Raw genomic sequence first — 288358 nt, 5'->3', positions numbered from 1 at the left:
ATGGGGCTATGCGCAGACGACTCAGCTGTGAACATGGGGACTTGTTACTGGATATGCAAAGATTTGCATATGATCAGTGCCTGGTGCGAAGTCTGGAATCTGATCTTAACATAAATAAAAAATAGTGTAAAACGCCTTAATACGCGGGACTTCCATCGTTTGGCTGCGCTACTGGCCATCAATCACGTGAATCAGTCGCACCCTAGCATTATCTGAGTTGTTCCTAACTGGTGTGATGTAAGGGAGGGGCAATCATCAAAAATCTAGCCATGGTGGAAGAACAGGCCACACTCAGACCTACTGGAAGAATCCCTGAGTGTTATTAATCTGCTGGGACCCATACCATGTAAGAATGACGGGAGAGGAAAGATTCAAAGACGAGTCGGTGTGGCGACTTTGAATCAGTGAAATACATGCCTGGCAATTCCAGGCTTTTCCCAGGCTGAAATTCAAATTTCCCTGAACCAATTTTGGTTGTACCTGAGAGGTGGTTTGATTTTACTGTTTTTTACGACCGCGACGAGATTTTTCGCGTTGGTGCGTCACTTATTAGTGATGATTCCCAGTTCAGCAAGTATTTATATCTTTTTTTAAAGTTATGAGCTCTTGCCGCCCCAAACTGCGTTACCGTTATCAGTCACAATTCTGTCCTGTACTGAATCATTATGTACTGGACTCAAACCGACGAGAAACTTTCGCAGAAACATACTTCTAAGTATCGTCACGGAAATGCAATATTAATTTGCTTTGACAGACAGCATCGACGTGTCTTGTTTCAACACCGGACACTCTTCACACTATGGTTATTAAGTTGAGGCACGAGGCTGAGATAAAGCTAGGAAAATTCAACTCAGCACTCGAAGAACCGAAAGCTGAACAGTGCCGATCTACAAAACACACGTGTTTGTTTTACTTTTAAATTTAATAAGACAGCTTTGCTACTGTGAGAATAACGAATTCAAAGGTGCATGACAAATTCTCATGTCCACATGACACACCGTCGCACTCTGTCATGCCATGGGAAACCAACCTGTGGAGTCGAGAATCCACGGAGGAAGCAACAAACACTGCAACAACGTAATGCCATCCTTAACCTTTCCGTATGTGACTTCACAACATATCGTTGCCGAAGAGTGATCGCAACAAAGTACTCATAATACCTCTTTGCACCAGCGAATATTCAAGCCGCTCTCGGGTCTCTCAAGAGTTCCCTAAGCTTTTTAAGAATTCCATGACTGCACCAGTACATTCAATTCCCCTGCGATTTGCAGAATTTCCATGTTTTCCAGACAAGCGGCCACCCTGACACCTGCACGATTCATCAAGCGGCTGTTTAGTCAGGGTGAAAGGAACAAATTTATGTAACTAGATCAGCAATTTAACAAGATAAATAAAATGTCATGGAAATGCTCCAAGAACTATAGTGGGACATGTTGCAAGAAAGACACTGTGTGTCACGGAGAGCTTGACTCACAAAATTCCAAGGGTCCAAGTTCCTAAATGAGCCATGAAACGTTACTTTGTATCCCGCATAATTACCAAGACGCGAAAAAAAGAGAGATTTTTATCCCTGCAGAACGGAACCGACAATCTTATCGCATACTATCAACGAATGGAACCGTAAGGAGGAACACGTTATTCGTATGCAGTATGTACCCTCCGGGACACGCAGTACGGTAGCTTGCGGAGTACAAATGAGCAAGCGCAATCGCATTTGCTGTTTCTTTGTGCTAGTAGTATGGTGTGTGACTGATTTTACTCGTAGCATAGTAAAAGGTCCATGCTGCGCAGAAAGGAGCATTATCAAGCTGATAAAGAAAAGGCCACACTCGCAACTGTCGGGAGCACGATATCGGTTAAACATTTGCAGACGCTTACATTCTTGTTGAGTTTGACCAAAAGTAACTCACGAGCCAACACCATTAACAGCAGCTCCAGATTATTACGTCACCACGACTCATTCTCGCTTTCGCCACATTATCGCCAGGCATTCACATGTAAATACCGTTCGCCAGGCATCCGATATGTCCACGTGCCCCTTTCTTTGTGCCACTGCAGTGTTCTGCGCTACACAATGTCATTGTATTGGTCCAGTGTCTTCGGTCCTTGTCGTAATCTACACATTCTAAGCGGCAACAGTAGCAGCATAACACTTAAGCTCAGTTCTGCCGCTTCTTGACGAAGCCCTCTGCAGTAAGTGACAGTACATCCATCCCTGTCTGAAAGTCTGTTGCCCCACTGTGATAAAAAAGAACAATAATTTTGATGATTGCGCCTGCACTTTCATAATCTCCGATGCGCGACCTAACATATCACAATGAGAATTCATTCAGTGTGTCTCCGAAGACTGTCACATAATGAAATTATATCAGCTCTTAATCGCACCTCGCATTTACGTCGTTTGACATTTTAATCTAACATTTAAGCTAGATATGTTTTTACCGACTGTGACAAATTATTGGTTTCTTCCGATACCCGTTCACTTTTTGCGTAGATGAACAGCCTACGGCGGTCATCTATGTTATCAATTTTTGCCTCAGGGAACAAAAAATTAGCCCCGGCGACGCAGTAGTAGAACTCTTTAACGGATATACCAACTCAATCCTTATCTCCTTCCACGTTACACACGTTAAAACTGATTTTTCAGGATTTAAATATTCCTTCTAGATAGATAAACGCCAAAAATGTGGGGAACAATGCTTGAAGCTCGCCTGGCGCCGATTAAGTTTCACGAGAATCATTACGATATAACATATGCCCATGAAGCAAAGAATATGAAAATCTAGCTCCTATAACAGAACCACTGTAACATGTAAACGTTCCGTTACAAACGAAGGAAAATTTGTATTTGTCACTTCTGGCGGTTTTAAGGGAAAGACGTGATAATATTTTTATATTATTCGTAATTAAGTACGTAACCTCCAGCGTGTACTTTAAACTACAGAGAAATAACATATTTATTCATGCAATATAATTCAGTTGATCTTTCTTACGAGCGTAAGAGCTAAGACACGCTTTTTGTTCCGCGTAAGATCTCCTATAACCTCACTGTAACAGAATTGTTCTCTCTAACAGGGTTTCTCTGGTGTCTGCGAAAGTCGCGCGTTGTTATTGCGAGTGTAAAAGGTGATTTCGCTGCCTTTATGACGCTCCGCGTAAACATAATAGAAAGCTCGGAATCCGCAGCTCGAAGGTGCCACTCTCGAGAACGTTAGCAGCACCGTGTCGTTCGAACGGAGAAAGGAAGAAGCAGGTACATTTCGTTTTAATGAATTGAAGTGGTCATACTACTATAGCGAGGTTGGCTGGAAACGATAGGTACCTGGAACGGGATGGCACACTTGCCGGTGCATATTTACTGCAAACGGACGTACTCATGAAACGTTAGTCGTCCACGTAATTGGATATTTAATTTAAATACACAAATTTTATTTCAGTGCTGCATATGAGCAGTGTCAGGACTGTTTAATACTGTATTGTATCGTTCATCTCGCGTCAATATGTTGAACTAAAATAGAGTAATTTATAATGGAAACAATTTTGTTAAAAGAAGAAGTCATTTTCTACTGGGCTTGTCGGAAGCATTAAGAAGATCCACTAAACATGCCATGAATACTAGCTAGATTCAAGCCAACTCTAAAACTGGCTAGTGTTACTCGTTGTCACGTCTCATGAACAATGGGAAAATTTTTGCCAACACACGGTATAGTTTTATGTCTCCTTGATCATAATCATGAGCTTCCATTTATATCGGATACGGCCTCTCATGCAATTCTCCCGAATTTAGGTTACATAAATAATCTCGTAGGGTTCCGTGCCTCAATCGGTCAGGACGGATCTTTCGATCGCTTTGTTGTCCTTCCGTCTGACTGTTTAAAACCCTGTTTCTGACGAAGGGGTGATGTATCAAGTTGAAATTTATGTCAGATACTCAGGTCCATGGTCCCTTGGCAGTGTAGAAAAGGGAAGCTTTTAAGTCAACGCAGTCAATAGATACGACTGCTTCTGTCAAATTTCTAATATTCGCGAACTCACCCGTCAAAATCTATTGGGTACTTCCCATTGGCCTAGAATCTTTAAATTTGGCAAGAAACAAGGTGTCACTTGACTATACACCCAAAGGAAAAAATTCGAAAACTGTAAAGCTCTAATTACATCACACGGCAAAATATTTATCATTTCTTATCTGGCGGACTGTTCGTCCGTCTGTTAAGACTTTTTCCCAGGGACGGGTAGATATATCAAGTTGAAATTTATGATATATATTAAGATCTATAGGCTCTTGGCGGTGTAATAAATGTAAATTTCTAAGTCAATGCAACCAAGAGTTACGCACATTTAGGTCACTTATTTTGATGCAAACTCACTCATCAAAACCAAAGGGTACTTCTCGTTGGTCTAGAATCATGACATTTGGCAAGAAGCGAGGTTTCACTGCACAATCAAAGGTAAAAATCCGGTAACAGTAAATTTGTAATTATGTCACACGAAAAATATTTCTTTCGTCATTTATTATCCGACGTTAATCTGTAGTTATGCGAACAGGCTCACTGGGTCGCAATGGTGAAAGCCAAACACCACGCAAGGAATAACTACTATGCAAATGTTCATTTCACATTCAATTTGAAATGCCGTATCTATGTGCTGTAACCGCTCCTAGATACCTGATGATGGATAAATTTCGTCACATGTAACATAATAAATAAAGTCATTCCTTGACTAATGTTTGACATTTACCATTGCGACCTAGTCAGCCTGAAGGCAGAGCTGCTGATTATTGTTAACAGTAATGGTCGCCTGTGTCCTGCATGCATATTATGTCCCATTTATATTATTGAAATTAAAACAGCCACGAAAATCTTGGAATCCCTGGGACTGATACCTTGCCAATATCAATGTCGACAACAGGCAAAAAATGGCCGAGATTATTTCCAGAATGGATGAACTACCTATATACAAAGTAGCTCTAGCTCGTACAGAACCCTCAGTGTGCGAGTCCTACTCGCACACGGCCAATTTTTATGTATGGGTCCATAACCCCTGTAAATTTGTTAAAGGAAGTCATCTTCCTGTGTAGGCTTTTACTTCGAAATAGAAATTTTATTTCATTATTTACAATTAGCGAACCTCAGCGTCTAAGGCCCTGCAAACTTCATCACAATAAAAATTGTTATGCTTACAGCATCTTATATTCCACAGCAATGCTGGTAAGTTCGTTGAAATACATCGAAGTTTGTTTTATGGCACGCCTAGTCTGTTCTCGTTTCACTGTTAAACTATGGTATTTTTGTGTGTTACGTCTGCTTGCACAGACACATGCTGTAATGATAACCAATTTTATTATGATGTAGCTTGGTAATGTTCAAGCTAATTTCTAAATAATGAAATAAAGTTTTTATTTCAAAACAAAGGAACAGTCTAAGCAGGAAAATGACTCATTTAAGAAATTTCCTTACTATGTTGTGTTCTTGTTCGAGTTTCATATGTTAGTAACGGAGAGCAGCATCGAGCACATTACTTTTAACGAATTTTATAGCCGTCAAAAATTCGCCAGTAATCTTCAATGGTAAACCGGTTTCATTCTCAATAGTTCTTTGATACTTCTGGCCCGAGGTATTTTCTGAATGCCAACTTTAATATTCAAGAGTTATGTACTGTTTTATGTAACTGTAAAGTTTGTGTCATTTTTTACGCCTTCCATCCTTCCTTAGTTGCTTCTATATTTTTGGAGATGATGTCCGTCTTCTAGGAAACTAAATGAAAGCCTCTTTGTATTGTGCTATACACGTTTCGCACTGATAGTGCTTCATAAATAAAAAGAAACACGTGTTGCACAGAACAACCAACCTTTCATATAGTTGCATAGGCGGACCACATCTACAAGGATAAAATTTGCGTTCAGATGCATTTGTGAAGTGTATAAAATATATGGCAGACGTAATAGAATACTTTTTTTAAATCGAATTCCATTATAAAAAATGGCGTTCCGGTGGAAAGTAGCGAGTGGGGTGACGCAGTGGTTAAGGCACTGGACATTCATTCATTCATTCATGAAGAGCATGCTCATAATCAACGTTAGGCCGTCCAATTTAGTGTGGTCCGTGACTCCACTGATCGATTAAGCTGTTGCCATAGTAGCTTACTTCAAATTGACAGGGTCGATTTCCTCACCCGTCCTTGTTCAAATCCGAGCTACTTATCTCGCCGTCGATGCCAGAAACTAATTGATTTGAAATGTCAAGGCGCATTTTCACCTGTATTTCGCAGGTATTTGCAGCGTGTAGCTGGTGTTAGCCAAAACAAATTCTGCTCATCACGTCTTCTAATACAGCGCACAGCGTCGACCAAATACGCCCCTCGTACGTTGGTCTGTTTTCCATAACAGGTAAAATGATTTTTAAATCGGAATTTTACGTGCCCATTCGATAGAACGCTACCAGATTAGGCTAGGCCTATATTCATTTTACGAATATGTATTAATAGGAACAATAAAACACTAAGAATAATCAGTCCTTCAGCAGGGACTGAGCAACATTTCTGCTTGGCGGTAGCAGTCAGCGCGGGCCAGGGCGGTGCTATCGCTTTAGAACTACTGCTGGTTATTCCTCGTGGTTTACTATCCCTGTTAATACATATCGGCAAAACGAATATCGCGCGAGACTAACTTGCGACCGCTCTGTCGAATGGGAACATAAAATTCCACTTTAAAAATAATTTCGTTTGTAACGGGAAACAAACCGATGCTTTTCCATCGACGCTGAGCGTCGTACGAAAGACGCGATGAGCAGAAGTTCTATGGGCTGACTACTGCTGCACTTTGTAAAAATAAAATTGCAAGTATTTGCAAAAACATCAGAGAAAACATGCCTGACGACTCTAGGGTAACACACCCAGTATACTCTCGCGGCTATACAAACCTAGATTCGTGTGCAAGCTCTTCAGGTGACATTAGTATTTTTTGGTTAGTTTATTGTTTTTGAGTGTCGTCAAAAGCAAACTGTCACAATTTTCAACCTTTAGGCCTATAGGAACGGAGCTGAGTGGTTATTAGAGAGACCTCTCGAATATGGTGGTTCCTGAACGGAGTGCTCTAAATGTGAAACAGCACTATCGAAATACGCTATTTATCCTGGTGTTCTCGGGATTAGGCTATATGTTCTATTTACAACATTTTGGCAGGTTTCTATCTGTTTTAGCGGTATGAAATCTGTAGTATTACGTCTTATGAGGGCATCCGAAGATTTGCACGTTTATATTACGCCCGAACGTTTTTCCTCAACTGTCGAAACCACCACACTATACGACGGAATTCTTGCTTCGTCAGCGACCCGACAACTTATATACTCTTGCATCGAAAGTGAAAGGGGGACAAGGACGTGTTCCATGTTGCCCGAATGCTGGAATATCCGTATTCCTCAGTCATTTTCAGTATGTTAGTGTTCACGTGGTTTTTATTCTTTTTCTCAGCATTCAAGTTCACCTATAAGGTCATTACGCTGACACTACCAAAACTGTTATATACCACATACCAATAAATACACAACTGTTTTTATACATTCTTTTTGATCAAGTTCTGAATATAGTTTTCCATTTAGTTTTCAGTATCTCTAAAGAGAACAAATTTTCTCTTAAAGTAACTGTAGTATAACATCCCCACCCACGTGAACCACGGACCTTGCCGTTCGTGGGGAGGCTTGCGTGCCTCAGCGATACAGATAGCTGTATCGTAGGTACAACCACAAATGAGGGATATCTGTTGAGAGGCCAGACAAACGTGTGGTTTCTAAAGAGGGGAAGCTGCCTTTTCAGTAGTTGCAGGGGCAAGAGTCTGGATAAGTGACTGATCTGGCTCTGTAACATCAACCAAAACGATGTTGCTGTGCTGGTACTGCGAACGGCTGAAAGCAAAGGGGAAACTACAGCCGCAATTTTTCCTGAGGGCATGCAGCCTTACTACATGGTTAAATGATGGTGTCTTCTAGAGTAAAATATTCCTGAGGTAAAATAGTCCCCAATTCGGATCTCTGAGCGCGGAGTACTCAGAAGGACTTCGTCATCAGGAGAAAGAAAAACTGGCGTTCTACGGATCGGAGCGTGGAATGTCAGATCCCTTAATCGGGCAGGTAGGTTAGAAAATTAAAAAGGGAAATGTGTAGGTTAAAGTCAGATATAGTGGGAATTAGTGAAGTTTGGTGGCAGGAGGAACAAGACTTTTGGTCAGGTGAATACAGGGTAATAAATACAAAATTAAATAGGAGTAATGCAGGATGAGGTTTAATAACGAATAAAAAATAGGAGGGCCGGTCAGCTGTTGCGAACAGCCTAGTGAATGCATTATTGCAGCCACGATAGACACGAAGCCCACACCTAACACAGTAGTACAAGTTTATATGACAACTAGCTCCGCAAATGACGAAGAGATTGAAGAAATGTATGATGCGATAAAAGAAATTATTCAGATAGTGAACGGAGACGAAAATTTAATAGTCACGGGGGACTGGAATTCGATAGTAGGAGAAGGAAGAGAAGGAAACGTAGTACGTGAATATGGAATGGGGGTAAGGAATGAAAGAGAAAGCCGCTTGGTAGAGTGTTGCACAGCGCATAACTTAATCATAGCTAACACTTGGTTTAAGAATCAAGAAAGAAGGTTGTACACATGGAAGAAGCCTGGAGATACTGGATGGTTTCAGACAGATTATATGACGGTAAGACGGAGATTTAGGAACCAGATTTTAAATTGTAAGACATTTCCAGGTGCAGATGTAGATTGAGACAACAATCTATTGGTTATGAACTGCAGACTAAAACTGAAGAAACTTAAAAAAGGTGGGAATTTAAGGAGATGGGACCTGGATAAAATGAAAGAACTAGAGGTTGTACAGAGTTCCAGAGAGAGTATTTTTAGGGAACGATTGTTATGAACGGGGGAAAGAAATACAGTAAAAGAAAAATGAGTAGCTTTGAGAGATGAAGTAGTGACGGCAGCAGGTAAAAAGATGAGGACTAGTAGAAATCTTTGAGTAACAGAAGATATATTGAAGTTAACTAATGAAAGGAGAAAATATAAAAATGCAGTAAAAGAAGCAGGCCAAAATGAATACAAATGTCTCAAAAATGAGATCGACAGGAAGTGCAAAATGGCTAAGGAGGGATGGCTAGAGGACAAATGTAAGGATGTAGAGGCTTATCTCACTAGGGGTAAGATAGATACTGCCTACAGGAAAATTAAAGAGACCTTTGGAGATAAGAGAACCACTTGTATGAATATCAAGAGCTCAGATGGAAACCCAGTTCTAAGCAAAGAAGGGAAAGCAGAAAGATGGAAGGAGTATATAGAGGGTCTATACAAGGGCAATGACCTTGAGGTCACTATGACGTGGGAGATATGATACTGCATGAAGAATCTTACAGAGCACTGAAAGACCTAAATTAAAATGGCCTTGGGAGTAGACAACATTCCATTAGAACTACTGCTAGCCTTAGGAGAGCCAGTCATGACAAAACTCTTCCATCTGGTGAACAAGATGTAGGAGACACGCAAAATACCCTCAGGCTTCAAGAAGATTATAATAATGCCAATCCCAAAGAAAGTTGGTGTTGACAGGTGTGAAAATTACCGCACTACATACAATGCCCTCAACGAAATTCTAGCGAGAAGGAAATAGTTCTCTGGGTGGTATCACTAACCTGGTGTCTTGCTGCTTCGGTAGGTCCCTGGTAGCACAGTAGTAGCTCAGCCGCCAGGTTCCATGTAGGTGGTGATCCTGCTGAAGTGGAATGTTTAGGGATGCCAGTTGTTAATTGTCAACAACGTTTGTACTATACGTGTTTTAATACAGAAATTGCTTTATTACACACGTCACAGAATCAGAATTTGCAATATGGCGGCTCTGGGCTACGCCGTTATCTCGACCCTTTACAACACTAACACAGTTTTCTGACTTTATATAATGATAGACACTGCCCACGACACGTGGCGTTCTGATAACTAATAACTTCACTTTATATCTTTTTTAACAGCTGAAATATGCACTCGCGACCGTTCTTTTACAGCCGCCCTCGTTACTCGACTGTACGTTTTGAGTGGCTCCTCACGACTAACTCACCCTGTCTTTCCGACGGACAAGAAGACCTCACCTTTCTCCCGCAGCCAATAGGGCCACTTCGCTCGTTTCATCTCTAATGCTCCTGGCCGACGCTTAATTGTTAAATGTACATGTAGCCTGGCTGCTACTGAGCATTCCCGATCGCATAAATATGCATAATACTTGGCTTAAACACGTGAAGGGAATGCACATATGCATTACACATCCCCCATTTTATTTTCAAAATTCAATATGCTCGAAGACCTTGTTTAATTTTGAAATATCGGTTGGATATCTGTTGTCCTCAGTTTACATCTTTAATCGTTGGTATTATTTAATCTGGCACATACTCTACTAGCATTGCTAATGGATTACTGTGCTCATTATTACACTATCTTTAACATGATATAGCTATACAGATATATATCCTATTAAATTTGAATACACATTCTATATTCACAATTACTTCTGATCTTTATCTGATGCCTTCATAGTGGCACCTTTCTAGCTTTAATTCTCTTCTGAATATGCGATGAACATTATCATTATCTAACATGTACCTTATTTAAAATTTAACCTTTATTCATATGTACTTTACCTTATTTAAAAATGCATCGAGAGCTGCATCAAACCAATATCTGGACTGAAGGCAACAACAACAGTATAATATCAAACTGTTTGAAATATAACAACTGTTCTTCGAATTAGAAAATTTTGTGATACCCATGAATTACTGAGCGAATTATTTGATGAACTACTGCAGTAATAATGGCTGTAAAATTCACACCCTTGTTTTCTGCGTGTGCTTTGTGTCAGGAGTAGCTGCGACGTTCTTTTGTTCCTTGGTAACGACCAACTATTTGTCATAAAAATATGACATTCAGTCGGAGTCGTAACCGAGGAAGACTGACTACCATTACTAACAGACAATGCCCATGATGACACCAGTAATTGGCAACACAGCAAACAATGCGCTGCTGCAGTGCTTGAGAACCTAACGCATTAGCCTTGTGCAGTAGGGAGCTATACTGCAGTACTAGGGCGGGTTGAAGAACATTTTTCCACACAAGCAACATTTGGTGCCATGATTAGTATTCACTTACGTAGTATGGGAGGTTTTGTGTTGGGCTTGAAATTCGGAAAGATCTTTTCAGTCTGAATACCCTGATATACCTGCAAGATTATAGTTTTGGAAATGAAAAGTTGTCAAAAAGGGAATAAATTTAAAGAAAGACCAACTAATCTTCTGAAACAATAAATGTGCCAATCCCTGTGAATTTCTTCACAGATAATTTCCTTTTGCTGTTTGCTGGAGTAAATCTTCTGCACCGCTTCACAATTAAGACAGTAGCAGTTGTTTGTGAAGGGCCTTTTTCTACAAGAGTCCATCACGTGAGTTCAGTCATTTTATCTTTGGCGCACCAACTGGAGGGCGTATCATAACTAGTAGAGAAAACTGATACAGGCTGAAGTATTCGATACCTGGAGGAAAACGTTCTATTACACATGTGTACACTACTGAGACCTTTGTATGATAACTGCAAAATGCGTGGTATATGAGCTACCACTGATTGTAGGATTAAATTTTGTCCTAATTAGTACAGATTTGAAACGTAAACTTTTCTATTAAGTTCCCAAGTAATTGGGCTCTGGTCGAGCAGTTCTAGGCGCTTCAGTCCGGAACCATGCGGCTGCTACGGTCGCAGGTTCGAACCCTGACTCGTGCATGGGTGTGTGATGTCCTTAGGTTATTTAATTTTAAGTAGTTCTTAGTCTAGGGGACTGATGACCTCAGACGTTAAGTCCCACGGTGCTTGGAGCCATTTTTTTAATTCTGCTCAAATTTCATCTACAGCCCACCCTAAAGTTGCGTAATGGGGAATGAGGTACATGCACACACGCACAATTTGTTGCCGCGTCAGTGTGATCCTAGATGTATAGGTCGCCCACAGCCTGTACCTTGGCCACTAACACCACCTGACCTCACTTCCACGGATTATTCTGTTTGGTGGTCATATCGAAAGTGAATTACACTCCTATTGACACTATTGAAGAAATGGACCAGCGAAATGCACAGCGTGGTCAACATTTACGAAATGATCAAGGGGTGTTTGAAATAATTCGTAACTCACCGAAGAGACAAGTGCAGCACCGCTTCCAAACGTGAAGACGAGACATGGAACAGCTGCGTTAAATTGTACGAATTACCAATGTACAATAGCGTGGAACCCGTAATGAGCTGAAGGTAGGCCTTGAGAGAAACGTGAGCCTAATTAGATGGGGATTTAATCTAGAAGTTTATATTTCAAATACATTTATACTAACTACGACATATTTTTTGACACTAAGGCCAGTGACAGGTCGCAACTACGCACTGGCACTGCGTCGGTTTTCGCTAGAATTTACGTCTTATTTTGCTTCTGGGCGCCTGCCTCCAAGTGGCCACTTGCGTCGCTTTTATGTTAAACTGGCTTTGTGCGTTAGTGCTATAAATATTCTTGTCAGTGACCAACAGCAAGATTTCTTGAAAGCACTGCACTGATTCACTCGCAAATACCAAGAAAAATTACACTGCATTAGTATCACTACCTGCTCTTTACACTACGTTAACTGATAAAAAGTTGTGGCAAAACCGATAGCGCTACGGCATTGAATGTGTGAAAAGCATAAACACGAAACTGTTCTGACGTAACACCCGGGAGGTTTACGTAACATAACTGTCGCATCTTTTATTATATAACTTTCTCTTATGTTAAAACTTTGTGCCGGACAGGGTTCGAATCCAATATGTAGTCTACCTCTCCTGCACTGATCTCCTATCTGAGTTGTAACGAACTTTGACCTTTTGATTACACACCGACGACAATCCGACTGATCATTAAAATGTATTGGCTTTGGCTAATTGATAGTCATAGCATTTCTTTAGTTCATTTACCAATGCTTACAAATTTTTAAACTTTTCAAATATTTACACATACAGTCAGCTTAATTCAGCCTTTAAATGATTTTTGTTAACTGCCTCCTTTTACTACAAGCCCTGTTGGTTCATTACTGTATACAGTGACATCTGTGTCCATCAATTACGTATCCTCAGTTTCTATAGATTAAACTACACTCATGTTCACTAGACTGAAAACGGTTCATCCTTATAATCGTCTGGCCCGTTAGCTCAGTTGGTTAGAGCGTCGTGCTAATAACGCGAAGGTCGTGGGTTCGATCCCCCCACGGGCCAACATTTTTCTGTTAAAAATTTTGGGCCCAATAGCCTTTGCAGTTGATTGCAGTTTTGGATGAGTTTTGTAAACTACTACATTGAGGAGTGTAGGGTGATAATAGTTTCTGCGTACCTGAAAAACTCAGCTCTCTTACACCTGAACAACAGGACACACATGATTCACACGCCAGATGGTGATACCTATGTCCATACTCTAGCTAGGGTCGCTCAATAACTTTAACGCAGTGCAGGAAACAAGTGAAATTGGATGCTGCCACCGGTAGAGTTTATTTTCGAAGTTTTTATATTCAGTCTTCCATATGTGGTTCGAGCCTATCCAAAGCTTGTTTGCAAAGAATCTTCTGCAGAACTTTTGTAACTGGAAATATATTAAATTGTATTTTATTTAGGTTTTCCTTGAAATTCAGCATTTTATAATCGATATTCCAGCTGTGATAAAACCGTAGTTGTTTTTCTTGTCAACGGTAATACGGCGCCTCACGGACTACCTCGTAGGGCTGACGAAACAGTAACTAAGATGTGGAAATCGTTGAGCGGTTTTTCTATATCAAAATTCGTGCTTCATGTTATTAGCCCGATTCACGTGGACAGACATATATATGACTTGTGTGTACTCCTTCATGAGTTTCAAGAGCGAGCCTTTCATACTTTCTATGAAGAATTTTGAGTCCACTTTTGCAAGAAAATGATACAGGATGAAAACTTCCTACCTAGACAAGATAGTAAAAATAGTGTTTCTCCCCGGCGGGGAATCGAACCCCGGTCTCCCGCGTGACAGGCGGGGATACTGACCACTATACTACCGAGGAACACATTACGCCACTTTATCCATAATGTTTAGAAGGTGCGCATAACGCAGCGGCCGCTGATATAGTTCTATGTCGATTTATGAAATAAACATGCAGAGCACGCAAGCAAATAACTTACAAACATATTTCACGACTCAAGATATTGTAACCAAACAGTCTGCCTTTTCTGCTTATCTGATAAGACCAGATAATTCCAAATGAATTGCTAGCACTGAAAACAAATAGCTGGAGTAATGGGAATGAAACAACCGAAGATGTCATGACATGAAATGATAAGGGTTTACTTCTTTCTGTGTGTGATTTGGCTCCGAGATTAAACGAGACTTAAATGTTTGCCAAAAACGTATATTGAAGCTCTATTTTAAAGTATGCCACAAGACTGCTTGAAAGATAGTAAAGAATAAAAACGACATGCATCAAACATAAGAGTAATATTTTATATTCGCAGGGGAAGAACATATACAAAGTAAAACAACAGAATGTCACGTTTAAACGTAGTTGTTCGTTACTACTGTTTTTTCACTGGATACAGTTCACTGAATTGTTTGTGTTTGACATAAAGAGTAGTTAATCCTGGAATACTATACAACATTTAGCAGTGTTGCGCACATTTAATTACCATAGATTTGTTACTCTTTCAACAATAGTTTTCCTGGTCTTTTCCTGTCATATCCACAGTGCTGCTAAAATCATTTCCCAGTGAGGAACTTTCACTTCCATACAGAAGTGACCCAGCAGATTTTGCAAGGACTTTCAATCTTTCTAAACAGATGTACTAACTTGCAGAAATAATTTCTTTGGACACGTATACTCATTTTGTTAATGTTAACCTTTTCACGTATTTCAAATATCTACTATCTTCTGAAAGCCTACTGTAATTTTAACTGCTTTACCAGATTAATTTTAATATCTCTTATTTTCTTGTTGTCTCAGTAATACTTTTCCTATAATAAATTTAGTTCCAGTTTTCAATGTTTACTTAATAACATCAGACCTAAAAAAATAGTTCAAATGGCTCTGAGCACTATGGGACTTAACATCTGAGGTCATTAGTCCCCTAGAACTTACAACTACTTAAACCAAACTAACCTCAGGACATCACACACATCCATGCCCGAGGCAGGATTCGAACCTGCGACCGTAGAAGTCGTGCGGTTCCCGACTGCAGCGCCTAGAACAGCTCGGCCACCTCGGCCGGCGATCAGACCTACAACACTCATTCGATATTTGGCTCTGAATCTGCAACTAATACTACAGTATATCATGACCAAATTTGGTGAAGGGTATTTTTTTCATTACTGAATTTCTTTTATTTCCTCTTTCTTCCTGTAATATGTTCTCTTCACTTTATATAATAAGCAGACAGAAGTGTAAAGACGTGCTGAAAATAATACTTTTCCTTCTGTAAGCCCTGCATTGGAGGACCTTGTCAACATTACAATTTTATTGAAATAAAGTCTAGACCTTAATCTATTGCAAATGGTTTACTACGTTTAAAAAAAAAAGAAAGAAAGACTGCATCTGTGGTTCAATCCATCAGACTGTCAATAAATACAAAGTAAATGTAAATTCTTTAGTAATAATACTTGTCAACAAACTATCCTGGAACACTCATTTAGAACACACAACAGTTAGGTACTTATGAGTGATTTATTATTTTTTTATATTTTATTACAGATTCCATTAATCTGTATTGTGATAAATTACAAGGATGTGGAACGAGTCATCATTACACAACACAGATATAATACATGTATATAAAATGACAAAAATGCACCATAAAATTATGAGTAAGAATCACTGATTACTTTTGTAACTTTTGTATAGGTATCTGTGTTCAGCTAGGAATTAGGCACTGGGGGAAAACTAGGAAAGTAAATGACATTAATGTAATTCAATAGAAGGCAGAGTAATGGTAAGGATAAATAACTAAACACATTTTAAGTCTTTGTTTATTAAATAAAAGATCTTAACAGTAATTATTTGTATATTTTAGACACAGCTTATTAATGGAAAACATTTTATTTACAAGGCAAATTATATTCACTTTATGTTAACAGCTCCCCTTCCCTATGCCTGCCACCCACTCCCAGCCTTCTCTTACCCCTCATAAATGCCACTCAACACGGCCCCCTCACCACAGTTGTGCTGCTGTGCCACCAGGAATAGAAGGTTCATCTTTGAATATGCCAGTAACTAGTATTGGAGAAACATCAGGAAAAAAAACCTAGGCTAAGGATACTGAAACACAAGCCAACGGTCAGTAAATCAACAAATGACCCTGAAAGCCTCGACAGTTTTGTACAATACAGTCAGCCAGAACATTGCAGCAGAGTAGATATTTCAAGCTCTTATGGCAAATGACAAAAACAATAAAAAATAATTAAATACTTATTCCTACAAACAGCAGAAGATGAGAGTTGACAGGCACACACGTAAAAGAAAGACAGCTTGTTAGCATCCAGTGTAATCTTTTTCGAGCTAGAGTTAAACAAAAAATAATTTTAAAGAGTATAGCACCATCAGAACTTTTATGACATGATGACCAAAATGTACAGAAAAAATATGGACATCTTAGGCCACAATACAGCAGCTACACCCAGTATTATGGAATAATGGTGTCTCAAAAGTTACAGAGAATCCACTACACAAGAGTTTGTATGGAAAGCATAGTGTCATATGGTGTACATGTGTGGATACTGAGGAAGAAAGTAAAAGAAAGATTCCTCAAGATGTAAATGGTATAATGAGGAATGTGGTAAAGAATGAAGACACTAATGACAACAGTAGATGCACTGGAATAGTGGACTACAAGGAAAATACTTTGATGTTATGCCAATTTGGGATATGGGGACAGTAATAAAATACCTCACAAAGTGTAGGCAGACAGAAAGGACTGCAGTGCAGAAATTGTAGAAGTTATTTAAAAAATACAAATAGCAGGCAAAAGATTTCTAAAAAATAGTACTAACAAAAAGTGCAAAATATCTAAGCAGGAATACTTAGAAGACAAATGCAAGGCTGTAGAAACGTATATAACTATGGAAAGATTGGTGCCATCTATAGAGAGACCTTTGGAGAAGAGAGAAGCACCAGTCCTATTCAAAGAATAACATTCAAAGATAAAGCAACAGACACAAGGACTACACAAGGAAAATTAAGACAGTTTATAGAACGGGAAAATAAAGTGGATGAAGATGAGGTGGCTGTTATGATATTGTGAGAAGAATTTGCCTAAGCTCTGAAAAAGATTTAAATGGAGCAGTGAACCTATGGCACACAACATTTACTCACAGCTTGTGAGAGCCAGTCAAGGCTAAACTATTCCCTCTGATGAATCAAATACCAGACTGAGGGACTATACCTAAGTCATCAAGAAGAATGCAATAATTCCAGTACCAAAGATGGAATTATTAACAGCTTTTAATATTACAGAACTATCAACTTTAAGATTAATGCTTGCAGATTACTGACACAAATTGTTTAACAAAGAATGGAAACATTTGTAGAAGCCAACTTTCAGGAAGATGACTTGGAGTTCCACAAAAATCTAGGAATATGTGAGGCAAAAATTACGTTTCAGCTTATATTAGAAAACAGACCAAGGGCAAAAGCATTCATCACTTTAGAGAAAACCTTTAATAACACTGACTGATACACTTTCTTGAAATTTCAGGACAGCAAGGTTAAAATGTACGAGTGAATGTTATTTACAAATTGTATAGAAACCAGACTGCCATTTCAGGGGTAGAAGACATGAAAGGGAATCAGTAATTGAGGAGAGAGTGGGATGTGATTGTAACCTATCTGCATGTTGTTCAATCTATACACTGAGCAAGCAGTAGGAAAAACCATGGAGTCAATCTGATAATGGAGCAACTATGGGAAAGCTTGAAATCAGTAAGCAGATTAAAATACAGTAATTATGCAGAGGTGAAGGGATTTGCGTGGAGAGCAGCAGCAACTCATTCTTCCGACTGAAGACCACAACAACACCACCAACGCAGAAGAATTAAAAAATCACATCACAGCATAATTAAATGTAGACAAAAGAATAGCACAGAATATATTATTTTATTTTATTGTGAGTTCTGTTGATCCTGACAGCAATGGAGTTGCAAGAATATGAAATGAGTCAGTAATTTTACAATTTTAACAATACAGCAGCACACAATGTGATTAATTTATGACAAGACTCACAGTACCAGCATGGGACACTAGAAGAAATAAAAACATATTACATACATCAGAATTAACACTTAAATGTAAACATTCAGATTAACCAAATCAATCGATCCAACTGTGATAAACTCACAAGGATATAGAGTGTATCAGTGAACAATCCATACAAAGGTAGTAGAAAAGTAGTCAATCAGACAAAAGTAATACTACACATATGTAGTGACAGATTACAGCAAACAATACACATAGAAAGTGAAAACAAATTAAAAACTAGTGAAAATGACCATGAATGTTACATGGGTATGGTACCTACATTATTACTCAAACAAACTATAGTATATCACACTCAAAATATCTGGTGCACAGACCTAGGTGGTTTTTTCATTGTGGCTAAAAAACTCTTCTAAACTGTAAAATGACCTTTCCAGTAGAAATTGCTTCAGATGCTCCTTAAAAGAGGAATGGTTATAAAATCTGTTTTAATATCTGGAGGGAGAGAATTAAAAACTTTCGCAACAGAGAACTGTACACCCTTTTGCACCATAGTCATCTTTTTACATTCATTGCGGAAATTGTGCTTTCACCTAGTATCATATCCACGGTATTCACTATTTCTTTTATGAAACTCAGTATTTTTGCTGATGAAACCCATACGAGAAAATATGTAGTGGGACGTGTTAGTAAGAATTATTAGTTTCTGGAAAAGGTTTCTACAAGTACATCTTGAGTTTACACTGCTCATTATTTTTATAGCACGTTTCTGGGCCAAGAGTATTTTCTTTGCTAGTGTTTAGTTTCCCCATAATATAATACCATATGTTATAACAGAACGCAAATATCCATAATATGATACTTTCATTATGTGTAAGTTTCTGCTCTCTGAGAGAATTGCGTAGGGCAAAAATCGATGAGCTGAGTCTCTTCTGAAGATTTATTATATGAGACCAGTTTACTCTGGAGTCAATTAAAATCCCTAAAAACTTTGTTGTTTCAACTCTTTCTATTGACTCTGTTGCACATTTCACAGTTAATTCATCCTCCATTTCAGAATTTGCAGTGAACTGAATATAATTAGTCTCATTAAAGTTCAGTGAGAGTCCACTGAAGCTAAACCATTTCACTAAATAAATAAGAATATTCTTAACATGTCCTTGAAGATCTTCAAATGTATGACCATCAATCACACCGTTTGTGTCATTTGCAAAAATGGTAAAAAAGCACTGTGACATTGTACATTGAGGTAGGTCACTTATAACTATGAGGAATAGTAGAGGACCAAGAATGGATCCTTGGGGTACTCCACATTTAATGGTTCTCTATTCAGATGAAACTAGGCTGCTATGGATCTCATTGGTACTATCTATTACTACTTTCTGCTTCTTATCTTTGAGATGTGATTCTAACCACTTATTTGCCAAGCACCTTATTCCTAATAGGTCTGCTTTCTGTAATAGGATTTGGTGGTTCACAGTTTTTTTTTTTTTTTGTGGGGTTTAAGGGCGCTCAACTACTGAGGTCATTAGCTCCCAGTCACAATTGTTAGAGCACATAGAATCTAGTAAAACTCAAGGGGGGGGGGGGGGGGGGGACACCAGAAAGTTCTTACAAAGATGCAGATAAAATAAGTGAAGGAGTTAGATGTCTTTGGACAAGCCAGTCAAAGTAATGAAACTAAGAACACGAGCAGCTGCTCGAGCATCATCAGCTAAAATATCCTGTAAAGTAGATGGCAGAGACAGGACAACACGATATTGACTAAAACGGGGACACAACAATAAAACATGGCGCACTGTTAATGCATGACCACAAGGGCACTGCGGGGCTGGGTCACCGGAGAGCAGGTAGTGGTGGCTAAACCAGCAATGCCCAATCCGCAACCTGGTCAGAAGGACCTCTTCTCGCCGAGATGGTTGGGTGGAGGTTGTCCAAGCAGTTGGGAACGGTTTTACTGCCCGGAGCTTGTTTCCTTGAAGTGATGACCAAGTATCCCACCACAAAGACACAAGCCTCCTACAAACAACCCCACTAATGTCAGATGACGGGACACAATGGGAGGCTGGCCGAGGTAGGAGGACTGCAGCCTTGGCTGCAGCATTAGCAGCCTCATTCCCAGGCACTCCTACACGGCCGGGAACCCACAGAAAGCTGACAGGAGAGCCATCAGCAGCAGAAGAATGGAGGGACTGCTGGATCCGTTGCACCAAGGGATGGACCGGATATGGAGCTCCAAGGCTATGAAGAGCACTGAGTGAATCAGAGCAGAGTACATACGATGAATGGTGGTGGTGGCGGGCATACTGAACGGCCTGATGGAGGGCAAAAAGCTCAGCCGTAAAGCTGGAACACTGGTCGAGGAGCCGGTATTTAAAGGTGCCGGCCCGGACAACAAAGGCACAGCCGACACCATCGTCAGTTTTGGAGCCATCTGTGTAAATAAAGGTGTGACTGGCAAGTCGCGCATGAAGTTCGACAAACCGTGAGCAATACACTGCAGCCGGAGTACCCTCCTTCGGGAGCGAGCTGAGGTCGAGATAAATATGAACCGGAGCCTGGAGCCACGGTGGTGTCGGGCTCTAACCCTCTCTGAAGGTGGTAGGGAGGGCAAAATCCAATTGTCAAAGCAGGCGATGAAAGCGGGCTCCAGGGGGCAGCACGGCAGACACATACAACCCATACTGACAGTCGAGAGAATCGGCGAAGAAGGACTGATAAGAGGGGTGGGTCGGGCATTGACAACAGCCGGCAGGCATACCGACAAAGCAGTACGTCGCGCCGGTAGGTCAATGGTAATTCGGCAGCTTCAGCATAAAGACTCTCGACGGGACTAGTGTAGAATGCTCCGGTCGCAAGACGTAACCCCCAATGGTGGATGGAGTTGAGACGGCGTAAGAGGGATGGCCGAGTAGACGAGGCTCCCATAATCCAGCTTTGATCGGACTATGGACCGATACAAGCGAAGCAGGACAGTGCGATCTGCTCCCCAAGATGAACCACTAAGAACTCTGAGGACATTAAGGGAACATGTACAACGGGCAGCCAAATAAGAGATGTGCGGAGACCAACAAAGTTTCCTGTCCAGTGTGAGCCCTAGAAACTTAGTTGTTTCCACGAATAGGAGAACAACGGGACCGAGATGTAAGGATGGCGGAAGGAACGCTTTATAGTGCCAAAAGTTGATGCAAACCACCTTCTCTTCAGAGAACTGGAAGCCATTTGCCACACTCCAAGAGTATAGGCTGTCTAGACAACACTGAAGGCAGCGATCCAGGAGGCATGTTCTCTGGGCACTGCAGTAGATCACGAAGTCATCGACAAAAAGAGAGCCTGAGACAGTAGGTGGAATACAATCCATAATTGGATTGATCGCTATGGCAGAAAGGGCTACGGTCAAGATGGAGCCCTGAGGCACTCCATTCTCCTGGAGGAAGACGTCAGACAATACGGAACCCACACGTACCCTAAACTTTCGATCTGTTAAAAAGGAATCAATAAAAAGGGGCAGGCGACCGCATAGACCCCACCTGTGCATAGTGCGGAGGATACGTCCTCTCCAACAGGTATCTTAAGCCTTCTCCAAATCGAAGAACACAGCTACCGTTTGGCGCTTTCGCAAAAAGTTGTTCATGATGAATGTCGACAAGGTCACAAGGTGGTCAACAGCAGAGCGGCGGCGACGAAAGCCGCATTGAACATTGGTAAGTAGCCATCGAGATTCAAGAATCCAAACTAACCGAGCGTTAACCATGCACTCCACCTTACAGACACTGCTTGTAAGAGAAATGGGGCGGTAACTAGAAGGAAGGAAGCTTTTGCCTGCCGGAGAAAGGTGGGCCAGCATCTGAACGTGAATGGCATCTGGCCCCGGAGCAGAGGACCGAGACAGTGCAAGTGCACGTTCGAGTTCTCGCATAGTAAAGGGGGCATTATAATTTTCCAGATTCAGCGAGTGGAAGGAAGGTCGCGGAGCCTCTTCTGCCTCTTTCCTGGGAAGGAAGGCAGGGTGGTAATGGGCGGAGCTTGAAACCTCCGTGAAAAAGCAGCCGAAGGCGTTGGAGACATCCACAGGATCAACATGGACCTCATTACCTGAAGTCAGGCCAGGTACCGAGGAGTGGGCCTTAATGCCCGACAACCGGCGCAGGCCAACCCAGACGACAGAAGAGGGAGTAAAACTGTTAAAGGAGCTGGTGAAAGAGGCCCAACAAGTTGTTTTGCCGTTTTTGATGACTCTACGGCATTGCGCTCGGAGTCGTTTGTATCCAATACAATCCGCCAATGTAGGATGGCGGCGAAAGGTGCGTGAAGCATGTCGTCGAGCACGGATAGCGTCTCTACAAGCCTCATTCCACCAGGGGACGGAAACGCGACGTGAAGAAGAGGTAGTACGAAGAATGGAACGTTCGGCAGCATTGATGATAACAGCCGTGAGGTATTCGACCTGACTGTCACAACTGAGAAAATCGTGGTCCGGAAAGGTCGCCAGGGAGGAGCAAAGTCCCCAGTCAGCTTTTGGTATGTTCCAGCTCGAAGGACGTGGGGATGGGGTGTGGTGCAGGAGACGAACGACACAGGGGAAGTGGTCGCTCGAATAGGCGTCAGAAAGGACATACCACTCGAACTGACGGGCAAGAGTTGTAGAACAGATCAAGAGGTCCAAGTGGGAGTAGAGTCCGAGAGGAAAGTCGGGGCGCCAGTATTGAGGCAGACAAGATTGAGATGGTTGAAGACATCCGCCAAGAGGGAGCCTCTCTGACAGGATGCAGGAGAGCCCCAAAGGGGATGATGGGCATTGAAGTCGCCAAACAATAAAAACGGCGGAGGAAACTGAACAATCAGGTGCATCATGTCAGCCCGACTAACTGCGGATGACGATGGAGTGTAGACGGTACAAACGGAAAAAGTAAAGGCAGAAAGAGTAATACAGACAGCTATTGCTTGGAGAGGGGTGGTCAATGGGATGGGATGGTAATAGACATCGTCCCGAACGAGCAACATGACCCCACCATGAGCTGGAATACCGTCCACAGGGGTGAGGTCAGACCACTCCGAGGTATAGTGGGTAAAAGCAAGACTGTCAGTTGGGCGCAACTTGGTTTCCTGGAGACCAAGGACGAGTGGACAGTGCAGGCGGAGGAGCAGTTGTAATTCCTCCCAATTAGATCGAATACCTCTGTTCCAATGTAACAAAGCCATCGCTAGTCAGAAAAAAGGGGGAGCGAAATGGGTGAAGAGCTGGTCACCTCCACGGCTGCGGAGGGTCAGATTTCGAGGGAACAACGCTACAACCGGCAGGAGGTGGATCCTGTTCCATCGAGTCGTCGCCAGCTGCAGCCGCTTTCCCGGGTTGCGTAGGAGGGGCAGCAGCATTCGCCGACGAGAGGCCAGCTGAGTGCCTGGCAGCAGAGCGTCCCGGCGAAACTGAGGACGGCCGGGAGCAGTGACTCATGGATGGAGCGTCAGACGAAACGCGCCGGGGTGGAGAGGGGGATAAAGACTACTTCTTGGAGGCCTTCTAGGAAGTCCGATGAGGCACGGGGATGGTGGGCTGGACCCGAAGAAGGTCCTCATGCGCGGGGTCCGTTTTGGAACGCCGGAACTCGGAAGCCGGGGTCCGGAACGTTTCCCCGATGGACGCCTGAGAAGAGGATCGCTTCTCAGGCGGCGGAGGGGGAGGAGGAGGAGGAGGAGGAAGGGTGGCCCCTGGGGCAGAGGGGGCAGGGGCCGCGAGGGAGGAGGATTTGGAAGGGAAGGATTTGGGAGGCGGAGGCATAGACCCCGGATGGTGTGAGGAGGTGGAGGGGGGACAGGATAGGGGTGAGGATACTGTGGAAGGAGTGGACATGACTGAGGCAAACGAAGTTGTCAACGTCACGGGATGGAGGCGGTCATACTTTTTCCTGGCCTCAGAATAAGAAAGGCGATCCAAAGTTTTTAATTCTTGGATCTTCTTCTCCATCTGATACGCGGGGCAGTCTAAAGATATAGGCGAGTGGATGCCAGGACAATTGACGCACCGAGGTGGTGGGGTGCATGTATGTTCCTCACGAAGAGGACGTCCACAATCGCTACAAAGGGGCTCAGCCTCACACCGTGACGACATGTGCCCAAAGCGCAAACACCGAAAGCAGCGCATAGGAGGCGGGACGTAAGGTCGCACGTCGCACCGGTAGCACATCACCTTTACCTTCGCCGGGAGAACGTCCCCCTCGAAGGCGAGGATAAAGGCCCCGGTGTCGATGCGATGGTCTTTGGGGCCGCACTGGACTCGCCGGACAAAATGCATGCCTCGGCGCTCCAGGTTGGCCCTGAGCTCCTCATCAGATTGCAGCAGGAGGTCCCGATGAAAAATAACCCCCTGCGTCCTATTCAGTGCCAGATGCGGGACAACGGACACTGGGATGTCCCCTAGTCGGTCACATGCCTGGAGCACCGCCGACTGAGTGGCAGAGGTGGTCTTTATAAGAACGGACCCCGAGCGCATTTTACTGAGAGCCTCGATTTCCCCGAAGATGTCCTCGATGTGCTGGACAAAGAACATGGGCTTGGAGGTGGCGAACGTCCCCCCCCATTGGTCTGAGAACAGACTAAATAGTGGGGGAAGTACTTTGCCCCAAGCCGGCGGGCCTGTCCTTCCTCCCAGGGAGTGGCCAAGGGGGAAGGGGCAGGAGAACCAGAACCAGAGACAGTACCTTTCTTTTTAAAAGACTCGGCCGCAGAGCGACCCGGTACATGTTGACGTTTCATCTGCGAAACGTCTGCCCCGATACCACCCACTCCGACCAGGGGCTCTCCCCACGGGCGCCACCCAGCCTCAGCAAGGGCCACCTGGCAGGATAACCGTTGCCGGGAGTCCTGATGCCCCAAGGAGACGGGCATCTACTCCTTGGCCGACGTGGGGATGGTGCAGCTCAGGTATCGGCAGTACGATCCCTGCGTTGTCAGGGGGCTACAACCTAGAGGGTACATGACAATCCCACCACAACGGGCTGGCTACAGTGGTGGATTTCGGGTGCCATGGAAAGTCCATCATGATCGTAGGTGCAGATGGGGACGCACTATGGGCGTAACTTGTGCAACCCATCACACGTTTAGGCCCAATTTGAGGAATAGCGGGTGTGGTTACAACGCCGTTACAATGCTGAGTACCAAGGTCTTAGTGCACTGAGGACCAGTGAGACACCACGTAAGGCGTCCTTCCCCAAAAGGCTCGTACTTCTGTAGAATTTTGAAAAATGGCGGTCAAACCCCAAGAGGGACCATCACATGGAAGGCCGAAATGGTTGAAACTCCTGTTAGTCGGCTCTTACGACAGGCAGGAATACCTCGGGCCTATTCTTACCCCGGACCCGCAGGGGGTGTGGTTCACAGTGTCAAACACTTTTGATAAGTCACAAAATAATCCAGTTGTTACCATTTTGTCATTAATTGATTCCAGAACTTTATTTGTGAAAGCATAAATTGCTTACTCAGTTGACTGTCCCTTCCGGAATCCAAATTGACTTTAGATGAGAATGTTGTATTTATTTAGATGTACCAAAATTCTCTTATACATAAGCTTTTCCAGTATCTTAGAAGAGGCCGTTAGAAGGGGAACTGGCCTGTAATTTGTGACTTCGGTTTTGTCACATTCCTTGAAAAGTGGTTGCACATCTGCATATTTGCACCTGTCAGGCACAGTTCGTTGTAAGGATTCATTGAAAAAGATATTATCTATCCCAGTGGAGTGAGAATTCTTGAGGAAGATGATTTTTGTTTTAATTTCAGATGCTGTGACAGGTCTAATGTGAATTTTACCTGTATGGAGTATAGTCTTTTGCATATGAGTCAAAGCCCTTGCATCCTATTTGTTCTGAAACTGACAAGAAGTGGTTGTTGAAAATATTGGCTATGTTGTTAGGATTGTGTACTAGATTACCTTCATGTTTAATTCTGAGTTCTTAAGAAGTTCTTATGACTTTCCCTGTCTCCCTTCTAACAATGTTCCAGATAGTCTTAATTTTGTTAGGAGAGTTATCAATTTCTTGATCATAATACAATGCTTTTGATTTCTGTATTACCTTTTTAAGTATCTTACATTACATTTTGTAATGGCTAGTTTTCGTAGTGACCTTAGACATTCTAGTTGCAATGTAAAGTTCCCTCTTTGTTTTACATGATTGTTTAATTCCCTTTGTGATCCAGATTTTGTTCTGTGATGTACCACTTTTACTTCTAACAAGCTTTTTTGGGAATATATATTCAAATAAGGCTGAGAACTCATTTATGAATATATTAAATTTGGCATCATCATCATCCACCCTGTATACTAGGCACCAGTCCATCTGTTGCAGTACGTGTTTAAAGACTTCAAGTGAATCACTAGCCCATCATGGTCAGACAGACCATTCAAGATTGGGCTGACAGTGCAGCAATGGTGCCTACTTAAATCTATAAAAATATTGTCTATCAAAGACTGACTCCCAGGTGTGATTCTGGTGGGAAAGTCAACTACTGGAGTAAGATAATATGAAATCGTCAGATGTTGGAGCTCTACTTTCTTGTTGTTTTCAGTTAAAAAGTCTACATTAAAATCCCCAAGAATGATTATTTCCTTATATTTAGAAAACAGAATACATAACAATAATTCTATTTCCACCAGAGAGGCCCTAAAGTTAGTTCCAGGTACCCTGTAAAATGCCACTATTAATAATTGGGAGCTATCTACTGTAACTTCTATTGCACACGCTCCAAATAGTTGTTCTAAACAGTATTTACTTCTATCTATAGATGTAAATATGACAATATTTTTAACAGAAAAGCTACACCACCTCTTTCCTTGTTGTCTCTAGAGTAGTAACTTGCAATGTTGTACTTAGAATCTAAATGTAATAAGTTAGTGCCATTTGTGATATAATGTTCTGTGAAGCCTCCTGTATACCAGTTTCTCAACAACCTTTGAAAAACTTATTAGCAGGGATATTGGGTGGTAGTTTGTTACACCAGATTTTTCACCTTTCTTGAAAAGTGGTTTCACACAGGCATATTTTAATCTAAGTGGAACAATACCTTGTTTTAAGGATTCTATGGGAGAGCTAGAGCTCTTCAACACCAATCAAGCTTAATGGATATAAACTGAACATACAAACATTATTGATCGTTAACACTAGAGTGGCTGCTTAATGAAAACTGCACATACACCACGTCCACAGCAAACACATCAATAAGAAAAACAAATGGGGTATTCAAATTTGCTGAGGAACCAAGAATTTCAATGACTTAAGGCTGAAAATGTACTAACAAGGGGACCTCCCCATCGCACCCCCTAAGATTTAGTTATAAGTTGGCACAGTAGATAGGCCTTGATAAACTGAACACAGATCAATTGAGAAAACAGGAAGGAGTTGCGTGGAACTGTGAAAAAAATAAGCAAAATATACAAACTGAGTAGTACACAGGACACATAGGCAACATAATGGACAAAGTGAGCTCAGGACCGTCGTGGTCCCGTGGTAGTGTGAGCAGCTGCTGAACGAGAGGTCCTTGGTTCAAGTATTCCCTCGAGTGAAAATTTTATTTTCTTTATTTTTGCATAGTTATTATCTGTCAATTCGTTCATTGACGTCTTTGTTCACTGTAATAAGTTTAGTGTCTGTGTTTTGCGACCGCATCGCAAAACCGTGCGATTAGTAGACGAAAGGACATGCCTCTCCAATGGGAACCGAAAACATTTGATCGCAAGGTCATAGGTCAACCGATTCCTCCACAGGAAAACACATCTGATATATTCTATACGACACTGGTGACGGCATGTGCGTCACATGACAGGAATATGTTGTCGACCCACCTAATTTGTACACTTGACGAAGGGGTAAAAAGATTCTTCTACCTTGCCCGATTTAGGCTTTCTTGTGGATGAGATAATCACTCCCAAAAAAGTGATGAAAACATAAGAGTTTGTCACATAAACTGGAAATAAAAATTAAACTTTTCACTCGATGGAAGATTTGATCCAAGGACTGTTCGTTCCGCAGCTGCTCACGTTACCATGAGACCATGGCGCTCCTGCGTTCCCAGTGTCCTTGACGTTGCCTATCTTCCCATGAACTACTCAGTTTGTATATTTTGCTTATTTTTTCACAGTTCCACACAACTTCTTCTTGTTTTCTCAATTGATCTGTTTTCAGTTTTTCTAGGCCTATCCACTGTGCCAACTTATAACTAAATCTGAGGGGGGTGAGATGGGGAGGTTCCCTTGTAAGTACTAATAGTACGACTGCAGACAAACATAGGGGAAAGAAATAACGTAACAGAAGAAACAGTTCAATTCATTATTTGTGAGTACTATAAACTTGCAGATTTACCTCCAGTTTAATGGAAACCAGAACACTAACAATGCATGAACAGCAGAGGTAGCTGACTGGACACATTACAGTAGCATACACTATCCTTGTTATCCCACATGTTTAGAATAATAATGGATACAGCAAAAAGGTGTAAGAGGTAGAACGAAGCAAACTCACTGGGATTTAGAGCAATAAGTACAGCCTTTTGTATGTTGTTGGAGATAAGACCACAATTAAGTAAGAGGATATACGTCGCATTATTTGATTTACAAAAACTTTCTCTTTCATGACCTGGGAATAGTCCTACCTTTTTACCAGTAAGAAGAGACATGTGTTACAGTGGAAGGATAGAAGACTTGATTTATCGAGTAGACATATCAGAGTACATTACAGATTAGGAACCTGAAATTTTACAATTGTTTGTATACAATGGCATTGTCTAGGTAACTAATGACAAATATCTTTGTAATACCGAGTCCCACTAAAGAATTTTTGCATTCAAATTAAGTCTAAGTTGAATACAAACTTTAGTGCAAAATGTATAAGTACAAACTTTAGTTATCATGAAGCTCGAAGCTGTTACCCTCCAAAGCTACTTGCTGCCCATCCAAAACTACAAAAGAACTGTAACAGCAAGAAGTTTCAATACACATAATATAGAAACATTCAATTCCCTATTATCTGAAGAAAGGTGTGAAGAAGTTTTGCAAATAGATCACACAAACAAAAGTTCGAGGAAGTCTCTAGCAGATTCAATGGTTACTTTGAAATTTCATTCCGTCTCAAAATGCAAGTAATGAGAGAACTACAAAAGCAAATAGCTGGATAACAACAGGTATCGGAATCTTAAGTGTGTGGAAAAGATTAAATCATTTGTGTTACATCAGCTACACTACATATAGAGCCCTCAAGGAAGAGAACATTGAAATGATTAGAAATGAACTGACTAGAACAGAATGGGCTAGAATACTAACCATCGACAAGGATATAAATGAAAGCTTCTCTGCATTCATGTTGTTGCTGTTGTTGTTGGTGGTGGTGGTGGTGGTGGTGGTGGTGGTGGTGGTGGTGGTGTTGTTGCTCTTCAGTCCTGTGACTGGTTTGATGCAGCTCTCCATGCTACCCTATCCTGTGCAAGCTTCTTCATCTCCCAGTACGTACTGCAGCCTACATCCTTTTGAATCTGCTTAGTGTATTCATCTCTTGGTCTCCCTCTACAATTTTTACCCTCCACGCTACCCTCCAATACTAAATTGGTGATCCCTTGATGCCTCAGAACATGTCCTACCAACCGATCCCTTCTTCTACTCAAGTTGTGCCACAAACTTCTCTTCTCCCCAATCCTATTCAATACCTCATTAGTTATGTGATCTACCCATCTAATCTTCAGCATTCTTCTGTAGCACCAGATTTCGAAAGCTTCTATTCTCCTCGTCCAAACTATTTATCGTCCATGTTTCACTTCCATACATGGCTACACTCCATACAAATACTTTCAGAAACAACTTCCTGACACTTAAATCTATACTCAATATTCATATCCAATATAAAATGTACATTAGACAGTAAATGTCCTCTTATTACTATGGGGTCTAACCATAGCAATAGGCATGAACAACCACATACAAAAAAGTGGTTCAACCCACACCTGAATAAAATCACAATCCTTTTACTCATGCTGAAGACAGTCAACAAAACAAGAATAGATATATAAAATTGAGAAAATCTACAAGCCTGAAATTAAATCAGCAAAAATGAAAGCAAATACAAAGTATATTTTAAATTCTAAAAACAAATGTAAAGCTGCCTGGAACATAGTTAAAAGTGAGACAAACATGGGAAAGCAAGAATCAAGTAACCTAATTAATTTTAAAACACTCAACGAACACTTCATAAATTCAGTTAATGCCCATGCACCAAAAAGTGATGATTTAACTCATGTGGAAGCTTTTCATTTGCAATCACAGAATAAAACAGATAAAAGATTTAACTACTTATTTATAAATAACTCTGTAAACGAGATGAAGAACTCTAGAACAGAAAACTACTATGGATTCAGTAATAAAGGTTAGAATTAAGAAATTAGAACTACCCTACTCTAACTTGCAAATAAAATCCTTGATGATGGCATTTTCTCTGGCTGCCTTAAAATTACTGTTACAGTCCCCATATACAAAAAGGGTGACAAGAGAAATGTCAGATGATGATAGACCAATATCAACTGTCCCTACACTGGCCAAAATCAGAGAGCTGTTCACACACACAAATTTACATGTATTTCAAGAGCAATAAATTACTCAATGACAGTCACTTTGGATTTAGAACTAATCAATCAACACTAAAAGCCATTGAAAGCCTGATAACTGAAATCCACAATGCTTTTGAAAGGAAACTGACCACCTGTGCAGCACTCCTAGACCTAAGCAAAGTATTTGATTCAGTATAACATGAGACAATTGTTAAAAAATTAGAATAGTATAGCACTGCAGACAAACCACTTAATTTGATTAAATCATATTTAAATAACAGGTAACAGTAAGTGTGTGTGAAGAATAAAAGGTCAGAACTAGTGAAAAATTAAGAGAGGAATTCCACAGGGCTCCATTCTTGGACCCTTCCTCTTTACTGTTTATGTTAATGACTTCTCAAACTATATAGCCTGCAGAAATATGTTAGATGCTGATGATATGGCCATGATCTCTACAGGTGAGAGTATGAAACTGGTGGTGAACAAAAATAATGAACTTTTTGAAAAATGTAGGGCTTGGTGTATTGCTAACAAGCTGTGTATAAAAAAACAGAGGCAAAGATGTTGTTGAAAGACAGGTGAGGTATGAGCAGCGGCAACTTGAAATTAGTGGAGATTGAGGACTGGCAGATAACGAGAAGAGAGGATATACTGAAGGGCAAGTTCCCATCTCCGGAGTTCTGACAGGTTGGTGTTAGTGGGAAGTATCCAGATAACCGGGACGGTGTAACACTGTGCCAAGATGTGCTGGCCGTGCACCAAGGCATCTTTAGTCACAGGGTGATCCTCATTACCAACAAACACTGTCTGCCTGTGTCCATTCATGCGAATGGACAGTTTGTTGCTGGTCATTCCCACATAGAATGTGTCACAGTGTAGGCAGGTCAGTTGGTAAATCATGTGGGTGCTTTCACACATGGCTCTGCCTTTGATCATGTACACCTTCCGGGTTACAGGACTGGAGTAGGTGGTGGTGGGAGGGTGCATGGGACAGGTTTTACACTGGGGGTGGTTACAAGGGTAGGAGCCAGAGGGTAGGGAAGGTGGTTTGGGGATTTCATAGGGATGAACTAAGAAGTTGCGAAGGTTAGGTGGGCGGCAGAAAGACATTCTTGGTGGAGTGGGGAGGATTTCATGAAGGATGGATCTCATTTCAGGGCAGGATTTGAGGAAGTCGTATTCCTGCTGGAGAGCCACATTCAGAGTCTGATCCAGTCCCGGAAAGTATCCTGTCACAAGTGGGGCACTTTTGTGTTTCTTCTGTGGGAGGTTCTGGGTTTGAGAGGATGAGGGAGTGGCTCTGGTTATTTGCTTCTGTACCAGGTCGGGAGGGTAATTGCGGGATGCGAAAGGTGTTGTCAGGTTGTTGGTGTAATGGTTCAGGGATTCCGGACTGGAGCAGATTCGTTTGCCATGAAGACCGAGGCTGTAGGGAAGGGACCGTTTGATGTGGAATGGGTGGCAGCTGTCATAATGGAGGTACTGTTGCTTGTTGGTGGGTTTGATGTGGACGGACGTGTGAAGCTGGCCATTGGAGAGATGGAGGTCAACGTCAAGGAAAGTGGCATGGGATTTGGAGTAGGACCAGGTGAATCTGATGGAACCAAAGGAGTTGAGGTTGGAGAGGAAATTCTGGAGTTCTTCTTCACTGTGAGTCCAGATCATGAAGATGTCATCAATAAATCTGAACCAAACTTTGGGTTGGCAGGCTTGGGTAACGAAGAAGGCTTCCTCTAAGCGACCCATGAATAGGTTGGTGTACGAGGGGGCCATCCTGGTACCCATGGCTGCTCCCTTTAATTGTTGGTATGTCTACACACACACACACACACACACACACACACACACACACACACAACATATATATATAAAAACAAAGATGAGGTGACTTACCATACGAAAGTGCTGGCAGGTCAATAGAAACACAAACAAACACATACATACACACAAAATTCTAGCTTTCGCAACCAATGGCTGCTTCGTCAGGAAAGAGGGAAGGAGAGGGAAAGACGAAAGGATGTGGGTTTTAAGGGAGAGGGTAAGGAGTCATTCCAATCCCGGGAGCGGAAAGACTTACCTTAGGGGGGAAAATGACAGGTATACACTCGCGCGCCCACACACACACACACACACACACACACACACACACACACACACATCCAAAAAAAAATTTTTTCCGCCTTCAACGCTACCGCCGCTATAAAATCCCCCCTTTCTAGTTCACAAACAGTTCCTTTCACCTATTAAACCACCATTTCTGCTAGTTCTAATAACTTTCGCTTTATTTCCATTTCCGTTTTTTCACACATCATTGATCATTTTTAGCCGCTTCCCACAGGTTTTAACGTCATTATTTCTTCGTCAGACAATTGTTAGCCTCATTCTCATAATCTGACACCACAAAACCACTCCTTTCAATACATTTACACGTAGTTTTTTCGCAATTTTCCCGAATCTCTCCACCCTTTAACGTGTTTTGGCGGCAACACAACCACCTAACCTTTATGCACATCGTTGTCTACCAACCCAAGTTCACCACAGGATCAACACAGCCCAGCTTTAACCAACACTTTTTCACCTTTCTTCACACCAGATCTCCAGTTGCTTTCTAGTTCACCTTTATCTCTCCTTTTATATATATTTTTTTCATTTTCATTTCAGCCTCATGTTACACTTTCCACCTTCTAAAACCATGTTACCCTCACAACACTCCCACAACGACCCCATTAAGTTTTATTTACATTCCCTCCGCAAACATGCCTTCGCCCTAGCCAGATTACGCTCCCATATTTTATTTTCTCAAGCTTGTCTGACATTTGGCATTACCCCCAAAGGCCTCACACTTAAAGTTCCCATCTCTGGCTGCAACCCTTCTTTCCATCAGTCCCTATACCAGTTCCAAACTGAACAATCCATTGCCCTCACCCACCTAATCCTTCACCTACACATCAACTCAGCCAATGAACACACCCGTCAACTCCTATCCTTAATAAAAGTCCTTAATCTTTCCTCTCCCGCATCCATGCCGGCTGTTCAAAGCATCCTCCTACAGGCCAACCACAAATTAGAACAGCATGCCACCCTCCACCTCAAAAAATTATCCAATCTCCTGGTTTCCCACCTCCGGAAAGGCAACTCACTCACCCTTCACAAGCTTTCCAGCAAACCTCGACCTCCTCTCATTGCACACAAACCCAGTCTCTCCCATCTACTCAATCTCCCACTTCCAGCTCCACTCCCTCCAAAACCTCAAAATTCCAATCAACGCAATCTGGAAGCACAACACCCCAATTCAGTAGTTAACCTTTCCTCCAAACCTCTCTCCCAATCAGAAACCTCTGTCCTATCCAAAGGCCTTACCTTCAGCCCCACTCCCAGATTCAACCAAACAGCCCTCGTCAAAGATTTACTGTCCTACACTCGTACTCTCTGCTGGAAATATCACTTTGCCACGAAGAAAAATGATCCTAATCCTACTCCTAATGATCCAACTCCCCAAGACACTATCCAAATTGAACCCTGGCTGGAACAGTTCCGTCCTCCGTCACAGCGGGACCCACCTCCTCTTCCTCAAAATCACCCTCTCCAAACCTTCCAGAAATTTCTGACTTCCAGCCTTGCTTCTCAGTCCTCCTTAAAAAACCTTAATCCCACTCCCAACATCACCACTGCTGAAGCCCAAGCTATCTGTGATCTGAAGGCTGACCGACCCATCGTCATTCTTCCGGCGGACAAGGGTTCCACGACCGTGGTACTTGATCGTCGGGAGTATGTGGCTGAGGGACTGCGTCAGCTTTCAGACAACACCACATACAAAGTTTGCCAAGGGAATCCCATTCCTGATGTCCAGGCGGAGCTTCAAGGAATCCTCAGAACCTTAGGCCCCCTACAAAACCTTTCACCTGACTCCATCAACCTCCTGACCCCATCGACACCCCACACCCCTACTTCTTCCTAAAATTCACAAACCCAATCATCCCGGCCGCCCCATTGTAGCTGTTTACCAAGCCCCCACAGAGCGTATCTCTGCCTACGTAGATCAACACCTTCAACTCATTACATGCAGTCTCCCATGCTTCATCAAAGACACCAACCACTTTCTCGAACGCCTGGAATCCTTACCCAATCTATTACCCCCAGAAACCATCCTTGTAACCATTGATGCCACTTCCTTATACACAAATATTCTGCACGTCCAGGGCCTCGCTGCGATGGAGCACTTCCTTTCACGCCGATCACCTGCCACCCTACCTAAAACCTCTTTCCTCATTGCCTTAGCCAGCTTCATCCTGACCCACAACTTCTTCACTTTTGAACGCCAGACATACCAACAATTAAAGGGAACAGCCATGGGTACCAGGATGGCCCCCTCGCATGCCAACCTATTCATGGGTCGCTTAGAGGAAGCCTTCTTGGTTACCCAGGCCTGCCAACCCAAAGTTTGGTACAGATTTATTGATGACATCTTCATGATCTGGACTCACAGTGAAGAAGAACTCCAGAATTTCCTCTCCAACCTCAACTCTTTTGGATCCATCACGATTCACCTGGTCCTACTCCAAATCCCATGCCACTTTCCTTGACGTTGACCTCCATCTGTCCAATGGCCAGCTTCACACGTCCGTCCACATCAAACCCACCAACAAGCAACAGTACCTCCATTATGACAGCTGCCACCCATTCCACATCAAACGGTCCCTTCCCTACAGCCTAGGTCTTCGTGGCAAACGAATCTGCTCCACTCCGGAATCCCTGAACCATTACACCAACAACCTGAAAACAGCTTTTGCATCCCGCAACTACCCTCCCGACCTGGTACAGAAGCAAATAACCAGAGCCACTTCCTCATCTCCTCAAAACCAGAACCTCCCACAGAAGAACCCCAAAAGTGCCCCACTTGTGACAGGATACTTTCCGGGACTGGATCAGACTCTGAATGTGGCTTTCCAGCAGGGATAGGACTTCCTCAAATCCTGCCCTAAAATGAGATCCATCCTTCATGAAATCCTCCCCACTCCACCAAGAGTGTCTTTCTGCCGTCCACCTAACCTTCGCAACTTCTTAGTTCATCCCTATGAAATCCCCAAACCACCTTCCCTACCCTCTGGCTCCTACCCTTGTAACCACCCCCAGTGTAAAACCTGTCCCATGCACCCTCCCACCACCACCTACTCCAGTCCTGTAACCCGGAAGGTGTACATGATCAAAGGCAGAGCCACGTGTGAAAGCACCCACATGATTTACCAACTGACCTGCCTACACTGTGACACATTCTATGTGGGAATGACCTGCAACAAACTGTCCATTCGCATGAATGGACACAGGCAGACAGTGTTTGTTGGTAATGAGGATCACCCTGTGGCTAAACATGCCTTGGTGCACGGCCAGCACATCTTGGCACAGTGTTACACCGTCCGGGTTATCTGGATACTTCCCACTAACACCAACCTGTCAGAACTCCGGAGATGGGAACTTGCCCTTCAGTATATCCTCTCTTCTCGTTATCCGCCAGGCCTCAACCTCCACTAATTTCAAGTTGCCGCTGCTCATACCTCACCTGTCTTTCAACAACATCTTTGCCTCTTTACTTCCGCCTCGACTGACATCTCTGCCCAAACTCTTTGCCTTTACAAATGTCTCCTTGTGTGTGTGTGTGTGTGTGTGTGTGTGTGTGTGTGTGTGTGTGTGTGTGTGTGTGTATACCTGTCCTTTTTTCCCCCCTAAGGTAAGTCTTTCCGCTCCCGGGATTGGAATGACTCCTTACCCTCTCCCTTAAAACCCACATCCTTTCGTCTTTCCCTCTCCTTCCCTCTTTTCTGATGAGGCAACAGTTTGTTGCGAAAGCTTGAATTTTATGTGTATGTTTGTGTGTCTATCGACGTGCCAGCGCTTTCGTTTGGTAAGTCACATCATCTTTGTTTTTATATATATATATATATATATATATATATATATATATATAAAAACTGGTCACAACTATACTTTTATGAATATGTAAAATGTATCCAGAATGAGTGTGCGCTGATATGAAACTTCCTGGCAGATTAAAACTATGTGCCCGACCGAGACTCGAACTCTTGCACTTGCTCGCGAAAGGCAAAGGTCCCGAGTTCGAGTCTCGGCCAGGCACACAGTTTTAATCTGCCAGGAAGTTTCATGTAAAATGTATTTTGATGAAGCCAATTGTGTGGTAAACAACATTTCACTGCTTGTTGTAGATTTCTCATTGATACCCAGCATTGTTTGAGGGAAAATAAATTGACAACTAGTGCCCTCCATGAATTTATACACAATATCATGTGAGCAATGGACAAAAAATAGTGCCACTGGCATTGTTTTAGACTTACTTACAGCTTTTGATATACTGCACTATAAAATATTCTTGGACAAGCTCGAAGTATATGACATTAGAGGCAGTGCACTAAAATGATTCACATTGTAGTTGACAAAGAGGAAACACAAAATGCAAGTAATACATGAACTTAACGATCAGTCTTTACAAATAAGTTCAGTAAAATGGAAATGAAACTCGCGTCTCCCAAAGAGGTATTATCCACCATAAAATCCTTGAAATCTAAGTATTCTAGTGGTTATGGAAATATGAACAAAGTTAATCGAAGAGTGGTCATGCTAGTTGAGTTCTATCAAAAGTGTAATTAATTAAAATACACTGAAGTTAAGCCTGTCTACAAAATGGGGGATAAAGAGAAACCATCAAACTATCGTCCAATTTCACTTTTGCCAGCATGTTCAAACATATTTGAAAAGTTTGTGTTCACATGTCTCCTTAAACATCTCACTGCAAGTAATATATTGTCCAAGTCACAGTTTGGGTTCCTTCAGGGTTCTGATACAGATACAGCTATTTACACATATTGTGAGATTGTATGTAACTCATTAGATAACAAATTAGAGGCTACTGGTATTTTCTTTGAACTGTCAAACGCCTTTGACAGTGTGAATCACAGAATTCTCTTAAGTAAATTAGAATATTATGGTATCACCGGTAGTGCTACGAAATGATTTTAGTCTTATCTAACCAACAGGAAACAAAGGCAGTCATTGCAAAATATCAGTGCAGTAAGCAGTCAGTTTTCATTTACAAAAAAAAAGTGGTTCAAATTACTCTGAGCACTATGGGACTTAACTTCTGAGGTTATCAGTCCCCTAGAACTTAGGACTGTTTAAACCTAACTAACCTAAAGACATCACACACATCCATACCTGAGGCAGGATTCGAACCTGCGACCGTAGCGGCTCCAGACTGTAGCGCCTAGAACCGCTTGGCCACCCCAGCCGGTAGTTTGGCAGTTTTCATCTGATTAGGAATTAATTACATGTGGTGTTCCTCGAGGTTCCATCTTGGGCCATTGCTTTTTCTTGTGTACATTACCGACCTCTCATCTATTACATTGCCAGCTGCTCAGTTTGTTTTGTTAGCAGATGGAACAAACATTGCAATAAGTAGCAAGTGAAGTAAAGATCTAGGAATGGTTGCTAATCAAATTTTCAATAAATGGTTTAAACCTAATTCACTGTTATTAAAATTTGAAAACAACCACTATATGCAGTTCAAAATCTGTAAGAGATTTCCTTCCAGCATGCGAATATCATATGAAGACACGCAGATCGAAGAGGCTCACAGTGTTAAATTTCTGTGATTACAAATTGATAATGAAACTAGGAAGGGCATACCACAGAACTGCTGAAGCACCTAAACAAATCTGCGTTTTCAGTTAGAATGATGTCAGATGTAGGCATACAAATATAAAAAAAGCTTGCATACTTGGCTTACTTTCAATCTATTATAGGCTGTCAGGTAGATGCTATATTTCTTGATTTCCGAAAAGCATTTGACTCAGTACCACACCTACGCTTATTGACAAAAGTGCGATCGTGTGGGGTGTCAAAAGAAATTTGCGACTGGATTGAGCACTTTCCGGTAGGGAGGGAGCTGCATGTTATCTTGGATGGAGAGCGATCGTCAGATCTAGGAGTGACTTCGGGTGTGCTCCAGGGAAGTGTGCTGGGACCATTGCTGTTCATGTTGTGTATTAATGACCTCGCAGACTATAGTAAAATGAGCTTTTTTGCAGATGATGCAGTTTCAAAATGGTGCAGAGATTGGCAACGTGATTTAAATGTACAGAAATGTAAAATTGTGCACCGCATAAAACGAAAAAAAACGTAGTATCCTATGAGTGTAATATCATTGAGTCACTATTGGAATTGGCCAAGTCACACAAATAGCAAACACTTTGTAGAAATACGAAATGGAATGATCACATCGGTTCAATCGTGAGTAAAGCCGGTTTATTTGTAGAATACTGGGGAAATGCAATCAATCTACAAAGGAGACTGCTTATCAATCACTCGTGCGACCGGTTTCAAAAATATTGCTCAAGAATAGCGGATCCGTACCAAATACCGCAGCATACAAAGAAGGGCAGCACGTAGGGTCGGGTCACAGGTTTGTTTAATCCGTTGGAGAGTTCACAGAGATACTTCAGAAATTGAACTGGAAGACTCCTGAAGGCTTGAACTGTCACAAGAAAGTCTATTAATAATATTTCAAAAACCAGCTTTAAATGATTACCGTAGGAATGTACTACAATCTCCTACGTATAGCCCACATTATAACTAGTACAGTGAGACGTACTCTCTGCCATGGTTTGCAGAATATAAATATAAATGTAGATGTAGAAGCTGGAGTCTGTGAAAAATCTTCAGATCACAATAGTTTTTCTTTTAAAATGCAAGCTACTCGCTCTGTCCACACGTGAAGTGGATTAAATTTCAGAGGATCTTGATGAAAACTGCATCCAGAAGTTGGAAAAAATGGCAGTTCTTGTTGTTAAACAGGAGTTTGATATAATATATAGAAAAAATTGCTGTAATGTACACGGATGTGACGACAGTATAAAATGCTCTTGTGGACATCCAGACCTAGAAATGAAGAGCCTATGTTCATGGATCAATAAAGTAGCATGTGAAAACGAATTACCGATAAATTGGATAAGAGACAAGTGCATTGTACTAAATATTTTGGTTCCTTAAAATCCATAGTAAATTAGTGAAGTACAAACAAGGAATAGTTAAAAAAAGAATAGAAAAAAATTCCGGCACCGGGAATCGAACCCGGGCCTCCTTTTTTTTTTTTTTTTTTTTTTTTTTTTAACGTATTTAGACTTTTATTTACAAAATAACAATTTCGTTTTACAAAATACAGTTTACATTTTACTTGTAAAGACGAGACAATCCATTCTTTATTTTTATTTTTCTGTTACTGTACTGTCCAGGTAATGATTTCATTTTGTATCTTTTTTTTAATATTTTTCGAAAGTCTGTCAGTCTGAGGTTTTTTTAGTTGTTTCTTGCACCGTTTATTGTTGTAGTTTAGCAATTTAGCTTTTTTGAACCTTTGTACGCTACATTTATACGTATGGCAGAGTGAATATGGAGTAAGCATTGATTGTACGATCTAGTTATTTACAGAGAATAATTAGTATATAAGAAAACAAAGTTATTTTATGGAATTTTACTTATTACTAGTTATGGTATTATTATTGATATTATTTTTGTAGATGTTTTGAGTTGAGGATGTGCTCTATTCATTTTAAAATAATGTGTTATTACTATCCTCTTTTTAAATCTTGTGTTAGAAACAAGGGGGAGGCATTTTACGTTGGGTCTTGAAAAACGAGACCTTAGTGGGACATGCACTAGGCATGAAATCAGTTTGATAGAAATATTAACGAGTGTATCAGTTGTCAGCTCTTGTTTGATGGGTAAAGTGGTATCCAAAGGGGAAACCCTCATGAAAAACTATCTTAACATATTAAACAATCCATGACAAAAGAAAAAGGACATTACTATTTTAGCGAATTTTTAAACCTATTTTTTTTTTTTTTCGATTGAGGAAGGAGCAATTCACTAGGAAGCATTATATAGTGCAATTTTAGAGCTAGTTTACTATCGGTGGTGCGAGAGAGTGAGGAAGACTGAAAGGAGGAAACTATTCGTGGTGGCAAGACAGACATATATAAGCATGTAGATCACTAGTTTGTTGTACTGATAGGCCTGTAATAGTTTTGTGGTACTCACAGTTTCGCACACCTCTCGATTGCACACGATGGAAGGCAGAAAAAAAAAAAGCACAAAAACACAAAAGACAAAAGGAAACTGGGAGCTACGGTTATATTGACACTATATTGTAAACTTTTACGCGTTCGATCACTTTTCACTGTCACTTTTTTTTTTTTTTTTTTAATAAAAAGCACTGTAGCACTTTAACACACGCATCACTGTTGGTGCTTTTGGGATGTGGGAGGACATCTGCGACTGCGGCAAGGGCGTGGGGGGGGGGGGGGGGGGGTTGTGGCGGTGGACGGCGGCGATGGCAGCGGCGGCGGCGGCGGCGGCAACGGCGGTGGCGGGCACGTCACGTGGCGGCAGACAGGGCATCCCTGAAGGCGGCGGTCAGCGGGATCTCCAGGAAGTTGTGGAAAGTCTGACGATATGTAGCGCGTTGTTTTGCCCTCTTGTGCTCTTCCCACAAGTCCGTGAGGAACTGCACGCTGTCTGACTGCTTTTTGGCAATGACTGCGTGTGCAGTCATGGCGAGTATCCACATCGTGGCCGTTCGTTTTGGCCTAGGGAACGGTTTCGCGTCAGGGACAGTGAGAGCCGTGACTTGGATGTTTCTTGGGTCGCTTCTGTTCATGTGGGCTATTATCTTCTTGCTTGTCTCCCATATGTTGCTGGTTGCCCTGCATAGGAAACGGTGCTCTACAGTGTCCTTTTCGTTGCACGTTTCACAATTGGGCGATTCTTTTATCCGGATTCGCGCCAGTCTCTCGTTGGTCGGTACGGTGTTGTGCACTGCTTTGTACCACGTAGATCTGGCGTGCTCCGGTATTGCTTTCTCTGAGATATTTCTCCAGACGACTGGCCAGTCGTGGTCTGGAGATTTTATCTCGATTCTTGTTCTGTGGGTTTGCCCTCTTAGTGCGCCGTAGATGTTTTTCGCCGTCCTTAGCTGCGGGTTTGTTACGGTGGGCAGTGCGTAACTTTTATCGAGGATCAGTTGCCTGATGTGTCGCATCTTAAACGGTATGTGACTGGTGTCTACCGGCGCTTCTTCTGATCGTGGCCTGTAGATGTTTATTAGGCAGGCCGTGATGCTGTCTTTGTTTTTGCCCTCCATTTGGATTGCTCTGTGGAGCAGCAGCGCAGCACACTTTGTCCTGACGTCCACCAGCCCCAGCCCTCCTTCCTCCTTCTTCAGTGAGCACGTCGCCTGCGATACTTTGAATATTTCCCGTCTCCACAGCAGGTAGTAGACGGCTCCTTGTATCGCTCGGGCGATTTCTGTTGGTGCACTCAATATCTGTGCCACGTACCAGGCTTTCGACAGGATCGTTGTGTTGATCAATTCTGCTTTTTGTCCTAATGTTAGATGTCTACTCGAGTGAGTCCTGGCGAGCCCTCGTATTGTATGTAGGGTTGTTCGCCAGTTCTGTGTCGCCATCTTTAGTGGGCATTTTTGGATGAGTATCCCTAGTGTTTTGTGGGTCTCGGTTACTCGATACCACTCCCTGTTGATGGTCAGACTTCCGTTGCCAATGGGGAGCAGCACGGTTTTTCTGGGATTGACCCTTGCTCCCGATGCGTTTTGAAATGTTTTGATTATCGGTTCTATTTCGTCTATCTCCTGCTCGTTGTTGACAAAGATTCCCACATCGTCGGCGTAGGCCATGCATGTGACCTTCTGCTGCCCGATTTGGTAACCGTGCAGGCTTGCAGCCAGTTTACGTAGCAGTGGATCAAGCGCTGCCGCGAAGAGGGCCATGGACAACGGGCAGCCTTGCCTTACTGACTTGCCTAGTTTTAACCTTTTTGTTGTCCATCCATTTACAGTTATTATCGATGAGGCGTTCTTTAGAAAGTTTCTTATAATGTCGGTGAATTTTTGTCCGAATCCGAGTTTGGTTAACGTTTGCAGGAGATATCGGTGGCTGATCCTGTCGAAAGCCTTGTGGAAGTCAACAGAAATTATTGCTGCGGTCGTTCTGCTGGTGGCGGCGTGCGCAATTACGTCTCTGTATGCGCAGGCGGCGTCGAATATGCTCCTGCCGAGCACTGCACACGTTTGCCACGGGCTGATCGCCTTCATTAACGCAGTCTTGATGTTATTTGCGAGGCATTTCGCGGCAATCTTGTAATCTGCATTCAGCAAAGTTATGGGCCTGAACTCTTCGATGTGTTTCGCTGCCTTTGTTTTTGGGAGAAGGATAACCGTCCCTTCCAGAAAGGAGGCCGGTACTGCTGTCCCGTTTAGGATTTCGTTCACCATTTCTGTCAGATGTCTTCCTACTTGGTCCCAGAGCTGGCTGTAGAATTCCTTGGGGATGCCGTCGGCTCCTGGTGCTCTGCCGTTTGCGCTGTCTTTGAGGATGGCTCCCACCTCATCCTCTGTCACGTTTTCGGTCAGTAGCGCCCGATCTTGATCGGTCAAGAGCCGACGTGTCTCCAGCAGGATGTCTGCCGTTTTGGCATCGTCCGTCTCTTCGCTTCTGAAGAGCTTTTCGAAGTGGTTTTCCACGTGGTCCACAATTTCCCGCTTTGTGGACAGCTTGTTTCCGTCCTTATCGAGGAGTTCGGAGATAACCTTGCTGTTTGCCCTTTGCCTTTCCCTGACTAAGTGGTGCAGTGTGGCGGGCTCATCCTCGATGACGCCGTGCGTTTGACTGCGAGCGATGACGCCTTCCATTCGCTGCCGTTTCATGTTGAGCAGACGTGCTTTTAATCTTCTCACGCGCGTCAGGTACTGTAGGTCGTCAGCAGGGGCGTTAAGCGCGTCCTTAAGACAGAGTGCGTAGAAGTCTGCTGTGCTTTTCTTCCAGTATGCTTTTTCCGCGCTGTATCTGATCAGTGCTCTTCTGATCGCTGGCTTGGCAAGTTCTGTCCACCACTCTATAGTGGAGTTGTATGCGTGACGTCTTTCTGAGCATTTCCCTACTGTGTCGGAGATTTCCGACCGTAGTTTCTCGTCTTTGAGGTGTTTGACGTTTAGTTTCCATCTCGCCTTTTGTCCAGCGATCTTTCTTCTCGGCAGGTGGATTTTGGTTTCGTATGCGCAGTGATCAGAGAAAATCACTGGGCAGACCTCTACGTGCGATACAGAGGCGGCCAACTCTCTGCTCACGTACACCCTGTCTAATCTGCTTTTCCCCGTGTTGTAATGAAAAGTGAACTCTGTGTTCTGTTTGTTGAGCAGACGCCACGAGTCGTCGAGTTTTAGACGCCTTATGAGCTCTTGCAGCTCCATGCATAGATTCGGTACCGGGATCTGATCTTCTGGTGCAGCTACGCAGTTAAAATCTCCTCCTAGCACAATTTTGGTGTCATTCTGCGGGAGGAGTTCGCAAATGCGTTCGTTGAAATATTGTCCTCTTGCCCTCTTCTTTTCTGAGCCCGACGGTGCGTATATGTTTATGAACACCGTTCCTGATATTTCTAATGCGATCCCGCTTCCATCTACCATCAGTTTTGGCTCCCCTGTCTCTATTCCTTCTCTTATCATAATCGCTGTCCCTCTTCGGGTTTCGGGGTCTATGTTACTGATAACTCTGTATCCGGGTACCTCTTCTATTTGTGTCGTTACCACCTCCTGCAGGAGAACTACGTCTGCGGTTCTATGCTGCAAGAATTCTGATAGGGCGTCTAATTTAACTGAAGAGCTCATTCTATTGACATTGCATGAGATGATCGTGTGCGTTGTTTTACTGTGCATTTATAACGAGGGTCGTCGGGCGCTTTGCTGGGGCGGGTCGGGTGTGTGCTGTGGCCGGTCAGGCCGTAGGACGACGTCCTCGGGTTTGCTGGTGTGCGTTACGGTTTTTGCGGGTGGTGCGTCTGATGATTCTGCATCAGATGTCTCCATCCGTTCTGCGTTATCGTGGCTCCTCCTGGCGCCTTTCCTTTTCGGTTTTGTCGGCTTTTGCCGCTCTGTGTTGGTGTCCTTCCTCTCGTTGTCCGACTCTTTGAGCATGCGCGCAATTTTGTTAACAGATTTCTTGATGTTGGCCTCGCGCATCTCACTAAACGTTTGTGGCGTGTTGCTGCTGGGTCCGGCCGTCTGGCTGGCCACAGCTGCTTCCTGGACGGGGGCGTCGACCTCCGCTACCTTCTGCCGTCGGATGGCAGGTGAAGGGGCGGGGGCTGCGGCCACCTCGCACTCCATTGTGCCTTCGCCCTCCGAGTCGGAGCTGAGCTGCCGTTTCTCTCCCGCGCTACCTGCGCTGGCCACGGCCGGGGCCGGGACGGCGGCAGGGGTTGGGGGAGCCGCTGGGCTTTCCGTCGCGGCGGTCGGGGCTGCCGCTTCCGCTGTCGCTTCTGTGGCTGCTACGGCTACGACCGGCTCTTCGTTTAAACGTGGCGCTTCTCCAGCTACAGCTCCGGCGTAGTTGCCGGTAATGTCCTGTTGCCCGGCATTCGTATTCGGTTGCCGTGGCAGTTGCGCCGGTCGTTTGTTTCTTGGGCAGTTTGCGCGCATATGCTCTGTGGAGTTGCATATGGAGCACGTCTGGGGCTGGCCATTGTACTGCACCACTCCCCTGTGCCCTCCAATCATCACGAATGATGGCACGTGTTTCTTTAATACCATCGTCACCGCCCTGACGCCCGAGTCGACCTTGTATCTGTGTCCCGTTCCCCAGAACTCGCGGTTCACCGACAGAACTTCTCCGTACAGTCTGATACATCGTGCAACTTCCTCGTCCGGCACTTCGAAAGGCAGATTGTAGACCTTCAAGTGCCTCACACCGTAGCCAGCGTACGAGATCTTTACGTCACTCACGGCACCGTCCCTGTGCGTGAATTTCCGTATACCACCGCGGGTGGTCACCAAGGTTTCACATCGTACGACCGTTTTTAATTTAATGAAAAGACTGTATACTGTGAAGTCCAGCATCAGTCCCTCAAGTTCATCCTCCTCTATCCTCAGTTCACTAAACATCCAATCCTCAATTTCAAAGGACGTTGGCCTAACGAATTCCCGGTCAAATTGCAACTGCAGCGTCGTATTAGATCGGTTGTAAGTAGTCATTTTGACTCACCAAATCGTTGAAGCTCACGTTAAGGCGACGAAACAGCTACGGCTGGCGCGGCGCGGGAGCCGGCAGGCGACGGGCGCGGGCGCGGTAGGATGTCGGGCGGCGACGGCTCGGCGGCCGGTAATCCTCGGCTACCTGGGACGCACAATGGCGAGCGGCACACGTGTTGCCAGGCGGGCAGCCAGCCAAGGGCCTCCTGGGTGAGAGCCAGGTATCCTAGCCACTAGACCATGCCGGACGTTACATGTTATGAAATGAGGACAAAATATAACGTTTGTAAAATTAGTGCAATGACAAATATTTAGTATTTTAAATAGTTCAATAGTTGGCGTATCCGTCTCAAATGGTTCAGAATGTCCGTACATTGCGACTTCGTACTGGCAGGAACGCCAGATGGCCTTAAACTTTGAACAAGAATTTGACAACAAGTTAATAGATGATATCGAGTTCTAATACTGAATTAAACTAGATAATAAAAATTGGAATGCAATAGCGCACTAGCATTTAACGTGATGTGTGTCTAAAAAGTGTGGGATACAGTGTGCTGGAATATGTGCGATAATAAATGTTATATCATACAATCATACTTTGAAAATGCAATGTGAATAGTATGGAATCATTGTTTTATGCTTTTTTGCTAACTTCTCGTTATTTATTTATTTTATATACTCAAGTACTATTTAAGGGCGCGTTATTAGTGTAATTTCAGGGAAATATCTTTCTTAAAACTGCTTACGTGCTGTACATTTAATGTTTTCAAAGGTAAATAAATCAATTTTTATTCGTAATCCCGATTGTTTGGTTCTGTAGGTAGTCTTAATACTTTATTCAATAACGACTTCGGATAAACATAACACAGACTGCTAAAAACAAACATACAGGTTACATTAAATATAAAATTTACAGCTAACAAATGAAATGCTGGTACCGCACTCTTCGGTGTCCAACTAAACAAAATTTTTTAATTTATGCATTGGGCATTGAAAATGCTTGTAGATAAATAAACGTAGACTTCAAATTTTCGGTGTTAACTTGTCCTGTCCTCACTCTTCACTAGCGGAATACTTGCAATCAACTACACACGACAAATTGATTAATTTATTTATTCATTCATCCAGAAGATCTATCCATATTCTGGAACACAAGACAGATACATTTTAACTATATACACAAAAAGACCTTTGCACTACTAGCAGTTGCTGCATTGGCTTGTTTAAAGTCGTCTTGTATCTCTATAATCGAAAAATTCGGCTACTGAATAGAAGCAATGATTTAATAAAAATGCCCTTACGGTTTTACGAAGGTGTGTGAATGATACGATAAAGTTTTTCATTTGTTGTTTTTTTTTGTTGTCTTCATTCAAGAGACTAGTTTCATGCAGCTATCCATTCTACCCTGTCCGATGTGAGCCTCTTCATCACCTAATAACTACTGGAATCTACAGCGTTATGAATCTGCTTCCTGTATTCATATCTTCCTCTCCCTCTACGATTTATATTTTCCACGCTTCTCTCCAGTGCTAAATTGCTGATCCCTTGATGCCTCAGAATGTCTCCTACCGACCAATCCCTTCTGCTAGTCAAGCTGTGCCACAAATTCCTCTTCTCCCCAATTCTATTCAGTACCTCCTCATTAGTTGCATGATCTACCCATCTAATCTTCAGAACTCTTCTGCAGCACCATATTTCGAAAGCTTCTCTTCTCTTCTCGTCAAAACTATTTATTGTCCATGTTTCACATTCATACATGGCTACACTCCATACAAAGACTTTTAGAAAAGACTTCCTCACACTTAAATCTATACTCCATGTTAATAAATTTATCTTCAGAAACACTTTTATTGCCATTGCCAATCTACATTTTATATCCCCTCTACTTCGATCATAATGAGTTATTTTTCTCTCCAAATAGCAAAACTCATCTACTACTTAGTGTCTCATTCCCTAATCTATCTCTGTAAGCATCACCAGATTTAATGCAACTACATTCCATTATCCTCGTTTTTCTTTTGTTGATGTTCATCTTATATCCTCCTTTCACAACACTGTCCATTCTGTTCATCTGCTCTTCCGGGTCTTTTGCTGTCTCTGACAGACTAACAATGTCATCAGCAAACCTCAAAGCTTTTTTTTTCTTCTCCCACTCCAAATTTTACTTTTGTTTCCTTTACTACTTGTTCAATATACAGATTGAATAATATTGGGGATAGGCTACAACCCAGTCTCACTCCCTTCCCAACCACTGCTTCCCTTTCATGCCTCTCGACCCTTATAACTGCCATTTGGTTTCCATACAACTTGTAAATAGCCTTTCGCTCCCTGTAAAGTACCCCTGCCAACTTCAGAATTTGAAAGAGAGTATTCCAGTCAACATTGTCAAAAGCTTTCTCTAAGTCTATGAATGCTAGAAATGTTGGTTTGCCTTTCCTTAACTTATCTTAGACGATAAGTCATTGGGTCAGTATTACCTCACGTGTTCCACCATTTCTAAGGAATCCAAACTGATCTTCCCCGAGGTCAGCTCCTACCAATTTTTCCATTTGTTTGTAAAGAATTCATGTGAGTATTCTGCAACCGTGACTTTTTAACTGATATTGCGGTTATTTTCACACCTGTCAACACCAACTTTCTTTGGGATTGGAATTATTATATTCTTATTGAATCCCAAGCATATTTCACCTGTCTCGTACATCTTGCTCACCAGGTGGAAGAGTTTTGTTATGGCTGGCTCTCCTAAGGCTAGCAGTAGTTCTAATGGAACGTTGTCTACTCCCAGTTGTTTCAATTTAGGTCTTTCAGTGCTCTGTCAAATTATTCATGCAGTACCATATCTCCCATGTTATCTTCATCTCCATAATATTGACCTCAAGTACACTGCCCTTGTATAGACCCTCTATATACTCCTTCCAGCTTTCTGCTTTCCCTTCTTTGTTTAGGACAGGTTTTCCATCTGAGCTCTTGATAGTCATATAAGTGGTTCTCTTTTCTCCAAAGGCCCCTCTAACTTTTCCGTAGGCAGTATCTATCTTACCACTAGTGGTACATGCTTTCATATCCTTACTTTTGTCCTCTAGCCATTCCTGCTTAGCCATTTGGCACTTCCTGTCGATCTCATTTTTGAGACATTTGCATTCCTTTTTGCCTGCTTCTTTTACTGCATTTTTATATTTTCTCCTTTCATTAGTTAAATTCAGTATCTCTTCTGTTACCCAAGGATTTCTACCAGCCCTCATCAGTTTACCTACTTGATCCTCTGCTACCTTCGCTATTCCACCTCTCAAAGCTACTCATTTTATCTTTTACGGTACTTCTTTCCCCTGTTCTTGTCAAACATTCCCTAATACTCTCTCTGGAACTCTGCAACCTCTGGTTCTTTCAGTTTCTTGGTCCCATCTTCTTAAATTTCTACCTTTTTGCAGTTCCTTCAGTTTTAATGTAAGGTTCATAACCAATAAATTTTGGTCGGAGTCCTCATCTGCCCCTGTAAATGTCTTACAAATTAAAATTTAGTCCCTAAATCTGTCTTCCCATTATATAATATTATCTGTACCTTCCAGTGTCTCCAGGGCTCTTCCATGTTTACAACTTTCTTTCTTGACTTAAAACGTGTTAGCTATGTTTAAGTTACGCTCTGTGCAAAATTGATTTTGTATTTATAACCCTGTATTAATGTGACCAGAAGTCTTGGTCCTCATGTCACCAAACGTCACTAATTCCAACTATATCTAATGTTAACCTATCCATTTCCCTTTTAAAATTTCCTGACGTACCTGCCCAATTAGAGGATCTGATATTCCACCCTTCGATCCGTAGAATGCCAGGTTCCTCCTTATAACGACATCCTCCTGCAGTGATTCCCACCTGGAGTTCTAAATGGGGGACTATTTTACCTCTGGAATATTTTATGTATGTCTTCTAAATTCTTCCTCATGCACTCATGGATTTCTAGTATGTACATGCAGGGAAGGAGGATTGACAAGTTTTGAATTAGGGTTTTCAAGAAGCTTTTTGTCAAGCATGTTGAATTCTTTCCTGGGTTAGGAAAAAAGAGTAAACTAGGTGGCGCATTACCCAAAATGTAATTCCGTACAGTAGAATGTTTGTTCACAAAGCAGGCATTTTGGACAGTGCTAAGACTTGCTTTAACAGAAAGCAGTTGTACACTGTAACATATTTTATTTACTGTTCCATTTATTTTTTGTGTGTACATGCAATTTGAAGTTATTTTGAAGCCATATGCCTTAAAAAACTCTAGAGAAGGTTAAATTTTGTTGGAGTTTATTGTCATCCTGGTGCTGCATGCATCACCTTTTAAATGGAAATTTGGAAATGTGTGTTTTCTTTTTGTGTGTGTTTCAGTAGTTTATTCCAATCAAATTATCTATTAGATGCGCTCTAGTTTCATTTACAGTTGCTTGTAACTGACTTTGGGTGTTTCCTGTAGAAAGGATGCTTGTGTCATCAGCAAAAAATTTGTGTAGGTTTAAATCGTTTATATACAGGAGGAGGATTGACCCAAGAATGGATCCCTGAGACACTTCTTTTTAGGATTTCTTCACATGAAAAACATATCCTAGATTAGATTAGTTTGTTTTAATCCAATAGACCCAAAATTGAGATGATTCTTGTGAATGTGGAACAAGTCAGGAAGTGTAACATAAAAAGCATAAAACAGCTGAATATAATACTCACTAACCTGATCATTTTTCTGGAGACTGTCTAAACAGGTGAATACATTACAGTACTGTGACATTTACAGAATTAATATCCTGTTAGAATGAAACATTGTTATGAACTTCTAATAAATTTATCATACACAAATGTTTTCAAAACTGAAATTTGAAAATGTGTGTTCCAGAATACTGGACCCCTTTGTGGACCAAGGTAAGTGGTTTTAGGTCGTTATATGTATATATATTACTTTCAACAAATTTTGATAAAGAATAAAAATACTGAGAAGCTGTGGTTAGAATACAAAGTTTCTTGAATAGGTTTCTAACTGATGTTCTTGAATTTACACTAGAAATGGGTCTTATTACACACTTTTGCAGGCTAAAAACTTTTGCAGGCTAAAAACTTTTGCAGGCTAAAAACTTTTGCAGGCTAAAAACTTTTGCAGGCTAAAAACTTTTGCAGGCTAAAAACTTTTGCAGGCTAAAAACTTTTGCAGGCTAAAAACTTTTGCAGGCTAAAAACTTTTGCAGGCTAAAAACTTTTGCAGGCTAAAAACTTTTGCAGGCTAAAAACTTTTGCAGGCTAAAAACTTTTGCAGGCTAAAAACTTTTGCAGGCTAAAAACTTTTGCAGGCTAAAAACTTTTGCTCGGTTTCGTGAGTTATCCCAGAATATGATCCAAAGCTTCCAGTATGTAATGTGAAAATAGTGCGAGTTGAGTTTCACACGATCGATGTTTCCTAAATCCATGCTAGTTGGCAATGAGGAGGTCATTCTGTTTAAAACACTTCAAGCTCTTAGTAATCACAGAGGTGATGTACAAAGGATGGGATATTTAATCTGTCCCCTCGACGACGTGGTCTAAAAAAAAAACGGACTACAAAATCGGGATGGACAAGGATGAGGAAGGAAATTCGCTGTGCACTTTACGAAGGAAGCAGTCAGGCATTCGCCGTCAATGGGATTTGAATCTACTCAGCAATTACATTCCATAATGCTTACCAGTGCACAACTCACTCCGCTGCTCTAATGTGTGTTGATGAGCGACGCTTAAAATTGTTCGTACACTATACGATCAAAAGTATCCGGAAACCTGGCTGAAAATGATTTAAAAATTCGTGGCACCCTCCATCGGTAATGCTGGATTTCAGTATGGTGTTGGCTCACCATTATCCTTGATGACAGCTTGCACTCTCGCAGGCAAACGTTCAATCAGGTGCTGGAAGGTTTCTTGGGAAATAGTAGCCCATTCTTCACGAACTGCTGCACTGAGGAGAGGTATCAATGTCGATCGGTGAGGCCTTGCACGAAGTAGGCATTCCAAAACATCCCAAAGGTGTTCTGTGTGGTTCAGGTCGGGACTCTGTGCAGGCCAGTCCATTACAGGGATGTTACTGTCGTGTAACCACTCCGGTACAGGCCGTGTATTATAAACAGGTGATCGATTGTGTTGAAAGATGCAGTCGGCATACCCGATTTGCTCTTCAACACTGGGATGCAAGAAGGTGCTTAAAACATCAGTGTAGGCCTGCGCTGTGATTGTGCTCCGCAAAACAACGGGTGCAAGCCTCCTCCATGAGAAACACAACTACATCATAACACCACCGCCTCCGAATTTTATTGTTGGCACTACAAACGCTGGCAGATGACGTTCACCAGGCATTCGCCACATCCACACTCTACCATCGGATCACCGCAATGTGTAACGTGATTCGTCACTCCACAAAACATTTTTCCACTGCTCAATCGTCCAATGTTTACGCTCCTTACACCAAGCGAGGCGTTTTTTGGCATTTACCGGCGTGATGTGTGATTTAGGACCACCCGCTCGACCAATGAAATCCAAGTTTTCTCACCCTCCCGCCTGTCTGTCTTAGTGGTTGCAGTGGATCCTGATGCAGTTTGGAATTCCTGTGTGATGGTCTGGATAGATGTATGCCTATTACACATTACGACCCTCTTCCACTATCGGATATGCCTGCACGCGAGATTTCCACACTCCTAAACGTCTCTAGGTCCACTGTTTCTGATGTGATAGTGAAGTGGAATCGTGAAGGGACACGAACAGCTTAAAAGCGTACAGGCTGACCTCTTCTACTGACTGACAAACTGCGACAGTTGAAGAGGGTCGTAATGTGTAATATCATACATCTATCCAGACCACCAGACAGGAATTTCAAAACGCATCAGGATCCACTGCAAATGCTATGACACATAGGTGGGAGGTGAGAATACTTGGATTTCATGGTCAAGCGGCTGCTCATGAATCACCCATCGGGCCGGCAAATACCAAACGACGCCTCGCTTGGTGTAAGGAGCGTAAACACTGGACGATTGAACAGAGGAAAAATGTGTTGTGGAGCGACGAATTACGGTATACAATGTGCCGATCCGCTGGCAGGGTGTGGGTATGGCGAATGCCCGGTGTACATCATCTGCCAGCATATGTAGTTTGGAGGCGGTGGTGTTATGGTGTGGTCATATCTTTCGTGGAGAGGGCTTGTACTTGCACCCCTTTTTGTTTTGCATGGCACTATCACAGCACAGGCCTACACTGATGTTTTAAGCACCTTCTTGCTTCCCACAGTTGAAGAGCAATTCGGGGATGGCGTTTGCATCTTTCAACATGATTGATCACCTGTTCATAATGAACGGCCTCTGGCGGACTGGTTACAGGACAATAACATCCCTGTAATGGACTGGCCTGCACAGAGTCCTGACCTGAATCCTATAGAACAACTTCGGGATGTTTTGGACCGCCGACTTCATGCCAGACCTCACCGACTGACACTGATACCTCTCCTCAGTGCAGCACTCCTAAAAGAATGGGCCAACACCATACTGAATTCCAACATTACCAATGGAGGGCGCCACGAACTTTTAAGTCATTTTCAGCCAGGTGTCCAGATAATTTTGATCACATAGTGTGTATCGGGCGACAGCTGTAAACGGGCGCGTTGCGGATTAAAATAGGGGCACTAAAGTAAAAGGTGTCGCACCGTCCACGATTGAGAGCAGTGGGAACAAAGCAGGGGAGGATTGCCACTTAATAGATGCCGATGGCCAAAAAGACAGGGCCTAATCCGAAGTTTAGTTAAAATTACTTCCTCCCGACGACGTGGCTGGGAGGAAGAGATCCACGCACAGGGAAGAGGTTTTATATCCAGTAATTTATTATCCTGGAGTGCAGACCAATGGAGGCACTCCTGAATCCGGTGGACCAGAAGGTGGATGGGATAAATAGGCTGGAGGTTTAGAAGAGCGCTGAGCGAATCTGAGCATATAATATACCATTTCCGCTGATGGCGATGGATGTATTGGACAGCCTGGAGAACAGCGTAAAGCTCTGCAGTAAAAACCGAACACTGGTCGGGAAGCCAAATCTAATAGGGGTGTCGTCGTCAATATAGGCACTCCCAACATTAAAGGTGGTCTTGGAGCCTCAGTGTAAATAAATGTGGCATCCTCCATGTGTGCGCATAGAGCAGCAAATGTCCGAAAAACTATAGGGAAGGTACTATCCTTGGGAAGCTGGCAAAGGTCATGGAGAAGGCAGGTCCAGGGGCGAAGCCACCGTGGCGTTGTACCCTCATTTGACAAGAAAGTTTTAGATAACTGGAAACAAAGTGAATGTATCAGTTGACACAGTGGACTCCCAGTAGTAGTAGTAGTAGTAGAGAGGAAGAGCTGCCTGCATATCCTAAATCCAAGGAGGCGTTGAAGAAAAGGACATAGGTCGGATGAGCCGGCATGGATGACAGATGACTAGCTTAACGACTCAGAAGAACAGCTTGCCAATTGGACAGCAGCGATTCAGCAGTCTCAGCATAAAGGCTCTCCATGGGGGTAGTGTAAAAAGCTCCAGATGGTGAACGGAATCTAGAGCCGAAGACTAGATGGCCGTGCAGAGGAGTTAACTATGCTTCCATAGTCCAATTTCTAGCGCACTAAGGCGCAATATAGGCAGAGGATGACCACTCGGTCCACTCCCCAGGAGGTACCACTCAGATCATGAAACGTGTTGAGGTATCACAGACAGCGAGCCGAAAGATATTAAATGTGAGTGACCAGCACAGTTTTCAGTCACACATAAGTCCCAAGAATTTGGCGACGTCCACGAATGGAAGGCCAACAGGGCCTATATGTAGGAAAGGCAGATAAAACTCTGTACAATTCCAAAAATTTACACAGATGGTCTTACTGGGAGAAAATCTGAAGCCAGTTTCGATGCTCCATGAGTGGATGCGATTGAGACATCCTTGAAGACTGGTCCATTGAAAGCTGTAGTAAATAGTAAAATCGTCGACAAAGAGGGAGCCAGAGACATCTGGAAGGAGGCAATCTATAATGGGATTTATGTCGATGGCAAACAGTACAACACTTGGCACAGAGCCCTGGAACACCCCGTTTTCTTCGGAGAAAGTACGGGATAGAGTAGTGTTCACCCGCATCTGCCATAAATTCATGGATGGAATGGGGTAGCCAACCTCGAAATCCCAAAGAGAACAGTATGCAGAGGATGCCTGTCCTCCAACAGGTATCATACACCCTCTCCAGATTAAAAAATACAGCTACCATTTGGGGTTTTCTGAGAAAATTGTTCATGATATAAGTGGAGAGAGCAATGAGATGATCAACTGCAGAACGGTGCTTTCAGAAACTGCATTGGGCAGTTGTTCAAAGGTTTTGGGACCCAGACACCAGCCTAAACAGCAATTTACCATACACTCCAAAACCTCACAGACACTACTCGTGAGAGAGATCAGGCGATAGCTGGAGGGGAGATGTTTGTCCTTTCCAGGTTTCAGAACAGGAATGACGATAGCTTCCCGCCATCTTCTGGGAAAGATACTGTCGACCCAAAGTCGATTATAAAGGCAAAGGACGTAGCACATTCTCGGGTACGATAGATGCAGCAACATTAGGACATGGACACCATCCAATCCCACAGCAGAAAAGCGAGAGAAGGAGAGTGCATGTCTAAGTTCCCAAATAGAGTAATCGGCATTATAGCTTTCGCGATTCTCAGAGGAAAAAGCAAGAGGTCGCTCTTCCGCTACCCGAGGAGAAAGGGTGGTGGGTAATTAAAAGATCTCGAAATCTCAGCAAAGTGTCGACCCAATGATTTAGAGATTGCGACTGGATCCACTAAGGTATCCTGTGCGACAATTAGCCCGAAGGTGAGGGAAATACTGGACATGACGGATAGCCATTGGATTAGACTCCAAAGAACTGATGTGGGAGTGAAGGTATTAAAGGAGTTGGTAAAGAATTCCCAGTTTGCCTTCTTGCTATCGCATATGATGCGACGACACCGTGCACGTAACTGCTTATAGAAGATACAGTTGGCCAACATAGCATGATGGCGAGAAACGTGAAGAGCACATCTCCGCTAGTGTATTGCGAAAAGGCATGCTTCATTCCACCAAGGAACTGGGGGGCGCCAGGGCAAAGGGGAGGTATGAGGTATTGAACGTTCCACGGCTGTAAGAAAAACTTCCGTAACGTAAGTGACCTAAACGTCGGTATTAGGAAATTGGTGGTCATCAAATGTCGCTAGACAGGAGAAAAGTATTCAATCACCTTGGGAAAACTTCCAGCATCTTTGGCGCATAGATGACATTTGTGGCTGTAATTGAAGGACACATGGAAAATGGTCACTCGAGTGTGTATCAGAAAGAGCAAACCATTCAAAGCAACGAGCTAGCCGAACAGTACTGACCGAAAGGTTCAAATGAGAGTAGGTTGACGTGGAGGCAGCCCAAAACGTAGGTTCCACAGTGCTGAGGCAAACAAGATCCGCTTGGTGGATGAGGTCAATCAAGGGAGCCTCTCAGACAAGGACATGGAGATCCCTAAAGTGGGTGTGGGTGTTGAAGTCCCCAACCAGCAAATAAGGGGAGATGGAGATCGGCTCTTGCCATTGGTGTGGACGATGGAATGTATATGGTACAAATAGAGAAGGTGAATCTAGAAAGGGAAAGATGTACAGTGACAGCTTGGAACAAAATGTGGAAGTGGACTGGGTGTTAACGGACAGTATCAGGGAGAAGGGTCACAAGTCCCCCATGTGCCAGAACACCAGCAACAGATGGGAGATAAAACCAGACTGATTGGAAATGAGGGAAGAGAAAGTGATCATAGTGATGTAGCTTATTTTCCTGAAGACAGAAAATGACTGGGGAGTAGGATCATAAGAGGATCGACAGTTCACCCCGATTGGAGCGAATTCCGCGAATATTCCAATGGGTAACTGACATAGCATAGACAAAAAAGGAAAAATCTCACTACTGCAGCCATCAACTCGGCGATTACTGAGAGCCCGTGGCCTACAGCTTGGAATGGCATTCAGCCAGAGGCAGAAGATCCTGATACATAGGTTGTTTGGTGTAGAAGAGAGACGCTGTGGCAGAGAAGGAGAGGAACTTCTTCTTATGAGCCTTCTTGGAAATAGGATGTTGAGATGGAGGAGTTGATGGTTTGGAAGTTTGGGTATGTAAGAAATCTTCATGAGTAGGCTCTTTTTTGGAAGACCAGGTGTCCAATTTTGGGGTCCGTGATTTAGCAGGAGCCAATGAAGGTTGCGCCTTAGAGTGAGCAGGTGATACTGTGGAGGTTGACCAGGGAATCTTTGGGCCAGCCAATCTGACGACCGTGGAGCTAAGGGTGAGATCGCAAGTCTGCATGGCTATCTCCTTAGTAGGTTGAGGAGAGGCGAAGACAGTGCTATATTTACCCGCTGGGAGCACAGTGGGCTTTCTAACGGCGAATAACTTACGACAAGCAAAGGTAGACACCTTTTCCTTCACTCAGATTTCCTTAATAATTCATTCCTCTTTAAAAATAGGGCAATATTTAGAGGAAGCAGTGTGGTCGCCCATACAGTTGATGCAACAAGGGGATGGACAATCCACCATCGTGGGCATCCCTTCCACAGGTAACGCTTTTGGCTGTATTGGAACATGACTGGCAGGTATGATTAAACCTCTGACACTAATAGCAACGCGTATGGTTGGGGATGTAAGGACGAAATAAAATTATCTAATATACCACTTTAATGTTCAATGGAAGATGAACTCTGTCAAACACAAAGAAGAGATGCGGGTCCATACCAATTCCTTTTCAACCCTTTTCATTACTCGATGTGCGGCCGTTACTCCCTGATCAGACAGGTAATTTTGAATGTCCTCATTTGATAACCTGTGGACTGATCTTGTATAAACCAACCCGCGCGATGAGTTTAATTAAAGTATGGTGTGCTTCCGCCGGACAGGGAAGGTGGAGGAGGAGGAGGATATTAGTGTTTAACGTCCCGTCGACAACGAGGTCATTAGAGACGGAGCGCAAGCTCGTGTTGGGGAAGGATGGGGAAGGAAATCGGCCGTGCCCTTTCAAAGGAACCATCCCGGCATTTGCCTGAAGCGACTTAGGGAAATCACGGAAAACCTAAATCAGGATGGCCGGAGACGGGATTGAACCGTCGTCCTCCCGAATGCGAGTCCAGGACAGGGAAGGTGTCTAGCAGCGTAGTTCGAAGCAGTTTTTGTGCCTGGAGGGCACTGTCTGTTTCTAACAATAAGGTGTCATTTCGTAACCAGGAACAAGACTTGACAGGACTTGCAATTGCGTCGACACGTTTCTGAATAATGAAAGGGTTTACTGTTGAGAAGTCTTGACCTTCGTCAGACCGAGAAACAGCTAGGAACTTTGGCAATGATGGAAGAATTTTCTGTGGCTGAGACTCATCTAGCTTTCTCTTGTGGGCAGAAGTTGAAGTAGCAGAAACCATTGAGAAAGTATCCCCCATGATCACTGGCGTCTCTGATGGTGCGCTGCTTCCTAGTGGGGGCCCTCTCTGAGGGCACTCCCACCTTAGGTGATTGTCTACACCTCAGTTCACACTTACCGAGAAACGGACGGAGGGAAAATCGACATATTCAGAAGGTACCATCTCGGGTAATCACTCCTCCCTGGGCCTGGTCTTTACCACTATATACGTACGTGTCCTACTTCTCTACTCGGGAGCGGGGAATTACGCGTTACCCCGTCACCAACTACGTGTGTGAAGGCACACACAGAGAGGAAAGAAAAAGGGAGCACCAAAGAAAAGGAAAGAAGAGGATTCTCAAACGTCGCAGCGGTGAAGAAGGTAAAGATAAGAATCAAGAAAATATAAGGGCAAAGTAAAGACAGATACTTTACACTGTAGAGAGAAAAGAAAAACTACTTCATTCGTTCACAAGCGTCCGTCTCCGGACGTAGGCGCAAAACACATTCCCAAAGAGAAGGAGGAGGGGAAGGGGCAGATCGGGGAGGGGGAGGGATGTGGAAAGGGAAGGTACGGAGCCCCGAAAGGAAAGAGCTGCACCATCTCGCCACGCACGTATCCACAAAAAAGTTATGGACCCCCTGGGAGGACGACGCCACGTTAGCGAATATGAAGTGTGGGGCATCTTTATAGTATTTTGCCAAAAACTAACGAATGTTGAGCAAGTGCATTATCGTGGTGCAAAAGCTAATAAAATATTTCGAGACAAAGCAGGCTGTTTTATTCGGATTGCTTCATGCAAACGGCGCTGAATTTTTACGTAGTAATCCTTATTAATCGTACGACCTTGTGGCAAGAACTCACGGCACGCTTCACCGTTAAAACCTAAGAATACAGTGTTTAACCGGTCGAGCATCGGTCATAGCGATCCAGAATGGTTGCACTGTGACGGTTGAGCCTTACAGTTTCGACGTTTTATTCATGAACTCAGGTTTCATTGCCATTACGACACGTTTCAGCAGTTCTGTATCGCTTTAACTTCATTTAGTGATCCCTGAGCAACTTGCATTTGCCTCTGTTTCTGTTCAAAATTCAACTACTTTGGAATAAGTTTTGTTGCCATCCATTTCATACCCAAACATTCGAAAAAGTTTCATGCCTTGAGTCAACTGATATACCAACATCATCGACTTCTCTGACTATGATTCGGTGCTCGTTCGTAAAGCTGATACTAGCGAAACTGATAGTAAGGAGAGCAACGAAAGAGGTATTCAGTGATTTTGAAAGTAAAATTTTGTGAACTGATCTGAGTAGAAATCCTAAGAGGTTGCGATCTTACGTAAAATCTGTAAGTAGTTTCGAAATCGTCCATTCATTCACTCAGTGACCATACTGGCAGCGAAACGTAAGGTAACGGAGGTAAGGCAAGCTGCTTTCCCGTCCAGATTTGCGACTGGAGTCAAGACTTCTTTGCAGATAGAACTCAACACGTCACTCTTAAAGGAACGAAATCGAAAGATGACAATGTAATTTCCGGAGTACGCCAAGGAAGTGTGATAGGACCGTTGCTGTTTACAATGCATTTATTGATTGATCTAGTAGAAAACACGGGAAGCTCTTGAAGACTTCCCCCATGATGAGGAACGCCTGATGATGGTATCGATTTGCAGAACGACTTGCAGGGGCTTATGAGTGGTGCAGGCTCTGGCAGTTGACCCTGTACGTGGATAAATATAAAATATTGCACATGCATAGGAAATGAAATACACTACTGCACAACCGCAATACTGATGACAAATTGCTGGAAACAGTATCTATAGTAAAATATCTACGAGTAACAACCTTAAGTGGAATGATCACATAAAAAAAATAGTACGAAAAGCAGATGCCAGACAGACTCATAGAAAGAAATTAAGGACGTGTAACTCATCCATGAAGGAAATGCCCTACAAGGCGATTGTTCGACAGATTCTTGAGAATTGTTCATCTATCTGGAATCTTTGCCAGGTAGGACAGAGGAGAGAGAGAGAAGATCCAACGGAGAGCGGCGTGTTTCGTCACGGGATCATTTAGTCGGCGCTCCTGTGTTACAGAGACGCTCAATAAACCCCAGTGGCAGACGTTACAAGAGATGCGTTTAGCACGACAGAGGTTTGTTATTGACATTTCGCGAGAGCACTTTCCGGGAAGAGTCAGACAATATATCTTACACGCATATACATCTCCCGAAATGACCATATCGACCAAATTCGAGAAAATTGAGCTAATAAAGTAGTTAACCGACAATTTCTTCCCATAAGCAATTCGCGAGTGGAACAGGAAAGGAAAGATCAATTAGTGGTACTAGATGTACCCCCGCCAAACACCGTTAAGAGGCTTGCTGAATATGATGCAGACGTAGACGTCTTTTCCATTTTTTTCCAAGATTTTATTGGTTCAATACAGTGCTGGGGCGTCCAAGGTTCTCGTCATCTGCAACATCAACACAACCTTCTTCGAAACGCTTCTACCACCATTCGCAAACCAGATGCGGATTCAGAGTTCGCTTCTGGGAGGCCGTTACAGCTTTTTACTATCTGCCGCACTCCTTCCCACCTAATCGCCACCATACAGAAAATACGGTCACACCCACAATTAACGTACCACAGATGACTAGGATTCTCATAATAGAAATAAAATATAAAAAAAATTCTTTATATAAACGATTTAGGAGACAATCTGAGCACTATCTTAGGTTGTTTGCAGATAATGCTGCCGTTTATCGTCTAGTAAAGTCATCAGAATATTAAAACAGATTGTAAAACGATTTAGAAGAGATATTTTTATGGTGTGAACATTGGCATTTGACCCAAAATAATGAAATGTAAGAGGTCATCCACATGAGTGCTAAAAGAAATTCATCAAACTTCGGTTGCACGTTAAAATCAACCAAATCTAAAGGCCGCAAATTCAACATTAATGTAGGCATAGAAATTACGAACAACTTAAATTGAAAAGACCTCTTAGAAAAATCTAGTGACAATATTTAGAAAATCTACGCTTGTCCGTCCTCTCTGGAGTACTGCTGTGTGCGATCCTTATCAGATAGGATTAACGGAGTACATCGAGAAAGTTCAAAGAAGGGCAGCATGTTTTGTATTATCGAGAAATGGCGGAGAGTGTCACCGACATGATACAGGACTTTGTGTGGACATCATGAAAACAAACACGTTTCTCGTTGCGGCGGGATCTTCTCACGAAATTTCAATCAGAAACTTTCTCCTCCGAATACGGCACTATTTTGTTGACGCCGACCTATATTGGGAGAAACGATTATCAAAATAAAATAAAGGAAATCAAGGTTCGCACGAAAAGATATAGGTGTTAGTTTTTCCTGCACGCTGTTGGAGAGTGAACTAATAGAGACTTATTACGAATGTTGTTCGATGAAACCTGTGCCACGCACTTTCATGTAGAGGTTTTAATACAACTCTCCCCCCCCCCCCCCCCCTTAACCCGTACCTCTTTAACCTTCCTACTATTTACTCATGCTAGACTCACCAAATCGATATTTAACATTTCTGAAGCTTTGCTGAACTTCATTCTGTTCTTATAACAAAATGTCAATACAAACTCTCTGATCCATTTTTATACAAAATGAATAATAGCCGATACTACCCACAAAATTTAACCTTTCGGACAGCTGTCAAACTGAATACCCGATATGGCTAACGCAATACAGGCACTTTTCACACATATGCACCCACACAACAAGGAAAAAAAAACATGCTAATCGGAATGATAGAATATACAAAACTGCAAAACTACAAACCTACCATCACTTTTTGGAAACAACACATATAACATGGCTGTCGTATTGAATGTAATGTAAATATGTAGAATAACTGCGTGTGCTTCTTGCTCTTGAACACTTTGTGCATCACCCTGAAAAGCCTAACGACCAAAGCAAGACGAAAAGTTGTCCACTGGCACATATCTACTTTTAAGTGTATATAACTGTTCACTTTATATCTTACCAGATGCAGGCACATTATGTTTTTGCTATCCACAAAATATGTCAAGACCACGAGCTGACGGCATGCTACTGAAGAAAATTTATTTTAACTGGAATGGGTAGCAGTCTGAATATGTGCACTGATAGCCCGAAAATGGAATTTACATAAAGTTTTTTTAAAAGTATGTGTGTGTGGCTGGTTTGTGGGATTGAAGGGACCAGACTGCTAAGGCCATCGGTTGCAGAGTATGTGGCTGGTTGCGTTCTTCTCCAGCAATTTTGAAAACAGTTGAAAATTGAATCTCTTCTGCACAGAATGTTGCCTTTCTTAATTACCTATTTTTCGTAATCCATGCTGTTAAGCATGGAGTAAGTAGATAAGTGAGCTGGCAGGCCACTTTGTTTTACACAGCTTTCCTATGGGTAGAGATGCATACAGAAACGAATGTCTCTTGCCTTCAATCAGTTTCTGAATTAACCCATTTCTTGGGTCTCACATGGTTAACATCAAGCACAAGAGAATACAGGAAGATCTAACAGTCTGACAGCACTGTTCTGGTTCTAAAACATATGCAAGTCTGTCTGGCGTGTGCAGTGATACTTAGTGACTAAATGAACAATGCATAATCATTTTTCATGTTATCAAGCAACATTTTCTTAATTATATACAATGACAGAGCACTGCACACTAAGTTAGTATAAACCGAACTAGGAAATGCATTTGTTAAAACGCTGGCCTCAAATTCGACAGAATAGCAGTGCATCCTCTATCCTGATATGCTATTTAAGATTTCTGCGGTTTTCCTAATTAATTTCAGACAAATTCCTGAATGGTCCCTTCAAGAGGATTACGCCCAATAACAAGTTCTATCCTTGTTGACATATCTGTGCATATTTGTGTGTCTGTAAACGTGACACGTTTTTTCCTTGCATGAATTTGACAAAGCGTAAAATGACCCCTAGGCAAATAAATTACTATATTACACTAAACGAACGAGGAAGCTAAGAAAAATAACATACCGGTATAAGAACAGGAGATTCATTAGTTGAAAAACACAAATTTACAATTAGTCCTTACTAAAAAGTAGATATACGTAAACTTAGTCATTCACACATATTTCTTTGACGTGATTTTGTAGAAATAGCTTTTATTACTAACACGATTCGGACAACAAAATTTAGTCTACTTACTACAGCGCATGCTATTTCCAAGAAATTCGTCTTACATAGCAGATAAAAATAAGAACACGGCACGCCAATAGAATTTCATGTAATCGGCACATCCAGGTAACAGCATGTATTTAATCTAGAATTAAATTGGATACCAAACGCGACACGTCCATCAATACGTATCAACTCCATAAATATTATTATAATAAATAACGTGTGAAACAACTGCACAAACAATTTTCACACGCAACAGCATGTGCGCATGGTACCATAATAAAGGCACTTGACTAGACCCATGTTCAGACAGAGAATGCGCTTCCCCGCCATCATGACTGAAATCATTTGTGATCAAAGGTCGGAATTAGAAACTTCAGAGCGGCCTCCTTTCCCTACCATTAAACTGAGCCAACCATTAAACGTAGCACAATTATAAAATCCAAACGAGACCACATTTAATTACGACACACTCCACAATACCTGTAATACTGTAATCTACTGCATATTAACTTTAATAACAGGATCATTACAAATACAAACCACATAAACTACTGTAACAGGAATTTAGATACCCACTATCAAAGAAAATTCCGAATATAGAGAAACACAATACACTTCTTACAATAAAGACAAAAATGCATAAAAACGTACTTACCACCCACACCAAAAGAACCAATATGAAAGACTGAAAACACCAGGACATACATTAGTCCCCGTTTGAGAAGCGAAGACTTTGCTCAATTTCATAAATTCCGAGAACTGCTGACACTTCACACATTCGGCTAAGAGGCCACATAACTGGAGAAATTTAAATGTAAATTTGCTGTATAGCCCATAGCAGCAATCAACGAACGACTCGTGAATTTCGTTGTACAATCCACACACTGTACCAAACGAAATACTAAAAAAAATAACTTTCAAACCATTAACACCACGGCGAACTAACAATTTCAAAACGTAAAACAAATCAGTAGCCAATACCTAACAACAAAAACAAACTTCTAAAAACCCAGTAACGTACTGTACTAAAGTACAATGTCGCACTAACATCACTCACAAACAGTTCAAAAACAAACTTCCCACACTGGAGTGCGCCACCGATTACCTCAACACCGCTTCTCAATGACATCACGCAACACAAGTCATGTGACGGGTCAAAGCAGACGGGTGTAATCGGACACTGAATTGCTTGGGGTTTATGTCACTTCTTCTCACACCTCAGGTGAACGTCAGTACGTGCAACTCACAGGTATATTTTGACGAGAAAGTCCGTCAATACTGTCGACTGTAACCCCCATCGCTCGTAGACTTATACACCAGCGAACTTCACTTTACTTCTATGTCAAAACCATTTTTTTTTTTTTTTTTTTTTGCAGGTTTCTGCTCCCGAATACGACTATACATCCCCTGACCGTAGAATCAGTGGAGGAACTCAAATTTGGCTGCATTTCATAATTTTTGTTGTTTTCTATAAAAGCGTCCTTTACAAAAACATTTTTAACCATTCTTCACTTAAAACTTCCCGTGAGAGGCCGTGGTCTATGTATATAGGGGGCCACACACGTAACTCCATGCTTGACAAGCACGCTTGCATGCAAGCGTGCACAAATTACTGGCGGCTACACACGGTTCAAGCATGCTTCTACAAGCGTTAATTTGTTTACTAGAAAATGTCGATCTCAGAAGACGATGTTCTGGCTTTGACAATATTTTTGCTTGCGTTACGAAAAAAATAAAACGTTTTATGTGGGGTAAAGAGTGGTTAAAGAAACGAAAACACTTTTCTCTATTAACTATTCGTGGTAGACATGCAATGAAAACTACCTCGCAGTACTGTTGATTTTTCTTCTCTCTTTCTCCGTGTAATATTGTATTCTTTGGCTTGACTTACAGTACAGTACGACCTTTGTACAGGTTGTAATTTAACACGACCAAACAAAAATTAAGCAAACCAAATCAATGACAAATGCTTGCACGAGCGTCCCTACTCTTGGGAGGTACGCTTGAACGCTTGCACATGCACGCATGTTCAAATTTAGTCAAGCACCATGCTGCTTGCAGAGTGACGATGATTGCGCAAATTTATCCTGCACACAATGAAGCATGGGAAAGCGTGCCTGTCAAACGGGTGGGTCCGTTGAGAGGAAGGACTGGTCCCGGGGCAAGATGTGTGACTGGGCCACATCTCCAAATATAACAACCCTTTTATTGTTTCTTTTTTAGAAAGTCGAAAATTTTGCCATACTTTCTTAAGATGATATTCTCGGGAAACCTCGAAATCTTTTTCGATATCATTAGGGCTTACCAAGATCCTGAGGTTCAAATTTGCCGTACTTATGCAGAAAATATGTACGTAATATCCAGTCTGACGCGTAAATGTAGTTTTAACAGATATTGTGGACACATGGCAAGGGTTCGAAGGTTATCACAAGGGTTCTAAGGTCACCAAACTGTCTTTACCGGCAGCATTTTTTGACCGATGAAGTTTTATGACGCACTGTCTTTGTATAATTGACATTTCACGGCTATACAAATATACGCCAAAAGTGGTTGTGCAGTATCATAAAATTGGGCTGTCAAGGGTCTTAACATGCCTTAAAAGAACTCAAGATCACTGTCAAAAATTATGTAAAACTGTAAATTTGAACTGCAATCGATGAGCAAAGTATTGAGAAAAACGCAAAGAAAACGATTTTGTATCAAACTTATATTATACGCACTCATTTGATGTTTATAATATGCCAACGTATATAAATGAGTGAAGTATATTTATTAACTGTAAAAACTTTACCGACCTACAGAATGTGTTTTATATAAGCTGCATATGCTGCTGTAACAGGAAAAAGAGGGAAGTAGCGGTGAAACATTCCGAGCACAAGTGGACGAACGTATCACGCTTGAAAAGAATGTGACAGAAGGCTGGGGAACCGGCTGCCTCTATCCTCATTCCGCCTTCTTCAGCCAACATTTCGGCATGTGAACATATTTTCGCTCTTTTGTCTGAAAGAGAATAGAAGAGAGACAGTGACGGTGGAAGATAGAGGAGATAGTGCCAGTGGGAAAGAATCAGAGAGGACACAGTGATGGTAGTACAGACAGAAAGTCTCAGTGAAAGTGAGATGGATGAAGACAGTAGCAGTGGCAGCTAAAGAGGAAGGAGACATTGATGGTCAGTGACATGAACTGGCAGTAAAAAATAAAGCGAGGTGCATGAAAATAGGAGTGGGAGGAAAAGAGAGAGGAGACAGTGGAAATGAATATAGAGATTAGTGAATATCATACATAGGCTTGGGGAGGAGGGCAGAGGGGGAGGGGGGGGGGCTCTGGACCCTGCCAGACTGGCGAACTTTGACACTTAGGTATAGGGAGGGTGCATTTTGGACTGAAGTTTTAAGCATGTGGGTATAGTGTTAAAGTCAAGTTAGACCCTCAGCTCCCCCTCCTCAATCCGTCCCCAGAATTATGGTGGAGACACTAGTAGTGGCAAAGAAAGACAAAAAGAGTGTAGGTGATAGAGGAGACAGTGGCAGTGGAATATACCGTAAATCAATGAGGAAGAAATGAGAGAGTAGGGGAGAGAGACAGTGACAGTGAGATGCTCAGTCTGAAGGCCTCACTGCAATAAAGAGACCGGATAAAAGGCTTTAGAATATTCTCTATTAAAAGAGCGCGAATGTGCTCATTGTCCAAATTTTTGGTGGGGAAGGCTGAGTGACGATTGAGGCAGCTGGTTCCTCACTTTTCTGAAGACTCTTCAAGAGGTACATATTCGCCTTTTCGTGCTCGAACAAGAGCATTTTTTCCGCTGGTTTATACTATGGTACTATATGCTGCACGAGATACTGCTGGCGGAATTCGAGCGAATTAACAGTTGTTCAAAGTGCACTAAGTTGAATCAGAGCGTACGGGAGTGTACACACGTGTTATCATGGAGCCACCATAAAAAGTACAAACTTCGGTTGCATGTGGGATGCAGAGTAATCCTGTAATACAGAACATGTTAAGATTCGAGGGAATCAAACAGACTGTGACATCTCAATGCACTATGTTTAGAAAGCGGATGCCTTCGAATAAGTGTTCCGACGCAGAGCAGTTCAGTTTATATACAAGTGCATCAGAGTAACTGTTCCTAATTCTCTGATGTCTTAGAGGACAAGAATGTAAACGTTACTTATCACTAACACAGTCTCTGCAATCGCTTAATTTTCCATGCAAAAGCCAGTGCCGTCTCTCTGTGTTCAGACGCATTTGTGTGTTTAGATGCATTTGTTTCAACTGTTACTCTTACAACGGTAACTATGAACAGCTGAAGTTAGTTTGATACTATTGGCCACAGATATATTCTATGAAATTTGTTTACTTAGTTTCTGGTGGTAAAATTCCGAACATTGTTTTTCAACGAAAGTGGGGAAAGACAGGCTTCCTAATCACGGGGCTGACATTGAAATTAATTTAACTGCCTCCAGTACCTATTTTTTCCGTGCACATTCTCTACATTCACATTTCTGATTTTCGCGCATATTATCAATCATAATTAGAGTAGACTGCGGTATCTATAAATTTAAATAAAATTTATAAATATAATCACAATTTTCATTGTTTTTAATTATAATAATTTCACAAAAAACGGATAGTACAACACTTGCGTGATGTGCGCTTACTAATACGATGCTCTAAATTTCGCACTCGTTTTGCAGTGTCTCAGCACTTTTATTACAATATGCAGTTTCCTTCATCCCAGTACAAGTTCAAATCGATGCGTTGAGGACACCGCTTTATTAAGAAAAATGTTTAATTTTATGCCATCTATTGTTTAAGAAGACTAACAAAAGCTACAATTGTGGAGGCTCAATTGGTACGTTACATTCCATACAGGTTTCCTATGTTCCACATTCACTCATTTTGCTGAAAGTTTGAGACCAAAACCCCACTTTGTTGGGTAGATTTACCACGTCTTTCCGCAAAAGGTCAGGTCTTCCGATCATTAGTAGCAATTTTTTCTTAATAAAAGAAAGCGACATTGTTTTGTAAATCTCTGTATGTTAGAAGATAATAGTAAATAAACACTCCTGTAATTTATCGTTTCCTACCTTTTACGTAACTAAATATTTGCAAATGTGGTGTCATTTTTTAGTGATTGTCGATTTTTACGGAACTACACACACTCCCCCATAGCTTTTTTTAACACGAGCGCTGGAAGACATCTCTGCTTCAGCTACAGTCACCGGAAAAGTAAAAGATACGCATTTACACACATACATTCGGAAACACTGTGACATCATAATGACATTCATTGATAAATAACTCGCATGTCTCGTCAGTCATCTTTAAGTATTTCTATAAAACCCAAATGTTTCATCGAAAATTTTCACTGTTTCAAAACGAGTTTTTAAGTTAGACACTAATCTGTCAATAATGGCATAAACTATATTTATCTTGAATAAATCTTCTGAAATCAGAAATGCCACTTCATTCCTGATTTCAATATGAAATAATTTCCTCTTCTTGAGGCGCACCTCCGGAAATTATGGATCGATATTGATTGCACTGGCAACAACTTTAATCAGGATGAAGGGCGTCCAAATTTTCACTAAGATATGTCATTTAATAAGCTCTCAGAGTGTCTCGCCTCAACATCAATGGTAGTACTTCGAGCTTACAGTAATTTGCTTCTTAGTCAACTGATACCAACAACTTTAGATAGAGGATTCAACACTTGGATGAAATAACATAATCCAGAACATCCCGCACCAGAGAACGTGGTCAGCTGACAAACTTAACGTACTGAGAGTTTCAACAGGAATGGCACTCTTATCCAAATGATTTGCAATTGGCATTCCAGCATTCAGGCCGAGCACACCAACGGTTATCAGAAATGGAATATAAAGAACTTTCAACACTGTTTTAGAATTTCCCATCTTTGTGGGCTGCTACTGAAAAGGTTGTAAAGAGGCTGGATCACTCAAAAATAAATAAATAAATAAAAATGTGCTGCATGACAGCCCTCGGCAGCATGTGTTCCACATAAGGCCACAGCAAGCACACGGAGAAAATTTTTGCAACAGGATTTTGCTGAAGACAATGTGCGTGAGCTCCTTTATAAGGTAGTCTTACATTGCTTCCGTTATCACAAACTTGTCCGCGGCATTCACTGATTGGAAATGAGTGTTTCACAAGTGTTGATCGAAATATGTTTGCAATAGTAAATCTCATTTTCTGATTACAGTAAATCTCGTTTTCTGATTACAATCTACGAATTCCGCAAAGTGTTCATTTATTTAACACTTATCAATGTCCTTCTTGAAGTAAATATAACTCAGGAAGAATGTTGCTTGTTCTGTATGATTTAAATCAGGAGTGTATCAACAATAATTAAAAAATACTTCTAATTTTCTCTCGGTTCCAAGATGGCACCCCTGACATGATGGGCACAATTAGAAATAAATTCATTCTGAGTATCACTTGACAAATACTGCACGTGTAAACGCTTTCCAAATTCTTATCGGTCTCGGACCTTGCTAATGCCTTTTACATGAACTGAATCGTAGTGACTCAACAGGTCTAATATCCGGCGGAAAATTTCATAATTTGTATCGAATTTTCTGCGCTGAACCTCCGAAGGCCATGCCCCTTTGACCAAGAAATAATGTCGCATCTCGTCAAATGAGAGTTCCCATGTAAGCTGGCTGTTGTAGGTACGAACAAAACAGATTACCGGTACCTCTTTTCTACCTAGCATCACCATGGCCAATGTACATCTTTCATTGATTTCATTTCTGTTTCACGATTCTTCCAGGACAATTGGAAAGGTTTTACGTTGTGTTTACTCTGAATGCAAAATATTTCCTAAACACTCGTTGTTTGTGTAAAATGGAATCGGAATTGCCTTATCTTTGAAGGTTGTTGGCAAACCCATCAGATTATAACGACGTTTTACAACTGTTGCTGGCACATTTGTTGAAGAAAAGCTTTGGTAGGATTTCGAATGACATTTAAAGAAAGCGCAATTTCGAATCTATCGCAATATACTTGGGATCCGAACCCTTGAGACACTTGAGCAGCCCCCCCCCCCCCCCCCCAATATCAGGGAGCAGTTCGATACATCGACCACGCCCTCTCAGTCCGGAATTTTTAACTGGTCACTATGCTGGGCGTGAAAGCCTACATTGTATTTTTAACTACTGTTTTCTTACCCGGAAATTCTTCACTGGATAGACGTCAAATTAATCACAATGTATCACGACAAAAATAGTGGCGCAGTAAGAAACACACACAAATTTAACCGATTACATTAGGATATGCTTTTGGAATTATTATCTTTACAGGTTAGACTTTCCGAACGACTGGTATGCGATATTTACCCTGAATAAATATTTTAGAAATCAAGTTGCTTTGTTAGGGAGTAAGACTACTTAAAAATAAACCCATGTTTCCCATAATGTAATATGGGCTACACACTCATCTACTCAAAACTCTATTTACGAAATAAACTAGTTTCCAAAAAAAAGATACAAATAGTTGTAGTACAAAGAATTTCGTCTGTCAGTATGTCCTGTGAATAAGCACTGAACAAGAGACTGTTTCACGTTAAAAATTGCTAGAAGCTGCTTAATAACTCAGCACTTCCTTTAACAGAAATGTTATGAGCGGTACAAGATGATGCTTCGTTTGGATATCAACCCAAAAATAAATATCCACCAAATATATCTTCATTAAAGCAATAACTGTGAGAGCAACAACTGTCACATCAAACTAGCTGCAAAAAGAATGAAGTACATGAAAACTGCAATAATGCTGTGCAAAATTCGTATAACTTACCCTCCAGTTTTCTCGGTTTCTATTCGGCACAATCATCACTAACAAACAAAGGCTAAAAGGCTAAATTACAGTCTGGGGGCTGCAACACGAAAACACAATCTCACATATTTTCTTTCCTTCGTCATAATTTTCCAGCACACTCCCATCAGCGGTGGCAACAATAACGAACAACTGACTGCACCAACCCAGTATTGCCAACGTATGTGGATAAAGTATCGATATTTTCGAAAAATAATCGGCATGAATTTCCATATAAAGAAGTAAGACTGCGGTAATATTACGTATTTCTGAAACTGACGCCATAAATATAGCGTGACATGAACAATTATTCAAGGGAAATATTTGTATATATGCGTTAAACAACGCTGGCACTAAACCGACCTACATGTCGCCATTCAACCGATACTACTTGGTCCCTTTAATCCCACAAACCAACCAACCGATACTACTAGTAGTATTCTAGAATGCTTTACAAAGGATTGGCTAATCTTACCCGAGTAACCGCTGAAAATCTATGTTTTCTTTACCCGTACTACCTTGCTGAAGCATACTGGCCACAAATTTCCTATGGTTTGGCAGAGGATCGGAGACATTTCACACCACCAATTAAATAGAGATTAATACAACGCTGAACCCTTGAAAGTTATAATATTCGCTAAACTAGTCTTTTGGTCTCACTCTGTTCCCGAAGTTAAACGATTCGTAATAACGCACAAAATTTAAGGTGCCGAGACCTATGCGCTGCACAAAGCTAGCGCTCTCGTTCTTACGTTTTCTGTTTCCTAGCTATGAAGCTACTGCGGCCAGATGGAAGCCACCGTCTACCACAGATTAAGCCGGTAGACAACTCGAAAGTTAAATGCGCCCGGCAGCAACATTCGGTTCGTATATTCGATGTAGATTGAAACCACTTGCTACACACTCATAGTTCCTTACAACCGCTCCAATGGCGCAGGCAGATACTACAGTTATAAGACGAAGACCTTTGTACATTGTGTCCGAACATTTGGCATCTTTGGTTCTAATTCGGTTTAGAATTATACACGACTTTCATTGGAAGTCAAAGCCAGTGGGTTTCCCTGACATACAACGGAATTTCTTGAGTTCTATGGTTACAGTATTTTCGCGGCCTTTTCCTCTGGTAGGCACAATATCAAAGTTGTTACAGAATTTTCAAAGTTCAGAGCTCCCGCAAACGACAGTTTTTTTTAGAGCGAAGTCGTTTAATGTTTATGTAATCAGTGAACGACTGAAAACGAAGTTGTTGATTGTTTTAATAATAATAAGTTTATTGCAGGCAAATAGCCATACAAATTCAATGTACAGTGATAATAATAAGACAAATTTGAAATTTCACGTATTATGATTTGCATAGTCACTTATTGTTCGTGTCCTTTTGGTACAGAGCTCTATATGGTAACGTTTGCAAATTTGGTGACACAGTTTACACTCACACATTTCGTTTGGTTCATGATATAACGTGTTGTTGCAAAGAAGGTGGTGGAAACCATGGACTGCCAATCTGGTGATCACGTGTCTCATTTCGAAGTTTTCCTTTGTCCATGTTCGGTCAATCATGGCACCCGTGCTGTTAAATTGTGGAGATATGTCTTCCCTTTTTTTCCTTCAATGTTGTAAGTAGACTTTCCAAGGCGCTGCTATTGGGTAGCATCAGGATTGTCCAAAGGTCTTCAATGAGGTAGGGATCCCTCACCAGCAGGTATACAAGTCTCGATCGTGTTGTTTTGGACACTCCTATTGCTATCTTTATATAGGTCGCCTTCACTCTTTCTTGTGTTGTTAGGTTGTTCACTGTAAGATGTGGTCCAATAATTTCTATGCCGTACGTCAGTATTGGGAAGATTTTGTCTCTGAATAGTGCCTTTGCTGTCTCTAGGCTAAAGGATGTGATGTATTGTATTTCATGTATTGCCATTATTGCTTGCATTGTTTTCTCTGTTACACGTTTTGTGAAACATTTTGCAGTTGTTTGTATTGTGACCCCTAGGTACTTGTAGTCCGGGTACAATCTTCAGTTTTCTCTCTCGTGTGAAGATCTCAGCTGATGCAGGTGTTCTTCCTCAATTTCTGAGTACCATCATTTCTGTTTTCGACACATTTATTTCGAAGCCGTGTTCGATACACCAGTCTTCCATATCGTTTATCGTTTCTTGTAACTTTGCAGTATTCATTGCACCTATTACAATATCGTCTGCATATGCATATGAGATTATTCCCTCCCTTTGGGGTATTCTTACAATTTCTTCCGCTGCAAGGATAAATTACAGAGGACTCAGTGGGTCTCCCTGTAGTACTCCGTTTGATTGGAGTATCGGCTCCGATAGGGAGAGATTGTCTGATATTCTTACTTCGTTCCATTGCAGTATTGCGCTTCTAATGCGTGTCCAGATGTTGTTTTTTCCCAGGGTTTCCCCTAGTTTTTTTGGTCATTAATTTTCTGTTTATAAAGTCAAAGGCTCTTGTAAAATCTATGAATACTACACAGAACTTTTCTCTTTCTTCAAGGGCTACCCATACGCTCTTGAGCAGGAGTTCTATTGGTGTCAGAGTTGATCTTCCCTTCCTGAATCCTATTTGGCTTTCGGGGAGGTGTTCGTCGATTATTTGCTTTATTCTTTCTGTTATTATTTTTGTGAACACTTTGAAAGGTAAGTTTTCTAGGGCTATGCCTCTGTATTTGCTAGGGTCCTTTGGGTCTCCTTTCCCTTTATAAAGCACTTTTACTGTTGACTGTCTCCACTGTTCCGGAATGGAGGCTGTTTCCATACACTTATTGTAGAGTTTTGTCCACATTGACATTAGTATTTGGGCAGTGTCTTTCAGATGTTTGCTATAAAGTCTGTCAGGGCCTGCAGCTTTTTTACTCTTGGTGGTGTTAGTGGCATCTTTGATCTCTTGTTGACTGTTTTGTATTGTTTTAAAATCTCTAAGAAGTGCTTGTTGTCTTTGCGGTTGTGTTGTCAGTATATGATTTAGGATTGGAGCCAGAAGGTCGGAGTACTCACTCAATCACCCCGTTTACATCGGGCTCCCAAATCCGCATTTCGTAAACCGATTTCACAATACCGCTTCTGGGTGGTCATGTAGAAACTTCAAAAATGACTTTGGAAATCCGCTTCGGGTTGCCGGTTTTCCAATTCTGCAATCGATTTTCGCTCCTATGTGAACACAGCCGGTTTTTAAACGTGCTTGGGCTGTCAGGTTTCGTCTTGTTTTTAAAAATTTTCGGCTGATGTGGACGGAGTGGCTTTTTGTACTGAATTGTGCCCAAATCATACGCGTTGTCCGGTTCAGGTCGTGTATTTTCTTGGTGTGGTGGCTGTTAAACCGGATGGGGCAGCAATGTTTGTTACTGAGGCTGCTGCTCGTAACGTAGATGCCGATGAACCCCATGTGCTATCACATAGCTTCTGTGTGATGTCATTCCTTTGGTGGAGCTTCGCAGCTGTCTTTGTCAGTTTCCTTACAACTTACTGTTCTGTCTAAAATAACTCATTAAGCCTTAGGAGTTTTACTGTGGGTAGGGGTTCTAAGATCCGTATTTGCAAGTTGATTGTTCAGATGAGAGGATGTGACCTGCATTTTACGAGGAGAACACCGGTAAGCACCATAGCCCGATTTTCCAGCAACCATGCTCAGTGGAAGAGCAGTCAAAGTAAACGAACGTGGCTTATCTGTAGATACTCGACCTTTTCTGAGAAAAAGTTGGTTAAAGCTTTCAACGTACATTAGTTGCAATTTGGAGCGCGATAATCCCAGCCGAAAAGGTGGCACAGTGACTAATTTCGCAGTCTCTCACTTTTTGCACCTGCTGTCTAAATCCGATTACTGTTTTAACCTATTTTATTTTATTTCTTCATTTATCTATCCATAACCATAGAAGGTTACAACAGAATGTTTCTTTAAAGTTAGGGAATACAAGCGTGTTATATTAATTGTAAAATTACAACTGTGTTTCATAATAAGTATCATACCTTTACTATTTTGTGTGTTTGTGTGTGTGTGTGTAACCCTGGATGAACCGATCTAGTAACATTCGAAACAAAGAAACGAACACCACAAGCGAAGGCAGTGACTTTACTTGGTATGAATCTCACTCGTGAAAGAACCATTGTTAACATTGCTGAAGATTTCACGTGTGGGTAAAAATTTCGTGGTAGACTACGCACAACGGATTACTGTACCAAAAACTGGCGCTTGCAGTTGAATGTGAATCAAAGTACACTAGACGAATATCACCGAAAACATTCGCAATATAAATATGTAAATATCACAACATTAACATACCTCGACACTTCGCCAGAAGATGATGAGCATGACTCTCGTCCAAAAGTCGGAGCATTTTAAAACCGTCATCTGGCTGGAAACCTGAGAGTTTTTCAACAGTATATTCCGGGGGCGCCTACATTCACAGATTTCAAATTATTTTCTCATTTATTTACTGTTGTTTTTAATTCGTTTACCAGACATAAATTAGTAAACGAATAAAGGCAACATTATTTTAATACACATTCATGTAGTAATCTTCTACGGGCATGGGTAGGTAAACGAAAAACAAAAATAATAATAATCGGGTTTCGAACAAGGAGCGCAGAAGCTCGAAGCCGTGACACTACCCACTACAACACCGTTTCGGTTGAGCGAGTTACTCATTAAGAAGCAAATACAGTGCCTCCAAAACTTTGTCCGTCCAGTTCTCAGAAATGTTTGAGTATCTACAGATGATCTGAGACACGTTTTCGCTTATTTTGATCCTTCTTCCACTGATCGAAGTTTCTAAGAAATCGCATTATGGCACTTGTGTTATCCTCGTTAACTGAACAGCGCAGGAGCCTCCATTTGTGGAAATTACCCATTGCAACAACGACATTAATTAGAACATCCTCTTCGATGCGTACCCTGGATAACGCTAAGTGAACTAGCACTATTGGCGGTCAGATAATCGGCTTGTTCTCTTGACCAGTAGACCACAATGAATACGAATTCAAATTTAAACTGTCCTGTTAAGATGCGACAGAACAGAAGAGCTGACCCTTGCGTTCAAATGCACCATTCACGTAAATATGAATAAAAATTTAACTCAAAATTGACTTTGACTCTCCAGACACTGAAGATACCTGTGGTAACGTAACGCATACTCTTGCTGAATTTGACAGTAAACGAATAGAAACACAAGGAAAAAACTCTCTGGTGACTCAGTCAACCGTCCAAAGTAGAAGGTTTGTGTGAGTACGATGTACGTCAACTTAGAGAAGGTAAAATTGCTACTCATCTGCGGGAATGTAAATAAGCAGAACAGCAAATGCAATATTTACAATACAGTACCGTAGAACATCGGAACGATATGCCATGTACTCTAAAGTTAGTTCTTGTCTTACTTTTATTGTGGTTGAAGGTAGGCGTATTGCTACTCAGGCAGAGGAGCTCTGCAGGCAGCGATAACCCGATGTGGGGTCTGCCGCCGAAGCAGGTATACGGCGGTAGACGACCCTGCCGCCGCGTTCAGCACGCCTCACATTGCAAACAATGGCAACCAGTGGTGCCGCCTGCAGCCGGTCGGTGCAGTCTGCGGTCGTGTTCGGAATCGCACCTTTACAGAGCGAGGTGGCGCAGTGATTAGCACACTGGACTTGTATTCGGGAGGACGACGGTTTAAACCCGCGTGAGGCCATCCTGATTTAGATTTCCCGTGATTTACCTAAATCGCTTCAGGCAAACGCCGGGATGATCCCTTTGAAAGGGCACGACCGATTTCCTTCCCCATCCTCCCCTAATCCGATGGGACCGATGACCTCGCTGTTTGATCCCGTCCCCCAAACAAACCAACCAACCAACAGCGTGCCTTCAGTTGCAGTGAATATGAGTGTCAGTAGTGTGACTGCTATCTTTGTGTTACCACAAAAGGGAAGTAGTTGTCTCCATTTATTCTGGAGCACCTTGCCGCGTCAAAGCAAAAACGGACGTTCTAATACAGGACGAGTCAGCGTTCCCGGACGTTCTTCACACGAGTAGTAGCGGGTAAGTCAGCGTAGTGGAGCGGCGTGCTTAGGCTCATTGTTTTTCCCTGAAGCAAAAGTTAAGTTAACAATGGAGAGGTGGACGGCGCAACAACGTCTGCAGTACTACAAAACTGTATTACAGACCCATGTTTACAATTTCTGATTAAGCTGAATGTTGTGTTTACGTGAATGTGTGATACGTTTCTAGCAGATCTTGAGAAAGTATGGAATGCTATTTAAAAAAGACCTACTGCTGACGAACAAAGTTACAAAAAAGGCAAACATGCCGGTTAATGTCCCTCTGGTAGCTAAACAACATTTGCTTGATGCATTTTTTGTTTTGCTTCTGGACAACAAGTTATTCGAGGTGGTCTAGGTAAATGGGACACCCTATATTTTGTGTACGATCTGGATAATAATGGTTATAGGCGATTTACTTTTACCTACAATATATTCTGTAAAATTTATAATTTTTCGTTTTTGTGCTGCTGTGGAACAATTCTTCTGTGCCAGTAGTCAACCGTGTTATCTTTGAGCATCTCTAACGTGCCATTCCATTTAAAGTCGGAGGCTTGTCGACGTCTATGCAAAGAACAGCTACAGCTGGAGCGTGCAGTATGAAACAGACAGAAAACCAGTAATGCCGCAGGATAGTCTCTCTCTCTCTCTCTCTCTCTCTCTGTGTGTGTGTGTGTGTGTGTGTGTGTGTGTGTGTGTGTGTGTGAGTGTGGGCGCGCGCGCGCGCGTGCGCAGAACGTATCACCGACCTCATATTCTAAGCGCACGCCCCTCTGGCGTTGCAGGTGACAGATATGAACAAGTGAAGCTAGTAAGAGCAATCCCTATGGCAACGAGAACGAGTGGTTTCTTACTTATTTATACCCGAGGATATATGTCTTGTGTGTGGGGACAAGTGCCTGTTAGCACATGATGCGAACTGGTTTTAAATATACTCACACACACGCGGGGGCGCGCGCGCGCCCTCACTCACCCACACACACACACACACACACACACACACACATACACACACGTCAACGATGTACATTTTACTGACGTTGGATTTGGTTGAATTTGAAATGTGCCGAAACTTGCTGGTACAGCGAAATACAGGGTGTTTATAATTGCCGGCCGGAGTGGCCGAGCGGTTCTAGGCGCTACAGTCCGGAACCGCGCGACCGCTACGGTCGCAGGTTCGAATCCTGCCTCGGGCATGGATGTGTGTGATGTCTTTAGGTTAGTTAGGTTTAAGTAGTTCTAAGTTCTAGGGGACTGATGACCACAGCAGTTAAGTCCCATAGTGCTCAGAGCCATTTTTTTGTTTATAATTAAACTTTCGCTACTTGAGAGGGCCTCCGTGAGAAACTAGCGATCGTAGGACAGTGAAGCTTTGTGGAAACATCCTCAGGAAAAACGAATGATCATTCGTGGGACAATGAAACTATGTGGAAGCGGTTGTAACGGCACGCGGAAGAGATATACGAATAAACCATAGAATTAACTGCGTCTCTTGTTTACGTTCCAGCTTGCAAATTTTGCTCAATGTGACGACCATGCGCATCCACGAAAGACCGTGATGACACCAGAGACACCATTTCACTTTTCGAATGGTGGACCGTGGAATGTTCAGCTGCCGTGACCCAGCTCGTGCACTGCTTGAATATCGCCCATTGCACCCAGCATTCTCACCTATGGCAAAAATAACTTCTTCAACTATTTGTGGCGCACGTGGCCATCGTCATATGCCAGAAGCAATTCCCAAATTCCCAGTTAATTATAATTCCAGAATTATGTTCTTCAACCCCAGTACAGAAAGGAGAACTCTCCGTATTCATTTAATGAGTCGCTACTCACGGAAAGCAGCAGCACTATTGCTGTTTTAATAAAACAGCTTTACTAGTAAAGCTCTGCTCACCTTGTCCAGACCCACGTTGACGGTCTACAACTGAATCTTTATATTTAGTTTATTCCAGAAAACTGATCCCAAATTACATCAAAATAGAGGAAACTAATATACTTCTATACTCTGCAAGCCACAGTAAGGAGTCTGGCGGAGGGTACATGATATATCAGTACTGTTTCGTGGATGGCTAGAGAGAAGAAAGAAGTCTGCAAGTACCCTTCCACGTGAGGCAAAATTTCATAGTCGTGTTGTGTGATTGATATGCTAGAGAAAAAGTATGTGTCTTGACTTATTTTGGAACATCTTTCTCGTGAACAAAAACAAATTTTCAGTCCGTCTGAAAGGAATACTTCGTAATTTGTGTACATTGCCAGTTTTGACCCGTAAGTGTGACGTGCGAAAACTATTCGTACACTGACTGTTGGCTGTTACTCGACAAGCAGTGGAGATATAAATGTTGGGAATAAAAAAATAACGAATGATCAGGAAACAGAATGTCGTTCAACATTTAGTCATGACTCCAACAGAAATAACGTTGGCGAGACATACAAGTAGTCCAACAGTCGGCAGATAGACCAAGGAAGCGTATTGCAGTTTGTTGAGTGTTTCTGTGACACACTTGCGCTGTATGAAGTATCTCCTATAGAATTCTTCCAATAAATCGGAGTCAGAGAGCCACCTTCCCCACGCCTAGATTACTGCGTCCGCGTAGTCCAACGACGTCGGATCTAATTTCATGCATTACATTATGTTCAGGGTCAGCTGCCAATCATTGCGCTAGGCACTGATCATATTGAAGCCCCTCTGCATTTAGTATTAAGTCTGTAGTGACGCCATCTCCCTGGACGCCACCGTGTCATCTGCGAACGTGCCATTCGTGTATATGTGAATAGCCATTTTGATTTCTACATAGAAGTCATTCAGTCTGTAGAAAAGTCATAATACGCGACCGTAACATAATGTCCAGCCAGGTGAAAAATGCGAATATGCTCCTCTTTAAAATACTCTTGATAGAAAGTGGGGGACCAACTGCCTATTCTATCTTCCTCACCAAAAATTTTAGCATGCGAACGCATTTACGCTCTTTTAAAACAAAACCTTCTAAATTCTTTTCCCCTTGTCTCTCTTTGTAGTGAAGCCTTTGTGCTTGGCAGCTCCCTCTCAGTGCCACTGTCTATATATGTCTCTCTTTCCCACTGTGCCCTTTTCTCCCACTGGCACTTTCTCTTGTCTTTGTGCCAATCTTTTTCCCTCCCATTGCCACTATCTATTTCTTTCTCGCTATTAGTGTGCTGTCTTTCTTTTCAGCCACCATTGTCTCTTCTCCTCACATATCCTTAACCTCTCCACACGAATCCTTGTGTAAAATCTGTTTGGGGTTTTGACCCCTAGACGGAGAAACTTTAACAGGTTTATATAGGGGTTGGGAGTTCGTCGATCTGCAGGAGTCCAGACTCCCCCCCCCCCCTTCCCCTCCCAAACCAAACCTCTATGTACAGTCTCCATTCACCTATATTTTTCATTTCCATTGCCTCCCCCTTGTTCTGCTCCCACAGCTACTGTCTCCACCCACCGCTCTTCCTTTCTTACTGCGACTGTCTCTCACTGACCATCACAAACTCCTCTCTCTTTAGCTTCCACTGCTATTGTCTTCACCCTCTCTCTTTTTCTTTCACTACGCCTTTCTCTCTCCCATTCATCACATCACTGTCCCCTCTTCCCTTCTCTCCCACTGGCTCTGTCTCCTCTCTTCAGCACAAAAAAACGTCGAATGTGTTCGATTCCAAACTTTTTGGTGGGAATGGGGGTGGGGCAGTATAGGTCAGCAAAGTTTTCACAGTTGATTTATATACACCGACTCATTTACATACTTCGACACTTATAAAAAAAAGTATGTGTAGTATAAGGTTAACACAAAATTGTCTACCATCAGATGCAAGTTCAGTTTACACTACTTTCCACAAAAATACAAAAGTTTTTTGGCTACACCTATAGTATGCCAGAAAATGTAGTGTTTGATTTGCAAGTGCAAAGGATTTCCTATTTTTATAAGGTGATTGCACCGGCTGGTGGCACCATCGAATAATGTCCATCGAATAATTTCCACGCCTAAATAGGTGTGAAATGCACATGTGTAATGTGCGCATTGCAGAGAGACAGTGTCTCATAAAATTTTATTGGCGAAAATATGTCTACTAGAAACGTCTGATGATCTTAGTATCCTTGCAATGACCCTAGAACCCTTGGCATGTGTCCAGTATGTCACTTAAAGACTACATTTACATCTCAGACCGGAAATTACTTGCATATTTTACAGGCATAAGTACGGTAAATTTGAGTCTCTAGATCTCGGTAATGGATAATGATATCGAAAAAAAGTTTCAAGGTACCTCGAGAACATCATCTTAAGAACAAACGGTAAATATTTTCTAGATTTTCCATGAACAGAAATGATTGAAGTGGCCATCACCACAAAAGATACTTTTGATATTCAAAAATCATGGGATTTAGAAATTTCCCAAGAATCACCCATAAACAAATCTTGCTTTTACAAGACACGGAAGGCCCAGCCTAGATCGCACCGAATGCAAAAGAACCAACCAGTTTGCTCACTTTGCCTGGACTGTAGGACGTGTATAACGTTTAAATTTTGATCCTGTGTTATAGGATAGCTACAGTATGCCCGTTCTTTTGATAGGTACTCAAATCGTCTCTAAGCCAAGGCACTTGACCTCTTACCTCTGTGATCAATAGAACCCGCCGTACGACCCCCATAAAAATCGCATTTCCGCGTGTGGCTTTTTGGAACACACTTGTAGCGTGCTTTATCGCGCACGGACCGATAATTCGGCAAGAAATTAACCACTCGTATAGCGTACCGCCCAGTGCGCTAGCCTGTGAGACAGGCGTATTAACGACAGTGCGCTGGTATACCTGCCAGGCTGTGAGTGAATTTTAGGTGGCTTCCCACGATCCTTTAGGTGAATGGTGCGCTGTTTCTCAGACCAGTTAAAATACGATGACAAACAGAGCAAAGTTGACAAGATTAACAGAGAGGTGGCGCACACGACTTTTTCCTAAGGTTATCGACACGAATGTGGCATCAAGAAGTACATAGGGCCAGAAAGTAAAGAAAGGAATAAAATATGCAGTTACTGGAAAAGCAGTCCCTCTACTATCATTGTTCGTAAGCGTATAATTCAGTACATCATCACAAAACACTGAAGGCCCATGCAAAATAACTTGTGCACCTACGTAGTCCTCGGTATTAATAATAATACGAGGGCAGTTCAATAAGTAATGCAACACATTTTTTTTCTGAAACAGGGGTTGTTTTATTCAGCATTGAAATACACCAGGTTATTCCCCAATCTTTTAGCTACACAACACTATTTTTCAACGTAATCTCCATTCAATGCTACGGCCTTACGCCACCTTGAAATGAGGGCCTGTATGCCTGCACGGTACCATTCCACTGGTCGATGTCGGAGCCAACGTCGTACTGCATCAATAACTTCTTCATCATCCGCGTAGTGCCTCCCACGGATTGCGTCCTTTATTGGGCCAAACATATGGAAATCCGACGGTGCGAGATCGGGGCTGTAGGGTGCATGAGGAAGAACAGTCCACTGAAGTTTTGTGAGCTCCTCTCGGGTGCAAAGACTTGTGTGAGGTCTTGCGTTGTCATGAAGAAGGAGAAGTTCGTTCAGATTTTTATGCCTACGAACACGCTGAAGTCGTTTCTTCAATTTCTGAAGAGTAGCACAATACACTTCAGAGTTGATCGTTTGACCATGGGGAAGGACATCGAACAGAATAACCCCTTCAGCGTCCTAGAAGACTGTAACCATGACTTTACCGGCTGAGGGTATGGCTTTAAACTTTTTCTTGGTAGGGGAGTGGGTGTGGCGCCACTCCATTGATTGCCGTTTTGTTTCAGGTTCGAAGTGATGAACCCATGTTTCATCGCCTGTAACAATCTTTGACAAGAAATTGTCACCCTCAGCCACATGACGAGCAAGCAGTTCCGCACAGATGGTTCTCCTTTGCTCTTTATGGTGTTCGGTTAGACAACGAGGGACCCAGCGGGAACAAACCTTTGAATATCCCAACTGGTGAACAATTGTGACAGCACTACCAACAGAGATGTCAAGTTGAGCACTGAGTTGTTTTATGGTGATCCGTCGATTATCTCGAACTAGTGTGTTCGCACGCTCCGCCATTGCAGGAGTCACAGCTGTGCACGGTCGGCCCGCACGCGGGAGATCAGACAGTCTTGCTTGACCTTGCGGCGATGATGACACACGCTTTGCCCAACGACTCACCGTGCTTTTGTCCACTGCCAGATCACCGTAGACATTCTGCAAGCGCCTATGAATATCTGAGATGCCCTGGTTTTCCGCCAAAAGAAACTCGATCACTGCCCATTGTTTGCAACGCACATCCGTTACAGACGCCATTTTAACAGCTCCGTACAGCGCTGCCACCTGTCGGAAGTCAATGAAACTATATGAGACGAAGCGGGAATGTTTGAAAATATTCCACAAGAAATTTACGGTTTTTTCGAACAAAATTGGCCGAGAAAAAAAATGTGTTGCATTACTTATTGAACTGCCCTCCTACTATCAATTGCTTGACAGACTGTAGGGCGGGTACGCCTTCTCCTCCTATAATAACGTGGCATCTCCTGTGTGAACGGTCCAATGCTGTTGCTCGAACGGCTGCACAGAGACTGACGCCTTCTTAACAAAATCATTACTTATATAGAAAGTTAAGTGAAAGAAATACGCAATGAGACTAACAGAAGTGACATTTTTTATTCAAAGACAATAACTACACTGAAGTCATCGCAATTCTTGACAGTCTCCTGAACATTACAAACGGTGGGACGTGAGTCTTAATAGGATGTGTGAGCTCCCAATGCATCCCACATGTCCGTGATGGAAATTAAGTCGCGAGAACAGGCAGGAAAGTCCATTCGCGGAATATCCTCTCGTTCGAAGAGCTCCTCGACCTGTGCTGTTCAATGAGGTCGCGCACTGTTTCCATAAAAATGCCATGGCCGAACGCGACCAACTGTGTGATTAGATTGAAGAGTTCCTAGATAACAGAACGCAGCGTGTCATTCTCACTGGAGAGAAGTCTTCCGAAGTAAGAGTGATTTTAGGTGTCCCGCAGGGGAGTGTCGTAGGACCGTTGCTATTCACAATATACAGAGTGGTCCATTGACAGTGACCGGGCCAAATATTTCACGAAATAAGCATCAAACGATAAAACTACAAAGAACGAAACTCGTCTAGCTTGAAGGGGGAAACCAGATCGAGCTATGGTTGGCCCGCTAGATGGCGCTGCCAAAGGTCAAATGGATATCAACTGCGTTTTTAAAAAAAATAGGAACTCCCATTCTTTATTACATATTCGTGTAGTACGTAAAGAAATATGAATGTTTTAGTTGGACCACTTTTTTCGCTTTGTGATAGATGGCACTGTAATAGTCACAAATATATAAGTACGTGGTATCGCGTAACATTCCGCCAGTGCGGACGGTATTTGCTTCGTGATACATTACCCGTGTTAAAATGGACCGTTTACCAATTGCGGAAAACGTCGATATCGTGTTGATGTATGGCTATTGTGATCAAAATGCCCAACGGGCGTGTGCTATGTATGCTGCTCGGTATCCTGGACGACATCATCCAAGTGCCCGGACCGTTCGCCGGATAGTTACGCTATTTAAGGAAACAGGAAGCGTTCAACCACGACCTGCAACAAATGATGATGCCCAAGTAGGTGTTTTAGCTGCTGTCGCGGCTGATCCGCACATCAGTAGCAAACTGCTCGAGAATCGGGTATTTCAAAAACGGCGGCGTTGAGAACGCTACATCAACATCGATTGCACCCGTACCATATTCCTATGCACCAGGAATTGCATGACGACGACTTTGAACGTCGAGTACAGTTCTGCCACTGGACACATGACAAATTACGGGTGGTGCCAGATTGTTTGCACGCGTTCTATTTAGCGATGAAGCGTCATTCACCAACAGCGGTAACGTAAACCGGCATAATATGCACTATTGGGCAATGGAAAATCCACGATGGCTGCGACAAGTGGAACATCAGCGACCTTGGCGGGTTAATGTATGGTGCAGCATTATGGGAGGAAGGATAATTGGCCCCCATTTTATCGATGGCAATCTAAATGGTGCAGTGTATGCTGATTTCCTACGTAATGTTCTACCGATGTTACTACAAGATGTTTCACTGCATGACAGAATGGCGATGTACTTCAAACATGATGGATGTCCGGCACATAGCTCGAGTGCGGTTGAAGCGGTATTGAAAAGCATATTTCATGACAGGTGGATTGGTCGTCGAAGCACCATACCATGGCCCGCACGTTCACCGGATCTGACGTCCCCGGATTTCTTTCTGTGGGGAAAGTCGAATGATATTTGCTATCGTGATCCACCGACAACGCCTGACGACATGCGTCAGCGCATTGTCAATGGACGTGCGAACATTACGGAAGGCGAACTACTCACTGTTGAGAGGAATGTCGTTGCACATATTGCCAAATACACTGAGGTTGACGGATGTCATTTTGAGCATTTATTGCATTAATGTTACAGGTAATCCCGCTGTAACAGCATGCGTTCTCAGAAATGATAAGTTCACAAAGGTACATGTATCACATTGCAACAACCGAAATAAAATGTTCAAACGTACCTACGTTCTGTATTTTAATTTAAAAAACCTACCTGTTACCAACTGTTCATCTAAAATTGTGAGCCATATGTTTGTGACTATTACAGCGCCATCTATCACAAAGCGACAAAAGTGATCCAACTAAAACATTCGTATTTCTTTACGCACAACACGAATATGTAATAAAAATGGGGGTTCCTGTTTGAAAAAAACACAGTTGATATCCGTTTGACCTATGGCAGCGCCAGCTAACGGGCCAACCATAGCGCCATCTGGTTTCCCCCTTCAAGCTAGACAAGTTTCGTTCGTTGTAGTTTTTTCGTTTGACGCTTATTTCGTAATATATTTGGCCCGGACGCGATCAATGGGCCACCCTGTGTATAAATGACCTTGTGGATAACATCGGAAGTTCACTGAGGCTTTTTGCGGATGACGCTGTAGTATATCGAGAGGTTGCAACTATGGAAAATTGTACTGAAATGCAGGAGGATCTGCAACGAACTGACGTATGGTGCAGGGAATGGCAATTGAATCTCAATGTAGACAAGTGCAATGTGCTGCGAATACATAGAAGGAAAGATCCTTTATCATTTAGCTACAATATAGCAGGTGAGCAACTGGAAGCAGTTAATTCTATAAATTATCTGGGAATAGGCATTAGGAGTGATTTGAAAAAAATGTTCAAATGTGTGTGAAAACTCGTGGGACTTAACTGCTAAGGTCATCAGTCCCTAAGCTTACACACTACTTAACCTAAATTATCCTAAGGACGAACACACACACCCATGCCTGAGGGCGGACTCTAACCTTCGCCGGGACCAGCCGCACAATCCATGACTGCAGCGCCTGAGATCGCTCGGCTAATCCCGCGCGGCAGGAGTGATTTACAATGGAATGACTATATAAAATCAATCGTCGGTAAAGCAGGTGCCAGACTGAGATTCATTGGAAGAATCCTAAGGAAATGCAGTCCGAAAACAAAGGAAGTAGGTTACATTACACTTGTTCGCCCACTGCTCGATTAATGCTCACCGGTGTGGGATCCGTACCAGATAGGGTTGATAGAAGAGATAGAGAAGATCCATCGGAGAGCAACGAGCTTCGTTACAGGATCATTTAGTAATCGCGAATGCGTTACGGAGATGATAGATAAACTTCAGTGGAAGACTCTGCAGGAGAGACGCTCAGTAGCTCGGCACGGGCTTTTGTTGAAGTTTCGAGAACATACTTTCGCCGAGGAGTCAAGCAGTATAATGCTCCCTCCTATGTATATCTCGCGAAGAGACCATGAGGATAAAATGAGAGAGATTAGAGACTACACAGAGGCATACCGACAGTCTTTCTTTCGACGAACAATACGAGACGGGAATAGAAGGGAGAACCGATAGAGGTACTCAAGGTTCCCTCCGCCACACACCGTCAGGTGGCTTGCGGAGTATGGATGTAGATGTAGAGATGTAGATTTCTTTGCACTGATGGCTTGTAAGTTGGATAAAAACTTTTTCAGGTTTTTCGACGAACTGACAGGCAAAATCTTCGCTGTAATTTATTGAACGCTTCTCACATAGCTGCCCTTACAGGAGTTTTGATATTGTTAGGCTTTTATTCTCCACGAAGGACTCAGATTCTTTTCAGTCTGCTATGCAGCTCTCTCTGTCTGCGTGAAGATCATCCTAATATTGCTATACAACCTTGAAGGAGCCCACCTGGTCGCTAGTGTCTTTCGCGGCAGGGATTTACCTAGCAAGGCACCTACAATGCGTCATATGTTATATTATTTTATTATTATTACAAAATTCAGATTTTTTATCACGTTCATTTTATCATGTTTGTGATTCATATACTCTGAGACATAAAAATTTCAATAGTTTTCAGTTTATTTCAATGATTTTCAGTAATTATTCATATACTGACGTTTTTACGTCAAAAATGATTTTAGAGCATCCTTAGGATTATGCGAGCATTGTTTCTTTTTCTTGGATTCTTCTGCTGGACTTATTGGCAATTACCGTAAGCTTACTATTGTATATTAGACTGAGACGCTGTATACTTTGCACGCTGGTCACGCATCTTGTCAGAAAGACTTGTTTTGCTGTTTGGCCTTCTTCCACTGTTTACTAATTTAACTTTGCAAGATAGAACTTGCTGTTGCTGCAGGTTAGTTTTTTCAGGCGTCAGCTGTGCGAAGGTGCCCTTTAAGAGGCGGTTTCCACATGGTGTATAGTGTTCCCACTGTGCTTCGGCAGTGCTCCTGCCGCGTCGAGTCGCGTGAATTCCAACGTAACATACCGTGCGCGAGCTGCGTTCAGTCACCAAAGGAGCCAACAGACGAGGATGTTGTTGTAGCTCTCGAAACGTATTTACTTTTTTGATGAGAAGACAGGAGCGGGAAAGAAAGAAACTTTGTTACTACGCTCACCCTCTATTCAGACCTAGAGGGAAGAGGGAGAATTCCATACAATATTTAGTAGGCTCGCTGATGATCCTGTAAATTCGTAAAGTGTATTAGATTGAATTTCACTAATTTCAGGTATTTATTGCAGTTCCTTCTTCCAGAAATCGAAGACCCTTTGGCTTTGTTTATCTGGCCTGCACACCTTGGCTCAAATGGCTCTGAGCACTATGGGACTTAACTTCTGAGGTCATCAGTCCCCTAGAACTTAGAACTAGTTAAACCTAACTAACCTAAGGACATCACACACATCCATGTCCGAGGCAGGATTCGAGCCTGCGACCGTAGCGCCTAGAACCGCTCGGCCACCCCGGCCGGCAGCACACCTTAATGTTTTGAGCTTGCAGCAGAGGAAGTTCAGTAATGGATCCACCAAGGATCGAATTACCTCAACATCCTCGTTTTCTTTGCCATTTACATCATCATCTATGGAAATTTGAACGTTGGTAAAAGTCTCACGGTTTTGAAGAAACGGAATTAAGAACTGTATTTCATCTTCTTATCTCCATTTCTTCTTTGCAGCCTGGCCAGCCGCGGTTTTGCATCTGGCACGAGTTCGAATGAAATACGACCTCAGTAGCGCCCATCTGCTTCTGCATTCATCATTTAGAAGTAAACAATATTACAGCTGAATGTGAAAAATATTTTCACTGTTACCTTCAGCAATTTCAGCAAAAGAAAACACGAACTGGAAAGGAGATCATGTACTTACTAGATCTGTTAAGCTTCTCACCGATGACCCCCATACTGTGTATTGTCTTTGTCAAGAGTATTACCGTAAACTCTATGTATCAAATCAAAGAATTCTGGCTGTTACTGAACAAATATTACGAGCTCCTCGTCCATGTTTACGAAAAACACGCACAGCTCAGTACGAGGTCAAGACACGGCATGTGTGTTCGAGAGAGATTCGTAGCAGTTCGGATAGGGCCGGAAAGAGCCGAACACCGAACGACCGGCAACAGGCGACGTACCAGCCCCATGCTGTAGCTTCCATATGAGATACAGTATTCTCGCTGCGCACCTGTCATCTGTCGTGGAATCGCTCTGCCGACTGACAGATTACAGCACAACAGGTGCATTGCGTTGACCCAGCAGCGGCACAGCAGACTGTATGAAAATGAGGTATTTGACACCTGCACAAAGTGAACAGGACGAGTTCAATCGCGACCCCATGCTTCATGACAGCCCGAGCACAGTCGAAACAGTCTGAAAACGATGTAGAAACCGGCCCTAACACGTTCACTACAGCCCGCTTAGTGACGTATGTTTCAATGTCGGTTTGGTGAAGTATTAAAGCGGTCTCTAGACAGTCAATAACATTCACGATATCTCCTGGATGCGCAATAATATCGACCTTCTAGGAGGAAGACCAAGAAGTTGCGCTACAATATTGAGAACATCAAAATCTCTGGAAATATATTGCGCTGCCTGGAAATATTGTGCAGTCTGCGGGCAGTATTGACAATATCCTTGACAGTTGACACTCTCTCGCGTGCTACACAGACCGAGGAGGTTAGGTTAGATTAGGTTTGTTGTTGTGTGGAAAATGAGTACAAAAAAGAAGACGAAAGAGCATTATTAATGCAGCTCGCCTCATTGCCGGGGTTATGAGATTTTAGGATAGGTGATTGCAAAAACAGAAGTGTTAAAATGACGTATTATATGTTTTGTTGCTAAGGAAACATAGGGAACGGCCAAGAAGGAAGATGTTTTAAAAAAATTAATTAATCCAAAGTTATGAACAAAAGTATATATAGATATTTATTTCTGGGTACAAATTAATTACCTGAATATAATCCTTTACTGCACGTTTTATAGGATGACACGTTGCCAGAACTATATCTTAGATATTTTAAGGTGAAACTGCACTTGTAAATTTCAAGTCATCGAAAGAACTGCCAGTAGCTATCGTAGCGTATCAGATAGGCGCTGACTTGGTAGATCACTCTCTCTCTTCTCTTCAGTTCTTCAACAGCTAAGCTTCGCCCCTCGTTTTGTTATGCTCGTGTATTGTGATAAGAGAAAAATATAACTGTTTTAAAGGAAAAGTTAGTTTCTACTCTGATTAATCAAAAACAAAAGTATTAGGAAAATAGTAACAGAAAAAGAAGTTTGGTATTTTAACAAGTTAACTGCTTCTGCGAGTAACAGTTAATATTTCTGGTTGCGTTTACGTGCTATCGGCAATTTTCGTTATAAATTCTGAGTTTTACGAAATTCTTATTTAACTAGTGGGAAACTAACTAGTTCACAATCACGAAGTGCATTTCAATCTGAAAGACTTACAAATATTAACAAAATGTCTTGAAAACTAATTTTGGTTCCGGTACAGCTTCTTCCGTAGAACTATAACGCGTGTTTCATAGCAAATACACGCATGCTACGAATCTTACCTTCGACTCATTTTAAAAGCGAAATAATAAAGACTATACCATTCTTGTGCTGTTCTCCTTACCGAATACCAGCGATAGGCTCGCCTAAGAAATAACAGGCGCATTTAATTCGCACGCACATACAACGAAGGAGACGACGCAGTCCACGCAGAAATTTATCCGGAGGCGTGGGGAGCGGGTGGGGGGGGGGGGGGGGAGGAGGGGGGGGGGGGAAGGGGGGCGTGGCAAATGTTGGAGAGGATCCTTCCAGTAATGTATCAAATTCTGGACCATCAGCACACAAAAAGTTACGATGATCTTTAGTTTTTCGTTCAATTTCAACACTCTCAGCAAGTTTACTTGGCTGATGTTTGACGCTCCTTATGGAAATTTTTCGTCCACCTTTTTCTGCTTGCACAAAGTAGAGCAATTATCATAGCAGCAGCGTCTATACCGTCCAACACTTCGATCCACAGTATTATCACACAATATTATTGACACTAATACACAACTGTCCATTAAAATTGCTACACCAAGAAGAAATGCAGATGATAAACGGGTATTCATTGGACAATTATATTATACTAGAACTGACATGTGATTACATTTTCACGCAATTTGGGTGCATAGATCCTGCGAAATCAGTACCCAGAACAACCATCTCTGGCCGTAATAACGGCCTTGATATACCTGGGCATTGAGTCAAACAGAGCTTGGATGGCATGTACAGGTACAGCTTCAACACGATACCACAGTTCATCAAGAGTAGTGACTGGCGTATTGTGACGAGCCAGTTGCTCGGCCACCATTGACCAGACGTTTTCAATTGGTGAGAGATCTAGAGAATGTGCTGGCCAGGGCAGCAGTCGAACATTTTCTGTATCCAGAAAGGCCTGTACAGGACCTGCAACATGCGGTCGTGCATTATCCCGCTGAAATGTAGGGTTTCACAGGGATCGAATGAAGGGTAGAACCACGGGTCGCAACATATCTGAAACGTAACGTCCACTGCTCAAAGTGCCGTCAATGCGAACAAGAGGTGACCGAGACGTGTAACCAATGGCACCCCATACCATCACGCCGGGTGATACGCCAGTATGGCGTTGACGAATACACGCTTCCAATGTGCGTTCACCGCAGTGTTGCCAAACACGGATGCGACCATCATGATGCTGTTAACAGAACCTGGATTCACCCAAAAAAAATGACGTTTTGCCATTCGTGCACTCAGATTCGTCGTCGAGTACACCGTCGCAGGCGCTCCTGTCTGTGATGCAGCGTCAACGGTAACCGTAGCCATGGTCTCCGAGCTGATAGTCCATGCTGCTGCAAACGTCGTCGAACTGTTCGTGCAGATGGTTGTTGTCTTGCAAACGTCCCCATCTGTTGACTCAGGGATCGAGACGTGCCTGCACGATCCGTTACAGCCATGCGGATAAGATGCCTGTCATCTCGACTGCTAGTGATACGAGGCCGTTGGGATCCAGCACGGCTTTCCGTATTACCCTCCTGAACCCACCGATTCCATATTCTGCTAACAATAATTGGATCTCGACCAACGAGAGCAGCAATGTCGCGATCCGATAAATCGCAATCGCAATAGGCTACAATCCGACCTTTATCAAAGTCGGAAACGTGATGGTACGCATTTCTCCTCCTTACACGAGGCATCACAACAACGTTTCACCAGGCAGCGCCGGTCAACTGCTGTTTGTGTATGATAAATCTAATGTTCAAATGTGTGTGATATCTTATGGGACTTAACTGCTAAGGTCATCAGTCCCTAAGCTTACACACTACTTAACCTAAATTATCCTAAGGGCAATCACACACACCCATGCCCGAGGGAGGACTCGAACCTCCGCCAGGACCAGCCGCACAGGTATAATAAATCGGTTGGAAACTTTCCTCATGTCAGTACGTTGCAGGTGTCGCCACCGGCGCCAACCTTGCATGAATGCTCTGAAAAGCTAATCATTCGGTTAAATTTCGCGTCTGTAGCACGTCATATTCGTGATGTAGCAATTTTAATGGCCAGTAGTGTATTTAGGGTGAACATCAATAATATTGCACAAGATTATTACTGCCCAACCTAGGTCGCGCAGAGATGTGGCACAGGGCATATTCGAGAGGACGGCGGTTCAGATTCCTGTCCGGTCATCTAGATTTAGATTTTCCATGATTTTCTTAAGTCGCTCCAGGCAAATGACAGTATGGTTCCTTTGAAAGGGCACGGCCGATTTGTTTCCCCATCCTTGAAACAATCTGAGCTTGTGTTCCGTTTCCAATGACCTCGATATCGATGGGAAGCGTAACCATAAGGTTCCTTTACTTTTTTATAGCGCTTAATATCTGCCACAACTCCAAAATATTGCGTGTTGCAGTTGCCAACTGACAGAGCGTATTTAACTATTTCTACGTTTTATAGCTAGCGTACGGTGAGCTGACAAAGTAATGGGATATACATCTACAACTACGTGATTACTCTGCTATTCGCAATAAAATGCCTGGCAGAGGGTTCGGTGCACCACCTTGAAGCTGTCTCTTTACCGTTCCACTCTCGAATGGCGCCGGGAAAAATGAGCACTTATATTTTTCTGTGCCAACCCTGATTTCTCTTATTTTATCGTGATGATCATTTCTTCCTATGTTGGTGGGTGCCAACAGAATGTTTTCGAAGTCGGAGGAGAAAACTGGTGATTGAAATTTTATGAGAAGATCCCGTCGCAACGAAACCGCCTTTGTTTAAATGATTGCCACTCCAATACACGTATCACGTCTGTGGCAGTATCTCCTCTATTTCGCGATAGTACAAAACGAGCCGCTCTACTTGGAACTTTTTCGATGTCATCCGTCAGTCCCACCTGATGCGGATCCCACACCGCACAGCAATACTCCAGAATAGGGCGGACAAGCGTGGTGTAAGCAGACTCTTTAGTAGATCTGTTGCACCTTCTAAGTGTTCTGCCAATGAATCGCAGTCTTTGGTTTGCTCTAACCACATTATTTATATGATCGTTCTAATTTAGGTTATTTGTAATGGTAATCCTTAACTATTTAGTTTAATTTACAGTCTTAAGATTTGCGTGACTTATCGCGTAATCGAAATTTAGTGGATTTTTTTCAGTACTCACGTGAATAATTTCACACTTTTCTTTATTTAGGGTCAATTTCCACTTTTCGCACCATACAGATAGCTTATATAAATCATTTTACAATTCGTTTTGGTCATCTGATGACTTTTTAAGACGGTAAATGACAGCATCATCTGCAAACAATTTAATAGGGCTACTCAGATTGTCTCCTATGTCGTTAATATAGATCAGGAACGATATAGCGCCTGTAACACTTCCTTGGGGAACGCCGGATATTACTTCTGTTTTACTCGATGGCTTTCCGTCAATTACTACGAACTGTGACCTGTTTGACAGGTAATCACGAATCCTGTCCACAACTAAGGCGATATTCCACAGGCACGCAGTTTAGTATGAAGACGCTTGTGAGGAACGGTGCCGAAAGCCTTCTGGAATTATAAAAATATGGAGTCAATTTGACAGCCTCTGTCTATAGCACTCGTTACTTCATGAGTATAAAGAACCAGTAGTGTTTCACAAGAACAGTGTTTTCTGAATCCGTGCTGACTATGTGTCAGTAAATCGTTTTCGTCCAGATAATTCATAATGTTCGAACGCAGTACATGCTCCAAAACCCTACTGCAAATCGATGTTAGTGATATGGGCCTGTAATTCAGTGGATTGTTTCTATTTCCCTTTTTGAGTATTGGTGTGACTTGAGCAATTTTCCAGTCCTTAGGGATGGAACTTTCTGTGAGTGAGTGGTTGTATATAATTGATAAATATGGAGCTATTGTGTCAGCATACTCGGAAAGGAACCTGACTGGTATACAGTCCGCACCAGAGACCTTGCCTTTATTAAATGATTTAAGCTGCTTTACTATACCGAGGATATCTACTTCTATGTTTCTCATCTTGGCAGTTGTTCTTTATTGGAATTCAAGAATATTTACTTCGTCTTCTTTGGTGAAGGAGTTTCGGAAAACCGTGTTAATACCTCCTAATATCTTGTTGGACTTGCTTTTGTCGTTCAGTGTTTTGTTTAACTAACATTATATATATATATATAATGTTAATTAAACAAAACATATATATATATATATATATATATATATGTGTGTGTGTGTGTGTGTGTGTGTGTGTGTGTGTGTTTTGTTTACAACACAACAAAACACTGAACAACATAGTTTTCAAAAAGAAAGTAGCGAAAATATCAGTTTAATTAACTATAGAATAGATACAAAATAATAATAATAGTTTTCTTATAAAGTAGTGAGGAAAATGAAGAAGACGACTCAAATATAAGCGCATTCAGTAATTGGTCTCTTGCATACCTGTAAAACAACTAACGCTTCTTTGGACGTGAGTCACAATTATAGTTCTCAGGACTGTCCCATCCACTGCATTCAGAATGACAGAAAAAAGCACAAGAAATACATCGGTACCATTCCTCGCCATATTTGCAGAATTCACCACATACTGCGCACAGATCTCTCCAGCTGGTGTGTTGTGTTGGATGGCGCTCTGTCTAATAGAAGTCCAATTATGAACAGCGTTGATGGCGTTTCTTAATGCTTGCACGAATTTACCCCACTTACTGCTCCATTTTACCCGATCTGTCGGGTAAAATGCCACATTGCAATGGTGTCATAATTTTCAGTTTTTTCTAAACTTGTAGCTGTATACTTATGATTTTAAGTTTTGTTACAGCAGACATATGCAGTTAATGCTGTACGAAAATTGAAGCCTCTGGAGATTATAGAATAAAGGTTATATTCAAAATGCCTTAGATGCGCCAAATTCCCCCACTTTACCCTATATTCCCGCACGCCACCATACGGTTCATGTCGGAGGGTACCTTGTACCACTAATGGCCATTCCATTTTCCTGTTCCGCTCGCAAAGGATCCTACGTGCAACAATTACTTTCACTTATGAAAAGAAAAGGACAACGGGGGTAACGTTAGCTGCCAACAAAACGAACGACTTGTAGCCGACGCCTTCCGACTTCTACCGATGCGTTACTAGGAGACTGACACACACACAGTGGTTACTGTTAGTACAAGTCACACCCCAAGTTGGGAAACGGGGCCGAACTTCTAATAGTTTACTGTCGAGTTGAGATTTTCACACACAAATGTTTTATTCATATCTAACAGGAACTAACAGTACGGCAATGAACAACCTTTTAAACACGCCGCTAACGACAATCAAGTCATTTACAGCAGTGCAACAGTTTAAAAATTTCTTTTAAAAACGGCAATCCAGTCATTTATAGCAATACAACAGTTTAAAATTTCTCTTTTTAAAAAAAAAAAAACACGGAAGCTAACAGTACGGGAATAACAGCCTTCCAAAACACGCAGCTAACGGCAATCAAGTACACTCCTGGAAATGGAAAAAAGAACACATTGACACCGGTGTGTCAGACCCACCATACTTGCTCCGGACACTGCGAGAGGGCTGTACAAGCAATGATCACACGCACGGCACAGCGGACACACCAGGAACCGCGGTGTTGGCCGTCGAATGGCGCTAGCTGCGCAGCATTTGTGCACCGCCGCCGTCAGTGTCAGCCAGTTTGCCGTGGCATACGGAGCTCCATCGCAGTCTTCAACACTGGTAGCATGCCACGACAGCGTGGACGTGAACCGTATGTGCAGTTGACGGACTTTGAGCGGGGGCGTATAGTGGGCATGCGGGAGGCCCGGTGGACGTACCGCCGAATTGCTCAACACGTGAGGCGTGAGGTCTCCACAGTACATCGATGTTGTCGCCAGTGGTCGGCGGAAGGTGCACGTGCCCGTCGACCTGGGACCGGACCGCAGCGACGCACGGATGCACGCCAAGACCGTAGGATCCTACGCAGTGCCGTAGGGGACCGCACCGCCACTTCCCAGCAAATTAGGGACACTGTTGCTCCTGGGGTATCGGCGAGGACCATTCGCAACCGTCTCCATGAAGCTGGGCTACGGTCCCGCACACCGTTAGGCCGTCTTCCGCTCACGCCCCAACATCGTGCAGCCCGCCTCCAGTGGTGTCGCGACAGGCGTGAATGGAGGGACGAATGGAGACGTGTCGTCTTCAGCGATGAGAGTCGCTTCTGCCTTGGTGCCAATGATGGTCGTATGCGTGTTTGGCGCCGTGCAGGTGAGCGCCACAATCAGGACTGCATACGACCGAGGCACACAGGGCCAACACCCGGCATCATGGTGTGGGGAGCGATCTCCTACACTGGCCGTACACCACTGGTGATCGTCGAGGGGACACTGAATAGTGCACGGTACATCCAAACCGTCATCGAACCCATCGTTCTACCATTCCTAGACCGGCAAGGGAACTTGCTGTTCCAACAGGACAATGCACGTCCGCATGTATCCCGTGCCACCCAACGTGCTCTAGAAGGTGTAAGTCAACTACCCTGGCCAGCAAGATCTCCGGATCTGTCCCCCATTGAGCATGTTTGGGACTGGATGAAGCGTCGTCTCACGCGGTCTGCACGTCCAGCACGAACGCTGGTCCAACTGAGGCGCCAGGTGGAAATGGCATGGCAAGCCGTTCCACAGGACTACATCCAGCATCTCTACGATCGTCTCCATGGGAGAATAGCAGCCTGCATTGCTGCGAAAGGTGGATATACACTGTACTAGTGCCGACATTGTGCATGCTCTGTTGCCTGTGTCTATGTGCCTGTGGTTCTGTCAGTGTGATCATGTGATGTATCTGACCCCAGGAATGTGTCAATAAAGTTTCCCCTTCCTGGGACAATGAATTCACGGTGTTCTTATTTCAATTTCCAGGAGTGTAATTTATAGCAATACAACTGTTTTAAAAATTTAAAGAACATTAGTAAACAGGCTACTAAAGTAAATACAGAACTTTGTTAATAAAGTACGGTGAGGTAGTGAAGCTACCAACACCGCCATTAAAAAAAACAAAGGTCTCAGCAAACCCACGATTATTCGCAATAAAGGATTGGAGGAATTTAAAAGTTTTCAAACAAAAGTGTCCTGGAATATCATTAGAACATAACAGATATGACGGACCCGTGTAAGGCGGACACAGATCACCCACTCAGGGATGCTCAGGCTCAGCAGAATACTGACCAATTTAAATACGTCCGTAAACACAATTGCCACTCTCAGGCTGGTCACTGCACCGACTTTTAGCCAGCGAAAACTTGTAATAAGATGGCTTAACTTGCTGACAGAATTAGAGCTAACTTCGTGCAAGGAAACATTAGATCACACAGTCCTGAATGAGCGATCACATGATCAACCAACAAGAAGCATGAATTTACTCATACACAAGACAGAATTGCGAAACAGTTAAACTGCCAAAACTACACCTCCCATCGGGCAGTAACGAGAGGAGGAGGAAAGATCACTGTCTTCAATTACACCGGTGCCGGGGACAGGAAACCCGATCGCCGGAGGCCACAAGGCAGAAGAGACACTGGTTACGCAAACTTATTACTTAATGATTAAACCTTCCACTAACTTAATTTGCAATTATGCTCGAACTGGTAGTATACGACCTCCGATGGTAAGGATCCACACATCCGATCGCGCACGCGTCGCCAGTGTACCCAACACGCCACGGTCACGCGACAACAGGCTCTGTACCGGAATTCACGTCTTCTCTGCAATATTGACGGGTAGTGACCGCTTCTTCATGTTAGGTGTCCCCTTTTTAAACTCCAGTTTTGAAACGGAGGACTTAAAGAAGCTTGTTAACGTCCCACCAAGGTGAAATAAACAGCAACTACTCGTGGGGCGATTCTGTATACAACCAACCCGCAGGGAGCTCTTCCGTCAATTCCACCCGCTCGTTACACACAACCGACATACATCACGTGGCGACTCGGTACAACCGACCACGCCTGGTCCGCGCTGGCGAGCCACACTGCCCTCCCGTGTCCACCAGACTCTCTGCGCACGCCCCTAGTTCTGCGCCACCACACGAAGTTACCACCGGTCAAAGATCTCACTTCCTCCGTAGCAGTTACCCGGAAGCAAACGCAGATATCGATAACAGAGGGAAAATACAACCAAGTAGCCACTTAATGACAGACAACATATCAAACAAACATGTCAGGGGAAGAAAAGGAAAACCACTGCAATCTAAATAAAAGGTGTATCACGAGCCGATACACGGTTCAGAGACGATTGGCTAACTTAGTTAACCAGTGTAACTTTCGTACGTATTTGACAGTAGAAGAAATGTCACAAATGGAGAGCTAACATTCTTGTCTAACACTGTAAATGCTCTCTAACAATGTTGCATCTTCTGTTGCCAGCTCCCTGGTGTTTCTGTTGGTGGCCGCGTGTGGCGCCACCGCAGACTGGATACTACACACGCCAGGTGGCGGGCCAATCGACAGCAGCTGCCCCTGCGTGCCGGCGGCTTCCTGTCCGCGCCGCTTCGGCGAATCTGCTCAAGATTTTCACGTGTTCGGCCATCTGCCAACTTGCGCGGACTACCGACTGGTGCGCTGCTGCGGTGTCTCCTTCAGTGTGGTGACCAGCGCCAGCAGGGTGCCAAACCAGCCTGGACAGTCGATTCGACCTGTTTCGCCCAGCGTAGAGACACCTGGGTTTAACAATGCGCCTTTAAGATCATGGGAATCTTATCAGACACCGTGGAACACGAACAGACAATCAGTTCAGTCTTGGCGGCCAGAGTCACAACAGCCACCATATCCTCCCGCTATTGCTATACAGCCGTACGAGATAGATTTCAAGTCGATACAAAGTGGAGCTGTGCTCGCGGATGTCACAAGCTCGACCAGTAGTAACAACGAAAATGCAGCAGCTGGTTCTACCGATTTTGAATCTAAACGTTTACACAGCCTAGAAGAAAAATTATTTTTTCGCCCCGTAATCTCATCTTCAGAAGATCTCGACGACAGAACTATAGATGGAGGTAATTTAAGACAGTTTACACTGGGTGAAGTTAACAACGGGTCTGGGGCGATTAGTTCTGTCGACAAAGAATCGGATCGTTTACATAACCTAAAAGAACAATTGTTTCTTCTCCCTGGTATCGAACCTTCAGAGGACGTTGGCGACAAAGTCGTAGATGGAGGTGATTCAGAACAATTCCTATTATCTGAAGGCAGTGTCACTGTCCAGCCACAAGCAACCTCTGACACATCGACTACACAAGTAGCAAAAACTGAAAGTGGATTTGTGAGTGTCGAGAAAATGACGCCAATTGAAAATGGAACTACCAAAGTGGTGCCTTTTACGGTAGAAGCAGACATTCATCAACTGCAGCCAGTGCGTACCTCATCTGGGGAGGATCCCATAGAAGTAACAACCGATCCTGTAGATGGAACAACAGAAGTAGAAAGCCACCGAGAAATGTTACCTGAAACAGTCAATGAACAGTCCTTGCAAATGACAAATGGCAGCTTGGATGTAAAAGATCCTGAAAGTGGAATTGGCTCTATCGGCACTGCAAATGTTGCCATTATTGACAACGAAACTGAAACCGGCTTACGTGATATCAATAAGTCATTAGCAGAAATTTCATCAATTTTATCAACAGAAATCAAAGATTTGCGAAGAGGGAATAACGTACCCAGTAATAAGTCGTCAGAAAAAGTATTTGGCAACGAAGGCGATGAACCACAGGAAAGAGAGAATGAAAAACAATTTTTGATAACTAATACTACAGCCACTGACGCGTCGCAGGTGCAAACTGGCAACACCCAGAATGATGTACTAGAGACCGCTGCAGAACCTTCCGCTGAAGATTCTGGCAAAACTAATCCTCTTACCATTGGTACTGAAGAGACACTCAGCAGCAATGACAGTGCCTGTCAAGACCAAATTTCTAAATGCTCCAGTAATCCTACAGGAGGTACCAGTGACATCAACACATCACTAGACGCAGAAACAGCTGTACTAAATAACTCTTCTGAGGACACTGAAATCTTGCAGGAAGACGACTATGCCCTCTCTGACGATACAGTCTTCGAAAACTCTCAGGGAGTTGACAATGACTATGATGGCTCAGAGATTGTCGAGTACTCAGATTACGCTGACGGTCCAGAGCGTCGCATGATTCATGGTGAGGGCACTGGTTACGTTGAAACTGAAATCGATACTAGCAAATCAACTACAGATGGCTACCTCACTTACATCACTGAAACGACTGACCCCAGTCTCCCTGATACCACTGTAGAGGCGAAAGTGACAAGAGAACTAAGCTGCCAGGAGCTTATATCTGCGATGAAGAGACAGAAATTCTCTGAGGGATTACTTACGCTGAATGACGAATCAGAAATTGTCTCCACTACGTCGTTGCCTGAGGAGGAAAGCAGCACAAAACAAGCTGTAATGTACGTTTACCCAGAAAACAGCCGCAGAGGTAGACGAGGAGGTACTAACACGGTAGCATCGCCTGCTGTAACGATAGTTTACCCTATGAATTCTCCGTGTGGAACGGCGTCTGGTAAACTGGCAGACTGGTTCACTAATGTAGGCTACGAAGTGAACAACCGCCTGGAAAATTTGGCAGACGGTGAGACAGCCACAGAACAACTGGAATCGACCACCCACAGCTGGACAAACAACTTGCTAGGCGATGAATCACTCGCTATTACGGGGGAAATTACAACTACTGAATGGCCAGGAGATAATTCTTTTGAAATGCCGAGACAGGATTTACCACGTAATAGGCTAAAAGACGATAGTGCTGAGCAAAGTATTCAACACGATCAGACGAAGCTTTTTGATCAGAAAGGATCACTTTTGTCTGATGATATCGGATGGAACCAAGCGTCTGCGAAAAAGGTGCAGCAGTTGGTGCCCGAAACAAACAGTACAGTGATGTCCTTGAGTTCTGTCACTGAGTTTCAGCAAATGGCACATAAACCAAATGATGTCTTACAAGACAGCCGCCAGCTATTGGAACAGAATAACAAGACGCATGCGCAGTGTGCAGAAGAGATAATTCGACCACCATCATCGTCTCCGACGCTGCGCCGCCCACCGACGTTGCAGCAACTCTTGTCGCGCAAAGGTCGTCCCGAACAAAATGCGGAGAGACTGCTGGTTGAAACAGACGCTGTGAATGGGAGTGTGGCTGAGACGGGAGCAAACTCCCTCTCTACATGTCAGGAGAAGACCAGTGCCACATCAGTAGTGCCAGAGAATCTGCTGGTGAAGCGCGAGGAAAGGGGCGAGGAGAAGGAGATCAGTTATATTACTTTACATCCATCTCTGAGAAATCGTCTTGTTGACCTGCAACGCACGGGCTCCCATACAGTGAGACACAGCAGCACAGCTCATGAGGAAGCACGGTCTAATGGTGGACCCTCTGATATGATAAATGCTGCGAGTAATGGAACGGGACGCACTACTCGTTTGACCGACACTCCTACTGGCGTAATAGACACTGAGGTCTCTGTATCGGCAGAACAGGAAACTCGCAAACACCGCAACAGAATGGTGCTCAGAGAGCGTCCTATTCGTCTTGAAAACTCCGGTCGCGGCAGCAGGAGAAGACTGTCAGTAAAGCAGAGTGACGGCCCAGAAACCTCAGCACACTCAAATAACCCCGACGGTATCTCAAATCAAAGTCGATATACGGATGACCCCATGAAGGTTGTGATTCGCAAACTACGGACGAAACAAATGGCGGGCCGGCGTTCGCTAACAGCCAATTCTTCAGTTAACCCTCGTGACGCTGAGTTGTCGGAAACGAGGGTAGAAGTACCAATGAGTGAACCGGAGGATGCGACTAATAAAATGAATATGCAAATTGTGCCTATTTCAAATAGTAAAGCTGACAGTGACAACAACCAAATGTTACATAGCAGACAGGAAAATGTTGGGACGAGCCAACTTTCTGACAAACCACAGAAAGTGATAATAAGGAAGCTACCTTCCACAATGTTGGCATATTCGTCGAAGAACCACACATCACCTGTAGTCAAATCATCCATAGACAAGACGGAGACAAGAGATTCTGGTAACAACACGAGTGGAGACAGCATCGTGAAGACGACAGAGGTACTGACACACACGACCAGCTCAGAAGCAGCAGAAGCAGAAACACATGTTGAGAAAATACCAACGCAACAAGGAAGATTACCTATGACGAATGCGAAGAAAGAAAAACTAAGGAGAAGAATATTTAAGGCTGTTGGGGCAGGGTATGGGAAACAGCATAAAATTTCAAATGTTGCTGAATCGATGGCAAACAAAACGAGTGATATTAATCAGGAAGTGAAAGAAAAAACTCAGGCACTAAATGGGACGGTATCAAATGTTGACGACAGCAATGGCATCGACACAAAGACAATACCAGGCGAATCTGCAACTTCAACAAAATTAAGACTCAGGTCAAGGAAACCAGCACAACACAGAAGTCGCGGTATTACGACACGAAACAGGCTTCAGTTCTCAAGCAAGAGTAATTTAGCCATGAAAATGAATGTCACAGAACAGCCGGTTGACAAGTTAGTAGTTACAAATCCTCAACTAGATATACATAACGAAACGGCTCCTTCGAACGACGAACACACTGCGATTGGAATTCGACTATTGGAAAAGGAGATATTTCAAGAAGATTCTACTCAAATGTCAAGCATACGGGATCAGCGAGCTGTATTCAAACCACCTAAACACATGGAAGGTGGGTTTGTACCAATGACAAACATTGACAGGCCAATACGAGTGACACTTGAGTCTGAAGGACCGGCTAAAACCAAGTTCCCTCCTTCAACAAAGATTGCAGCAGGAGCATTGCGGAAGCCGCAAAAGACTGAGAAACAACGGAACCAGGTCAGACAACCGCCGCCGGTATCTACTCCTCGAAGACCAGATGTACCACTAAGCCAACCTCAGATATCATCATCACCGCAGAGACCATCATTACCACTCTTCGCATCAAATCATATCGCACACACTCCTCAGACACCATCAACACCACAGAGACCAACGTTACCGCTTTCTACGTCAAATCAGATCCCACAGACTCCTCAGAATCCATCAGCACCACAGAGACCAGCATTACTGCTGTCTGCATCAAATCGAGTCCCACAGACTCTTCAGAAACCATCAACACCTCAGAGACCAATGTTACCACTCTCTACGTCAAATAAGAGCCCACAGATTCCTCAGAAACCATCAACACTACAGAGACCAACGCTACCGCCCTCTGCATCAAATCAAATGTCACAGACTTCTCAGAAAACATCAACACTGCAGAGAACAACGTCATTGCTTTCTGCGACAAATCAGAGCCCACAGACTCTACGTGTAACCAGACATCCAGAGGTGAATACCAGGGTAGTACAGTCAGCTGCAGTTCAACAACCAGGGACGGTGACAAACCAGTTTTCGCATCAGACACACCATCATTTTGGAAAGACAGGCGTGAGTGTATCAGGAAATAGCCTGCATGGAGTACGTGGGCATCCAGGCAGTGATCAGTCTAGTCTGACAAACATACTTGGCTCTCTTCAACATAATCCAGCTTTCCCACAAAACCCACATAACGTGGACATAATTCAGCAGCAGGTGATTCCTCCTAACACTATACATGAGCCTGGGTTTGTCCATTCAGAAACTGGCCAGACATTGCATTTCAACAATCCTCCATTCCATCGGCACAATCCAATGTTTCCAAAAGGCGTACAGAACACTCGCATTAATCAATTCAGCCAAAGTTTTGCTGAAATACCACTTAACTCTCACCATCGACCCACCCAGCCAACAAATGTACATCCAAGCAACGACCAAATAAGTCATATTACCACTCAAGCATTTCTTCAACCCAGTATAGGATTTCCACCAAATGTACATCATGCAGACACAGCACAGCAACAACTGAGTGGTGCTAACTTTCCGACAAACAGCAATCCTCAGGCAATGAACTTACTTAACCCACACTCGACTGTCTCACAGCCAGACGATCTGAATGTGCAAAATCGATTTCAGCAGCCACAACAAAGTCATAGAATCTCACACAGTGTACCACAGTCAATAGTAAACAATGGGGAACCAACACTTGAAGAACTTGCAGCGTTATTGCCAGAAGTGTTTTATCAGCAGGTTCCACGCAGCCGTTTACCATCCACTTCAGGTGACAAAGAAGGCAACCTTCAGCACCAAGCAGAGTCGACGAAACACGAGATACAGGGGGGTGGCAGCGATGAGCACCAGCTGCAAGACGCGTCTAGTAGTTCACAAGTCTCGCTGAAAACTTCCAAACAAAAGTTGAAGGCCCAGGCTACCACAGATGACTTACGTCAGCAGTTAAGAGCAATGAAATTCATCCAGGAACTCCTGAAACGTCACCAAAAAGAGCTGGCACAGTCTACACCACTCCCATTACTCACCACCACCAGTCCGATTTCGAATGAGACGAAACCGTTAGCGGGTAGGTTTTCAGTCAGGCCCAGTCAGCAGCCGCATGACGTGGTCGACACTGAGCCGCAGCTGCTTCCTGACGTCAGCCCCAGCGCCTACCAGCAGCAGCTGCTGCTGTACCACAAGCAACAGCTCGCCTACCTCCAACACCTGCATCAGCTGCTCTCATCTACCAACACTGTTGGTGACACGAGCTAGAAGTGTTAAATCTGTTGGTGTGTCATCGAGCTTCGGCAGACTCCATTTTTCCATTAGTCTCATTCATTATTCCACGTGTATATAACACATTATAATTTTCCCTAATCATGAGTTCACCAGTGATGAAGAAGCGCTAAAATTTCATGTTATCCTCTACAAAAGATGATTTATTTTAATTCTGTGCCACTCTTTAGTAATTACATTTACAGTGCTTTACGTTTATCTGTGCATCGCATTCTTTTTTAAATAAATTAAACCACAAGTTAAGAAACGAAATAAATTCTTGTAATAAAGAATGGTGTTTTCAAACCAGATTTAAGTTTATATCTCTTATAACGGAAATGTGAACTGCTTAATGATACAGTTTTTCTTTAAAAATAGCGCTAAGACTTCATTAGTTTGTCACGAACTAGACTTACTTACAACTGTATTGTATTTCTTGTTGCAGTTTGTATATTTCTTCATTGAAATACATGTAATGTGTTGAAACTGTTGTAAGTGCTCTTATTTTATTGACTATGCTGCAATGAAAATAAAATGTCCTCTCCAAGAGTTAAAAATAAAAAAACAGAGTATTAACTGAATTTTAATAAATTATAATTGAAAATCTTCATAAACCAAAAGACTCGGTTGTTTAAAGATCCGCTGAATCTACAGGAGCTGGACAGCCAAGAGTACTACGAGATGTTAAACTACGTTTATTTATGGCAACTGCAGAAAACATCACAAGCCAAGATCGCTAACAAGCGTTTTACTGGTTATCTGCTTTCAACAGGGTTTTGATATGATCATCGGATATTATGCTTTTGAATTTTTACGACACATCATCCATCAGTGTTACAAGTTACTTCATATTGCATATGTACGACCCCTACCATGAAGATTACTACATATCGGCATGTCAAATGAAAAAGTATTTTGTACAAACATAAACATAACTTACTGCCCCGATTGCAAGTGTTCATGTTCACTATCAGCTGGCAGCTGACAAAAGTGGCGTAAGCACCCCACACTTATGCTTTTTTAGCGGTCTTGGCTTGTGAAGTTTTTTCCGGTTACCATACACTGCAGATAGTCCACAGACTGATCATGTGAGGAATATTACCTAGTATTTAGTTCGTAATAACTGCTATGCGAGACTTGCTTTTGATTTAAAATGATCGGTGTCATATGGCGACCTTGGTATAGAGCAGTGGTTCCCAAACTTTCTTGTAACACGACCCACTATCTTTCTGGAAACATTTTCGCGATCCAGTATATACATGTGTACACTCTACCACTACAGTGACTACGCATTCTTCTTCATGTGCCGTCTCCTCTAAGAAGGTTGGCTGTCATCATGGCAATTTCTGATCTTGATTTGGCTGATCTAAGGAGTTCTGACGTTGAACAGTTGTACCAATTTTTTAAATTGTCAATCCAGGATGTCCGTCTTCTACCCCTCGTTCTCTTCCCACAAATTTTCCCTTCTAGTATTATTTGCAATATTTTGTAATTTACTCCCCTAATAACATGGCCTAAATATTGTAGCTTCCTTACTTTAATAGTTTTAATTAATTCTTTTTCCTTTCCCATTCTTCTTAGGACATCTTGATTAGTAATCCTCGACACCCAACTAATTCTAAGTATTCTTCTATATGCCCACATTTCAAAAGCTTCTAAACTGTTCATGTCCTTCTTTTTCAATGTCCACGCTTCCATTCCGTATAATAATTTTGAGAATACATAGCATCTTAGCAACCTCATTTTTGTGTTTAAACAAATGTCTCTCGAACAGAATGCATTTTTCATCTTATTAAAGATACTTCTGGCCTGTCCTATTCTCGATTTAATTTCTTCTGAGCTTTCAATCTCCTCATTTACAATTGTTCCGAGATATTTAAATTTACGTACTTGATCGACTCTTTCCCTATTGATTGTAAGATTTTCTTGTTGGTGTGTTTTAGATATCACCATGAACTTAGTCTTGCTTACGTTAAGAGTCAAGCCAAATTCTTCACTTTTTTCTGCGACTTTGTCAAGAAGTAATTATAGATCTTTGAGGTTTCCAGCTAGTAGTGCAGTGTCATCAGCAAACCTAACATTGTTAATGTTTAGCCCATTCACTTTAATGCCAGCTATTTCATCTGATAGAGCTGCCTGGAATATGTCTTCTGAATACATATTAAACAATAAGGGTGAGAGAACGCAACCTTGTCTCACACCCCTCTTTATTTCTATATCATTCAATAACTCATTTTCTACCTTCACGGTTGCAGTTTGATTGTAGTAGAGGTTATATATAATGCGGATGTCTTTCTTATCAAGTGTTTTCTTTTCTAACAATTCTATGAGATGATCATGACGAACTTTGTCAAATGCTTTATTATAATCCAGGAAGCACACATATAGTGGCTGGTTAACCTCCATACATCGTTGCGCTAATATGTTAAAAGCAAACAATGCTTCTCTTGTACCGAGGGAACTTCTAAAACCGAATTGTGTTTCACTTATACCTTCTTCTACTTTTTTGTATATTCGTTGGTGTATAACTTTTAGAAATATCTTTAAGGTGTGACTCATTAAGCTTATTGTACGGTGATCATTACAAGTTTTGGCATTAGCCTTTTTGGGTAATGTAACAAAGGTAGATGTCAACCAATCCCTAGGAATAATTCCCGAATTAGTTAATAGCAATATAAAAATTATATACAATATGAAACCAAACTTAATATTGTATGAAAAAATACTTTGCTGAGTAATAATTTTGAAAATGGTGAAGGAAACATAATTGAAAAGAAGAAACAATATTTTGGCCCTTAATAATTTTATTTCATGCAAATTAAATGGTGAACTTAATGACATTTGCGGTATTGTTTAGCCCTGGTGTTATTGTCACTTTCTATATCTGGGCTGAAGCTTGTTAGTTCTAGTTGTAAATCGTTTTCCACGAAAAGTTTCTTTCTATACCTGTCTTTTTTTTAAAAAACTAGCCTAGAAAAGCACGTTCACATAAATAAGTAGTTGCGAATTCCATTAGTTCCTTCAAAACTATGTTTGCAAGCACTCGATACTCTCGCTTTAATTTGGTCAAAAACGGGATTAGGCTTAATTCTTGAAATAAAGTTTTCAAAGGAGAATCACACGATAGTTCTATCAGGGACTCTTCCATAGACGAGGACAGTTTCAACTTTTTAAGCTCGTCCTCTTCAAACGGATTTCTTATCCATACCACTTCATCAGGAATTTTCTGAAAGTAATACCTACAACAAGAAATCAACATTAAGTAACACTCTTGAATAAGCAAACAACTATCAGTGGGATTAACATGAAACTATCAGTTTCTTTTGAGTTCGCTATGTGGGAGCAGCCCATCATTTTGAAAATGTAGGTGGTTGAACTTAATTGTTACTTTTCTGTATTGGGTGAAAAACAATAACATGAAAATATAAACATCTTTAATAAGGAATACATCAAATCTAAGTGATTACTAGTAAAATTATTTCAGAATAAGTGCCTGAAACTGGAGACCAGAGCTTCAAGATGTTCTTTCACAGCAGCTGCTGGTTCCTCGGTAACTTTGATTCCATGTGTTTCTAAGAAATCATTGAGGACTGGGAATGCATCAAAACAGCTCTCTTTCACTTTACTTGACCATCTTTGAAGTTTTTTAAAAGTTGCTTCTATTTTATCTTGAACATAGAACTTGTGGACATTCTTCCCTTGCAGCGATAAATTGAGGCTATTAAGAGCACTGAATATGTCACCCAAATATGAAAGACTTATCAGCCAGTTTTCGTCATTTAACGTGTCCAAGAAACTGCTCGCATATTTAGCATCACTTTTGTGCTCCAACAGGAAGATTCTCAGCTCATCTCCAAGCTCAAATAATATTGATAGCATTTTCTCTCTTGACAACCAGCTTACTTCACAGTGCAGGAGAAGTGTTTTGTACACACTGCCCATCTCATCGCCCAGTATGGCAAACAATCTTGAATTTTTAGGTCTAGATTTAATGAAATTCACAGTTGTCACTGCGTCATTAATGGTTTTTATTAGGCTTTCAGACAGACTTATACATACAAGGGCCTCTTGGTGCAGGCTGCAGTGAGTCCACTGAACAGAAGGGGCAACTGCCCTAACTTTGGCATATCAAACCTGAGTAAACGCCAGCTATAGCACGGGCACCATCAGTGGTCAGTGGAACACATTTTGCCCACTCTATTTCATTTTCTACCATAAAGCCATCAAGACATTTAAAAATTTCTTCCCCTGTTGTTGTCATTGGCAAACATTTACAAAACAGCATTTCTGCTTCTACGTTCCCATCAAATTGAAACCTAACGAAAGCTAAAAGAACAGCCTCACCCACTATATCTGTGCTTTCATCAAGCTGAAGTGAAGAGTAGTCACTTTGCTTGAAAGCTGTGATCACGGACTGTTTTACAAACTCTGACATTTCATCGATCCTTCTCTTTACCGTTGTGTTTTGTAGGGATATTTCGTCAGTCTTGTGTGCTTTTCGCTAAATAAAGCATCAGATATTATTTTGGCCGCTGGTAAAGTAATACTGCCGCGCGGGGTAGCCGCGCGATCTAGGGCGCCTTGTCACAGTCCGCGCGGATCCCCCTGTCAGAGGTTCGCCTCCTCCCTCGGAAATGTGTGTTTGTGTTGTCCATAGCGTAAGTTAATTTACGTTAGTTTAAGCAGTGTGTAAGGTTAGGGACCGATGAGCTGAACAGTTTGGTCCCACAAGATCTTACCACAAATTTACAAATTTTACAAAGTAATACCCTCTCCTATTGTGTGACTGCCCCCTTTTTGGCTATCAATAATGACAGTCGATATGAGGCGATTGGATTGTAGCTTGCTTATTTTGTTCCTCAGAAGTCGATTTTGTCATCACCGATTTTGACTTTAAAAATTCTCGTTTTTTGTTTCGGAAAAAATCGATTGACTTACTTACGTATCCTAGATGTTTCTTCGATACATGTCTTTTCAGTTATGAGGGTTTCATACTCTCGTTAGCAAGTACTTCAAAGCACACAACATACTGAGGAAGCGGCTCTTGAACTGTGCCAGAAAACGCAAACCCATATTTCAAATAACCATCCTTGTATTTACGGCCGGCTGGTGTGGCAGAGCGGTTCTAGGCGCTTCAGTCCGGAACCTCGCGACTGCTATGGTCGCAGGTTCGAATCCTGCCTCGGGCATGGATGTGTGTGATGTCCTTAGGTTAGTTAGGTTTAAGTAGTTCTAAGTTCTAGGGGACTGATGACCTCAGAAGTTAAGTCACATGGTGCTCAGAGCCATTTGAATCATTTGTATTTACGAAAACAAAATTTTGCCTTCTTCTGGAAGGAGTTCAGTTCACTAACTCCACTAACACAGTCACATTTAGGTGTATTACATAATGCACTGGTACCGGATGTGTAAGGTTTGTGGTAAATTTTAATCCACACGTCCATAGTCAAAATGAAACAAGCCGCCACAATAAACACGCATGCACACACTATACCAACAAACAAACAAAGCACGCTCTCACAGCCATGAGTCACATTGTCGCAAGTGGAAGGGAAAGCGATGTTGCATTATCGCAATTTCCGATGAGTTCTGCGCCTGCGCTGTTCTCGTTTCGCTCAGAGACCGTTATTAAGCCACAAAAGTTTCTTGCTTAGAATGATATTGTACATAAGTGTTCAGATTATAAAACTTTCCCACAGTTTGGGAAACACTGCTATAGAGGATCCTGTGGTAATGGTAAAAATGGAATTTAGCATATAGAATCGTTGGCCGGAAGGACCCAGTCGGGGAAGTTCGGCCGCCAAGTGCAAGTCTTATTTCATTCGACGGCACATGGGACGACTTGCGCGCCGGTGATAAGGATGAAATGATGATGGGGACAGCACAACACCCAGTCCACGACCGGAGAAAATCTTCGAACCGGCCGGGAATCGAACCCGGACTCGCATGGAAGGCAGGCACTTTACCACCAAGATAAGCAGGCAGACTGCTGTAATGGTTGTTCCACGGCACATGATAAGTATCCGATAGGCATCAAATTTTAATCTGTCATACACATACTACGCAGCGAAGACTTCAACAGAAGCAGTAGACTGCAATCCATTAGTAACATAGGGCTACACAGAAGCTGGTAGCTTCAGAATAATCTGAATCCGATGAAGTTTGTAATCGACAGGAAGAGTAAGCAGGAAGCCCGTTCGTGAGAAGTTTCCGTATTACTGAATAGGAAGAGCACTGATGTTTAAATAATGTTTATGATGTCAAGATAATTTACTTGTTGCTTTTTCCTGAAATGAAAATAAGCAAAGAAATAAATTTATTGGGCAGCGGAACATTCCTATGTGAGCTGAGCAAACCATTGACTTCTCTCTTTAACGTACACAACTGCGACATTTACCTCATTATTCAATGCAGCACACTTCCTGATGGTCCTGTTAATACCATCAGAAGGAGTACTTATTTTTCCGAGATTTTAATTTGTAATAATGATATTTAGGAAAAATTTACCTTCGACAGAGAGAGAAAGATAACGACAAGGTTAAGCGAGGAAGACGTCGCTCAACTGTATATACTTATCACTGGTGAGTTCCCTTCTTTCATCTTTAGCATCGATTTGTATACGCGAAAGCTGCCAAGTTGCAGCGTAGTTCAGACTCCACATTAAACCGTAGGTCACCCTACAACTGACTGAGCAAGTTAGTTCAAAGGCTGCAGGAATGTAAGGGCATGCATGTGTGTACTGTCTCCAATAATACCATGCTTAGTAAAGCTCTGTTCTGTTGAAGTGAGTTTTTGGGCATGGAATTTACCACACAGTCTTTTAGCAATGCGTAGTTGCACTAAATTGTTGTCGTTGCAGGACTGAATTAAACTGTATCTCATACGACGAAATAAAATCTGTGGTTCAATTCTCTGAATTGGAGAAGTGTATTTTATTCGTACACATAAGGGTACCTTTCTGCTCCAAAGTGTATTGTGTCATAAGTTTAACTGTTTCCTATAAATGACTGATTAAATATTTAAATAACCGATTTACTATAAAAAACTTAAGGAAACCTTCTGCCACACAAGATTAACAGCTACATTCTAGTTGACAGTAAGGACACTCAATAATGAAAATAAAAATTTATGGTAGAAGCGAGATCTGGTGCTTATTTTCCTGCTAGGGGCTATTTAGTGAATACTAAAGAATAAGACAGTGACCTACAGTAAACTGCTAGGGCCTATCTGGTGAATATCATATACGAATTAAACAGTGACCTGCGGTAAGCTGCACCTACTGATTATCCTCGTATTTGTAATTAAAAAAAATGGTTCAAATGGCTCTGAGCACTATGGGACTTAACTTCTGAGGTCATCAGTCCCCTAGAACTTAGAACTACGTAAACCTAACTAACCTAAGGACATCACACACATCCATGCCCGAGGCAGGATTCGAACCTGCGACCGTAGCGGTCGCGCGGTTCCAGACTGTAGCGCCCAGAACCTCTCGGCCACACCGGCCGGCATTTGTAATTTAAACAAGCGTTTACGTACACACGGAAGTGACCTAATAAAACTATAAAAACTGCTACCTTGAATGTACCGAGTCTAAATGACACTAATAAACGTAAACATTGGGTATTGTACACTGAGAGATGCAGGTACAAAACAAAACCTTTAGCTAACAATAAGAGTTCAGAATGTAAAGCACAAATACGAATTCTACTTTATAGGAACCGATGGGCTTACAGTACACGATCACTAAATCCCACAACAACCTAAGGAATTTAAGCAGATTGTCCCACTCCTCAACGGCGGTTCGGCACAGATCCCTCCGGGTGGACGGTGAGTCACGTCGTCAATCTATCCCAGGCATGTTCGATAGGGTTCATGTCTGGTGAACATGCTGACTACTCTAGTCCAGCGATGTTATTATCCTGAAGGAAGTTCACAAGATGTTCACGATGGGGGCGCGAATTGTCGTCCATGAGGACGAACGCCTCGTCAATATGCTGCCGATACGGCTGCATTATCGGTCGGAGGATGGCATTCATGTATCGTTTAGCCTTCCATTTTCACCAGCGGCGTACGTCGACCCACATAATGCCACACCAAAACAGCAGGGAACCTCCACCTTGCTGCACTCGCTGGACAGCGTGTCTAAGGCGTTCCGCCTGACCGGGTTGCCTCCAAACGCGTCTCCGACGATTGTCTGGTTGAAGACATATACTACACTCATCGGTGAAGAGAACGTAATGTCAATCCTGAGCGGTCTATTCGGCATGTTGTTGGGCCTATCTGTACCGCGCGGCATGGTGTCGTGGTTGCAAAGATGGACCTCGCCATGGACGTCAGGAGTAAAGTTGCGCATCAGGCAGCCTATTGCGCACAGTTTGAATCGTAACACGACGTCCTGAAGCTGCACGAAAAGCATTATTCAACATGGTGGCGTTGCTGTCAGGGTTCCTCCGAGCCATAATCCGTAGGTAGCGGTCATCCACTGCAGTAGTAGCCCTTGGGCGGCTTGAGGAGGCATGCCATCGACAATATTCCGTTTCTCTGTATCTCCTCCATGTCCGAACAACATCGCTTTGGGTCAATCCGAGACACCTGGACACTTTCCTTGTTGAGAGTACTTCCTGGCACAAAGTAACAAGGCGATCGAACCGCGGTATTGGCCGGCTAGGCATCGTTGAACAACAGACAAGACGAGCCGTGTACCTCCTTCCTGGTGGAATGACTGGAACTGATCAGCTGTGGGACCCCCTCCGTCTAATAGGCGCTGCTCATGCATGGTTGTTTACATCTTTGGGCGGGTTTAGTGACATCTCTGAACAGTCAAAGGGACTGTGTCTGTGATACAATACAGTCTACGTCTATCTTCAGTTCTGGGAACGTGGATGATTCAAAATTCTTTTTGATGTGTGTATGATGTTTCTGTGGCATGCTTTTAAAAGTCTTCATTTTCATTTTCTAGCAGGGTTTCTGTCCTAGTAGCAAAAAAAAAAAAAAAAAAATTCTTTTAGTGTTTCATCACTACATCTTATTCCCTCAGCACAGTCTGACTTAATTCGACTACAGTCTATTCCTTTTTTTTTTGTTTTTGCTGAAGTTCGTCTTACAATCTCTTTCCAAGACACTATACATTTCGTTAAATTGCTCTTCCAAGTTCTTTGCAGTCGCTGACAGAATAACATCACCAGCAAACCTCACAGTTTCTTGTTTATTATCCTTCCTTTTTAATTCGCTTTGCTAATTACTAGGCTATGACTGAATAAAACTATCACTTCATAAGAATAAAAATGCTTATGAATACTTTGTCTGCCGAGCGGTTCTAGGCGCTTCAGTCTGGTACCGCGCGACCGCTATGGTCGCAGGTTCGAATCCTGTCTCGGGCATGGATGTGTGTGATGTCCTTAGGTTAGTTAGGTTTAATTAGTTCTAAGTTCTAGGGGACTGATGACCTCAGATGTTAAGTCCCATAGTGCTCAGAGTCATTTGAACCATTTTTGAATACTTTGTCTGGATACTTTACTTCTTATTATTCGTTTTAAACGTTCGAGCATGATCGCCGTCCTCTGTGATCTACTTGGGTTGAGTATAGAGACAGTCTTCCTTGAACCTTCCTTCTGAAGAAAATTCTAGTTTTCACTATTCTTAAGTAGTTACGGCCATATGCGTACTATATTTTCCATTTATTGCTCAGCATTGTTTTGGAAGAGTGTCAACTGACCCCCAGTATTCACTATCTTTATGCAAACACTCTTCTAAACAATGTGACATCTGTGATTAGACACCGCACTAGATATAAATGTAAATTCACTCACCCCAGCTGAGAAAACGCAACCATCGTTACGATGTCCTCACCACGTTTTACTGTGATCTGGAAAGTTTCTTCGTGCAGTTAAATATGGGCACTCTATCTCATTCACAGACCAAAGTGCGATTATACCCGTCTGATTATCCAGGTCACAGTCGGTGTAGTCACTGTGATTCAGTGTTTTGATTTTTAAGTGCGAACCTTCGACAGTTGAACGTACAACACGACAACATTGCGATAGTGCGCTATTCTGGGCCAATATGAAACCTAAGTAACGCCAAGCACTTATTTTTCTTGAAAAAACAATCTTCCATAAAATTTTTATAAACAACAGCACAAAAGTTTGTTTTGATGAATATATCACAGCATTGTGAGTTTCGGTTCCCAGGAAGTTGTTCCCCACCGAAAAATAAGAAATCATTTCTTTCGCTGCATTGATGTATATCCACACTGACTGAGTGACAACGGTAGTCGTTTTCACTGAGATTACGTGACAATTGAAACGTCAGAAAAAAATCTCTAAATGTGTATAAAGGACATTCTGCACAACATTTTGAGAAACTAGATCCAAACTAGCGCATTTTGCTGACGTCTATACGTTGCATGTAAAAGTTTCATGAGCATTTGCTTGGATACTGGGGGCTCTCTGCTACTTTGCTCCTTGAACAGATAACGAGTTTTCTTAATTTTCAGGTTCAGGTTGTGGAATGAGTGCCTTGTGTATGGTTAGTTACGAATTTGTGTTCGATAACCGTATAGTAAGGCAACAAAAGCGCTTGCTTTTGCAAAATCAATCACGCGGAAAGCATACTCCATCCGAGTGGTGGACGTACTACTCGACTTACGCAATGGACGCTCAAGTGCTGCTTACGTCATGACAAGAAACATAAAACGGAGGTCGTAAACATCAAAATTTGTGATGTGGGACAGTAAAAAAGAAATTAAAAAATCGTTTAAAATATAACTTTCAAGCTAAATGTTAGCCGCTCCAACCGGACGAAGTGCTTCGTTAGTGTTCCACAATTTTCAAAAGTTTTATTGAGATAAATTGACGCTGGAGTGTAGAAGATGTCACAAAGTCAGCTAAGTAAAACGTTCCTGCAATTCACACGTACATTTTCATATGTAAGCCGACTTCCGAATTTTCCTCTGTTTGACACCACGCGTGTCAGATAGGTCCGATTCAAAATTCTAGATTACAATACTTTACTGTTCCTGACGTTTTACCATAATCTTTTGATGACTGTGTCATCAATGTTCCTGTTTATCGTGATATAGTGTAATTTCGAAGGTTTGCAAGTGCCTCTAAAATCTCGTACTACTTCGTCAATTGTAAACTTATTTCGTGACTTTTTGAAACCTTAGGCAACGATATCTCCTTCAAAAACGATCGTTCCCTAATTTTCCTATATAGTTACGTGAAAAGAGGTAATTGTTTGAAAATTGACGTAACTTACGGGTGTTGTGCGCAACTTATTTCGTGATTTACACATAATGTAAATAACTAACATATCGTGTCAAATTAGGTTTCTCTTTTAAAAGGATTGTCTGCATTTACCGTAAATTAACGCTATTCTCGAGTTTGTTAGTGATGATAACCTTAAAAACATTTCAGAGTAACAGTGTCAGACTCATAAATCAAAAGAGACTCAGCAAGTTTAGAATTCTTTGTTAACTATTATGTGAAATATTGCACCTGCCACAATGCAGCCCCATTGTGTAAGGTTGCTGTTTAGTTCCAGCAAGCAGCTGGAAATCGCTCTGGTTACTGTCAAGCGATTGGAAGCTTATGCGAATGGGTATAATGGAGCTGGGGGCTATTTGGAGTCATGTACCAGAGATACCAAAGGTACCTCCAATACGATACTCTCCTGAGCATACTGTCTCTTCTGTAGGAAGTACAGGGTTTATCACTACACGTTCCCTTTGAATGGCTTGTCGATGGTAGGTCAAGCTGCCCTGTGTCTGGGAGACAGGAACCAGGGAGTACTTGGGGTGTTACGCACATCCCCTCTAACCGACATGTTCGAGGTGCCGTTTTGTACTGAAACTGAAACTGAGTCTGCGATACTTCAACCGTTGGGAAACCTATTGCGTCCCGTGTCACGGGGTGCGAGGAGGGGTGGGGGACATGGTGGAAACGCAGAAGGTCAGGAGTCTATTAATCATAGGCAGCTCAAACATGCGGCGAAGAATGGTCCTCATTGTGTATCCCTACGGGGCTTCGTTCAACCTGTTGAAGAGACTATTCAAGCAGCCATTGAGAGTACAACCAACTGCACCTGGTGAGGCACATGTGACACACGATGTCTGCCTTCTGGGCTCAGAGGTCATACTTGGATCATTCCACGACTGGTAGTAAAAGTTGGGAAGATCTGCTTTGTTTATGGAGATCCAGCCCGCAATATTGTTCTCAAAACAGATTGTGCCCCCCTCCCTCCCCCGCGTTCAGAGTCAGGAGTAAGGCTTGAACCAGAAACTGCAAAGATTCTGTGACACTAGAGGTTGCAACTTCCTAGGCTTCTCAAGCCACATAGCGCAGGGATCTGTAAGGTCCCCCTAAATAGGTGAAGTGTGCATTATACAACAGAGGCTGCTAACCAGGTAAGTTGAATGTGACTTTTAGATTAGAGGACTCTTCATCCAGTCCAGATAATAATATCAGAAGGAGACCAGCAATATGAGTGTAAGATCCAAACAGCAGCTTCCAGTGGACGAGAGTTTTATATTCCTAATGATTAACTGTCAAAGCATTCGCAATAAGTGCTCCTGTAATTCGTAGAAACAGAAAGGTGGTTTAAACCCGAAGTTGACTATAGTGAGATGTCTGTGGAAACTTTAAGCGTATATTGAAAGGATAGGCAAATATGAAATGGAAGTAGGGAATTTATAGTAATAGACAAGAAACTCAAATCCAACTAGATAGAAATTCAAGCTGCATGGAAGACTGTCTGGGTAAGAGTCGGTATCAGTAGTGGACATAAATTACAACTGAATACTTACCTCCTTATGTAATAGAAAACTTTAGAGAAAATGTCAGATCGTTAGTACATTAGTACTTTAATCATGCTTTAATCCAAGGAGACTTTAATTATGCCTGAATCAATGGGGATAATTGGAATTTTGTTAGTGGTGAACGTGACAAATATCCCAGTAAACATCACTGAATGCCTTCTCTGAAAACTACCTAGAACAAATTTATTTTATTTATTTAGCGTATGGCTCATAACATCACAGTAAAAATTACAGAAACAACACGATTTAAAAAAAAAAAAATCACATATGTATAAACAGAGCAATAAATAACAGTTTGTATGTAAGGACACCGCCAATTGTAAATTTACACTCACAGAAGAGCTATCACAAGCAGACGTACAGCTTAGATAATAAATAATCGATTGTCTCTTGGGTCGCCATTAGGAAATCCTGTGGGTCACCCTCGTATGCCCTTAGTGGGCATTCCTGCACGATGTGTTTGACCGTCTGTCTCTCAGCGCCACAGTCGCAAGCGGCCGAAGGAAGTTTACGTCATCTGTGTAAGGAGTCGGCGCATCTCCCACAGTTGGTTCTGATGCGATTAAGAGTATGACAGACACTATGGCGTTGCGACATATGTGCGTGGGGACATAGAGGACGCCTTTCCAGTTGAAGTCTCCATTGCAAATGATATCCATGAAGTTGTCATCAAAATAGGAGAAGTTACAGTAACTAACATATATAAACCTCCTAGAACAGATAGTTCGACACTACACTCATGATGAAAGAATATTGAATCTAATGGCAAGAAATAGACCTGATGTTTTGGAGAAAGCCTACATTGCAACTGGTATCAGTGATCATGAGGCCGCTCTAGCAACAATGATGACAAAGCACGAAGGGCATCTAAACAATTAGTAAGATTTATATGTTATGTAAACTAGATAAAGAAGCATTAGTGTCATATCTCAAGTTAAAAGTTTAAAGTAACAGTTAATCATGCTCTTGAGAAGTCTCTATACAGTAGAACGTTCATGATGTGAGGGACCCTCCGTGGTATACAGTCACTGTAAAAAAAAACTTCTAAAGAAACATACACTGCTGCATAATAAGCGTAAAGCAAAGCATAGGATTATAGGTAGAGAGATGCTGAATGAAACGCTTTTGGCTGTCGAGAGGGCAATGCATTGAAACCTTCAGTGACTTCCGTAGAAGAATATTGTCGAAAGATCTGTCCGCAGCCCGTCGTTTATTCACTAGATTATAGTGATTTGCTTCATTGTCTCTTTATTGCGGGGTCCCGGATTCGATTCCCGGCAGGGACGGGGAGTTTTTGCTTACGGACTGGGTGTCTGTACTGTCCTAATAATTTCATCTTATCTTAACCGACGCGAAAGTCACCGAAGTGGGATCGAATAGAAAGACTTGCACTAAGCGGTCGAACAACCCCAGATGTGGTTTCCGGCCAATAATGCCATACGATCATTTTTTATCACTGAATAATCACCGCTGTATTAATGATATATCACCTTTTAGTGCAGAAAGATCCTAACAACATTATCTACGACATATAAAATTTGGCATTGTTTCCATTTGTTCCGATATTTGTTCATATGAGATTTGCATATATCGTGAAACTTTACTTAGTATAATCTCACGAAGCCGAAACAATTGTGGTAAATCGTATCAAAAGAATGTTAAAATAACTTAGCCAAGCATCAAAATTACTCTGTTCTCATTTAATTGAAAAAAGATCTCTAGGTCGAGAGGTTCCACCTATAAAGATAATAGTAATTCACACCAGTTTAACATTATTCTAATTATAGCACTTGGTATTTAGTGCACTGGATAAAATATAAATATTTTAACGTCAAGGGCAGAAGTATGAGGGTGTGCTGAAAAGTAATGCCTCCGAATTTTATATACGCAAACTCTTGAAACATTCCAATTAAAACGAACGTCATTAACACTCTTCATCTTTAGTCTTCATGTCTACATATTTATTTCGCAACGTAGTCGCCCTGAAGACGAACACATTTCTCCCAGGGTGAGACCAGTTTGTTGATACTGTAAAATGTTTAACTTTTTTTTATTTGGCCTTTGAGTGTGTACTCAATTTAGCCATCGGCAACACATAGTGATAATGTACACATAATTGAATAAATAATTACAGAAATGCATATTTACAAGAATAAAAAGCTTAACTGTTACAGTTTTGTACATAATGTTTTAAAAATTGAATTGAATTGGAAAAAAATTAAAAGTGTCTTGGCTTACAATTCACACCAAATCTGAAATATCTTCATCAGCAAGACATATTTATAATTTACGTACGCCATTAAAACCTACAGATTGTAACCAGTACTCTTGGTGAAGTTAACTATCACTTTATATAGACGAACGTCTTTAGTACACAAAAGAGAAGAAGCCGATTGAGGAAGATGGTAGCCCATACTCAGCAATGTCTTCAGAAAGACCAACCGTTCACGGTCAAATTTGGGGCACATAAATAAGATGTGGTTGACATCAGCTTCCGACTCAGGATCACACTCACATGCTGGTGAACTGTAAACGTTGATCCGATGTAGATGTTGTGGGAAAGAGGCATGATTGAAGCGGAGTGTTATGATGGTAGAAATCGTGGATCGGTCCAGATGTGTCCTCATGAACCACGGCTCTGAAGGAATCCGAGGTTGTAGCACTGCGTAATAACCGCCTTTTGTCTGTTGAGAAACGTTCCACATTTCCTGCCATTGTTGTGTTGCGTGATCCTTGACTTCACGTAAGTAGTCTGTATAAGGAAGGTGCAGATCCAGGACGGTGCCTAAGGTTGCCGCTTGTTTGGCTAATGCATCAACTTCATCATTATAGAGGACACCAGAGGTGGAAGGTGCCCACAACAAATGGATCGTCCGGCTCGTGCGTGTGCTGCGAATATATTCAGGTATCACATCCAAGATATAACTGTTGGTTGTTTTGTTCCATCGACTGTACTGAATGTTTTTAAGAACGCTTTGCGAGTCAGATACTATCAATATCTTGGGGAAGGAAGTGCTAGAGACAAACTTAAGTGCTTCCCAAACTGCCACTGTCTCCGCCGTAAAAATAGAAGTGCTCGTAGGCAGTTTGAAGGTTTTTAACTTTGTTGATGGAGCCGCAACCTCGTCTCTGCTTCCACCGCTTCATCACTATCAAAATGAAATCTTGAAGGCGTCCTTTAATTTTGGAAACAGATGAAAAACGGATGCGGCCAAGTTTGGACTGTACTGAGGATGATCACAGCGAACTCAAAGCGTTGGATTGTTGCAGATGTTATGTGTCGTCCGGCATTGTCATGCTGAAGAAGGTTCCCGATGTATGGATGAACACTGCTATGTTAAAAGCTACAACACGGAGCCCTCTAGCAGCAGAGAGCTGCAAATACGTAGACATGAAGAATAAATACGTAAAATTTTAATAACATTTGTTTTATTTGAAAATATTTTAAATTTTCACAAACAATCAGAGGAATTACATTTCAGTACGCCCTCGTATTTTCATTTCACGTTACTTTTCTTTCACTCATGCTTCGCGTCGATCAGTCACTATACATTAGCCGGTGGCTTTGTGTAAACATTAGTACAAAATTCAGATACAATTAGTACAGCAATGAAGGCCAAAGATTTCCGACAGATGTTCTTCCAACGACCTGGTTAGAGACAGTGGGGCAGCGGACAGAGGGTTAGGATACTCTCCTGCCCTGGGGTTGGGAAACTGCATAAAAAGATGGAAGGATCCGAAATGATCAACGACATGATGATTTAGAAGGGAATGGAAACCTCTGCATTAAAGACACGTAATATGTATCCAAACGACATGTGGCTTATTATCGAAAAATTATGACTGGCAAAAGATTCAGCGCTAGCCCCAAATTCTGATCTCCGGGAGGGGACTGCAAAGAGGAAGGTGACTATGAGAAAAATATTTAATAACCGATGAAAGAATAACATTCCACGAGTCGGGCCTCGAATGTCAGAACTTTGAACGTGGTAGGGAGGCTTGAAAATCCGAAAAGGGAAATGCTAACGTTCAACCTAGTTACAGCGGGGGTCAATGACGTGAAACGGAAAGATAGGATTTCTGGTCGGATGCGTATAGGGCAATGTAAACAGCAGCAGAAAATGGTATAACGAGAGTAGGATTCGTTATGAATAGGGAACTAGCGCAGAAAGTGTGTTACTGTGAACAGTTCAGTGGTAGGGTTTCGACAACGAACCAACACCGACAATAATATTTCACATATACATGCCGACGATGCAGCAGAAATGAAGAAATAAAGTACTTGAGAATATTGAAAGGATAATTCAGTAGGTAAAGGGAGACACATATTGTGAATGACTTCCTTCAGGAAAACGACATCGCTCGACTAGAGTGGCCAGCATGTTCTCCAGACACAAACCTTATCGAGCATGCCTGGGATAGGTTGAAAAGGGCTGTTTATGGACGACGTGACCCACCAACCGCTCTGAGGGATCTACGCCGAATCGCCGTTGAGAAGTGGGACAATCTGGACCAACAGTGCCTTAGTGAACTTGTGGATAGCATGCTATGAAGAATACAGGCTTGCATCAATGCAAGAGGACGTATAGTGTACAGGAATCTGGACCACCATCTGTGAAGGTCTCGCTGAATGGTGGTGCAACATGCAATGTGTGGTTTTCCTGGGCTATAAAAAGGGCAGAAATGGTGTTTATGTTTATCTCTACTCCAATTTTCTGTACAGGTTCCGGAAATGTCGGAACCGAGGTGTTTGAAAGCTTTTTTTGATGTGTGTATTATGAAAGCCGCACATCGTTATAGAAGTCATCATAATTACTACTAAACAGGGAATTTCGTGTTTCAGACGCACATTCTGAAAAACTGCAGTCTTAAATGAGGCATATTTTTGATACTAGTAGATTATTTTGTCCAAAAATACACTGTCTGCTGTGCTTGTCAGTTTCTTATGTACGTCTTTGCTTCATCCATCAAACGTCAAATGCGTGTGAATTCCTAAGGAACCAAACTGCTGAGGTCATCGGTTCCTAGAATTATACACTACTTAAACTAACTTACGCTAAGATTAACACACACTCCCATGCCCGAGGGGCGGGAGGGGCTGCGCAGTCCGTGACATGGCGCCAAACCGCGCGGCCCATCAAACGTCAAAAAAAGTGGCTCTGAGCACTATGGGACTTAACATCTGAGGTCATCAGTCCCCTAGAACTTAGAACTACGTAAACCTAACTAACCTAAGGACATCACACACATCCATGCCCGAGGCAGGATGCGAACCTGCGACCGTAGCAGTCGCGCGGTTCCAGACTGAAGCGCCTAGAAGCGCTGGGCCACCCCGGCCGGCCATCAAACGTCATTTTGCTCCGAAGCTATCAGAAGTACTTCACTTGATCTAACACGTGGTCTCCATTTTTCTTGTTATGTTTTCCCCTAATTCACATCTGCGCCGCATCGCTTGGTTACTATTACTAGTTTTGACTTATGACAGTGGCAAGTGGACTTATAATGGGAGAAATATCCAGTAATGACGGCAATTCATCGAAGAATGAAAGATGCTTGGCGAGTGTTACTAGGCACGACAGCAAAACAATCACATGGATCAGGAAACAGATTGAAGAAGAAAAAGAAGACAAAATTAAGACTGTAATGAAAATGAAATGGAGGAGGACGAAAAATTTATTCATATGACTGGTTGAAAGAGAGGACAATGAAGTTCTTTTTGAGTCCAAGACGTAAGAAAAGAGGGAGACTGCGACTTGTAATGGTCGTGACGGAGAAGCACAGTGGGCCGGAGTCGCACCGGCGCACCAGCTATTTCCACACGAAAATGTTGGGTAAAATATTAATGAAATTTTTTGGAACTATTACTGGACTGATGCTAATAATTGCGTATAATTCCTGTTCGCTGTACATGCGTTTCCAACATGCAATATTACCAGTTCGTATACTTTATTGGACGTTTTACGGAAAAATGAGGTCATACGACATTGACAGAGTTGTGTCTCCTTCAGAAAGTTTCTTCTGATTTCATAAGCTGATATCGTTTACAGAAGTTAATATAGAACCCTGGACTGTATTTTAATTCACACACCAATACTAAAAGTTCACCTTGACACCAGTTGTAAGTTGCCAGTTCATGATGTTGAGGTGTTACGGAGTATTCCTGGCGTTAGCTGCCTTGCTGGTTCATTACAAGATTTCGAGAAAACGCCGAAAAAGCCACTTTGCAACAGGACGGAACACCACCGTACTGGCATGTGCTTGAATGAGCGTTTCTTCACATTGAGGTACCGTCAGTAATGAATCGGCCTTGAAGCGTAAGTATCTCGCATCAATGCGCCTTTAGCCTGCGACGTCACCTGATCCCAAGGTATGTGATTTCTTTTGTGAGGATCTGGGGAAGACCCCGTTTGTGCACCTCCCATTCCAACACTTTTGGGGGAACTGCTTGGCTGCATGGCAACGGCAATGACTGCCTTAGCTCGAACAAATACTCGCAAAATTATGGCACAAGTCTGACTATCGACTGGAAGTCTGTCGTGCTTCTGGTAGAGGGCACTCTGAACATTTGTGAGAGATGAATGAAAACTTTGATCAGAAACGTAGCTGAAGAAAATATCAACCTTGTATTTCAAATGGCTCTACGCACTATGGGACTTAACATCTGAGGTCATCAGTCCCCTAGACTTAGAACTACTTAATCTAAGGACGTCCTAGGCAGGATTCGAACCTGCGACCGTAGCAGCAGCGTGGTTTCAGACCATAATATTTTATTATTTTAAACATAGCTGCGTAACAGCGACGGTTCCACGTAATTAGATTAAAAACAGCCGACCCGTTGCAAAGGATAAAGTACTCTTTACCTAGGTTTCGATAAGTATAAACCTGTCTTCATCAGAAGTAAGCAGTATTACATTAACATGGAGTGATACGTCGCTGCCATTTCTACAAAGATCTCCATAGCTCCATTAGTCAAAATCAAATATATCCCTAAGAGTAGGGTTTGTCAGATAAATAAAATTAAGTACATGGAAGTTGGAGAGCGCATAAGATATACCATATCTATAGGACTCACACACTTGGGACAAGAGACGTTGAAATACATGGGACTTGTCTGAGTAACAAAGTCTATAACACAATGTTATTCATTTTCGATGACTGGTTTCAGCTAGTAAGGCCATCCTCGGATCTAAAAAATCGTCGCAGCAATTGCTGCGCGTCGTCAACTGAACTCATTCTCGTACATCGTCTCTTCGTTGCGATACAAGAGAAACTGTTCCATCAGCAATGACATTTTACGCACTAGATATTAAAATGTCAGGCATTAAGCGATTCCTGTTGCATTTTCCTCGGTATCCACAAAATATATTCAAGCAAGTCGAGAAATGGTTGTAGCAAAAGACTGCAATTGGTTTCTAGGTCTAGCCTTTCCAACTACATCTACATCTACATTTATACTCCGCAAGCCACCCAATGGCGTGTGGCGGAGGGCACTTTACGTGCCACTGTCATTACCGCCCTTTCCTGTTCCAGTCGCGTATGGTTCGCGGGAAGAACGACTGACGGAAAGCCTCCCGTGAGCGCTCGAATCTCTCTAATTTTACATTCGTGATCACCTCGGGAGGTATAAGTAGGGGGAAGCAATATATTCGATATCTCATCCAGAAACGCCCCCTCTCGAAACCTGGACAGCAAGCTACACTGCGATGCAGAGCGCCTCTCTTGCAAATCTGCCACTTGAGTTTGCTAAACATCTCCGTAACGCTTTCGCGATTACCAAATAACCTGTGACGAAACGCGGCGCTCTTCTTTGGATCTTCTCTATCTCCTCTGTCAACCCGACCTGGTACGGATCCCACACTGATAAGCAATACTCAAGTATAGGTCGAACGAGTGTTTTGTAAGCCACCTCCTTTGTTGATGGATTACATTTTCTAAAGACTCTCCCAATGAATCTCAATCTGGTATCCGCCTTACCAACAATTAATTTTATATGATCATTCCACTTCAAATCGTTCCTTACGCATACTCCCAGATATTTTACAGAAGTAACTGCTACCAGTGTTTGTTCCGCTATCATATAATCATACAATAAAGGATCCTTCTTTTTATGTATTCTCAATACATTGCATTTGCCTATGTTAAGGGTCAGTTGCCACTCCCTGCACCAAGTGCCTATCCGCTGCAGATCTTCCTGCATTTCGCTGCAATTTTCGAATGCTGCAACTTCTCTGTATACTACAGCATCATCCGCGAAAACCCGCATGGAACTTCCGACACTATCTACTAGGTCAACACTATCTACTAAGCTTGTTCTCCTAAGACTAAGCCGTAGACGGACACGGAATGCGCCTCGTTCATTACAATAAAAACATCACACAATTCATTTCTTTGTTCTCTCCTATTTCGCTTTAATGCCCTCTCCTTCATCTTTCTATTGTTTCTCCTCGCTTGTGTCATCACAAAGAAATCTTTTGTTGCATTAAAACAGCCGTTCGTATATCAATTAATCACACAGAAGCAACGCACAGCTGCTGGGACCTGAAACAGTGACTGCAGCGCTCGGTTATTGACGTCACTAGGAGAGAGGTAAGAATCCAAGCGGTGTTGTAACAGTAGAAAACAGAAAGAACGTGGCCTGTGTAAAGCCTGCAGTAGCCTCGGACGCTGTCGGGTACACATCAGCTTCGCCTGTTGTTAGCGGAGAGCTTTTCAATCTTTTTTTAACGAGGTCCTGAAATACAGTTAACAAAGGCACAGCCTGCTAAAAGATAGCGACGACTAAACGCTGCCGGCGGAAAAGCGGGCAGCGGTGCGCTCATCAAGTACGTTCGTACTGGTGTGTGGTCAGACATCCAAGACACTATTGGCAGTGCTAGCGGAAGGAACCGCGCGATGGTCTTTGACAAGTGAAGCTCGAAACAGACTGTTTTGCCACTAGTTAGCAATTCATGTCTGCGATACCACATATTATTCACACGGATATACTTAAGGACACGAAATTCTTATGTTGTGGCGTAACAAGCTAGCTACGCCACACTGAGAAGGGAGCCGAAAGGCACGCGTACACACACGCCGACTGGCGTCAAGTCTGGAACAGGATACGTTATGACTGCTATAAAGAAAATACGTAGCTTTGGAATATATTCTTTGTTGGTTTACAACGTTCTTCTTGAGACATTTATACGATAACTCTCAAACTAGGTAAGGCTAATGGCGCCTTGCTAGGTCGTAGCCATGGACTTAGCAGAAGGCTATTCTAACTGTCTCTCGGCAAATGAGAGGAAGGCTTCGTCCGTATTGTCGCTAGCAATGTCGTCCGTACAACTGGGGCGAGTGCTCGTCCGTATCTCGAGACCTGCCTTGTGGTGGCACTCGGTCTGCGATCACACAGTGGCGACACGCGGGTCCGACATGTACTAAATGGACCGCGGCGGATTTAAGCTACCACCTAGCAAGTGTGGTGTCTGGCTGTGACACCACATCTTAACTATATTTTACCTCTCAGCAGAGTGTGTGATGATATAAAGCTTCCTGGCAGATTAAAACTGTGTTCCGGGCCAAGACTCGAACTTGTCACCTTTGCTTTTCGCCAGCAAGTGCACTACCATGAGTTACGCAAGCACGGCTCGCGACCCCTTCTCACGCTTATACTTTCGCCAGTATCTTGTCTCCTACCGTCCAGTCTCCACAGTTCTCCCGCGAATTGTGAGTCGTGCTTGAGTACCTCATCTGGTAGAGCACTTGCCTAGACAGGCAAAGGTCCCGAGTTCGAGTCTCGGCCCAGTACACCGTTTTAATCTGCCAGAAAATTTCATATCAGCGCATACCCTGCTGCAGAGTTAAAATTTCATTCTGGAAACATCCCCAAGGCTGTGACTAAGCCATGTCTTCGCACTATCCTTTCTTCCAGGAGTGCTAGTCCCGGAAGATTCGCAGGAGAACGTCTACAAAGTCTGGAAGATAGAGATACTGGCGGAAGTAAAGCGGTGAGGGAGGGCCGTGTGTCGGTTGGTGGAGCATTGCCCGCGAGAGGCAAACGTCCCCAGTTCCATTTCTGGACCAGCACAGTGTTTTAATCTGCCAAAAACTTTCACAAGAAGTTGTGTCCGGTCGACACTCTGTAGTTTTTGATGAAATTGACGTAAAAGTTTTCCTAGCGAGCAAGACGGTACGTCGGTAGCCAAATGGGCTCACATTCAGGAAGATAACAATTCCAGTCTCCGTCCAGATAAAAAAAGTTAAATGGTTCTGAGCACTATGCGACTTAACTTCTGAGGTCATCAGTCGCCTAGAACTTAGAACTAATTAAACCTAACTAACCTAAGGACATCACACACATCCATGCCCGAGGCAGGATTCGAACCTGCGACCGTAGCGGTCGCTTGGCTCCAGACTGTGCATGGGGGCTTAATTACATATAATGGAAATAATTTTAATTTTCGTCGCTGTCTGTCCGATTACGCAGTCTCGTAACCGGTTGGCCCTGTCTGGTATAGTACACAATCTGACTGCATAGAATAACAACAAAGAATGAAACAAAACTTCCGTTAACACAATTAATTAATTAAGTCCCCAGCAACTATAAAAGCTACGAAACAAAACTACGAAACAATAAAGCACAAATGTAACTGTTCTGTGTGTGGAAGAGTGATTCATCGTACACATCTGGCACGGTTCTTCCTCAATAAGACAAGGTATTTTAAGCACCATTTACACAGAAGTAATTTTTAAAAAACCCAGTAACACTATAATTGCATATAGAAACCAGAATTACACTCTAATACATGAACACAAGCCAGATGCTTTGTTGACTGAACCTGTGACCAAGAGGCATTGTTATTTAGGACATTTGAAATAAAAAAAATTCTTTACCTTCATATATATTGATGAAACATACACTCTGATCATTACAACATCTCCATTCGAACAACATCTGCTGTCTAGCCCATCAAAACAACTGCACACGACATGGCCACAAATAATACAGCTATCAACATCCTCTCAGCAAAAGCACTAACCACCACCACTTCTGAACAAGCACTGCCAGTGGAGGCGGCTGAATAATACTCTTTGGCGCAATCTCTGGCGCTGTGACTCAGTGTAGTCACCTTTCATATGACCCTCCTCCACGGGCTAGAATTTGATGGTATTTTTGCCAGCATTGGTGGTGAAAATACCACCAAATTCGTCCAAAAAATACAGACAAAAATTAAAAAGTAATATTAATAAGTAAATATCACATAACTAAATAAATTTTGGCTTTGCACTGACCCTTCAATAACCTAATATATAAAATACAGTAAGGAATACAAATGCATGCATACATATGATTTTACATAATAGTTTACACAAGTATCATGTGGTTAAACAACTGAATCAATAGCGTCATCAATGACGAATAGGTGCAGGTAAGAGTCTCATAACATCTCAAAAACAGTAAACACACAAAAAATCAGTTTATACAAATATTCACATAAAATCCTTTCAATAGTTCAATAAACAAGTAGAACTCCTCAGAGTAGTTGACAGTTCCAACAGTAGCATCCAGTAATGATCAACAGGTGCAAATAGCAGTCTCATAACATTTTATCAGCAGTATTTAAACAGCTTCAGCAGTGGCACCCAAAAATGGCGAGCAGGCACAGACACCAACAAGTGACATTATCTCAGTACAAGAAGTCCATTAGTGGCACCCAGTAATGTTGACAGGTGCAGACACCAACAAGTGACATAATTTCAGCAGAAGCAGTCCATCAGTGGCACCCAGTAATGTTGACAGGTGCAGACACCAACAAGTGACATTATGTCAGTAGAAGCAGTTCCATCAGTGGCCCCCAGCAATGTTGAACAGGTGCAGACACCAACAAGTGACATCATTTCAGTAGAAGCAGTTCCATCAATGGCACCCAGCAATGTTGAGTAGGTGCAGACTCCAAGAAGTGACATCATCTCAATAGAAGCAGTTCCATTAGTGGCACTCAGCAATGTTGAACAGGTGCAGACACCAACAAGTGACATTATGTCAGTAGAAGCAGTTCCATCAGTGGCACCCAGCAATGTTGAACAGGTGCAGACACCAACAAGTGACATCATTTCAGTAGAAGCAGTTCCATCAATGGCACCCAGCAATGTTGAGTAGGTGCAGACTCCAAGAAGTGACATCATCTCAATAGAAGCAGTTCCATTAGTGGCACTCAGCAATGTTGAACAGGTGCAGACACCAACAAGTGACATTATGTCAGTAGAAGCAGTTCCATCAGTGGCACCCAGCAATGTTGAACAGGTGCAGACACCAACAAGTGACATCATTTCAGTAGAAGCAGTTCCATCAATGGCACCCAGCAATGTTGAGTAGGTGCAGACTCCAACAAGTGACATCATCTCAGTAGAAGCAGTTCCATTAGTGGCACTCAGCAATGTTGAACAGGTGCAGACACCAACAAGTGACATTATGTCAGTAGAAGCAGTTCCATCAGTGGCACCCAGCAATGTTGAACAGGTGCAGACACCAACAAGTGACATCATTTCAGTAGAAGCAGTTCCATCAATGGCACCCAGCAATGTTGAGTAGGTGCAGACTCCAACAAGTGACATCATCTCAGTAGAAGCAGTTCCATTAGTGGCACTCAGCAATGTTGAACAGGTGCAGACACCAACAAGTGACATTATGTCAGTAGAAGCAGTTTCGTCAGTGGCACCCAACAATTTTGAACAGGTGCAGACAGCAACAAGTGACATCATCTCAGTAGAAGCAGTTCCAACAGTGGCACCCAGCAATATTGAACAGGTGCAGGTAAACAGTCCATAATATTCACTATCACTAATTAGACAGTTCATCAGAGTTCATCAGCAGAAATTAAACATCTCCTAGCGGCACCCATCATGTTGAACAAGTGCAGGTAACAGACCATAATATTCACTATCACTAATCAGACAGTTCATCAGAGTTCATCAGCAGAAATTAAACATTTCCAACTGGCACCCATCAATGTTGAGCAAGTGCAGGTAACAGTCCATAATATTCACTATCACTAATTAGACAGTTCACCAGAGTTCATTAGCACAAATTAAACATCTCCTAGTGGCACCCATCATGTTGAACAAGTGCACATAACAGTCCATAATATTCACTATCACTAATTAGACAGTTCATCAGAGTTTCTCAGCAGAAATTAAACATCTCCAAGTGGAACCCATGAATGATGATAGGTGCAAGAACGAACAACAGTTTCAATGCACACGCAACTGCTTTTACCAAATTATTATCAATGCTCTTACACTAGACATACAAATAATAATAAACACACAAATGATATCAGATAATTGTCATATTAAATATTACAAATACACAAATATCAGTAAACCTATAATATTTATGGGTGTCAGTGCAAGCCACAACAAACAAGTAAAATAATATTTAGGAGATAGGTCGGCACCAATTATTTGGGATTAGGAAGGGGAAACACACAAAACACACTCACTCATCTTTCATCCACATTAAGTACTACTGTGTAATTGAATAGTGTTAACTGTGTAAATGCAATTCTGTCCAAAATTTTATGTTCAACTTGTGTATCAAGTAGTAGTGGCAGCAATGTATAACAGTCAATAATAGTTAGTCAACATCGTAGTCATCATGTCAAGACCAATGTTTGCCAAGTCAAATCAAAATGTACGGTTGCTGAACAACTGTCAGTGTGCCAAGATATGCAATTACTTCCTCTCTTCAAAAAAAAGTATATACTGCTTAGTGATTTAACAAAGTGTGTGTGTAGACCATCTTCCTTCTACTTGAGTGTTCTAGTCTGCCAACTTCATCTTCCTTGTTCCATATAAACCAACAAAAAAATATGCTCCTCACTTACTTCACCTCTTATCCACCAAAACTCCAATAATCATTATCATCACATAATCTTAATACTTCAATAATACCTCTTACGTCGATACATATAAACCTTATCATCAATATCATTTACCTTACCTCTTGTCCACCAAAACTCCAATAATCATCAACTTCACACAATCTCAATACCTCAATAATACCTCTTCAATACGTCGATATATATAACCTTATTACCAATATCGTTTCACTTCCATAACAACTCTTTCCTCTAGTCAGTCTCCTCGAACAAGTACAGACAAAATCCTAGTGCAAACTTCAATTTATCATCCCATGCAATCCAAAGACACAATGTCCACACACAACCTCTGTGTGGTCCACCTGAGCCAAATCTTCTACTCATTATGAATTATAAAATACATTTTGGTTACCTTGTCCATCATAAAATAAAAGAAAAGCATACATAACCTCTAACAGCCTTCAGTTTGAATAATTTTCAGTAAGTAGGTGCGAGTATGTAGTATGAAAGATCACATAAGACTTTGAGTGAATAAATCGTAATATTTCACAGTGTGTACACCACTTCAAGAATCATGGCAAAACAGAAGCAAACATGTGGAGTATTTCTTATGTCAAGTGTCACTTACTATTTCAATTGCTCACGAAGAATGCAGTGTAATAACTGTCAATGGTCTAAACCTAATGTTGGTATTTCATGTCGTTAGCTTCCTTTCTATTAGCATAAATTTATACAGCTTCCATAAAACCTCCAGCTCATGTGACTTCAATGAAGTTTCTTGTACCAATGTCGTTCGTAGAATTACAGCAGTTCATTTTCTTATCTTAAAATATAAGGCACTAAGCGTAAGCAAAACATGCAATAGCGAGTAAATATACCAGTAGAGAACAGAATATCAACAAGTGGATGCAGCACAATCCCTATAACGAGTCTCTGTCAAGCGAACAATCTATAATTAACACCATACTCTGGCCTAAACTCCATGTTCGTACACCCTATATCAGCATTTCTATATACCAAATTAGAGTATATTTATGACAACAAAAGAAATGTGTAAATATGCAATCCATACGCAAGCAGCAATTATGTATCTTACATAATAAACAAGTCATTAGCATCATATCAGCATAAGCAAATAAATGTTCATATGTAATCTTAATAAGTAAACATGAAGGCGCAAGCAGATAAATCACAAAGTATAACTTATATACATAACCATATCAGCACAACTAATCAGGTGACAATTATAATTTAAATAAATAAGCACAGCAGACACATAATAAAAAAAAATGTGACATCAGTGAAAAAGCAGTGCAGGCAAGCGATGCATAATATACATAATTAACAACCCTGTTCATTAATCAATCATTGTCAAAATCAGTTAACACAAAGTATAAATCACGTAATCGCGAGCAGCAAATTACGTCTAAAGTACGTACCTAAGTGGAAATATGTGACCTGAAAAATAAACTCAATTAATAGTTACCTTTTTAGTTTATTAGTTTCTTCTTCGAAATTACATTCTTCCTGAAAATTTCTCGATAGCAAGTCCTCTTAACACACAGAATTTACCTGAAGTTCTTAAATATTTTATACAACCGTATCCTGAAAAATACTGAACGTTAATAACATAATTTATCAAGTCACTATAGCTTTATACTGAATTTAATCGGAGAAATTAGACTGTATATTTGTTTACGGCTGTCAGTGCATTCGCACTGAGCGCTCGATCAGCTGTAGGTACGCGTGACGTAGGAAGTAATTGTTTGCGGTCAACGACTGCCTTGCAGACTTGACTGTTGCTGTGAGTATGTGCCGCCGCCGGAACACGGCGCGGTATCCTTGTATTCTCTGCGTGTTTACATGTAACTGTTAGTTTCTCAAAAGTATGTCATTTCACAAAAATTTTAACGTTCGATATATGATGTAATCCCTTAGAGCGCCGAGATTTTAGAGTTTCTACTTCAACACTGTTATCATGAATAATTTTGCGAATCCTATATGGACCGTTATAAAGCAGAAAAAATTTGCGACACAAGCCCTTTCCTTTGTGAGACAAACGGTGAGACTTAATTAACACCTTTTGACCAACTGACAAGATTTTTAAACGACCAGGACGTTTAGCTGGTTTCTCTCTTCTAGCAGCCGCAGATGCAATATTTTGTAGAGCTAGATTCACAACTTCAGAATGCCGCAGTTTCCGTGTAGGCGGAAAAGGAACGATTTCAGAAATGCGATTTGTCGGTGCTTTATTTTTTAATATCAATATAGGCGGTAAAGAAGTTGAATCATTAGGGAGTTTATTCAGAATGTTTTGAAAAATATGAAGATACTGATCCCAAGTTCTGTGATTCTGATGACAATAAAGTCGACACAATTTATTGATTTCCTTCATCCATCTCTCTGAAGCGTTAGATTGAGGGTGAAAAAGTGAAATGAAAATTGGTTTAATCTTACGACGCCTTAGAGTACGAAGCCAAATTTTAGAACGAAATTGTGATCCATTATCTGATATAACCTTATCAACACGACCCACTTCTTTAAGAAAATGTTTGATGAAAGCATTAGATACTGAACGAGGTGTTGCTTTGCGTAAAGGTGTAAAACACACGTATTTTGATGTCAGTTCCACTGCTACTAAAATGTACGCAAAACCATTAGTAGAACGAACCACTGGACCGAACAAATCGACTGCAGCCATGTCCTTTAATTTTGCTGGAATGATAGGAAACAACGGTGCTCTGTGAGAAATAGTTGGCGGCTTAGCCTTTTGACATAATTTGCATTTGTCAAGAACAGATCGAATACGTTTTTCCATATTACTGAAGTAGCAATTTTCTCGTAATTTATGAAAGCATTTTCTGGGACCAAAGTGTGCATAACTGAAATGTGTGTACCAAATCAATTTATTAACCCACTCATCAGGAATACAAACTAACCAAACAGAGTTGTCGACCGATTTTCGTTTAAAAAGAATATCATTGCGAACTAAATAATACTGTCTAATCGCTACGCTTTCCTTTCTCCTCCACTTCTCCTTAATGTCCTTCCAGATTGGATCCTTATTTTGCTCCTTAGCGATGTCCTGGAGCGAAGACGAAATAAAATTCTCAAACGCAACACCTCGAATATACATCAGACAATAATTGTTTTCCTTGCAGTCCTCCTCAGCACTTCGTTTCAAACCTATAGGTGCACGTGATAAAGCATCAGCAATAATATTTGAAGAACCCTGTATGTAAACAATACCAAAATCAAATTCCTGTAGATACAGCGCCCATCGTGACAATCTTCCATGTGTTAATTTTGCTGACATAAGAAATTCCAGAGCTCGATGATGGGTGTAAACCTTAGTATGCCTGCCATACAAAAATATGCGAAATTTTGTGAAAGCCCATACAACAGCCAAAGCTTCAAGTTCCGTAATCGAATAATTCTTTTCTGATTTAGAGAGAACACGACTTCAAAATGCAATAGTTTTTTGTACTACAACGCCGTTTTTTTCTATCTCTTGAAATAAATGTGCACCTAGGACTTTGTATGATGAGTCCGTCGCCAAACAAAAATCTTTAGATAAAGCCGGGTGTGAAAGAAGTGCAGCAGCAACTAAAGCATCACGAAGTTGTTCAAATTCTGATTGAGCTTCCTCATCCCAACACCAATTAGATTTCTTTCCAGATAGTTCACATAAACGAGATGTGGTCAAATCGTCCAATTTAACAAAGCGTCTAAGAAAATTACAGACACCAAGGAAACTACGAACATCACGTTTTGTAGTAGGAACAGCATAATTACGAATAGCGTCTAGTTTTTCTGGATCAGGAAGAATACCTTCTGTAGAAATAATATGACCAAGAAATTTCACCTGAGAACGACCAAATTCAGATTTTTTCAAGTTCACAGTCATGCCAACTCTTGCAAAAATACGTAATAATGAATCCAACATTTTGTTATGCTCACTCCAAGAACGTTTAGCAATAAGAATATCGTCAACATATGAAGTAATATTGCCACGAAGATAAACAGGTAAAATTTCGTTTAAACTACGAATGAATGCTGCTGAAGATACAGTAAGTCCAAACGATAATTTCCGAAATTGATAACAGTTACCAAAGGCTAAAAAGGCAGTGTATTTTCTACAATCCGGGTGGAGTTCTATTTGCCAAAAACTTGCGCGCATATCAATCGTGGATAAAACTTTAATTCCATGGAAATGTTGAAGAAGTTCAACTAAATTTTGTGGACGGTCAGTTTCAGGAATGATGATATTATTTATCTGTCTGGAATCCAGAACCAAACGAATTGACTCATCCTTTTTAAGAACGGCGTGTAATGGGCTGGTATAAGGACTGACTGCTGGCTCAATAATGCCTTGATCTAACATGTATTGAAGTTCACTCTTAACCTTGTCTCTGTAAGCCAAAGGAATAGCGTACGTTTTCCCCCGAAATGGTGTGTGTTCTTTTACTTTAAATAAATATTGTAAGCCTTGTATAGTTCCTGTGTGTTGACTAAATACTGTAGCATGTGAAGTCAAAATTTGGTGCAGTTCTTTTCTTGCAACGTCATCTGGCACTTCAGCTTTCTTAACCTTTTCATTAATTAATTCTTCGCTATTAATTATATCATCAATCGCGTCTCTGTATCTATTGTCATTATCATCATAATAATTAATTGTGTTAACGGAAGTTTTGTTTCATTCTTTGTTGTTATTCTATGCAGTCAGATTGTGTACTATACCAGACAGGGCCAACCGGTTACGAGATTGCGTAATCGGACAGACAGCGACGAAAATTAAAATTATTTCCATTATATGTAATTAAGCCCCCATGCACGTGGCGACCGCTGCTTCGGATCGTCCCTTGGAATCTTCTGATAGTAAAAATAGCAGACAGTAGTATTGTTGTAGTAATTTGTAGTAATAGAATATTGCATGTGTAGATTTGGTAATTGAACATTTGTAGTTGTCTTTTTCTTCTAATGGTATTTTTGCAGAATTTAATTTTTGATTTCTTGTATACGCGTTTGACAATTTTGTGCAATTATGAAGATTTCAATTGTTCGTTAATCGTGTTTGAGGGAAGCATTTCGTGTGAATGGTATTATATTATTGGTGATAAAGTGTCATATTGTGACAAGTTTTGTATGTTTTGTAAATGATTACGCGACCGATGAAAAAGGCAAAAATGATGGATAGTGAGAATGACGAAATTGTTAACACAGGAGAACAGTATGATGAATAATGAAGTAGAAAACAATTTAATAAGCAGGGAAAGTAGTCCAGAACCAGTTCAAAATTTTTCACAATCAAAAAATTTTCAGAATTCGAGATTAACGACAGAAGATTCTGGAATAGTATCGAACACAGATAGCTTTACAGCTTTACAGAAGTTGGTTTTGCGGGAAATGTTAGGGGCGAAAAGAATTTCGAACCAGTCAAGATGGAGCAGTTGATGAGTGCAATATTAAATTTGGGATCTGAATTAAAAACAGTGGCAACACGGTTAGAAACTGACATGGGAACACTGGGATCACAGTTAGGATCTGAATTAAAAACAGTGGGATCACCAATAGGAACAATTAAAACAGAGATGGAAATAATGGAAACACGGTTAGACTCACGAATAGGGACATGTTTCAAAAACATAAAAGATGAATTAAAAAAGAAATTAGAGAGGAAGTACAATCGATTTTGAACGCTCACAATAATGGATTAATTTCAATAGAAATCAGACAAAAGGAACAGGATAGAGAACAGGAAGAAAGAGATCGCGTGATAGTACAAAAATTTTCAGAGTTAAATTTACAACGTGCACACGATAAGGAATAAATATTTGAAAGAATCGAGGAATCCGTGCCAAATGACAGAATAAATAACCTAACACAACAGTATGAACAGTTAACTACTAAATGTGTCAATACTGAAACCCGAGTCGCGACACTTACGGAAGACGTAAATAAACAGAAAGAACAAATAGGTGACTTATCGGAAAGAGTTGAGGAGATTGCAGATAAATTGACAAGTCTTAGTTTAAATGGGGACAGAGATTCAGATGATACAGCTCCATTGCCATTTGCAGAAACCGAAGAGTACCAGAACGTAAATAAGCGTGTTGAAAATGAGGGAAAATTTAATGAGCGCGTTAAAAGGGAAGTTGAGGCATTACGAAAGCAAGTCAAACAAATTGAAGGCGAAATCGTTGGGAAAGACAGCAGAAGAAATTTAGAATCACAGATAGCAGAGGGGTTTGAAGAAAATAATTTGTTTCATTTACGAGATGCAACAAGGAGCGCCAGGCGCGCGAACTTGACAATAATCGACATTGGGACTGGGACAGACGCGGTAGGTCTTTGTCGCCACGAGGCGAAAACTTTGATTATAAACACTTTTTAACTGTTCGGAAATTTAAGATCTTTCGCAATTCTAAGAATGACATACATCCATGTTCATGGTTAGATCAATTTATGTACGCACTTCCACCAAATTGGCCACTAAGTCACAAACTGGAATTTATGTGTGGATATTTAGAAAACGAACCGGCGACGCGCATGCGCGCACTTATTAGAGATTGTAATAATCTAAATGATTTTTATCATGCATTTCTATCGGCGTATTGGTCCGAAAACACGCAAGACAGAGTCAAACATAGTCTTATTATGCAGCGTAATTTTAAACAGTCTGAGTTCCGCACGCCAGCAGAATACTTTGAAGACATGATTCGAAAGAATCAGTTCCTTTCCAACCCTTATAGCCCGACTGAATTAATTCGCATTTGTTTAACTAAGCTGCCACAATCCATAAGACAAATTGCTTTAGCCGGAAGATGTAAAGACGATATTGAGACTTTTAAGACGTTGCTGCAAGAACTTGAGTATGACAACGACGACGGGACTTCTTGTAATTTTTTCAGTAACAGTAATTACAATAGATTTTCAGAGAAAAGGGATAGTGATCGGAACGGACGTTATAGTGGTAATTTTGAAAATGACAGACGTAACAGACAGGACAATAGATACCAGCCTTATGACAATAACAGACGGTCAAACAGAAATTACACAGACAGTTACAGTAATGGAAACTCCTACCGGAATGATCAGTCATACGGAAACAGTAATCGGTATCATCAAAACAGAAATTATTCATACAATAATAGGAATTCTTACTACAGAAATAACCAGGGTAGTAGATATAACAATAATTTCAGAAGTGACAGTCGAAATTACACAAGAAGTAGTCGTGCAGATAGCCAGGAAAACAGAAATTTTAATAACAGACACAACCAAGAATTTACATGTAACAGACAGGCGGGACCTAATTGGCATCCTCCGCGTGACAGAAATTCAGAGAGACAAGTGCAAATCGTAGAAACTGATCCGCGAATTGACGCGAATAATCAAAGACGTGACGCAAACAATCGACAATGACTTGTAGCTTCGGCTTCTGGCAGGAATATAGACGGTTCAGAAAGTAATGACACTACGACTTTACACTACGTACGCCTGGAAGACATGAGAGACATTTTGCTAGACGAAAAGGAACATAATGTAGACGCATTTTTACATCCTGTTATTGAAGTATGTGTAGGTAAGAATAAGTTCAGTGCAGTTTTAGATTCTGGGAGCCCATTGAATATCATTAGTGAATCAGTTTTTCGTATATGTGTAAGAACTATTGCTTGTCCTGTGTTACCTGCTTCTAAAACTACAATTCGAGGCGCTATTTCTGGAAAAAGTGTGGAAGTCAAACAGCAGACCAACCTAAATTCCATTTGTCAAGGATACGAATTTTCTGCTAATTTTATTATTGTTCCATTACTCAACACACAAATTATATTAGGTATGGAGTTTCTTAACGCACATAAGGCAATGCCTTAACGCACATAAGGAATGCCGAAAAGTTTGAAATTTTTCGAGTGTTTAACAAAATCTGAATCAGACACAAAATGTTTAAGGTTTCTTACTTCTGATGTTTTCGCTGAGCATTATGACGACAATGTGTTGACGGAATAATAATACTCTTTGGAAGTCAAACAGCAGACCAACCTAAATTTCATTTGTCAAGGATACGAATTTTCTGCTAATTTTATTATTGTTCCATTACTCAACACACAAATTATATTAGGCATGGAGTTTCTTAACGCACATAAGGCAATTTTAAACTTTAAGGAAGGAAGTGTGAATATGACTGTTGCCGGAATGCCGAAAAGTTTGAAATTTTTCGAGTGTTTAACAAAATCTGAATCAGACACAAAATGTTTAAGGTTTCTTACTTCTGATGTTTTCGCTGAGCATTACGACGACAATGTGTTGACGGAATAATAATACTCTTTGCCGCAATCTCTGGCGCTGTGACTCAGTGTAGCCACCTTTCAACTGTATCGCCTAGAACTGCACGGCCACTCCGGCCGGCTCCGTCCAGATATCCAGAATAAAGTTTTCCATGTTTTCTCTAAACCTTTTAAGGTGAATTCTCGAATGGTTTCTTTGGCAGTTCCAAGAATGATTTTCTTCTCCTACTTCCCATACCCAAGCTTGCGTTTTGTGTCTAATGAATTCGTTGTCAGAGGGATTCTTTCTTTTTTATATGAAGTGTTAGGGGTAGATCTGGTACCGCGTGCCGCGGAATTTGAATCCCCGCCAGACGTCGAAGACTCCTAGAGGTCTCTGCACCATCGCGCCGTAAGCCGTGGCGGCTCGCGCCTCCTGGCCTGCATTTAGTGTGAGAGCGTCACAGTGGAACACGTGCTTCCAGCGGCCAATATCGGCGCCACCGAAAGAGTGTTTAAGCGCCTGCCTCTCGCTCAGCCAGCGAGTCTAATCTTGCGTACGTCTCAGGACACATCGCCTGGCCTTAGACAGCTTATTTACTTTCTCGTTCTGTGTACGAGTGGTCGTGGTTGTTAGGTTTTCTTGTGACCCCGTTCTTCCGTTCTTGTTGTTGTTCGTTCTGTCCCGTTGTGCTGTTGTTCGCTGGCCGTTCCGCGGGTCCCGCCGTGCTTTCCGTCACTTCAACCCCGCGACCGTTCGGTCGCCGTTACAACAGTAGAAATGCAGATATCTCTACTGGTGACAGAACAGTGTACTGAACAACATTACGTCAGTATCTACTTCATTTGCAGACTAATAATTATAGCTATTAGGGGTAGTATGTTTTTAGGTTGGTTAATATGTGGCAGGAGCAAGCCATTAATGCCTATTTTCCCCTGGGCAGCAGCTCAAGAGTTAAAGTGTGGATGCGTGGACGCAAAACGATTAGTTTATTCTGAAAGGCGTAGTCCACCTAGTGGTGCAGTTAGGAGTGTGCAGAAAATATCAGGTGGTATGTTGTGACGTGTTTGTGGGGAGACAGATAGACGCACGTACTGATGGCTTTCATCAGTTGCTGGGAAATGTTGGAGGGTAACTGTTGAAGTCATCGTCACAGGATATCCGGATATGACTTATCTGGGCAAACGTCTTCCCCTTAGTAGAATTTCATCTCCTGAATAGAAATTTGCATGACTTCCAGACGAATAAGAGAATTGATCACGATACACACACTCGTTCATAATCACTTCTCGTATTAACTAAAACTGTTATTTGCTAGTGAATGATCCAGGGAACTTTTGGTTTCTGACGTTTCATGCAGAGTTGCTTAGGACTTCAGAAGCGTTCCTGGCTCTGCTGAGGCTTTCCGACTACTGCACCGGACGTCAGAGAGCGACATAAATACCGTGAAAAGGGGAGCTTGGTAGAAATTTATACATTCTCGTCGTCAAAGATAAAACTTTGAAAGTTAACACTAGTGGGACTATATAAATGATTGATTGTGTAGGCAAAATCTTAGTGTTCTAACAACATTTATTTTTCTTTAAAACAGACATAAATTATGCTAAACAAGTTACTGATTGAACACCGTAAACAACTAACAGGTGATTCAAGACTACACTGGACAAGGATCCTGGGTGGCGGAGACAGTTCAACTAGTGGAGTGAGTCAAGTACTCTGGCCCTAAAACTGTGGATAACGCAATCTGAATTGATCTGACGCTGAGCAGACTTTGACTGATCAAATCTATCGAAGTTTCTCTACATAGTTGCAGCTGAAAGCAAGTAGCGATTGAGATCTGTACGCCCTTACAATGCCGGAGCGGCAGTACGTTACAAAGTTTACTTCGTGCGGCGATGTAACTTGCAGCTGGCGAGATGTGTGCGGCGGAGGTGAGACGTGGAGGCGGCATCTGTGAATCGATCGTGGCCGCGAAAGAAATGCAAAAATCTCACGGTCTAGCGAGCAGGCAGACGGATCGCAATTTACTCTCCACCAGAGCCCTGAAATCACAGTTGATTTCAGTGTGTGACACACCCGTTTGCAGGTCATACCAGGGACCAATTTGGCTCACTTATACAGCAGAGCACACAAGGATACGAAACGTCAAGACTGGTAAACGAAAAACGAATAAGTGTGCCCTCAGCAAACGAGTAGTCCGAGATGTCTGAAGTCACACTGTCGGTACAGTAAGAACTTCACCACAGGCTCCCCAGTCTAAACTACTCGCAAGTGAAGTCAGTCTCAGGACAGGTCCCAAGCACCAACCACACATGTCAGAGCTTCGACCAGAAGTCCTTACCAGACCAAAGTCCAGCAACTGAGCGCTTCGTTCATCTCCAGAAAAAAAATTCCGTTTTCCCGCAATGAACGACCCCGCCTTCACCACATCTTGAGCCAATCACAGGGCTCTAGAGGCGTTAAATCACCCCTCCCACACGACAGCACAAACTCATTTCGAAACAGGGAAAGAGTTAAGAAACCTGCATCTCTGGAAAAAAAAGAAACCTCCAATTACTTGCTTTTTAAAGTTTTTGCAGAGGAGGAAGAGACGATTTTCTCCAAAGTCGTGTTGCTTCCCATGGCAACAAGCGAACACTTACAATCTTAAAGATCTTTATGAAAATCACCTTTTCCTATGAGCTTGCTAGTCCTAGCTATGAGGTGTAATAAAGATTCTATCTCTAAACATTTCGCCGGCCGCTGGTGGCCGAGCGGTTCTGGCGCTACAGTCTGGAACCAGGCGACCGCTACGGTCGCAGGTTCGAATCCTGCCTCGGGCATGGATGTGTGTGTTGTCCTTAGGTTAGTTAGGTTTAAGTAGTTCTAAGTTCTAGGGGACTTATGACCTCAGCAGTTGAGTCCCATAGTGCTCAGAGCCATTTTTTTCTAAACATTTCTCAGACGTCGGATGTTTTCTTATACAACCGAGGCAGCTAGAGAGTGGCTCACTGGCCTATTTGCACTATCGGCGAACATGAAAACTTGTGAATTTTTATTACGCGTGGCTCTGCACGCAATGCCTGGTTCAGTCCACTGTGTAGATGCGTTCCTTTAGGCTGTCGCTCCAGCCCAGGCTACTGCTGGCACTGTGGCAGGTATCGCAGCATTGTTCTGCTGGAGACCTGTCTCAGTGATGGGCTGCCCTGTCTGCCCTGTACGGCTGTGAACCTGTCTGGCAAGATTTACTAAGGCATGGGCTCGCTGACAATCGCTTTCAACACCCAACAAGCCATTTTTACGAGCTAAGAACCATAAAAATACCTCATGCTTTTAGCACCCTACCAGGCTCTATCAAGATCTGCTCAGGCTGTTGACTTTCTAGAGTCTCACTCAAGGTGCGTCAGGTTGTAACAAAATCTTTAACTATTTTTCCATATGCGAAAAATACGTGAGAGAGTAACTCGTCCTCTCTCAACTTCGCTATCAAACTGTCGTCTGGCGAAGATAAGTCTGATCTTTGGAAGCAATTTTAACAGAAAATAGTCATCAAACGTAGAATTGATAGATAAGTTTTGAGGTTGACAGATGACAGTTCTATAGTTAATTTTTACCTTTGGCACAGATTATTTCTGTACATCATTTGTAAACTACTACCACACTTCCTTAGACGTATTTATGTCGCTCTCCGACGTCTGGCCTTCCAGAGGAACAGGAGACAGCATAGTGATGTCGCAGCAAGAGTACGTTTTCCCGGCGATGGAGCTTTGGCTCCACACGCTGGTGGAGCTTGCGTTGCGATATCGAAGCAAACGAGTATGTTGCGGACGTGAGTTCAGCCAGGGACCCACTGGTGTCGACGACACTGCAAGTGGCGGGTCTCGGCCTATCGGTAGTCGAAGTCTGTCGCCCCACTACGACGACCTTTCGGAAGAACAATGACGCTGAAATGGACGTTACTACTGATCGGCCTGGGGCCCACGGGACATACATGCCGCAACGAACATGCCCGACAATCATCGACGACGATCAGCTACGTCAGAGGCCAGGCGGAAAATCAGTATGTAAATGAAAACGTACCCAACAACACTCTTAACTTTGTCATATGTTATCGAGAGCGTGGGTCTATTTAGACGTGCAGCTATGAAGTATTAAAGTACACTCAGATAGTAACTCGCTTCCTGCTGGAGACAGTTGCTGCAAGTCGTAAGACCTATAGTATCACATGCTGTGACGTACTCCACAGAGCTAGTATATCTCGGTGGCCTTGTGATTGGGCATTTGACGAACTTGCCAGTTTAGTGGGTCTGATTCCTGCCCACTCCACCACTCACGTGGAAGCAGAAGAAATACCAGCGGGAAAAGGCCTGCTACTGAAAAGGACCAGCACAGCTACAGGGAAGAAATCAGCCACCGCCTCTAGCAACAAGGGTGCACTCTTTGGGTAAGAAAGCTGGCCTCCAAGTAAGGCATCAAATTTACAGTACAGCCCGCGCTGTCAAGCTCACGGCCGCAGACCCTGCAACAAAGAATAAGAGGTTGATGACAGTGATGAATCATCATGCAGCACTGTGCCCCTCGACCGAGGCACAGCACCACCAACGATTGTCGTGTAGTTCTCGAAAGACTACATGACACTCTGTCAGCATCTGAAGCAAGTGGCAAAAGGGCACCCGTTTTCCGTCAAAACGGGTGGAAAAGACTTATATAAAATAGTGAAACTTGCAATAGTAAAACTTGCAATGAGAAATATTCTTTACTTGGAATATACAACGCCCAGTATCAAACCATCGCCTTCATTCTAAGTATTCCTTAATAGAAGTACATTTGCAGATAGCCATAATCGGAATCATAAGTACCACGTACAAAATCAACAACAACATACACTCTAAGACAAAGAAAAGACGCACTACGAAGGAATTATCCGAATGGGACGGATATCGGTAGATTTGATGTACATATGCAGACAAACAAATGATTACAGCTTAAGAAAAAAATGGATGACTCGTCCAAAAGAAAGAGCTTCACAAATTGAGCAAGTCAATAACATTTCTGCTTTCGTATCTTTGGTTCGCTGGTGCACGGTGTGGCTAGATGGCGTTCCGGGGCCGGTAGGGAAGCTAGGCGAGGGGGAATTGGCGTAATGGCAGTGAGGTGAGTGTACCCAGCTTGGCAAGACAGTTTACAAGCATATGTGTGCTACTGGACGTGCTGCACGCCGCTGGTAGTTTCGCTTACTGTCGGGGCAGGCAGTATTTTGCAGTGGTCATTATCGTAATGATCCTACCGTATTTTGGTTGCACGTTGGCCGACGGAAAGAACTAATTTTTGGCGCCTTCCTTTTGTCTATTACAGCCATATTTGCAGAGAAGGAAGCAATCTTCTAGAAGCGAAGGTATTACTGTTCTGAACTCTGGATCCTAGCTTTGTAACTGCTTCCTTCTGCATTTGTACTGCCAGCGTAGCTGAGAGCTGACTTTTACATGACTACCTTCACCTGCTTTGGCTCTAGCTATTCTGATGTAAGGAAATATTGTTATTATTAAGCATCAGATTGAGAAGGGGAAGCAACATATACTTGCGTGGCTCCCTTTCCCGTTTAGAAAGTGCCGCGTACGACTGTGCAACAGTGAGGCTTTGTGCGAGCGAGGTGCGATCTGAGAAGTGAAGGTTGCTAAGAAATTCCCGGACATCACTCGCACTGAGAATGTACCTAATGGCCAGTTTAAAACTGAGTTTGAAGAATATTACAAGGGGGGAATATAAGTAGTATGTTAACGTCGGCCTCGACTGTTCTGTCCGCACAATGACACGTCGGATACGGTTGGCTCTGAATGATTAAGCAAACACAAATTTGGAGTAATTGACACTATAATTACGAACTTGGACGTTAAGTCCATAGAACATGTTAACACTTACGACAATAACAATGACAGAGCTTGAGTGGTTTGAAAAGTTTAGATATCACGTAGAAATGTCCATTCATTAACCACTCTGCGTTTTTTACACATGCTAGTCCCACATGCTACAAAGTAACTGTATTTCTCAATGGATTTAAACAAATTACAAATCTTATAATGACCCTATGTAATGTTGCGTCCGTATTATACAGGAGATAAAAAGAGAGTTATGCCGTCTGGCAGTGGTCGATGGGTTACGCGCTTTTTTTTGTTCGTAAAATTCAAATGTCTTGAGAGTCTGTCTTTAATATCGATGTTTTTACATGCGCCCTGAATTAGTCTACGTCTCTTAGGCGCGTCAGTGGCGCTGGATTCACCTCTCCTTGTAAATCGTCAAAATGCATCATTACAATGCGTAGTTAAATATTATACATTGGCAAATAAATGGCTCTCGGCCTCTTTCATTATTCAAATCAGTGTTTTATGTGACGAGATGTGGCGGTGTGAAAATACATCTCACTATGTGTAATGCGACATTGTTTAAGATTGCATGTGAGCAATTCATTTTAAATCCAAGCGTTGATTTATATTGAAAATTGATGGAAATCTTGGCATGTTTTAATGTCGCTCATATGGAATGGTAAGTATAGATTACGGTTACTTCACTGGCCGGTATGTATGACCTGTTATTTACTCGTGCTTTCATTGCTGGAACTGTGGTAAACTGTAAGCTATTGAAGGCAAATTTTCCTTGTTTTCAGTTCCGGAATTTTGCTTATGGGATCATTCTGCACAGCATTGCAGGCCTTGGTGATGTAAATTGGTGACGTACCTAATATTTTATTGCAAATTATATATTTTAGAAGACAATAAGACTGGAATACAGAGAATAAAGTGCTAGGATTAAAAAGGGCGAGAGACAAGGATGTAGTCTTTCGACCCTACTGTTCAATCTAAACATCGAAGAAGCAATGATGGAAATGAAACGCTCAAGAGTGAGTTTAAAATACAGGGTGATAGGATGTCAGTGATATGATACAATAATGAAGAATTGCATGATTTGTTGAATGGAATGAACACTCTAATGGGTACAGAATAGGGACTGAGAGTAAATCCAAAAGAAATGAAAGTAACGAGAAGTAGCAGAAATGAGAGTAGCGCGAGACTTAAAATCAGAATTGGTGATAACGTAGTAGATGTAATGAAGGAATTCAGCTACCTCAGCAGCAAAATAAGCTATGACGGGAGGATAAAGGAGGAGATAAAAAGCAGACTAGCACTGGCAAAAAGGTAACTCCTGGACAAAGAAGTCTACTAGTACCAAACATAGGCCTTAACTTGAGAAAGAAATTTCTGAGAATGTATATTTGGAGCACAGAATTGTATGGTAGTGGAGCATGGACTGTGCAAAAACCGATAAAGAGGAGAATAGAAGATTTTGAGATGTGATGTTACAGAAGTTCGTTAAAAATTAGTGAACGGTTAAGGTAGGGAATGAGGAGGTTCTCCGGAGCGTCGGTGAGGAAAGCAACATATGGAAGACACCGACAAGAAGGGACAGCATGGTGGGATATCTGTCAAGACATCAGGGAATAACTTCCACGGTAATAGAGAAATGAAAGAGTTAAAAAAATCATACTTCTCTATTAATTTCATTTCAGTTCTCTTAAAGTAGTGAGTACGTCACATTAAAGTTATACAGTATGTGAGTGTAGATACTAGAAATGTAATTCTTAAAATAGGAAGCCATTATACTGTCTTTTGCATTATAAAATTGTCACATTCGCTCATTTTGTAACATACTATGCCACTAAACATCAGTGATACGACAGCAAGACATGCAGAAGACATTGCTACTGACAACAGCAGGATCGAAATGTCGATAGTCAAATCGAAACTAATTTTGTTTTGACTGCCATCTTGTTTTCTGCACTGTTGGTTAGTCTTCCGTTATCGCATTTTAAAGTTATCCTTGTGGAGTTTCTGAACAATGGTGGAGACGTTCAAGAGAGCTATGGAAATAGTGATACCTCAGCAAAACTGCAACGCCCCAAGAACAACGTAAGTGTTTTATAAAAAATTTCATGTGAACAACAGACCAATATAGGAAGTGACCGCCCCTTACTGGATTATCCTTCTCTCTCTCTCGCTCCACAGGACGATCACAGCAGTCATGTAAAACAACTTCAGTATCTGTATACACTTACATTAAATATTTTTGTAATGCTACTATAGCCTGATGATGAGGTATCACTTCGAAACATGTCGCTAAATAAATACTCTAGCAATCAACAAAATTTATCACTGGTGGCGGTATTTGAAAAGATTTTCATATCTTGCAATTTTACTTCAATCAGTAGTAAATTTTGTGACTGTAAGAACTCTTTGGCTTGTAGCCGCAGTAATTTTCTGACGTTCAGAGTTAATTGCGCGTTTCAAGGTCCAAACGAGAAGTTGCGATTGAGTTTTCTTCTGTAATGTTTTCTTGTTTAAGTCAAAAATGACTCTGAGCACTATGGGACTTAACTTCTAAGGTCATCAGTCCCCTAGAACTTAGAACTACTTAAACCTAATTAACCTAAGGACATCACACACATCCATGCCCGAGGCAGGATTCGAACCTGCGACCTTAGCGGCCAGTTTAAGTCCAGTGTGGTCGTGATCAATTACAGGTGCAATTAAGATAAGGTGCAATTAAGATAAGGTGCAATTAAGATCCCGTTTATTCTCTGGGAATTTTATTCGTAATAAATGTACTTTGAAGTATGTGTTTATAAACTAACCCACCCCCTAATCACTCCACCACATAGCTTCTGGTTATCGTGGCGAAGTCTGCAACGAAGTCAGAACAGGACTCTGCGACTGGTTCTCATCGGGATTATTCATCGCGAGAACTGCACCTACAGACTGGCGTACCTGAGTGAAAGAACGGTTTCGAGAAACTACAAGGAACTTCTGCCAAAGGACTGCTAACTCTACAAAAGTACATATCAGAAAGATGGGGAACAAAAGCCTCATATACAAAGGCACCGGCTCATTCTGTAACGGCCACTGCACTTTCGGGACTAACATGGAGCGTTAATTAAAAAAAGAAAAATCAGTAATATAAAATATAACAAAACTGCAACTTAGATAGCAGTAACAGAATCCACTAAATTTGCTACAAGTAATGGCAACCGTACGTAAGGACTAGATATGAAACCACGCAAGAAGATTGAAAGTAAAAAACAGAATGTTAATACTTGATCTTAAACGGGAATTTCAGAGTTTCCAGTACTCAAACCCGTGTCGCTGTCGCTGACCAGCCCGTCAGTCAACAAGACTCAGCGGAACCAGAAGAATCTCTGAAGACATGAAACGCAGCTCTGGACGAAACGCCAGGAACGAAAAAGTTTCGTGGCTTTGCAGATTGACTAACGACTAAGACAACCCGCCCGGAAAATCTTCATTTTATGAGCTGTTGTGCGTTCGACATCAAAGTTAACAGGCGAAAAATGCGCTTCAGGTGGTGTCAGTAAGTTCTGATTTTCGCGCAGTGTACTTCAGAACAGTTATGAATGCTAGTCAGTCATATCCATGTGCTCTTGCATTATAGAACACAAATATAATCTGCAACTGGGATAATGTTACACAATAATCAAGTTTAAATTTTTTGTGATGTGCTAATTCTGGTTTATTACGTTATTATATAATCATTTATAATGACGGGAGATATATATTAGTTGGTAATGAGGTGAACATGCAGACTTCGGTAATATTCCAGACTTATTCGAAATCTACACTTTATACTGAACTGCTGGTACTGATTCTGTGAAAAAGACGTATCTTAAACAAAACTCATGTTTTGTCAAAATCGGATTGCGGACCCCATCCAGAACCCGTGAATCGGTAACATCCCCTCTTCATTAAGCGCTCACCGCGTCTCTCCGTCAAGTTGTCTATATGGCTTCAGCAACAACGAAAAGTCTTTCGTGTTTTCTCAATAAGGAACATTTGTGCGAAATTGGTTAGAAACGTGTCGCGTACAATTGCTTCTCTCGTCAGTGACACGTTTTCAGTTTGTGAAAGCCACACTTGGAGTGCATGAAATGACAAACTCATTCGCATAAAAACTTCCGGCACTGCACAAAAGCGCCAAAGGACGAAAAATGAGTTTGTATGAATAATTTGATTTTTTAAGAGAAATAACGACAAATTACTAAATACATAAATGGAAACAGGAGCTTCTGCACTTTCTGAATTTTTAAAAATATTTTTAAGCTAAAATTTTCTCTCATCAGTGAACATTAGCGCCATTATAGTCCATAAAAGTCTGCAACTTTCTTCATACGCATAATTTTGGCCAAATAATATTCTGACACAAACAATAAAATGAAGATAGTAGGTGCGACGTGCCTTGCTTCGAAATTTGATCGATGAGAAACAAGAGTTAATTCGCTAAATCTGAGATGCGTACATTATATCATGAAACGAGATACATTTTGATTTGTGTGTGATAACAGTAATTAGAATTTCGAATAATACGATCTCACACAGTATCATATTCCAAAAGATGAAAAATACGAAATAAACCGCTCTGGATATAAAACTGAGGTCTTTGAAACTCGTCTACAAACAGGTGAATGGCAGGGTATTTATCGTGAAGCAGTATACACGAGTACTTAACAGGTACACAAATCTGTCGTTAAGAACTGGACAAGGAATGGAAAAACTCGAAACAAATTACTAGACCTAATTGGAAATTCGTAATGCAGTTACATGAGTTGCTAGATCAAATTATTTTTAGAAGAATTTTATGCGAATTTTATGCCACTCGTCATCACTGGAAGCATTTACTTCAATTTTTACAGGCTGAATGGAGAAGACCACGACGAGTATTAGGGCTCGAACTCAGTGACCAGTCTTCTTATATCTGTATGCAATGAAGGGCCGGTGAGATGCCCCCTTAATTCTCATCATGGGTTTATCTAGCCCCAGATGTCACCCAAGAAAAAATTCACCCAGTACCGAGAAACTGCGCTGACACTTTCCTTGGGGAGACAAATTTTTAATTTTCTATCATAAAGACTGAGATAACAATGGAGTCCTTTATCAAAATAGTGCCCTAATTTGTTCACCAGCGAGAAGCCTCTGTCTGACACCGTCTATATCTGAATCCTGATCTTGTTTTTCCGTTAAATAACCGAATAGAGAACGTATTGCAGGCTGTTAGCAAAAGTACGAGCATATGGAATAAGTTCACAGATATGTGAGTGGCTGAAGACTTGTTAAATAATAGAACCCAGAATGTTGTCCTCGACGTCGAGTGTTCATCAGAGAGGGTATCACCAGGAGTGCCCCATGGAAGTAGTATAGGATCGCTGTTATTCGCTATATTGTATGTTAACCGGGGACCTAGAAACGACGGGGAGGCTCCGTCCCCGCCGCAGCCGCAGTGGTCCACAACCCCATGACAACTACCGCAGTCCACTTCACCCCTCCGCCGTCCCACAACGGACCCAGGGTTATTGTGCGGTTCGACCCCCGGTGGACACCCCCCCCCCCCCCCCATCCCCCAGGGAACGTTTCACACCAGACGAGTGTAACCCATATGTTTGCGTGGTAGAGTAATAGTGGTGTACATGTACGTGGAGAACTTGTTTGCGCAGCAATCGCAAACATAGTGTAACTGAGACGGAATAAGGGGAACCAGCCCGCATTCACCGAGGCAGTTGGAAAACCGCCTAAAAACCATCCACAGACTGGCCGGCCCACCGGACCTCGACACAAGTCCGCCGGGCGGGTTCGCGCCGCGGAGCTGGCGCTCCTCCCCACTCCGGAAAGCCGTGCGTTAAACCGCACGGCCAACCGGGCGGGCTTTATTCGCTATATACATCAATGATTTGGCGGACGGGCGGGCAGCACTCTGCGGTTGTTTGTTGATGATGCCGTGGTGTACGGTAAGATGTCGAAGTTAAGGGACTGTAGGAAGATACAAGACGACTTAGACATTTCCAGTTGGTGGGGCGAATGGCAACTAGCCCTGAATGTGAAATAATTTAAATTAATGCGGATGAGTAGGAGGATCAAAGGTGTAATGATCGGATACTGTATTATTGCTAGTGTCCAAGTGTGTGTGTGTGTGTGTGTGTGTGTGTGTGTGTGTGTGTGTGAGAGAGAGAGAGAGAGAGAGAGAGAGAGAGAGAGAGAGAGAGATGGGGGGGGGGGGGTAACTTGTTCAAAATTATGGCTTCAGGACAAGCGTTTTTAAACCCTAGACCGCAAAAGCTGATTTAGGTTCTCCGAAGTTTTCGTGAATAACAGACGTAAAATTTTTTTCAAGAATGCTCAAATCTGCTAACTTATTAGTTATTTCCCAGCTGAGCAAAATCGTAAATATACTAGGCCTGCATTCCGGAGTAGCGCAGTTTAAAGGAAGTACTTCACTGGAAAAGGACACGACTGATTTCTGTCTTCAGTGTTGTCTAATCTAATCTTGTGCACTTTCTGTAATGACATCGTCGTAAAGTCTGAAAATAGAAGTTAGGCATTGTACTTGTCTTCTAAACATAAATTTAGGTGGTTTTCTCTGTTCGATTTATTAAAAAATTCAGCCCCGCAACCACGAGGAATGCATGTAAACTTGAAGGCTTTTCATCCCTCACCACATAAACTTTGCTAAAATACTGAATTTTCTGGTCTCAAATAAGTCTTCAAATATGAGATTTCAAAGAATATGTTTCTAATGATAGCTCCTGGAGGATGGCGTTTCATGTGGAAAGTTACATTGACGCTTCGACTATAAGTCGTTTTCTTGTACTAGAGGCAGCTGCCTGTAACATTTGTACTGTTTAAAATAAGACAATGATTGGTTCTTGTAAACAGGGTCACACTGCTAAGACTGACGAGTCACGTACGGTTCTGGAAGACTATCAAGCTTCTGATGTGCTGAATTGTGACCACTGTGCAGTATTAATATCAGATAGTCTGAAGTGCATGTACATACCTCGTCCTTCAATTAAGGAACAACGAAAATATCGGGTTCTTGTACTACGAATTGCTCCCTAGGAACTGCACTTGGTACCTTTAAATGGCTACAACAGAAGGAAATCTGTCAAAAAGGCTACAGAAATTGCTTTTACACATGGTAAAGTACTCACACTCAACTCGAATGTAATGAAAACAGCTACTCAGGAGCTTGTTTGAGAGATGATTTTGTATTTCCCAGTATTATCCTTATCTTGTTGGTTCAGATTTTTTCCGGTCCCTATCTGACAGTTCTCGAGGGAACTCCATCGACAGTGAAGATGTTGCTAAGCTTAACTAACCAACGTTAAGAGAGAGCCGTAAGGTAATCTATAAGCATATACACTATGTATATATGAAGGAGGTATCTCATCCCGAAAGAACAGATACCACTGATGACCGTGCAGCTTCTCTAGATTGAAATCATAATTAAATCGACACACCAGCTGCAAACAGGCGTTGATATACATCATTGGGGACATGTTGAAAGTGTGTGCCCCGACCGGGACTCGAACCCAGGATCTCATTCTCAACGTGTACCCAATAATGTATAAAAACGTCTGTTTGCAGCTAGGGTGTCGATTTAACTATCGTTTTATGTACACTATGTGATCAAAAGTATCCGGACACTCCTAAGGACATACGTTTTTCATATTAGGTGCATTGTGCTGCCACCTACTGCCATGTACTCCATATCAGCGACATCAGTAGTTATTAGACATCGCGAGAGAGCAGAATGGGGCACTCCGCGGAACTCACGGACTTCGAATGAGGTCAGGTGATTGGGTGTCACTTGTGTCATACGTCTGAACGCGAGATATTCACACTCCTAAATATCCCTAGGTCCACTATTTCCGATGCGATAGTGAAGTGGAAACGTGAAGGGAAACTTACAGCACAAAAGTGCACAGGCCGATCTCGTCTGTTCACTGACAGAGACCGCCGACAGTTGAAGAGGGTCGTAATGTGCAATAGGTAGACATCTATCTAGACCATCACACAGGAATTCCAAACTGCATCAAGATCCACTGCAAGTACTATGACAGTTAGGCGGGAGAAGAGAAAACTTGGATTTAATGGTCGAGCGACTGCTCATAAGCCACACAACACCCCGGTAAATGCCAAACAACGCCTCGCTTGGTGTAAGGAGCGTAAACATTGGACGATTGAACAGTGGAAAAACTTTGTGTGGAGTGACACAATGTGGCGATCCGATGGCAGTGTGTGGGTATGGCGAATGCCCGGTGAACGTCATCTACCAGCGTGTGTGTTGCCAGCAGTAAAATGCAGAGGCGGTGGTGTTACGGTGTGGTCGTGTTTTTCATGGAGGGGGCTTGCACCCCTTGTTGTTTTGTGTGGCACTATGTTTACACTGATGTTTTAAGCACTTTCTTGCTTCCCACGGTTGAAGAGCAATCGGGGATGACGATTGCATCTTTCAACACGCTCGATTACCTATTCATAATGCACGGCCTGTGGCGGAGCGGTTACACGACAATAACGTCCCTGTAATGGACTGACCTGCACAGAGTCCTCACCTGAATCCTACAGAACACCTTTGAGATGTTTTGGAACGCCGACTTCGTGCCAGGCCTCACCGACCGACATAGATACCTCTCCTCAGTGCAGCACTCCGTGAAGAATGGGCTGCCATTCCCCAAGAAACCTTCCAGCACCTGATTGAACGTATGCCTGCGAGAATGGAAGCTGTTATCAAGGCTAAGGGTGGGCCAACACCATATTGAATTCCAACATTACCGATGGAGGGCGCCACGAACTTGTAAGTCATTTTCAGCCAGGTGTCCGAATACGTTTGATCACATAGTGTATTTTTGATTGAGTTTGTGTACTGTTCTTATAAAACATTTAAAGTTGTTTGTTTCAAAGCAATATTTTACCAACACTTCGATCTAAATGTCAACTTTTGCAACTCGCTAGAGCTCGGTGTCCGTTTGCCACACATTTTCCACCACGCAAATGTTCATCGCATGCCCTTAAATTGGTAATACACTGGTAGGACGCTCCGCAGTGATCCTGTTAAATTTGTCATTGTCAACCGCAAATGGAAATGTTACAATTTGCATTCAGAGGGCTCATTTAGCTGCATTTGTGCGTTACCCGCAGTCAATATGTGCCCATAAGAATTTAACTGACTACTGCGCACGGACGAGAATATAATGTTGATACTGATTTTCTGCAGCAGTTTCGTAAATAGCGAAGACAACTATGATTTTGAAATCTGCTCGTTTCGCTTACTTGATATCACACCAGAAGACTGGTGGAAAACATCGCTACTCTCAGTAAGAGGCGATACCAAAAGTACCGTCAGCCACACATCGTCAAGTTGCTTGCGGAGTATAGATTTACAAGAGAAGTTGCGATCTTGTGTTAATGGTTAAGAATGAGTAAAGGTAGTCTGAAAAGATAGCACCGAGTGACTGCTGTATTGCATTCATTCGTAGACACACTGAGCATAACTCGATCTTTCAGTGAATGGTACAGAATATTTCAAACTCGTACCGATCTCCATTACTCCTTTCCTTCTTCCAGTTGGGAAGGAAACGAAAAATATGTAGACTTCTTGAATTCTTTTATGTTACCCGACACCTCGCATTTTCATCAGCGGAAGTATGCAGTGCTGTCAGCGAACCTAAATTTCAGTGCCTTGTGACACCCGTCTTCTAAATGTTCCAAACCGTAATTCATGTGAGAGACGACGTTCTCTCCTCCTGCGCTTCCCCTTTAAGCGCGCTGAATGAGCAAAAATCCTCTTACACACAGCAGCGCTTCGTTATCGTGGTCACGCGGTTGCCGGGAAACCAGTGCTAACGTCTAACAACACCCATCGTCGCGTTTAGTTTGCAACAAAATTGTAAGTTTCTGATGCTGTCTTGGTATATTTGAAATCTTCATATTAGTTCAAACCGAAATACTGATGAATTCTGTCATGACCTCTGAACATTTTCAATTACATTGGTCTCCCCCCTGTCGCTACGTCCGCGCTACAACTCAAGGATGTGGTACCGTCAACTTTCTTTTGTATAAGATATCGTAGTTGACGTTAAGACGGTAAGCTTTGCTGTATTGCGAGATCCATTTCTTTTCTGAGGGTGTTTTTTCTTCTAGTTCTCTTTACGAGATCTGCTGTGTGTCTCCCGAGGTGCTGAGCGCTAGGCAACAAGTTCCAACCTACTTTTTTCCTCTCGCACAATGCTAATTTCGCCTTTCAAAAAATCTTCATGTGTGTGACGCTAGAATAAAAATACATACACGCCAATTCATCAAAGAGTACTACATTGAAGCGCCAAAGAAACTGGTATAGGCGTGAGTAATCAAATACAGAGATATGTAAACAGCAGAATACGGCGCTACGGTCGGCAACGCCTATGTAAAACAAGTGTCTGGCGCAGTTGTTGGATCGGTTACTATTGCTACAATGGCAGATTGTCAAGATTTAAGTGAGTCTGAACTTGGTGTTATGGTCGGCGCACGGGACAGCATCTCCGAGGTAGCGATGAAGTGGGGATTTTCCCGTACGATCATTTCACGAGTGTACCGTGAATATCAGGAATCTGGTAAAATATCAAATCTCCGACATCGTTGCGGCCGGAAATAGATCCTCCAAGAACTGGACCAACGACGACTGAAGAGAATCGTTCAACGTGACAGAAGTGCAACCCTTCCGCAAATTGCTGCAGATTTCAATGCTGGGCCAGCAACAAGAGCCAGTGTGTGAACCATTCAACGAAACATCATCGATTTGGTCTTTCGGAGCCGAAGGCCCATTCGTGTATCCTTGACGACTGAACGACACATTGCTTTACGCCTCGCCAGGGCCCGTCAACACCGACATTGGAATGATGATGATTGGAAACATGTTGCCTGGTCGGACGAGTCTAGTTTCATATTGTATCGAGCGAATGGACGTGTACGGGTATGGAGACAACCTCATGAATCCATGGACCCTTCATGTCAGCAGGGGACTGCTCAAGCTGGTGGAGGTTTTATAATGGTGTGGAGCGTGTGCAGTTGGAGTGATATCGGACTCCTGATAGGTCTAGATACGAATCTGACAGGTGACACGTAAGTATGCATCCGGTCTGATCACCTGCATCCGTTAATGTCCATTGTGCCTTCCGACGGACTAGGGCAATTATAGCAGGGCAACGCGATACCCCAAACGTCCACAATTGCTATAGAGTGGCTCCAGGAACACTCCTCTGAGTTTAAACACTTCCGCTGGCCACCAAACTCTGCAAACATAAACATTATGGAGCATATCTCGGACGCCTTACAACGTTCTGTTCAAAAGAATCTCCAACCCCCTCGCACTCTTACGGATTCATGGTGTCAGTTCCCCCCACCACTACTTCAGCCATTACTGGAGTCCATGCCACGTCCTGTTGCGGCACTTCTGCACGCTCGCCGGGGCGCTACACGATATTAGGCAGGTGTACAAGTTTCTTTGGCTCTTCAGTGTAGTAGGGATCAATGAAGTGAAATGGAAAAAAAGACAAGGATTTCGGGTCAGACGAGTATAGGGTAATACTAACATCAACAGAAAATGGTATAACGGAAGTAGGATTCATTATGAATAGGAAGATAGGGCAGAGAGTGTGTTACTGTGAACAGTTACGTAGTAGGTTGTTATTATGGGAATCGACAGCAAACCATTACCGATATCGATAGTTCAAGTATACATGCCGACGTCGGACGCTGAAGATGAATTAAGAAAAGTATATGAGGGCATTGAAAGGGCAATACATACCTAAGAGAGATGAAAATCTAATGGTCATGGGTGGGACTGAAATGCAGTTGTAGGAGTAGAAGAAAAGGTTACGGGAGAATATGGACTTGGGACAAGGAATGAGTGGGAGGAAATTGTGTGATAAATTTCAGCTACTAATAGCGAATACTCTGATCAAGAATAACAAGAGGAGGGATATACTTGGAAAAGGCCGTGTGATAAGGGTAGATTTCAAAATCAGATACTGAATTGCAAGGCGTACCCAGAGCAGATGTAGACTCAGATTATAATGTAGTAATGATGAAGAGAAGGCTGAAGCTTAAGAGATTAGAATCAATACTCAAAGAAGTGGTATACAAAAGTACTAAGGAATGACGGGACAGACTTAAAGTTCCCTAAGGCTATAGGTACAACAATAAGGAAAAGCGCAGTAGGCAGTACAGTTGAAGAGGAATGGACGTCTATAAAAAGGGCAATCACAGAAGTTGGAAAGAAAACATAGGTACAAAGAAAGTAACTGCGGAGAAACCATAGGCAATAGAAGAAATACTAAGGAATGAAGAGAGCCGGTCGCTGTGGCCGAGCGGTTCCAGGCTCTTCAGTCTGGAACCGTGCTACTGCTGTGGTCGCAGGTCCGAATTCTGCCTAGGGCATGGATGTGTGTGATGGCCTTAGGTTAGTTAGGTTTAAGTAGTTCTAAGTCTAGGGGACTGCTGACCTCAGGTGTTAAGTCCCATAGTGCTCAGAGCCATTTGAACCATTTCTGAATGAAGAGATGCGCTTGGATTTCTCTAAGGCTATAAATACTGCCATAACAACTCAGTAGGCAGTTAAGTTGAAGAGGAATGGACATTTATAAAAGGGGCAATCACAGAAGATGGAAAAGAAAACACAGGTACAAAGAAGGTGACTGCCAAGAAGCCGTGGGTAACAGAAGAAATACTTCAGTTGATCGATGAAAGAAGGAAGTACAAAAATGTTCAGGGAAGTTCAGGAGTATAGAAATAGAAGTCGCTCAGGAATGAAATAAATAGGAAGTGCAGCGAAGCTAAGACATAATGGCTGCATGACAAATGTGAAGAAATCGAAAAAGAAATGATTGTCGGACGCACTGACTCAGCATATAGGAAAGCAAAAGAACCTTCCGTGAAATTGAAATCAAGAATGACAACGTTAAGAGAGCAACGGGAATTACACTGTTAAATGCAGAGGAGAGAGTGGACTTGTGTAAAGAGTATATTAAAGGCCTCTATGACGGGAAAGATTTATGTGATGTGATGGAAGAAGAAACAGGAGTCGATTTAGAAGTAATAGGGGTTCAGTATTAGAATCAGAATTTAAGAGAGATTTGGAGGACTTAGGATCAAATAAGGCACGAGGGATGGATAACATTTCGTCAGAATTTCTAAAATCATTGAGGGGAAGTGGCAACAAAACAACTATTCACGTTGGTGTGTAGAATGTATGAGTCTGGTGACATACCATCTGACTTTCGGAAAAATATCATCCACACAATTCTGAAAACTGCAAGAGCTGACAAGTGCTACAACTATCGCACAGTCAGCTTTTAGTTCATGAATCATAGTTACTTACTATAATAATATACAAAAGAATGGAAAAGAAAACTGAGAGTGTGTTAGATGAAAATTAGTTTGGGTTTAGGAAAGGTAAAGACACCAGAGAAGCATCTCTGACGTTGTCTTTGATAATAGAAGCATGGCTAAAGAAAAATGAAGATACGTTCATAGGATTTGTAGACCTGGAAAAAGCGTTCGACAATGTAAAATGGTGCAGGGGTAAACTACAGGGAGAGATGGATACAATATGTACAAGAGCCAAGAGAAAATAAGAGTGGACGACCGAAAACGAAGTGCTCTGATTAAAAAGGGTGTAAGACAGGGATGTAGTCTTTCGCCCCTGCTGTTCAATCTGTACCTAGAAGAAACAATGACGGAAATAAAAGAAAGGTTGAAGATTGGAATTAAAATTCAAGGCGAAAGGATATCAACGATGAGATTCGCTGATGATAGTACTATCCTGAGTGAAAGTGGGGACGAATTCCTTTATCTGCTAAATCTAATGAACAGTCTAATGAGTACAGAATGTGGATTGAGAGTAAATCGAAAAAAGACAAAAATGATAAGTAGCAGAAATAAGAACAGTGAGAGACGTAGCATCATAATGGTGGATCACGTAGTAGATGAAGTTAAGAGAAGGCAGCAAAATAATCCATGTCGGAAGCAGCAACGAATACGTCAAAAGCAGACTAGGCCTGGAGAAAAGGGCATTCCCGTTTAAGAGGAGTCTACTAGCATCAGACATAGGCATCAATTTGGGAAGAAATTTCTGAGAATATACGTTTGGAGCCTAGCATTGTATGGTAGTGAAACATGGACTGTGGGAAAACCGGAAAAGACGAGAATCGAAGCATTTGAGATGAGGTGCTATACACGAATGTTGAAAATTAGATGGATTGATAAGGTAAGGAATGAGGAGGTTCTGCGCAGAATCGGAGGGAAAAGGAATATGCGGAAAACTCTGACAAGGAGGAGGGACAGGTTGATAGGACATCTGTTAAGACATGAGGGAATGACTCTCATAGTACTAGAGGGAGCTGTAGAAGTAAAAAAAAACTGTAGAGGAGGAAGATAGAGATTGGAAGACATCCAGCAAATAATGGGGACATAGGTTGCAAGTGCTACTATGAGATGACAAAGTGGGCACAGGATTCTGCGCAGAACCTCCTTATTCCTTACCGTATAAGTCCACCTAATTTTTAACATTCGTCTGTAGCAAACATTTCAAACTCAAATTCTTCAATTTTCTTCTGTTCTGGTTTTCCGACGGTCCACGTTTCACATCCATACAATGCTGTGCTCCAAACGTACATTCTCAGAAATTTCTTCCTTAAATAAAGGCCTGTGTTTTATACTAGTAGAGTTCTCTTGACCAGGAATCCTCTTTTCGCCATTCATTACTAGTCTGCTTTTGATGTCTTCCTTGCTCGGTCCGTCACTGATTATTTTATTGATTACGTAGCAATGTTCCTTAACTTCATCTATTTCGTAACCATCAACCCTAATGTTCAGTTTCTCGTTGTTCTTATTTCTGCTACTTCTCATTACTTTCGTCTTCCTTCGATTTATTCTCAATCCATATTCTATACTCATTAGACTGTTCATTCCATTCAGCAGATCATATAATTTTTCTACACTTTCACTCAGGATCGCAATGTCTTCAGCGAATCCTACCATTGATATCCTTTCACCTTAAATTTTAATTCCATCAACCTTTCTTTTATTTCCACCACCGCTTTTTCGAGGTACAGATTGAATAGTAGGGGCGAAAGACTGCATCTCTGCGTTACGCCGTTTTTAATCCGAGCCCTTCGTCCTTGGTCGTCCAATCTTATTATTCCCTCTTAGGGCTTGTACATATTGTATCCATCTCTCCCTATAGCTTACTCCTATTTTTTGGTCAAACGGCCGTGATAGCTTGATAGTGGTCATTTCTTGTGTATTTCTTTCTTATTACGTTTCGGCCGCTGTCGTCAACCATATTTTTCTTTCTGTTCTCTTTCGTGCAGCACCCCAACACACACGATAGTATGTGATATCCAATTATATGATCGCTCGCAATGTGTTTTTCCTGCATTGGTCTCATCATTGTCAGGCCAACTTTCTAGAAATTCTTCAAAATGGTTCAAATGGCTCTGAGCACTATGCGACTTAACTTCTGAGGTCATCAGTCGCCTAGAACTTAGAACTAATTAAACCTAACTAACCTAAGGACATCACACACATCCATGCCCGAGGCAGGATTCGAACCTGCGACCGTAACGGTCGCTCGGCTCCAGACTGTAGCGCCTAGAACCGCACGGCCACTACGGCCGGCCTAGAAATTCTTCGGAAACGTCCCAAAAGAACGTTCTACCAACGTCTTCCTTCTCATTTTCGTCAGACACTTTTTCCATTTGCTCACTAAAAGACTCTGGTGTACAGCGAATTACTCTTAACAACAGTTACAGTTTAACCAGCGCCATAGACGCAAGGTGCAGCTCATACGCAAGGATCGGTTGATTACAAAAGATGCAGGTCATCAACATCATCATCATTTTGTTCCGTCCCACGGTGCCCCTCGCCTCTTTGACTACTTTGAATCTTTTATGGTCGGCCGGGGTGGCCGTGCGGTTCTAGGAGCTACAGTCTGGAGCCGAGCGACCGCTTCGGTCGCAGGTTCGAATCCTGCCTCGGGAATGGATGTGTGTGATGTCATTAGGTTAGTTAGGTTTAATTAGTTCTAAGTTCTAGGCGACTGATGACCTCAGAAGTTAAGTCGCATAGTGCTCAGAGCCATTTGAACCATTTGAATCTTTTATAATTTCGTAGAGAGGCGGCCAAAGACGGATACTACAATGTTTATCGCTCGCATTACGCTTCAGTCGAATAAATGGGGTTCAGATCTCTCGCCGCGCGGGATTAGCCGAGCGGTCTGGGGCGCTGCAGTCATTGATTGTACGGCTGGTCCTGGCGGAGGTTCGAGTCCTCCCTCGGGCATGGGTGTGTGTGTTTGTCCTTAGGATAATTTAGGTTAAGTAGTGTGTAAGCTCAGTGACTGATGACCTTAGCAGTTAAGTCCCATAAGATTTTCACATACATTTTTTTGAACATCAGATCTCTCAGCACTTCGCTTCTTTTAGTGACACATGCACGCACATACACACAAACACACACACAACACACACGCAAACACACAAAACAGTAACAACATAAATAAATCTTAAACGTATACAACTTTGTAATTTTTGACTAGGACAAGTTTCTGAACGAAGGAAAACGTTCTAGTAATAAATTAATATGATTTCAACTGTAATAAATTAATATTGTGCCAATTCTCCGGTTCCTTCCACGGATTCGGGAGGTTTCCCTTGGTTGCTAGGCGAATGTCGGAACTGATAAGCGTCCCCATTTATCAGACAATAAGAAATTCAGCCTTCAGTTGCAAGGTAAATTTTTTTTAGTTTTCCTAGTTTTCGATGCCAATAATGGTATCTTCTTCAGAACAACCTTACGTGTGACTCTTATTCCTGGCCCGGCGTAGTTCCGTCTACGTTTTTTTATTGTATTTAGTACTGACAGACAAAATCTTATGATTATGCGTCTTTATTCGGTATTAGTTTTATTCTGTGACATGTCCAACGTTTGGTCCTCAAAATAATTTAATTTTTGTTCTGAAGAAGATACCATTATTGGCATCGAAACCAAGCTAAACTAAAAAAAAAAATTACCTTGCAACTGAAGACTGAATTTCTTATTGTCTGAACAATTCACTGTTGCTGAAGCGCTGCATTACGTTGAAGATTTGTCGCCATTTATTCATAATTGCGATCCCCCATCTGCTCCTCCATCAGCTTGTCCGATAATTGGCTGAAGAAACCTCGACCCTTTAATGGGACGGATCTGGAACATCATCTCCCACTCCCAGGAGTGGCCATCTAGCTTTATGTTTACCTTCCTTCCCCTAAGTTTTGCCAACGGCACGGCCGATATCCTTCCCAACTCCACCTTTTATTTGAGCTTTTCCGCTCACTCTAAGGACCATTTCATTGAAGGGACAATCGATCTTAATCTTCGTTGCTTGGAAAACATTAGTTTCGGTGAATTGCGCCATTGGGCCTTTTCTTGAATGTGTAAGTTTCGCTCCTGTCTACAAAAAGATAGAAATAGCCGCTGTTTTAAAAAACTTTACCCTCGTTTTCGTTCTTCAAGGATTTTTGTATTGCTCCACATCCCTGACTGTAGGTACTGTATAACGGTGCCGTACCTAAGTCGGTAAAAACGGAACTTTGTTGTCCGCCTGTCTGTCTGTCCAGCTGTTGAAATCCTTTTTTTTTGGAACGGGTAGACGAATCAAGCTGATATTTACGTAAGATTTTAAGGTCTATGGTTACTTGGCGATGTAAAAAGGTGAAGTATGTCATTGCAATGGAACGATACGCCCATTTATGTCACATATTTTGGTACTCACAAACACTCTCATCAAGACCTATTGGTTACTTCCAGTTACACTAAAAGCAAGAAATCTGGCAAGAAAAATGTTTCGTAGTACAAGTAAAGGGAAAATCAGAAATTGTTAATTTTTAATTCCATCTCACAGAAAAATTTTTGTTGTTTATTATCCGACTGTATCTGTTTCTCCATCTGTTAAAACCACTTTTCTCAGGCACGGGTAGATGTATCAAGTCGAAATGTATGTCACATACTCAGGTCTATAGCCCTTTGGTGATGTAAAAATTTTGATACCCGCAAACTCAATCGCTAAATTTGGTAAGAAGAAATATTTCGAAGTACAAATAAAGGAAAAAAAATCAAAAAATTGTTGATTTGTAATTATATCACACGAAGGAAATGTATATTTTGTCATTTCTTATCCGACATCAAACTGGAAGTCACATTCTCCTAAGTCTCGGAATCCGTGGAACCGATATCTTGCCAGTAGCAGTGTCGTTAACAGGTAAAAGCCGTCGAGATCCTCTATTCTCTGCATGAATGAACTGTTTGTATTTACAATTAAGTTTGTACGGAACTCTCAGTGTGCGAATACTACTCGCAAATGACCAATTTTTTTCACGTCGTCGGTGTCCCTATTGTTACTTAAATTCTGTGATAGATATTTGAGGCACATCAACACTTGATCGCGCACTGTTTTGCAGCGGCGTTTGTCGTGGGCATTTCACTCCACTTAAAGTATGGAAATGGGAGTGGGTTAAAGCTGGTCCGAGCGTTTACAAATCATCCGTACAGCGGCTTTCAGATGTGGAATAATTACATTGAGCAGTTTACACTCCCTGAAATGAGACTTCTGCAGGGTCAGCTAAAATAAATGACAGTATGATACCAATACGTGTCCTCCCAAACTACTTTTTGTTAAAAATGTGACAGGCGCAGAACAACGTGTGATCTCCGTAAAATAGTCGCTGAACGTAGATAGTTCCATTATAATGTAGATGATTTAAACACACACACACACACACACACACACACAAACAACGCATAACACACGACACACGACACACAAAACACACACACACACACACACACACACACACACACACACACACACACACACACACACACACACACAACGCATAACACACGACACACAACACACACACACACACACACACACACACACACACACGACAAAACTCTGCAGATTGTTTAGCTCCTTGCAGAATAATTGCTTCTCGCCGCTATTACCTTTCTATCTGTATTGCATCGAAAATATCTGCACATCACAGTAAATGTCGACGGTATGCACCTTATGCCTTGTTTGTAAACAAACTCGTTCCATTCGCCCACTGTTCTTGATGTTGGCAACAGTAATGCCCACTCTACTCTTCGGCCTCAAAAATGGTTCAAATGGCTCTAAGCACTATGGGACTTAACATCTGAGGTCATCAGTCCCCTAGACTTAGAACTACTTAAACCTAACTAACGACATCACACACATCCATGCCTGAGGCAGGATTCGAACCTGCGACCGTAGCAGCAGCGCTGTTCCGGACTGAAGCGCCTAGAACCGCTCGGCCACCGCGGATGGCTCTTCGGCCTCAAGCTTGCATTCAGAATCGCTTCATATTGTCTCTGATTTGTTTTCTGGAAGTATCGGTGCACAGCGGTATAGATAGGATTGCAGATGGAAACCTCATGTATGATTCACTGAAAGCAATGAAACAGGTGATTGTATATTACAGGGTTGTTCACTCTTGTAAAGGTATTTATACCGAAACAAAGGTAACCGTAGTAACAAACCGAATAGATTGTTCTCACTAAAATCATTTTCGGCGCACAGCCGCCTCATTTTATAAATAATACTTAAAATAGTACAATAAACTTATGTTTCGGACGCGTTGCCCCTCGGGAAGTTCTAAAAGACGCTGTCTGATGTGAAGGTCGATGGCAGTATGTCATGACCTCATACAAATGCAGGATGCTTTTCGATCGTTAGCCCTGGGATTTGCAGTGGGATGATAGAGGCTAGCACGAGTGGGGTGGTTATAGGAATCTCGAACATTCTATAATAATTAGTACTGGAATACTTTAGTAAAAAACTTTTACTTAACTTTGTCCTGCTACTGCACTCCAGGAACATAACTAATAATAACTATCTTTCTTGAATACAAACGACTCATTAACAAACATTAACTGGATAATACAACAAGCAAGATAACACAATTCTGGTATTAAGTGCGTAATACATGCGCGAATTAGAGGCTGCGAACCTAGGGAGCTGAAAGCTATTCTAATCTGACTTCGCTCACGACCTGTAGCTGACTCGGGCGGTGCGATCTGCAAGTCTCTCCGTGCCATACGGCGCCGCTGCAAGCGCTAGCGAGTCCAGAGAGGTTGCAAGTGTTGAACAATTTTCGATTATCGCAACCTCTAGTGTGGTGTCTAACGTTGACACCTTACTGTCAGTGTGCGGCTTTTACTTCGTTCTACTCACTCGAACAAGTTTTTCATATCTAGCATTTCTACTTTATTCTTGTTTTGTTACGTTGTTGTTGTTGTTGTTGTCACTGTTGTTGTTGTCGCTGTTGTCGTTGTCGTAGTCTCCATTAGGAAGACTGGTTTAATACACATCTCCACACTACTCTAATCTGTGCAAGCCTCTTCATCTCCGAATAATTACTCCAACCTATACCACTTTGTTGCTGCCTACTGTATTCATCTCTTAATTTACCTCTACAACTCCCCTCAACCCCTCCCACTCTCTCTCTCTCTCTCTCTCTCTCTCTCTCTCTCTCTCTCTCCCCATGTGTGTGTGTATGTGTCTCTCTCTCTTCCCTCCAATACTAAATCGGTGATCCCTTGATGTCTCAGAATGTCTCCTGTCAGCCAATCGCATCTTTTAGTCAAGTTATGCCACGAATTTCCTTTCTTCACATTTCGATTCAGTACGTCCTCATTGGTTACATTACCCACCCATCTTATGTTCAACATTCGTCTTGAGTACCTCACGTCAAAAGTTTCTATTCTCTTCCTGTCTGAACCGTTTACCGCCCACGTTCCACTTGCCTACATTCCACACAAATATCTCCAGAAAAGCCTTCGTAATACTTCAATCTACACTCCTGGAAATGGAAAAAAGAACACATTGACACCGGTGTGTCAGACCCACCATACTTGCTCCGGACACTGCGAGAGGGCTGTACAAGCAATGATCACACGCACGGCACAGCGGACACACCAGGAACCGGGGTGTTGGCCGTCGAATGGCGCTAGCTGCGCAGCATTTGTGCACCGCCGCCGTCAGTGTCAGCCAGTTTGCCGTGGCATACGGAGCTCCATCGCAGTCTTTAACACTGGTAGCATGCCGCGACAGCGTGGACGTGAACCGTATGTGCAGTTGACGGACTTTGAGCGAGGGCGTATAGTGGGCATGCGGGAGGCCGGGTGGACGTACCGCCGAATTGCTCAACTAGTGGGGCGTGAGGTCTCCACAGTACATCGATGTTGTCGCCAGTGGTCGGCGGAAGGTGCACGTGCCCGTCGACCTGGGACCGGACCGCAGCGACGCACGGATGCACGCCAAGACCGTAGGATCCTACGCAGTGCCGTAGGGGACCGCACCGCCACTTCCCAGCAAATTAGGGACACTGTTGCTCCTGGGGTATCGGCGAGGACCATTCGCAACCGTCTCCATGAAGCTGGGCTACGGTCCCGCACACCGTTAGGCCGTCTTCCGCTCACGCCCCAACATCGTGCAGCCCGCCTCCAGTGGTGTCGCGACAGGCGTGAATGGAGGGACGAATGGAGACGTGTCGTCTTCAGCGATGAGAATCGCTTCTGCCTTGGTGCCAATGATGGTCGTATGCGTGTTTGGCGCCGTGCAGGTGAGCGCCACAATCAGGACTGCATACGATCGGGGCACACAGGGCCAACACCCGGCATCATGGTGTGGGGAGCGATCTCCTACACTGGCCGTACACCACTGGTGATCGTCGAGGGGACACTGAATAGTGCACGGTACATCCAAACCGTCATCGAACCCATCGTTCTACCATTCCTAGACCGGCAAGGGAACTTGCTGTTCCAACAGGACAATGCACGTCCACATGTATCCCGTGCCACCCAACGTGCTCTAGAAGGTGTAAGTCAACTACCCTGGCCAGCAAGATCTCCGGATCTGTCCCCCATTGAGCATGTTTGGGACTGGATGAAGCGTCGTCTCACGCGGTCTGCACGTCCAGCACGAACGCTGGTCCAACTGAGGCGCCAGGTGGAAATGGCATGGCAAGCCGTTCCACAGGACTACATCCAGCATCTCTACGATCGTCTCCATGGGAGAATAGCAGCCTGCATTGCTGCGAAAGGTGGATATACACTGTACTAGTGCCGACATTGTGCATGCTCTGTTGCCTGTGTCTATGTGCCTGTGGTTCTGTCAGTGTGATCATGTGATGTATCTGACCCCAGGCATGTGTCAATAAAGTTTCCCCTTCCTGGGACAATGAATTCACGGTGTTCTTATTTCAATTTCCAGGAGTGTATATTCGATGTTAACAAATTTATCTTCTCCAGAAATACTTTTTTTTGCCATTGCCGGTTTACATTTTGTATCCGCTCTACTTCGGCGAAAATTAGTTATTTTACTGCCCAAATAATAAAAATCATATAATACTGTTAGTGTCTCATTTTGTAATCCGATTCCCTCAGCATCGCCTGATTTAACACGACTACATTCCTTTACCTTTGCATTGACTTTGTTGATGGTTATCTGATACCCTCCTCCTAAGACACTGTCCAGTCTGTTCAATTGCCCTTCAAAGTCTTTTACTGTCTCCGACACAATTAAAAGTCATTGGCAAACCTCAAAGTTTTTATTACTTCTCCCAGAATTTCAGTTCCTTCTCCAAATTTTTCTTTGGTTTCTTTTACCGTCTGCTCAGTGTACAGACTGAATAACATCGGGGATTGGCTACAGTTCTGTCTCACTTCCTTCTCAATCCGTACTTCCCTTTCACGCGCCACAACTCTTATAACTGCTGTCTGGTTTCTGTAAGAGTTGTAAATAAACTTTCTCTCCCTGTATTTTACCCTTGTTACATTCAGAATTTCAAAGAGTATATCGAGGCGACACTGTCAAAAGCTTTCTCTAAGTCTAAAAAAGCTATAAACGTAGTTTTGCCTTTCCCTAACCTATCTTCTGTATTGCCTAGTTTGTTCCTACATTTCTCCAGAATCCAAAATATTCTTCCTCGAGGTCAGCTTCTACCGGTTTTTCCATTCTTCTGTAAAAAATTCGTGTTAGTAATTTGCACTTATATGAGTTGACAGTTTGTTAATATTCCCACCTGTCAGGACGTGCTTGCTTTGGAATTGGAATTACTACATTCTTGTTGAAGTCGACGGCATTTTGACTGTCTCATAAATGTTGCACGCCCGGTGGAATACTTCTGTTATAGGCGACTCTCCCAATGATATCAGTAGTTCTCAAAGAAGGTCGTCTATTCCAGGGGATTTATTACAACTTAGGTATTTCAGTGCTCTCTTAGATCCTCCCCACAGTGTCATATCTTCTATCTCATTTTAACCTATGTCGTCTTCTTTCTCTGTAATACTGTCTTCTTCTCCCCTGTATCTATAGATCTACATTCTCTTTTCACCTTTCAGCTTTCCCTTCTCTGCTTAGGACTAGTTTTCCATCTGAGCTCTTGATATTCATACAGCTGCATCTCTTTCCACTTAAAGACACCTTTAACTTACCAGTAGTCGGTATCTCTCTTTATCCTTGTGGTACTTATATATCTTTACAGTTGTCTTCTAACCATTTCTACTTAGCCATTTTGCACTTGCTGTCATTCCAGTTTTTGACATTTATATTGCTTTTCGCCTGCTTCATTTATTGCATTTTTATATTTTCTCTGTTCATCAGATAAATTCAACGTCTCTTGTAATATCCAAGAATTCCTACTACGCCTTTTTTCTTTTACTTACTTGACACTCTGCCACCTTTTGTATTTCATCTGCCAAAGCTACCCATTCATCTTCTACTGCATTCTTTTTCCATGTTTTAATCAGTTGGTACCTAACACTGCCTCTGAAGCTCTCAGTAACCTCTGGTTCTTTCCACTGATCTAGTCCCCAACTCCTTAATTTCTTACCTTTTCGCAATTTATTCAGTTTTGATCTACAGCTCGTAACCAATAAACTGTTGTCAGAGTCAGCATCTGCCTCTGGAAATGTCGTTTTAAACCTGGTTCCCAACTCTCTATCTTACCATTATGTAATCACTTATAACTAAATGAAATGTGTGTACGGTGTGTACGACGCATTTAGACAGGAGTCCATTTTCGGGAAGATCGGCCGCCTGGTGCAAGACATTTTATTTGACGCGACTTCGACGATAATTTTGATGAGATAACGATGAAGAGGTTGGATCCGTTATAGGTGGGTGCCGAGGAATTGATAAGTGATGAGATAGAAAGCAGAAATAATTAGAAGTTCACATAATCTGAGTGGTACTGGTGTTTACTTAACTTTAATCTTTAATGCAGCAAGTCCAATTGCAATCAATAGTTTTGCATTAGGGCTTACTGGATCGCAAAGGTAAAAGCCAGACATCAGTCAAGGAAAGAATTTGCTCAGTGGCATGTTTCGGATTTTATCCATCATCAGATATCCAGGAGTGATTACTGCACGTAGATAAAGCGTTTCAAATTGTATGGGAATGTAAGCTAATGTTAGTTTCCCATTCGATTTAAAACGACATTTCTACATGGAGCAATCGCTCCTGGATATCTGATGATGGATAAATTCCGAAACGAGTCATGTCAGTAACGAATTCATTGCTTGGCTGATGTCTGACTTTTAACTTTGCGATCCAGTAAGCCCAAATGCAAAACTGCTGACTGTTATAATTATGATCGCCTGCCTCCTGCATAGCTTTCTGTCTCATTCATATTCAGTCCAATCGTATTCCAGAAATCTGTTAGTGAATGCCCAGTGGTGGTAAACAATTACAGTAGATAGAAACAGCGAATTAGGCTGCTAGTGCACTCGAGGAACTCCGCTATGAAACTGAGCGACATCCGTGTTGCGTCCTCCTTACGCTGTCTCCCTGGTGGCTCTGCTCGCGCGTCCAGCAGGAGGTGTGGCTACAAGCCGGCCACGGCTTGGCGAGGCCATCTCATTGGTTACTGCCAACGTTACCAGTCATTCTCAACAGTGCGGTATCGATAATGTACGACACCACAGAAAACAACACAACACCCAGTCGCAGAGCGGTGAAAATCTCCTAGCCTGCACGGAATCGAACTCGGGACCCTCCCATGGCATTCAGGCACACTTGCCATGCAGCTACGGACGCGGACCTCTCGTAGATAACAATACCTTCCTCTCTTTGTCCTAAGTAACACTGCACCGACAAAGCCGATAAGCCTGTTTATTTTCGTATGTTAAGTATTTTGTAGGATGACACGGCAGACACCCAGAAAGATCGTAATAGCACACCAGACAGAAGCTTACATATTTGTCTGGAATAATTTTTAATTACATTATTATTCGGTTAAGAGCCATTGTACACCACTGGCTATTTAACTAAAATAGTCAGAAAATATCTCTGAATAATCTCTGAATTTTTGGCGGCAGTGTTCGCTTTCACTTTGTACATAGAGCCCACTTTTTGACAGTCCAGCCGCTCACAATTTTCGATAATTCAGCTTCTCACAGTAGATTCCCTTGTAAATTGAGATATTGTGAAGCAGTGGTTTTCCAGCTCATTTTATAGTGCTCATAGTGCACATCCGTATGCCGCTCCTTGATGTACGTCATTGCCTTGCTTTTCTTCCGCTCATTATTACACACTTCACCATGCAGATTAAAAAGGTTTCTTTGAGAAATGGAATCACGGTAAATCGCAGTCAGCGGGACCGGTAGTTTCAACAGGCATTTTAACTATCACTCAAAGAGAAACCAAACGCAATTTGAGCAAATAGCTTCCTTGCGCACGAGGCATGTGTGCTTGAATTTTCCAACAGGTCTACCGTTACTACGGAGACGCTCCTTGTGGGGACTGACTCCGGCTGTGAGTGAGTGGGCGCGAGCCAGGTGCGGACCCTCCTCGGCTAAGGTGTCGATTGCAGCAGCGCGTCGGGCGGCGCTGCACAATGGCTGCCAGTGCCACGCGACATCGCCACCAAGCTTCCGCCACCCCCCACTGTCTACCAGCTGGCAACCGGTCCCTCCTACCGTCCGTAGACGGTGTGGACGTTAGGCTAGAGTTAGACTGCTCACGTCCCTTTCTCTGCCGTATTAACGTTAGCAACCAATGGCGAAGACACGAGGTGGAGGACAAAAAGAAAAGTTTTTGTAATATATACTACTATATAAAGACAAGTTGTTACCAAAAATCTCGAAACATTCTAGGCCAGCTTACTTCACATTTTAATACGATGCTCCAATAAACATTCAGATGGACCATAATATACACAGGGTGGTCCATTATAGTGACCGGGCCAAATATCTCACGAAATAAGCGTCAAACGAAAAAACTACAAAGAACGAAACTTGTCTATCTTGAAGGGGCAAACCAGATGGCGCTATGGTTGGCCCGCTAGATGGCGCTGCCGTAGGTCAAACGGATATCAACTGGTTTTTTTTTTAAGTAGGAACCCCCATTTTTTATTGCATATTCGTGTAGTAAGTAAAGAAATATGAATGTTTTAGTTGGACCACTTTCTTCACTTTGTGACAGATGGCACTGTAATAGACACAAACGTATAAGTACGTGGTATCACGTAACATTCCACCAGTGTGGACGGTACTTGCTTAGTGATACATTACCCGTGTTAAAATGGGCCGTTTACCAATTGCGGAAAAGGTCGATATCGTGTTGATGTATGGCTATTGTGATCAAAATGCCCAACGGGCGTGCGCTATGTATGCTGCTCGGTATCCTGGACGACATCATCCAAGTGCCCGGACCGTTCGCCGGATGATTACGTTATTTAAGGAAACAGAAACTGTTCAGCCACATGTGAAACGTCAACCACGACCTGCAACAAATGATGATGCCCAAGTAGGTGTTTTAGATGCTGTCGCGGCTAATCCGTACATCAGTGGCAGACAAATTGCGCGAGAATCGGGGGTCTCAAAAAACGTCGGTGTTGAGAATGCTACATCAACATCGAGTGCACCCGTACCATAGCTCTATGCACCAGAAATTGCATGGTGACAACTTTGAACGCAGTGTACAGTTCTGCCACTGGGCACAAGAGAAATTACGGGACGATGACAGATTTTTTGCACGCGTTCTATTTAGCGACGAAGCGTCATTCACCAACAGCGGTAACGTAAACAGGCATTATATGCACTATTGGGCAACGGAAAATCCACGATGACTGCGGCAAGTGGAACATCGGCGACCTTGGCGGGTTAATGTATGGTGAGGCATTATGGGACGAAGGATAATTGACCCCCATTTTATCGATGGCAATCTGAATGGTGCTATGTATGCTGATATCCTACGTAATGTTCTACCGATGTTACTACAAGATGTTTCACTGCATGAAAGGATGGCGATGTACTTCCAACATGATGGATGTCCGGCACATAGCTCGCGTGCGGTTGAAGCGGTACTGGATAGCATAATTCATGACAGGTGGAGTGGTCGTCGAAGCACGTTCGCCGGATCTGACGTCCCCGGATTTCTTTCTGTGGGTAAAGATGAAGGATATTTGCTATCGTGGTCCACCGACAACGCCTGACAACATGCGAACATTACGGAAGGAGAACTACTCGCTGTTGAGAGGAATGTCGTTACACGTATTGCCAAATGCATTCAGGTTGACGGACATCATTTTGAGCATTTATTGCATTAATGTGGTATTTACAGGTAATCACGCTGTAACAGCATGCGTTCTCAGAAATGATAAGTTCACAGAGGTACATATATCACATTGGAACAACCGAAATAAAATGTTCAAACGTACCTACGTTCTGTATTTCAATTTAAAAAACCTACCTGTTATCAACTGTTCGTCTAAAATTGTGAGCCATATGTTTGTAACTATTACAGCGCCATCTATCACAAAGCGACAAAAGTGGTCCAACTAAAACATTCATATTTCTTTACGTACTACACGAATATGTAATAAAAATGGGGGTTCCTATTTAAAATAACGCAGTTGATATCCGTTTGACTTATGGTAGCGCCATCTAGCGGGCCAACCATAGCGCCATCTGGTTTGCCCCTTCAAGCTAGACGAGTTTCGTTCTTTGTAGTTTTTTCGTTTGACGCTTATTTCGTGAGATATTTGGCCCGGTCACGATCAATGGACCAACCTGTATACTCGCAATATATACTCTCTCTCTCTCTCTCTCTCTCCCCGATTTACTTCGAATTTTTACAGAATATTCCAATAAACATTTGGTTAGACATTGGCATATATTTTTCATTTTCAATATGCTGGGTCCCCAGTAGGGAAAAAAATTCGAGGTGACTCAGTGACAATGTTCTGGGATATTCTTGGTGTGTTACAGGTGGCCTTTGCTGAACACGGGACCACTGTGAATTCTGAAGCCTAGATTAAAACTTTGGTTAAGTTGCGTCATGTTGCTGCTCCTGTTCGTGGGAAAATCACCAAATTTTGGTGGGAGGTGCTTCAGCATCCACCGTACAGTCCAGACCTTGCACCGTCTGACTTTCATGTATTTGGTCCATGAAGAGATTCTTGGTCGGTCAACGATTTGCGACAGATTCTGGAGTGACATCAGCAGTCCGCAAGTGGCCAACCAAATGCGTTTCTACGAATATGGCATATTAAAACTAGTACCACGATGGGAGAAATGTGTTGAAAACGTTGGTGACTAAAAGAACTAAGTTTATTTGTGATTTTTTTCCTTTGTTACCTATTAAACCTTTTGGTGATAAAATTCTTGTGCGTCACTTTCCGTTCTTCCCTCGGATAAAAATACGTATATGTCATACAATAAATAGCGAAAAATTGTTGGTAAAACTTTTGAAAAATTCTGTACCGATTTACATCAAATTTTTACGTGATACTCTAATAAACGGACGGCGATATGCTACATTTTTTAAAATATGTAGGGTATATGAGCATGAATGTATAATACGAACATGTTAGCAAATATCTCTAAAAGTTCCTGACCGATTTACTTCAAATTTTGGATCAATTACCCATCTAGGCGAATCAGTTATAAGAATGTGTGGTGTCTGTTCTTTCACATATGTTCGACAGAAGCAATGATCAAGATCTCCAGTGCCATCTTGCAGCAGATAAGCGATTCTCGAGAACTGCAGAGTACATCCTTCACGGCAGCGGAGACAAGTTAGGCAAGCGAGTATATCTGCTACTTCAAACGAGACATCATACAGCAACAGAATCATTATCCTAATAACAGATAAACTCAGAAGAATTTCATAGAAATTGATAGTGATTTAAGAAAGAATTAGGGTAATTCTTCTGATTCAAAAAGGGTATTTTTGGCTCAAAAACGGGCTGTTCGAGCTATATGTGGTGTAAGTTGGAGAACCTCTTGTCGACCCCTTTCCAATAGTCTGGGAATTCTGACATTGCCCTCACAATATATATTTTCTTTAATTTTGTTTGTTGTTATTCCCAGGAGTTGGCAGCTTTCACTCAGTTAATACCAGGCAAAAGTAAAATCTGCATGTGGAATGCACTTCCTTGACTCTTGTGCAGAAAGGAGTGCGGTATTCTGCTGCATCCATTTTCAATAAGCTACCACAAGAACTCAAAAATTCTAGCAGTAGCCCAAACACTTTTATGTCTAAACTGAAGAGTTTCCTCATGGCTCACTCCTTCTATTCTGTCGAGGAGCTCCTGGAAGAGCTGAAAAATTAACCAAATTCCAGTGTAACACTGTTGATTTTCTTTATTTAAACTTACGACTTGTCGCCTGAATATGTTTCTTATATTTCATTTTATCTGTTTCTACTATCGTATTGTAATTTCATGTATTGACTCGTTCCATGACCATGGAGACTTCTCCTTAATTTGGTTCCACGGAACAATAAATAAATAAAAATAAAAGAAACAAAGTTAATCCGAAAATTAGCTGCATTGCATTAGTAGTACATAATTTTTCCTCGGAATGAGAACTTCATAATCAGATGATATAATCAGAGTTTACCTCAGAGATAATACATTGAATAATATTTTCCTCCTGCTTGCCTGTCACACCTGGACAGTAGGAGAGTTATTTATCTAAATACATTTTGAAAGAGCTTAAGATGAGATTAAAGACTACAGTAATTTATCCGAATTCGCAAAATTAAAGCTGCATTTTGCGGGGAAACGTAAGAGAAGATTTCGTTTGGTTGACAGCTACTTTGAGTTGAGACTACATATATAGGTGGCATTATCTCCCACTGCATTCAATTACAAGTCAGTATTATGATTAATGTAGCTCCAGTTAGGACTCAGAACATCGGATGCCACGAGTACACATAATAATAGACACTTCCTTACCGCGACCGACCTGAACTTTTACTACATTAATCTGCGACTCAGCGACAGAAACTTATTCAGTTCACTTGCTTTCTGAATAATCATCCCAGAAATTCTCCAAAACATAGATTTTCACATTTTGTATTAACTGTATTTCCCGGCCTTTTTCAGTTGGAAAGAATGCAGAATTTGTTGTGGGACATCGTAGAATATTCCCGCTTCAGGCCCTATAGTTTCATGAAGTTCCGATAGGTGGTAGCTCTATACGTAGCCTTCAAAATAGCGTTTGTAACTGAGGTGCGTTGCTAACAGAGCTGTCACTGACAAGGGAACCTCCCCATCGCACCCCCCTCAGATTTAGTTATAATTTGGCACAGTGGATAGGCCTTGAAAAACTGAACACGGATCAATCGAGAAAACAAGAAGAAGTTGTGTGGAACTATGAAAAAATAAGCAAAATATACAAACTGAGCAGTCCATGGGCTACATAGGCAACATCAAGGTTGTAATTGGCACAGGAGCGCAGTGGTCCCGTGGTGAGCGTGAGCAGCTGTGCAGCAAGAGGCCCTTGGTTCAAATCTTCCCTCCAGCTAAAAGTTTAAATTTTTATTTTCAGACAATTATCAAAGTTCAGGCACTCACACATAATCAATTTCGCTCTCCAAAATTCCAGGACATGTTCAGATTTGCTTGGACATACGCAGGATTTGACGGTCTACACACGGAAAAATTTGAAAACGTTAAAAACATATGTTCTGACAGAGCACAGAGACAACTGTGCGACTGTGAAACTGTTGCATTCGTTTGTTGCAGTTTATGTGACACACTCTTATGTTTTCATCACTTTTTGGGAGTGATTATCACATCCACAAGAAAACCTAAATCGGGCAAGGTAGAAAAATCTTTTTACCCATTCGCCAAGTGTGCAAGTTAGGTGGGTCAACAACATATTCCTGTCATGTGACGCACATGCCGTCACCAGTGTCGTATAGAATATATCAGACGTGTTTTCCTGGATCAAATGTTTTCGGTTCCCATTGGAGAGGCACGTCCTTTCGTCTATTAATCGCACGGTTTTGCGGTGCGGTCGCAAAACACAGACACTAAACTTATTACAGTGAACAGAGACGTCGATGAACGAACGGACAGATCATAACTTGCAAAAATAAAATAATTACACTTTTCGTTCGAGGGTAGACTTGAACGTAGGACCTCTCGCTCCGCAGCTGCTCACGCTAACCACGGGACCACGGCACTCCCGTGTCCAGATTATCCTTGATATTTCATATGTTGCTCATGGACTAATCAGTTTGTATATTTTGCTTATTTTTTCATAGTTCCACACAACTTCTTCCTGTTTTCTCGACTGATCTGTGTTGAGTTTTTCAAGGCCTATCCACTGTGCCAAATTATAACTAAAGCTGATGCGATGGGGAGGTTCCTTTGTGAGTTACTTTTGGCGGAAAGTCACTGGACGAGGCGTCTGTCACCATCGCAACAAGATGGCGCAAACCTGTCCGATTTCCCACGTGCCGGCCGGCCGCACACAGCTGTGACTCCTGCAGTGTTGGAACGTGCAGACACTCTCATTCGAGGTGACAGACGGACCACAAGCAAACACTGCCCTGCATAAGTGGACGTCTCGGAGAATGCTGACATACTCGTCCAGCAGTTCGGGCACTCAAAGGTATACACCCGCTGGGTTCATCGCCGCCTAAGAGACCATAAAGAGGAATGAAAGAACGACTGTGCGTAAATTCTTGCGCGTTACGAGGCTGATAGTGCTAATTTTTTGTCGAACATCGTTTTCCCTCATTCACCCGGAATTCGCAGCTTCCGACCTCCATTTGGCCCTTTGAAGGATGCACTCCGCGGGAGGCAGTACGTGGATGATGGGGTGGTTATTGACGCAGCAAGACGTTGGGTCCGACGTCGACCTGTAGAGTGGTACCATGCTGGCGTACAGCACCCCCTAGTAAGGTGGAGTAAGACCGTCGCATTCACCGGAGATTATGTTGAAAAATAGGATTTTGTAGCCAAAATAGTGGGAAATAATATGGTGTATTGGAATCCTGACTAAAACCAACTTGATTTTTGCAAAAAATAAGTGTTGCATTACTTAATGAACGTCCCTCGTGTAAAACTGTGTAATTTATCTGTTATATGTTTTGTGGTACTTTTTGCAAGTGTGTGTGCGTGAATAAGTATGTGTGTCTGTGTCTGTGTCTGTGTGTTTGTGTGTGTGTAACTGTTTATCGTTTGGGTCATATCAGTCAGGAGCAGAGAGATAAGCTAGCTGCCATTTATTTGAATGAATACATCAGTTCAAGTTGGAAGTTTTTCGTTACAAATGGAATTTAACAGATGAGCCGCAGCATTTCAAGTAAAATTAGCCAACGAGGTATTGTGGAGTATGCATTACGTGCTGAGCTATTACATGTTAGTGGCAGTATAGCGTGTTCAGGGAATATAAATTTATATACAATGTGAGAAGAATAGAGTATATGTACACATTCGTTGATTACGGTGGGAGCACATTGTAAATCAGTGACTGGTAACAATAATCTTGTTGTTATGTGTGATTGTAAAGAATGCCCTTGTTTACACGCTCTACAAAATTGCATGAAATTGTCCTATTCGAGTCGCGGTAGCAAAGACCGAAGCCATAGACCATAGTAACAGGGCTGTTTTAGCCTGAGGTACGGAAGGTGTTCTGGCTAACAGTCTTCACGGGCGACGTACCTTAAATACCGCGTGGTAGAGGGCAGATAGAGAATTGTGAATAGCTGCTGCACGAAAACTGCGAAAACGGAGTTCCTGTACGTAAGCAGATCGACCGACGGCATTTCTGTGGATTTCCGCCGTTGCTATCCGAGTCTCTACTGGTATGTGTAGGTAACTGTTCTCCAGTTCGGGCGGTTTTGTTGGCATTTCAGAAATCAGGTGTTGGCCAGGATGGAAAAGGAAGAACAGAATAACTGAAGAAAAATACGAGCAAGGTCTATTTGATGGAAACGACTAGCAAAACATTGCACAATGCATTTCAAATCGAGGCATTCGACGGACGGAACGCGACGTCAAGGTCAAGATAAGTCAGGGATGAAGTTATGATGTTGTTATGATGTTGTTGGGGGAGGAGGTGGGTAGTGGAATCGTCTGTTCACATCAAGGGCTACCCAATTCTCGCCGCTCTCACTCATGTCCACTCATGTTACAGAAGATGGTTTTATGCTGTTCTGTCTATATAAGTTTTCGTGACAAATTGCAAATATTCGACGATGACTCTGATATTTATTCTCATGCGTGATCTCCCGCAAAAGAGACTAAATGCCTGAAAACGTATAATTATTTAGATTTTACAATACATGGGCAAAGAAGAAGCCTACACTAATGCATAAATAATAACATACAAGGTGACAATTATTGAACTGTATGAAAAAACCGCAAATTAGCTGCAAACTACGGCGTGCATACACTTTATTCAACACGTAAACGCCACTAAAGACATTAGGATTTACGTTATGACATGTTCAACATGCCTGACATCATTGGCGATGATATGGCGCAGACGAATAGCGAAATTCTGCATGACCCGTTGAGGTGTCGGAACATATACGCTGTCGATGACCTCCTGAATGGCTGTTTTCAGCTGAGCAATGGTTTCGAGGTTGTTGCTGTACACCTTGTCTGTAATATAGCCCCACAAAAAGGAGTCGCATGTGTCCAGGTCCGGAGAATATGAGGGGCAATCGAGACCCATGCCAGTGGCCTCTGTGTACCCCAGAGCCACAATGCGGTCCCCAGAGTGCTCCTCCAGCACATCAAACACTCTCCTACTTCGATGGGGTCGAGCTCTCTCTTGCATGAACCACATCTTATCGAAATTACTGATGAACCATCCAAATCAAAGTGGCCCGACAACAATAAGGTGCGTGCGCATGCTCCTACTAGTTTCTAACATGCCCCGTGGCCAACCGCACTGTTTGAACGCAAACCTTTCAAAAGTTATGACGATACTCTTTCATAGAGTTCAATAACCGTCACCCTGTAAATTGGTGAAACACTTTTAATTAAATAACTTTTTAACAGTAAGCAAGACATTTCTGTTTATGGAGAAACATACAGGGTGAACATAAAGTTGTAAACTGACTTTTTTTATAATAATATCAATACTTATATATGTGTTTGGAGAGAGAGAGAGAGAGAGAGAGATTGATTTTTGAATGAGATTTTTACTTTAAGTCGTAACTGGTACCTGAATTTTGGTTGCTGCCTCCTTGAATGATCAGCTTCTGCACCAGTTGTTGACGTATTGCAATTTGGAGGAAGTTATTGTTCTTTAAGGTATAAAATACGACTTTGTTAGTTACTTGGCCGTATTGCGGATAGCTTTGAGCCCAAGTTTTCGTAGCTTTTCATACCTAAGGGACCATTGTCGTAAGTAAGTAAGATCAAACAGCAGTCTGCTTTTCGTGAGAAAAGGAGATTGCTTGACACACATACTTCCTTCAAATTACACGTCCTGCTACATCAAAATTGGTCAGTGGAGTTCAGCACCATACTACTGTACAAGAACATAATCCATTTACTGTAATTAAGAAATTATGAGAGGTTGTTACTTATTGAATGGAAACTATAGAGAATGCATTTCTTTTCCTGTATTTTAGTGAACTTTGAACACTTACAATTCTGTCGATTGACAGACGGCAACGGCAATGAAGTTCACCTCCTTTTCCAAAAACAAGATATTTGTAGTCTTCATTTCCAAAAAATTTGTACACATAAATGTTTGGCAACTCTTACACATACTTCACTCGGTTTTATCACTAGAATATCAATTTTCATTAAATATAACAATACGTTCTGAGCGACGGCCTAGCAACACGTCCTCTTTCCACAAGATACAGAGGGACAGTCTTTTTACTTAATCAAATCAGTTGCCTTTTTTTTAGAGTCTATACCGAAAGATATTTTAACATTTGTTAACATCGAGTATAGATTTAAGTATCAGGAAGTCATTTCTGAAAGTATTTGTATGGAGTGTAGCCATGTATGGAAGTGAAACATGGATGATAACCAGTTTGGACAAGAAGAGAGTAGAAGCTTTCGAAATGTGGTGCTACAGAAGAATGCTGAAGATAAGGTGGGTAGATCACGTAACTAATGAGGAGGTATTGAATAGGATTGGGGAGAAGAGAAGTTTGTGGCACAACTTGACTAGAAGAAGGGATCGGTTGGTAGGACATGTTTTGAGGCATCGAGGGATCACAAATTTAGCATTGGAGGGCAGCGTGGAGGGTAAAAATCGTAGAGGGAGACCAAGAGATCAATACACTAAGCAGATTTAGAAGGGTGTAGGTTACAGTAGGTACTGGGAGATGAAGAAGCTTGCACAGGATAGAGTAGCATGGAGAGCTGCATCAAACCAGTCTCAGGACTGAAGACCACAACAACAACAACAACAACACCGAAAGATCGTTGCGGGGATTGCGCGCTTAAGAGTTTCTTTCTGTCCAGCTGCGCTTCACTTCACTTCAAGTACTTTTTGAATCACATTTACATTTACGGTATTTACATACATTACTGAGCTTCTCAGAATAAAATCAGGCACAAATTAGTTAAAGAAAAAAAGCAGTGAGGCACACATAACATTACAAAGTCTTTACTTACAAAAATTTGTTTCTAAAGAACTACGCTAGTCAAAGCTGTGTGGTTTGTTACAAATGGTAGCTTAACTCATGAAGTTTTTCATGCTTCGTTTATGCTCGCAGCATAAGAAGGATGGAAGGTGTTCTGCTGTAATTTGTAAGTGCGAGTTGTATTCATTGTTCACGAGGTGCATGAAATGAGATGAACTTTTAAAGCGAAACGTTTATTTACTGAACAGCAAAATCTAAACCATTCCTACTGAGGCAGTGCATTCTTTACGGAGTATGATCAGTGATGTGACCTACGTAGTCATTTGGTTCATGTTGGGGTACATTAATAGCCTATCCTAAAGCCAAACTGATTGATAGATTCAATTTTTTCCTCATTCTATATAAGTAATGCAACAATTTTTTTCTAAAAGCAGGACGGCTTTATTCAGGATTCTAATACATCTTATTATTACTCACTCTTTTAGCTACGAAACCGTAAAATCTCCCTTCAATACGACGGTCTTACGGTATCTTACTGACAGGGCTTGCATGCCCGCATGGTATCACTTTACTCGGAGCCTACGTCTTGCTACATCCCTGTCATCCATTTACTGCTTCCCGCGCAGTGCATCCTTCATTAATCAGAAATGGACGTCAGAAGGTGAGAAATCCGGGCTGTACGGAGGGCGAGGAAGAAAATAGAATAGTCCAATGAAGTTTCGCGACCTCCTATCGGTGCGCTCACTTGCATTGTCATGGAGAAGGAGATCTTTTATTGTGATCCGTCGATCACCCCCGATGGATGCGTCTGCACATTGCAACATTACAGCTGTGTGCGGCCGGCTGGCAGGCGGGAGGTCGGACACGTTTGCGAGACCTTCTTGCTATGAAGTAAGACAACTCGTCCAGCGACTTACCGTGCTTTTGTTCACTGCCAGGTCTCCGTAGACATTTCGGAAGTGGCTATGAATATCTGCGATACTGTTGTTTTTCGCCAAAAGAAACTCAATGATAGCTGTCTGCTTGACGCGTACGCCGTTTTGAAGATTATGTATATCGCCACCACCTATCGGTAGGCCTACATCATGAAAACACAGAGGCTGAAGAGGGAATGTTCGACGACATCCCACAACAAATTTCAAATTTTTTCAACTGATGTTGGTGGGAAAAAAGTGAGTTGCATTACTTATTCAACGCCCCTCGTAATAATTCTTGTAAGGAACTCGGATGCATAAGGTTTTAAGCTGGTTGTTCAATATTTCTTACTGTCTTTGTGATCTTCGGGACTGCGTGGATGTTATTAACCTGAAACTCCAATGGTATGTCTCAAAGCCTTACAGATTCTACACACTAACTTAAATGATACGTTGGTAGCCACTTCTCGCAATGATTTATGGAATTCCGGAGGAATGATATCTTTGTCTTCTAACTTGTTTGTATGCAAGTCTTTTAACGCTCCGTCACACCCTATCTTCCAAACAGACTCCCTTTTGGACTCAGCAGACAGTCCTTTCCCCTCGTAGAGGTCTTGAAGGTACTCTTTCCACCTATGCGATATGTCCTCTGTGATTAACAGTGGAAATTATTTTTTCAATCCTATTGTTACGCCTTTGCTTTTGTATTCTTCATTAATAAATAGATGAAATTGCGCCGAAACAAAAGATTATGATAATTTGAGCAAAATATTTGATAATAGAGAGGGGATTGAAGAATATTACAGTTCTGTGTGAAGTAGTTTTAAATTTGTAAGAAACAATTATTCAGCGTTTCAGTAAAAGATTAGTTAACTGAATGCTGCATGTACAAGAACAGAATGGTTTTCTCCTTTTAATTATAATCTTTCACGTAGTTTACTGCACTCAAGAGCAACACGGAAGTCAACTACGAAGCTAGATGGCTAATTAAAGGGATACATTTCTGAAATATTCATAAGAAATAGACACTCCTAATTAGTAGGACTCTGACTTGCAAAATGTCGTGGTAAAGCGATTGGGAATCATTTCATAACATTTTTCAGAGAAATCAGCTAACAGAAAAATACAAATGTATACACAATAAAAAGAGAAGGTGGCGGGAAAACGTTGTCACCTGTACACCGCTATGGGAAGTCCAGGAACTGAGCATTCCAAGGAATTAGACTATCGATCGACAGGAGTCTGCAATTTTTGTTAATTAGCTTTGGTGTGAACGCCAGGGAGACGCCCCTATTTCGACAGTGTTCTGCAATTACTTAATTACGGCACGAGCAGTATGTTAGCAGCGGGGGACTCTCAAACTGAGCAGCATCGACCTGCAAGCTGAAAAACCAGCTACCTCGCTCCGGGAACTACGCCGTTGCTACAGTCTTACTTAAGGGAAATTACAATGGTTGACACTTTTGAATGTTATAAAGTAGTACATACACGGATCAGCCAGAACATTGTGACCACCTACATAATAGAGGGTATGTTCGCATTTAGCACGGATAACAGCAGGGAGGGACGCCTCGTGGAATGGAAGCAATGACGACTTGTTGGGGCTGGGGGGAGTTGGCACCAACTCTGCACACACAAGTCACGTCATTCCCGTAAATTCCGGGGAGGGGGGGTGATGCGCTGTGACGTCACGTTCAATCACATCCCAGATGTGAGTTCAGATCTGGCGAGTTGGGAGGCCAAAACATCAACTGGAACTCGCCACTGTGTGCCTCGAAGTACTCCATCACACTCCAGGCCTTGAGACTTGGTGCATTACCTTGTTGCAAAATGCCGCTGCTATCGGGAATGAAAGAGGAGAAAGACTAATTGAGTTCTGTAACAAGTTTCAGCTAGTAATGGCGAATACCCTGTTCAAGAATCACAAGAGGAGGGGTATACTTGGAAAAGGCCGGGAGATACGGGAAGATTTCAATCAGATTACATCATGGTCAGACAGAGATTCCGAAATCAGATACTGGATTGTAAGGTGTACCCAGGAGCAGATATAGACTCAGATCACAATATAGTAGTGATGAAGAGTAGGCTGAAGTTCAAGACATTAGTCAGGAAGAATCAATACGCAAAGAAGTGGGATACGGAAGTACTAAGGAATGACGAGATACGTTTGAAGTTCTCTAACGCTATAGATACAGCAATAAGGAATAGCGCAGTAGGCGGTACAGTTGAAGAGGAATGGACATCTCTAAAAAGGGCCATCACAGAAGTTGGGAAGGAAAACATAGGTACAAAGAAGGTAGCTGCGAAGAAACCATGGGTAACAGAACAAATACTTCAGTTGATTGATGAAAGGAGGAAGTACAAATATGTTCCGGGAAAATCAGGAATACAGAAATACAAGTCGCTGAGGAATGAAATAAATAGGAAGTGCAGGGAAGCTAAGACGAAATGGCTGCAGGAAAAATGTGAAGACATCGAAAAAGATATGATTGTCGGAAGGACAGACACAGCATACAGGAAAGTCAAAACAACCTTTCGTGACATTAAAAGCAATGGTGGTATCATTAAGAGTGCAACGGGAATTCCACTGTTAAATGCAGAGGAGAGAGCAGATAGGTGGAAAGAATACATTGAAAGCCTCTATGAAGGTGAAGATTTGTCTGATGTGATGGAAGAAGAAACAGGAGTCGATTTAGAAGAGATAGGGGATCCAGTATTAGAATCGGAATTTAAAAGAGCTTTGGAGGACTTACGGTCAATTAAGGCAGAAGGGATAGATAACATTCCATCAGAATTTCTAAAATCATTGGGGGAAGTGGCAACAAAACGACTATTCACGTTGGTGTGTAGAATATATGAGTCTGGCGACATACGATCTGACTTTCGGAAAAGCATCATCCACACAATTCCGAAGACGGCAAGAGCTGACAAGTGCGAGAATTATCGCACAATCAGCTTAACAGCTCATGCATCGAAGCTGCTTACAAGAATAATATATAGAAGAATGGAAAAGAAAATTGAGAATGCGCTAGGTAAAGATCAGTTTGGCTTAAGGAAAAGTAAAGGGACGAGAGAGGCAATTCTGACGTTACGGGTAATAATGGAAGCAAGGCTAAAGAAAAATCAAGACACTTTCATAGGATTTGTCGACCTGGAAAAAGCGTTCGACAATCTGTTCGTGATTCTGAAAAAAGTAGGGGTAAGCTATAAAGAGAGACGGGTCATATACAATATGTACAACAACCAAGAGGGAATAATAAGAGTGGACGATCAAGAACGAAGTGCTCGTATAGAAGGGTGTAAGACAAGGCTGTAGCCTTTCGCCCCTACTCTTCAATCTGTACATCGAGGAAGCAATGATGGAAATAAAAGAAAGGCTCAGGAGTGGAATTAAAATACAAGGTGATAGGATATCAATGATACGATTCGCTGATGACATTGCTATCCTGAGTGAAAGTGAAGAAGAATTAAATGATCTGCTGAACGGAATGAACAGTCTAATGAGTACACAGTATGGTTTGAGAGTAAATCGGAGAAGTAGTAGAAATGAGAACAGCGAGAAACTTAACATCAGGATTGATGGTCACGAAGTCAATGAAGTTAAGGAATTCTGCTACCTAGGCAGTAAAATAACCAATGACGGACGGAGCAAGGAGGACATCAAAAGCAGACTCGCTATGGCAAAAAAGGTATTTCTGGCCAAGAGAAGTCTACTAATATCAAATACCAGCCTTAATTTGAGGAAGACATTTCTGAGGATGTACGTCTGGAGTACAGCATTGTATGGTAGTGAAACATGGACTGTGGGAAAACCGGAACAGAAGAGAATCGAAGCATTAGAGATGTGGTGCTATAGACGAATGTTGAAAATTAGGTGGACTGATAAGGTAAGGAATGAGGAGGTTCTACGCAGAATCGGAGAGGAAAGGAATATGTGGAAAACACTGATAAGGAGGAGGGACAGGATGATAGGACATCTGCTAAGACATGAGGGAATGACTTCCATGGTACTAGAGGGAGCTGTAGAGGGCAAAAACTGTAGAGGAAGACAGAGATTGGAATACGTCAAGCAAATAATTGAGGACGTAGGTTGCAAGTGCTACTCTGAGATGAAGTGGTTAGCACAGTAAAGGAATTCGTGGCGGGCCGCATCAAACCAGTCAGTAGACCGATGCCAAAAAAAAAAAAAAAAAAATCGGGAAACAATCGTCATGAAGGGCCGTACGTGGTCTGCAACCAGTGCACGATATTCATTGACCTCACGGTGCCTTGCACGGGCACCACGGGACTCATGGATGTCCACGTGAATGTTCCCCACAGCGTAATGGAGCCGCCGCCAACTTGTCTCTGTCCCGCAGTACAGCTGTCAACGAGCTGTTCTCCCGGAAGACGACCGTTTCGCGGTCATGATGAGGAAGGTATCGTGATTCATCAGACCATGCAACGCTCTGCCACCGCGCCCAAGTCCAGAACAGATGGTCAGGTACCCAGTAAAAGTTTGATGACGAAGAAGTCAACGTGGTTTGGGATGTGTATAATATGACAAAAATTGGAGGTTTATGACAAAAGTTTCGCGGACACAATAATTATGTTAACCGTAAGGATTTTAAACAACGAGCCTTCACCAGTTGAGATCCAACTATTTCAACTAATTGGTTGACCTGAAAAGTACAGAACTGTTCATAAATTTAGAGCTGAAATGTTGTTACCAAAAATGTTCGTGAAATTTACATTATTTGTACACTACTGACCATTAAAATTGCTACACCAAAAAGAAATGCAGATGATAAACTGGTATTCATTGGACAAATATATTGTACTAGGACTGGCGGCCGGGGTGGCCGAGGGGTTCTAGGCTCTACAGTCTGGAACCGCGCGACCGCTACGGTCGCAGGTTCGAATCCTGCCTCGGACATGGGTGTGCCTGATGTCGTTAGGTTAGGTTTAAGTAGTTCTAAGTTCTAGGGGACTGACAACCGCAGAAGTTAAGTCCCATAGTGCTCAGAGCCATATTATACTAGGACTGACATGTGATTACATTTTCACGCAATTTGGGTGCACAGATCCTGTGAAAGCAGTACCCAGAACAACCAACCTTGGCCGTAATAAAGGCCGTGATACACCTGGGCATCGAGTCAAACAGAGCTTGGATGGTGTGTACAGGTACAGCTGCCCATGCAGCTTCCACAGGATACCACAGTTCATCAAGAGTAGTGACTGGCGTATTGTGACGAGCCAGTTGCTCGGCCACCACTGACCAGATGTTTTCAGTTGGTGAGAGATCTGGAGAATGTGCTGGCCAGGGCAGCATTCAAACATTTCCTGTATACAGAAAGGCCCTTACAGGACCTGCAACATGCGGTCGTGCATTATCCTGCTGAAATGTAGGGTTTCGCTGGGATCGAATGAAGGGTAGAGCCACGGGTCGTAACACATCTGAAATGTAACGTCCACTGTTTAAAGTGCCGTCAATGCGAACAAGAGAAGACCGAGACGTGTAACTAATGACACCCCTTACCATCACGCCGGGTGATACGCCAGAATGACGATGACGAATACACGCTTCCAATGTGCGTTCACCGTGATGTCGCCAAACACGGATGCGACCATCATGATGCTGTAAATGGAACCTGGATTCATCCGAAAAAATGACGTTTTGCCATTCGTGCACCCAGGTTCGTCGTTGAATACACCATCGCAGGCGCTGCTGTCTGTGATACAGCGTCAAGGGTAACCACAGCCATGGTCTCCGAGCTGATAGTCCATGCTGCTGCAAACGTCGTCGAACTGTTCGTGCAGATGGTTGTTGTCTTGCAAACGTCCCCATCTGTTGACTCAGGGATCGAGACGTGGCTGCACGATCCGTTACAGCCATGCGGATAAGATGCCTGTCATCTCGACTGCTAGTGATACGAGGCCGTTGGGATCCTGCACGGCGTTCCGTATTACCCTCCTGAACCCACCGATTCCATGTTCTGCTAACAGTCATTGGATGTCGACCAACGCGGGCAGCAATGTCGCGATACGATAAACCGCAATCGGGATAGGCTACAATCCGACCTTTATGAAAGTCGGAAACGTGATGGTACGCATTTCTCCTCCTTACACGAGGCATCACAACAACGTTTCACCAGGCAACGCCGGTCAACTGCTGTTTGTGTATGATAAACCGGTTGGAAACTTTCCTCGTGTCAGCACGTTGTAGGTGTCGCCACCGGCGCCAACCTTGTCTGAATGCTCTGAAAAGCTAATCATTTGCATATCACAGCATCTTTTCCTGTCGGTTAAATTGCGCGTCTGTAGCACGTCATCTTCGTGGTGTAGCAATTTTAATGGCCAGTAGCGTATATCTTCATTCTTCAGGTGTAACTTCGCAGCAGATATTCCTTAGCTCTTCTGCTCTGTTGCTGCTCAAAACTCATCGTGTAATGCACTAAATAAATTCCAGGCACAGATTTTCCACAAAAGCTTTATTCGCATGCAAGCTGTCAGGCGGCGAAAAATGTGTAAATTTCTGCATGCTGTCCGCCTTGAGGTACGCAAACTGCTGGAATACATGTATGATTTCGAACAATCACTGACAGTCAGAATTTACAAATTTTAAGAAATGGCAGTTAAATGTGTGTAACAAAATTAATGCATATACATAGAAACAATAGTGCTTTACATTTTGTGTGGATGTGGACTTAATTTTGTTAAGAGTTCGCCTGCTTAGCTGAGTAGTAACGTGCTTGCCTCCCATGCAGCAGGCCGTGTCGGAGATTTTCTCCCCTCGTGGACTGGGTGTTGTGATGTCCTCATCATCACTGGATCCTCATCACCGGCGCGCAAGTCGCCCGATGTGGCGTCAAGTGGAATAAGACTTGGCAGCCGAAGTTCCCCAGAAGGGGCCCTTTCGGCCAACTATGCCACATGCTCATTTCATTTTTTTTTCTGGTTAAGAATTCCAAAGTAATTTACGAGTTTCCGGAAGATAACAGATATTGTATTTTGGTTAATTACAATAGAAAAGAAGAACTAAAAGAATTCCTACCTGTGTATGAATTCCAAATAATACATTTGTCAAAAGTAGCTAGCCGATTGCCAAAAATAAAATTGAAAGCTGCAAAATACGCTTTGTACTCATCGGCGTAGCAAGATTACATCAATTACTTAAAAATTATTGAAAACAAAATTTCACAAAATGTTCACAAACTTGTTACTGAGTGCAGAATAGCATAGGAAACTCAGGTTATACGTAAGTTGCCTCAAACTGGCACAGGTGCATTGCAGCATTGTAGATTAAACAATTAATTATGCATAAAGTAGATGTAGTCTCTTCATGGGGTGTCAATAGTCGTTAAGGGGATGTTTTATTACACCATTTCAGTCGTAAGTACCGATTTCGTGGTATTAACATTGGCACATGCATGGATAGTCTGCCGTAAAGGCCCTTCTTTAGGAGTGTCCGATGCACTCTGTGTTCAGACACACTTGTATCCTGCCGAGTGTCGAAGTCTGATGGGCCGCCACAGCTCACCGCCTGTCCTGTTTTACCGCTCTGTTCAGCCCACGACGTCCGACGTTTGTAATAAGGGGTGGCGTCCAACCCCACGACGGCTGGACGTAGTTTCACATAGGTTTCGCCACGTGCTGAAGACACTACCACAACGCTACTTGAACATACGACAAGTCGTGTAGGTTCAGAAATGCTCGTGCCGAGCCTCCGGGCCATCACAATCTTTCCTCGGTCCAACTTAAATACATTTAGCGCCTTCCCATTTCAACACACGGACAGCACGCTCACAGGTACTACATGCACCGTGCGTGTGTCTGACTAGCAGTCATTCTTCGCTAGGTGACGCTGCTATCACCTGGACGGATTTACATCGATAATAGATCGGTGATCATAATGTTCTGGTTAATCAGTGTAGATTCACTGTATCCGTAACAGTATAATATTTCACTTCATCGGTAAAGGAAACCAGTATTTGCTTAATGGTTCAAATGGCTCTGAGCACTATGGGACTTAACATCTGTGGTCATCAGTCCCCTAGAACTTAAACCTGACTAACCTAAGGATATCACATACATCCATGCCCGACGCGGGATTCGAACCTGCGACCGTAGCGGTCACGCGGTTTCAGACTGAAGCCCCTAGAACCACACGGCCACACCGGCCGGCCTTTGCTTAGTGAATTGGATATTCAACTAGAGTTGTGTCGTGTTAGACTAATCTGTGAAACCATGTTCCCGGCAGAACTTGTCACAATACTCAATTATCATCAGCAGCAACAGACGAGAGCTCATATTTCTAACGAGCTGACCCAACGTAAGAGAAATGACTCATTCAAATTTCAGTACTCACCCCTATCTCTTATAATAGATACATGTAAACTTAACAAGCTGTCTCATAATGTTAAAAATATTTGTAGAATATGCAAAACTTATGATCGGTATTTCGTTCCGATTTTGTTTAAACAACATTTACTGAATCTTGATCAGCTTATTCTTCATTTTTTCTCGTTGGCCTTCTCTATCTGAACTGCTGGCACAAGATATTTTCGTGTATTTCGTTGTATTTATTATACTAATAATATTTATTTGAAAGAGGCGATGTTTATAATTAGTATTACTATTATTTCTTGTCATAACTTTGATTTCTGAATGTTGTTGTGGCCTCTTTTAAGGATGAGCGTCGAGTTAAGTCGGTCGTTACTAGTATGGTGATGCTATTTATTGACTGGCCGCCGTTGCTGCACCCTTGAAGGCACACTGTATGGTCAATAAAAGAATCTGCGTTTACTCTAAATTCATGTTACGAAGTCTGAAACCTTTTAAAGAAGTATTGCAATGCAAAGTAAATTCTGTCATTGAATGGATGATATCTATTCTCACGGTCATACATCATCCAGTTAGTAACGAGCCAACAATCACTGATTACGCTAATTTTTCCCCCTCAGCTTCCATCGTTAAGACAATTCCGCTTTCTCTTCCTGCAAGTAATCAAATACAGTCGACCGTTAATATTCAGTTCAGTTCAAGAGAAAGAGGAATTATAATCTCTGTGTTTCTAGTTAGGTGAATTTACGTCTTTGACATCAGACTAACTTGATGACATTGCCAGTGAGATTCATCTTTTACACACAGTTATGCAGCACAATTGAAATGTCAAGTGCATCACTGAAAGCAACTATCTATCACATGTACACATCTTATTACCCCATTAATGCACAAAGCACCATCACAATATGTTACAGAAAAGCCATCCCTGTAGAAAAAATACATTGTAGATCATACTACAAACATTTTCTTCGAGTGCAAATTAAATAAATAAAAATTGTGAGTGATGGCAGAACTGGTTAAAAATAGTTGGTAGTTAATTACGTCATTTGATTGAATTTATAACAGTTGTGACAGTGAAACTTCATAGCAATAACCGTCTACTTCAACATGCACAATAAATTAATTAAATGTACTAATGGTGAGTAATACATGAAGATGCTGAAGAAAAGGTCCCATACGTTGTATAAAAGCTGTACTCTGTAGGTGACCATAATGACTAATTCAGGCAGTCTGCTATAGGCAGACTGCTTTGGAGAACAGTTCCAATATTTGATGTAGACACTTGCAGCAACAATTCTGTCGAGCACAGAAATAGTCAAAGTGTAGTAGGTTAAGAGACAATACTCCTCGTCGCCTCCCCTTGTTGCAGCGACTTCTGAAGGAGTGTTACTGATTATGTAAACCTGATCAGAAGCCATTTCATCGTGACTGATCGTACCATTGATCTCAAAACTAATCTCCAAAATGTGTAATGAAGATTTAAATTAACGGTACTGATGATATTTCATACCAGTAGGAATTGTTGAGGATATAACTGAATTGTATAACGGACGTATTTCCTTACAATTGTATCCTATTCACCACAGAATTTGCATGCTCTGTCTAATAGTAATTAAAACCGATAGGAAAACGAAGTGCCCCGAAATTAAGGTATTGTTCTGTAATACGTATTATTAATGTTAAGACCCGATGGAGAGACGAAAGTAGAACAGTGGGGGACCAGACAAAAGGGGAGTGTAGATATTAAGAAGTCATCTTAGCTTCTTATTGTGCAGTATAAGACTGAAGACGTATTTGAAAATTGTCATTGGGCATAAGCTTGTTAATAACAAAAGTCCTTATTGAACATTTTGCAGTATAGTAATGGTAAATGTTTTTGTTTTAAGCTCGTTTGCTTAAAGACAATTCCAGCTGGAATCGTTTAACACTCATGTTGGACGTGGCCCTCTGGCAAGCAAACAGACGCTGGTGTTCCGTCCCGACCTACCCACTATTTTCCTAAAGGGCTCCATCATTCGCATAAAGCGGAGATCCCAGTGCCAGGTAATCCCACCCTCTGTACTTGTCCAGACCTTTCAGGAAATCGGCCTCAGTCCCAACAGAAGAGGAATCTTGTACTGGCTCAGATTTATTTTCAGCAGTGGGCAGTATCTCAAACCTCCTTTTAACGCGTAGTGGGGACAGTCGTGTGGCCAGGATCCAATTTCCTCTTCGTACCAGAGATCGTTCGCCATTGGCAGATGCATGTCGACCGGGTAAAACGAGCAAACTGGAAGGTGCTGTGACATCAGGCATCCCAGAGAATGCAGTAGGCACCAGAAGTGCCCAGATATTCGTCTCAGGTGTTCCAACGCCACTCCCAGGGCAACAGCCTGAAGCCAGTCGATATGGCCAATACAGCTTCCGGCTGTCTAAAGCTAGTGAAAAATTTCACCTTTATCCATACCCAACGGGTACAGTTCCTAGCCATGTTTAATCAATGTTCGTCTGCAAAACCGCAAGGAATATAAAAGTAACCCAAACAGTCGCTGGATGTAATCTAAATATTGCTGCTAGGTATGCCAGTTTTTACTATACTCCAAAGTCAGCTCACAGAATTCAAATGTATTAAAGTTAAATCAGAAACTTAGAATATGTTATCACATAGTAAAACACTCACTTGCAATGCATTTCCTCGTATAACCACTTGATAACAAAAAATAAACGAAATCCAATGTAAAAACAAAAATTCCTGTTGTTCCTGGTGCCCGAGCTTGACATCCAGGCTGTAGCTACAGTCAAAACAAATGAAATATGCCTTCTTTTAATAGAAGGTGCCAATGAAAGCATTCTCGAAGTAACGGTCACTTTATCGCACATATTCTGTGGCACACATTATTTGCATTATTAATGCCCTTTTGAGACATTTTTCTACTTCCTCATTAATAGATTTCCAGCCGGAGTTTTATTGCAAGACAACTTTCGTAAAAGCATTTCGAGTAGCGATAAAACACAGCTGTATATAACAATTCTTCAGAACTGTACATCGTTATCTGGTCACAAAGCTACAGATCGTGTGATGAACAAGTACATAACATGTCCCGATCATGTGATGATATCATGTTGTGAGAATTACGATGTCTTACGCCCACTGCACCCGTGGTCTAGGCCACCTGCTCGATAGCTCAGTGGGTTCGGTCAGAGGGGTGGCTACCCTCTGTAATAATAAAGTAAAAAGAAAATAAAATCTGTGTCAAGGGGTCAACGATGGTTTTGAACGGGTATCATGTGACGTCCGCATCGACCAAATGCAACCAACAATAGCGAACGAAAAAATGGGAGGGGTAGCGTCTTTGGCTGGTAATCAAAATATCCTTCGTCCCGGGTTCGAATATTGCCACCGCTTACATTTTGAATAAAAATCATTAGCATTGGCGGCCGAAGAAGTCACCCTTATTCAGACAACGGGCTTATCAATGACGGCGTCATAACGGACAGAGGTTCAGGGCACTCTCTTGTCCTTGGGGTGGGAAACAGCACCTAAAGGTGGAAGGATCAGCAATGATCCACGGCACAAAAATGCAGAAGGCAATGGAAACCACCGCATTAAAGACACACAAAGTATAGTCACAGGACATGTGGCCTATAACTGAAAAATGTGATGATTTCTTCATTTGGAAAAGATTACGGAATGGTCCCCCATTCGGATCTCTGGGAGAAGGAAGTGACCACGAGGAAAAGACTGAGTAACCAATAAAAGGATAACCTGCTACGAATCGGTGTCTGAAACGTCAGACGTCTGAAAGTAATAGGGAAGCTAGCAACTCTGAAAAGACAGACGCAAAGGCTGAATCTAGATATAGTGGGGGTCACTGAAGAGAAATGGGAAGAAGACAAGGATTCCTAATCAGATGACTGTAGGGTAATATCAACACCAGCAGAAAATGGTATAACGGGAGTAGGAATCGTTAAGAATACGACGGTAGGACAGAGAGTAAGTTACTCTGAAAAGTTCAGTGGTATTGTTGTTCTCATCAAAATGGACAGAAACTAACAGCGACAACGATATATCAGATATAAATGCCGAGGTCGCAAGCTGTAGATAAAGTATATGAAGATACTATTCAGTACCTAAAGGGAGATGAAAATCTAATAGCCATGGGGGACTGAAATGCTGTTGTACGGGAAGGAGTAGAGGAAAGGGTTGCGGGAGAGTATGGGGTTGGTAGTAAGAACGAGAGAGGAGAAAGACTTATTGAGTTCTGCAATAAATTTCAGGTAGTAGTAAGGATACCAGCCATTGAATACTGGCCCCTATTTTGACTGGACCAGAGGTGGCAATCTTCCTACATGTCGGTCAGTGTGTCTGGAGGTGGTGTAATATATCGCCGAAATTATTTGCTCAACAAGATAGCAAGTGGAAATTTAGGAGGCTGAAGGGTGTTTTGATTTCACTGAACTGCTCACAGTAACTCACTCTCTGCTGTACCTACCTAGCCATAATGAATCATTTTCTGCTGCTGTTGATACAATCCTATGCTCGACTGAGCTGATGTATTCTTCACTGAACCTTAGAATTTTCATTTTCCGATTTTCTATCTTCCCCACCACATTCAAACTTTTGACATTCTACGCCCCAGTTCATAGAATGTTACCCTTTTATTGGTTATCCAATTTTTTCTCATGGTCATCTTTCCTTGGCAGACCCCTCCCAGTGATCCGAATGTGGAATGTGCTACATAATACCGAGTAGAATGTAAACATGGTATGTGTGACACAGTCACAATGGAACAGGACGTATAGCAACAACATTTTTAAAGATCATAAGACAGACTACTATTGAAACTGGTAGTCAGGAATAAATAGTACTGAAGACATTCTTGGCTACTAAATACTCTCCAAAGATTTCCATTGCCTTTTGCATCTTCCTGCAGTTGATCACTACGCTTAGTTGGTTTAGTTATTAAGTGTCTATTTTTCTGGCCTCTGAATCTCATTGTAGGTAAAGGTTTGGGCTGTGATTTTGTTCGGAATACAGGCATAGTCTTGGATTACGCTAATACGCAAGTTCATTTTAAGTTCCGTCTGCTGCAAAAATTTAGGCATTCTAATGTTTGGCTGCGTGTTTTGTGACTACAGAGACAGGAGCGTTTACGCACATACACTGAAGAGCCAAAGAAACTGGTACACCTGCCTAATATCGTGTAGGGCCCCCGCGAGAACATGGCAGTGCCGCAACACGACGTGGCATGGACTCGACTAATGTCTGAAGTAGTGCTGGAGAGAATTGACACCATGAATCCAGCAGGGCTGTCCATAAATCCGTAAGCGTACGAGGGGGTGGCGATCTCTTCTGAACAGCACGTTGCAAGGCATCCCAGATATGGTCAGTAATGTTAATGTCTGGGGAGTTTGGTGGCCAGCGAAAGTGTTTAAACTCAGAAGAGTGTTCCTGGAGCCACTCTGTACAAATGGTGGACGTGTGGGGTGTCACACCGTGCTGCTGGAATTGCCAAGTCCGTTGGAATGCACAATGGACACAAATGGATGCAGGTGAACAGGCAGGGTGTTTACGTGCGTGTTACCTGTCAGAGTCGTATCTAGACGTATCAGGGGTCTCATCACTCCAACTGCACACGCCCCTCACCATTATAGAGCCTCCACCAGCTTGAACATTCCCTTGATGGCATGCATGGTCCGTGGGTTCATGAGGTTATCTTCACACAAATACACGTCCTTGCACTCGATACAATTTGAAACGAGATCGTCTGACCAGGCAACATTGGCTCCTCCCAAGATGAAAATCCTACATCAGCTTGTAGAGTTAACGTTGCGGGGCAGAGGGATTAGGCCATCCTCTTTGCCATTCACCTCTCCTTCTTAGTAGGTAAGGGGAACGTTTCAGGCTATAGGCTAGTCGTGGACTACCGTACCTTACCTACAAGGTCATTTTGGAGTCAGTCCCTCTGCTTGAACTGTACAGTTGTTTTATTTGGTTCGTGGGGCACAGTATTTTAACCGTGCTTGATTTAAATCATGCATATCCTTAGATACCAACTACAGACGTCTCGAAGGTGATAAGTGTGGTGTCACCGCCACACACCACACTTGCTAGGTGGTCGCTTTAAATCGGCCGCGGTCCATTAGTACATGTCGGACCCGCGTGTCGCCACTGTCAGTAATCGCAGACCGAGCACCAACACACGGCAGGTCTCGAGAGACGTACTAGCACTCGCCCAGTTGTACGGACGACTTAGCTAGCGATGCAACACTGACGAAGCCTCGTTTATTTGCAGAGAAGATAGTTAGAATAGCCTTCAGCTAAGTCAATGGCTACGACCCAGCAAGGCGCCATAGCAATTGATAGTTATCGTATGAAGCATGTCTCATCAAGAACGATGTATACAAATGGACCGCGGCCGATTTAAAAGCTACCACCTAGCAAGTGTGGTGTCTGGCGGTGACACCACAATAAGGACTTTTGACTGACTAGAATTTGTACAGATGTAATAGAGTGCTATTCGGATTATCTACAAGACCCGCCCAGGCCCCTAGAGTTTGTTTTGGGTGATGTAAAGCTTAAGTTGTTTTACAACTATCTCGATTACATCATCTATAATAGGTCGTTCTCTGAATAACTTGAACATATGTGACATGTGACAAGACTGCGAGAGGCCAGACTCACCATCAAGCCCTCTGAGGTCAATATGGCTCATCAGGAAATTTCTTTCTTAGATAACCTACGAAATTTAAAAAGACCTTTGGAGAAATGACAACCACATGTGTGAATATCAAGAGCTCAGATGGAAAAGCAGTCCTAAGCAAAGAAGGGAAAGCAGAAACGTGGACGGGTCTATAGAGGGTCCATACAAGGGACATATAATTGAGGGCAATATTATGGAAATGGAAGAGGACGTACAATATGTGATCACAAGTATCCGGACAGCCCCGAAAACATACTTTTTCATATTAGGTGCATTGTGCTGCCACCTACTGCCAGGTACTCCGTATCAGCGGCATCAGTAGTCGTTAGACATCGTGAGGGAACAGAATGGGGCGCTTCACGGCACTCACGCACTTCGAACGTGGTCAGGTGATTGGTTGTCACTTGTCTGTACGCGAGATTTCCACACTCCTAAACATCGCTAGGTCCACTGTTTCCGTTGTGATAGTGATGTGGAAACGTATAGTACAAAAGCGTACAGGTCGACTTGGGCTGTTGACTGACAGAGACCGCCGACAGTTGAAGAGGGTCGTAATGCGTAATAGGCAGACATCTATTCAGACCGTCACACAAGAACTCCAAACTGCATCAGTATCCACTGCAAGTACGATGACAGTTAGGCGGGAGGAGAGAAATCTTGGATTTCATGACCGAGAGGCTGTTCATAAACCACACATCACCCTGGAAATGCTAAACGACACCTTGCTTGGTGTAAGGAGCGAAAATATTGGACGATTGAACAGTGACAAAACATTGTATGGAGTGACGAATCACGATACACAATGTGGCGATCCTATGGCACTGTGCGGGTATGGCGAATGCCCGGTGAACGTCATCTGCCAGCGTGTGTAGTGCCAACAGTAAAATTCGGAGGCGGTGGTGTTATGGCGTGGTCGTGTTTTTCATGGAGGGGGCTTGCACCCCTTGTTGTTTTGTGTGGAAATATCACAGCAGAGGCCTACATTGATGTTTTAAGTACCTTCTTGCTTCCCAGTGTTGAAGAGCAATTCAGGGATGGCGACTGCATCTTTCAACACGATCGAGCACTGGTTCATAATGCACGACCTGTGGTGGAGTGGTTACACGACAATAACATCCCTGTAATGGACAGGCCAGGACAGAGTCCTGACCTAAATCCTAGAGAAACCCTTTGGGATGTTTTTGAACGCCGGCTGCGTGCCAGGCCTCACCGACCGACATCGACACCTCTCCTCCGTGCACCTCACTGTGAAGAATGGGCTGCCGTTCCCCAAGAAACCTTCCAGCAGTTGATTGAAGTATGCCTGCGAGAGTGGAAGCTGTCATCAAGGTTAAGAGTCGGCCAACACTACACTGAATTCAAGCATTACCGATGGAGGGTACCAGGAACTTGTAAGTCATTTTCAGCCAGGTGTCCGGATACTTTTGATCACATAGTATAGATGAAGATGAAAGGACGATATGATACTGCGCGAAGAATTTGACAGAACACTGAAAGATTTAAGTAGAAACAAGGCCCAGTGATAGCCTATGGAGAGCCAGCCATGACAAAACTCATCCATCTTGTGCGCAAGATCTATGAGACAGGCGAAATTCCCTCCGACCTCCAGTGAATATAATAACTCCAGTTCCAAAGAAATCAGGGTCCGACATATGTGAAAATTTCCGTCTATCAGTTTAATAAGTCATTGTTGCAAAATACCAACACCAATCCTTTACAGAAGAATGAAAAACTGGTAGAAGCTGACCTTGGGGAAGACGAGTTTGGATTCAGGAGAAATGCAGGAAGACGTGAGGCAATACGGACCCTACGACTTTTCATAGAAGATAGTGTAAGGAAAAGTAAACCTACCGTTTATAGCATATGTAGATTTAGAGGAAGCTTTTGACAATGTTGACTAGAATACTTTCTTTCAAATTCTGAAGGTGGCAGGGGTAAAATACAGGGAGCGGAAGACTATTTGGAATTTGTACAGAACCCAGATGGTGGTTATAAGAATCGAGGGTCACAAAAGGGAAGCAGTGGTTGAGAAGGGAGTGAGACATGGTTGTAGCCTATCCTCGACGTTATTCAGTCTGTTTATTGAGCAAGCAGTAAAGGAAACAAAAGAAAAATTTGGAGTAGGAATTAAAATCCACGGAGAAGAAAAACTCTGAGGTTTGCTGAAGACATTGTAATTTTGTCATAGACAACAAAGGACTCGGAAGTGTAGTTGACCGGAATGGACAGTGCCTTGAAAAGAGGATGTAAGCAAACCAAAACGAGGATAATGGAATGAAGTCGAATTAAATCAGGTGACGCCGAGGGAATTAGATTAGGAGAGGTGACTTTTAAAGTAGTAGATGAGTTTTGCTATTTGAGACACAAAATGACTGATGATGACCGAAGTAGGGAAGATATAAAATGTAGACTGGCAATGGCAAGCAAAGCGTTTCTGAAGAAACGTTTGTTAACATCGAGTATAGACTTACGTATCAGTAAATTCTTTCTGAAAATTTTTGTATGGAGTGCAGCCAAGCCAGGAAGTGATTCATGGACGATAAACAGTTTAGACAAGAAGAGAATAGAAGCTTTTGAAATGTGGTGCTACAGAAGAATGCTTAAGATTAGGTAGGTAGATCATGTAACTGATGAGGAAGTACTGAACAGAATTGGGAAGAAGAAAAATTTGTACACAACCTGACTAGAAGCAGGGCTCAGTTGGTGGGAAACATTCTGAGGCATCAAGAGATCACCATTTACTACTGGAGGGAAGCTTGGAGGGTAAAAATCGTAGAGGGAGGCCAAGACATCAATACAGTTAGCAGATTCAGAGGGATTTTCATTGCAGTAATTACTCGGAGATGAACAGGACTGCACAGGATAGAGTAGCATGGAGAGCAGCATCATACCAGTCTTTGGACTGAAGACCACAACAGCAACAACAACAACTCACCTAGTCTCTCCTGTTGGCAGTAAGACTGATCACTAAGGCAACCAGGCCATCCACAGATTCCGACCACCCAAGACCGAGAAGGGTATAGCACGCTTTTTCGGTGTGCCAAACTTCTTCAGGAAGTTCAAGTTTGCAGAACTTGGTGATTCATTAAACCAGTTGTGCAACAAGGGTGAGTCATTTAGCTGGAACAGCAGCCAACAAGCTGCTTTCGACGCCTTGAAGTCAGGACTGAGTAGCGCTCTGTCTTAGCGGTTGTGGCGATTCATTGGTCAAAGTGACGCTTCAAACGCTCGTGTCGCGCCGTACTGCTGCAGGAGCAGGACGGTGATCGTCGCCCATTTATGTTCGCATCTAGGTCCCTGTCCCTAGCAGATGCTAGTTGTTCGATCTAAGAGTTGCAGGTCTCGCTGTGTTTTTTGCAGCCGAGAAATTTAAATTATTCTTGGAACACCAGGAGTTTATGCTCGAAACGGACAATCAGGCTATCAGTTTGGGCTTATCGCGTCTTCACTAGATGATCGGATCATCCACTGGGTGGTGCAAGTCTCGGCATTCCGCTTTTCTGTCAGGCACGTTAGGGGTAAAGAAAAGTACTCGCCGACGCACTTAGTCGGATGTTTGAAAAGGAAATGGAAGAACCCATTCACTCTGAAGAAATGGGAGGGATGTGTGGTGTATTCACAGTGTTAAGTGAAATAGCCTTCCTGTTCAGTGATTTGCAAGAACGACAGGCGCAAGACTTACTTTGGGCCGATTAAGCAAAGGATGGCAGTAGATGAGGAAGTACTGGACTACGAGCTGCGGAAGAGATGGTTGGTATTGTACACGGTAGGACAGAAGGTTAAAAATTTGCCTTTCTTGCTATTGGATTCCAGTGGTGTTCAGATATTACCACGAGTCTGTATCAGGGGATGCGTGGGAGGCTATAAAACCATCGATAAGATTAGAGACCATTACGTGGCCATTCTTAACTAAGGAACTCCAGAGGTTGGTCGGCAAATGCAAGGCTTGCAATATCACCAAACCGAATTCCAACGGTTGTACAGGGCTTCTCCAGTCCACCTGTGCCGAACATTCGATTGACCACCTATTCACTGATTATGTTGGATCACTGCCTCGTACTCAGGGAGATCACAAGTATATTTTTGTAGCTGATGACTCCTTTTCGTATTTTATCTGGGTAATGCCCTATTGTGGTGTATCTGAAGGCGCACCATTCGGCATTTGACGAGAATTCTCTGTTTGTACCTCCCAAGATACTAGTTGGTGGTAGCGTTCTGGCGTTTGTATCAAGGGAATTTCGCAGAGTTCGTTTCCAACACGGCATAATTCATACAACACCCACACCAAATATTGTTCAAATGGCTCTGAGCACTATGGGACTTAACATCTGAGGTCATCAGTCCCCTAGATCTTAGAACTAATTAAACCTAACTAACCTAAGTACATGACACACATCCATGCCCGAGGCAGGATTAGAACCTGCGACCGCAGCGGTCGCGCTGCTCCAGACTGAAGCGCCTAGAACCGCTCGGCCACCTCGGCCGGCCCACCCACACCACATTAGCTGTCTTTGACTGAGAGGGTTAACCGAGATTTAAAGGCTGCAGTGACCATCTTCCATGTCATCGCCCAGACTATATGGGGTCGCTCCTTGCACTGGTTGAACTTAGCCTTCAACAGCTAATCACGAACCTCTTAAGTCAACTCCAGCTGCCCTAATGTTTTCGTATTCCTTAAATTCATCACTGTCCTACCTCTGGTTGGTCAATGTTCTATTTCCAGAAAACGTTACTCTAGAAGCTAGTCAGAACAACTTGAGAAGTGTCAAGTTAATATAGAGAGTCCCATCTGGGGAGAAGTCTTGACGGCCGGCGCCCGTAGAATTTTAAGGTTGGCGACTTTATTTCATTAGAGTTTTCGGGGTCATGGTGAGCCTGATAGAAAGTTGTGTGGGAAATAACAGCTCTGCTTTAAACGGCCGAGTTGCATGTTCGAGGTTATGCCCCCTATCACTCTCCTGTTCGAGAATGCGTCTGTACAGAACAACTGAGCGCATCAGATTAAGGCTGTTGGTGCCAATTGGAAATGGTCCCTGCTGCAACTTGTAAACTTCACCTCAGGGGTTTGATTTTACGGGGGGCTAAGCCCTGCTGCAAGAATAAATAGGTAGCGGCATGCTTCTGGGTTCCAAAGATTCCACCCTTGAGAGCGTGTACCGACGTCTTTTAGCATGACAAAATACTGAGGATGGAGTCAGTTTGGAGTAGGACATGCCCGTCTGAAGAAGAGAGACTGCCATAGTTCGCTTCGTCTGGCTGAGTCCGGGATTCACTGTCCATATTCCGGTAACATTCTGGGCATGTGAAACGAGAGGGCAGGATGCTGTCAGCAGAGGACAGCAATACCGGGCTGACCAGAACCAGCATCCGCCTTTGGCAGCCGAGGCAGGAGGTCCCTCGTCCGGGTAATGGACATGCAGTCTGTCAGCCGTGGTGTGTCCAGGAGGTCGTGTGGAGAGCAGCTCATGGAGGAGCGAACGGTCAACCGTGGGAGTAAGGCCACACCTATGCGGGTCTGCTAGCACTGTCCAGGACCCTGCCGAACGACTACACTGGCAGAACACGTTTTTGGTTTTAAATTGTGGTTGCTTGTGTGAACTGCAATGAAATGATTACACCTCGGCATCTAGTTTTGGTGGTCATGTTGTGCGACTGACGCGACAGTCAGAGTAGTGTACAATCGTCAGACACGTTTAAGCTTCGACTCTATGTGCTGTTTTGATAAAGCAGTATTAATTTGAAAGGTCCAAAGCTGTAGTGTTTTGATTAGCGGTATAGCTCAGTCTCTCGTAGTGCATATTTAATAATGAGTTTTAGTTTTCTGCGTTTAACAATAAGCTTTCGAGGGTTACTTAAATTGCACTTTTAATGTGTGCCAAATGTTAACTTTATTTCCTGTCGTAATTTTACTTGCAGGTCGAGATTAATTTGTGCGGTATTAATAAATTGTTCTGTTCATTACATTTGGTTTGTTGCTAAGCAAATTCCGTTAGCATTAAGAAATTGTTTCGTATTTAGAACTATCTCGAATCTTACTGAACTGTTATTGTTCATTCATTGAATTGTGGAGTGGGGTGTTACATTGCAAACTCGACACCTACCTATCATTTGAGTTCTGTTGTATAGTTTTATTTCGAGAAAGGGGATTTGGATTTATTTCGTGCCATCATCTTAATTCTGGAATGTAAAAGAAGTACCATTTGATCTGTATGTGTCCTAAAAGTGTGTTCTCCGACCAGTGCGTGCTGCAGTGCGTCCAGATTGATGGGCAATGCTGGGGTTTCAATCCTCTCTCCCTATGTGTTTCTGGGGAGCAAGCTTTGTTGTGTTGAAGCAGCTGGCCCTTGTCATTCCATTGTTAAAATTAGTCCGCAGCTCGTGGTCGTGCGGTAGCGCTCTCGCTTCCCACGCCCGGGTTTCCGGGTTCGATTCCCGGCGGGGTCAGGGATTTTCTCTGCCTGGGTGTTGTGTGCTGGCCTTAGGTTAGTGAGGTTTAAGTAGTTCTAAGTTCTAGGGGACTGATGACCATAGATGTTGAGTCCCATAGTGCTCAGAGCCATTTTTTTTGTTAAAATTACTTGTTTGTCATTTTACAACATTACTGTGTTATTGCTACGAATGACGTTCAATTTCCCATTGCCCAGTCCTTCCACTCCCTATGTAACCACCGATGACTACATCACACGCCACAGAATTTTCATGGATGCCATCGCTATGGCCTAAGCGTTCTGGTATGGTCAGGCATTCTGCACAATGCCTAAACATTGCTGCAGAGTTTTGCGCGAGGTATCGTTACAGTACAGCAGTATTGCAGGGATATTATTCATAATCATGTCCGTCTGTTTAGGAGTGTAGCAGGTCCCGACTTAACTGTTCATGAACGTCAGTGACTGCGCACACAGGAACGCTGAGGTGCCGGACACACTGGAAAGTGAAGATATTGAGCTCATACAATGGCCTGCATACTCGCCGGACCTAAACCGTATAGAGACTGCCTGAGATGCCCATGGCGGACGTGTTTCTCAATGAACACCCCCTTCGCGAATCGTCTAAGAACTGAAAACCACCTTGAAGCAGGAGTGGGGCAATATCCCGCAAGGACTCCTGCACGATATTTTGATAGGCTTGCCTTACTGTTTCAATTTGTGAATTAGCAAAGTAACAATAGACTTAAAATCGGCTTGTTACCTATAGACACACAGCACTGCTAGGATTAAAGTGGTCCTATGCGGTCGTCTAATATCAAAGCCCACCGATGCAGCCTTTCACAGCTGTTTGATAGCCAACATGAATAACAGGTGCAAAATGTGCTACAGTGCCTGAGAACATACTGTTTATGAGAGTCCGATATCTGCTTTTAAATGTGGGAGGCTGGTCTGTGTCAGACGCGAACGTTATTTATGTCTGTTATCTTGCTATCTCATGCGGTGATATATGCACAATTTTTCGTTATAAATACACCACACCACCTCTATTACGTATGAACTGTGTTTCACGTCATCCATCATTGCCTGTGATTATTACTGTCCAACAATGTCTCTGTTACTCAGCAGTTGTCAAACAGTGCATTTCTGTGCATTAAGCGTGATGTTCTTAAAGTAATTACCTGAAAAAAGTTAAGGAAAATTATGTTGTAAAATACTATATTTCTTGGAAAATATTTTTGCAGTTTCCTCAAAAATTTCTGGAATTAAAGTTTTATTGTAAAATTATGTTTCAATTTACACATTAAGGCCGTCGTCCTTTCACACTAACGGTAGTAATGATTCTGCATTACTACATTTATCGCGTCAGCCGTAACAGGATGCTCTGGGGTATGGTTATTGAGTGCTCCGGTTTTATTTACCATTCAGCCCCCTAAAGCTGCCTCGAGCACGAGGCAGCGAAAGTTACTCTGCTGCTCGGTACTACAGCCGCCCTGCTGTGCTGCGTGGGCGTGCCGGGATTGCCGCCCAGAAGCCAGCGGCCCTTACAGGACGCTAAGCCGCCCTGCGACGTGCCTGTGACGTCGGCGCTGCCTGGGCTCCTGAGCCGTAGCCGTACGGACAGGTCCGAGTGCCGCCTGTGCTGGTTTACTGCCCTGATGCCAAACGAAAAACTCGACGTTATTAAGAGCTCTATACTGACGATTCGTGCATTTCTTCTGCTGTCTGGTGTTCTCTGCAAAAAAAGAATAAAATACTTCAAGAGGATGGGGGTGGGGGAGGGTGGGAGGGGGAGGGGGGGAGGGAAGTATGGGCACAGCGTGTAAGGCACTGGGATTGTATTCAGGAGGAGTGGATTCCAATACCTGCAGGGCCATCCAGATTTAGGTTTTTCCTGATTTCACCACGCGAATACTAGCACAATTCCTTTGAATATGTCACAGCTGTTTTCCACCTCCTACCTAGATTACCTAGATTACCTCCTGACTGATCTGGCCTTGTAACATCAACCAAAACGGCCTTGCTGTGCTGGTACTGCGAACGGCTGAAAGCAAGGGGAAACTACAGCCGTAATTTTTCCTGAGGACATGCAGCTTTACTGTATGATTAAATGATATGGCGTCCTCTTGGGTAAAATATTCCGGAGGTAAAATAGTCCCCCATTCGGATCTCCTGGCGGGGACTATTCAAGAGGACGTCGTTATCAGGAGAAAGAAAACTGGCGTTCTACGGATCGGAGCGTGGAATGTCAGATCCCTTAATCTGGCAGGTAGGTTAGAAAATTTAAAAAGGGAAATGGATAAGTTAAAGTTACATATAGTGGGAATTAGTGAAGTTCGGTGGCATGAGGAACAAGACTTTTGGTCAGGTGATTACAGGGTTATAAATACAAAATCAAATAGGGGTAATGCAGGAGTAGGTTTAATAATGAATAAAAAAATAGGAGTGCGGGTTAGCTACTACAAACAGCATAGTGAACGCATTATTGTGGCCAAGATAGACACAAAGCCCATGCCTACTACAGTAGTACAAGTTTATATGCCAACTAGCTCTGCAGATGATGAAGAAATAGATGAAATGTATGACGAGATAAAAGAAATTATTCAGGTAGTGAAGGGAGACGAAAATTTAATAGTCATGGGTGACTGGAATTCGTCAGTAGGAAAAGGGGGAGAAGGAAACATAGTAGGTGAATATGGGTTGGGGGGAAGAAATGAAAGAGGAAGCCGCCATGTAGAATTTTGCACAGAGCATAACTTAATTATAGCTAACACTTGGTTCAAGAATCATAAAAGAAGGTTGTATACCTAGAAGAATCCTGGAGATGCTAAAAGGTATCAGATAGATTATATAATGGGAAGACAGAGATTTAGAAACCAGGTTTTAAATTGTAAGACATTTCCAGGGGCAGATGTGGATTCTGACCACAATCTATTGGTTATGAACTGCAGATTGAAACTGAAGAAACTGCAGAAACGTGGGAATCTAAGGAGATGGGACCTGGATAAACTGAAAGAACCAGAGGTTGTAGAGAGTTTCAGGGAGAGCATAAGGGAACAATTGACAGGAATGGCGGAAAGAAATACAGTAGAAGAAGAATGGATAGCTCTGAGAGATGAAGTAGTGAAGGCAGCAGACGATCAAGTAGGTAAAAAGGCGAGGGCTAATAGAAATCCTTGGGTAACAGAAGAAATATTGAATTTAATTGATGAAAGGAGAAAATATAAAAATGCAGTAAATGAAGCAGGCAAAAAGGAATACAAACGTCTCAAAAATGAGATCGACAGGAAGTGCAAAATGGCTAAGCAGGGATGGCTAGAGGACAAATGTAAGGATGTAGAGGCTTGTCTCACTAGGGGTAAGATAGATACTGCCTACAGGAAAATTAAAGAGACCTTTGGAGAGAAGAGAACCACTTGTATGAATATCAAGAGCTCAGATGGCAACCCAGTTCTAAGCAAAGAAGGGAAGGCAGAAAGGTGGAAGGAGTATATAGAGGGTTTATACAAGGGCGATGTACTTGAGGACAATATTATGGAAATGGAAGAGGATGTAGATGAAGACGAAATGGGAGATAAGATACTGCGTGAAGCGTTTGACAGAGCACTGAAAGACCTGAGTCGAAACAAGGCCCCGGGAGTAGACAACATTCAATTAGAACTACTGATGGCCTTGGGAGAGCCAGTCATGACAGAACTCTCCCATCTGATGAGCAAGATGTATGAGACAGGCGAAATACCCTCAGACTTCAAGAAGAATATAATAATTCCAATCCCAAAGAAAGCAGGTGTTGACAGATGTGAAAATTACCGAACAGTCAGTTTGATAAGTCACAGTTGCAAAATACTAACGCGAATTCTTTGCAAACGAATGGAAAACTCGGGGAAGATCAGTTTGGATTCCGTAGAAATGTTGGAACACGTGAGGCAATACTAACCTTACGACTTATCTTAGAAGAAAGACTAAGAAAAGGCAAACCTACGTTTCTAGCATTTGTAGACTTAGAGAAAGCTTTTGACAATGTTAACTGGAATACTCTCTTTCAAATTCTGAAGGTGGCAGGTATAAAATACAGGGAGCGAAAGGCTATTTACAATTTGTACAGAAATCAGATGGCAGTTACAAGAGTCGAGGGGCATGAAAGGGAAGCAGTGGTTGGGAAAAGAGTGAGACAGGGTTGTAGCCTCTCCCCGATGTTATTCAATCTGTATATTGAGCAAGCAGTAAAGGAAACAAAAGAAAAATTCGGAGTAGGTATTAAATTCCATGGAGAAGAAATAAAAACTTTAAGGTTCGCCGATGACATTGTAATTCTGTCAGAGACAGCAAAGGACTTGGAAGAGCAGTTGAACGGAATGGACAGTGTCTTGAAAGGAGGATATAAGATGAACATCAACAAAAGCAAAACGAGGATAATGGAATGTAATCAAATTAAATCGGGTGATGCTGAGGGAATTAGATTAGGAAATGAGACACTTAAAGTAGTAAAGGAGTTTTGCTATTTAGGAAGTAAAGTAACTGATGATGGTCGAAGTAGAGAGGATATAAAATGTAGACTGGCAATGGCAAGGAAATCGTTTCTGAAAAAGAGAAATTTGTTAACATCGAGTATAGATTTAAGTGTGAGGAAGTCGTTTCTGAAAGTATTTGTATGGAGTGTAGCCATGTATGGAAGTGAAACATGGACGATAACTAGTTTGGACAAGAAGAGAATAGAAGCTTTCGAAATGTGGTGCTACAGAAGAATGCTGAAGATAAGGTGGGTAGATCACGTAACTAATGAGGAGGTATTGAATAGGATTGGGGAGAAGAGAAGTTTGTGGCACAACTTGACTAGAAGAAGGGATCGGTTGGTAGGACATGTTCTGAGGCATCAAGGGATCACCAATTTAGTATTGGAGGGCGGCGTGGAGGGTAAAAATCGTAGAGGGAGACCGAGAGATGAATACACTAAACAGATTCAGAAGGATGTAGGTTGCAGTAGGTACTGGGAGATGAAGAAGCTTGCACAGGATAGAGTAGCATGGAGAGCTGCATCAAACCAGTCTCAGGACTGAAGACCACAACAACAACAACAACCTAGATTAAAAGACTGGGGCTCCAATGATCTCAACTTCGACGGATTGGCTCATCTGTGACTTATCTACCCCCCCCCCCCCCCCTTGGAAATGTCACCCATTCACTATGACTGTGTGCAGATATTTAGTTCAGTACAACCCACTGTTTAATGTGTTTTAAATAGGTGACGGAAAAAATTGATTTTAAGATGATAAGGGCCCTAGCCGCACGATATTTTGATGAACTTGCTTTACTGTCTTAATTACTTATGTGTTTCTTGGGAGCAAGCTTTGTTGTGTTGAAGCAGCTGGTCCTTGTCATTCCATTGTTAAAATTACTTATACCTATAGACACACAGTACTGCTAGGATTAAAGTGGTCCTATGCGGTCGCCTGATATCATAGTGCGGTCGCCTGATATCATAGCCCACCGAAGCAGCCTTTCACAACTGCACGTTACCGGCAACCATGCCTGGTCGATGAGCTGGGACACGGCGTGGAGAACGCGCGTTGCAGAGCTCCAGTATGTACGTGGGCACTGCTAAGACAAACATGAAACTGGAGCATGGCCAAAGATCGTCAACTGACAAAGCATGTCACTTTTCCTATGAACTATTAATTTCTTTACAATAAAATTTAATTTTGTACATTTATTATGTAACGCTATTATTACAACAACTCTTGCTTAATTTAAAGATTAATGATCAGATCGGTGTTTTATAGTGGTGAACCATGGCACTACCCAGTTCTTTAGAAAATCTAAATTACAATCTTACCACAGTTATTTAAAGGAAATAGGAAGCCCGGGATCACTGGTGATGGACAAGCTTGTGATTGTTTTACAATTTTAATTTAACTCTAAACAGACTTTATAATAAACTTCAGTTCGGACATTTGCCCTCTTACTGATGCAATATACAGATCTTCGTTTCGACCGAATTACATAAACACGAATAAGAATCATATTGCTTTGCGTCCGCAACCAAAATCATTGTTAGTAGGCGCGGTGAATAATCAATCACAAGCAACCGTTCTTGTTTAACCATGTCTCAAGAGACAAATAACACTATACATTTCCAACCAAAGTTACACAGCCACATAACACCACAACTTCATAAAGAACAAAGAGATCTTAAATCTTAATAAAACTGAACTGCCCACATAAAGGTCCACAGTGAAACATGCTTATACTAAAAATACAAAGTGGGCCAACCAAGGTCGCAAAACTTGCACACAAGAATAATAGCAAGTTGCACATTCATTAAAGATACACAAATATTAACATAAGTGTTAAATAAGACGGACTAGTAATAACTCAACCAATAAAATGAGTTACAGAAACGCCAGTATTAACAAGGTGGCCTCACTTAACTAACGGACATAATGACTTAGAATGATTCCCAAACTGCACTTAACTTTAGAGAACAGCGTTAAGGCCCACAGCAGTGTTTGGAAGCAATAACGCTACGGCCGGCAGGCAATACGAGCGTTCACTCCCCACGGCTTGTGCACAGGGTGACATAGCAGGTAGTATATATTTATATATAATCCGACCGGCCCCACTGTGAGCTGTCCTGACAAGAATCCATAACCGCGCCGACGCCTGGGAACGACCTGTCTTAACGAATGGCCTGCAGCACAAATAGATTGCAATGAAAGCAAGGTCAACTCACAGCCACACTGGAATATACAATAAGCACGCCCCAAATTCTTAAGGAACAATATTCTAACGTTACCCGTCTCCCAGTAAATTAGCAGGAAACTTAGAGATCACTTCCAGTTGCCTTAAGGCACTTTCAACATTAAATAAACATGCGAAGACCTGCCATGATAAATGATTAAACCATTAACTCTACCGCCACCGGGCACGTACACAACCGCAGCCAGTCCCAAAACAGACAATATGTCCCAAAAAAAATTAAAATGTGCATGAAAACCACTTAGAACGCACACTTGACGGAATGAGGAACATCAGCCTCCTTAAAATAGCCACTGTGGAACCAAGTTCAGAATCATTTCCGGCAGCTACCCATGCCACAATAAGTTTCAACGATCTTCTTAGTTAAACACAGAATAAAAGTCATACGTAACTTGGAGCTTGCAAATTACGAGCTGGGAAGCTGTTCAGCTTGAGACGACGAACCAACCACAATTTTGCACGTCAAGGCGCCCAATGATCGACAGCGTACATCCGGCGCGACAAAAGACAAGGGCGGCGAGCACGGCGAGGCCCCTGCACCACGGTTACGGACGTAGGCTTGTTTTCAACACAAGTTGGCTCGTTGAACGCCGACCGGAGACTCCCCCGTCACACGTTCACCCGGGAAACCCGCCGGGGGAGCAGTCAAAAATAGCAGGACAGCCGAATATCGACATCAGCGACGCAAGTCGAATACCCTAGCGCCAGCCGCCACGGTTCAAGTGGTATAAACAGTGTATAATGGAAAAAATATAAACTTCGCTAAACACATTTGCTATTTTCCTTTTATTATTTTATTACAAATGGGACTATTTTGTTACGTAATTTCCCATTTGTAATTTTTTTGGTATTTTTAGATATATTTTTACTTTGTGACTTTTTAAGAGATGAAAACAATAATAATAGTAATAAATAACAAACTTTCTACCTAGGGGTCACTCTTATCACTTCTGGTCGCAGTTTACATGTATTTAAAGTCCAATATTGACTTTTTCCTTTAGTATTTGATATATATACTTGCGAAGCAAGCGTGATGACAGTGTGCCAATAGAAGAGGCTACGTACACATTTTAAGGATCACTGTATACCATACGTTTGTGGTCATATTTTGTAAATCGCATTTGCACTACTCTTCTAACTATTTAACGGTATTTTTTAAACATAGGATATCCTGAGGATGGTACTGTGTACCGCAACCAGTAGCCAGTAGGGAAAACAAATGAACAGTGGCTGTAGATACAAACATATACTGTCAAGGCCCTTGATTGTGTCAACCATAACATTCTATTCAACAAATTAAGGTCTTGATGATATACCGTTCACCACTTGCCTGGCTTACTTCCTATTTAAGAAACAGACTGATGAAAGAGGCAGTAGGATAGTTGGGTCATACAAACAGGGTCGCCATATAATCCTCATGAGGCAATATAACAATGGATGTTCTGCAGGTTTTAATCACGGGTCCATTACTCTCCAGATTTAGATTTTCTCTGATTTCCCTAAGCGAATACTACTACGATTCCTTTGAATAAGTCACAGCTGTTTTTTACCTCCAAACTAGGTTACAAAGCGGGGGCTCCAATGAACTTAACTTTGACACATTGGGATCATCTGTGACTCATCAAAGACATTTGACTGTGTCAACCATAACATTCTATTCAACAAGTTAAGGTTTTATTGGTATATCGTTCGTCACAAGCCTGGTTTGCTTTCTGTTTAAGAAACAGTATGGAGAAAGCTGCAGCAGGATAGTTGAGTCATACAAACAGGGACGCTACATTATCTTCATGTGGAAATATCACAGTAGGTGTTCTTCGGGGTTTAATCACTGGTCTATTACTACTCTTGCTCTATGTTTATGATCTACTACTTTCCAGAATGAAATTTTCACTCTGCGGTGGAGTGTGAGCTGATATGAAACTTCCTGGCAGATTAAAACTGTGTGCCGCACCGAGACTCGAACTCGGGACCTTTGCCTTTCGCGGGCAAGTGCTCTACCAACTGAGCTACCCAGGCAGGACTCACGCCCCGTCCTCACAGCTTCAATTGCTTGCCCGCGAAAAACAAAGGTCCCGAGTTCGAGTCTCGGTCCGGCACACAGTTTCAATCTACTATTTTATTTGAATCAGGAGGCAAAAGTAGTCTTTTTTTCAGATGATGCAAGCATTTTTGCCTAGACGATTAAAGAAGCATCCACAGGCAAAACAGTGAACGATGCTTTATTAAATGCACAAATGGACAAGTTTTAAATTTAAAAAACACGGTTCATCTATTGTACTGTCAAATATACGCAATCTTTGTACTTTCAGGTAGACACGATTTGCTGTGAGTGTGGTTTATCAACAAAACATACTAAACAGGGCAGAATCTTGAAAGTTCTAAGTTCTTAGGTGTGCAAATTCAGGCAAACGTAATTCAGAAAGATAATTTACTAGACAATCTACGTTTGCCATAAGTTTTATTGCCAACTTTGCAGGTATATCAATCAGAAAGTTAAAGTATCTTGCGCAGTTTTATCCTGTGATCTCCTACAGCATATTATTCTAGGGTAATTTCTCATTTAGGCGAAAAATATTCTATCATGGGCAGCTTGTGTACTGCAAATAAGTCTTCTGAAAATTTAACAGGAATTTGTTGAAGTATATGGGGTATCATGGGTCTACTCAGCTGTTTGAATTTTCATTCAAGCATTTGTCTTGCTGCCTTAATAAGTCTCTCTTGAGAACTAAATCAGCAGACAGATGGTGAACCAGGGAAGGATCTCAGCAGCCTGATCACTGAGTAGTCATGTGTCAGACTTTGAACACTCACTCATTCGAAGATTTGTTTAAATATTTTGGTAGGAATAATCAGCAACGTGCTCGTAACAGCAAATTTATTCCTTTACCGGTTTCAGGAACCTAATAAGGAACGAAACTGCTTTTACGCGACCGCTTGCTAATTATTTCATAAAACAGAAATACAGTTGCTGAAGATGGGTAAAGTACGACATTTTGGAATGACATCACATAGTTTGCGAGATTTGCACAGCGCAGATGACTGTAAACAGAGGCATGCGGGATATAACGACAATTGCAGCATACACTTGGAACGAATTAATATGGAGGGCCCAGTTAATTCGAATATGGAAAGGGAAGTATAACATTTACTTCAATTGCGTAAAATACCTTACAGAAATTTCACGAAAAAACTAAACACAGCTTATGAATCGCGGCAGCTAGATGAGTTCATCACAAACGAAACCATGTGGTTCTAAATATGTATGAGGGCAGCTTGCGCTGTTCAGAGATTTCCTCCCTCCGCTCTGATTTCATGCACTATTGCCAGATTTCCTTCTTCCCCGTCTGATATCATAGGTAGAAAATGGTAGGGATTGGCGGGGAATTTAAAATAGCCCATTTGTACTAGAGACTTGCTCTGCACCCTCATGATATCACTTTATTTATTTATTTACACGTCCCGTAAGACCAAACTGAGGAGCAAATCTCTAAGGTCATGGTCAACATAAAAGTAATAACAGATAAAAATAAAGTGTTTATGAACCCAAACAAGTCGAGCCATACGTTTAAGTAAACACAATCAACGATATAATATAAGAATCAGGTTAATTTTTCAACAGTATAGAAGGAGTGACCCATGAGGAAACCCTTCAGTTTAGATTTGAAAGCGCATGGATTACTGCTAAGATTTTTGAATTCTTGTGGTAGCTGATTGAAAATGGATGCAGCAGTATACTGCACACCTTTCTGTACAAGGGTTAAGGAAGTGCGATCCAAATGCAGATTGGATTGCTGCCGAGCATTAACTTAGTGAAAGCTGCTAATTCTTAGGAATAAGCTGATATCGTTAACAAGAAGCGACAGTAAAGAATATACATATTGAGAGGCAGATGTCAAAATACCCAGACTAGTAAACAGAGGCCGACAAGAATATCACGAACTTACGCCATTCATTGCCCGAACTGCCCGTTTCTGAGCCAAAAATATCCTTTTAGAATGGGAAAAGCTACCGCAAAATATAATACTGTACGACATTGGCGAACGAAAATGAGCAAAGTAGACAACTTTTCTTGTAGAACGATCAATTATTTCAAATACTGTTCGAATAGTAAAAATGGTAGCATCACTTCTTTGAACAAGATCCTGAACGTGGGTTTTCCACGACAGTTTACTATGTATCTGAACACCTAGAAATTTGAACTGTTCAGTTTCACTAATCATATGCCTATTCTGTGAAATTAAAACGTCGGGTTTTGTTGAATTGTGTATCAGAAACCGTAAAAACTGAGTCTTACTGGGATTTAGCGTTAGTTTATTTTCTACAAGCCATGAACTTACGTCTTGAACTGCACTATTTGAAACCGCGCCAATGTTGCACACAGCATCCTTTACTACCATCCTAGTGTCATCAGGAAACAGGAATATTTTAGAATTATCTGTAATACTAGAGGGCATATCATTTATATAAATAAGGAACACGAGTGGCCCCAACACTGATCCCTGGGGCACCCCCCATTTGACCGTACCCCCCCTCCTCCCCCCTCCGCCTGAACCCCACATCACACCAATTCTCAACACTGTGAATAATGACCTTTTACAGTCTGTTGTTAAAGTAAAGGGTGAACCATTTGCGAGCTACTCCCCGTATTCTGTAATGGTCTGACCTCTGGAACAATATTTCGTGATCGACACAATGAAACGCCTTAGTTAAATAAATAAAAATATGCCTTGTGTTCGAAACTTTTTGTTTAACCTATCCAGTACGTTACAGAGAAAGTTTCGGTTATTAAAACACTTCTAAGTCCGTACTGTACATTTGATAGCAAATTATGTGAAATAAAATGATCAAATACCCTTACATAAACAGTCTTTTCAATAATTTTAGCAGACACTAATGGCTACATTATCCCTTTCTCCCTTTTTATAAAGTAGCTTTACTACTGAGCACTTTAATCGTTCAGGGAACTGCCCATTCTTAAAGAAAAAGTAACAAATATGTCTAAGTACAGGGCTAACATATGCAGCACAGCACTTTAATATTCCGCTAGGCACTCCGTCATGTCCATGAGAGTCCTTAGTCTTCAGTGATTTAATTATTCACTCAAACTTCCCCTTGTCAGTGTCACAGAGGAGTATTTCAGACATCAGTCTCAGAAAGGCATTTGCCAAGAGAGTTATATGATTTCCTGTAGAAACTAAATTTTTATTTAATTCACCAGCAATGCTCAGAAAATGATTGTTAAATACTGTGAATATATCTGATTTATGTGTAACAGAAATATTTTTACTACGAACTGACTTTACATCGCTACCATGTGCTGCTGACCAGACTCTTCCTTCACAACTGGCCATGTGGTTTTAATTTTATCCTGTGAATTAGCTATTTTATTTGCGTACCACATACTCTTTGCCTTCCTAATAACATTTTAAGCACCTTAAAATACTGTCTGTAATGGGCTACTATAGCTTGATTGTGACTGATTATAAAATTTTGGTATAAGTCCCGCTTTGTTCTACACGATATCCTTATCCCACTATCAGGCTGCCTGTTACTGTTAGTACCTCGTTTAGAACTTTCTAATGGTAAGCAACTCTCAATGAGCATGAGAAATGTATTCAGGAAAGCTTTATATTTGTCATCCATATTATCGGTATTATAAACATCTTGCTACTCTTGTTCCTTAACGAAGTTTAAGAAACTCTATTGCTGTTGGATTAGGTTTCCAACATAGTCTGTAATTATATATGACATTTTTTTGCGTGCAAAAGCCTAAGAGTGTTAAAATATGTGCATCTGGTCCGAAAGGCCATTCACCCTTTTACTAACAGAATGCCCATCTAGTAATGAAGAATGATTAAAAATATTGTCTATGGCTGGGCTACTGTTCCCCTGCACCCTAGTTGGAAAAAACAGCCTGCATCAGATTATATGAATTTAGGAGATCTACCAACATCCTTTTTTTGCATAATGATACACAAAATTGATTTTGAAGTCACTACATATAACTAATTTTTGGTACTTCCTATAAAGTGAACGAAGAACCCTGTTTAACTTGAGCAGAAATGCTCTGAAGTCAAAGCAACAACAATCAGAAGTTTAGTTTCAATAAATTCAGCTGCCCCTCCACAACATTCAAATATCTGTTCAGTGCAGTACCGTGATATGTATATGGGCTCGAACGGAATACTGTTTTTTACGTACATGGCCACTCCCCCACTTCGCAAGTAACTCCTTGAGAAACAGCCAGCTAATCTGTATCCTGGTAGAGGAAGCCTCTGGACTGTCAGATTGTTTAAGTGGTGTTCCGATATACCAGTAATGTCCGATTCAACATTTATAAGCAGTTCATTATCTTTATCTCTAATACCTCTTATATTTTGACGAAATAAGCTAATTCCTTCTATACTTGGAAACATGATGTCATCTGAAGGTGATTCCTTTGTTAGAGGGACTTCCTTTATGCAGGTGCACCTATCAGCTGACTTCAATCTAAAAAAGGTGCAGCTCTAACACTAATTACTACAGGAATCTTTCCATGAGTGATCCCACCACCATCCACTACACTGTCGCCCATAAGTTTTGCCTCTCTGCCTTCCTATACCTATTGAGCTGCAAGTCATGCGTAGTGAAACCTGGTTTACTGATACACTTAACTGGCACCACCTCAATATGACCCATGCCCTCTGGCGTCAGCCCCAAGTTAACGCACCTAACAAATGGTTCAAATGGCTCTGAGCGCTATGGGACTTAACTGCTGAGGTCATCAGTCCCCTAGAACTTAGAACCACTTAAACCTAACTAACCTAAGGACATCACACACATCCATGCCCGAGGCAGGATTCGAACCTGCGACAGTAGCGGTCGCGCGGTTCCAGACTGTAGCGCCTAGAACCGCTCGGCCACTCCGGCCGGCCAGTAAGATCAGGCCGAGCATGACGCTATATCATATTTCCCCGTCTCTATTAAGGCTATTCTCTGCTCTACCCACTATTACTACCTAAAACTCTTTTGTAAAACTCCTGCATAACTCCCCTATGCTGTCAGTCACCTGGGCCAACCCTGCACTAGGCTTCACAATGCTGGTGACCTGGTACTCACACCCCAACACATCCTGGAACTGCTGGCCCCAAAACTCTGCCATGCGAATTACCTAGCAGCAGAACCTGCTTCTTTGTGTTAGACTTTGCAACTGTCTTAAACCTTCTACCTTCTGAGGACTGCTACATGTTTCCTACACCTACAGCTGCAAGAGGCTCTTCTACACTCATCTATGACAGTTGGTCAAATCTATTGTATATACGCTAAGTACATCTGCCTGAACACCTCCTCCTCCTAGCTGCCTCCTTGCTAACTGCCAGCTTTCATTCCCCAGCACCCTTCACCCTCCTCCACCTATCTAGTTCCTCCTTTGTGTATTGTAACTGCGCCTGAAGGGCACAGATCTTACGCTCCTGCTCCTCTATCAACTTATTTCTACTACAGTTCCTGCATTCCCAGGAGAGAACCTCGCTAGAAAGCCAACTGGCTTCCCCACTGCACTCCCCCCAATGAAATTACTTTGAACAAATCCCACACCGTAACCTACTGCTCACAAACCTGCGACAAAGCCCACACTTCTCACTCATGGGAAAATTTTACAGAAACTGAAAAAAAAATAAACGTCTACGTTACCTAAGTTGAATTACACCAGTAGAATTATTTACAGAACTAACAATAGTGGTCTAGAAAGTCTTTCTCTACTAAGAAAGCAACAACTTTTATTAACACTACTAAACCACAACTAATACCAAACCAACAAAATTTCACAAAATTTACTAGCTAAAACCGAAAATTCAAGCGGCCACTGGAACACTCAACGAAGTTAAAATAGAGCATGAAAATTTTACTGAAATAGTTCGCTGGAAACAAGACACGTCAGCTGAAAACTATCGCACAAAATTTACTAAACGACTGCAACCCACAGAAAATTTTAAAAAACACAGCGAGCGGACGTTTTAAAACGTTTATTAAATCGTTATTTCGCCACAAACAGCACGAGACACCGTTGAAAACTACTAAATTTGATGACTGTATAACAGTGCACAAACAACTTTGTCAGAATAACCGCTGCAACTGCAACTGCACGCCGTGAAATGTAAACACACTGCTAATATTTGGACGAACGATTGAAAACCACTAAATTTAATATTCTAATATAGTGCACAAAACTTTGACAGTACGTAGCTCACTGTAGAGTACAGTAGTTCTCCAGAGTGTAAAGTGGCGGAAAATCAAAAAAAATCTAGGAGGGTATTACACTGTTGCTGTGAACATAAAAAAAAGCGAGATGACGACCTTCAGATATGAGTACGGCTTACGTGGTTGCCAGGTCCCTTAAATTGACATAAAGATAGCATGCGTGGTTGTCACATTTCATGTGCTTTGTGTTTTGAACCATATCGTAAGTAGAAATTGGCGAAAAATTAAAAAAAAATATATTGGTTTTCCCCAATCTTATGACGTCACAGTGTAAGAGGTATGCGCTGTCTGCGATATGAGAATCGATGACCAGAGAGCAGTGTTGACTGCAGTACGGACTGTGTAACTGTAGCAGTTAGTTGTTGCTAGTCGCGTGTCTGAAGTAGTCTGCGTTTGTCTCGTTTGTCTGCAGTCTGCTCTGGTCGGGAATCTGGAGATGGAGTATTACTGTATAAGGTAAAGAAGCAGCGTCGCGCATATCTACTAACGTATCTGAACTGTCATCCAAATGTTTTTTTTTTTTTTTTTTTTGGTCATCTACATCTACATCTACATCTACATCTAAACTCCGCGAGCCACCTTACGGTGTGTGGCGGAGGGTACTTATTGTACCACTATCTGATCCCCCCTTCCCTGTTCCATTCACGAATTGCGCGTGGGAAGAACGACTGCTTGTAAGTCTCCGTATTTGCTCTAATTTCTCGGATCTTTTCGTTGTGATCATTACGCGAGATATATGCGGGCGGTAGTAATATGTTGCCCATCTCTTCCCGGAATGTGCTCTCTCGTAATTTCGGTAATAAACCTCTCCGTATTGCGTAACGCCTTTCTTGAAGTGTCCACCACTGGAGCTTGTTCAGCATCTCCGTAACGCTCTCGCGCTGACTAAATGTCCCCATGACGAATCGCGCTGCTTTTCGCTGGATCATGTCTATCTCTTCTATTAATCCAACCTGGTAAGGGTCCCATACTGATGAGCAATACTCAAGAATCGGACGAACAAGCGTTTTGTAAGCTACTTCTTTCGTCGATGAGTCACATTTTCTTAGAATTCTTCCTATGAATCTCAACCTGGCCCCTGCTTTTCCCACTATTTGTTTTATGTGATCATTCCACTTCAGATCGCTCCGGATAGTAACTCCTAAGTATTTTACGGTCGTTACCGCTTCCAATGATTTACCACCTATGGCATAATCGTACTGGAATGGATTTCTGCCCCTATGTATGCGCATTATATTACATTTATCTACGTTTAGGGAAAGCTGCCAGCTGTCGCACCATGCATTAATCCTCTGCAGGTCCTCCTGGAGTACGTACGAGTCTTCTGATGTTGCTACTTTCTTGTAGACAACCGTGTCATCTGCAAATAGCCTCACGGAGCTACCGATGTTGTCAACTAAGTCATTTATGTATATTGTAAACAATAAAGGTCCTATCACGCTTCCCTGCGGTACTCCCGAAATTACCTCTACATCTGCAGATTTTGAACCGTTAAGAATGACATGTTGTGTTCTTTCTTCTAGGAAATCCTGAATCCAATCACAAACCTGGTCCGATATTCCGTAAGCTCGTATTTTTTTCACTAAACGTAAGTGCGGAACCGTATCAAATGCCTTCCTGAAGTCCAGGAATACGGCATCAATCTGCTCGCCAGTGTCTACGGCACTATGAATTTCTTGGGCAAACAGGGCGAGCTAAGTTTCACATGACTGGTTTGATGCGGCCAGTGCTAACCTCTTCATCTCAGAGTAGCACTTGCAACCTACGTCCTCAATTACACTCCTGGAAATGGAAAAAAGAACACATTGACACCGGTGTGTCAGACCCACCATACTTGCTCCGGACACTGCGAGGGGGCTGTACAAGCAATGATCACACGCACGGCACAGCGGACACACCAGGAACCGCGGTGTTGGCCGTCGAATGGCGCTAGCTGCGCAGCATTTGTGCACCGCCGCCGTCAGTGTCAGCCAGTTTGCCGTGGCATACGGAGCTCCATCGCAGTCTTTAACACTGGTAGCATGCCGCGACAGCGTGGACGTGAACCGTATGTGCAGTTGACGAACTTTGAGCGAGGGCGTATAGTGGGCATACGGTAGGCCGGGTGGACGTACCGCCGAATTGCTCAACACGTGGGGCGTGAGGTCTCCACAATACATCGATGTTGTCGCCAGTGGTCGGCGGAAGGTGCACGTGCCCGTCGACCTGGGACCGGACCGCAGCGACGCACGGATGCACGCCAAGACCGTAGGATCCTACGCAGTGCCGTAGGGGACCGCACCGCCACTTCCCAGCAAATTAGGGACACTGTTGCTCCTGGGGTATCGGCGAGGACCATTCGCAACCGTCTCCATGAAGCTGGGCTACGGTCCCGCACACCGTTAGGCCGTCTTCCGCTCACGCCCCAACATCGTGCAGCCCGCCTCCAGTGGTGTCGCGACAGGCGTGAATAGAGGGACGAATGGAGACGTGTCGTCTTCAGCGATGAGAGTCGCTTCTGCCTTGGTGCCAATGATGGTCGTATGCGTGTTTGGCGCCGTGCAGGTGAGCGCCACAATCAGGACTGCATACGACCGAGGCACACAGGGCCAACACCCGGCATCATGGTGTGCGGAGCGATCTCCTACACTGGCCGTACACCACTGGTGATCGTCGAGGGGAGACTGAATAGTGCACGGTACATCCAAACTGTCATCGAACCCATCGTTCTACCATTCCTAGACCGGCAAGGGAACTTGCTGTTCCAACAGGACAATGCACGTCCGCATGTATCCCGTGCCACCCAACGTGCTCTAGAAGGTGTAAGTCAACCACCCTGGCCAGCAAGATCTCCGGATCTGTCCCCCATTGAGCATGTTTGGGACTGGATGAAGCGTCGTCTCACGCGGTCTGCACGTCCAGCACGAACGCTGGTCCAACTGAGGCGCCAGGTGGAAATGGCATGGCAAGCCGCTCCACAGGACTACATCCAGCATCTCTACGATCGTCTCCATGGGAGAATAGCAGCCTGCATTGCTGCGAAAGGTGGATATACACTGTACTAGTGCCGACATTGTGCATGCTCTGTTGCCTGTGTCTATGTGCCTGTGGTTCTGTCAGTGTGATCATGTGATGTATCTGACCCCAGGAATGTGTCAATAAAGTTTCCCCTTCCTGGGACAATGAATTCACGGTGTTCTTATTTCAATTTCCAGGAGTGTATTTGCTTGACGTATTCCAATCTCTGTCTTCCTCTACAGTTTTTGCCCTCTACAGCTCCCTCTAGTACCATAGAAGTCATTCCCTCATGTCTTAGCAGATGTCCTATCATCCTGTCCCTTTTCCTTATCAGTGTTTTCCGCATATTCCTTTCCTCTCCGATTCTGCGTAGAACCTCCTCATTCCTTACCTTATCAGTCCACCTAATTTTCAACATCCGTCTATAGCACCACATCTCAAATGCTTCGATTCTCTTCTGTTCCGGTTTTCCCACAGTCCATGTTTCACTACCATACAATGCTGTACTCCAGACGTACATCCTCAGAAATGTCTTCCTCAAATTAAGGCCGGTATTTGATATTAGTAGACTTCTCTTGGCCAGAAATGCCTTTTTTGCCATGGCGAGTCTGCTTTTGATGTCATCCTTGCTCCGTCCGTCATTGGATATTTTACTGCCTAGGTAGCAGAATTCCTTAACTTCATTGACTTTGTGACCATAAATCCTGATGTTAAGTTTCTCGCTGTTCTCATTTCTACTACTTTTCATTACCTTCGTCTTTCTCCGATTTACTCTCAAACCATACTGTGTACTCATTAGACAGTTCATTCCTTTCAGCAGATCATTTAATTCTTCTTCACTTTCACTCAGGATAGCAATGTCATCAGCGAATCGTATCATTGATATCCTTTCACCTTGTATTTTAATTCCACTCCTGAACCTTTCTTTTATTTCCGTCATTGCTTCCTCGATGTACAGATTGAAGAGTAGGGGCGAAAGGCTACAGCCTTGTCTGACACCCTTCTTAATACGAGCACTTCGTTCTTGATCGTCCACTCTTATTATTCCCTCTTGGTTGTTGTACATATTGTATATGACCCGTCTCTCCTTATAGCTTACCCCTACTTTTTTCAGAATCTCGAACAGCTTGCACCATTTTATATTGTCGAACGCTTTTTCCAGGTCGACAAATCCTATGAAAGTGTCTTGATTTTTCTTTAGCCTTGCTTCCATTATTAGCCGTAACGTCAGAATTGCCTCTCTCGTCCCTTTACTTTTCCTAAAGCCAAACTGATCGTTACCTAGCGCATTCTCAATTTTCTTTTCCATTCTTCTATATATTAGTCTTGTAAGCAGCTTCGATGTATGAGCTGTTAAGCTGATTGTGCGATAATTCTCGCACTTGTCAGCTCTTACCGTCTTCGGAATTGTGTGGATGATGCTTTTCCGAAAGTCAAATGGTATGTCGCCAGACTCATATATTCTACACACCAACGTGAATAGTCGTTTTGTTGCCACTTCCCCCAATGATTTTAGAAATTCTGATGGAATGTTATCTATCCCATCTGCCTTATTTGACCGTAATTCCTCCAAAGCTCTTTTAAATTCAGATTCTAATACTGGATCCCCTATCTCTTCCAAATCGACTCCTGTTTCTTCTTCTATCACATCAGACAAATCTTCACCCTCATAGAGGCTTTCAATGTATTCTTTCCACCTATCTGCTCTCTCCTCTGCATTTAACAGTGGAATTCCCGTTGCACTCTTAATGTTATCACCGTTGTTTTTAATGTCACCAAAGGTTGTTTTGACTTTCCTGAGTCTGTCCTTCCGACAATCATATCTTTTTCGATGTCTTCACGTTTTTCCTGCAGCCATTTCGTCTTAGCTTCTCTACACTTCCTATTTATTTCATTCCTCAGCGACTTGTATTTCTGTATTCCTGATTTTCCCGGAACATGTTTGTACTTCCTCCTTTCATCAATCAACTGAAGTATTTCTTCTGTTACCCATGGTTTCTTCGCAGCTACCTTCTTTGTACCTATGTTTTCCTTTCCAACTTCTGTGATGGCCCTTTTTAGAGATGTCCATTCCCCTTCAACTGTACTGCCTACTGCGCTATTCCTTATTGCTGTATCTATAGCGTTAGAGAACTTCAAACGTATCTCGTCATTCCTTAGTACTTCCGTATCCCACTTCTTTGCGTATTGATTCTGCCTGACTAATGTCTTGAACTTCAGCCTACTCTTCATCACTACTATATTGTGATCTGAGTCTATATATGCTCCTGGGTACACCTTACAATCCAGCATCCGATTTCGTAATCTCTGTCTGACCATGATGTAATCTAATTGAAATCTTCCCGTATCTCCCGGCCTTTTCCAAGTATACCTCCTCCTCTTGTGATTCTTGAACAGGGCATTCGCTATTACTAGCTGAAACTTGTTACAGAACTCAATTAGTCTTTCGCCTCTTTCATTCCTTGTCCCAAGCCCATATTCACCTGTAACCTTTTCTTCTACTCCTTCCCCTACAACTGCATTCCAGTCGCCCATGACTATTAGATTTTCGTCCCCCTTTACATACTTCATTACCCTTTCAATATCCTCATACACTTTCTCTATCTGTTCATCTTCAGCTTGCGACGTCGGCATGTATACCTGAACTATCGTTGTCGGTGTTGGTCTGCTGTCGATTCTGATTAGAACAACCCGGTCACTGAACTGTTCACAGTAACACACCCTCTACCCTACCTTCCTATTCATAACGAATCCTACACCTGTTATACCATTTTCTGGTGCTGTTGATATTACCCGATACTCATCTGACCAGAAATCCTTGTCTTCCTTCCACTTCACTTCACTGACCCCTACTATATCTAGATTGAGCCTTTGCATTTCCCTTTTCAGATTTTCTAGTTGCCCTACCACGTTCAAGCTTCTGACATTCCACGCCCCGACTCGTAGAACGCTATCCTTTCGTTGATTATTCAATCTTTTTCTCATGGTAACCTCCCCCTTGGCAGTCCCCTCCCGGAGATCCGAATGGGGGACTATTCCAGAATCTTTTGCCAATGGAGAGATCATCATGACACTTGTTCAATTACAGGCCACATGTCCTGTGGATGCACGTTACGTGTCTTTAATGCAGTGGTTTCCATTGCCTTCTGCATCCTCATGTCGTTGATCATTGCTGATTCTTCCGCCTTTAGGGGCAATTTCCCACCCCTAGGACAAGAGAGTGCCCTGAATCTCTATCCGCTCCTCCACCCTCTTTGACAATGCCGCTGGCAGAATGAGGCTGACTTCTTATGCCGGAAGCCTTCGGCCGCCAATGCTGATTATTTATCCAAATTTAGGCAGTGGCGGGGATCGAACCCGGGACCGAAGACGTTTTGATTATGAATCAAAGACGCTACCCCTAGACCACGGGTCCAAATGTTTTAAAAATGCCCTCTTAATAATTTTGGTAATGTAAAGTAATGTATCTGAACTGTCATCTAAATGTTTTAAAAATGTCCTAATAATAATTTTGGTAATATAAAGTAATTTTAAAAAAAAAAGCATTCATTTCAAAAAAATCTGTTGCTTCATTTCACAAATCACAAATGTATAGGCCAGCATTGCACGGAGCTGTGCCGAAAAATTTTTTTTAGGTAAGAGCAGATATATTCGCCGGCCAGGATCGTATTTCTTTGTGAATTTCTGAGAAGGTCATATATCTGCTCTTATTTACTTAAATGTAGTTTGCATCTGGCGCAACGCATTTTTCTTTCACAGATCATCGGCAATTTATTGCTCTTTGTTGTAATTGTGTTTGTTCCATTTTTGCTTTGTCTTTGTTTGATTTTGTGCTTAATTTTGATTTGTGGAAAATGCCGCGAAAAACTGTTAACAGTACATCGCGATGTGCAATGAGTGAAATAGCCGACTCGAATAGCATGACCGATAATATTTGCGACACGCAGTGTAATAGTGATAATCCCATAATTACAGATAATCAGTGCGTACCGACCACTAATATTGATTTTGATCCTAATGATGAGCAAACAAATCCAATTATGTCCAGAGTAAAAAGGGCTCTGAGCACTATGGGACTCAACATCTTGGGTCATAAGTCCCCTAGAACTTAGAATTACTTAAACCTAACTAACCTAAGGACATCACACACACCCATTCCCGAGGCAGGATTCGAACCTGCGACCGTAGCAGTCCCGCGGTTCCGGACTGCAGCGCCAGAACCGCACGGCCATCGCGGCCGGCTATGTCCAGAGTAAATGTAACAATGATGACGCGGCACGTTCCGTTACAATGACCGCTGCTCAGTTTGACACACCCGGTTTGCAAAATTTATGTAACGAACAGATAAATTTTTCTCACGAAGATGAACAATGTAGTCAGAATACGTCAGATTTATTTGATTCCAGTGTAGTGACCAACAGTGCACATCCGATTAGCAAACATTTTCAAGAATCACAGAATAACCAAATGGTTATGCAGATACACCATCACACAATACAGAGAATAGAACCGATAATTTTGGCTGGAGTCAAGTTATGGCATTATTACAACAACTCAATGAAAAACTAGACAATGAGCACAAACAACTTAATGAAAATCTCAGACGAATTAATGAATCGTACAAACAACGTAATGAAAATCTCGAACAGTGAAATGAAAAACTAAACAACAATTTCAAACAACTTAATGAAAAACAAGACAACAATTCCAAACAGTCGAACGAAAAACACGACAACCTTAATGAACAGAACAAACAACTTAATGAACAGATTACAGCCGTTGCCGTGCAATGTCACAATACTAAAGAACAATTACTTGAGGAAATTGAGGCTTGTGCTAGGAACAGTAGTGAAGAAAGTAGATCTGTTGCACAAGAATTAAGTAGTACACGTGTAGCCACAACGAAATCACTTAGAGATGAAATTAGTGCAGTTGCTGAAAAATATTCTGAAAACGCGACACAGTTACGCGACGAGTTTAATTTAATGTCACCTGAACTTTCACACACGCTGGATAAGGAAGTCGATAAGAAATTTGAACAACAGATCAGCCAAATTGACGAACGTATTAAAGTAACAGAAATGAAAAATGTTTTAGTCTCCAACACGGCACAGCATACGCCACATTCCGAACATTTGACACACTCACACAGCCAGTGTAACTTAGGTAATTTACAGAGACCACGCGACTTAGAATCCGAAGTGACACAGACAAACAGATTCTCATGCAATCCTGAACCTGTTCACACATTCAGAGACGATAACGTTGATTACAAGCAATTTTTATCTGTAAAAAAAATCTAAGGTATTTAAAAATGACAGAGCACAGGTACACGCTTTGGACTGGATATGACAATTTGCTTTTGTATTTTCACCAGCTTGGCCTGTAATGCAGAAACTAGAATTGGATTGGATACAACAACTTGCTTTTGAATTTTCACCGGCATTGCCTGTAATGCAGAAACCAAAATTTATTTGCAGTGCGTAATTGACCTCAGGGGATTCATTACACTTCGATGAATATGTGCCGTAGCGTGCACAGGGCCCCGAGCCGCAGTAGTGCTATTTCATCTTTAGTTTTCTGCACTGCTGACTTCTCTTCTACTGTCCTTTATATCTGTCAAAACAGCTCTTCAACTATCGGTCTATCTAGGATTAAGAATGAGTAAAGAAATCTGATATGACGAGTTTTACCGAAAGTGACAGTTTTCTATAGACGCTCCAGGAACGACAACCACCAGAATTTTAATAACAGACAAAATTTTAATTATCAGTATCGTCAAAATTATCAGCAACAGCAAACGCATTTTGGTAACAATAGAGGTTTTTCCCCACAACAGCAACAAAACCAGTCGGTTAGCATACCTAACCAACAATGTAATGTACAAGGTCAACCAAGCTTTAATGTTTCGCCGCCTACGCGTATAGCGTCGGCTCCACCAAATAGTAACGCACCACAACAGGGAAATCACTACGTGCAGAAAACACATCATTTCAATTCCTATCGCAATGCACCGTATAGAAATGACTATCATGACAGACGTAAAAGTAATGAGCACAATTTTCAGCGTACGTTTAATAACAGTCGGCCTTACCAGCAGCAAAATCATCTGCAACAACAAATTATCATGAATGAACCAGACAGTAGATATCATCCCGAACGTAATACGTCAGGAAGAAATAACAGAACAGTACAAATAGTGGAAATGCCACAGCATCCTCCCGAAAACAATAGCACGTCAGATAGAATTTGACTAGATACAGTATAGGTTGCATCTTCCAGTTACGCAAGCAATGCTTTTGACACGCAGAATCTTGTTCACGAAAATGTTATTACTTTTGACGACATCCGAGACACTCTTTTGCAGGAAAGACCAGTTATTCAAAAAACCACTTCACACCCTGTCATTGGAGTAAAGATTGGATCATCCAAATTTTCAGCAGTAATCGATTCTGGATCACCTATGTCAGTTATAAATGAGGAAACTTTCAACGAATGTAACAAAGAGAATATCTATCCTACGTTACCATTAGGCAAAACTAAAGTAAAAGGAGCAGTATCTGGTAATGGAGTAGATGTAAAATTACAGACACATTTATCATTTTGTATTGCAGGTCATACATTTCACTCAAATTTTTGGATTGTTCCCTTATTGACAACAGACGTTATTTTAGGTACGAATTTTATGGTACAACACGACGCAATTATTGACTTTCAAAACTCCTATTTAATGTTAAAGGATGAAAATGTACAACTGGCTTTAGAATTTCAGCACTCTTTATCTGCAGAAGAACAAACAATTAATCGTACAGAGGTCATTTCCGGATCACGTGACATAGACTGTCATTCCACATTGTTCACAGATACGTACGTACACAACTATAATACTCCAGATGAAGCTGACTATGACGTTGTGCAAATGATTTCTGATAAAGTTAAACAGAGCAGTGCAAATACAGACGATGAACGCACGCAACTACGCAAAATTCTTTTACAGCGAGCTCCAGTTTTTGACAACGTTCCTGGTACTATGTCCGGTTTTATGTATGAACTTCAAAAACAGCACGACACATTTAAAGCCAAACATTATCCCATTCCATATATTCACAGAGAACAATTTAAGAAAGAATTGCAAGCTATTATTGAACCGGCAGTTAGTCCGTACATAAACCCGCTCCATATTGTTAAGAAAAAGGATGGTTCACTTCGCCTCGTACTTGATTCGCGTCACATCAACGGCATTATTATTAATGAAACAGATCGCCCACAGACACTAGAAGACCTTCTACAGAAATTTCATGGTACTGCTAATTAACTTTTTTCGTAAATTCATTACTCTGCTTTAGACACCCCTAGATTATGTCAATTGACGGGTAAAAACACTATTTGGTCCTGGGATAGCCAAGCACATTCTGAATTTGTGAACCTGAAACAAGCTTTGTTGAATGCACCACTTTTATCACATCCAGATCTCACTAGAAATTTTTCCATTGCCACCCACAGTTCTAACACCGCTTTAGGCGTACACATTTTTCAGGAAATTGAAGAAGATGGTACTACAGTAATTAAAAACATCGCCTTTGCAAGTCGCATTCTATCACCTGCTGAACGCAATTATTCTGTTACAGAACTTGAAACATTATGCGTTGTTTGGGCATTTACGAGATTTCGGCATTTTCTTTATGGAAGACACACTACCGTTTACACAGATCATAGAGCTATACAGTTTTTACTTTCCGCTAAATTTACACACGACAGATTAAGCAGATGGAAACTTTATTTACAGTAATTTAATTTTACAATTGTTCAAATTCCCGGCACACAAAATATTGTAGCAGACGCACTATCCCGTTCTCTCAGCAACAATCAGCAAGACATCGCAACTAACTTCTGCAAAGCAAATTTCAGCGTCATGTACATTCAACAAGTTGCATTTGAAAATTTCATTTCGTCGTCATTACAAGACATAGCACAAGAGCAGAGTAAAGACAACGTATGGAAAGAAATTAAACACCTTTGGCAATATAAGAATAATGTTACCATTAGAAACCATTACACTGTACGGAATAATATTCTGTTTCGCCGCTCTCACCCTGACAGCAACAATTGGTTATTATGTATTCTTGACGAGCTTGTTAACAAATTAATTTGGTGTACTCATTTAAGTTACGCACATTACGGAGCCAGAAAATGTTGTCTTATACTGAGACAGAACTGTTATTTTACCAACATGGAGAAACGTATTCGACGAGTTTTAGCGTCATGTAAAATCTGCCAGAAAGCTAAGTCAGATACGACTTCATATATGCCTCCGTTACATCCCATTGTACCTGTTAAATTGAGACACATGGCTGCTGTAGATATTTTTGGTCCGATTCCCAGAACTAATAGAGGTTTTTGCTACATCTCTGTCACTGTTGAACTCACTTCAAAATTTGTTACCTTCACTTCGTTACGCAAAGCTACTGCTAAAACTGTTTCGAAAGCATTTGTAAAACATTTTCTATTCCATGTAGGGCATGTATTGAAAGTAATTTCCGACAAGGGATCACAGTTTCGATCTGCTATATGGACACGTATGTTACGAGCTAGAACCATTTCTCCGATCTATATATCCTGGTACCATGCTTCTTCGAACCCTTGTGAACGACTAATGAAAGAAATTGGTAAACTGTGTAGAATATACTGCCATAAAAGACATATTGATTGGGACACACACATACTCTCATTCCAGGGTGTAATTAATTCCATACCAAATGAATCTACTATGCTATCTCCGACTGTTATACTGAAAAATGTTGAACCACCTAACAAAATTAAAGAATTAGTAACGTTTCCTACATCTCGTCGACTAAGACACCATGAAATAATTGACACTGCACTGAACAACATCAAACGTGCCGCAGAGCGCCGGAGAAGACAGCAAAAACAGGTTTGTACACGCTGTGACTTTCAGATTGGACAGAAGATATTAGTACACACACATTATTTATCCAACAGAGGAAAGAATAGGTGTAGTAAATTTGAGCTTCTACACGCTGGTCCATATCGAATTCGCAGCATTCCTCACCCCAATGTAGTACACGTCGAAACTTTGAGAACCAGAAAAAGTAAAGGCAATCACCATGTCTCCAATATTAAACCCTTTATTAAATGAATATACTTTATGATTTATCACACTGTAATGCCATTTCCTGATTTTTATATGACCAATGATGCAATTATATTTATGTGACTACTTACTGATGATTATTGTATTTTTTCTTGGCAAGTTCCCGGCAAGGTAAGGTTAGCAGGTCGCTTTTCTTGTCGTTACACATCGGACCGTGCACATTTTTCCAGATAAACTTATATATTTTATGACTACTTATGCAATTATATTTATATGAACACTTATGGTTATCGTATTTTTTCTTGGCAAGTGCCCGGCAAGGTAAGGTTAGCAGGTCGCCTTTCTTGCCGTTACACATCAGACCGTGCACATTTTCCATTTTTCATGTATGTATGATTGTTTTCCTGTTTTGTTTGTATGCACTATGAAGTGTTAAAGATGTAACAAACACCAGTTGACTTTGACATTTTGCCTTATGATATCTCAACATCGTGACTATTTTACATTTTTTTTCCTACTAAATTATGATTTTCTGTGTACATTTTGCACCTGAACACTGTCAATGTTTTTTGACATAATACGTTTTCTGTCATGTTATGCTGTATGCTCAATTATATCACTAGAAACCAGTTTTTATTTAATGGGTATATGATTTAAATGCAAGACATTAATCATTGTTCATCATTTTCAGAAAGCAATAACGTGTAAAAGAAATAAATTAAACAAACCGCAGTGGATTACTATGAAATGGGAATTTCACCTTCGGAATGAACGAAAGAAGATGCAATACCTCGTCACGAAGAGTAAATGGATCAGAATTAACAAGCATTAACAAGAATATACTATACACATCGTATGATAGCGGTCTTAACTAATTTTTTCTTTCAGAATACGAGGCGATTGATGCAGGCTGTCAGACAGAACTACACATCTTAGTTTTAGTGATGAAATATACTAGAAAAAAGGAACTCTATACTATGAATAGTTGTATGAAGTAAATGGTAATATGAATAATGAATAATGAAGTGTCTTTTTGCAGATGATAATGAATGGTGATGAATAATGATGAAGAATATGGTAATATGAATAATGAAGTTTTTCTTTGCAGGTGATGATAATAATGAAGTTATGGTGATATGAATAATGAAGTTTTTGTTTACAGGTGATGAAGTTTATATATTTACTGTTAGTTACGAAATGCTAAGTAGTTATTTAAGTATTTGTTGCAGTTCGTTTTGACAGTATGTCTTATGTCGCATGGTATAATGACTGAAGGTTTTGGAAAGGACAGCTAGAGTACATATATATTTAATACACATTTCATAACCTGTTAATTCGAAGTTCACTACTTTTCAGCATAATATGCGTTTCTTCTTTCGGCTTAATAGTCCATTTTGTATTTTTTTCCCCAGGAGAAGCTATTCATGAAATTAATGTTCTATAAGAAGTTGGTCATTAAACCTGTTCTAGTACTGTGTGTGTTATTCATGAATGTGATCACATATACTCTATTTGTTTCATAACCTTGCTACAGCTGACTCATGACGAATGATGTTACTATCCTCATTTGCAGCAATAAGTCAAGAGTAAATATTGTTATGCCCCAGCAATTAATTATCGATCCCAACGCAATGCATTACTAGTATAAAAAAATGTATTAACAGTCCCAAATAATGCTACCAGTTTAAGAGAGTTCTGAGTAATACTGAATGATGTTTTCTAATCACAGACCTTGAGTAATAGTTATAGTGTGTTACATTTTAAATATGTCATATGTCACTTGAATGATGAGTTCTGAGTAATAGGGAATGATATTTTTGTAATAATGCATACATGCTCTACACTCTTTAACTCCTGTTTTGAAGGATGACTTCTGATGATTTGTAACTGGCCAATGAATGCCACTGTTTCTTATATTTGTATTATGTCACTTACATGCTCTATATATGTGAATACTAGTAGCTTGATGCTACACTCATTAGCTCCTGTTTTGAATGATGACTTCTGATGATTTGTAACTGGCCAATGAGTGCCAATAATTATTTTAAATATGTCGTATGTCACTTGAATGACGAAAAATGTTTTTTACTATTCAATACTTGCTATATGTTTAGTAACTGACCAATGAATGCCACTGTTTCTTATTTTAATTTTTTATTATGTCACTTACATGCTATATATATGAATACTAGTAGCTTGATGCTACACTCATTAGCTCCTGTTTTGAAGAATGACTTCTGATGATTTGTAACTGGCCAATGAGTGCCAATAATTATTTTAAATATGTCGTATGTCACTTGAATGATGAAAAATGTTTTTTACTATTCAATACTTGCTATATGTTTAGTAACTGACCAATGAATGCCACTGTTTCTTATTTTAATTTTTTATTATGTCACTTACATACTATATATATGAATACTAGTAGCTTGATGCTACACTCATTAGCTCCTGTTTTGAAGAATGACTTCTGATGATTTGTAACTGGCCAATGAGTGCCAATAATTATTTTAAATATGTTGTATGTCACTTGAATGATGAAAAATGTTTTGTAATATTCAATACTTGCTATATGTTTAGTAACTGGCCAATGAATGCCACTGTTTCTTATATTTGTATTATGTCACTTACATGCTATATATATATGAATACTAGTAGCTTGATGCTACACTCTTTAACTCCTGTTTTGAAGGATGACTTCTGATGGTTTGTAACTGGCCAATGAGTGCCAATGATTACTATAGCTAGCTGAATTATGTAAATAGTATGCCATTAATTAACTCTTGTTTTGAATGATCACTTTTGAATAATGCATAAAAATGGTTTGTAGCTGGCCAATGAGTGCCAATGTTCACTATAATCAGATGACTTATGAACATTATTCTGTAATACTTCATATATAGTACAGAAATGTTCAGTAACTAGGCAATGAGTGCCACCAATTACTCAAAACAGTTGATAGACTAGTGTAATTCTCAATGATGACTGGCATAAGACTTAATGTCCTTCACCTTCTGACCTAATAACCAGGAATTACTGCAATATCCGTTTGTCCTGTCTATCCTCATGATCATGGAGCACTATATTTGGTTTTTGCACTAATTCTGCGTTGGTGTACCTTACAAGAACGTGGTGTTGACACGACATGCTGTCCACCACCTTGAGCGATGGAGATGTTATTATGGTCCCACTGTTTGGTGTACGTAATGTACTACCAAAATGATAACATTGAATATTAATACGACATTTCAGTGTCTTGGCTACACTGATTAATACTTCAGGGAAGAGAACTTCAGATTGTCTCACTTGGTGTTGTGCTTCTGTAAAAAGATATGGACTTTCAGTGCAGCTACGTGCAACCTACTGTGCTACAACCATGATGCAATCCTTCCCTTTCCTATCCTAGTTCTTGTAAAATGGTAAAAAAATACTACAGTGCGTATGTACTTTATGTCATTTGCTAATATGATTTGTACTCATTGTGTATACATTTTGTGATTTCCTGATACGTTCTGTACTACAGTGCATGTGCACTTTATATCATTTGTTAATATGATTTGTACTCATTGCGTATACATTTTGTCATTACCTGATATGTTCTGTACTACAGTACGTGTGCACTTTATGTCATTTGTTAATATGATTTGTACTCATTGCGTATACATTTTGTGATCTCTTGATATGTTCTGTACTCAGTGCATGTGCACTTTATTTTATTTCATGTTCTGGACATATGTTCTCTATCTGTGATTGTTTTCCTGTTTTGTTTGTATGCCCTCAGTGCATGTGCACTATATTTTATTTCATGTTCTGCACTTATATATATGTATATATTCTGTGTCTGTAATCTTAGTTAATTAAGAAAAATTTGTTGCTCATAGCAAGTCCAATTGACTCACCATCGCTGCCAAATTTTTGCCCCCCCAGTGGAGGGTTATGTAAGAGGTATGCGCTGTCTGCGATATGAGAATCGCTGACCAGAGAGCAGTGTTGACTGCTGTACGAACTGTGTAACTGTAGCAGTTAGTTGTTGCTAGTCGCGTGTCTGAAGTAGTCTGCGTTTGTCTGCAGTCTGCTCTGGTCGGGAATCGGGAGATGGAGTATTATTGTGTAAGGTAAAGAAGCAGCGTCGCGCATATTTAGTAATGTATCTGAACTGTCATCCAAATGTTTTAAAAATGTCCTAATAATAATTTTGGTAATATAAAGTAATTTTTTTTAAAAAAAGCATTCATTTAAAAAAATGAGTTGCTTCCTTTCACAAATCACAAATGTATAAGCCAGCATTGCACGGAGCTATGCCAAAAAAATTTTTTAGGTAAGAGCAGATATATTCGCCGTTTTTTATTGAGGTAAGAATTTTTGCTTTTTATTCAGAATGATCTTACAGGGCCACGACACAGCACTGCTGTCGTACAAATTTTACAAGGTTACTGAATTTATTTTTTATTATGATTAGGAATTTTTCTGTTTCGAGCTTACATTAAATGAGAAAAGAATTTTGTGGGTACATTAAATGTGAATGCATTTGTGCACGGAGATTATAAATGGGAACCAATTTTGTTCTGAGGTCACACAAAAATTAGAATCATCAACCAAATAATAATAGATAAAATTTTGTGGGGAGGCTACAACAGATAGGAGTCCACTTATCCCAAGTTAAATCCACTTGTGCTGTACTTATATTTAACATCTAAATTACTGCCACTACCCTGCATAAGATAGGAATGTTTATGTATTTATTTAAAGAAATGCTACACCGGGTGTGATCCCACACCGTCCCTCGAGTCTCACAAGTGCAGCCAAGTCATTTACACTACTGCTGTCAGACTACGAGCACCGAAGTCCACCCGCCAAGCTCACGCAGCCAGAGTGTTGGGACCACTCTGGCAACGCCACCGGCCACTAGCCACCAGCCAGCTCGAGGGTCTGTAGGGAACCACACAGGAACATCGCGCTCGTGCTGCTCATTCGGTTGGATAACTTTGATGTATCACTTCTTCAAAATGGGTTTCTTTATTTTAAATTTGTTCGTGAGGGTAAAATGTTTTCGAAGAAATAATGCGTCAGATGGCTGATAAGAGAAGAAAACATGTAGTTATAAAATTGTCAAGAATGTATTGCTTTTCATTATCATGCAAGAATTATCTTCAGGACAAGAACTTGTCGTTGGAAAGCAGTGAGCTTGGTGATGATGGTGTTTGTTTTGTGGGGCGCTCAACTGCGCTGTCATCAGCGCCCGTAGGAAGTCCCAATATTTACGCAGTCCACTTCTTACACCGTCCAACTAGTCACTGCCACCAGTGATGATGATGAAATGATGAGGACAACACAAACACCGAGTCCACGGGTACAAAGTGAGCTTGGTGAGGCGAAATCACGTTATCCTCAATGTTACTTCAGAAGTTAGTTTTGCATGATGATAATAATCACAATCGGATGTCGTTAAAAACATAGGTTGCAGGCTCAACTTACTAATGTTGGAATGGGAAGAGGATAGTACACGCGATGGTCGCGTCACTGAACTGACGACTTTCACCTAATTTACAGGCTAATGATTATACAAAACCGACTTCTTAACTAGGAAATCGCAGGGCATCATACATGCTACCAAAATGAAGAGGAAATAATTGAAACATTATTATTATTTAACGTAAAATACAAGTTACAGGAATGGTAAAACATTATATTGCCGACGCTCGAACAAGAAGAAGGAAAGAATGTCAGTTCTATTAGTTTAACAAGAAAAAAAAAAAAGGATCGAAAAATGTTCTTCACTGATAATTGAGATACAAAGACGAAGTTGATTGTCTGAGATATACTCTTATAACTAATATCTGGTTCAAATGGTTCTGAGCGCTATGGGACTTAACATCTGAGGTCATCAGTCAACTAATATCATGGAAGCAAAAAAAGAGCGGAGATGACATTACGTCACAAACTTGAAGCCGATGTCCGCCATCTTGACTAACCCAAAACATTAGGTTCACCGCATCCATACCCCCACAGTTCACCGCGGTGACGCTTCTCCGTGACGTCACTCTGACTGTGTCGCATTATTAGAGCAAATACGCACTCAAGAACAGGAAAACGTTTGAAGTTACCTTCCTGACACTATTTTATTCACGTAAGCTCCATAATTTTTCGTATTTAAAACAGTTATTGCATGCCCACTACAGAAATAATGAAAAATAAACAAGGTAAAGCAGTAGACTGCTAATATTTTAAGCTACTTAAAATGGCACGCACTCTGGCTTCAAAACGACGTACAGAGTAAGTCTGTAGTGCCACCTCCCTTCTTTTTCTGCCTCCATGACTAATATCTAAATATGACTTTCAGTCTTGTTTGCAGCGTTGCCAGCCTTTCAGTGTTACTGGATCGCATAGTTGTTACGAAATTATCGTATATTTCGTTAAGGGATCGTACATATCTACAATTTACAATATAAAATCCGTTTATGGGTGTCTGTCATGGATTTTCGGGTGCAGATGGCCTATCTAATGGCTTCGTGGAGCAACAAAAAGTTCATTTCCAATATTTCGCGAAATTATTGACCGTATTTAAAAATTTAACATACTGTTATAATCTAACTCGCCCGGTTAGCCGTGTGGTCTAATGCACTGCTTTCCGGGCAGGAAGGTGCGCCTGTCCCCGGCGCGAATCCGCCCGGCGGATTAGTGTCGAGGTCCGGTGTGCCTGCCAGTCTGTGGGGGCTTTCCATCTGCCTAGGCGAATGTGGGCTGGTTCCCTTATCAGCCTCAGTTACACTATGTCGGCGATTACTGCGCAAACACTTTCTCCACGTACATCATAATTATTCTAACACGCAAACATTGGCGTTACACTCGTCTGGTGCGAGACGTTCCCAGGGGTGGCTGGGGGAGGGGGGGGGGGGGCTCCACTGGGGGCCAAACCGCACAAGAACCTTAGGTTCGGTTTGGGGCGGCGGTGGGGTGAGTGGACTGCTGTAGCCTGTTGCGGGGTTGTGTACCACTGCGGACTAAGGCGGGGACAAAGCCTCTCCGTCGTTTCTAGGTCCCCAGTTCCATACAATATAATAGAATACAATCATAATCTACTCATTAAGAGCAAGTGAAGTTCAACACGATAAGATAAATATCATTATTAGAAAATTTGTCTTGGAGCTGATGACACTTAAATATTCCAACTGTGTTCATCCATTATTCGAAAATGATACCACATAGCTACTTCCAACGAATTTCACATACAGCTTCAAACCTTTATTGAGCTTTTTCTCTCAGAGAGCCCCCACAAAATTGTGGAGAGAAAAACGTTTATCGCTTATTACATTTTCGCTGTTCATGTGGTGAAACTTCAGCATCTGCCAAGATGTTTACTTCTTTACTACTAATGCTATTCGCAACACAAATACAAACATTATCTTCTTATATCAATGAATGCACTTGAAAACTTGGTTCACTGTACGGCACATAGTTCAATGGAGGGGGGGGGGAGGGGAGGTTTGACGTGATGCACACGTCAAAGTGTCAAAAACTAACTTCCGCTTGCACTGGCGTGTAGTAAAACTTCAATATCAGGCGTCGCGTTTTATCAATTTTTACTACTAACATCATTCGCAACACATTTTGCATATAGTATCTATATAGAGCACTGAATGCACCTGCAACATAGTATCACTGCACATTGTACAGCGTGTAGTTAAGAAGATACGTCGTCAGAAATAATGAGACGTGTCAAAAATGCGCGTCAGCTTAAAATGGAGCCCAAATTACCTGTACTAGTCATCCAGTATTTCATAATGACAGCGTTTGTGCGACTTGCAACAAACTTTAAGCATAATTTCAATTTTTTTCTAATCTTTTTCTAAGCTTTTTCTCACTTACATGATTATCGTCAAGAATAACGGAATTAGAGCGCTATTATGATTGTTGCAGTATATTGGGAACAGCTCAAGGCCGGCGTCGGTGGGGGCTTCACACAGGTACCACATTAAGATAGGCGTGTCCGATTATTTCACAGGAACTTCTCCACATTTTAATGCACTTATTTTTAATTTTTTTAGGAAGCAATTTATAAAAATTAAATATGTTTCATAAAATTGTATAAATGAGTTACTTCGTTATTTGCTTACTTTGGAAGAAGAGTTAAAATAGAATGCATTATTATTGTTATTATTTTACTATTCCTCTAGAGGGTCAGAAACAGAGAAACTGGAAGTGTAAGGCTGCGCATGTAACTGCGTTATCTTCATGCTACGGAGCATATTTTCAGTAGGAATAAAATTTAGGCATGAGCTGCTACTCCTCGCACATTGGCCGGTAAGCAAATATCCACTCACTGTGGAAGTAATGAGCTTATTCCTATTTTTCACTTTATAAGATTCATCTTACTAAAAAATTCTTTCGCAGCCAGCATTTGAATGTGGAAGGGATAAACGTGAGAGCGGAAACTCTGGTGGGGCTGGGATTCTCACTCGCCAAATACAGTTTTCATGTTGAGTGTGTTCCCACAAAATGCGTTTACTTATCAACAGTTCTTAATAGTTTCGTCTACTTTTACAGAAGGAATTTTCATCCAGTCATCATTGATTTGTTGTAGATACTTTTAGTCATCTGGAGAGACTACGCTGGGCAATTTTGACATAAGAGAGGGAATCTTTTGCTTCGTTTGTTTGAAGGAGTCCTTTTAGGCCATAAAATTGCCAGCAGTGGCAATAAATCATCATCAACGCTTCTGCATAAAATCCCTACATCTGCAACCAAAGTCTATCACGGCATCTCGTTCATTATATATATTTCTTCTTTCTGAATTTTCTTCAGAACTTCAGCTTCTAAGTGCATTTAGCTGTCAGGAAATAACTATGACTTGTTGTTGGGATCAGTGTGAATCAGTTTATTGGTTACAACATACTACCAGGCCTTGTAGCAAAGCACCACTTCACTGTATTCTTCTACAGTCTTCTTGTAAGTCAAAAACAACAAATTTACAACACTGCAAATATTTATTGAAATCTGTGAATTTCGATAAAATATAGGACAAAAAAAAATAATTTCAAAAAATTGTGGGATCGGTCAATTTCTTCTGCTGCAACCAGCCTCTCCTCTAGGTATTTAGAATCAAACAGAGGCTCAAAGCATTCAACTGCTCTAAAACTCTAAGAGAATGATATCCATCTTGTCTGTGATGTATGCAACAATTTATGAATTTTGATATCGAAACACTTTTGAAATTCATGATGTGCCTGTGCCGGCCGGGGTGTCCGAGCGGTTCTAGGCGCTAGAGTCTGGAACCGCGCGAACGCTACGGTCGCAGGTTCGAATCCTGCCTCGGGCATGGATGTGTGTGATGTCCTTAGGTTAGTTAATTTTAAGTAGTTCTAAGTTCTAGGGGACAGATGACCTCAGCAGTTAATACCCATAGTGCTCAGAGCCATTTGAACCATTTTGTTGTGCCTGTCTCTTAACACTAGCTTTAAAATGGCTATGTATGTTCCTAGCTAGGCCTTCACAACATCTTGGAAGACATTAAAGAGCTTCACTGGCACATACGTGAAGGGAGTGACATATCCATTTGAGAATTAATAGTGCAAGACATTTTGCAGTTAACCAGTTAGCAACAGAGTTTCTTGCCTCCGTCATAGAATTACAACCATCAGGAACAAATTCTATAATACCATTTTTAGAAATATTGTACTTAGAAAATGAAAGCATTAGATTATAACGTAGGTTTTTACTTGTTGCACCTTCGTTTAACGCATCATATCTAACCTACTTGAAAATTTCACAAAGATTACAAAATTTACCTTCAATTTTATTTGTGTCTTTACCAAAATATCTAACCACGAAACACGACGTTTTTACAGATCCTACGCCTGTTGACCCAACACTAAGAGCAGTGATTGATGTATGTCTTAGTTTTTCTGCAAGTTCGTTCTCATGACTCTCTCCTATCACTTTCTTTACGCCCTGGGAACATTTAGTGCTTCCCAAATGTATAGCGTCGGCGATTTTAGAATCAGGAAAGCAACTCTTCAGTACTCTCTCCAGTTAACCTGTAACATAGAAAGGAAGATTGTATTCTGCCACGAATCCTGCCAATCTAATTTCAGGAACGTGAACCTGATTATTTGAAGACGCATCAGTTAAGCGTGTTTCACAAATGTATTCAAAACTGTTTGGCTTTTAGACGTCAACACCTTCACTTTTTTGACATGAATTTCACTTTTAGAATGTTTTTTAACGCATCCCAGTTCAGACACAAAAGTTTTGTTACTGATTCTACATCTAGCCCTTTCAGACCAACCTTTAAATTTATGATTAATTTCCCAGACTTTCCTATATTGTTCTTTTCGCTTATTACATTTAAACATGTCCATTGTAGATTTCTTGGGAGTACTAGGAGCACTATCAGTGTCTTCTGTCTCCATTGACACATCATCAATCGCTCACTGTCCTAACTTGAGCCAAGAAATTTACTATAACCGTTTTCACTTATGTATGAGCACAGCGCAGGATGCAGAGCAGTCAGTACCGTGAATTCCCTAGGGGACTCGTCTTGGGGAATAACGTGACTTATGCAACTGCATCATAATGGAATTGGGGAATCCCACGGGTGGACAGACTGACATGTAGGCTGCTTATAATCGTATTTGTGAAATAAATTGTAAAACATTGAATAAACCGTAAAACTGTAATCTCCCAACTGTTTGAATGATCTCCGTAGCCTCACAATAAAAATGTGACTAATCTCCCAATGAAAATGTGACTCATATATAACCTTTTAATAATTAACTGACTGTGAATATAAACTGGTAAATCTGGATGTCAGCAATGCTGCGTCATGGCTCTGAAAAGTCATTCTGAATAAACTGAAAATTCTTACCTCAATTATGTCGCCGGATAACGCGTATATATCTGCTCCTATAAGAAATTTTTCTGGCACAGCCCAGTGCAATGCTGGCCGCTAGATTTGTCATGTATAAAAAGAAACAACTGATTTTTCTTTACGATAATCGGGATGACCATGGATAGGAGAAATTAATAAAGTCTTTAAAGTCAGATGAATGATTGTCAAAAGTTAATTTTATAAGAAAGATTATTATTAAAAGATTTTTTTAGAAACATTTACATGGGACTTGATATAACAATAATACAAAATCAGTTATTAGAAATTACATATGCGCGCGGCTATAAATAGTAATTTTGGTTTTTACCTTATACTACATCGCTCAGGCACCGTCATCGCTCTCCACGACCGGCCCCCACAATTCCATACGAGACACAAGTGCTCTCTGTGAGCTATACAGCTGGACAACTGCTCTCTACGAGCGAAATGACTCAACTGCCCCACTGCGAGCTACCGCTCCTACTGCTGCCGACACTGCTCTCTGGTCTGCGATTCTATTGTAGCATACATATCGCAGGCAGCGCATGAGCAATCCATCGAAGTTACATCTGCTTGAGTGCGCTAACAATAAATTCCTTAGTCATGGACCTCTTTCACTCTTAACCAAGTACATAGACTGAACGATTTTGGCCATTATCCCATACAGTCACTAAAACATCAGTGGTTGGAGGAGAGCTAGCCATTTGACATAACTATCAACACACTTACCTATGTAATTTATAACAGCCCGAATAAATGGAGTGGTTCTATTAATTTAGAACTTAGTCTTCGTGTAGTGTTGTGTAAATGGTGTCAGAGGAGTCCAAAAAGGACAGTATTGTGGTTGTTTTGCGCTTTTAAGAAAAAAATTTATTTTTACCTGTTACATTTTATAATCTTTAAATCGACAATACTAAACAGCTAAAGCAGTGTGGTGACTGTCTAGAGGAAAATAATATTAATAAATTTTACGCAGATAAATATCCAAAAGATGGCTTATGTTGGATTTGTAAAGAATGTAAAAAAAAAAAAACTGAAGTTATTTGTGAATATGGTAGAACTGTAAGTAAGAATTCTCTCAGAAAGTGTTTACAATCGACAGTTCATATAGATCTTATGGCTGGGAAAATGTTAGGTAGAGAATAGATTTCTTACATTCACCATAATTCATTTAATTTATTTTGTTGTGTTTACCTTTTATAAAACAGTATTAAATTTTTATTTTCTTACATTCATCTTTTATAAAAAAAATATTAAATTTTATTTTGTGACATTCACCTTTGTATGAAAAAAATATTATTTTTTAAATTTGCTGAATGTTATACGAAAAATATTCCTTTTTATTAATTTCTCTAAGTAATTTAAACGAAATTAAGTAAGTTACACCTGAAAAGTGGATTATAGTGGATTAAAAGTATAGGTTCTGGGTAAATTTTCATGGAAACTGAACCAGAACCTAGACTTTGTATCTATGTGGGATGTTGCATGTGTTGGTAACCACCAAACTGAAATTATGAGCGGCACTGTGAGAATATGCATGGGTGCAGCATCGCATAGTTCCGTCCTCATAAAAATGATACATCAAGACAAATATTACTACGTTTTCAGCTATAGATCCACTGGAACAAATTGTGGGAAATCTTCACGAATCTTGAGATCTGGGGAAATATAGCAGGCACAAAGAGAGAATTGGTCGATTCCAGAACCATTAGCAGTCTCATTCGCAAGGACCTTGAAACATTTGGTATAATCGATGTACTGAACAATCCTTCTGAGGAATTTATTATTGATGCAACTGATGGTCTGATTTTGGATTGGGGCACCAATGAACTTGTCGTGTTTACCAGTTCCTTCCAAACGTGTTCCTCGATTTTCGTTACCTTTCACGCGATATTTGAGAATGGTGTGAAGGTTACTCATGTTCTTGTCATATTGTTTGTTAACTTCAATAGATCCGAAGGCCCCGTGTCCCATTAATGCAATATCCTGACATCCACAGAGTGTCACTGCCTAAAACTTTGCGTTCTCTATTTTTTTCCACTTGCTCCAGCAATGTTTTATATCTTTTGTGTTGTTCATTATCATATGAAAAAAATTGTAGTAATCGGCTACAGCAGCCTTGTCGTAAGCGTTGCTCAATTGGCTGTTGAAATATTCAAGAGCTTGCTTCTACTTAAACTTGAAGGCTACCTTGCCTCCAGCATTTTTATGACTATGTTTACCCGAACTTTTCTTAGCTGAAAACGCAGAGTACCTCCAGCAGGCACCATCCTCTCGGTACGCTAACCAGAAGTATTTGTCCATCGCCGGCCGCGGTGGCCGAACGGTTCTGGGCTCTTCAGTCCGGAACTGCGCGACTACTACGGTCGCAGGTTCGAATCCTGCCTCGGGCATGGATGTGTGTGATGTCCTTAGGTTGTTGTTGTTGTGGTCTTCAGTCCTGAGACTGGTTTGATGCAGCTCTCCATGCTACTCTATCCTGTGCAAGCTTTTTCATCTCCCAGTACCTACTGCAACCTACATCCTTCTGAATCTGCTTAGTGTATTCATCTCTTGGTCTCCCTCTACGATTTTTACCCTCCACGCTGCCCTCCAATACTAAATTGGTGATCCCTTGATGCCTCAGAACACGTCCTACCAACCGATCCCTTCTTCTGGTCAAGTTGTGCCACAAACTTCTCTTCTCCCCAATCCTATTCAATACTTTCTCATTAGTTATGTGATCTACCCATCTAATCTTCAGCATTCTTCTGTAGCACCACATTTCAAAAGCTTCTATTCTCTTCTTGTCCAAACTATTTATCGTCCATGTTTCACTTCCATACATGGCTACACTCCATACGAATACTTTCAGAAATGACTTCCTCACACTTAAATCAATACTGGATGTTAACAAATTTCTCTTCTTCAGAAACGCTTTCCTTGCCATTGCCAGCCTACATTTTATATCCTCTCTACTTCGACCATCATCAGTTATTTTGCTCCCCAAATAGCAAAACTCCTTTACTACTTTAAGTGCCTCATTTCCTAATCTAATTCCCTCAGCATCACCCGACTTAATTAGACTACATTCCATTATCCTTGTTTTGCTTTTGTTGATGTTCATCTTATATCCTCCTTTCAAGACACTGTCCATTCCATTCAACTGCTCTTCCAAGTCCTTTGCTGTCTCTGTCAGAATTACAATGTCATCGGCGAACCTCAAAGTTTTTATTTCTTCTCCATGAATTTTAATACCTACTCCGAATTTTTCTTTTGTTTCCTTTACCGCTTGCTCAATATACAGATTGAACAACATCGGGGAGAGGCTACAACCCTATCTTACTCCCTTCCCAACCACTGCTTCCCTTTCATGTCCCTCGACTCTTATAACTGCCATCTGGTTTCTGTACAAATTGTAAATAGCCTTTCGCTCCCTGTATTTTACCCCTGCCACCTTCAGAATTTGAAAGAGAGTATTCCAGTCAACATTGTCAAAAGCTTTCTCAAAGTCTACAAATGCTAGAAACGTAGGTTTGCCTTTCCTTAATCTTTCTTCTAAGATAAGTCGTAAGGTCAGTATTGCCTCACGTGTTCCAGTGTTTCTACGGAATCCAAACTGATCTTCCCCGAGGTTGACTTCTACTAGTTTTTCCATTCGTCTGTAAATAATTCGTGTTAGTAGTCCTTAGGTTAGTAAGGTTTAAGTAGTTATAAGTTCTAGGGGACTGATGACCTCAGATGTTAAGTCCCATAGTGCTCAGAGCCATTTGAAACCATTTATTTCCCCGTCCATCTTAGATGACTTTACTATTCTGGCCACTTTGCAAAGTGAGGGGAAATTAATAAGTTGAGTGGGGCACAAGAGATTTAGGAAATGATGTGGGTTAATGGGCTCTACATTGTTTTCGTTATTTGATAGCAAACACCACTTATGTCGTATTTACAGCGTGGAGGTGGATTGTCAGAGCTTGATGCACCATTATAAAATGTTCATTTTGCTTCAGGAGCCGACAAAGGTGATTTTGGATTTTCAGTAATGCTTATATTGTTTGAAAACAGCAGCGTCGGCAGCCGGGGTGGATCGTCCACTTTCATGGCCTGAGAGAAGAGAGGTTCTTCTGGTCGTAATATTTTTGAGACGTAAGTCAAAATGTTTCCACTTCTTGTTTTGCGATGCACTGTCTAAGCTTACAAAATCCAGATTTCACTATAATAGCTTCAATAACGCTGGTTTTCACAAAATTGTCATATCAACAGTTTAACAACTGGTAACGCAGAGAGTTGTGTGCGCTCAATAATGTTCATGTATGCGGAGTTTTACACTCAGAAAAGTATTAACTCTTCCGAGTGTACACTCAGAAGAGTATTCCGGAGCAATTGTAGACATGTGGGGTGTCGTATTGCCCTACTGGAATCGCCCAAGTACGTCAGAATGCACAATGGACATGAATGGATGCAGGTGATCAGACAGGATGCTTACTTAGTAGTCACTTGTCAGAGTCGTATCTAGACGTATCAGGAGTCCCATATCACTTCAAATGCACACGCCCCACACCATTATAGAGCCTCCACTAGCTTGAACAGTTCCTTGCTGACATGCAGGTTCCATGGTTCAAAATGGTTCAAATGGCTCTGAGCACTATGGGACTTAACATCTGGGGTCATCAATTCCCTAAAACTTAGAACTACTTAAACCTAACTAACCTAAGGACATCACACACATCCATGCCCGAGGCAGGATTCGAACCTACGACCGTGGCGGTCACGCGGTTCCAGACTGAAGCGCCTAGAACCGCTCGGCCACACCGGCCGGCTGCAGGGTCTATGGATTCATGAGGTTGTCTCCATACTCGTACACGTCCATTTGCAGGATACAATTTGAACCGAGACTCGTCCGACCAAGCAAGATGTTTCCAGTCATCAACAGTCCAATGTCGGTGTTTTCGAGCCCAGGCGAGGAGTAAAGCTTTGTGTCGGGCAGTCATCAAGGATACATGAGTGGGCCTTCGGCTCGGAAAACCCATATCGATGATGTTTCGTTGAATAGTTCGCATTCTGACACTTTTTGATGACCCAGCAGTGAAATCTGCAGCAATTTGCGGAAGCGTTGCACTTCCGTCACGTTGAACGATTCTCTTCAGTCGTCGTTGGTTCCGTTCTTGCAGGATCTTTTTCCAGCCGCAGCGATATCGGAGATTTGATGTTTTACTGAATTCCTGATATTCACGGTACACACGTGAAATGGTCGTACGGGACAATCACCACTTCATCGCTAACTCGGAGATGCTGCGTCCCATTGCTCGTGCCTGTTTACATATTCCTGTATTTGAATACGCATGCCTATACCAGTTTCTTTGGCGCTTGAGTGTATAATGTGCATTGTTTCTGTATTCATTAACGTTCATTTAACGGTACTGTGAGCTCGTAAATTTTCTATTTAATTTACCTTTAATGTAAATTGATACGTGTTACTGAAAGAAAACTAAAAACATGTGACGTTACTATGTAACTGAGCGTGATGATGTTTAAAAAAAATAAGCTTTAATGCTTGGAAAAAGAAAACTGTATTTACTGCTAACCAATCACAGAGTACAATCACGCCAGTTATCGGCGATTCTCTTTCGAATGGAGATTCATTCGGTAACAACCTGTCGTTGGCATATTGCAGCATCGTAAATGTCGCTTCTTCACATACTGAAGTAGAGGTGTTTCTAACCCTTGTTTCTACTCATAGTATTCCGATATTGTGTGGAGTTGTGTAGGAAAAACATGTCCATATTTTCACATTTTGGTGGTGAGGAGAGGGGTTGGAGGCTTAAGTTAGGAAGCCCCCCCCCTCTTAAATACTAATGGCTTTACTGGTCATGGATCTATTGCAAGTGTTATGCCCTTGCCTTCCTCAGATTTTTAAACTGACTTACGTAGCATGATGTAGAAGCGCTTTCAGTTAAACGTGCAATCCGAGTGAGGGTACTAATTTGTAATTTTGGCATATACCACCCACTTTCAGAGGACAATGAAATGTGAAGTGACAGGAATAAATTCTGAGAGTGACTGAGTATTAAGTCGTGAATTGTTTCCTTTGCAGCTTGACCGTTGTCATCTTGCCCACCGAGTCACACATCAACTATAGACTGTGGCAAACGTCACTAACAGTGTGTTTTGGCGGTCTCGAGCGCGCTATGTTTCTCGGTAACTAAGGCGCGTTTCAGCGTCAGGAGACGAAATCTGAGGTGGCCACCAGACGGGCGGTTGTGATAGCCATAGAACACTTTCAGACATGCTGGTGAAAGCGGTGATAATTAGTCATGGCTTGACAAGGTGTTATTAACGTAATAAACTATTGTCTAACATCAAACAACGCTAGTCGTAGAGACCCCGACGCCGGTGGTTGGGTTTTGTGGTACCAGCAGAGGGAAGTATAATCTCCAATGACTCAGTAAATTCCGCTCCAGAGCATCGATCTCAAAGTTGAGACAGTTCTCAGTGTTTGAATGAGGCACCGGGTCATTTAGTCTGTGGAGAAATAGGAAGGCTGACGAATGTTCCTGTATCCTCTTATCTCATCGTATGTGCGAGGGGTGTTCAATAAGTCATGCAACACATTCTTTCTGGAACCAGGTTGGTTTTATTCCGGATTCCAATACTCCATATTATTACCCACTCCTTTGGCTGCAAATCTCCTTTTTTTTTCAACAAAATCTCCTTTCAATGTGACAGCCTTACGCCACCCTACTGAAAGGGCCTGTATGCCCGCGCGATACCACTCTACTGGTCGACGTAGGAGCTAACAACTTGTTCCATTAATAAACTCATTATCATCCACGTACTGCTTTCTGCGAAGTGCATCCTTCATTCAGCCGACAGATGGAAGTCGGACGGTGCGAGTTTTGGGCTGTAGGGTGGACGAGGAAGAAAACTCCAATGAAGTATGTGAGCTCCTCTCGGATAGGCAGACTTGCGTGAGGCCTTACGTCATCATGGGAAAGAACAATTTGGTTTACATTTTCGTGGCTATGAACGTGCTACATTCGTTTCTTCAGTTTCCTGATGATAGCACAATACATTTCGCTGTTAATCGTTGCACGGAGAGGGAGGACAACAAACAGAATACCCACTTATTATATCTGTTGGTACATTCATACAGTATTCATTAGTCGTAACTATCCAAGATGCTACTCCAGGCGGCTGTAAAAATGAATGTGTGCAATGGAAAATACTGAACGCAAAAATGAAGATTTGGCCCTGTCTCACTACCCCATGAAGCTAATCTTCGTATCTCTTAATGGTGATATTATGTCCTCCTTCTTACTCTTCAACATATCAATTACAACATAAAACATAAATGAATGATTAAGGAACTAGGAACTACAAAATGATAAATTTAGTTTCAGCTTATACATTTATTGTAGATTAAAACCCCTTTATATATTACAAATGTTTATATATCATTGTCCAATGGACATAAAGAGATAAAATGAATTCCCTACATAATATTACTCATCAGTTGCCCAAATTTGCCGTTTTTATGGCTACGCGGTCTGATATAAACAACACGAGACGAATGACACCATCTCGGTACAGTGAAGTCTCCTGTCAAGACATTCACAAAATCGTTGTAACGTATGAAAAAAGGAAACATTTATCTGTATTGTTATTTCATTTCTGTATGAAAGGTTATCGATTATGTAGACTCTGTAAGAAAAGAAATAATCTTTCTTTCATTTTTATGTTTGTGCAATAATTATAGATCTATATTTTTATGAACCACGTCTGTGATCGGCGAGTGTAGAAATCAAAGCAGACAATTATAATTAAAAAAGATAACAAAGATGGATATTAAATTGCCTATAAATAGTGGAGATTAAAACATAACTCTCTCTGTCTTCTTGTAGCCGTCAAAGTTGTAAAGCCTGTAACGCTCGACTGAATGCTTGGTTAGCTTTCTTTTGTTCCTTGTTCGAAAAAGACGTCATTGGAGGCTGATGAATGTAAAAGGTGTGTACTTTAAATTTATGTTGATTTTTGAATACAGAGATTGTTAAAAATACTTGTAATAATTTATTGCTACCTTGCCCAGTATTTCATTCCACATTTTTAGCCGTTTTCAGTATATTTAGGATTTTTCAAGACGCAGAGCTGTGCAGCGATCGCGGGAGACGCTGCCGCGGCAAATTCAAATTAAATTGAATGGAAACAGTTTTCCCACAATAAAGCGGGAAGCTAACGGTGCATTAAAATTATTTCTTTCAGCTTCCCAGAGACCTCAGAGGTGAATGGTGGATTTTATTATGTAATTTTCAGGTGGAGATGGGCAACTGTTATTACAATATATGTGACGTAAATAATTTAAGTAAATCAGAGCAATAAAATTTTATTTGTGTTACATCAAAGATTGCTGTGATGAAACCTGTTCTGGCTAATAATACAAAAACCAAATTTAATTTTTAGTTTCATGCTCTCGTGCTAGTCGTGGCAATCAATAGTGTTCATATATCAAAAAACCCTCTGCAACTTTTACGTTTAGCGAACATAGCATACTGTAACTTCTGTACGTATAATAAGAGTAATTTTCGGTGCATTTCAGAGATGAAAGTAGCGAAGGACATGTTTTTGCGAATCCCCACGTAATAGATCAAGGGGCACAAAGTTAAAAATATTTTCAATTGCAGAAACTAATAGTTAGAATCGCATTTTATCTGTTGTGCTCGCAACAATAAGCAATACACAGTTAATTAAAATATTATGCCATATAAACTGCATATAAAGTCAAAAGCGCGGTGGGGATTACGCGACAATTTGGCGCCCAGAAGCACGGGGCCCGAATGAGCAGTGGCCACGAAAATGTATTAACAATTTTGTGTTTTTCTTTGAGAATAGTTAGTTTATATATGTTTACTGATAAATGTGCATATGTATTTTGTAACAAATGCTATGTATTAATGCATGTAAAATTCTTTCATGAAAACTACACCATTGCGCGCAAACCGAACGAGTAAAACCCGATTCTACAGAGAAACCGTAACAACAACATAGCATAGTCCTGGGGCAGCCGAACTCTGTACCACACAAATTAAAGGTAAGACTAGAGTGTAGTTGTCAGTAGAGTGTGAATTTCAGTGTATTCATCTCATGTCACTAGTGGTGCGTGTGTAGTTTAGGGATAGCTGTTTGTGACAAGACAGAGTTAAATGTAGATAGAATTTTTCATTGTGTGATGTACTGTGTCCCTCCCAGGGGACACCGCCTTATAGTAGGCACCTTCAGTGTCGGGCGGGAGGGTTTGCGTGCTTCGGTGAAGTCGAGAGCTATGCCGGCGGTAGCATAGCTACTGGCAGGGTCTCCCAAGCCGGACTGGTCTCGACAGAGGAGCCAGACAAAGTGTGTCCCACAACATAGGGCAGGGAGGGCTCTAGAGGCGTAGTGAAGCCAGCTTCCCTAGAGGAGTAAACCTCATACAAATCCTGGTCCTCCAGGTTGGGGGTTGGGCATGGGGCTAATAACCCCATACTGTAAAAAAAGGAATATTACGGAAATTCAACAGAAGCGTCGGCAACTGGATGGAAAGCATGTATCACGACCCCGGCAAAGGAAACGGATAAAGGATCTTACAGTAGCATCGTGGAATGTGAGGACAATGCTTCAGTCTGGAAAAATGAAAGAAATAGCCAATGAAATTTTAAAATTCAAATATGATATTGTAGGGCTACAGGAAATAAGATGGCAGATGGGCAGATAGATAAACCTGAGTACTCATTGGCATATAGTGGACCAGAAGAAAGAACAGGCCAACTTGGAACAGGGTTTATGATGACTAGGGAAGTTAGGAAAAGCCTTCTAGAATTTGAACCTATAAATGAAAGGGTGTGCAGACTCAGACTAAAAGATAAATTTAGGAATATATCAATAGTTAATGCACATGCACCAACAGAGGAAAAAGAGGATATAATTAAAGAACAGTTCTACGAAGACTTGGAAGAAGTATGCTGTGCAGTACCTAAATATGACCTGATGCTAGTAATAGGAGATTTTAATGCAAAATTAGGGAGGAATGAACATCCGTATTGAGTCTCTGGAAAATATTCACTACATGAAGAAAACAATGAGCATGGAGACTTACTATGCCAATTCGCAGCAAGGAATAATATGATTATTAAAAGTACCTGCTTTCCACATAAAAGGACCGATCTGGGTACTTGGAAGTCTGCAGCCAATGGAGTAGTCAATCAGATTGACCATATTTTAGTGATTGCACGCCACCCCACGTCAGTTACGGATGTACGGAGCTGCAGAGGACCAAACTGTGATTCAGACCACTTTTTGATAAAATCAGTCTTGAGAGAGAAACTGTCACTAACAAAGGGCAACAGAATGGGAAAGATGATGAAATGGAATACAGACAAACTGAACATCCCTGATGAAGTAAAAGTATACCAAGTAACACTAAGCAGAAAGTTGAGCAAATGAAGAGACCACAGTAGGAGTAGATGAAAGGTGGAACAGGTTTGAAAAAGCCATTAGGGATGCTGCAGAGGAAATAATAGGCATAAGAAGGAACAGAAGAACCCAGGAGTGGTTTGATGAAGATTGCAGGTCAGCAATAGAGGAAATGAACTGGGCAAGAACAAAAGTGCTACAGAGAGAAACCAGAAATAATGTGGAGCAATATAGGGAATTAAGGAGAAGAGCTAACAGACTGTGCAAGAGAAAGAAAAGAGAGTGGAATAAGAAGAAATTTCAAGAACTAGAAGAACTAAAGGAACAGAGTGAAATAAGAAAGTTCTATCATGCCATAGGCAAAATGAAGAATAGATTTCAACCAAAAACAACGGCCTGTTCCAGTAAAGATGGGAAAATGATAAGGGAGGAAGAACAGATAGTGGGAAGATGGGCAGAGTATTTCAAAGATACACTAAGCACCAGCCTAGAAGATGAAGAGACAGCTGCACAGGAGGGAAGAGTGGAGCTGGAAGTAGACAATGAAACCAATGAGGCAAGAAAGCCAACACTACAAGAGGTCTCCCAGGCTATGCACAAGTCAAAAAACAATCGAGCCCCTGGGGAAGACAGCATAATTGCTGAATTAATAAAAACTGATGGTGAGGCTGTAATAAAGGAACTGCACACATTAATATCAGATATATGGGAAACAGAAACTATGCCAGATAATTGGAAAATTGGAATAATAGTCCCCATTTATAAGAAAGGGGACAGAACAGCATGTGAAAACTATAGAGGTGTAACACTCCTAAGTACAGCTTATAAGATCTTCACAAGTATATTAAACGAAAGGATACAGAAGTGTGCAGGGGAATATCAGTGTGGCTTTCGATCAGGCAGAGGAACAACTGATCAAATATTTGTGATAAGGCAAATGATGGAAAAGTTCTATGAATATGATATAGCTCTGCATTTCTTATTCATCGATTTCAAACAAGCCTTTGACAGCATAAATCGGCAAGAACTATACAGAGTACTGAAAGAAGTTGGTATATGTGCTAAATTAATAAGACTAATCAGAATGACAATGACAGAGACAAGAACAAAAGTAAAGGTCCTTAGCAGAACAAGTGATAGCTTTGACTTTAATAAAGGTGTGAAGCAAGGGGATAGTCTCTCCACTGTCCTATTCAACATAGCCCTGCATAGTGCAGTAAATAAAATCAACAAAAGAGGCACCATATTTATGAAAACTAGCCAGATATGTGCATACGCTGATGACATTGCTATATAGGAAGAAATACCAATACACTCCTAGAAACATACCGGGCAATGGAAACAGAAGCCTTAAAAATTAGCCTCATAGTAAATGAAAACAAAACAAAATATATGGTAATGTCACAATCTGAGGCCAGAAAAACCCCTAAAAACCTAAACATCAGTGGAAAATGCTTCAATGGAGTGTCCTCTTTTAACTACTTGGGAGCCCTAATAACAAATGATAACAGTATTGGAAAGGCTATAAGGGAAAGAATACAAGCAGGAAACAGAGCTTACTTTGCAAATATGCAGCTTTTCAAAAATAGCCTTGTTACAAGAAAAACTAAACTGCTAATATATAATTCCCTAGTCCGCCCAGTTATCACATACGGCTCAGAGGTATGGACGTTGACAGAACACGATAAAAGTGCTCTAAGAAGCATTGAGCGGAAAATACTACGCAAAATCTATGGGCCAATAAGGGAGGAAGAAGGCTGGAGAATACGCTACAATGCCGAATTACAAGAGTTAATACAAGGCAGGGACATAGTAAAATTTGTGAAATCACAGCGAATACGATGGCTAGGACACTTGGAGAGAATGGCAGAGGATAGAATTCCAAAGAAAATGATGAAAGGTACGATCCATTCAGTTAGGCGAAAAGGGAGACCTAGAAGAAGATGGATCGATGAGGTAATAATGGATATCACCAGTATGGGAATCCGGGAGTGGAAAAGAGCAGCAAATAACCGAGAAGTGTGGAGGAAGATTGTTGAAGAAGCCAAGGCTCACCAAGGGCTGTAGAGCTACTGAAGAAGATGTACTGTGTACAATTTTATATATTTCGTGTGCAACGAGTAAATCAAAAGATATTGTATCTGAGTTCGTAAACCATAGATATGGTCAAACTGCGTAGGCAACGCATAGGCAACATGGATACTGAGGAACATCAACCAACCAGTGCACTAAATGTAGAAGTGAGTGCTTTAGACAGCACAAGCAATCTGTTCGAGGAAATACCCTGTGAAGCTGTGGGGGCGGGGGCACAGGAAGTGGTGCCACCGTCCACCAGTGCCCAAGCAGACGCAGAAAAAGAAGTAGTACAACCACCAGCAGAGCAGGAACCAGATATTGGTAATCTGCTTGGTGGATATTCGAGTGAGGCTATGTTAAAGCGTATGCTAAATTATCAGGTGAAGTTAGCGCAGCATCAGACGGAAAAGGACAAGCAATTGGAAGCCTTTTTCTGCCAACAAGCTGAGCGGGACCGCCAGCAGTCGGAAAAGGATGAAAAAATCGAAAGTTTCCTTGCATAGCGGGCTGAGCGGGACCGCCAGCAAGCTGAGCGTGACCAACAAGTAGTACAGTCCTTAGAATCCGTGCAAAAGGAGATAGTAAACATGAAACAAACATATGAGTCAATACCTAAAGCTGTACAGGAGTTAACTGCGCAGGTAAATAGTCTGCAGTTAGTGAATACTACAATTGTAGATGAAATGGGCATTTTAGCTAATCGAACCGAAAAATTAGAACAAGATTCTACACAGCTTGTTGAACACAAACTGAACGAACACGCTACTAAAATTGAGACTCAATTTAATTCTTGGTTTCAATTGAAAGACAGTGAAATCGAGAAAAGGATTGATTCAAAGGTGAAAGCAGCTTTTGACGATAAGGACTCTGAATCTTTTAGCGCGTGTAATAAACAGCCTGGTACAGAGCGATGTTCAGACTATCAAACAAATACTAAGTGATGATATTCCGCATTGGCAGATGAATATAGCTAAGCGGATATGAGACTTGGAAAAATGTTTAGCTGATAGTAGCAAACGTGCCGAAAATGAAAGTGTGTTGCCAGTAACCAATGTTTTTGGAAACGCACATACATATGCCCGACGTAATAATGAGGAGTCTTCGTGCGATACTGCGAAAAGCTGCAGCTCCAGCTCAGAGTAGGCAGCCTATGCACTAGGCGCGAATGCGTACAATTCAAAAATATTAGTCGAGGAAAGTCTAATTAAGAATAGACAATTCCAGACATTCAGTACCGAACGAAAGTCAGTACATCCGGTCGTGTTTATTAAAAGTTTCAGAAATATCTAGCCAAGTGCATAGAATGAAGCGCAGAAAATACGTCGTGTCCTACATTCAGGGTGACGCAGCATTATGGGCTACTGAAGTAGTGGACAGCTGCATGCATATGCGCAATTTGAGAAGGCATTTTTAGCGAAATATTGGTCGCCTTGCATCCAAGAGCGGCTTAAGAAAGAGGTCTATAATCCCAAACCTTATTCGGCTCGTCTGGGAAACCTAAGAAGATCCAGAATGAGATTTTCACTCTGCAGCGGAGTGTGCGCTGATATGACGAGGTACTGGCAGAAGTAAAGCTGTGAGTAGCGGGCGTGAGTCGTGCTTCGGTAGCTCAGTTGGCAGAGCACTTGCCCGCGAAAGGCAAAGGTCCCGAGTTCGAGTCTCGGTCGGGCACACAGTTTTAATCTGCCAGGAAGTTTCATATAAAACCTAAGAAGATGTTTTGAAAAATACATTAACAAGACGCGCTATTGGGACGAGCCTATATCGTCGAGAGACATTATCAGGCTACTTAAGTCTCATTTACCTACACACATTAAGGAAAAGCTAACATATTTTCCCGAAAATGACATGGAACATTTCCCGTCTGTACTTTCGATCGACCTAATACAGGAAGCCGTAAAGTCAGTCAGCCTGTGAACACGCTAGAAACAATGCCTCAGGATGCCCAAACGGTAGAAATAGTAATGCACCGAGCCAAAACCATGGAAATGGGGGGGGGGGGGGCGGTGGTAAACGGCATGAATATCCACAGAGTAGTAGCAACAACCAAAATCAAAATGGTTATGGTTACCCGTCAAATAATAAAAAAAAAACGTATATTTGACGATCGATATGATTCCGGACCAGCCGGGGACAACCGCCGGAAAAATGCACGAGGTCAATGGTACGATAATTACAATGAAAACAGCCGCAGATGGAATCATAATCACCGAGCGAACCAAGACCGGCAAAATAATGAGCGGTATGATAACAGCAGACCAGCGCAGCAAAACGCGCGCTCGCACAGGAAAATTTGAGTGCTCGTTTTTCCCGCGTGCCGTTCGAGAGTGGAACGGTAGAGAGACAAATTGAAGGTGGTTCATAGAACCCTCTGCCAGGCACTTTATTGTGAATAGCAGAGTAATCACGTAGATGTAGATGAGCTGCATATTATAGAGGTCACGGATAACAACTGTCCAAGCAACTCGCACGAAAATAGTTCGACAAACTAGAATCGGCCACGATATGCTCTCTGTTGATGGCCGTGGGGTGGAGTGAGAGCACCATAAATGATAGTACCCCTGGAATCAACATGCTGCGTTACAATGACGGAATCAGTATGGAGCATGACCTCCAAACAGAACCACACGAATGTGCAAAGAATAATAATGAAGGCATACAAGTAATCCTAGAAGCAAAAATCTGTGATATTACTGTAAATATAATCATTGACACAGGTGCCTCGGTCAGTGTGATGAGTGCGGAACTGTTCAAAGCATTTGGGAAGGGACGAAGTATACCGACCTTCCCAGTAAACAACTCAATGTGTCTGGAGCCATAAGCGCACAGAGCCAGTTAATTAAGCACCAGGTGCAGGTAGCAGTTTGTAAAGAGGTTGTTAAGGGGTTAAGGGTAGCCTGCATTCTGGGAGTAGATTTTCTCCGGGAGAGGGACGCAGTAATCGACCTCTCTGCAGGAAACCTAAGCATAATTAATAAGGGCACAAGAGTTGAACTGTCAATGATGTGATCGAACGAGGAACTAGTGTCATCCTGTAACAGGATAAATATCAGGTGTAGGAACGGGTGTGTACTGCATTTAGATAATAATTCCCCAACAAAAGGAAAGTAATGATTTTGAAGTAAATGTAGATGCATTCCGGAATAAAGTTAAGGAATCTGAAGGTTTAAGTCCGACACAAAAGCAACAGCTACCGCAGCTGCTGTCGGAATATACAATGATATTTTCTGAACGACCGGGAGTAATTAAGGGTTACAACTATCATATAGAGGTGAGGACCCACAAATCTAATTGTCGTGCGTCTTACCCCATTCCATGGTCAAGAAGGGAGGCAGTGGCGAAAGAGATTCGAAGAATGTTAGAGTAGGATATCATCGAATCCTCTCTCTCCCCGTATAGGAGCCCTCTTGTAGCAGTGACGAAAGCCAGTGGAAAAATTCGTCTGGTTTTGGACGCAAGAGACATCAACAAAATTATTATACCCGTAAGAACACGCCCAGAAAATCTAGATGAGCAAATACAAATATTTTCACGGAGTGCAGTACTTAAACTCGATTGATTTGCGAAGTTCATACTGGCAGATCCCACTTACGCCAGAATCCAGGAAGTACACAGCATTTATATGCGGAGGGCGAAGTCATCAGTTCAAAATACTTTCCTTCGGATTGAATATAAGTGTCGGACTGTTTATTACCGCACTAGACACAGTAGTAGGACCAGACCTATTAGTTACATTATATGCTGACTACTTGGTAATTGCAACTGCTACCTGGGATGAGCACGTGGAATTAATGCACAGAGTCTTAGAAAGATTTAAACAGGCAGGTGTGACAGCAAATCACGAGTGATCGAAATTGGGGCGCAATAGAATTAAATTCCTTGGCCATATTGTCACGCCGCACGGCATCAGCCCAGATAACAAACAATTAGAAGCAATCCGAGAATTCCCTAGACCAAGAACAACGAGGCAATTAAAGGTACTTAGGACTTACGTCCTTTTTCAGGAGGTTTGTACCTGGACAATTACTAAATGATGAATCACTGTTAAATTTACTGCGGAAAAATGGGCGGTGGGTCTGGACTGACAAGTGCTAGCAAGCTTTAGAAGCTATCAAAACAGCTCTGCTAAATGCAAATGTTCTGCAACACCCGGACATGTCTTATGGTTTGGGGGCGTGTCTGTTTCAATGGGACGAGCGCAGAGATCCCGCTGCAATAAAAATTATCAGATTTGCTAATAGAACATTAACGCTGTGACAGAGATTACTCAGCGACTGAACTGGAAGCGCTCGCAGTAGTCTGGGCTGTCAAAAAGTTCAATTATTATTTATGCGGAAAGGAAATCAAAGTTTACAGCGATCACCAGGTATTAAGTTTTTGTATCATAAACGAAATGCATTAGAAGACTCCAGGGCAGTATGTATACCCAGTCAGTCGGTCAGAGCAATAATATCGCACACGTATTTGGCATGGGGCCACGCAGGAATTGGAAGGCGTGCGGAGATCATAGCGGATACTGCTACTTTCCGAAAACAAAACGTCAAAAACAGGCAATAGTTAGGACTTGTGTTATTTGCCTGAAAGCAAAACGCCATAACACATCCAGAAAATTTGAACTGCATCCTATCGTCCCGCAACGACACTTCCAATTAGTATCCTTGGATATAGCAGGTCCATATCCCATGGCTAGGCGAGGGATGAAGTACATACCAGCAGATACGATATTTTTTCCAAGCATCTGGAAATTTTTCCAATGAAATCATCTGCGACTAAGAGCATAGTCGGAAGGATTAATCAAGAATACATACCTCAGTTAGGAAAACCCGAAGCCACGATTACTGATAATGCTACCTACTTCACTGGCCATACTTGGGAGAATTACTTAAGAGAACAAGATATACAACATATCCTTGTGGCCAGATTCCATCTCGAAGCAATTTTAGAGGAAATAACCTTTAACGAATGAAGTAAGTTCCTCAGAAGCTACATTTCAAACCGACACTCAAAATGGGTCGTGTTGATACCGAAATTTGTAGAGATACGGAATCTAACATCCCACTCCAGTACAGGATAAATGGCTTGTACCTCTTCCGAAACTACCCTCCAAAGTGGAGACAAAAGAGGAGAAAGTAAGAAAGGTATGGGAAAACCTAAATAGCTGTGCTGCCAAGAGAAAGCAAAAATACGATTGGGGTGTGAGAAAAACACAGAAATACAACATAGGGGACTTGGTACTAATTCGTGATCACCCCAAATCGTCAGCCACGCTGAAACAGAAGTGGCAATTAATATATTCAGGACCCTTTGTAGTGGTTAAGGTGCCACATGGATATAGTTATCTCTTGGCACGTCCTCAAACTGGAAAACTCAAAGGACTATACCCACGCAAAGACGTAAAACTATATGTACAATAAATTTTAGATAGTAGTCGTTAGAAAATTTCATATTCGTGTCTTACAATGTAAGTATATTCAGTTTTGAAGGTCAAGATAGTTAAGGAACATTTACTGTCTGAGCAAAGACTCAACAGAAAGTGTAATAACGTGCTAGATGAAGACTTGCTTACAGACAGATTAGTGTCAGTAAAAAATATTTCGTGCTCATCATGCAGTGAACAATTACTTGTTTAAAAAGCACAGGGTCATTCCATGTCAAATCAACCAATTGTGCTACATGATTTGAACCATGACCTCTAAGATTTGGATGAATTTTTTTCAGGTAATGTACCCAGTAACACTAGTTTAAATTTGAAATTTCAAATTTTTCTGACCTTTGGTTTTTGAGTTTCAAGGGTTTAAAAATAAGAAACCTACGTTTTTGATCAATCGATGTTGTTTTAAAATGCTGCAGCTCAAAAACTATACAACCTAGAGAGCTCAAACGTGCACCATTGTTTTCCTCTAAAAATTCCCTTCAATTTGATATGTAACATGACTATGCTACCTAAATCTGAAAATTTTAAACTATTCCAAAAAAGCATTTTTTTAAATTTCCAAACTACGTACCCTCGGATTTTTTTATAAAAATTATATGTGTTGTCCAGTCTAACTGACTACAAGCATGCAAAATTTCAAGATGGGATCTCAATGGGTTCTTGTACAAAATAATATTTTACTACCGCAATACACACTAGTGAGGTGAAAAGAAGACTATTTCTAGGTTATGAATACTAAGGTAGGCCTATGTAATTCTAACAAACTGAAATTATTCTGTTAGCCTTTTTATGCAACATTACCCTCATTCATTAAATGATATAGTGTTATTATAATTTAATATTCATGATTCTTTTAACTGTGCATCAGAAGGAAGTGAACCTATTTTAATTGGTAATATACGTGCTACAAGTTAAAATTTTGAATAAAGCCACTCACCTTCATCCTTAGTTGTAAATGGCAGAGATGATCTTTTTCTTGGTTTTCCAGTGTTATTTGTAATCATTGGCAACAAGCTCCTTATATTAGAAATTGGCATATAAGTAATTTCACTTGGGAAAAAGATTAACTTGTTGATATTTGCATGGATAGAACTGTATTTCTAATACTAATTGGTATTTACAAAGTTAATACACATGGTATTTATACAACTTAGTGTTTAGTAAGGGTAGGTGTAACATAATTTATATGTGCTTATTTTATGATCTTTTAAGATATTTTTCCAAAGCAAGAGAAGACAACTTCATTTCTTTAGTACTTAAAGTGTAGTTTCTTCCCGTAGCTGTTGTTGGATTTGCTGTTTGTAGAAGAGTATTCCCTTGGTTACCTAATATATCTCTTGGTTGTGGATAGTAAAAAGACTGGGCTGGACCCTTTGGGTGTTAAAAATTTCTTCGGTGCATGTCATTGTAGTTTTCTTCAATGCATCCTAGCCACCAAGAGTCATCATATGCTACTGTTACAAAACCAGCAGCAATATTTTCCATATGTGACGGTGTTATTTTGTTCAGTGTTGACACATATTCAAGAGACTCATCCAGACTAAAATGATAAGGCTTGACAATAATTTGACTCCCTGTGCAGGGTTTATATGAGTGAAACTTTTGTGTTCCCACAATCGCTTTTGATTCACTAAACTGAGGAAGTAAGTATTCTTTGGTCAGTTCATAGTCCTCTGTTGTGCAATATTCAAAGTCAATGTTTCTTATGTTTTCCATGGCAAGTACATAAAGTGATTTGGGTGTTAAGATTTGTCGGTCATATGGCCATTGTAAGCTGGCTTCAGCAGCTAGCCGCTTAACAGTTCTGCCAAAGCCATCGCATGCACTCTTGACATGGGATGTTGCAAAGATCTCCCACTCTACCTCAACTTCAAAATCAGTTTTATGCAAACACAAATTAAAGAAGTTTTTCTTATTTTTATATTGTGCAGCGCTGCCATCAGAAAAGTAAGTAATATTTTTAAGTGCAAAAGGCAAGGTTTGCTTTATGATTTCTAGCAGTTTTTTCTGGAATACATAGAAAGCAACTGTATTATGTTTCAGGCAATCTGATATGGACACATACTGCATATGTTTTAGTTTTCCCTCCCATTTATAATATATGATGAAAGGATGCAGTGTAGCTTGGGTGGTAGTCCAGTGGAATGATTGTATTTCACCTTGTACTACGAAAGAGTAGTTTTCTGCAAAATCACAGCTGACTACTACATGCTCTTCAGTTAAATTGTCCTTGATTTCGCTGTAGTATTCTCTCTGCTGACTAGCTATAAATGAATGAGTTTTTACCTTCATTAGAGTGTTCAAAAACTCATCCATAAAGTCATCAGTACTGTTTACTATAGTTTCCATCAAACACCGATCTACAGTTACCCACTTTTTGTAGGTAACTTCATCAATCATATCGTCAGTGAACATTGCATTCAATAGATCTTTAAGTCTAGAGACACCAGGACATTCTTTACAAATATCCATAAAACATTGTTATGGTGGTGAATTGCACATCATCTTGACTAGGCAGGAATGATAAGATTTCAAAGCAGTTTTATCTCCATTCAAAACAAAATTTTGCATCTTAGCACCAATCATCATTAGCTTAATGTTTTGGTGTAAGGTACACGTACAAACAGTATGTGTTCCATTTCTTCCAGCCAGGATACAGTTCCTTGGTCTTAATTCGCAAAATTTGGAAAATCCAATTTTGTTTGCAGGGATCTTTTCCTTAAATAATTGGTATATTTCTTGCAAATTTGCCAACAGTAACCTCTTTTGAATCTGGATATTTCCATCTTTATTTCTTATGGTCACACAATCTTTTCTCCCCGGCATCATTCTACTAACGTCGTCAGAATTGTAGTAGTCTTTTACACAGTCAACAATATTCTCATTTAGAGTTCTTCCAGGTTTAGTATTAGGATTTGACAAAATTCCTTTTTCTTTTACCAACACTTTTACTGCACGAGCCATGTAGTTTGTCACTCCAAATTCTTCTTCTATTTTCTGACAGCTGCAACTCATAGGTAAGATAGACAAAATCATCATGTTTTCACTTCTTTTTGTTGTTTGAGCAAACGTTTCTTTTAACTGTTGAATAATCTCCGATTCATCTTCGGAATGTTCAGTAATAACTTCTTCAGGGCTCGATTCTGGTAGTTAGTTCTTTTCTAAGCTAGATTTTATTTTATCAAGTTTTTTCTTTGTATAGGTAGGCGCAGCAAACTTCTTCTTCTATAGTGGTGACTCACCAATGAGTTCCAGTGACTTGTTCAAATGGTCTATGGACGATTGAGGATCAATAAAAGAATCGTTTACATTTTCGCTACTGCAAGGTAAAACTTCTTCAGTTTTGTGTTTGTCACTAACTTTTTTCCTACATACATCACTTATTTTCATGTCACTACTGATTCCTAAGTCTAGAGAACACATCCTGTTTGTTACATGTCTTGGTGATTGTACACGGACTTTCTTATGTTGTTCTACTTTAAAAGGGTTACAACATTTAGCAGCAATAATCGCCCAATCCTTCTGAGATGCCATTTCTGTAAGGTAACAAATTTTACTACCAAATAGTAAATAAATAAACAAATATATATACATATATACACACATATATACAACTTAAATAACTAAATTTCTGTTATCTGGAACATTCTAGAAAAAATAAATATAGTAAATAATCGTATTTTATGATGTTTGATATATTACCACATACATGGCACAGCATACACTAAGACTACACCACTCTATACTAGATCACATGGACAACTTAACACTAAAACACAGTACAATATAGAGCACTCATAAGTTTTTTTGCTATAATTATTTCATGTTGTTGCTGTGGTCTTGAGTCCTGAGACTGGTTTGATGCAGCTCTCTATGCTACTCTATCCTGTGCAAGCTTCTTCATCTCCCAGTACCTACTGCATCCTACATCCTTCTGCATCTGCTTAGTGTATTCATCTCTTGGTCTCCATCTACGATTTTTACCCTCCATGCTGCCCTCCAATGCTAAACTGGTGATCCCTCGATGTCTCAGAACATGTCCTACCAACTGATCCCTTCTTCTAGTCAAGTTGTGCCACAAGCTCCTCTTCTCCCCAGTTCTATTCAATACCTCCTCATTAGTTATGTATTCTACCCATCTAATCTTCAGTTATTTCACACACATTTTAATGTAGGATCAAGGCCCCACTTATGGCCACATTAATGACATTTTTAGGTTTTATCATGTTTAACTTGTAGCAAATGAAAATATAATACTTAATCTTACCTCTCAATAAATTAAGTTTCTTCTGATGCGTTGTACAACATGTAGAATACAAAAAAAGAGGCTGTGTGTTGCTTAAAGAAAAACCCTACATAACTCAATTCCTGCAACACAGATCTTTTCATTAAATGGTGACTTCAAACAAGACCAAACAAAGAAATGTTTCTATAGAAAATTGAATAGCACATTTCATATTGCTTATTTTAATCTATGGTAGGACTGGCTGGTATTCCAAGGGAGCTCAAAATTGCACCTGTTACATAAAGGTGGCCGTAAGTGGGGTAGTGGCCAAAACTAGAGCCTTGACCCTATACGAAAATCTCATGTTTTTGTTATAATAAAAAGTGAATGTCGTATAAAATCGTAAGATTCTTAAGTTATTAATCTTATATATATTTTATTCTCGCATTAAAATATCATTTAATGAATTAACAAACAATAAGAGGGTAATGTTGCATAAAAAGGCTAACATCATAATTTCAGTTTGTTAGAGTTACATAAGCCTACCTTAGTATTCATAGCCTAGAAATAGTCTTCTTTTCACCTCACTAGTGTGTATTGTGGTAGTAAAATATTATTTTATACAAGAACCCATAGAGATCCCATCTTGAAATTTTGCGCGCGTGTAGTCAGTTAGACTGGACAATACATATAATTTTTATAAAAAAACCGAGGGTACGTATTTTGGAAATTTAAAAAAATGTTTTTTGGAATAGTTTAAAATTTTCAGATTTAGGTAGCATAGTCATGTTACATATCAAATTGAAGGGAATTTTTAGAGGAAAACAATGGTGCAAGTTTGAGCTCTCTAGGTTGTATAGTTTTTGAGCTGCAGCATTTTAAAACAACATCGATTGGTAAAAAACAGAGGTTTTTTTATTTTTAAACCCTTGAAACTCAAAAACCAAAGGTCAGAAAAATTTGAAATTCAAATTTAAACTAGTATTACTGGGTACATTACCTGGAAAAAAATTCATCCAAATCTGAGATATCAAGGTTCAGACTGTTAGTTGATTTAAGATGGAATGACCCCACAAAACAATTTCTTGAGTCATTTTTCATTACTGCGTGTGTAGATAACTGATGATTAATTTGCATATAATACTATAATCGATTTTATTGTGTTGGGTTAAAATAAGCCCTGAGGGGGTCTTCATTCAAATGAAAGTAACTTTGAGTCATAGGATGATTATGTATACCAGTGTTACCACCAATAGTGATATGAGAGCGACACTTGAATAAATTCAGTCTGAACCGAGCCCATTTTATACGACGTACACTTTGTATGTACCATTGCTTCAACTGAAGCCAGTGTATTTCGTACACGTCTTAGAACAATGACTGCGCGTTATACAAATTAATTCATTCTACTCGGAAACTACACTGTAGTCCTGTAGAACAGACTATTCATGCAAATTTCTGTCAACAGATGAAGTATTTGTTGAACAATATGCCCAAGTCCAGCTGAGATGCACATGATAAGATCTGTTCACTGGAGGAGTGATAACTTGGCAAGCTACACACACACACACACACACACACACACACACACAGAAAAGAATGTACAAAATCACACACCTCCACATAACTGTAAAAAAGGTTATTTGTGCATTATAACAATATTATGGAAAGTGCAATGGACACTGTAAATGTAATAGACTCACCACAAGTGAAGGTAGTTGTGTAAAGAAGGGACAACATGCTTTCCAGATAAACTGTGTGTACATACACAACCTTGTATACAAATGAAATATTGTGTGTAGAAGGGACAGAGAATGACTGATGGAACTGCACCAATATATACGTCGAAGTAAATTGAATGCTGAGTTACAAACTGTCATAACGCAGAGCTCAAACAATAATAGACTTACCGTGTGTGAGGGAGTAGGTAATAATCCGTTCGGAGACGATAACAATAAATATCGCTCGACGGCATCAATTAGTGTGTGTGTGAACTAAAATGATTTCACGTGTTGAGAGACTCTCTGACAACGCATCGACCGCGAGAACGAAGCAAAAATGCGTAGTACAACTTGCGCGTGTTAAACTCTTATAGCAGTGTCACGGTGCAGTTCTGTTGGCAGGCCATGAAAATCGTTATCACGCCAACATATTCTGTGCAAACCAGCGAAACGACGGCTTACTGGACAATAAACGCTGATTAACCAAACAGCATTCTACTCCCACAGCTTATAATGTGTACCCTTAAAAATAGTATACTGTGGTGGAATGTTTGTTACATGTCTTTTGACAGATATCCGTGCGGAGGAGCAGCAAGGGGATGCAGTTCTGCCTCGTCAGCTGATCGCGGCCTTAACGACTGCAAGACGCTACAACAACGGCAAGGTCCAGCTCAGCTCGCGACTGCGCTGGTGCCACCAACCCTCGCACCGTCGCTACTTCTTCGGGCACTCGGTGTCGATCCCGACTGTCGCTGAGACATCGAGTTCCAGTGGCCGCTCCGGGACACAACACTGACCTCACCCCACCGCACGCACCGTCCAACGTCACTGTTAACATTTCGTCGAACATAATCCTCAAAGTTAATGAACTAAACATCAGAATGATTTTTGTAAGACGAACTTACAGCAAGTGATGAACATTTTAATTCGTTCGAGTAATGAACTCAAACTATGAACCTATTGGACACTATATGTTAGATATTTTCCTCATATTAGCAATGTAAACTAACATGAGTAAATTGCCCTGGTAGAATGTCTATAGTGAATTACGAGGCAGTGTCAAACACTACTTTCAGTTATTTAATGAACAATATTGTACTTTCCCTAAAACATAAACTTAAACATTTCCAATGATGTGGAGTTTTATAAACGTACAGTGTCGGAAAGGACCCAATTTTAATATTTTTGACAGGTAACTCTCGTGTTTTGAGCTTCAATTGTGAACACCTGACAAGTGTCGAACTTCGTTCGTGAACCTAGAGATGACTATGGCTCTGGCGCAGATTTCCTGAACGCACATAACCAGAATGAGGGAGCCAAAAAATGCAGTGGTCCTGGTACTAGGCACACGGTCAGCTCGCAAAGTGGAGGAGCGACATACACCTCTCGAAAAAGCATTGAATAGCGTAAACAAACTACCGTGAGACATAGTGAACAAAATGAGCTTTATGTTCAAAACACAAAATGATATACACTGACTGTGTTGACCTGAATGGCAACATATTGACAAACATTTGCCAATGTTAGTCATATGCTGCCAGGGGGCATTGTGACGTCTCCTAGCAAGACATTCACAAAATCGTTGTAACATATGAAAAAAAGGAAACATTTATCTGTATTATTATTATTTCATTTCTGTATGAACAGTTATCGATTGGATAGACTCTGTAAAAAAGAAATAATCTTTTTTCATTTTTATGTTTGTGGAATAATTATGGATCTATATTTTGTAAATTACGTCTGTGGTCAGCGAGTGTAGAAATCAAAGCAGACAGTGATGATTAAAAAAGATAAAAGTTGGACATTAAATTGCCTACAAATAGTGAAGGTTAAAACATTACTCTCTCTGTCTTCTTGTAGCCGTCAAAGTTGTAAGAGCCTGTAACGCTCGGCTGAATGCTTGGTTAGCTTTCATTTGTTTCTTGTTCGAGAAAGACGCCATTGGAGGCTGATGAATGTAAAAGGTGTGTACTTTAAATTTATGTTGATTTTTGAATATAGAGATTGTTAAAAATAATTGTAATAACTTATTGCTATCTTGCCCAGTATTTCATTCCACATTTTTAGCCGTTTTCAGTATATTTGGGAATTTTCATGATGCAGAGCTGTGGAGCGATCGCGGGAGATGCTGCCGCGGCAAATTCAAATTAAATTGAATGAAAACAGTTTTCCCACAATAAAGCGGGCAGGTAACGGTGCATTAAAATTATTTCTTTCAGCTTCCCAGAGACCTCAGAGGTGAATGGTGGATTTTATTATGTCATTTTCAGGTGGAGATGGGCAACTGTTATTACAATATATGTGACGTAAATAATTTAAGTAAATCAGAGCAATAAAATTTTATTTGTGTTACATCAAAGACTGCTGTGATGAAACCTGTTCTGGCTAATAATACAAAAACCAAATTTCATTTTTAGTTTCATGCTCTCGTGTTAGCCGGCCGCGGTGGTCTAGCGGTTCTAGGCGCGCAGTCCGGAACCGCGCGACTGCTACGGTCGCAGGTTCGAATCCTGCCTCGGGCATGGATGTGTGTGATGTCCTTAGGTTAGTTAGGTTTAAGTAGTTCTAAGTTCTAGGGGACTGATGACCTCAGATGTTAAGTCCCATAGTCCTCAGAGCCATTTGAACCATTTTTATTTTGCTCTCGTGTTAGTCGTATAGTTAGTAGTATAGTAGTATAGTCGTATAGTTAGTAGTATATTAAAAAATCCACTGCAGCTTTTACGTTTAGCGAACATAGCATTCTGTAACTTCTGTACGTACAATAAGAGTAATTTTCGGTGCATTTCAGAGTTGTAAGTAGCGAAGGACATGTTTAATTTCATAATTAGTTACAGTAATGATACCGTGTTCCATTTTTAACAAGCCAAATATGGCTTATATAAAAATAGTTTGCAAATTAAAGATCATACGTGCACAGCAGAAAATCCTTTAGTGTTGTGCGAATTCCCACGTAATAGTTCAAGGGGCACAAAGTTAAAATATTTTCAGCTGCCGAAACTAATAGTGAGAATCGCATTTTATCTGTTGTGCTGGCAACAATAAGCAATATACAGTTAATTAAAATATTATGCCATATTAACTGCATATAAAGTCAAAAGTGCGGTGGGGATTACGGGACAGTACCAAATTCGAGAAGACACCACTTTCAAAGATGATCTACAGTGGTGTGCAATTCAATGGAAACAAAGTTACGTGGATCACAGCTATTTAGCTCTATAGCCCTAATAAGCCGAAGCAATTAGCAGTATCACCATACGTAATGCATCCACTGTTGGTTCTCATACACGTCTGCGACGACGGAAGAACTCCAGCCACAAAATATAAAAAAAAACTCATTCAAAAAGCTAAGACGGCAGAAGGCTGTCCTCTGACTATTATAATAGTACTATTTTTTTTATAGTACTATCTTCTCCTCTCAGTGTTCTACAGACGAGAAACGCTAACTCCCAGCCACAAGGACGGAATTCATATAACGTCTCAGTGTGAATATAGACAGAAGAAGTGCTCTCAATCACTGAACACTGTGTTTTTAACGATGACTCCCTACCCGGAAGCGAAGTCGATAATCGTATAAGTTTGCAACAGTACAATGCCAAACCATTCACTAACTATAAAATCTCCTATAAAATCTCCTGAGAGCAAAGACAGCAAGTCCGTCTGTACCATCAGAAGCTGATACTGAATGACCGTCAGACACGGGCACTCAAAATGGAAGACCTCTTTCTCTCCACCGCTGGCTTCCCAGCAAAAGTCGGCTACCCTCCCTCGTAATTGCTGAAGGCGAATCATATTCTCGAAACCACGGAATATTCTACCTCTCTACAGATTCTTCCGAACACCGACGAACCATATTTTAGTCTTCTGTCGTCCAGCGCGGAAAGTTTGCGAGGAAATACCTGTTCCCATTAATTAGGAAATAATACAATAGTACGCTTGTCAGAGTAAAAATCCTCGGAAATAACCCAGCCTGCGTGATTTCCGAGATAACGTTTCCTCGCTCATCTCTGTCGCGTCCAAGATTTTCAGAGTTTCAGAGGTATTATCCGGTTATCCTTCTGGCCCCGCTACAAGACCGGCCGGCCGCCGCTCTGTGGTCAGGTCGCCAGACTGTCCGTCTTGGGCTACTTTCTGTGTTAACCAGCATCCACACACCTGTGCGGGGTTTTCCACCCAGGGCCTGAATTATGCGTGCTGTTTCGTTTCCACTGGCATCCCAACCTCTACTAGTATAAGCAATCATTCATTACGCCGTTTTGATAGTAAAGACAATCCATCACCTTTCATGCAATATGCGTTAAAAACTATTTACAATGTGTATGTGACGATGTCAGTCTTCTTTAAATATTCATTTATACGATGTACAACCTATCAAATGATACATATTTCCGATTGTAAGTCACGGCAAAGTATGTAGATATGTCCTTGTAAGGTGCGAAATTATAGCCACCTTACAACTAAGGTGCCAGCACATTCTTGTGTACATTAAGAAACATGGTGAAGAGCTGTGCAGCGTCTAATTGGACGAATACATTTGGGGAAACAACCAGTAATATTTTTCACAGATGTTTTATAATATGGAAATTCATTTATGGTACTTACATTTTCAGCAGGGGTACATACTGATTTCACATTCTTTTTTAACAGTGGCTGCTATGTTTGAGATCGCTGGTGGATACGAGGCTCGAAAATAAATACATTTCAATCGAAAAAAAATTGTAGCACTAAACAACGATGTGTTACAAATGGTTCAAATGGCTCTGAGCGCTATGGGACTTAACTGCTGCCGGCCGAAGTGGCCGTGCGGTTCTAGGCGCTGCAGTCTGGAACCGCGAGACGGCTACGGTCGCAGGTTCGAATCCTGCCACTGACATGGATGTATGTGATCTCCTTAGGTTGGTTAGGTTTAACTAGTTCTAAGTTCTAGGGGACTAATGACCTCAGAAGTTGAGTCCCATAGTGCTCAGAGCCATTTGAAACATTTTTGAACTTAACTGCTGAGGTCATCAGTCCCCTAGAACTCAGAACTACTTAAACCTAACTAATCTAAGGACATCACACACATCCATGCCCGAGGCAGGATTCGAACCTGCGACCTTAGCTGTCGCGCGGTTCCAGACTATAGCGCCTAGAACCGCTCGCCACACCGGCCGGCGATGTGTTACAATTTGCGCTCTTTCTTAGGCAATAAGCTGCATTTGGTTGTGAATAAACAGTTACGGAAAATTTCTTGTAGTACGTCAAACATAGGGTCTAAATCGGTAAACAGAGATTGGTTGCCATTTGTTCATAAATTAGTTGCTGTCTTTTAGTTACATACTTGCATGACACATTATGTTTATGACATAAAGCAGAGGAAGATGTGATACAAAGCCTTGTAAGCTTACAATCACAATGGTCACCTTTCACATCATCCACTTTTCACAGCAGGTCACTTACCGAATTTTGGGGCCTCGTCTGTATACTATGTACCAAAGTCTTTATCTGTTGATACATTTTTTCTCGCTAACTGTTTCATACGATACCGATTTAATCGTCCCTGGGTAGCTTACCGTATGTTATACCAACTGTCAGCTTTTTCAGTAAGGACTTTCCGGAAGTTCGTGTAAGTTGTAGCTCTACCTGATGTTACCGCATTGTGACATAACGACTTATTGGGAAACCAAAGTCATACGCATAATCTCGTCGGCAGCGCAGAGCTCAACACCTACGGAAGAAAGGAAATTGCAGCGACCACTTTGAAAAAGTCTTCACATTTGAGATGAAATAGGAAAAGAAATGGTACGTACACACAATGCTATTTGAACGCAGTAGGTAGCAGGTTCATTAACAGGCAGACCTATCCACGTCACAGATGATATTCAGGCGTGCTTGTGGAGTTACAAAGCGTGGTATTAAATGTGTGGGGAGTGTACTGGATATAGCGACGCTACGGCTCGTGTTACACATCTCTCCACAAGGGGGGACGGCTGGCATTAACCCGAGCTACAGACTATACACGTGTTACACGCTGTGTACACTGAACGACCGCACAAGGCCGGACACAGCGGGCGCGAGTGGAGCAGCGCTGTGGATAGAGTGCGGATCGATTGCCATCAGCACCTCTGAGGGCTGAGCAAGCTCACCTCACCAAGGGATCACTAACCTGTTTATTCCCTGGGTGGATCAGATCCCCTCCTGGCCTAACGGGTTTATGTTTTGCGTGGTTTCCCTGTCTGCGATGTGCGAGCGAAACAAGGACTAATTTTTCGAGGTTGTAGGTTATGCATTCGACATTGTAAAATGGTGCAAGATATACGAAATTCTCAAGAAAGTAGGTGTAAGCTATGGGTAAAGACGGATGTTATATAGTATGCACAAGAACCAAAAGAGAACAATTAGAACGGAACACGAAGAAGAAAGTACTCGGCTTCAAAAGGTTATGACGCGGCTGCAGTCTTTCGTCCCTAGAGTGCAGTCTATATATCGAAAAAGAAATGATGCAAATAAAAGAAAGATTCAGGAATGCGATTAAATTTCAGGATTTAATTATATCATTGATGAAGTTCGCTAATGACATTGCCACCCTCCGTGAAAATTAAAAAAAAAGAAAATCACAGAACCTATAGAATGAAATGATGAGTCTAATGAACACAGACTGTGGATTAAAGATAAAACTGGAGAAAATCGAAATTAATGGGGAGTAGCAGAAATGATATTTGCGATGAACAAAACTCAAAATTCGTGACCACGAAGTAGAAGAAGTAAAGGAATTCTGCTGAGTTGCTAGTAAAATAACACATAACGGATTGAGCAAGAGGACATAAAAAAGTAGAGAAGCATAGGAAAAGAGGACTTCCTGGCCAAAGGTAGTATACTAGTGTCAAACGTAGATCTTAATTTGACGAAAAAATTTCTGAGAATGAACTCGTACATTTGGAACACAACATTGTACAGCACTGAATCACGGACTCTGGGAAAACCAGAAAAGCGTCTGAGATGTGATGCTGTAGAAAGATGTTGAAAATAATGTGGTCTGAAATAATTGAGGAGATTCTCCGTAGAATCGATGAAGAAACAACAAGATGATGGAATAACTGTTAAGTAACCAGGGAATAAGTTCCACGTTACTAGAACGAGTTGTAGGGAGTAAAAAATCTAGGGGAAGACGAGGAATACATCGAACATGTAGGCGAGGTCGTAGTATGCAAATGCTGCGCTGAGACGAACATATTAGCACAAGATAGGAATTCGTGCCAGGCCAATTCAAACCAGTAACTGACGACTCAAAAATTAAATAAAGTAAAATTATAGCACTGAGAATACCGAATAACAGACCCACAAATCTAGTGGGACATGGAGAATATGCACTGACGGAAAAAAAAAATCACAACACCAAGAAGAAGTTGTGCGACATAAACAATAGTTGGTAGGCGTGTTTGTACATCTGAAAGATGATGTCTGTTCTAATTTAGGGTCAGTCGCATAAGAGTGGCGCTAGTAGCGCCACTATGAGGATGCAAACGAGGTTTACTTTAAATAAGCACTGTAACGGTCGTGACCGTTAGTTACCTTTGAAATTTGACGGGTGGTCATGTTAGTCAAGAATGCCTTAAAAGCGATAAAGACGTCATTATCAGCACTTCACTGAGTTTGTATGAGGCCGAGTAATAGGGTTATGAGAAGGTTCTGCGATATTATAGAAAGACTTGGCAGGAATTTAGCCACTGTACGTGATTGCAGGCAGCGGTGGTCACGAGAATGTACGGCCTCTGGACGGCCAGGTGACACTTCCGAGAAGGAAGACCATCGTGTTTTGGATATGGCTCTGGCTGATGGTACTGCATCTGCAGCAGCAATTTGAACAACAGTTGTCACTACACTACAACAAGGAACAACCGAACTGTTACAATCGGTTACATCAAGAACAGCGGTGTTTACATTTTTTCCCCGTCAGTGTATACTGGGTGGTCCATTGATCGGCACCGGGCCAAATATCTCACGAAATAAGCGTCAAACAAAAAAACTACAAAGAACGAAACTTGTCCAGCTTGAAGGGGGAAACTAGATGGCGCAACGGTGGTCCAACTAAAACATTCATATTTCTTTACGTACTACACGAATATGTAATAAAAATAAGGGTTCCTATTTAAAAAAAACGCAGTTGATATCCGTTTGACCTATGGCAGCGCCATCCAGCAGGCCAACCATAGCGCCATCTGATTTCCCCCTTCAAGCTAGAAGCGTTTCGTTCTTTGTAGTTTTTTCGTTTGATGCTTCTTTCGTGAGATATTGGCCCGGTCACTATCAATGGACCACCCTGTATACGGTACATGTTATAGAGGGTGTATACAATAACTGTTTACAACGTAGCACAGCGGTGTAGAGGAAGTTAAGATGAACAATTAGATATGGCACTCTTGTGGAATAAAAAGCCGGGAAACAATCAAAAATTGGCCCGCAAAGCCACATAAGCTACATCACATGCACATCGTGAGACATTTTGAATATTCTCTCGCCCTCTTACGCCACCTGCTTAGTCTGGCAGATTTTTGAAATTTTTAATTTCGTTGACATTAGTAATTCAATATTTTCTGAGAGGACAACCTAGGAAAAAGGATACATTTGTAAACGAAATGCAAAGACAAAAAAAAAATGTTCAAATGTGTGTGAAATCTTATGGGACTTAACTGCTAGGGTCATCAGTTCCTAAGATTACACAGTACTTAATCTAAATTATCCTAAGGACCACACACCCATGCCCGAGGGAGGACTCGAACCTCCGCCGGGGCCAGCCGCACAGTCCATGACTGCAGTGTCTTAGACTGCTCTGCTAATCCTGCGCGGCTGCAAATACAAATTACGTTTCGGTTTGATCTGAACTTAATCCTTACAAGCACAGTAGCCTCGTAGTGAAACGGCCAGGAAAACAAAACTACTTTATTTTAGCTTTACGCTGATAAAATTTACAAAAGTTTGAGGTAAAATTTACACTAACATCAATTCCATGTTTTGTAACTGAAAGCTAAATGTGTGTTTAACATTCATGGACGATTTTATCAAGCAAAATAAATGAGCTTCAAACTGCTAAGACCAACTAAGCCGAAGCAGTAAGGAGGTTCGAGGATATTCAAAATAACGCTTGGTGTACATGTGCTGTAGCTTATGTAGATTTTGTCGGCCAGTTTGAGGTTGTGTCCCGCCTTGACAGCTCGCAAATCGTTCCTCTTGTATATATAAAGTCAGTTTTGATCATCGCAGACAATGATAACACAGGGAAAGGGGAGGAGAGGGGGGGGGGGAGGGATTTACGAACTTAATTCACAGTTATTATTAACTTGTAACCTTTGTGGGTAACAATTACTTGCGCATACGTGGTTGTTGATTGACCCATTCCTCTGGACCGGAGATCTTTAATTTTTAACTCACAGTTACTGAGAGATAATCTTTGTTTTCATAATGTGTATTTTTAAGTCCAATGCAATTCATCACAGTTTTATTATTCATTTAATATTCGACAGATTGCGTAAACTTGCTTTTATTGATTTGTGTATAAGATGACAATTTACACTTACAAATCTCTGTTTAAGGATTACGTTAAGTTTTTTTGCTCTGCAGCTTCATTTTGTGAAAGAACTGCTACTGTGTGGATTCAGCAGAATGACACCATGTTGGTAGAAGCGCCCCCCCCCCCCCTCCCATCTCCATAACTACATGCTATGGCGCCAAAGAACTTATTCAGTATGCAAGAATACGTATTCATTATGCTGATGATGTGAAAGACGGCAGCCAGAGTGTGTGAAACCCAGAGTTGCGGCACCTTGCAGCACCGACAGGGCTTCTAGAAGAGCGGAGCAGACAGTAAAACCAGAGTGAATGAAGTCATAGTCTCCCAGCGAATGTATAATTCACCAACTAATTTAGGCCCAAGTCTCTAAAGTGTTCGGCTGTGTACAGTATGCCCTGTGACACTCGATAAAGGTGGCAATTATGAGAAGAACAATGCTTGCAGTCCAAGATAGCAGCCACCCACTACAGACAGACTTTATTGTCAACAGCTTCAGGTCTCTGCCTTTGCAAAGTCTGTGTGGAGTCTTTGCACCTGCTGGGTGATCTTCTTCTGATGGCCGCATTCCTGATGAACTCTGGGTTCGAGCCGGGGGCCATCTTGCTGCTCCGCCATGTTGTCGCTGTCCACTGCCCATTGCAGGCCTACTTTGTTGCTGACTAACGCCCAGTCCGGACGCACGCCATTGTCTTCTGCCACGCCGGAGGACAAGATCTGCTCCGATTGCTCGGGTGGGCTTTAGGCTGTCACTACGCGAGCAGCTGCCGGCCGCTGTGGCCGAACGGTTCTAGGCGCTTCAGTCCGGAACCGCTGTGCTGCTACGGTCGCAGGTTCGAATCCTGCCTCGGGCATGGACGTGTGTGATGTCCTTAGGTTAGTTATGTTTAAGTAGTTCTAAGTCTAAGGGACTGATGACCTCAGATGTTAAGTCCCATAGTGCTCAGAGCCATTTGCTACGGGAGCAGCCGGTTCTGCTTGCTGCTGTCCGTCGCCACTAGCCACTGCTGTTCCACGTCAGCGTTCTCCCGCTGTGCTGACTGCAGCACGCCGCTATCAGCTGCGAAACCCATGTTCCGCCTTTCTGGTTGACAGCTGTCAATGCCGGCATGCTGCTTTGACCATGGCCGACTACGTCACAGAGGCCAACGAATGCCTCTTCAAGAACGATTTCGTCACTATAACTGTTCTGAATAAATACTTTCCTGACCAGGGCCGTTTATCTGCTGGGCCATCGTTCGACACCAGCTGTTGTCATCATTGCTGTCCACGCCCTGGTGAGGTAGTAGCACTCCAGCCTGACATTCAACCTACTTTTGAGAATGTAGTGATGATATTCGAAGAAAAAATAACTCAAAGTAATAATGGCTGATGGAAAAAAGCCATATTCATGATGTATTAATGGTATTTCCAGATATATGTTTCATGAAAGTACATCGAGCTTAAAATAAAGGCTGCCGAAACCAATATTATGACGTTTAATACAAAATCTAGCATATATATATATATATTTTCTGCTGCTCAAGCACAACATAAAAGACGATAATTTCTGCACAGAGAATACAATAACAACAATAATAATTATTTGCACGGGAAAATGTATGTTTACAGATATGAGCTACTACTGGTACATAAATCGCTTAGTATGGAGGAGGTAGAACAGGATTTGTACAGAACACTCTGGTCTACGCTACTTCACGGCACTGAAACGTGGACATCGTTGACAACGTAGAGAAGATCTTAGTCGTTATCCAGATGTGGCTGAGGAGAAGATTAACGAAGACCAGTGATACTTGTAAGAAATCCAAAGAAGCTGTTAGAGAAGAATCAAACGAGTAGGGAAATTTCTTGATTATCATTTAATTCTTTAAACAATACAGATTCTTAAAAATATACTTCATAAAAATCTTGGGTGTAAATGGCAAATGGATGCCACAGCAGAAAATAATAGCAGATATCCTGGAAGTTTTGCTTTTGTTGATGTTCATCTTATAAACATCTTTCAACACACTGTCTATTCCGTTCAACTGCTCTTCGAAGTCTTTTGCTGTCTTAGCAGAATTATGACTTCACCAGCAAACCTCAAAGTTTTTAATTTTTTACCTGACCCGTACTTCTTATTCCAGATTTTTCTTTGGCTTCTTTTACTGCATGGTCAGTGTACAGATTGAATAACATCGGGGAATGGCTACGACCCTGTCTCACTCCCTTCTCAACTACTGCTTCACTTTCACGCTCCTCCGCTCTTACAACTGCCGTCTGATTTCTGGGCAAGTTGTAAACAGCCTTTCGCTGCCTGTATTTCACCCCTATCACCTTTAGAAAGTGAAAGAGTTTTACAGTCAACACTGTCACAGGCTTTCTCCAACTATACAAATGCTCTAAAAGTAGGTTTACCTTTCCTTAACCTCTCTTCTAAGATAAGTCGTAGCGTCAGCATTGCCTCGTGTGTTCCTGCATTTCTCCGGAGTCCAAACTTATCTTCCCGAGGTTGGATGCTTCCTGTTTTTCCATTATTTTATAAAGAATTCATATTAGTAATTTGCAACCGCGACTTATTAAACTTATAGTTCAGTAATATTTACACCTCTCAGCATTTCTTTTCTTTAGAACTGCGTTGTCAGGATAAAGAAATGTAGTCGAATTAAATCAGGTTATGCTGAGGAAATTATAATAAAAAACGAGACATAAGTTTTGTTATTTGGCCGAATTAGAGAGCGTATAAAATGTTGACAGTTTCTGAAGAGGAGAAATTTGTTAACATCGACTATGTATTTAAATGTCAGGAAGTATTTTCTGAAAGTGTTTGTCTGGCAATGAAACATCAACGATAAACAGTTTAGAGACGAAGAGAATACAAGCTTTTTAAATGTGGAGCTACAGAAGAATGCTGAAGATCAGAGGGGTAGATCACGTAACTAATGAGGAGTTACTGAACAGCACCAAGGAAAAAAAAAGAAATTGTGGCACAGTCTGACTACAAGAAGGCATGGCTTGATATGACACATTCTGAGACATCAAGTTATCATCAGTTTAGTACTGAAGGGAAATGTGTGTGTGTGTGGAGGTGGGAAGAGGGGGAGATGGAGTTAAAATCGTAGAAGGAGACCAAGAGATGAAACAGTAAGTAGGTTGAGAAAGGTGTAGGTTGTTGTAATTATTCTGAGACGAGGAGGCCTGCACAGGATGGAGTAGAACGGAGAGTTGTTTCAAACTAGTATTCACACTGAAGACCACAGTAAAAACATCTTGGAATTAACAAAATGGTAAGCTTTCTCTAAATGAAGCGAGTAACACAAAATAGACAATGGTTGTAGCAACAACTTTAGAAGAAGATGACTTCTACTGTTACTGCTGCTGCCAATGATGCTGCTGCTGCTACTGAGGCATTGTAGTCTCATTACGACTTTTAAAATGATTGGTAGGATGGCTATGCCGACAGGGCAGAGTCAATTTCTTTCTTTGCCCCAGTAAATGTAAATGTCGTATTGCAGGATTACCCCACATCTGAGAAGGTGGAACATTCATGTCGTCTGTTCTTCGTCGCGCGATGTCACTCTCTGAATCCACGCAGGCCACACTTGACGGCGTGCGGCGCGCGAGACAAACTACGTGACGTAGCGTACTGCTCCGCGGCTTCGATTGGAAACGTTCCTTGGTTGAACTGGATTAATTTTCTGCGCTGTTGCACTGCCGAATCAATATAAATGAGGATCATCAACCTCGCTTTGGTCTGCGAGACAGAGTTAAACTTCACAACTCAAAAGTCAAGAACTGAAAGCCCTGTTTCTATCTGACTACTTTCAGCAAAAATTCCGACACCCGACCACTGGACGGGAACACGTTCGCCTCTAACAGCTCAGTACATCGCCTCCAACTGTCTGCTAGCATCTACCTTGAATATTTACCGTAACAACACAATAGGTACACGATTCGAAGAAAATAGGGAAAAGGTCACTCTCAAACACCACGCTCAAATTCGTGCAGAAACAAATGAACTTTATTGTTATAAAAAACGCTAGCTAAGTCTATCTCTTTTACTGAGTAACACCGGCAGATAATTAATATCTTCACACTCTGCATGGAGGTCTACTCTTAACGTGTCCACATTCATTAACCAACAACATTAACACAGAAGGATGCGGGTAAGCAGAATTCGACGCCCACGTACGGAAACGCACAGTAAGATACTTGGTAGGCTTTCCGTAAGGGGAAAGCAACTTCGTTAATCACGATGGATCACTACATCCAAACTTCCGAAATGAAAAGCACTTAAAACAGGAACTTCACCCCAGAGCGTCCACGACTCGCCCCTTTAAGTCCCCGATCTCACGAGCTCCAAACCTCTCCACAAAATTATTTAAGATATGGGCGTTTCATTGAGTCAGAAACAGAACGTAGGCATTCTCATGAGCCATTTTTTGCTCCTGTTTACAACTGTTCTGCCGCCTGGCAGGACACGAAGGACCTTTCCTGCAAAGGATGCTGCAAACACTGACCATTGTGGTGATAACTGTCGCCGTAAATCCGCCATAAGCGCTCCATGCACAGCCCATTTAGGACGATTTGAGAAAATCGATGATCAGTTCCAGGCTGAAGAACAACCTCCTTCCTCACCTGCGCAACTAGAAAACGATATGTTACACAGCCCTCCATTTTCCGGTGACAGATAAAAATATTCCTAACCCCGATAATGAAAATCCTGGAGCTGAAAAATTCCAGTAACATGGAGCAATGGCTAGCTGATTGGTGTTTGCAGAGATCACATATACACATCTTTCAAACGATTGTTTGCAGAAAGAAGCTTAGACTACATTTCTAAATTACATAATTTCGTATACGAATGCAAATAATATAACCTTGTCAAATAAATTATGAAAAAACAACCAATTTAAAAAAGCTGATGATGCACATGAAAAACTAACTTTAAAATTATTTATAAAAATTATCGTCTCTAAAAGCGAAAGAAATGAAAGCCAAACCAATTTAGTGAAAATGACCTCTATTGTGCTATTGCTTCAGTGATCAAAAACATTACTAATGAATACACAAAAATCAGAAAATCTTAAAAAAAGTTCACCAGCTAAAGATAAAGAGTATCTAAAATGTCATTACTGTACAAGATTCCTAAAACTCAATAGCGAACAAAATAAGTTCGTACTGTATCTCTAAAATACGAAGCACTAATGCTTTTCATCTCAAAGGCATTATAAATGTGTGGACACAAGCTTTCTAAATTAAAATGACTCAATTTCTGACGCAAAACAAGATCAACTATCGTCTGAAATATATATTAAAATGACTGATGAAATACTAGATCGTAATAGTTTGTATCTTGCTGTGTACCACATTTTCTTTAGAAAAGCAATAAAATCGTATGTAAAATGCATTGAAACGCACTATTTCTTATTACGTCAAAGTTCAAAGTTAACTGAATTCTGTTCACAAAGAAAACAACATCGAATCATGAGAATCGTATAAACGAATACCCTTGAAATATTTTCAATTTGGAGAAAGCATTTCATATGCAAAAACAATGGAATCGTATTAGACCTAGTGTGAAACGTCCATAGTGACAATGGCGTCTCTGCGTCCTTGGAAATCGTATTGACACACTCACACTTGTCCCTAATAAGGTACTGCATCCCAGCTGAAAAACAGGGTATTCTTCATTTGTAATTTAACTCATTTCAGTTGACCACAACGACTAACGGCACAGACGCCATTCATACAACAGAGTCGCAGGGGTGGGCAGATGGAGAAACTATACCCCGGAGTTTCATGGTGAAGATCGTTCCATGGCTGGTTTCTCTTCCGTAGGTGATGGAAAACGACCTGTTCTGATGTCCTCTGCTCTCATCGCCTGCCTGAGACCGTCCCTGGCTCTGCTACTATACTCGTTCTCCATTCTGCAGAGCCTTGCTCAAGAGCGGATTGTGCGGAATCGGACTATTGTTGTGCTTCTCTTTAATTCCTCCCCTCTTTACTTCACTAGTAGCCCTATTGGATCCTTTTCTTTCCCCGTCGACACACCAAGAATAAGTCATATGAAGTCCTCAATAGTTCACAAGTTTCTAATGTCTCTTTTTCTTCTCGCTCCTTTATGAAAGGCGTCAAGGTCATCTGACACCAGATCTACGATCACACCGTGTGTTGACACTGAGTGCCAAATTAATCTTGTATGGTTACCTGTACTAGAGCATCAGTTTGTATCTTTTTGCTAAGAAGACAAGGCGTTTCATTCTGATCTCCAGAAGAGATATCTGCTTCATACGTCGTCAGAATCTTCTGACTATATTTTATGGTCTAGGTCCAGAGTGCTTCAACATCTTTTATAACCTGCCTGGTAGACACTTTTGCTGCACTAAGTTGACTTTTGTAGGGAAACACGAAGATCACGGTGCATTTTTCTCTTCGTCTGATTGACGATGATACGTCGTAATGAGGAACTGGCTTTACACGTACCGGTATATAGTGAATGAAGACCGTTTTTGCACATCTGTCGATGGGCCATAATGTGGAAAAGAAGCGGTAACTGACTATTGTGTCAGCATTTCCCTTTTTGTTGTATTTGATGGCGCAAATACCTCTTCGTCAAATGCATTTGCATTAAGCGGGAAAATACCGGGCATTTAATACCCAGATGTACAGTATTTTACATTGGTGCTGCTCTAGCGTATGCAACACTGAGGTATTTGGTACTGGGTAGCCAGCCTTCCCGGATGGCTGGTAAGCCATGACTTAATTTCTTGACCGTAGAAAGTGCTTTATAGTCCCATCTCAAGTGAAAATATACCTCTGTAATAACGCATAATTAATCAAATTACCAACGATAAAATAATCTAAAAATTTGCGTCATATGTTTGTAATTTCTATGTGTAATTATTAAATTGTAGTTATTAAAAGGTGTACACACAACGTCACACTTGTATGTTACATATGATCAAGTCATGGGGTAATATCAGATACTTCCGGGTTTTCCACGTTGTTTCTGCCCAGTTTTACCCCAGCTGTACTTTATCTGTAAAATTCCGTACGCATTAGAAGGTGAACAATCCTTTAACACTACACTCGTTCATAGAGCTTGCTAAATGTTTTAATATTGATTACTTTTGAATACATTGTGGGAGTATACAGTGATCAACGTTATTACAAATATTTACTATCAAAAACTGTCTCGATCACAAATTATTTATTCCGGTGACCGATTTCGATCACAACTGTGGTAATCTTCAATGACTAAGAACCTCCTTCTGGTGGTAAATCACTACTCTTTTTCAATAAAGACATGTTGCTGCTCAATAGTACATAGTCTGACGTGACAATGTTTCCCATTCGACTTTCATAAGAACTTAGTTAGAAAGACGTCTGCTGCACATCTTTGGAATGGCGTCCATCCTCACCATGGCAACCACTAGTTTGTCTATCGACTACAACAACTTCCGTGCAAAGAAGCTTGCTACCACATCTTTGGAACGGTGTCTGACTTCACCATGGCAACCAGTGGTTCCAAATGGTTCACTAACAGGCCTTGAGAGGTCAACCCATGTACTGTCTAAAAGATGTTCATTTATCCTACATGTTCAAATATTTTTAACACTTCTTAACTGACAATAGCTGTTGAACAAGCAAAGATTTATGTGTGTTTATTTTCCTTTCTTGTCAATGTTCTTTTAACTAAGAAATTTTACGTTGTTATTCGACATATAACCCATTGGTTAGTAATGACATCATTCTGTCTGAAGTGGGCGGAGCCTCCAGTATATATATAGCAAGACGTGCACTGATTCCTACACATTGGTAATTCATCGTTTTATAGCTTTGTAGCTATGTAGCATCAAACCAGTCAGTAGACTGATGACCAAAAAAAAAAAAAAAAAAAAAAGCTATGTAGCCCTCTGATCAAAGCTTTGTATATCACATGAGATCTGAAGATGATCACAGTTGTGGTCGAAACCTGTCACCGGAATAAATAATTTGTGATCAAGACTGTTTATGATAGTAAATATTTGTATTAATATTGCTTTACTAATTTCAATTTGTTATACGACGGCGTAAGTTCTTTACTGAATACAAAATATCACAAAGTGAGATACAGAACAATAAAAATCTAACACATTATCTTACTCAACAACAAGACGACTGCCTCTGCCAAACCTCACGGTGGTACTGAAGTTGCTGGCTGGTTTCGTCGTGACGGTGCCGGTTCCAGCGCCGAAGCCGATTACACCCCACCGCAACTTGTGTCGAATAGTTTTTTCTGTCGTTCTAAGCTCATAGCTTGCGAGACGTTTCAACTTTCGTCCTCCTCCTCCTCTTTAATTGTGCATCGCCACGGTGACACTCGCCCTATTCAGACGGCAGGTTCCCCTGGCCGCGACTTGTTGCCAGCGCCAGGCTCCGCAGCCGCGCCGCGCAGCAGGCAGGCGCGCACCCGGCGCCTGCGCGGGACGCCTCGGGCGCCGCGACGCCTCGCCAGCCCCGCGCGTCGGCCACAGTCCACCGACAGCGCAGCGAGGCGTCGACGCGGAACACCAGCGCCGCAGCGCACCATCCTCCGCAGTCGGAAAACGGCACGGCGGTAAGTCGCCACGCGCTGTCTGCGCCGCACACTGTGCTCGCAGTCGATTCATTACAACTATGTTTCTGTATTTAGCGCGCGCAAGTGATAGTCTCTGGCCTGTGGTCTCCTTGAGATCACAGAGTGCCTCTTTAGCCAGAGACCGCTTTACAAAAGTGCCACTGTGTTACAAAAAAAAAAAATGGCTCTGAGCACTATGGGACTTAACTGCTGAGGTCATCAGTCCCCTAGAACTTTTTTTTTTTTTTTTTTTTTTTTTTTTTTTTAAAGAAAAAATTCTTTATTCTCAATATTCTTATATCATACAACAACCCACCACCTTATACAATTAGTGGGTCCTATTTGATACATTTGTATTTTATATTAGTACTACAGCTAACACAATTTGTTACTTTTCTGTTGCTCACACTATGGGCACTTCTGTCTTTCTTCCTATATTGTTTTATTCTACTTATGCTAAGCTACTTCTACCTGCAGCGTTTACATTTGTGCCAGAATAGTATAAACCTACATTGTTGGCCCTGTTCACCGAGCTAATCCCGGTGAACGTGCCCCTGGCACCGGGCTGGCCGGAGTTACGATACGCTGCAGTACTATGCTAATGGTTTCTATCCTAGCTTATCCTACGTCTACTCTATCTTAACCTAGTGTCAAAGTTGGTGAGTGTCTCAAATCGGTAGTTGGGCGCACCCTACCTCCTAATCCTAGGCATGGCGGATTCCAGCCGTAAAGCGGCTGGCCAAGTCCTCGCCTCGGCGGAACAGGTCAGGTGCGCGGCGTCTAATTTGGGAATAGTTAGATCTTAATTGTTGTTCCTTAAATAGTCCCTTATCACTTTGAGTGATATTTCGTTAGATAATTTATTCAAGATTGTAAAGTGGTCCTCATGCCTGAGCAGGTGATACGTGTCATGGTTTGGTAATTGCTGACGAAGTTGCGCGGCTACATCGTCGAAGAGGTGGCACTCATACACCACGTGTTCCGGGGTGCCTGGTGTGGCCCCACAGTCACACGCTGGTGTCGCCTGTTTCCCAAACCGGCATAGGTATGCCGGGTAGGGTCCATGACCTGTGAGGAAGTGCAGCAGTCCTCGTGATGGTGTGAAGTGTTTTAGTTGTAACCTTTCCCTAATATTAGGCAGCAGTTCATGTGTTCGCCGACCGGTTTCCTCGTTATCCCATTGTTCTTGCCAAAGTTCTTCCCCCCTTCGTTTGATTTCAGTTTTGTTCCCCACGTATATCCCCATCAAGTCAACTACTTTGTCCCTGTTTCCCTTTTTTATCCAGTACCATGCTGCCTGTTCCCGGATTTTAATGTCGAGCGGGCAGAGCCCCATCAGTACTGTTAGGGCTCCTCCAGGTGTAGTTCTGTATGCTCCTACTGATCTTAGTAACATGCTCCGCTGCACTCTTCTCACAGCCATGGCAGGCATAACCCTCGTGAGTCTGTGGGCCCAGATTCCTGATCCATATCCTACAATTGAAGTCAATATGCTATTATGATATAATTTGATTAGTTCTGGTGGTAAGTGGAATCGCTTATGTCCAATTGCAATGAGATGATTTAATGTTTCCAAGGATTTTTGTGTAACGGTATCTATGTGTGATGTATATGTCCACCTCTCATCGACGACTACGCCCAGGTATCGCGCTTCATGGGGTCGAAGAACTGGTGAGCCGTCTATCCTCACAGTTGGATTTCTAACTAGTTGTCCTTTTAAGAGTAGATATGTAGATTTTGTTGGAGAGATCTTCATTTTGGACAGGTGGCACCATGTACTTAGGATTGTTATGGCCCTTTCAATTTTCGGCTCTAAGTCTTCGCGGCTACGGCCACCAACCAGCAGAAGGAGGTCGTCCGCGTAGGCTATGCCCTCTAGCACATCATCGCTGTTCTGAAGATTGTCCAAAAGAGGTTCCATATTAACATCCCAAACGAGTGGCCCCAGGACTGACCCCTGTGGACACCCCTTGGTGATCTTTTTGCTTACTCTTCCGCTAGGGGACGATAGCCAGACCTCCCTATTCTCACAGTAGCTCCTGAGACAGCCATATAGCGACGCCGGGCACTCCTTCTCTCGCAATCGAGAGAAGAGCGAGGGCCACCACAGGTTGTCAAAGGCGCCACTGATATCCACCATGATGCCGACCACGTATTTGTGCGGGGTAGAGGCGCAGACCTCCGCAGCCAGGGCGATGGCGTCAGACGCCGATCTCCCGGTTCTGAAACCGAATTGTCTGTTACTCATCCCGCACAATACTCGATGTGCTGCCAGTCTGTCTGCTAGCAACCTCTCAAAAAGTTTCCCCAGTGTGTCTAATAGACATATGGGCCTGTAGGATTTGGGTTCTCGTGGATCTTTGTCTCGACTTTTCTTGATTATTACAACTGTAGCCCTTTTCCATATTTGGGGGAATTTCCCGAGCCGCAGACACTCGTTGTACAACTTTGTGAGAGGTGCCACCAATTGGGGAGCCAGGAATTGCACCACCTCTGCGGTGATGCCGTCTGGGCCTGGAGCCTTGCCTCTTTTAAGGGCTTTTATTTGTGTAGCTACTTCTTCCTCGGAGAAGGGATATACCATATTGTTGTTTCGGTATTCCTCTAGGTCTTGTCTCCGAATCTGCTGTTGTGCCTCAGAGTCATCATTTTCGCCATCGTCAGGCAGCAGGACACGGAGGAGGACCTCGGCAGTCTCCTGCCAGGTTTCCGTCATCCTGCCCTGATCCCTGACGGTGGACAACACCATGGGTGATCTGATCTTTTCCCGCACTAACTTATATGGTACACCCCATGGGTCTGTAGCTAGTTGCGTTTGTACATATTTTTCCCAACTCTGTAGCCTCACGGCTTTAAGCTCTTGCTGGAAGTGCTCCTTAGCCTCTCTATATCTCAGCAGCCAACGTTGCTTTTCTTCCCAGACGACACTTCGCTGGTAGTACCTCCTGGCCCTCCTGACCGACCGGCGCATCTGTCCCAGCTCGGTTGACCATGGTGACGGAGAGGCCGCTACGGCTCTCCTCCTGGTTGGTACAGCGGCCTTTACCGCCCTTACGACTGCTTTCACCAGCTCCTCTGCGTATCCTTCGACATTTTCGTCACCGTCGGGCAATGTCGGTATTTCACACTCCCTCGCCAGGCGATCCCAGTCAGCTCTGTTGTAGTTTAGCTGTGTCTCCCACCCCATGTCCCAGCGGCATTCTTCGTCTCCCAATGAGAATGTGATGAGATTGTGGTCACTGGTTGTTACCTGGTCCCAGACCATCCAGTTTGTTACTCTGGTGGCGAGATTGGGCGTGACCAATGTAACGTCAATGTTAGTGCCCTCGCCCCCACCTCCTGCGTAGGTGGGCGGGTTTCCTTGCTTATTGGCGACCATTAGCTGTAGCGCCATGATGGTCTCTTCAGCCTTTTCTCCTCGGTCATCTCGTGTGTCGCTGAACCACAGGGGGGACTTAGCATTTATGTCTGCTGTGATAACACATCGACGTCCCCGCAACGCCGTGGTTACTTGTGTAAGCTTGTCTAGGAATTCATCTATTGTCCGGCCGTACTGGAAATACATGTTTATGATATATAGTACTCCAGCTGGTGTTTGTAGTTCCACGACGTTGCAGTGATCGTCGGAAAACTGGGAGAGAACCGTGGCTCTTAGCGCTTTGTTGATGATCATTATAGCTGCTCTGGGTTCTGCTCCGCTGTGAATGACTTGCCAGCTTGCTGCCGCAAATGGGATTCGCCCAGCCAGGGAGTATGGTTCCTGCAAACAGAGCACATCCAGACTCCTCTC

At 41.9% G+C, this 288358-nt stretch overlaps 2 non-coding genes across 2 annotated transcripts; one reads left to right on the top strand and one right to left on the bottom strand.

Moving 5' to 3' along the window:
* Window positions 1–13246: 13246 nt before the first annotated feature.
* On the top strand, window positions 13247–13320 carry Trnai-aau. The gene has a single exon. It is a non-coding gene; the product is annotated as a tRNA-Ile (tRNA).
* Window positions 13321–14060: 740 nt separating this feature from the next.
* Window positions 14061–14132, bottom strand: Trnad-guc. The gene has a single exon. It is a non-coding gene; the product is annotated as a tRNA-Asp (tRNA).
* Window positions 14133–288358: the final 274226 nt, after the last annotated feature.

This window comes from Schistocerca piceifrons, chromosome 1, assembly GCF_021461385.2.
Source record: "Schistocerca piceifrons isolate TAMUIC-IGC-003096 chromosome 1, iqSchPice1.1, whole genome shotgun sequence".
Classification (NCBI taxonomy): Eukaryota; Metazoa; Arthropoda; class Insecta; order Orthoptera; family Acrididae; genus Schistocerca; species Schistocerca piceifrons.
Note: the sequence above shows the minus strand (reverse complement) of the source record. Positions and strands in the feature narration are given on the sequence as shown.